The following is a 288,358-nucleotide window of genomic DNA, read 5'->3' as shown; positions in this document are numbered from 1 at the left end:
GGCGGGCTTCTTTGCCGCGGCGCTCTTGGGCTTCTTGGCAGCAGCGGGTTTCTTGGCCGCGGGCTTCTTCGCTTTAGGAGCCGCTTTCTTGGCCGGCTTCTTCTTGGTCTCGGCTTGCTGCTTGTTGAGCTTGAATGAGCCCGAGGCGCCGGTCCCTTTGACCTGCACCAGAGTGCCTTTAGTCACCAAGCTCTTGATGGCGATCTTGACGCGGGAGTTGTTCTTCTCCACGTCGTAGCCGTTGGCCGCGAGAGCTTTCTTCAGGGCGGCGAGGGACACGCCGCTCCTCTCCTTGGAGGCGCTCACAGCTTTGACGATGAGCTCACCGACGCCTGGACCTGCTTTCTTGGCTTTCGCAGCTGACTTCTTCTTGGGCGCTTTGGCCGGGGCGGCAGCAGCCGGGGCTGGGGCGGTTTCTGCCATCTCTCTCTGATCGGATCAAGTGTTTCAAACGCTGTCTGCTTTCAGCAATGAATAGCGCTCGAGCGGCGCTGCGCTCTTAAACAACACATGAGAACCTCGTAGACTCAACCTGCCCGCTCCGTGTCTGTGCGCGTCCACGAGCCGCTCACGCTTGTGTTTTCTTCTCTTACATTTGGAGCAAAACTGGAGCGGGAAAATAGTTTGTCACAGTCAAAACAAGGTGAACAGCAAGCAGAGGTTCTGAGCTTTCATTAGAGACTAAAATACGGCAAGAGGAAATGTTTGTTTTGCCTCCGTCAGATCAAATCCGAGGCGAGCATCAGCCACGGGGAAAAGCCGCGTGTAAATTTGATGGATATTTGAAGTGTAAAAGTTGATCAAAGCCTGAACGCGTCCTCTGTGTGTTCAGAAAACAGTCTGAAAGAGACTTGAATGAAATCAGCATCAGTGAGGGGCGAGAGGAGGCTTTCATACAGCTGTTGTTTTGGGCGCTTGAAGCACATGAACATCATCTGGAGTCTGTCTGTGACTCTCATGACCCTCATCTTCACCTGCACATCATCTGTCCTTATAATAATAATCATCATAATAAATATAGACATCTGATCACACGAGTATTAATGTTTTAACTTAAGTACATTTTCATAAGCTGGTGTACATCATGTAAAAATGTGAGTTTGTCATAATTTGTTTCTCCTGATTCTCAGTTTTCATCAGAATGAGGATTGTGTTAAAGCTCATCTGAATCAATTGCTCGTTTACATCAAGGCATATCAACTGACTTAAAATACATCTTTTTCTTTCTATATCTTCTTTCCCTCCTTGTTCTAGCTTGTACTTTTCTGGACAATGTTTGTATTGTCATCATTTCATGTCATTGCCTCTTTAAGACTGTATTCCTTCATGAGTCTCTTTGGATAAAATCATCTGCTAAATGAACAAATGTAAATAATAAAGCACAGGCCACTTAATGTAATCGTGTCATATTTTAAAAACTAAATCATAAAACAGTCATATTTTTTACAGAATATGTTTGATATATTTACACTGATGTTGGGGTTTTGCTCAGACTATATAGTTCATCTCTAACCCTAAACAAACACCAGATCAATAATGAAGGTGTTCAGAATTACACCGGCAGGTTAAACTGGGATCTGTACTGAAGTCTGAACGACACGAGCTGAAGAGCTGATAATAACTACAATCATGTTCAAACATTTGGAGTTTAAACACTATATTAGTGAGGACATAAAACCAAACATACAGCATCTCTCTAACCCTGAACCAAAACTGAGACACTTCTGGCCTAAAACAACAGACTTTGTACATTGATGTCCTTAAATGGATATAATTTTATTCATAAACTAACAGTATCAGAGTTTACTCGGCTGGTTGGATTTTGATGACATCAATGACACGAGGTTTTAAAGATCCAACAATTCATGTTTAATTATATATTTATATATATATATTATATATATATATATATATATATATATATATATATATATATATATATATATATATATATATATATATATATATATACACACACACACACTATATTGCCAAAAGTTTTGGGACTCCTGCCTTTACGTGCTCATTAACTTTAATGACATCCCATTCTTAATCCGTAGGGTTTAATATGGAGTTGGCCCACCCTTTGCAGCTATTACAGGTTCAACTCTTCTGGGAAGGCTTTCCACAAGGTTTAGTGTGTTTATGGGAATTTTTGACCATTCTTCTAGAAGCACATTTGTGAGGTCAGGCACTGATGTTGGACGAGAAGGCATGGATTGCACTTGGTGATGTAAGGCTTGGATGCAGCTGCTCGGCCATGGAAACCCATTCCATGAAGCTCTCTACACACTGTTCTTGAGCTAATCTGAAGGCCACACGAAGTTTGGAGATCTGTAGCTATTGACTCTGCAGAAAGTTGTTCTAAAATATTCTTCTTAGGACAACTTTGATGAACTTTTTTGATCCACTTCAAATGTTGACTACTGTATATATCAGCCATAGCATTATAACCACTGACAGGTGAAGTGAATAATAGTAATAAATAAATAATATATATGTATATATGTGTGTTCCCCAGGTAAGTGACGCACACACGTGATGTAAAAGAAAACGTGATTCATCAGACCAGGCCACCTTCTTCCATTGCTCCGTGGTCCAGTTCTGATGCTCACGTGTCCACTGTTGGCTCTTTCGGCGGTGGACAGAGGTCAGCATGGACACCCTGACTGGTCTGCAGCTCCATACGCAACAAACTGATGCACTGTGTATTCTGACACCTTTCTATCAGAACCAGCATTAACTTCTGGAGCAATTTGAGTTACAGTAGCTCATCTGTTGGATCGGACCACACGTGCATCAATGAGTCTTGTCCGCCCGTGACCCTGTCGCCGGTTCACCACTGTTCCTTCCTTGGAGCACTTTTGATAGATACTGACCACTGCAGACCGGGAACACCCCACAAGAGCTGCAGTTTTGGAGATGTTCTGACCCAGTCGTCTAGCCATTACAATTTGGTCCTTGTCAAACTCGCTCAAATCCTTACGCTTGCCCATTTTTCCTGCTTCTAACACATCAACTTTGAGGACAAAATGTTCACTTGCTGTCTAATATATCCACCCACTAACAGGAGCCGTGATGAAGAGATAATCAGTGTTATTCTGGTGTTTGCTTGTTTTCTCCATTGTCTGAGCAGATTGCTGTCACCTGCTGCTGATTAGTGTCAAGATATAAACGGTCCACAATCAACCAAGAAGCGATTCATCTTGCTTGATGGTTTCCTTCATGTCTACATTCCCAGACCCATTTGTTGTATAACTTGTGCATTACTCTAACAATGTCATGAAAATACGTGTTAAGGGTTTTGTAAGGAGTGGGGCATCCCTTGTTTCCTTCATGTTGTGTTCAGGTCATTTTGACCTGGAGAGGATTTTCCCGTACCCGAAAATGTTAGTTAATGTTCTTACATTGGGCTAAAATTTACTGACTTTACTCACACAGTCTGACAACTTCCCAAATTTTGTTTTGATACTTTTTGTAATGTTTTGTGGGTTTTTTTCCACATTGTAACACTTGTGGTGTTCCCGGTCAAAAATGACCAGAATACAAAAAATTGCTTATTAATCTTTCATTATGCTACATTATCACCAAATACTGGATTCAATCTTTTTGTCAACTTATTTTCTTTAAATTAGAACAGGTTTTGTATTTATTTTTGAAACTGATTGATCGTAGGCCTCACTGATCTGAGCTTATATTGGTCAGAAATGACCGCCCGTTGAAAATGAATGGGGGAGTCAAAAATCAGAGAAACAATTAGTGTTCAGGAGCGTGTTCATGTTCACATATGTACATGTGAGCTTGCAAAAATAAAGACTTCGGACTTCCGCATGTGTGGATACATACAGACTCGTGCATCCGCGCACATACACACACGTTCATGTACACAAACAAACTATTTTGAGTATTACAGGCTTTCTTTTACACAGAGATGAACTTAATCCTCAAATCAGTGAGGCTCAGATCAGAGGCCTACGATCAATCAGTTCCAAAAATAAATACAAAACCTGTCCTAATTGAAAGACAACAAGTTGACAAAAAGATTGAATCCATTATTTATTGATAAGGTAGCATAACAAAATATTTATAAGCAATTTTTTGCAGGCCTGTCATATCTGACCAGGTACACCACAAGTGTTAAACACTTTCTCTTGTTTTGTGGATTTTTATTTTACTACATAAATTAGTTTCTTCTAAAATTAGTTGGCAGATTATTTTGTTATTTTTGGGCTCCCATTTCCTGAGGTAAATTGTATTATATTTCCACTAATTACACTTTATTATTTGCTACTCTTTTTGTCAGTAAAATAAAAGATCTCTTTATGGCTATCATGTTTCGAACAACAAAAAAGGTGTCATGTTGTGACTAAACGGGCACATCAACACCTCCCTTCATTTTTATTGTTAGTTTCTATTTTTCTCCCTGGAGTAGACCAAGAATTTAGGAATGCAACTATATATAACTAGTAAATTCAGTCCCTTAAGGATGATTCTGTCTCTGTACCTGATGTATTTACTGGAGTTAGAGTTACTAGTGTCGGAGAATTACTTTATCTTCATCAGCCTCAGTCTAATTGACTGCTGACAGTCCAGAAAACAAGTTATACTTGATTCTGGCCTCAAATAGGAGAAAGTGGGGTGACAAAGACTGTCATCGAAGGAAAAGTTTCTAGATGTATTTTCATAGATCTTTTCAGAACTTATAATTAGCAGCAATTTTGAATAAACTCACAAGCACGTGATTGAAACTGAGAATAGGATTAGTCTACTAGTCACATCTTGGCTGATTAAAGTATTAAACTTTCAATATGCAAAACACTTATAAACAAACTGAGATACAGTAAAGCAGAAGTGACAACTTCTTACCACTTAAATAATTTCAATCATCAGAATCTCTTTTATCGGAGTAGATGGGTGGCTCTTAAAAGAGCCTTTGGGTCTGTGAGAGTCTCGGGGACTCTACTTGGAGCTGGTGTACTTGGTGACGGCCTTGGTGCCCTCAGACACGGCGTGTTTGGCCAGCTCACCGGGCAGCAGCAGACGCACGGCGGTCTGGATCTCTCTCGACGTGATGGTGGAGCGCTTGTTGTAGTGAGCGAGACGAGACGCCTCACCGGCGATGCGCTCGAAGATGTCATTGACGAAAGAGTTCATGATGCCCATCGCCTTGGAGGAGATGCCGGTGTCAGGATGAACCTGCTTCAGCACTTTGTACACGTAGATGGCGTAGCTCTCCTTCCTGGACTTTCTGCGCTTCTTTCCTCCCTTACCGGCGGTCTTCGTGACGGCCTTCTTGGAGCCCTTCTTAGGCGCGGACTTGGCTGGTTCAGGCATGATGCTGAATGATCGCAAAACTGACGAATCAATGTGAACTCAAGAGCGAAACAGAGCCTTTTATTCACTACCTTATGCTAATTTTCAAAGAGAGACGGGAATAATCTGATTGCCTGTTTTCATAGGCCACACCTATAAACTCGTATTTCATTGGAGAACTCAAAGCATCACGCGCTGAATGAGAGCCAATCAAAGGCTGTTAAATGATAGCCCCCGCCTACCGCCAACCGTTTGAGCGACACCCCTCCCCCCAGTTTCCTTTGTTCATTTCCCGCTCTTTATTTTCGTTTTAATCGGATTCTGCAGGATTGTGTTGTTTGAAAACTCCATATAGACACACTGAGAGAATTTTGGAGGGAAGAATGATATATTATATATATATATATATATGGGACATTCTACCAGAAACGTACATTATCTGTCCTTGAATTGTTACAGTGAATGAAAAGTATTTCATCCAAAAAATGTCTAAAACTGACTGATGGTTGATTTCTGTGAGTTGTTCTGTAAATGAATATGTCATTCATTAGGCTCTCAGATATTTTTTCTTTCTTTATTAAAAACACTTTTGAAAATTACAAATCCTGTTTTTGTCCTTGTCCTCAGCCAAATTGGAGCTACAGCTTTCATAGTTTTGTTACGCTAAAAACTGTTATTTAGAAAAAAAAACTCAAAAATAAAAGTTTAAGTTGTTATCATTCACATCAATTGATTAAAAACATTAAATTATGCATAAATTCTACAAATAAATACTATTTTACAACTGTCCCCATGTTTTCGGTCAGTCCTGTCACGTTTACATAAAACTCTACATAAAATGTGTGCAATAGGCCTTTAAGGGTATGACTCAGAGGAAGTGACATCATTTGACTGAGGTGAAGCCGACACTGATCAAGGGTGAGTTCTGTCATTGAATTGTATGATTTTAAGCTAGTTTTTGTATGTTTTTTTTTTGTTTTTTTTGAGGAGGACGAGCTAAAGGGTCAGGCCCCGTCACATCAGTCCCGTCACACCCCTGTGACACGACCTTACAAATGAATGGTATTGTTCTTTTCTATTACCTTTATTGCATATAATATGTATTTAATGCATGCCATAGCAAAACATGATTTGAATAAATAGACATTACACTGTAAATTTAAAGGTTTTTGTGCTCAGGCAAATTTTTTGAATTTTGTCCTTCTTTTACCTAGGCCTATGTAGCACTGCTTTTGAGATTGCACTTTGTATATTAATGATATTTCACTTCATATTACAGCTTGGTAATAACAGGGTGATACCATGGTAATATCTACATTATTACCTAGGAAATGACATGCAATTTCCATTATTTTCATGTAATTTATAAGTAATAATGTTGTTATTACCATAGTATTACCCTGTTATTACTGAGCCGTAATATGATGTGGTACCACAGTTACTTTACATTGTGCTATTCAGTTAAATGTCTATTGATTACATTTGCTGTATCATAGTAAAATGTACTTTATATATTATGAAGTTATATTTCCATAGAACTACACAGTAACTGAATAGAGTATAACCTTTGAATGACTGTTAAATGGTTGTGTGACAGTATGTGTGATGTATGTTGCAGGTAAAAGAGAGAGAGAGAGAGAGAGAGAGAGAGAGAGAGAGAGAGACAGAGACAGAGAGAGAGAGAGAGAGAGAGAGAGAGAGAGAGAGGGGCGAAAGCTTTCCAAGAAAGAGAAGCTCCAGGACAAAGTGAAAGAGCTACAAGAGGCTTTAGTCGTACCATTACAACTGTGATTTCACTCCTGTCTGTGTTTGTGCCATTCGAGTTGTTTATTGTTATTGTATCTGGCCATGTTATTGTTAAATGGAATTTTAATGAATTTTTAAATGAACTGTTAAATGAAATATGTTTTTATATTGACATAAAATGAAATTAGTTTAATTAAAAAGATGTTTGGACTATATCAGTCAAACAAAATCCATAAAGTCAGTCCTGTCACACAGGAAATTATGATATAAAAATGTAGTATTTGAGGAAATATTGATGAATTAATCTCTTTAACTGTGTAGATGACGGTGGGGGTATATATCCACTACTATGTTTTTGTAAAAATCTCCTATGTAAAGGTAGTTCTTTTAAAAATATATGAGTGCCTGGTGGGTATTCTGTGATTTTGTGTACTACAGTTGACCGAAAAGTTGCTTATATTTCTTATAGAAATTACAAAACCATGTTAGATACAATCAGGGATACGATTTTTCTCAAATGATAACTTTAACTTTAGATATAACCAACTGTGTTTATGTAAACCTAGTGTGTATTTGACAGTATTAGTGCAATCAGACGTAATGGAGCGCTGTTTGACAGGCTTTTAGTGTGCGCGCTTCGAGTGTACATGCTCTAGTGGTGGAAATTTTGATTCTTTCAAGAGATTCGTTCATTTTCAATTCATTCACCAAAATGATTCGTTCAGATTCGTTCACTAATTCGTTCAGTGACCATTTCTTCATATTATATAAATACGCCAGCATGTGGCGAAAAAGAGTGTCTTATGTGTTAATGTGTCTTAATTTAACGAAAGTATTTACTTGTTACAAAAAAAATAAAAATAAAAGTTTTTATTAAAATGTGTGCCTAGTCTAGACCCAACTCATTAAAGAAATAAAATAAGTTTAAATAAGTGGTTTAGATACCCAAAAAGCACAAGGTTTTCTTGCATAATTAACATTTTAATTGTTTGGTCAGACATTTACACATTCATAAATCTGGGATTATGTTAAACGTGGAGTTCTGTATGATAAATATGAATATATTAACAAGAGTATGTGCTCAGTAGCCTACATATAACTGCGCTTTGCATCCGCTTTCTGCTGATTGCTGAACGAGATCGACTCACATGCTTTATGACCGACCTACCGGGTACACTCTCATTCATTTCGTTCACGAACGAGATCTTAGGTAGGGATGGGCATATCGATATGAAGTATCGATATATCGATACTGACGTTGAGTATCGAAAGTATCGATACTCAAATAAAAATATCGATACTAAGTGTTTTTTTTTTACCAGTGGTTTTGTTTAATTAACAATAAATTTAATGCATACAATATGCATTTAATTGGACAAATAACCTATGTTAGCGAATAATTGTGTAGTAGAACTATTTTCCTGCTCATCTGAGCACACGCAAATGCTGTAAGTCAGAACCAATCAATCACAGAGAGCGTTCGCTCACTGCCGACACTACATTCAAACGGCTGCATGCGTTTACAACATAATATGTTTGAGTTATTTCACAACAAACAAAATGAAATAGTAGCCTTCATAGTTTTTGCAATTACATTTATTTAAATTGAACATTAAAAGTTCGTATTGATGTTCTGTTCTGTAGCTACACTGTCAGAATACAAAGTTTGCATTTTATGGGTGCAACAGCCTGTCACTGGCAGTCCCTTATGAAACTGAACCATTACTACAGTGACCATAGTTCAGCTGAGCCTATAGTATTTGTAGATTTCCATGGTTACCACTACAAATAAACATTTTAACCATGTGTAAACAAAAATATAATCTAATAAATTGCAATTAAGGCGTATTGAATGTTAAAATACCTTTCAAATATAATGTTAAGTGGGTACCATTACTTAAATTACTAATAATTTAATAACTTAAATTCAGATTAGAGGTATCGTATCGGTATCAATATCAGCGATTTTGGCCTTTAAAGTATCGGTATCGTATCGAAAACAAAATAAGTGGTATCGCCCATCCAGGCGGCTGCAGTGAGGGGAGGAGTGAAAAAAGTGCAGGCAAGACGGTTCTCTGTTCTCCTAGTGGATCATAACCTACGAGATCAAAGGCGGATATCGCGGGATTCACACTCGTGCGCTGTGTTGCTGATAAACTGGATGTAATTTAAGTTCTGTTGCTTTTATATGAAAATAAACATAATGAACAATACACGCAAAGTACTTGTTATTTATGTCCATTCGAAAGATAAAATCATGATATTAGAGTTTTAAAATCAAACATTTTAAAAGAGACCAATACATCACAGTTGTTTAAACCAATAAGCGCTTTTTTTTTTCGATTTGTGTCTCAAGCCATTCGTTAGTCTGGCTGTTTGATGAGAAAGAGATTAAATGTAACTGTTAGTTGCAAAAAAAAAAAAAAAAACGCGTTAAGAATCCATCGCAGCGAAGGACTATTATCAAAGACTATAGAATAACACAAGACGTGTCACTCGTATTGTTTTGAATGGGAGAAAGTGTAACGCTCAATATGGCGGAATAAGTCCCGCCTTCAAAATAAGAGCCAATCGCCGACCTGTAAAGTCATCGCGTCACTGCAGCGGCCGTTAGAAGCACCGGTTTCTATAGAAACAGTCAGACGCGCGCCTCCGAAATGAGGCACAAGAGACGCGCATTTAGGTCTGCGCATGCGCATTAGCTTGATCCAGCATAAATACTGTTTTTTTTTGTCATGATTTGAGCGTTTGGAAAAAAAAATTATGAGACAGTTGTTGTCAGATTTCATTGGTGATTTCAAATATGAAATTTAATCGAAAGCTTGGCAAACAGCTTTGGAGAATTTGATGTTTCCCCATTCAAAGAGATAGGAGCTGCAGGATGCCCAGGATGCCCGAGAGGCGTTTCAAACATGGCCGCCGAGTGAAATGACTTGTCTTAAAGGGACTTTGCTATTATTCTGCTGCGCTGAACTGCGGAAGAACTGATGACGGCACCGTTTAATGTTTGGTCGACCAATCAGCGGAAAGGGGTGTTTCATTCCCGCCCACATGTAGAGATCAAATATTCAAGTTGTTTATTCATTTTCTACCCCTGAACGAAAAATGAAAAATCAAGCCCAATTCTTGTTTTTTGTTTTGTTTGAAAAAAATTTAAAAACGAAAAAGTTTTAATAAGTATAATAAGTAGTAATAAGTATAATAATTAGTAATAACAAAAATGTAATGTTGCTTATTAGCGCCACCATTGAGCTGAATCTCACACGATTTGATACACAGCCTCGTTTTGACACTATATACAAATATGTTAATTTTCAACAGACAGACATTCTGATTTGACCTGATTAGCCTATCTGGTGAAACTACATCAGCTGCTGACGGCTGTTTGTTGAATTGAGAATATGTTATCATTTGACCCAGAGAAGATGAATATAAATATTTAACTTTATTGATCTGCAGATCTGCGAGTGTTTTTCAGCTGTAGCGCTGGATTCATTAGGTTTGATCAGCAGAAACAGATCAATACATACAAATGTGTGACGCCCGACTGTTTAATATCTTCAGTGTTTTGATGTACCAGGGGTTTTATGACTTTTGTCATGAGTTTGAGTACATTGGACCAATAGTTTAGACAGTTTTTTATTTATTTCCTCTATGACGTACAGTTTCTGACACCCAAACATGTTTAAAACAGAAAAAACAATAATTGATAAAACAATGCAAACACAATAATGATGCAGCAGCTTCAGTGCTTGAACCCCTAAAATACACCTGGATTAAAATATGCTTAACAAATCTCAATTCTACATACATTATAAATGACTGAGTGACATTATAATAAAAACTGATTCCATCAACACAAACAGAGTTTGAGAAAAGCACAGATACACACCGTCACTCATCATGATCACACACTGATCTATATGAGGATTTATCACACACACACACACACACACACACACACACACACACACACAGTATTAACTGATACAGTGTTAATGTAATGAAGAGACTCTGTAACAAAATAATATAATATCTCACTGTCACTGTCATGATCACCCGTATGTCTGTCTTCATGGACTCTTATTTTGAATTTCCTTTGTCTTGTTGTGTCTGTTTTTCAGTTCCTGTGGTTTAATTCCTGCTTCCTGTTTTTCCATTTCCATAGTAACTGTGTTTGTAACCATGACAACTTCTCACCATCAGTCAGTGTTTCTGGGGAAGCTGCTGTTTTCACAGGACAGTAAATGCAACTCAAATGTTTGTTCAGTTACATTTATTCATTTTTTTTATCATTTAATAATTTGTTTGTAAATTCTTCAACACAGTTTCACTGATGATCCATAATAAACACCAAACCCAGGATAGAGCGGTTGAGTGAATGTGGTCTGGACTGTGTGGATGAGGATCATTGTGTCTCCAGAGACGCTGTAGAAGGACAGAGTTCCTGCACTGTGATCCACAAACACTCCTACTCTACTAATGATGGACTCTACAGGAAGATCAGTCTGTATCTTATTGTGTGTGAATGAGTATCTGGAGGAAAAGCAGATCAAACTCCAGGACTGATCATTCCATCCAAACATACACTCATTCCCTCCCTTCCTGCTGATGCTCTTATATGACACTGAAATAAACACACATTCTCCACTCCTCTCAATCTCCCAGTAACAGCGTCGATCACTCACGCTCTCTCCACACAACACCTGAGTATTATATTCATCAAATCTGTCTGGATGATCAGGATACGGCTGAAGATCTGGGTCAGTGACAGTAATCACTGTGTTGCTCTCAGACAGACGGAGGCGTTTATGCACAGTGTTCAGATCCAGAGTGAGCCGATGGGAATCTGATGGAGATCAAACACATCACAATCAGGAATCATCAATCTGTCCATCTTTTAATCTACACTGTAAACATGATTTCTGCTGCTTGTTAAATGAACTTCATTAAAATGAGTTAAAACCACACAATCCTCGTCCAGTCACCCCAGAAACACAGGCGGCCTGGCCAGTTCGCCAATCTCCATTTTCCTCCGCCTGCCCCTCCAGTGAGCATTCCCCTGGTGTCCTGCCGGACCCAAAACCCCGGATGGGCGATGACAGATCCTCTGCGGGGCCGAAACGGCCAAGAAGGAAAGGGAAGAAGGCCGCCAAGCAGCCCCAGTCTCCTGAGTTTTCTGCCTCCGTGCAGCCCCAGTCTCCTGAGTTTTCTGCCTCCGTGCAGCCCCAGTCTCCTGAGTTTTCTGCCTCCGTGCAGCCCCAGTCTCCTGAGTTTTCTGCCTCCGTGCAGCCCCAGTCTCCTGAGTTTTCTGCCTCCAAGCAGCCCGTTCCAGTGTCAGTGGGTCTTTTGGTGGAGTATGAGGGGATGGACTGGACCCCGCTTTCAGACCCCTCGCCAGCCCCGGCTGCCGACGAGCCCGCCCCGGCTGCCGCCGAGGCCGCTCCAGTATTCGCCGAGCCTGCCGCCCCAGAGCCCGCTCCAGCAGCCCCAGAGCCCGCTCCAGCCGAGCCAGCCGCGCCAGCCGAGCCAGCCGAGCCAGCCGCTCCGGCTCCAGCCGCCGCCGCCGAGCCCACCCCAACCGCCGCCGAACCCACTCCAGTAGCCCATGAGCCCTTTGAACCCCTGAGTCTCCCAAAATATTTTTTGGGGGGGGGAAGGGTATCTGTGGGTGGGAAAGATGGGGGTGGGCTAGGAGACCCGCCAGGGCCGCCCACGGCCCCTGTCCCTCCGTGGCCTGCCAAGGCTCCTGACCCGCCGTGGCCTGCCAGGGCTCCTGACCCGCCGTGGCCTGCCAGGGCTCCTGACCCGCCGTGGCCTGCCAGGGCTCCTGACCCTCCGTGGCCTGCCAGGGCTCCTGACCCTCCGTGGCCTGCCAGGGCTCCTGACCCTCCGTGGCCTGCCAGGGCTCCTGACCCTCCGTGGCCTGCCAAGGCTCCTGACCCGCCCTGGAGACCTCCGCACCCGCCTGCACCCCCCGCACCTGCCTGTAGGTCTCCAGGGTGCCCACCCCCCCCTCCCCGCTGTTTCATCTGAGGCGTGAGGACACGCCTTCCGGGGAGGGGGAGGTAATGTCACATCCACGCCTTCCCGGACTCCGTTTCCCAGAATCCTCCTGTTCCGCACTCCTGTTTGCACTTCCCTCATCAGTCTTCCTGCCATCTCCCCGGATTCCCAGCACCTGTTGTCCTCGTCAGCACTCCCTTTAAGTTGGACTCCACTCCCTGCACTCCTTGTCCGTTATATTGTTAGCCTTCTGTGTGTTAGTGTTGTTTCTGCTCCTACGTTCATTAAAGACCCTTACTTTGTGGATTTCCATGTATTGCCTGATCCCTGCAGCACCACACGTAACAAGGATCTGATCTCAAAGATTTTGTTTGAGCTCTTTACAGAAATCCTCCAACACAGAAGATATTTAGAGAAATGTTTTGCTGTTTACAGATCCTGACACAACCACTATGTCATTTGATTTGGCTTCTGTAAACATGAACTGATCACAGATTTGATTTGAGGAAATGTAAGCATCTGTGACACAACCCTTAAATCTGTAAACTGTGAGAAATAACATGGCAATTATAAGGGGAACTGTGATCGAATGGACTTATTATTCTTTCTCAAAAAGACACTGATTGATCAATAAATGCCTCATGCACAATTATTTGATTAGCCTGTCATAATTCTACTGTTTATTATGAGAATTTCTGTGAATACATGGAAGGCATGTTTTAGCTCTAATTATTATAATCATAAAAATGCATCATTGATGTTTGATTTTAAATACTGATAGCACAAAAACATATTTCTTAAATTTTTAAAAACACATTGTTATCAGATATTCGTTCAACTCTTGGTATCAGTAGAATCAACAGTATTTAAATGTGATTTTAACAGTGAATATGTGCTTCAGTACTCATGTTAGTGCTGTTAGAAGTGACCCAGTGTTTGATGAGTCGATCTCTTCTCAACTTCAGTTCACCAGGTTCAACCGGTTTTACTTTTCCTCCTTTACTATATGTGATTTCACACAGTTTACTTCAAGTGAAGCTATTTTTCATTCTTAGGGGTAAAAACCTAAATACCTTTGCAGTGAATGTATTAAACAACAATTTTTTGTGTATTTTTTTGTCTTTTCCATGCAAAACTGAAGACAACTGCTGATAAAGTAGTTTTTTTTTTTTTTTTTTCAAATGTTTACTTGCATAACTGTATAAAAATATGCATGAAATAATAAGACAGTTGTTGCATCACTCAAGTCATTGCAACTAAATTTTAGAGAGTTGAATTTTAAGTAACTTAATTTTTAAGTAATTTTAAAAGAGATTTGAATTTTAAGTAATATAAATTAAATTGAGTAATATTTATGTACACGTTATCTCATGAATATCTGCAGAACGTCTCAGGTTACGTATGTAACCATGGTTCCCTGAGAACAGGGAACTCTACTCTGTGTTTGAAACACTATGGGGAACGTCACATGTGAACCGATGTCTGAAAGCCAAGAATCAAACCACTCCAATCCTATTGGCCGGCGACAGCCTATGACATCATCATAGCGCGACCCGGAAGTATATAAGGAGCACCTAGAGAATCAGTCAGTATCTTATCGTCTGAGGGACTGTTCAGCAGGCAGCCCTGGAGCATGGCAGGGCAACGCAGAGTCTCGTTCCCTGTTCTCAGGGAACCATGGTTACATACGTAACCTGAGACGTTCCCTTTCGAAAGGGAACTCCACTCTGCGTTCGAAACGCTATGGGGAACGATATACCCAGTTTACAACTTGCAAACACGTTGCATCGGCTAGTGGCAACCACGACCACACCAGCCAGCAGGCCATGCACTCAGTAAAAACACCTTTTACTCTTTAAAGCAAGAGGAGTACACACTCCGCCACAATACTCTATGAGAGGCCTGACCTAGGTCCTACTCTTAGCAGGGACAGGCGTGGCCAATGGCAGTGATGGTAACCACACAGAATTGTGCCAACATGTAATCTGAACAGAGGCCTTAGCAGGGCCTACAATCTCAGCAACACGTGGCAGCAGCTAGTGGTTATAAAGGGGACCAAGCTCAAAGGGGACCAGCTCTAGACACAACAAAGAGTTGTGGGAAGCCTAACATACCTGAGCTAAGTCTACATATTCCAACAGGCAATGTACCATAATTTACACAAGTACAGGGGTACAATGAAATGCTATCATGGTCTAAGGGAGGCCTAAAAAGGCCTACTACCTCAAACAGACACAAGCATAAACCTGTGGCATAGCAATGCCTGGGCTTCACCTCTGAATCTCCACAGATAAGAGTAAATAAAGTGAAGCTCAACAAGCAAACAATGTCAGGTGGCCGATTAAGTCCGACCTAGACATAGATACTAACTGAAGTGACGAGTGCTAACTCAAACTTACTCTAGCAAACACCAGAAACTACTCTAAACAACAGGTGGCTAAGAGGCGGCCATTTTGTGGCCTGCACAATATATCATTCTAGCCAACCTATCAAACTTCAGTTTGCCCAAAAACCCCTCTTACTTTTTCTGATTACATACTCAGGAAAAATTATACAGGAACACAAGGTCAACATATTTAGAAACATAAATATAGACCCAGTTCACTTTCCTGCGGCTCGAAGACCGAATACTCCTCTTTTCTCTTTTCTTTAACAAGGAAGGATGAAATCTAGGGTTCTTTGAAGCCTAAAAGAGCCTCTTCCACTATCAAGCCAGAAGGTGGGTCTTTAGAAAAATATTATCAAAGGCCCAGCCGTCAGCCTGACTGTTTAAGAAGCACCTGAGTAAGTTAAATGAATCCAAAACCCAGGAGGCGGAGGAAGAAGGGGCGAGGGCAGGTCCCTCCCTCGCAATGAGAGGGAATCGATTACCGATGCTACTGGCGTATGAGATCGATCACCTCCCCTAAAACCTGCTTCTTCCTCCTTGAGTCCCACCGTCTCAGTGACTTGCTCCGAAAAGGAGGAGGTGCCCGAGCGGCCATACTGGATCTCTGGCCCTGTCTCTGAGCCTCAGCTCAAGACGGACCAGCCTCCTGACTAACTACATGCTCAGAAAAAACTATACAGGAAAAACAAGGTCGTCATATTTTAAAGCATAAAATATAGACCCATATATATATATATACACACATATACATATATATATATATATATATAGGAGGTGGAAGAAGAAGAGGAGAGGGTAGATGTAAATTGCCCTTGCAGCTGGGGGATCGATCACAGATGCCGCTGGCGTTTATAATCGATCATCCATCTCAATCCCGCAAACTCCGTGATTGCAGCCGCCGTTCTGCCTCAGCACAAACGGGACCAGAATCACCAGGCGCAGATGCGGACACCTCTTCCCTCGAGAAGAGTGCCAAACGAGAACGATGAACACACTCTCTTGAACGTTTGTAAGGCATAATATAGAATCCCTTACCGGAGTCGATACAATCACGATCAGACAAAACAGTCCCGAAAGACGAAAAGATACTGACTGATTCTCTAGGCGCTCCTTATATACTTCCGGGTCGTGCTATGATGATGTCATAGGCTGTCGCCGGCCAATAGGATTGGAGTGGTTTGATTCTTGGCTTTCAGACATCGGTTCACTTGTGACGTTCCCCATATGCGGTCAACACAGAGTAGAGTTCCCTTGTTAGTGTTACTATCACTACACTAATAGTCACTTGCTGTTATTTTTTTATTTATTTATTTATTTATTTATTTTATGACATGTTGCCATTTTTGATTTGGCTTCTGTAGACATCATACAAAGTAATCATAATGCTTCATACGACTGGATTAAACCTTGATCTCCGTATTATTCTTTTTCAAAGAGACACTGATTGATCAATAAATGTCTCATGTGATAGATAGATAGATAGATAGATAGATAGATAGATAGATAGACATTTGTAACTTTGGACTATTTGTAACAACATGAACAAAGGATAAAATACGTTCATATATCAAGTCAAATTGGAAACACTTTTCAACATGTTACACGTTTATTAATAGCCACACCTGTTAGGAAATATGGTTGTCAATACAAACATTGACTGTGTAAATGAAGCAAATAAGATTATATATATATATATATATATATATATATATATAAGAAAAAGATTAATGCAAAAAAAAAAAAAAAAAAGTGCATATGACACTTACCTATGGCACTGATAGTGTCACTGGCTTCACTCACTCCCACTTTACCCACTATCCTGTAGCGGATCAAGTACTGCTTTTCAAACTCCAATCCAGTCAGAGTAAAGTCTTCATCAGGTGTGTTTTTGACAAGCCACTGTTCCTCAGCACCAGAATCTGCTTTCACCTGCTGGTACTCCACTCTGTACTGCACAGTTTCTCCAGTCGGAGACTTCTGCAGTTTCAGGGACACACTGCGCTCCTTCACTTCTGGAGGGGGAGGCTTCGACACGGGCTGGAACTGTGTGTCTGTCAGCTTCCCCTTTTCATACAGATAGATGGAGGAGCCTGGACTGGATGGATCGGAAATTGCAGATAAAATGAATCGGTATCTCTTTTCATCTTTGTTAGCCTCTGAAAAACTTCTGAAAAGAGATAAGTTCTCTCTCATCTTTGAGACAACACCAGGATCGTTGAACCACTCTTCTGATGCTAACGTGCGAGAACACGGTTTCATTCCCACACCTAGCTTTTTAAACTCGTCAGATTTCAGAAACTCCTTTAGGGTTGAAAGATACTGGTCTTCATACTTCAGAGATGTGAAGGTCAAGCACACCAAAACATCAATATCAGGATTAAGGAGGAGGATGTTGAGACTGTCTGCGTCTTCAGTTGTGATTTCCTCCAGAATCTTGGTTTGAGAACTCAAGAGGTCAAGTTCAAACTTTGCATGATCTAACCACTGGTTAAGTATTTCAGCATTAAAAGGGGAGCTGTAGTGGATACTCAGGATGTCTTCCAGTGACTTTTCCTCCATCTCTCCTCCTCGTATAGCAGGCAAGACCTTGGCCACAGCTTTCATGAGTGCCATTTTGTAAATGTTAAGACAGTCCTGAAATGAACTGAGCCTCTCTTTGATGTCTTTGAAAACATTAACCAGTGTTTTATTTGAGAGATCGTTGCATGTCCTCTCTGCCTCTAACAGCCCCTCTATTATATCTTCAGTGCTGGAAACCAGACGCGTGGTGATTTCTCTCTCCAACTGAGCTGCTTTTGTATCCAGTTGAGAAAGAGGATAGAGCCAGACTTTTATCGGAACTGCATTCTGTGGATTCTCCTTCAGGATAGTGGGGAGCTTCTTGTACACCTCCAGGGCCTCCATGAAAGTGCTGGGGTTCTGCTCAAGGCGGACGTCACCATGAAATGTGCAGGAGATGCTCTCAGCCATTTTCTTTTCACCATCTGTCATATCTATAGCTCCTTTTCCCTCAATAGAAAATCCAGGGATCTTCTTGACCATGACATTGAGTTCTCCCTCAATCTTCTGCTTGTTTTCTTCTTCTGAAAATGTCCGATCAAACACCATGAAGGCCTGAGCTCCGTACAGTACAGCCGTGACCACATGAGTCGCAGTTTTCTGGTCAAACACCTTAGGGTAGGTGATCTGGCCCAGCTGGGACATGGTGAGCTGGTCAAATCTGGTGGTTTCTTTGTAATACATTGTAACTCTGGACTGTTGGTTTGAGGATTTGGTGTCACGCAGGTATTTGGCAGATCCTCCCACCTCCACCAGCCCTCCCAAGAAGCTGGCCTTCAGGGAAGCGCTTACATCCAGGAGACTGGACTTACTAGAGAGAGAGTCGGAGCTACTGAACTTCAGATCTGTCATGGGCTGTGGACGACTGTCCAAATCTTCACTCAGTGACTTCTTATCCCACAGAGTAACACCTGAAATGAGAAATGGCTTTAACAGTTACGTATGAGGACGCAATGTATTGATGAAGCAAACATGCCAATATTTTTGTGTTACATCTTTTGTCTCAAAATGACCACACATGTACTGTTTTGTTGATTCATGTTTGGGTGAAAAAGGAATAAAAATCATTTTAGTAGGTACTGTACAGCACCTGGAATGAAGGTGTCCTTGCGGCAGTCATACAGCATACCAGCATACAGAGGTCTTCCTACAGCTGCCACTTCAATCGGCTCTGATGCCATGACTGCAGTAAATAACAATGATCAATGGGGATTTATACATATGAAGTTTAATAATGACTACTTTATCATTCTGAAATTCTTTTTACGTGTTACTGATTTCATTAGTTCTCACATTGTTTTAAAATTCCTTAAAATGCAATCTAATTCAGTGTTTAAAAAATTCAAAAACAAATAAAGGCATAAATCCTTCCTTTACTGAATACAATCCAATAAATAATGTCTAACCATTGCCTGTGGTGAAATGACATATGCATCTGATTAGTTTGGAGACAAAGTTTTTGTTCCTAATGCATTTTGATCTAAACCCCTCATAATCTGAAGGTGGTTATTCACGCTGTCATAACATTACCTGTCCGTATCATTTTAAAGTGGTGTCTCACCTGGGGTCCTTGAGTGTATTCGTTGTCTGGTAATGTCTGCAGTTGAAGTCTGAAGCCAACTGCGTTCTTTGGTCATATTTATAGTACTATTTTTTTAGGAAATGTTCCCTTAAAGCATTTTTACTGGAAGAAAAACTGGTTTCTGGTTATACAGTGTATTGCTCAACAAGAGGGCATTATCTGGCTCTATACATTTTTCAGATTAAACCACTTCCTCCTGTGTTTTGATTCTGTTTCTGTTACTGAAACTTCCCTGTTCCTTGTTTGTTTGATTTGATTTGAGGATATTTAGTCTTGTTTTTCAGGTCTTGTTTAGCCTTCTCAGTGTTAGGGTAGTTCTATAGTTAAATAAGTTTCTTGTCTACATTTGTTCTGCTGTTATATTAGGACTCTGGTTTGATTGTTCGGGACTTGCAGCCCGGGCCCCTTATTCTTCAGTTGCCTTTCATTATTATTGATGCGCCATGCTGGAGGGGGATACACTTATTTTTTCTGGATTCTTTGATAAATTGAAAGTTCAATCAACAGCATTTATTTGCATTTACTTATTTATTTATTTATTTAAATATAAATACATCCCGAATTCCGGAAAAGTTGAGGTGTTTTTTTTTTTAAATAAAACTAAAAGACTTTCAAATCACATGAGCCAATATTTTATTCACAATAGAACATAGATAACATAACAAATGTTTAAACTGAGAAATTTTACACTTTTATCCACTAAATGAGCTCATTTCAAATTTGATGCCTGCTACAGGTCTCAAAATAGTTGGGACGGGGGCATGTTTACCATGGTGTAGCATCTCCTCTTCTTTTCAAAACAGTTTGAAGACGTCTGGGCATCGAGGTTATGAGTTTCTGGAGTTTTGGTGTTGAAATTTGGTCCCATTCTTGCCTGATATAGGTTTCCAGCAGCTGAAGAGTTCATGGTCGTCTTTGACGTATTTTTCTCTATAGGTGAAAGATCTGGACTGCAGGCAGGCCAATTCAGCACCTGGACTCTTCTACGACGAAGCCATGCTGTTGTAATAAGTGGTTTTGCATTGTCCTGCTGAAATACACAAGGCCTTCCCTGAAATAGACGTTGTCTGGAGGGGAGCATGTTGCTCTAAAACCTTTACATACCTTTCAGCATTCATAGTGCCTTCCAAAACATGCAAGATGCCCATACCGTATGCACTTATGCACCTCCATACCATCAGAGATGATGGCTGAACGCGGAAAACACACTGGAAGGTCTCCCTCCTCTTTAGCCCGGAGGACACGGCGTCCGTGATTTCCAACAAGAATGTCAAATTTGGACTCGTCTGACCATAGAACACTTTTCCACTTTGAATCAGTCCATTTTAAATGAGCCTTGGCCCACAGGACACGACGACGCTTCTGGACCATGTTCACATATGGCTTTCTTTTTGCATGATAGAGCTTTAGTTGGCATCTGCAGATGGCACGGCGGATTGTGTTTACCGACAGTGGTTTCTGGAAGTATTCCTGGGCCCATTTAATAATGTCATTGACACAATCATGCTGATGAGTGATGCAGTGTCGTCTGAGGGCCTGAAGACCACGGGCATCCAATAAAGGTCTTCGGCCTTGTCCCTTACACACAGAGATTTCTCCAGTTTCTCTTTCGATGATGTTATGCACTGTAGATGATGAGATTTGCAAAGCCTTTGCAATTTGATGTTTATACGCACTCTTTCACAGCTCTGCCCATCTTTACTTCTGAGAGACTCTGCCTCTCTAAGATATCCCTTTTATAGCTAATCATGTTACAGACCTGATATCAATTAACTTAATTAGTTGCTAGATGTTCTCCCAGCTGAATCTTTTCAAAATGTCTTGCTTTTTCAGCCATTTGTTACCCCTGTGCCAACTATTCTGAGACCTGTAGCAGGCATCAAATTTGAAATGAGCTCATTTAGTGGATAAAAGTGTAAAATTTCTCCATTTAAACATTTGTTATGTTACCTATGTTCTATTGTGAATAAAATTTTTGCTCATGTGATTTAAAAATCTTTTAGTTTTTGTTTTATTCAAAAAAAAAAAAAAAAAAAAAGTCCCAAAATTTCCAGAATTTGGGTTATATTTTTAACATTATAAATGTTCTCAGTCTTCAGTCTCTTTAAAAAAAAAAAAAATAATGCATCAACCTTGATGAATAAAAGTATTAATTTCTCTCTTTTTTTCTTACCACAAATGACTGAATGGTATCAGTTTCCACAAAAATCTAAAGCAGCACAACTGTTGTCAACATTGATAATAATCATAAATGTTTCTTGATCAAATCATCATATTAGAATGATTTCTGAAGGATCATGTGACACTGAAGACTGGAGTAATGATGCTGAAAATTCACATATATATATATATATACATACATACTGTTACAGACAGAAGGGAGCGGAGACACAGGTAAGGATTAACAGGTTTATTTTCAGGTAAGCAGAGCGTGAGAAGAGTGCAGGTGAGTGATGTCAGATGAATGGGTCGATGAGCCGATGAACTGGAAACTGATACTTGTCTGTGTTCTCTAGGGAGCGTGGATACCGGGAGACGAGGAGCGGACGAACACACAGGAGAAGCACAGGAGACGAGGAGACACTGGGAATCACTGAAGACGCTGGAGATAGGTAAGTAGTCGAGTAGGGAGTCCTGGAGGTAAGTAAACACTTAGTATGTGTAAACGAGACCGGACAGTGACTGAGTGAACTGACGTGACTTATATGTGGCTGTGGTGATGATAGTGAATGAGCGTCAGGTGTGGCTTGTTAGTACTCAGGAGAGGGAGTGCGATGTGATTGGGTGAGTGTAGAGCCTGGCGTGTCTGTGACACATACAGTCAAACCAAAATTTATTCAGACACCTTATACATGTCATTCATTAATTCAGATTATTTACTATAGTTTCAAAAAATGGTAATAAAATGTGACAAGATTTCAGTGGTAAACTGTGTGAGAAAAAAGAAAACATCTTAATTATGTCAGATAACTCTTGAGCAAAAGTGTCTGAATAATTTTTGGGTATAATATGTCACAATTTACTTTATTTTGCTACCCTCACTTACATAAATGTCCTGCACCCACTAGTAAAAATATACCAAAAATATCAAAAACGTCTGAATAATGTTTGGTTTGACTGTACATATACATACGTATATTGTACATTTTACAATATATTCACATAGAAAACAGCTGTTTTAAATCGTAATACTATAGGTTGTTTGCAATCATGTGGTTCTGGTGATGCGCAAAATTATTGTGGAGGGCAAGCAGTGAAAATTAGAATGGAAGAGATGGGGAAAAGTCTGTGCTGGTTTAGAAAGCTATAAACAGAAAATCACAATATATTTTTGACGTGAACCTTATGTTATGAAGAGGAGCGATTTTTCTACTGAATTGAAGGACTTGACTGCCATCGAGGAGGAAGATATAGAGAATGTGAAGCTGCCATAGGAATGAATTGAAAACGCTCGCTCTGCTCCGCCCACCTCGCCCGGGTGGACACATACTGTAAGGGAAGCAGGTTGAGGAGGTGACGGGAAGACGACGTATATCAAATCTAATAATGTCACTGATTGAACCCACTCCCTATCACTCAGTAAAATAATCACATAGCTAAGTGTTTTTGAAAGTGTTGCATTTTGTTTGGTTTAATAATACATTTTATAAATAATAATAATACAATAAAACAATAATAAACTGTCTTTGGTGTTTCTGGGACTGTTTTAACATGGTTTAGATCTTACCTTTCTGATCACCAACAGTTTGTATGTATGAGTGGATTACGGGTGTTCCTCAAGGTTCAATCTTAGGTCCCTTACTTTTTAGCATTTACATATTTCCACTTGGATTGCTTCTAAGATCTCTAGGGCTAAATTATCACTTTTATGCAGACGATACTCAGATTTAAATTCACTCTAAGCAATCTGGACCTTCCTTTTTTTATATTTCTGAGATAAAAACATAGATGTCCCAAAACTTTCTGTCTTAATAGTGATAAGACATAATATTGCTTATTGGCACCTCTCATCAGCTTCGTAAAGCTGGTTCACTGTTTTTAAACATATATGGCTCTGTTTTGTAATCACAAACCAAATTAAAAAATCTAGGAGTAATATTTGATTCAAGTTTGTCTTTTGACTCTCATGTTCAGTACACTGTAAAGAACTCCTTTTTTCATCTCAGAAATATTGCTAGACTCTGCTCTATGTTATCGCTTTCTGTGACTGAAGGGCTTATTAATACTTTTGTGTTTATCCGCATTGACTATTGCAAAGCACTTCTGGCTGGGCTTTCTAAAACCACACTGAACAAACTGCAATGTGTGCAAAATTCAGCTGCTAGGATCCTGACCGGAGTCAGGAGAAATGAGCATATTACACCAATTCTCAAGTCCTTGCACTGGCTTCCGGTCAGGTTCCGAGTTGATTTTAAAGTCCTCATGCTTACATATAAGGCACTGCATGGTCTGGCCCCCCAGTATCTGTCTGCATTTTTAACCTTATACACACCCAGGCGTCACTTATGCTCCTCACAAGTTGTTCTATTGGCAGTCCGACAGACACGGCTGCGTTCTGTAGGGGATAGGGCCTTCTCATCCTACGCTCCTAGGCTTTGGAATGCACATTTCTTGATTGTCTTGATTTTTATTTTTTGTATATATATATATATATATATATATATATATATATATATATATATATATAATGCATAACTTGTATTGCTTTGTGTGTGTTGTATTCTTATTTGCTTGTTTTATGTAAAGCGCATTGAGAAGCTACTTTAAAGGCTCTATATAAAAATAAAGTTATTATTATTATTATTATTATTATATCATTTGCGAGTATGACTCTCACTCGGCTTGTGAATGAGCGTAACTTGCACGCAGCCACTTCAAAACTGTTCACAAGCTTCTATGGGTTTGATTTTGGTTGTCATTTGTTGAAATAAATAAATAAATAAATAAATAAATAAATATACAGTGTGTCGGTGTCTGTCATAGATTGTAAAAAAGGGTATCTGTCCGATGAATGCCCCTCCAATTCTCCTCCGTGGTCATATGGGAAAGTGAATACTTACAAAGAAAACAATAAAACTACAGTTACATTTACACACTTCCAACAAAGAAATGGATCTACTTCTGTCAGCTTGTTGAACACATTTTTTTATTTGGACCATATTTTCTACCATATGATGGCTGAAGCAGCAGCACATGCCCAGCATGTATCCATATTCATTTCAGCATCTGCAGACGCAAAACGCTAAAAGGTGACAACTTTTAAAATTAAAAACTATATAAGTTACGTAAACGATAAAAGCTCATTTTGGTTTCTCGGTTTGATAGATTTAAGCAACCATAAACAACACAAAACATAGTTTTGAGTTTGTGATAGGATTACATAGAAAATTCACTCCTTGCCCTCCAGCTGCATATCGCGTGCAGCAATGACGTCATGTGCAAACAACCTATTTCACTGTCACATGTCTGTCTGTTTTGGACTCTGTTCTGTTTGTCACATCTCTTCCTTTGTTTAGTTTTCCCACCATTATTTTGTTGTCATGGTTTCTAATTTGATTAGTTTCAGGTGTGTCTTGTTAGTTTCTCCCTTTGTTTGCCTTGTATGTATATGTATATATATATATATATATATACCCCGTGTTTTCCCTTCGTCTTTGTCAGTTCTCGTTTGTGTATGGTGCTGTATTTCTTCTCTATTCTCCTGAGAATCTTCATTAAAGTATGTTTATTTGATTCTCCTTCATCGTGCACCTTATGAACTGTGACATTCACAATATTACTGTTTTTACTGCATTTTTGATTAAACAAATTCAGCCTTGGTGCTCAGAAGAGACTAAAACATTAAATGATTGTTTCCAAAGTTTTGACAGGTACTGCTTATTTTCTGCCTTACTCTGTGATCTTTTATCTTACATTGTATAAAATCCACGAAGACTTAATGCACTACTGTTTGTAGAATATAAACCAATCCTAACATTGTCCTAAAATATAGGAAAAAAATATTATAGATACTGGTTATTGTTCAGTAGTTTATTTGATTTCTCATTAAAAGCAAATTGATTTCAAATTAAAAGCAAGAGATGAGATAAAAAAAAAAAAAATCAGAAAATAAATGTCAGATAAAAACTGCTATTACACCTGACATTTCTGTCCCCTTCACTTCTGAAATGATGGCTATATCCCTGCCTAACCCATAAAGTACTCACCTGCCCACAGGTTGAAGATCTTCAGGAATGACGTAGAAGACTCCCTAGTGCTTGCTCTTTCTTGAGGCTCAGTTTGTAATTATAGGTAAAGTCTAAAGGAGACAATCATAACTATAAAACACTTACTGGAGATAGTCCACCAAAATCCAGTCAGTATGTCAGTAACCAAACACATCTCGCCCCCCATTTACTACCATATAAGAAAAATAAATGCTACGGTAGTCAGCTGGGGGCGAGATCTGTTTGGTTACTTACATTCTTCCAAATATCCTTTGTGTTCAGCAGAACAATTTTAAGCAAACTGAAAAACAGGGTGCATAAAATATTGGTGTAAGATTATAGTATCATTCTCTTAATGGAAAAAATATGATATTCTTAAAGAAAATTGTTAGAAAAAATTAGAGTATAAATTAGAGTATTGTTAGAAAAAAAGTATCTGATGCTGAAGGTCTGGAATCAGTGAAAACTTTAAATCTAGATAGGTTTTTATTTACCATGAAAAACTAGGACATTTGAAGGATTCTTTTTCCACCACTGAACTGGCTTCTTGAGAAAACGCTCTGAAACTCATCTCCAGGAATACAAAGGAAACCAGTAATTAAAGGGGGGGTATAATGCTATTTCATGTATTCTGACTTATTTACACTGTTAAAGAGTTGGATTCTCATGCTAAACATGGCCAAAGTTTCAAAACATGAGTTAGACGAATGACGGAGTATTTCTGTGCCAAAAATACTCTTCCAAATTGTCACAGCTTTCAGACTTTTTTTACGAGCATCTGTCTGAGTGACGTAAACGGGGGCGGAAATCCTTGTACGGACACTTCTCCCGGAAGGTCGCACGCACACGCCGACAGAGCGAGAGCAAGAGCACGCCCATCAACGCGCGTTCGGCTTTACGGAAGTCGTCGGCAGCGCTGCACAGGTCACAGGACTTCACGAAATCAACAATGTCACCAAAGAAGTGTGTTTTTGGTTGTGAGGGAAAGAGAACCTTGCTTCCCAAAGAACCCAGCGTTAAGTGGAGCTGAGAGTTTTGTGCTCACGCATTACATTGAAGCGCTCTCAACATTTGTTATTAAAATAACTATAGAAACTGATAGTTTCAATCACTTTATTATTGGTTAAAATGAATGGAGAATATCTGGTGTTTTTCCATGGCTGCTCGAGCCCTCAGGTTTTGGCACTTATGGTTTCATAAACAAGGCCCAGTTCCACAATGGATTTACAGATCCTTTGAAACTGAAAGATGGAGCAGTCACAGCGATAATGATCCCGGTCATGAGTCAGAACCGCAGGTGGTCAGTAAAACTGCTTCAAATGTCTGTTTTGTTGGCAGTAGGCGTCTAAGTGCATATAATGTAAACAACACGAACGTAGTGAATTCATAAATTCATTATTCATCATTCACTATACGCTATATTCATTATAGTGATTCAAAAGGTATCCATGGACAATGCGATGGTGTATTGCATGTTTAAATACAGTTGTTTAGCTGACCATTGATAGCGTCACGTTTCCGCCCACTGCTGCTTCCTTCCACTCCCCACCAGAGGTCTCCGTTTCACCTTTAAGACTTTTTCATTGCACACACACAGTCACTTCACTCTGGACTACATTCTGTTACATGTGCCCTGGGTCCATGTTCTATTTTCTTCATATGGACTCCATTTCCCACAATCCCTCAGCTAGGCACCAATCATGGACTCACACCTGTTTCTCATCAGTGACCCTTTATAAGCTGCACTCACACACACACACTTGGCTGAGTATTCTGTAACGTAGGAGATGGGATGGGACAACGGAGTTGGAGATCCACGTGCAGGCTTTATTTACAGGAGAGCGTAGTTGTACAGGCGGTAGGTCAAACACCAGCAAACAGTAACAAGAAGGCCAGGCAAAAGAGTAGTCCAAGCACAGGCAATGGTCAAGGCAGGCAGCAAACGATCATAAACAAGGAATCAGTCCAGGGTCAAAAACACAGGCAAGGCAAGGAACACGGAGACAAGGTCGAAAACAAGGCTAAACAATACTCAGCCAAGTGTGTGTGTGTGTGTGTGAGTGCAGCTTGTAAAGGGTCACTGGTGGGAAACAGGTGTGAGTCCATGATTGGTGCCTAGCTGAGGGATTGTGGGAAATGGAGTCTACATGAAGAAAATAGAACACGGACCCAGGGCACATGTAACAGATAGTTTGTAGACAATCTCTACACAAAAGCTGTGCGTACACGTGATAGCTCGTGACTCTAGCTCCGCTCACAATGACGCCTCCAGGTGGTACAGTGTATGTATCTTTTATAAATATGATTAAACTAAAGACTTTTTGGAGATATGAAGGATGCACTACTACTCTATAGGTACTCGAAAGTAACATGAGAATGGCAGAAACTGTGTGATACCCCCTTTTAAGAGACATAAGAGAAACTCTGAGGGGAAATTTACAGTCTGTCATCAAAACAAACATACATCTAATCTGATGTATGCAGTAGATGGATTGAGATAAATTACTGTTACAGTAAGAGACAGATAACCCTAACGAGACAGCAGACACTTTTATCCAAAGTGACTTAAAATAAGAATCATCACCATCATTTGTTTAAAAAAAAGATGATGATTTGACTCTCACTTATATTGACCAGAGACTTGTACTGACAATCAGTCATCGTTTGCAATGTTTGAGTGAAACATTCACACCCAACAGGAAACAATTGATTGTCTTCAGCTAATTCACGCCTGCAGGATACGTTGTGCTGACCAAGAATGCATATTTCCTTGTGTGTCTGTCTTACAGGTTTTTTCCATTGGACTTTAATCTCATCCGCTGAACAACATACAACAGTAAATTAAGATAAAGTTTGGTACGGCAGAAAAACAAACTCTCTATAATGCTTTGGTCACCCAAAAATTTTATTTCTGTCATTAATCACTCTCCCTCATGTCGTTCCACACCTGTAAGACCTTCGTTCATCTTCAGAACACAAATTAAGATATTGTTGATGAAATCCGATGGCTCAGTGAGGCCTGCATTGACCGCAATGAACCTCTCAAGGTCCAGAAAGGTACTAAAGATATATTTAAAACAGTTTAAAACAGTTTGTCTGCCAAAAAACAAAATAACGACTTTTCAACGATATCTAGTGATGACCGATTTCAAAACACTGCTTCATGACCCATCTTTTCTTGCAAAGACTGAGAAGCTCTTTTACACCCAAACATGAGACCCTCACCTATTACCAATTCACCTGCTAACTGTGGGCTGTTTAAAAACAGTTTAACTGGATATTACATAATCTTTTCACTTTTATTTTGCCTTTGTCCCGTGTTGCAGCCATCAATATTAAAATTTGTTTATATTCACAAAATACAATTATGTTGGTCAGTAAAAACACTGGAAATCTTTTCTTTGTACTTTTCAGAAAAAGTACAAATAAAAGTAGAAAAAGGGTTCAAGAGAATTAACAAATCACAGATTGTGGTTTTTATTGTATTTTACAAAATGTCCCAACTTTTCTGGACATTGGGTTTGTGTATGAAGTGTTGTAGGTCATACAATATAAGCTTGCTGGTCCACAGATGTAAAGCAGAAAGTTTAAAATCACTAAATTATAGATAATAAGGAAAAGCCAAAGCACAATGTAATCAGGTTAGAGGTAGAAATACTGTCAGAAACACATGCAGCCACTGAATACAGTCTAATTTTACTATAATTTATTGTTCTTGATCCTGAATGTAAAGGACTCCCGTTACGGTTTCTTGCCTAAACTTTATGATGCATGAAAATGTATATTTCAATCTAAATGTGTGACTTGGCAACCACAGCTTTATCAGTGTTATTAAACACAGATGCGCTGAATGCTCGGAAAGGCTGGAAAACAACATCGTCTCGTACAAGAAGATATTTTTAAAAGAATGAGAGCAGAAAGTGTCTTGACTTCTCAACATTATTGTGGTCTCGGTTTTGGTAGTCTCATGCAATACTTCACTGTTTACATTTTTGCATCCTGGTGTCATGTGTTCCCCAGGTAAGCGACGCACACACGTGATGTAAAAGAAAACGTGATTCATCAGACCAGGCCACCTTCTTCCATTGCTCTGTGGTCCAGTTCTGATGCTCACGTGTCCACTGTTGGCTCTTTCGGCGGTGGACAGAGGTCAGCATGGGCACCCTGACTGGTCTGCAGCTATGCAAACTGTGATGCACTGTATATTCTGACACCTTTCTATCAGAACCAGCATTAACTTCTGGAGCAATTTGAGCTACAGTAGCTCGTCTGTTGGATCGGACCACACGGGCCAGCCTTCGCTGAGCCTCGGCCGCCCGTGACCCTGTCGCCGGTTCACCACTGCTCCTTCCTTGGAGCACTTTTGATAGATACTGACCACTGCAGACCGGGAACACCCCACAAGAGCTGCAGTTTTGGAGATGCTCTGACCCAGTCGTCTAGCCATTACAATTTGGTCCTTGTCAAACTCGCTCAAATCCTTACGCTTGCCCATTTTTCCTGCTTCTAACACATCAACTTTGAGGACAAAATGTTCACTTGCTGTCTAATATATCCACCCACTAACAGGAGCCGTGATGAAGAGATGATCAGTGTTATTCTGGTGTTTGCTTGTTTTCTCCATTGTCTGAGCAGATTGCTGTCACCTGCTGCTGATTAGTGTCAAGATATAAACGGTCCACAATCAACCAAGAAGCGATTCATCTTGCTTGACGGTTTCCTTCATGTCTACATTCCCAGACCCATTTGTGCGTTACTCTAACCATGTCATGAAAATACGTGTTAAGGGTTTTGTAAGGAGTGGGGCATCCCTTGTTTCCTTCATGCTGTGTTCAGGTCATTTTGACCTGGAGAGGATTTTCCCGTACCCGAAAATGTTAGTTAATGTTCTTACATTGGGCTAAAATTTACTGACTTTACTCACACAGAGTCTAACAACTTCCCAAATTTTTATGAAACATTTAATAATTTGTTTGTGGCTTTTTTTTCTCCACATTGTAACACTTGTGGTGTTTCTGGTCGAAAATGACTGGCCTACAAAAAACCTTTTTGTCAACTTATTTTCTTTCAATTAGAACAGGTTTTGTATTTATTTTTGAAACTGATTGATCGTAGGCCTCATTAATCTGAGCTTATATTGGTCAGAAATGACCGCCCGTTGAAAATGAATGGGGGAGTCAAAAATCAGAGAAACAATTAGTGTTCAGGAGCGTGTTCATCATGTTCATGTTCACATATGTACATGTGAGCTTGCAAAAATAAAGACTTCGGACTTCCGCATGTGTGGATACATGCAGACTCGTGCATCCGCGCACATACACACACGTTCATGTACACAAACAAACTATTTTGAGTATTACAGGCTTTCTTTTACACAGAGATGAACTTAATCCTCAAATCGGTGAGGCTCAGATCAGAGGCCTACGATCAATCAGTTCCAAAAATAAATACAAAACCTGTCCTAATTGAAAGACAACAAGTTGACAAAAAGATTGAATCCATTATTTATTGATAAGGTAGCATAACAAAATATTTATAAGCAATTTTTGCAGGCCTGTCATATCTGACCAGGTACACCACAAGTGTTAAACACTTTCTCTTGTTTTGTGGATTTTTATTTTACTATATAAGTTAATTTCTTCTAAAATTAGTTGGCAGATTATTTTGTTATTTTTGGGCTCCCATTTCCTGAGGTAAATTGTATTATATTTTCACTAATTACACTTTATTATTTGCTACTCTTTTTGTCAGTAAAATAAAAGATCTCTTTATGGCTATCATGTTTCGAACAACAAAAAAGGTGTCATGTTGTGACTAAACGGGCACATCAACACCTCCCTTCATTTTTATTGTTAGTTTCTATTTTTCCCCCTAGAGTAGACCAAGAATTTAGGAATGCAACTATATATAACTAGTAAATTCAGTCCCTTAAGGATGATTCTGTCTCTGTACCTGATGTATTTACTGGAGTTAGAGTTACTAGTGTCGGAGAATTACTTTATCTTCATCAGCCTCAGTCTAATTGACTGCTGACAGTCCAGAAAACAAGTTATACTTGATTCTGGCCTCAAATAGGAGAAAGTGGGGTGACAAAGACTGTCATCGAAGGAAAAGTTTCTAGATGTATTTTCATAGATCTTTTCAGAACTTACAATTAGCAGCAATTTTGAATAAACTCACAAGCACGTGATTGAAACTGAGAATAGGATTAGTCTACTAGTCACATCTTGGCTGATTAAAGTATTAAACTTTCAATATGCAAAACACTTATAAACAAACTGAGATACAGTAAAGCAGAAGTGACAACTTCTTACCACTTAAATAATTTCAAACATCAGAATCTCTTTTATCGGAGTAGATGGGTGGCTCTTAAAAGAGCCTTTGGGTCTGTGAGAGTCTCGGGGACTCTACTTGGAGCTGGTGTACTTGGTGACGGCCTTGGTGCCCTCAGACACGGCGTGTTTGGCCAGCTCACCGGGCAGCAGCAGACGCACGGCGGTCTGGATCTCTCTCGACGTGATGGTGGAGCGCTTGTTGTAGTGAGCGAGACGAGACGCCTCACCGGCGATGCGCTCGAAGATGTCGTTGACGAAAGAGTTCATGATGCCCATCGCCTTGGAGGAGATGCCGGTGTCAGGATGAACCTGCTTCAGCACTTTGTACACGTAGATGGCGTAGCTCTCCTTCCTGGACTTTCTACGCTTCTTTCCTCCCTTACCGGCGGTCTTCGTGACGGCCTTCTTGGAGCCCTTCTTAGGCGCGGACTTGGCTGGTTCAGGCATGATGCTGAATGATCGCAAAACTGACGAATCAATGTGAACTCAAGAGCGAAACAGAGCCTTTTATTCACTACCTTATGCTAATTTTCAAAGAGAGACGGGAATAATCTGATTGCCTGTTTTCATAGGCCACACCCATAAACTCGTATTTCATTGGACAACTCAAAGCATCGCGAGAGGAACGAGGGCCAATCACAGGCGGTTAAATGATAGCCCCGCCTTCCGCCAACAGTTTGAGTGACACCCCACATTACTCTGTTTCCTTTGTTCATTTCCCGCTCTTTTTATTCATAATAGTTTGAGAAAATATGAGGTTCCAGAAAAATATTGTGCAAAATCATGTAATTTTAAAACCCCTTATAGACACATTGAGGGACTTTGGGAGGAAAGAGACCAGTAAGACACTGTTTCTTCATTGTTAAATAAACGCCCATTTTTGTGTGAAATAAAATTTTCTTTTCTGTTTTCTGCATTTCCATTTTTAACTATGATCCTTTCTGATCTAATCGTCTTTTTTGTGAAACGCCTTATTTTACGACTGTTAAATTACTGAACATTGTGTAATAAAGATCTCCGTGCGCCGTTTAAACTATTATATTTTGTCTATCATGTCGATTAAAGATAATGAGAAGATGCTGCTGGCAGTCTCTCGACGCATTATTGTAAAACTATATGAGTTCATTAATAAAGTTAATTCTCTAACCAGAAAATAACTCTGCAATTGGTATTGCTTAAACAAGACTCTGTGTCTGTGTGTGTGTGTGTGTGTGTGTGTGTGTGTGTGTGTGTGTGTCTCTTAAAAGAGCCGTTGGGTTTGTGTAGTTTCTCCTGATTTCATGTTTAACCTCCGAAGCCGTACAAGGGTCGTTGCTTACAGGACCTGACAGAAACCAGCGCCACATCACAAATTGCAACACTGCCCTAAACTTTAGTGCTAAAATGCAGAATTACGTTTGATACTTACACTTTACTGCCTGCATACATTTTAAATTAATATATTATCCCTGAAAACATTAAGAAAATATTTTCAAAATAATGTGCAGCATATGCTATCCAGTATGTTTACTGTACTAAAAATCTAGATATGAAATAACTTCAGCATTATCACTCATGTTCTCACTCAAAGTATTCACCTATACAGCATTATTTTATATTATACAGTAAAGTCATCTCCAATTTCATTCTTGAAATGACGAGCTTAAATGGAGAAAAAAAAAAAAACCTCAAATGTTTTATAACCTGTATATATTGGTCTCTGACACTTTGGTTTGACACAAGCATCAAAACTTCTATAATACTGCTGGAAATGATCTCATTCAGATCAGTTTTGGTGGCTCTTAAAAGAGCCGTTGGGGTGTGATGCGCTGATGCGGGTTTAAGCGCGCTCTCCGCGGATGCGGCGGGCCAGCTGAATGTCCTTGGGCATGATGGTGACTCTCTTGGCGTGGATGGCGCACAGGTTGGTGTCCTCGAACAGACCGACCAAATAAGCCTCGCTGGCCTCCTGCAGGGCCATGACAGCGGAGCTCTGGAAGCGCAGATCCGTCTTGAAGTCCTGAGCGATTTCTCGCACCAGCCGCTGGAAAGGCAGTTTGCGGATCAGCAGCTCGGTGGACTTCTGATAACGGCGGATCTCTCGGAGAGCCACGGTCCCGGGCCTGTAACGATGGGGCTTCTTGACGCCGCCGGTGGCTGGCGCGCTCTTCCGCGCTGCTTTAGTAGCGAGCTGCTTCCTCGGGGCTTTACCACCGGTGGATTTACGAGCGGTCTGCTTGGTTCTTGCCATTGCTGAACTTCTCTTCTCTCTGTCCTGCTTGTGCTGGAAATGCGGCTTTATGTCACACTCCTGCTTTTAAAGCATTGCGCGGCCATGAGCTCTGGTGACGCGAGGGGGTGTAGAGGCCTGTGATTGGCTAGTGTGTGACGTGTGCTTATGACCGCTAGCCAATGACTGCGCGTTTCCTCTTTTCAAACAAGCGGAGGGTTTCCCGCTCAAGACGCTTTGTTCAAACAGTGTAACACACCCATAGACTTTACACTCACACTGCTGTGTTTATTTGTTCTGAAATACTCGCCTTAATTCCCAGTGATTGTGCAGATCTCGGATCAGAACAAAATCACATTACAGTCTGTTTAAAGCACTGCAGTCAGACACACACTAGAGTTTCACACCTTAGAGTGACATTGATAAAGTTCTGTTACTCCAGACATCCCCTGAAGACGATGTGTATGTACAGTGGGGCAAAAAAGTATTTAGTCAGCCACCAATTGTGCAAGTTCTCCCACTTAAAAAGATGAGAGAGGCCTGTAATTTTCACCATAGGTACATTTCAACTATGAGAGACAAAATGAGAAAAAACAAAAATCCCGAAAATCACATTGTCTGATTTTTAAAGAATTTATTTGCAAATTATGGTGGAAAATAAGTATTTGGTCAATAACAAAAGTTCATCTCAATACTTTGTTATATACCCTTTGTTGGCAATGACAGAGGTCAAACATTTTCTGTAAGTCTCCACAAGGTTTACACACACTGTTGCTGGTAATTTGGCCCATTCCTCCATGCAGATCTCCTCTAGAGCAGTGATGTTTTGGAAACTTCCCTTTGCAGAAAAACAGCCCCAAAGCATGATGTTTCCACCCCCATGCTTCACAGTAGGTATAGTGTTCTTTGGATGCAACTCAGCATTCTTTCTCCTCCAAACACGACAAGTTGAGTTTTTACCAAAAAGTTCTATTTTGGTTTCATCTGACCATATGACATTCTCCCAATCCTCTTCTGGATCATCCAAATGCTCTCTAGCAAACTTCAGACGGGCCCGGACATGTACTGGCTTAAGCAGGGGGACACGTCTGGCACTGCAGGATTTGAGTCCCTGGTGGCGTAGTGTGTTACTGATGGTAGCCTTTGTTACTTTGGTCCCAGCTCTCTGCAGGTCATTCACTAGGTCCCCCCGTGTGGTTCTAGGATTTTTGCTCACTGTTCTTGTGATAATTTTGACCCCACGGGGTGAGATCTTGCGTGGAGCCCCAGATCAAGGGAGATTATCAGTGGTCTTGTATGTCTTCCATTTTCTAATAATTGCTCCCACAGTTGATTTCTTCACACCAAGCTGCTTACCTATTGCAGATTCAGTCTTCCCAGCCTGGTGCAGGTCTACAATTTTGTTTCTGGTGTCCTTTGACAGCTCTTTGGTCTTAGCCATAGTGGAGTTTGGAGTCTGACTGTTTGAGGTTGTGGACAGGTGTCTTTTATACTGATAATGAGTTCAAACAGGTGCCATTAATACAGGTAACGAGTGGAGGACAGAGGAGCCTCTTAAAGAAGTTACAGGTCTGTGAGAGCCAGAAATCTTGCTTTTTTGTAGGTGACCAAATACTTATTTTACAGAGGAATTTACCAATTAATTCATTAAAAATCCTACAATGTAATTTCCTGGATTCTTTCCCCCATTCTGTCTCTCATAGTTGAAATGTACCTATGATGAAAATTACAGAAATTACAGGATGAAAATACTTTTTTGCCCCACTGTATGGATGTATATACACTACCGCTTAAAAGTTTGGGATCGGTAAGATTTTTACATAAATGAAAATTTTTAAAAGAAGTTTTGTCTGCTCACCAAGGCTGTATTTATTTAATTAAAAAATACAGTAAAAAACAGTAATATTGTGAAATATTATTACAATTTAAAATAACTGTTTTCTATGTGAATATATAGTAAAGTGTAATTTATTCCTGTGATCAAAGCTGAATTTTCAGCATCATTACTCCAGTCTTCAGTGTCACATGATCCTTCAGAAATCATTCTAATATGCTGATTTGCTGCTCAAGAAACATTTATGATTATTATCAATGTTGAAAACAGTTGTGTACTTTTTTTTATGATTCCTTGAATATAGAAAGTTCAAAAGAACAGCACTTATCTGAAATACAAAGCTTTTGTAACATTATACACTACCATTCAAACGTTTGAGGTCAGTAAGAACTTTACTTTTTATTTTTTTGAAAATAAATTAAAGAAATTATTACTTTTATTCAGCAAGGATGCATTAAATCGATCAAAAGTCACAGTAAAGACATTTATAATGTTACAAAAGATTAAATAAACAATGTTCTTTTGAACTTTCTATTTATCAAAGAATCCTGAAAAAAAAAATTGTACACAAATGTTTATTGATCATCAAATCATCATATCTGAATGATTTCTGAAGGATCATGTGACACTGAAGACTGGAGTAATGATGCTGAAAATTCAGCTTTGATCACAGGAATAAATTACACGTTACTATATATTCACATACAGTGTTGGGTGTAACGCGTTACTGTAATTAAATTACTTATCCACTGAAAAAGTAAAGTAAGGGATTACTCTTCATTTTTAGGTAATTTAATTACAGTTACTTATAATGTACTTGCGTTACATACTGTAAATTAGTTCAACGGTTCGGTTTAAATCAATATTGAATTTAAAATCTAAATTTGTCATCTAAAGGTAAAAGTGAACGCTGCCTCTTTAAAATCGTTAGCTGTAGTGCAGTTGCGCGTGAGCTTACAGCTTCGCACCAGTTGGCTGCGCAGTCACTCACAGTTGCTGTATTGCAGAATGGAAATATTCCAATTACTTCACTTTTTTGACACAGGTAAGCAAGAACATTACGGTAAAATGTAAGCTGTGTCCTAGAGAGAAAAAACTGCGCGCTCTCTGAGAGACGGTCTTCAGTCAGCGCGCTCTCGACCACACATAGCCGCCTCTCGCGAGTGTCAAATTTTTGCGGTTTATTACACATAAACGTTCAAATACACACACAGTTATGTCAAAATGCCCGTCTTGGCATATATTCACGTTGGTTATGTGAGTGTGAACAGCATGTGTAACAGCATATTGTATTCGTAACAGCAGCCTTTAAAACATGCTACTGTCTACTATTGACTGTATTATAAATGATAATCAAACAACAAAAGAAAAGCTTTAATAAGGATTAATCTATTAATTTATACAGTTATGACTATGCAGTTATTTTATATTTGATTATTCAATTTCTGTGGTGTTTTTACTTACTACTATTAGACCTACCTGGGAAAAAAAAATATAGCATTGTTTTATTTGTATTTTTATATATTTTTACCGTGGTATCGACTTTGGTATCGAGTATTGTGCACTTTTGGTGGTATCGGTACTGACTACTAGATTTTTGGTATAGTAACATCCCTATTTGTTACTAAAAAAAAAATATATATATATATAAAAGTATATGTTTTAATAAAGTTAAAATGTTTTAAAAAGCTATAAAAGGCTAAACTATTCCATGTTTGACTAAATTATTAAAAGAGTTTTCTTTATTGTCTATTCGGTCAAGGTTTATAGGGATTTTAAGAAGTAATTAGAAATAAGTTACTTGAGTAATTAAATTACTTTTCAGACAAAGTAATTAGAAAAGTATTTTAAATACAACATTGAAGTAATTAATTACTTTTTTGAAGTAACTTAACCAAAACTGTCCACATAGAAAACAGTTGTTTTACATTGGAATAGTATTTCACTGTTTTACTGCATTTAATTAAATTCAGACACGTTAGACGATCATCATGTGTTTAATAAACACGCACATCTTGTGTGTGCTACGATTGTTTTTAATTGTCAATGCAGAACCACATTTTTGACTGGGTTGATGGTTTTTTTTTTTTTTTATTAACTTTTCGTCTGCGTTTAGTGTTATTAAATATTAAGGAAAGCACTTTTTATCAGATAAAATGGGTGGCTCTTAAAAGAGCCTTTGGGTTTAGTCATAGACTGGAGCTCGTTTATTTGGATTTGGCGGGCTTCTCGGTCTTCTTGGGCAGCAGCACGGCCTGGATGTTGGGCAGCACGCCGCCCTGAGCGATGGTCACTCCGCCCAGAAGTTTGTTCAGCTCCTCGTCATTGCGCACCGCCAGCTGCAGGTGACGGGGAATGATGCGGGTCTTCTTGTTGTCCCGAGCGGCGTTTCCAGCCAACTCCAGGATCTCAGCGGTAAGATACTCGAGCACAGCCGCCAGATAGACAGGAGCACCGGCACCGACGCGCTCTGCGTAGTTGCCTTTGCGGAGAAGCCTGTGAACACGACCGACGGGGAACTGCAGTCCTGCCCTGGAGGAGCGAGTCTTGGCTTTCGCTCTTGCTTTGCCGCCGGTTTTGCCTCTGCCGCTCATTTTTTGAGTTTCGTTTTTATAACTACAACCTTTAGAAGGAAAATCAAGAATGAGAAATATTCCTCCACACACTGTCTTTATAGGAGAGTGCCAGTCGCCCATTGGTTTAGAGTCTGTTAAGCTTTCAACCAATCACTGAACTTCCCTCCAAAGCCCAACCCCCTTTCTGGCGAGAATAATTATGCACAAGTTTTTGTGAAACTATTGAAGTATTTGAAAATTCAAATAAGTACAAAATGGATGTTATGCTGTTCCTGAAAAAGTGCTACACTTTCACACACTACAGAATTATGTTCATATTGTAATATTGGAGTTTAATCACTGTTCATATTGTTGTCTGTGGGATTGTTTGTATTGTCACAGTTCTCCAGCAGTGTTGTGTGTTTATATTCTGCAGTTATACAACAACCTATTTGGACTGTGATCACTGTATGAACCCTCATTAGTTTCATGGCCATTTTTGATTAATTTTTATATGTATACAAATTGTTTACTAAACATAAATATTCAAAACTCAATTATTTTAGCTATTTTATATTATTCAGATTGCATGAGTTTTAGTGCTCAAAGGTCTCATCTTCACTTCTTCCTTTGAAATTAAAGAGAAATCATTAACATACACAGTTTTGCTCTTTACTCAGAGTTAGTGGGTGGCTCTTAAAAGAGCCGTTGAGGAACAAACAGATTTTTACTTCTTTTTGGGAGCTGCCTTTTTAGGCTTGGCGGCTTTAGGCTTTGCCGCCTTAGGTTTAGCCGCCTTGGCCTTTTTGGGGCTCTTGGCTGCTTTCTTAGCGGCTGCTGGCTTCTTTGCCTTCTTGGGGCTCTTCGTCGCCTTCTTAGCGGCTGTGGCGGCGGGTTTCTTGGCCTTCTTGGGCGATTTCTTAGCGGCGGGCTTCTTTGCCGCGGCGCTCTTGGGCTTCTTGGCAGCAGCGGGTTTCTTGGCCGCGGGCTTCTTCGCTTTAGGAGCCGCTTTCTTGGCCGGCTTCTTCTTGGTCTCGGCTTGCTGCTTGTTGAGCTTGAATGAGCCCGAGGCGCCGGTCCCTTTGACCTGCACCAGGGTGCCTTTAGTCACCAGGCCCTTGATGGCGATCTTGACGCGGGAGTTGTTCTTCTCCACGTCGTAGCCGCTGGCCGCGAGAGCTTTCTTCAGGGCGGCGAGGGACACGCCGCTCCTCTCCTTGGAGGCGCTCACAGCTTTGACGATGAGCTCACCGACGCCTGGACCTGCTTTCTTGGCTTTCGCAGCTGACTTCTTCTTGGGCGCTTTGGCCGGGGCGGCAGCAGCCGGGGCTGGGGCGGTTTCTGCCATCTCTCTCTGATCGGATCAAGTGTTTCAAACGCTGTCTGCTTTCAGCAATGAATAGCGCTCGAGCGGCGCTGCGCTCTTAAACAACACATGAGAACCTCGTAGACTCAACCTGCCCGCTCCGTGTCTGTGCGCGTCCACGAGCCGCTCACGCTTGTGTTTTCTTCTCTTACATTTGGAGCAAAACTGGAGCGGGAAAATAGTTTGTCACAGTCAAAACAAGGTGAACAGCAAGCAGAGGTTCTGAGCTTTCATTAGAGACTAAAATACGGCAAGAGGAAATGTTTGTTTTGCCTCCGTCAGATCAAATCCGAGGCGAGCATCAGCCACGGGGAAAAGCCGCGTGTAAATTTGATGGATATTTGAAGTGTAAAAGTTGATCAAAGCCTGAACGCGTCCTCTGTGTGTTCAGAAAACAGTCTGAAAGAGACTTGAATGAAATCAGCATCAGTGAGGGGCGAGAGGAGGCTTTCATACAGCTGTTGTTTTGGGCGCTTGAAGCACATGATCTGGAGTCTGTCTGTGACTCTCATGACCCTCATCTTCACCTGCACATCATCTGTCCTTATAATAATAATCATCATAATAAATATAGACATCTGATCACACGAGTATTAATGTTTTAACTTAAGTACATTTTCATAAGCTGGTGTACATCATGTAAAAATGTGAGTTTGTCATAATTTGTTTCTCCTGATTCGTCATTCATCTCAGTTTTCATCAGAATGAGGATTGTGTTAAAGCTCATCTGAATCAATTGCTCGTTTACATCAAGGCATATCAACTGACTTAAAATACATCTTTTTCTCTCTATATCTTCTTTCCCTCCTTGTTCCAGCTTGTACTTTTCTGGATAATGTTTGTATTGTCATCATTTCTCATGTCATTGCCTCTTTAAGACTGTATTCCTTCATGAGTCTCTTTGGATAAAATCATCTGCTAAATGAACAAATGTAAATAATAAAGCACAGGCCACTTAATATAATCGTGTCATATTTTAAAAACTAAATCATAAAACAGTCATATTTTTTACAGAATATGTTTGATATATTTACACTGATGTTGGGGTTTTGCTCAGACTATATAGTTCATCTCTAACCCTAAACAAACACCAGATCAATAATGAAGGTGTTCAGAATTACACCGGCAGGTTAAACTGGGATCTGTACTGAAGTCTGAACGACACGAGCTGAAGAGCTGATAATAACTACAATCATGTTCAAACATTTGGAGTTTAAACACTATATTAGTGAGGACATAAAACCAAACATACAGCATCTCTCTAACCCTGAACCAAAACTGAGACACTTCTGGCCTAAAACAACAGACTTTGTACATTGATGTCCTTAAATGGATATAATTTTATTCATAAACTAACAGTATCAGAGTTTACTCGGCTGGTTGGATTTTGATGACATCAATGACACGAGGTTTTAAAGATCCAACAATTCATGTTTAATTATATATTTATATACATTATATATATATATATATATATATACAGGTGCTGGTCATATAATTAGAATATCATCAAAAAGTTGATTTATATCACTAATTCCATTCAAAAAGTGAAACTTGTATATTATATTCATTCATTACACACAGACTGATATATTTCAAATGTTTATTTCTTTTAATTTTGATGATTATAACTGACAACTAAAGAAAATCCCAAATTCAGTATCTCAGAAAATTAGAATATTGTGAAAAGGTTCAACTTTGAAGACACCTGGTGCCACACTCTAATCAGCTAATTAACTCAAAACACCTGCAAAGGCCTTTAAATGGTCTCTCAGTCTAGTTCTGTAGGCTACACAATCATGGGGAAGACTGCTGACTTGACAGTTGTCCAAAAGACGACCATTGACACCTTGCACAAGGAGGGCAAGACACAAAAGGTCATTGCAAAAGAGGCTGGCTGTTCACAGAGCTCTGTGTCCAAGCACATTAATAGAGAGGCGAAGGGAAGGAAAAGATGTGGTAGAAAAAAGTGTACAAGCAATAGGGATAACCGCACCCTGGAGAGGATTGTGAAACAAAACCCATTCAAAAATGTGGGGGAGATTCACAAAGAGTGGACTGCAGCTGGAGTCAGTGCTTCAAGAACCACTACGCACAGACGTATGCAAGACATGGGTTTCAGCTGTCGTGTCAAGCCACTCTTGAACAACAGACAGCGTCAGAAGCGTCTCGCCTGGGCTAAAGACAAAAAGGACTGGACTGCTGCTGAGTGGTCCAAAGTTATGTTCTCTGATGAAAGTAAATTTTGCATTTCCTTTGGAAATCAAGGTCCCAGAGTCTGGAGGAAGAGAGGAGAGGCACACAATCCACATTGCTTGAGGTCCAGTGTAAAGTTTCCACGGTCAGTGATGGTTTGGGGTGCCATGTCATCTGCTGGTGTTGGTCCACTGTGTTTTCTGAGGTCCAAGGTCAACGCAGCCGTATACCAGGAAGTTTTAGAGCACTTCATGCTTCCTGCTGCTGACCAACTTTATGGAGATGCAGATTTCATTTTCCAACAGGACTTGGCACCTGCACACAGTGCCAAAGCTACCAGTACCTGGTTTAAGGACCATGGTATCCCTGTTCTTAATTGGCCAGCAAACTCACCTGACCTTAACCCCATAGAAAATCTATGGGGTATTGTGAAGAGGAAGATGCGATATGCCAGACCCAACAATGCAGAAGAGCTGAAGGCCACTATCAGAGCAACCTGGGCTCTTATAACACCTGAGCAGTGCCACAGACTGATCGACTCCACGCCACGCCGCATTGCTGCAGTAATTCAGGCAAAAGGAGCCCCAACTAAGTAATGAGTGCTGTACATGCTCATACTTTTCATGTTCATACTTTTCAGTTGGCCAAGATTTCTAAAAATACTTTCTTTGTATTGGTCATTAGTAATATTCTAATTTTCTGAGATACTGAATTTGGGATTTTCCTTAGTTGTCAGTTATAATCATCAAAATTAAAAGAAATAAACATTTGAAATATATCAGTCTGTGTGTAATGAATGAATATAATATACAAGTTTCACTTTTTGAATGGAATTAGTGAAATAAATCAACTTTTTGATGATATTCTAATTATATGACCAGCACCTGTATATATACACACATACACACTATATTGCCAAAAGTTTTGGGACTCCTGCCTTTACGTGCTCATTAACTTTAATGACATCCCATTCTTAATCCGTAGGGTTTAATATGGAGTTGGCCCACCCTTTGCAGCTATTACAGGTTCAACTCTTCTGGGAAGGCTTTCCACAAGGTTTAGTGTGTTTATGGGAATTTTTGACCATTCTTCTAGAAGCACATTTGTGAGGTCAGGCAGTGATGTTGGACGAGAAGGCATGGATTGCACTTGGTGATGTAAGGCTTGGATGCAGCTGCTCGGCCATGGAAACCCATTCCTTGAAGCTCTCTACACACTGTTCTTGAGCTAATCTGAAGGCCACACGAAGTTTGGAGGTCTGTAGCTATTTACTCTGCAGAAAGTTGTTCTAAAACATTCTTCTTAAGACAACTTTGATGAACTATTTGATCCACTTCAAATGTTGACTACTGTATATATCAGCCATAGCATTATAACCACTGACAGGTGAAGTGAATAATAGTAATAAATAAATAATATATATGTATATATGTGTGTTCCCCAGGTAAGCGACGCACACACGTGATGTAGAAGAAAACGTGATTCATCAGACCAGGCCACCTTCTTCCATTGCTCCGTGGTCCAGTTCTGATGCTCACGTGTCCACTGTTGGCTCTTTCGGCGGTGGACAGGGGTCAGCATGGACACCCTGACTGGTCTGCAGTTATGCAGCTCCATACGCAACAAACTGATGCACTGTGTATTCTGACACCTTTCTATCAGAACCAGCATTAACTTCTTGAGCAATTTGAGCTACAGTAGCTCGTCTGTTGGATCGGACCACATGGGTCCGATCCAACAGACCTTCGCTCCCCACCTTGGCCGCCGTGACCCTGTCGCCGGTTCACCACTGTTCCTTCCTTGGAGCACTTTTGATAGATACTGACCACTGCAGACCGGGAACACCCCACAAGAGCTGCAGTTTTGGAGATGCTCTGACCCAGTCGTCTAGCCATCACAATTTGGTCCTTGTCAAACTCGCTCAAATCCTTACGCTTGCCCATTTTTCCTGCTTCTAACACATCAACTTTGAGGACAAAATGTTCACTTGCTGTCTAATATATCCACCCACTAACAGGAGCCGTGATGAAGAGATAATCAGTGTTATTCTGGTGTTTGCTTGTTTTCTCCATTGTCTGAGCAGATTGCTGTCACCTGCTGCTGATTAGTGTCAAGATATAAACGGTCCACAATCAACCAAGAAGCGATTCATCTTGCTTGACGGTTTCCTTCATGTCTACATTCCCAGATTCACTTGTTGTATAACTTGTGCATTACTCTAACAATGTCATGAAAATACGTGTTAAGGGTTTTGTAAGGAGTGGGGCATCCCTTGTTTCCTTCATGTTGTGTTCAGGTCATTTTGACCTGGAGAGGATTTTCCCGTACCCGAAAATGTTAGTTAATGTTCTTACATTGGGCTAAAATTTACTGACTTTACTCACAAAGAGTCTAACAAATTCCCAAATTTTGTTTTGATACTTTTTGTAATGTTTTGTGGGGTTTTTTCCACATTGTAACACTTGTGGTGTTCCCGGTCAAAAATGACCAGAATACAAAAAATTGCTTATTAATCTTTCATTATGCTACATTATCACCAAATACTGGATTCAATCTTTTTGTCAACTTATTTTCTTTAAATTAGAACAGGTTTTGTATTTATTTTTGAAACTGATTGATCGTAGGCCTCACTGATCTGAGCTTATATTGGTCAGAAATGACCGCCCGTTGAAAATGAATGGGGGAGTCAAAAATCAGAGAAACAATTAGTGTTCAGGAGCGTGTTCATCATGTTCATGTTCACATATGTACATGTGAGCTTGCAAAAATAAAGACTTCGGACTTCCGCATGTGTGGATACATGCAGACTCGTGCATCCGCGCACATACACACACGTTCATGTACACAAACAAACTATTTTGAGTATTACAGGCTTTCTTTTACACAGAGATGAACTTAATCCTCAAATCAGTGAGGCTCAGATCAGAGGCCTACGATCAATCAGTTCCAAAAATACATACAAAACCTGTCCTAATTGAAAGACAACAAGTTGACAAAAAGATTGAATCCATTATTTATTGATAAGGTAGCATAACAAAATATTTATAAGCAATTTTTTGCAGGCCTGTCATATCTGACCAGGTACACCACAAGTGTTAAACACTTTCTCTTGTTTTGTGGATTTTTATTTTACTATATAAGTTAATTTCTTCTAAAATTAGTTGGCAGATTATTTTGTTATTTTTGGGCTCCCATTTCCTGAGGTAAATTGTATTATGTTTTCACTAATTACACTTTATTATTTGCTACTCTTTTTGTCAGTAAAATAAAAGATCTCTTTATGGCTATCATGTTTCGAACAAAAAAGGTGTCATGTTGTGACTAAACGGGCACATCAACACCTCCCTTCATTTTTATTGTTAGTTTCTATTTTTCCCCCTAGAGTAGACCAAGAATTCAGGAATGCAACTATATATAACTAGTAAATTCAGTCCCTTAAGGATGACTCTGTCTCTGTACCTGATGTATTTACTGGAGTTAGAGTTACTAGTGTCGGAGAATTACTTTATCTTCATCAGCCTCAGTCTAATTGACTGCTGACAGTCCAGAAAACAAGTTATACTTGATTCTGGCCTCAAATAGGAGAAAGTGGGTTGACAAAGACGGTCATCGAAGGAAAAGTTTCTAGATGTATTTTCATAGATCTTTTCAGAACTTATAATTAACAGCAATTTTGAATAAACTCACAAGCATGTGATTGAAACTGAGAATGGGATTAGTCTACTAGTCACATCTTGGCTGATTAAAATAAAATTCAGTATGCAAAACACTTACAAACTAACTGAGATACAGTAAAGCATAAGTGGCAACTTCTTACCACTTAATTAACTTAAAACATCAGAATCTCTTTTATCGGAGTAGATGGGTGGCTCTTAAAAGAGCCTTTGGGTCTGTGAGAGTCTCGGGGACTCTACTTGGAGCTGGTGTACTTGGTGACGGCCTTGGTGCCCTCAGACACGGCGTGTTTGGCCAGCTCACCGGGCAGCAGCAGACGCACGGCGGTCTGGATCTCTCTCGACGTGATGGTGGAGCGCTTGTTGTAGTGAGCGAGACGAGACGCCTCACCGGCGATGCGCTCGAAGATGTCATTGACGAAAGAGTTCATGATGCCCATCGCCTTGGAGGAGATGCCGGTGTCAGGATGAACCTGCTTCAGCACTTTGTACACGTAGATGGCGTAGCTCTCCTTCCTGGACTTTCTGCGCTTCTTTCCTCCCTTACCGGCGGTCTTCGTGACGGCCTTCTTGGAGCCCTTCTTAGGCGCGGACTTGGCTGGTTCAGGCATGATGCTGAATGATCGCAAAACTGACGAATCAATGTGAACTCAAGAGCGAAACAGAGCCTTTTATTCACTACCTTATGCTAATTTTCAAAGAGAGACGGGAATAATCTGATTGCCTATTTTCATAGGCCACACCCATAAACTCGTATTTCATTGGACAACTCAAAGCATCACGCGCTGAATGAGAGCCAATCAAAGGTTGTTAAATGATAGCCCCGCCTACCGCCAACCGTTTGAGCGACACCCCTCCCCCCCAGTTTCCTTTGTTTCATTTCCCGCTCTTTATTTTCGTTTTAATCGGATTCTGCAGGATTGTGTTGTTTGAAAACTCCATATAGACACACTGAGAGAATTTTGGAGGGAAGAATGATATATTATATATATATATATATGGGACATTCTACCAGAAACGTACATTATCTGTCCTTGAATTGTTACAGTGAATGAAAAGTATTTCATCCAAAAAATGTCTAAAACTGACTGATGGTTGATTTCTGTGAGTTGTTCTGTAAATGAATATATCATTCATTAGGCTCTCAGATATATATTTTTTTTCTTTATTAAAAACACTTTTGAAAATTACAAATCCTGTTTTTGTCCTTGTCCTCAGCCAAATTGGAGCTACAGCTTTCATAGTTTTGTTACGCTAAAAACTGTTATTTAGAAAAAAAAAACTCGTCAATAAAAGTTTAAGTTGTTATCATTCACATCAATTGATTAAAAACATTAAATTATGCATAAATTCTACAAATAAATACTATTTTACAACTGTCCCCATGTTTTCGGTCAGTCCTGTCACGTTTACATAAAACTCTACATAAAATGTGTGCAATAGGCCTTTAAGGGTATGACTCAGAGGAAGTGACATCATTTGACTGAGGTGAAGCCGACACTGATCAAGGGTGAGTTCTGTCATTGAATTGTATGATTTTAAGCTAGTTTTTGTATGTTTTTTTGTTGTTTTTTTTGAGGAGGACGAGCTAAAGGGTCAGGCCCCGTCACATCAGTCCCGTCACACCCCTGTGACACGACCTTACAAATGAATGGCATTGTTCTTTTCTATTACCTTTATTGCATATAATATGTATTTAATGCATGCCATAGCAAAACATGATTTGAATAAATAGACATTACACTGTAAATTTAAAGGTTTTTGTGCTCAGGCAGATTTTTTGAATTTTGTCCTTCTTTTACCTAGGCCTATGTAGCACTGCTTTTGAGATTGCACTTTGTATATTAATGATATTTCACTTCATATTACAGCTTGGTAATAACAGGGTGATACCATGGTAATATCTACATTATTACCTAGGAAATGACATGCAATTTCCATTATTTTCATGTAATTTATAAGTAATAATGTTGTTATTACCATAGTATTACCCTGTTATTACTGAGCCGTAATATGATGTGGTACCACAGTTACTTTACATTGTGCTATTCAGTTAAATGTCTATTGATTACATTTGCTGTATCATAGTAAAATGTACTTTATATATTATGAAGTTATATTTCCATAGAACTACACAGTAACTGAATAGAGTATAACCTTTGAATGACTGTTAAATGGTTGTGTGACAGTATGTGTGATGTATGTTGCAGGTAAAAGAGAGAGAGAGAGAGAGAGAGAGAGAGAGAAAGAGAGAGAGAGAGAGAGAGAGAGAGAAAGAGAGAGAGAGAGAGAGAGAGGGGCGAAAGCGTTCCAAGAAAGAGAAGCTCCAGGACAACGTGAAAGAGCTACAAGAGGCTTTAGTCGTACCATTACAACTGTGATTTCACTCCTGTCTGTGTTTGTGCCATTCGAGTTGTTTATTGTTATTGTATCTGGCCATGTTATTGTTAAATGGAATTTTAATGAATTTTTAAATGAACTGTTAAATGAAATATGTTTTTATATTGACATAAAATGAAATTTGTTTAATTAAAAAGATGTTTGGACTATATCAGTTGTCAACAAAATCCATAAAGTCAGTCCTGTCACACAGGAAATTATGATATAAAAATGTAGTATTTGAGGAAATATTGATGAATTAATCTCTTTAACTGTGTAGATGACGGTGGGGGTATATATCCACTACTATGTTTTTGTAAAAATCTCCTATGTAAAGGTAGTTCTTTTAAAAATATATGAGTGTCTGGTGGGTATTCTGTGATTTTGTGTACTACAGTTGACCGAAAAGTTGCTTATATTTCTTATAGAAATTACAAAACCATGTTAGATACAATCAGGGACGTTTGACCAATCCATGTCTCTGGACAGTCATTCTAGACAGTTGGTCAAAAACTGTTTTTATCACTTGAGAAACATTTCTAAACTGAGAGCGTTATTGTCTAAAGCTGACTTGGAGATGATTATTCATGCTTTTATTTCTTCTCGTCTTGATTATTGTAATTCTCTTTTTACTTGTTTAAACAAATCTTCTCTGAGTCGTCTTCGAATGGTGCAAAATGCTGCAGCCAGGCTTTTAACAGGAACCAACAGAAGGGCTCACATTTCACCGTTTTTTTCCTCACTTGGCTTCCAGTCAAATTCAGAATTGATTTTAAAATTTTAGTCTTGACTTTCAGAGCTCTGCACGGACAGGCCCCCCAGTACATCACTGACCTGTTGACCCCTTACTCCTCCTCCCGCGCTCTTCGGTCCTCAGGTCAAAACCTTCTAATGGTCCCCAAAACTCGCTTTAAAACTCGGGGAGACCGGTCCTTCCAAGCAGTCGCCCCCAGACTCTGGAACGCCCGTCACTGTCACTGCGAGTGGACGATTCTGTTGATTCTTTTAAAAAGCAGCTGAAGACACTTTTATTTAGACAGGCTTTTAGTTGATTGGGCTTTTATGTTTTACTATTTTTGTGGTTTTAATTTTATTTTTATTTATCATAGTTTTATCTGTTTCATTGTTCTTTTATTAATATTGTTGCACTCTGTGAAGCACTTTGTGATTTTATATCTGTGAAAGGTGCTATATAAATAAAAGTTTACTTACTTACCAATAAGAAAATGCTATTTGTATCAAAGAAATTCATTAGGAAACGATTCTAACATATACAAATTTGTCTGTGACGGGGCCTGACATTTTAGGGGTGAAATGCGTATAAAAATGTATTTTATTCAATCATAAAAACAAGCTGAGATGGCATGATATGTGTTTTTCACAGTTTAACGTCCTCTATATGTCTCAATGTTTAGATTAAGAATAAGATATATTTGTTAGAACGTCCCATATATATATATATACGTATATATATATATATATATATATATATATATATATATATATATATGTATATATATATATATATATATATATATATATACACCAAAAAGTCTCCTAAACAAAAGCCTATTTGCTGGTCATGTTTAAATCTTTCTTTGTTTTATAAGCCACTTTAATTCAAAGCAAAGTCTACAGGAATAAATAATGTCATGTCACACAAATTAGACAATTAACCCGTTTCACAGACGAGGATTAAAGCCAGTTCTAGACTAAAATACATGTTTAAGCTTCTGAAAGACACTTGTGCTGTCCTGTCTGAAAATATGTCAGTGTCATTGATTTGTCACAACAGTAAGTAATTCTAAGGCACATTTATATAAGATAATTAAAAGTCTTAATTTAAGATCTTAGTCTAAACACTGTGAAACCAGACTTTAATCTTAGAGAAAAGTTTCTGAAACAAATACTCTGGTTATAAAGTTTGAAAAGATAAATTAAACTCATTTCTAAACGCAATTACACTCATAACGTTAAAATAACTATTAAGAAGCCATTAACTTATTTCTGATAACATACATGTTTTCATGGTTTACTCATAAGTGTTTTATTGTTCATGTCTAAACACATTAATCACAAATATTATTTGATAACTCTTTATGTGACAGAGTGTGTGGCTCTTAAAAGAGCCGTTGGGTTTGTAGTTTCTCCTGGTTTCAGATGTTTATCCTCCGAAGCCGTACAGGGTTCGTCCCTGTCGTTTCAGCGCGTACACAACATCCATGGCGGTGACGGTCTTTCTCTTGGCGTGCTCGGTGTAGGTGACGGCATCGCGGATAACGTTCTCCAGAAACACCTTCAACACACCGCGGGTCTCCTCGTAGATCAGCCCGGAGATGCGCTTGACGCCGCCGCGGCGAGCCAGACGACGAATGGCGGGTTTGGTGATTCCCTGGATGTTATCGCGCAGAACTTTGCGGTGACGCTTAGCGCCTCCTTTTCCGAGCCCTTTACCGCCTTTACCTCTTCCAGACATGCTTCACTGATCTCTATCAGACGATGATGAGAAATGAATGGCGAATCAGACAAGGAGGTTTTTTACACTTGCTTACAGGACCTGACAGAAACCAGCGGCATGTCACATGGCGCAACACGCCCCTCCCCTCAAATAAAGCCAGATCACGTGATCACCTTGGAGGTTTGTTTACAATTTAAGTTAAGTTTCATAAACATTTATTTCACAAAGATCATATAATTTACAGTTTTACTAGTTTACACTGAAAGCTCAACAAAGTAAACAAAGAGGGATATTAAAGTAAAATGATTATATTGTGGCACATCTGTGTTATATCTTGTTTCTGCTTGTGTTTGTACATGAATGTTGTTCTTTTTACCTCTTTAGTAAAGGAAATTTAGAAATCGCAAACAATTGAGACCCAGACAGAATTATTTTAATGTTAAACTATAGTGCTAAAATGCAGGATTATGTTCGATACTTTCACAACTTTACTGTCTTCATATATTTTAAATTAATATAATATTGTCCCTGAATACATTTCAAAAACATTTTTAAAATTATGTGCAGCGAACGCTATCCAGTATGTTTATTTTACTAAAAGTTTAGATATTAAATAATTTATCTGACATGTACTCACTCAAAATGTGTTACTCTATATTGCATTATTTCACATTATACAGGTAAGTCATCATTTTAAATTCTCTAAGTGATAACGAGTTTAAATGGAGGGGGACAAAAAAAAACCCTCAAATGTTTTATAATCTGTAGATATTGATCTGACACTTTGGTTTGACACAAACGCCAAAACTTCTGTAATAATAACTGTTGATGGAAATGATCTCATTCAGATCAGTTTTGGTGGCTCTTAAAAGAGCCGTTGGGGTGTGATGCGCTGATGCGGGTTTAAGCGCGCTCTCCGCGGATGCGGCGGGCCAGCTGAATGTCCTTGGGCATGATGGTGACTCTCTTGGCGTGGATGGCGCACAGGTTGGTGTCCTCGAACAGACCGACCAAATAAGCCTCGCTGGCCTCCTGCAGGGCCATGACAGCGGAGCTCTGGAAGCGCAGATCCGTCTTGAAGTCCTGAGCGATTTCTCGCACCAGCCGCTGGAAAGGCAGTTTGCGGATCAGCAGCTCGGTGGACTTCTGATAACGGCGGATCTCTCGGAGAGCCACGGTCCCGGGCCTGTAACGATGGGGCTTCTTGACGCCGCCGGTGGCTGGCGCGCTCTTCCGCGCTGCTTTAGTAGCGAGCTGCTTCCTCGGGGCTTTACCACCGGTGGATTTACGAGCGGTCTGCTTGGTTCTTGCCATTGCTGAACTTCTCTTCTCTCTGTCCTGCTTGTGCTGGAAATGCTGCTTTATGTTACACTCCTGCTTTTAAAGCATTGCGCGGCCATGAGCTCATAGTGACGCGAGGGGGTGTAGAGGCCTGTGATTGGCTAGTGTGTGACGTGTACTTATGACCGCTAGCCAATGACTGCGCGTTTCCTCTTTTCAAACAAGCGGAGGGTTTCCCGCTCAAGACGCTTTGTTCAAACAGTGTAACACACCCATAGACTTTACACTCACACTGCTGTGTTTATTTGTTCTGAAATACTCGCCTTAATTCCCAGTGATTGTGCAGATCTCGGATCAGAACAAAATCACATTACAGTCTGTTTAAAGCACTGCAGTCAGACACACACTAGAGTTTCACACCTTAGAGTGACATTGATAAAGTTCTGTTACTCCAGACATCCCCTGAAGACGATGTGTATATTGCTTTTTATGAATCAAATGGGCCCCATGTAAGCCCAATACTGGGCCCTGATAGATCACATGTGGGCTTCATAAGATGGGGGCAGTATGGGTCTTATGTTTGTTACCCAGCTGGGCCCCACTTAAGCCCCATTCAGATTGTATATGAAATTCATATGGGCTAATCACGTTTGTGGAGCCCGTGGACAAACCCATCTAAGGGCCCATATTTAAAGCCCATATTGGCCCCACATTGGCCCCACCTGCAATGTTGGCTGGGTAGTTCAGAGATGGGCTTTATTGAAATGCGAATTGGATGTCATGATTTGATGACGGAGGTGAACTCGTTTGAGATGCCAATTTGAAATATCACACATTTAAAAAAAAAAAGAAAAAAAAAAAAAGAAAGTCAAATAAATAAATAAATAAATAAAGGGGTAATGTAAATAAATATAGTGTTAAATATAGCCATTATAGTGCTCTCTTAGTTATAAGAAGATATCAAAACTCTGAAATAACACTAACAATAAAGAAATGGACAGTATTTTTTATAGCCTATTTATTGCCATCTGTCAGAAATTAACTTTTTTAAGGAGTAATTGATTTTCAGGGGATTTTTTTTTTACCTTTATATAGGTAACATATTTAATATAGAAACTTATTAAATATGTAGGTATGCCATCTTTAATATTAAGTTCTTAAATTTAGTCAATTAAATTAGAATAATATGCCGCTAAAGGTTGTTACCAATTAAATCAGTATCAACCAAAGGCTCGCAGAGGTGTCAGAGAAACAGCACCTGAAGTTGCTTTTAGATCTATGAGATGTTAGATAGTGTTGCTCAGAGAGGGCAGTAAATGTGTAGCGATTACAATTGCATAATGTAATGAGATTAATGTTTTAAAAAACATTTTGAATACAGAAATATTAAATGAATGACAAATTGAAACGATATTTGGATTATGAAATGAATGTCGCCAGTAGGTGGCGTCAAGTCATTGTGTTAATGAATGAGTCATTTATTCAACCGATTCGTTCAAAACACTGATTCATTCAGGAATAAATATCAAGTGGATTTCTTCGGTCAACTGATTCTTTCAAAGACTCTGATTGATTCAGGAATGAAACACTGCTCTGTGCGCTAGGAGTCAGTCACACAACGGTTCTGATCTGCATGGGAAGTTTAGTTGGCAGAGAAAATAAAACACCGTTTTGTGTGACATTAATACTCAATATTAATGAAATAAACTCAGAATATTGCCTAAAACAAAAGTTAAAACTTTAAGAAAAGGAAAAAATAGCATGTTGCCTATTATATACATACTGTATATTTGACATCGTACGCCAGTGATAACCTACATTTCCTACACTTCTCTAAAAAAAACACTCAAAATAGAATAGGCCTAATAGATATGCTGTGACTGTAAAATACACTGAAATAAATATCTTTTCATAGCCTGTCTGTCATAACATTTCAAATTAATCCCATGTTGTCTAAAACAAAAGACTGCTGCATATTTACACTTAAATCGATGCTCACTTTGCGCTTTACTTCAATGTGTTGTTCATTCGCTCCCACTGCCCAGTGCGTCAAGCAGCTTCGCTAGATTTTCAGTTGTTCAGTTAAATAAAACAGACAGTGTGCCAAAGTTGTAGGCTGGGGGTAGTGTGCAGCTGCAAAGTAAATTAATATTTATGAGATAAACTAATATTGCACGTGTAGATGAATTTATGTCTACACAGAATTAAGCCCTGACTCTGCACTAGTACGAATTTATGTCAAGACATTCACTAGTCTGGTTATTTGATGAGAAAGAGATAAAATGCAGAATAATCGCGTTAAGAATCCGTACAGCTGTAGAGCGAGGGACTATTATAGAGTACCTCAGGGATGACGTGTTTTTGTAGGCAAAACCCAGAAGCAAATTAGCATTTTAGGACTTCCGGTTCCATTGCCCAGAAGTCAATGGGTTTTTTGAAAACACGTCATCCCTGAGGTACTCTATAGACCCTTTTCACATGACGTCACACAGCTTCCGTTTGGACTCGAAGCAGTGGATCCTCACTTCCGTCAGCATAGTGAAACAGCGCCACTCGAATGAAGTGCACCCAATAGTTGTACATATGCCACAAATGTGGCTAGAGGATGACTGTAATCGCTTAATTTCATGTAAATTCAAGGCGAGGTGTTTGGCAGATCTCAAACGAAATTACCGATCGGCGAGATTTGCTGCTTGAAGTCGCCGGAGGAGTTGAATACGGAGCTGAAGCCGTACACTTTCTGCTGCCCGTAATAACGTGCAAACTTTGCTGTCTTTATTGCAGATGAAGCTGTTTATATGTATTTGTCAGTCTTTGTGAAATAAAGGCACGTTTCTGACATTTACATGCAGAAAAAACTGTTCATTCAATGTTTAATATACTACGTATTTCAGTGCCTGTATGTACAATGAAGATCAACATAAGCTTATTCTTTTTGAATATCAAAAAGTCTATTTTTTCAGTTTTATTTCGATAAATATGACATACATAATAATAAAAATTGTGTCTAATATAATACTATTTCTACATGAAGACTGTTAATGTTGTAAAAACTGACTCCTGTACATGGCATTTTTACCATAGTAAAAAAACATCGTCATCATTAATTTCTTTATTGCAGAACAAGACTGTCGCATACAAAAGTATACAGAGGATTTACAACAGTACTCATTGTTATAGCAGCATTAAGTGAATTAAATCAAATTATTTCTCCAGGGAATAACATTAAATGAACACATACTTCTGTTTTGTATTTTCAATACACTTCTTACAAATTATACAATCTTAGTATATTGCAGCAGTTCAGTTTAAACTGGTATGATGTAAAATGATCTAAAATCTTCCCACCATTAATTCTTCGGAGTATTATATGTGGATGTGCTACTCTCAGGTGTCCATTACTCATGAATAAATCTCACAAGAACAATGCTGTTATCATAGCCTACCAATTTCTAAAAATAAAGATTTGTTTTTAAAGACAATATTCTTGTTATTCCAAATAGGCTAACAGATTTGTGTGGACACAATCATTGTGATAAAACCGACAGCAATTCAAGGACACAACTTTGCTAAAGTGTCTGCTCGCGGAAACCCTAGCAAGGCAGTTACAGAAAGGAAACGTTACCAAAAGAACCCGACTGTGTAAATTCTTGACATAAACAGTTCACCTTTAAAGTTATTAAAGCATTTGTCGCCAGACGGAACTACAGATCCACTGCTTTGCGGAAAGGCGGAAGTTAACTGACGTCATTGTGAAAACGGCCTATTCTGTTGAGCAGAACCAATGAACAACTGATGACAACATGGTTTGATGTCTGGTTGACCAATCAGTGGAAAGAGGCGTTTCATTCCTGCCCACATGTAGAGATCGGGTCCAATATTCAAGCTGATTATTTGTTTCCAACCGCAGAATCAAAAAATGAAAAATCAAGCCAATTTTTTTGTTTTTTCGTTTTCTTTTTAAAAATGAAAAAAGTGCCGTTTTCTCGTTTTTCTGATTTCAATAATAAATCAAAAAATGAATGAACGGCCTGATTCCAAAAGATACACAGACCTTTTCTCCACCATATATAAATCATCGCGGAGCAGATCTAAGATTTGAAAAAGCACGTGACCAAACAAAGCGTCTGAAGTCCGTGACATGAATCACTCTTGTCTTGGATCAGTACAGTTTTATCTAATCTGATCTAATCTCATCTAAATTAATTTGTGACAATGAGACCACAACTCGTGTCATGTGTAGCCTGGTCAACTGATTCACATATTGATCAATAATATTAAATATACAATGATGTGATCATAATTGAAGAAAATATTTTGGTTGAGCTGTTTAACCCTCATGTTCTCTGAGACTCCAGCAATAAAACATGATTAAATGCATTTTCCTTTATGCATCAGCTGAAGCGCCAATTTTTTTCAAATCAGCTGACTTCCGACTTTCCGATACTGCATTACGTTCAAAGCTTCAAACGTCATCAATCACGTGGTATTGTCATTTCGATACAAGCATCGGTGCAACAGTGCTTTGAAAACTGCATATATTTAATTTATTTAATTTAATTTTATATACAGAATTAAGTAAAATCTACTCAAGTAAATTTAACAAAGAAAACAAGTAACTTATAATAAAGTTTACTTGGCATTTTTTTTTTACTCAAATAATATGACACTGAATTAAAACCTGCTTTTAAAGTGTATGCTTTACTTAGAAACATTTAAGTAAATGATAGATAATGTTTAGACATTATATGACAGAAGTAATGCAGCACTGACCCGATCACAGAGACCTCAGTGCTTAGTAACTTGCAATTTTGCGACAACTTTGTTTTCTACTCAAAATGACATTCATTCTCAAAAATGACTTTTTTGAAGGTTACCGTCGTTGTGTATTGTGTACTATGTCTAACAACAAAGCAATGATAAAACAGTGTAAATAAGCCTGGAAAACAGGAAAAAAAACTGGTGCATTATGGGAACACAATCAGAAAAGTTGAGTAGGTTTTACTTTTATTTTATATCATTGATATTTACGCTTTAATTTCTACAAGCTTGAACTGAGTACTAATTTAATTTGTGTGACATGACATTATTTATTCCTGTAGACTTTGCTTTGAATTAAAGTGGCTTATAAAACAAAGAAAAATCTAAACATGACCAGCAAATAGGCTTTTGTTTAGCAGACTTTTTGGTGTATATATATATATATATATATATATGGGACGTTCTAACAAATATATCTTATTCTTAATCTAAACATTGAGACATATAGAGGACGTTAAACTATGAAAAACACATATCATGACATCTCAGCATGTTTTTATGATTGAATAAAATACATTTTTATACGCATTTCACCCCTAAAATGTCAGGCCCCGTCACAGACAAATTTGTATATGTTAGAATCGTTTCCTAATGAATTTCTTTGATAAAAATAGCATTTTCTTATTGGTAAGTAAGTAAACTTTTATTTATATAGCACCTTTCACAGATATAAAATCACAAAGTGCTTCACAGAGTGCAACAATATTAATAAAAGAACAATGAAACAGATAAAACTATGATAAATAAAAATAAAATTAAAACCACAAAAATAGTAAAACATAAAAGCCCAATCAACTAAAAGCCTGTCTAAATAAAAGTGTCTTCAGCTGCTTTTTAAAAGAATCAACAGAATCGTCCACTCGCAGTGACAGTGACGGGCGTTCCAGAGTCTGGGGGCGACTGCTTGGAAGGACCGGTCTCCCCGAGTTTTAAAGCGAGTTTTGGGGACCATTAGAAGGTTTTGACCTGAGGACCGAAGAGCGCGGGAGGAGGAGTAAGGGGTCAACAGGTCAGTGATGTACTGGGGGGCCTGTCCGTGCAGAGCTCTGAAAGTCAAGACTAAAATTTTAAAATCAATTCTGAATTTGACTGGAAGCCAAGTGAGGAAAAAAACGGTGAAATGTGAGCCCTTCTGTTGGTTCCTGTTAAAAGCCTGGCTGCAGCATTTTGCACCATTCGAAGACGACTCAGAGAAGATTTGTTTAAACAAGTAAAAAGAGAATTACAATAATCAAGACGAGAAGAAATAAAAGCATGAATAATCATCTCCAAGTCAGCTTTAGACAATAACGCTCTCAGTTTAGAAATGTTTCTCAAGTGATAAAAACAGTTTTTGACCAACTGTCTAGAATGACTGTCCAGAGACATGGATTGGTCAAACGTCCCTGATTGTATCTAACATGGTTTTGTAATTTCTATAAGAAATATAAGCAACTTTTCGGTCAACTGTAGTACACAAAATCACAGAATACCCACCAGGCACTCATATATTTTTAAAAGAACTACCTTTACATAGGAGATTTTTACAAAAATATAGTAGTGGATATATACCCCCACCGTCATCTACACAGTTAAAGAGATTAATTCATCAATATTTCCTCAAATACTACATTTTTATATCATAATTTCCTGTGTGACAGGACTGACTTTATGGATTTTGTTGACAACTGATATAGTCCAAACATCTTTTTAATTAAACTAATTTCATTTTATGTCAATATAAAAACATATTTCATTTAACAGTTCATTTAAAAATTCATTAAAATTCCATTTAACAATAACATGGCCAGATACAATAACAATAAACAACTCGAATGGCACAAACACAGACAGGAGTGAAATCACAGTTGTAATGGTACGACTAAAGCCTCTTGTAGCTCTTTCACTTTGTCCTGGAGCTTCTCTTTCTTGGAAAGCTTTTGCCCCTCTCTCTCTCTCTCTCTCTCTCTCTCTCTCTCTCTCTCTCTCTCTCTCTCTCTCTTTCTCTCTCTCTCTCTCTCTTACCTGCAACATACATCACACATACTGTCACACAACCATTTAACAGTCATTCAAAGGTTATACTCTATTCAGTTACTGTGTAGTTCTATGGAAATATAACTTCATAATATATAAAGTACATTTTACTATGATACAGCAAATGTAATCAATAGACATTTAACTGAATAGCACAATGTAAAGTAACTGTGGTACCACATCATATTACGGCTCAGTAATAACAGGGTAATATTATGGTAATAACAACATTATTACTTATAAATTACATGAAAATAATGGAAATTGCATGTCATTTCCTAGGTAATAATGTAGATATTACCATGGTATCACCCTGTTATTACCAAGCTGTAATATGAAGTGAAATATCATTAATATACAAAGTGCAACCTCAAAAGCAGTGCTACATAGGCCTAGGTAAAAGAAGGACAAAAACCTTTAAATTTACAGTGTAATGTCTATTTATTCAAATCATGTTTTGCTATGGCATGCATTAAATACATATTATATGCAATAAAGGTAATAGAAAAGAACAATGCCATTCATTTGTAAGGTCGTGTCACAGGGGTGTGACGGGACTGATGTGACGGGGCCTGACCCTTTAGCTCGTCCTCCTCAAAAAAAACAACAAAAAAACATACAAAAACTAGCTTAAAATCATACAATTCAATGACAGAACTCACCCTTGATCAGTGTCGGCTTCACCTCAGTCAAATGATGTCACTTCCTCTGAGTCATACCCTTAAAGGCCTATTGCACACATTTTATGTAGAGTTTTATGTAAACGTGACAGGACTGACCGAAAACATGGGGACAGTTGTAAAATAGTATTTATTTGTAGAATTTATGCATAATTTAATGTTTTTAATCAATTGATGTGAATGATAACAACTTAAACTTTTATTGACGAGTTTTTTTTCTAAATAACAGTTTTTAGCGTAACAAAACTATGAAAGCTGTAGCTCCAATTTGGCTGAGGACAAGGACAAAAACAGGATTTGTAATTTTCAAAAGTGTTTTTAATAAAGAAAAAAAAAAATATCTGAGAGCCTAATGAATGACATATTCATTTACAGAACAACTCACAGAAATCAACCATCAGTCAGTTTTAGACATTTTTTGGATGAAATACTTTTCATTCACTGTAACAATTCAAGGACAGATAATGTACGTTTCTGGTAGAATGTCCCATATATATATATATATATATAATATATCATTCTTCCCTCCAAAATTCTCTCAGTGTGTCTATATGGAGTTTTCAAACAACACAATCCTGCAGAATCCGATTAAAACGAAAATAAAGAGCGGGAAATGGAACAAAGGAAACTGGGGGGAGGGGTGTCGCTCAAACGGTTGGCGGTAGGCGGGGCTATCATTTAACAACCTTTGATTGGCTCTCATTCAGCGCGTGATGCTTTGAGTTGTCCAATGAAATACGAGTTTATAGGTGTGTCCTATGAAAACAGGCAATCAGATTATTCCCGTCTCTCTTTGAAAATTAGCATAAGGTAGTGAATAAAAGGCTCTGTTTCGCTCTTGAGTTCACATTGATTCGTCAGTTTTGCGATCATTCAGCGTCATGCCTGAACCAGCCAAGTCCGCGCCTAAGAAGGGCTCCAAGAAGGCCGTCACGAAGACCGCCGGTAAGGGAGGAAAGAAGCGCAGAAAGTCCAGGAAGGAGAGCTACGCCATCTACGTGTACAAAGTGCTGAAGCAGGTTCATCCTGACACCGGCATCTCCTCCAAGGCGATGGGCATCATGAACTCTTTCGTCAACGACATCTTCGAGCGCATCGCCGGTGAGGCGTCTCGTCTCGCTCACTACAACAAGCGCTCCACCATCACGTCGAGAGAGATCCAGACCGCCGTGCGTCTGCTGCTGCCCGGTGAGCTGGCCAAACACGCCGTGTCTGAGGGCACCAAGGCCGTCACCAAGTACACCAGCTCCAAGTAGAGTCCCCGAGACTCTCACAGACCCAAAGGTTCTTTTAAGAGCCACCCATCTACTCCGATAAAAGAGATTCTGATGATTTAAGTTAATTAAATGGTGAGAAGTTGTCACTTCTGCTTTACTGTATCCGTTTGTAAGTGTTTTGCATACTGAAAGTTTAATACTTTAATCAGCCAAGATGTGACTAGTAGACTAATCTTATTCTCAGTTTCAATCACGTGCTTGTGAGTTTATTCAAAATTGCTGCTAATTATAAGTTCTGAAAAGATCTATGAAAATACATCTAGAAACTTTTCCTTCGATGATAGTCTTTGTCACCCCACTTTCTCCTATTTGAGGCCAGAATCAAGTATAACTCTTGTTTTCTGGACTGTCAGCAGTCAATTAGACTGAGGCTGATGAAGATAAAGTAATTCTCCGACACTAGTAACTCTAACTCCAGTAAATACATCAGGTACAGAGACAGAATCATCCTTAAGGGACTGAATTTACTAGTTATATATAGTTGCATTCCTAAATTCTTGGTCTACTCTAGGGGGAAAAATAGAAACTAACGATAAAAATGAAGGGAGGTGTTGATGTGCCCGTTTAGTCACAACATGACACCTTTTTTGTTGTTTGAAACATGATAGCCATAAAGAGATCTTTTATTTTACTGACAAAAAGAGTAGCAAGTAATAGTGTAATTAGTGAAAATATAATACAATTTACCTCAGGAAATAGGAGCCCAAAAATAACAAAATAATCTGCCAACTAATTTTAGAAGAAATTAACTTATATAGTAAAATAAAAATCACCAAAAGAAAAACAATCCATAAAACAAGAGAAAGTGTTTAACACTTGTGGTGTACCTGGTCAGATATGACAGGCCTGCAAAAAATTGCTTATAAATATTTTGTTATGCTACCTTATTGTTGAAAGTTGACAGTCTGAATAGCCTTTCAAAATGTATGTATGGTAAAATATAGATAGTAAGCCTGGACATTTTTTAAAAAATCTGTTTTTGTGTTCAAGCAAGAAAAAACACATGTTGGCTTAGAGTGACATCAGGCTAAGCAGATTTCTTTAAACTTTTTTTTTTTTTTTTTTTCAGAATTATGAACCATTTTTGAAAGCTGTACTGTTTGACATTCTATTTTAGATGGAAAAACTTAAAGTGCTGGGATACGTTCCTCTTCTGCTACTGGGGAAGTGTTCAAAGGCCCATAGGTGGACAGCGGAGGTCCAGTGTCCCTTTGAGTTCCCACCTGAGGGACATAAGGTGATGGAAAAAATGCTCATACTCTTTGAGCATATTTTACAAGGTAAATCATATTTGCAAGCACTGATACTTAAATGTTTGTCTCATATTTTATGTGTACAGTAAGTTCTGTAGCTATACAAGTTTCTAAACTGTTTTTTTTTTTTTTTTTTAATGTATTTTAATATGACTTTAATTGTACTTTTTAAGGTTTTGGTCCAGAAAAAGAACAAGAGGTCACAGAAGGTAATGAAGCAGAAAGGCAGGACTTGAAAGAGACTGTAGAAGATGAAGAGGACATTACACTGGAGAACAATGTAGAAGTGGAAAGACTGGAGGATGAAGAGCAGATCGAAGAACAACAGACAGAAAGTGGGGAGGAAGAACCAGAGAGGCCTGTTGAGGAACAGAGTTTCAAAAGTCCAGAAAAAGAACAAGAGGACACAGAGGGTGATAGGACAGAGAGTCAGGACATAAACGAGGCTGTAGAAGATGAAGAGAACATTTTATCAGAGAACAATGTAGAATTGAGGATGAAGGAAAGATTGGAGGATGAAGAGCAGATCGAAGAACAACAGACAGAAAGTGGGGAGGAAGAACCAGAGAGGCCTGTTGAGGAACAGAGTTTCAAAAGTCCAGAAAAAGAACAAGAGGACACAGAGGGTGATAGGACAGAGAGTCAGGACATAAACGAGGCTGTAGAAGATGAAGAGAACATTTTATCAGAGAACAATGTAGAATTGAGGATGAAGGAAAGATTGGAGGATGAAGAGCAGATCGAAGAACAACAGACAGAAAGTGGGGGGGAGAACCAGATAGGCCTGTTAATGAAGAAGGGGAAATGAAAGTGACAAAAAAGACTAAACAGGCAAAGGAAATGAAGAAACAGGCAGAGAAACAAAAGATTAGTGCACTTAAGATGGATGAAATGGATGAAAGAAAAGAGATAGAGGGAGTCGTATTAAAACCAGATGGGTGAGTGGAAGAAGATGGGGTGAAACAAAGACTCTAGATATAGGAAAACATTACATTCCTATTATTCATTAATGGGAGAAAGTGTTATGCACAACATGGCAAATTAATCCCACGTTCTAAATAATAGAACCAATCGTTGATTAGAAAAAGTCACCACTTCATCCCAGCTGCCTTTAGAAGCTCCGGTTGCTATCAGAATTGAGATACGCGTGTATGACTGCACATGCGCATTGGCTACTGCAGTCTGAAAAGTTTTTTAAAAATGCTTTATGAACATTTTATTGGTGATTTTCAAATTGGAAATTTAATCATAATCATTTGGAGAATTTGATTTTTCCCCATTCAGAGAGATAGGAGCTGCATTTGGATGCCCAAGAGGCATTTCAAAGATGATCACAGTGTGAAATTACTTGTCTTAAAGGGACCTTTGGGTAAAGCCTATACAATGAGCAAGGAACAATGTGAACTCAGGCTCAATGAAAACTGTTCTTTGACATGTACTTGAACAAAGCTAAAACTTTTTTTTTTTTTACTTTACAGCAAATCAGCTGTCAACATGGCAGCCAAAAGAAAGCGCCAAAAAAATACAGACACAGGTATGAAATGTTATACAATTCAGTTTTCAGTGGTCTTAAACTGAAAGGACCACAGCCTTGCACAGTTTAGCTACAACTAGTTCCAACTCACACCTGCTAGTAACGCTGAAGACCTGGGCTGCGTTCAGCCCCGACAAAACATTGCAAAACGTTTTTTAAATGGAAACGGTGGTACGTTGAACACCCTGTTCTGATGACACAAGAGATGCAACTATGGCAGCTGAGAAGGCCATTCTTTGTGTTCTTTTTGAAGAATTGATATGCTATATTTTTACTATAAAACTCTTATGACAAACACGTCTTCTAATATCTTCAATTGTTGCGTATGCTGAGCTCCAGCGGACACATTTGTAAACGACTTTACTTGGACCCACTGTGTGAGCTGTCTCTTTAATACCGCGTGGTTTATATACATGTTGCTGCTGATTGGGCATTTTGACACACCCACCAAACAAGAGAAAACGTATCTCAAACCTTGTTGCACACCATTTCCAGGAAACATGTCTATTTTGTTTAATATGGTGTTCAACCCGGAAACCGTAGCAAAACGTTGTGCACCGGTTTAAGCTTGAACGTGCCCCTTGATTAGCTGGATCAGGTGTGTTTGATTAGGGTTGGAGCAAAACTGTTCAGAGCTGTGGCCCTCTAGGAACTGAGTTTCAGACCAGTGTTTTAGCTCTTTGCATAGCTAGTCTATTACACATTGTCATCCATTTGGAAAGTTCTCAAAATATTGATGTTTATATTTGTTGTTTCAGTGCTGTTTAGATTTTTAGATGTTTAAAAATTGTTCTGCTTTTTAACTTTTAGACATTCTCTGTTCTAGTTATTAAGTAATTAATACATTTCTAACCAAATTACATTTGTACAGAATGTCCATTCCATGCGTCTCTGGATGTATTTCCAGTGGAATTTGTATCTAAGACACGTCTCAGAAAGGTTGGTATTAATCTGTATCTACAATCTGTCAATGTTGTGTTCCATAATACCGTGACCTTTTCATGTACAGTAAATTAATTTAAATAATTTATTAAATGTATTAAATTAAGTAATTAATGTATGTTTTTGTTCAAACTATGAATGGATCAGTATCCCAAAATATTTAGCTCTGTTGTAATGTTAATAACTTCACATTGAATATATGCTAATGTGAAGGGTACTTTATTGCTAAAAAATAAACATATGGAATGGAATTCTTATTTGCTTTCTGACTATAGTATGAGTACAGGCAGTGTAGAATATTACAGATCAGTACACAAACAATAAATAAGGTGAAGAACAGTGAATTCATATATTAATATAAAATGTTCTGTACAGTACTACAGTGTTGGCTTCTACAGTTTAATATGAATATAACTTATCTAACTATATAGCATGTACAGTTTAGATGTGTTTTTCCATTGCTTTTGAATATGTTAACAGCAGTTGTTGAAGTTGCTCTTCAGTCTGTTAGGCTTTGTTTGGGTCGCATTTATGGGTCAGTTTTGGTTAAGATGATAAGAATCCTAAATTATGAATTGAAATTCAAATTTCACATTGCATGCTTTGATGACAAAACCTACTTTAGTGTGTTTTTGCAGGTGTGGGTCATGCCATGTTGGAGCATTGGGTGTGGAGAAAGGTTGGGGCATGTTAAAAGTTGGAGAAAGGTCTTTATAATTGGTAGTGAAAGCTGTCTGTTAAGGTTAGGGATAGGGTTAAGGGATAGTTTCTGTTGTAGCATTCACCTTTCAGCACGCCACCTTTCGGTACACCCATTACTCCGACCTGCAGCTACCCCTGTCTCTGTTTTTGTGCTGGTGTGTTGCTGTACCACAGTAATACCACATGAGGATGGTGGGATGGTGGCTTTCAATGGTGCTTTGTTTAAAGTTTTTGAGTTACATTAAATGCTTTAAAAATGTAGTAAGTGATGTAATGATGTGTAAAGATGGAAATGTAATGATTTGTTTTGTAATTGGCTCTTTTTTCTTACTTAATTCACAGGGACGTAAGGAAGTGCTGGTGCATTGGTTGCCATGTCCATCCTGGTAAGTAAACCTACATGGCAACTTAATTCACCACTGTAATTTTTTCATTTATTAGTTGTTGTTTTGACTTTTTTCCAGTAGGAAGACATGGCCACCCACCTGGCAGCCTGAAGATCATGTCCAAATTACACTTACTCAATGCTAATTACATTACTGGTACATTATGACCGTTTTTTTGTTTGTTTGTTTTTGAGCCACTGTTATAGTGGACAAATAAAGGTTTGTGTTTTCATTACGTCTATTTATATCTTTTTACCTTTTATAAAAAAATTAAATATATATATATATATATAATTTCTGAAATATCCAGGGGCTGGAGCTTATTCAAGCTACCACAGGCCAAAGGTTGAAAGTCACCCTGACCAGTCTGTCACAGAGATTACATTTGATATTCAACAGTGTTTTGATCTGCCTGCATCTACACCATTGTATGCGAACTGAACTGAGCTGGACGATGACATCACTGTTCACTTCAGTGCTGATATAGATAAATTAACTGAATTAATAACTATTGTTTCTTACATCGGAGTGAATCAATACTGAATTTACTTAAGATGGACAATGACACCATTTTGTTTAAGAGCTGCTGTGCAGCCAAAATTACATACCAGTTATCACTGTAAAGCTGCTTTGACACAATCTGCATTGTAAAAAGCGCTATATAAATAAAGGTGACTTGACTTGACTTGACTTGACTTGACACACACAATATAGCCTCTAGTTCCTGATTAACTATACCTACATGTTTTTGGAGTGTGGAGGACACTGGTGCACCCAGAGGAAACCGACAGCAACACTGGGAAAACTATCAATCAGGAAGGGCTCATGGAAATATGAAGTCATTTGTAGTCTTACATAGTCGTTTTTGAGTATAAGCCCATTGTGTGTGTGTGTGTGTGTGTGTGTGTGTGTGTACAGTATCATATATACTTGTCTACTCAGTTAATATATGGATATGAACAACCATATTCTCACTAGACTAGAGGCTAGATGTACAAGGTATATTATAGTGTCATATATTAGTAGATAGACACAGATTGCTCCAAATGGGACCAGTGAGTTGAGTCTAGAGAAAGTGAAGTACCACTACTGCATTAATGCATAAGATATTTAGTAAATACCATAGTAGAATTATTACAATTTTACCCTTGTATAGTTAAACAATGCTTTTAATAATACAAAATATAGTACAATAGTACAAATAGTGCTTACACATCCCTTCTGAGCAAAATAAATTGGGTTACAAAAAGTTACAGCTGAGAAAGAAATTGTGGGAGGAAAAAACTTTTGTAAAAATCTTTATATATATATATATACACACACACACACACATATATATATATATATATATATATATATATATATATATATATATATATATATACACACATACATATACACACATGTATATACATATATATGTATGTATATGAATGCATACAAATCTATTGCTGCATCGGGTTAACCCCACAATCCAATCTGTCGGTTTAGTTTGATATAATGGGGGGCAAATAAATGTTTAAATCATAATCTGTCCATTCACCACAAGAGCCTGGAAGATGCTGTCAAAAATGACCATATATGGACAAGTACGTGTGACGCTTCTGCTCAAATGGGTTGTCATTGGCTCTGATCTTCCCTTGGCACACGCGGGATTCGCTGTGATTGGATAATCTTTTTTACCCATATAAAAAACGTTTAATATTGCAAAGTACATTTTGCTGTTATTATTACGTCAGTAATACATTTAGTTAACAATACGGTGTTGCTGTGTTGTGAGGTATTACCCCGTTAACGATATCCTAACCCTAACCCTAGCATATCTTCACTGAACTACAAATAACAGCGCCATATTTTTTTGCGTTCCTTCGATATAATGACAGAGGCTTATGGGTAATGTAGTTTAAAACGTTTAATAACAAACTGGAAAAAAGTACTATCTTTAATAAACAAAGGGATATTTAATCATGTTTATTGTGCAAACCTCTATGACATATTTGAAAGGCAGGATGAAATTTGGTATTTTACTATGAACACTTTTAAAACACCTTTGTGCCATCTTTTCATATATAGCCTATTTGAAAACTGTGTCCAACATTATTCTTATCATGGACAACAAAGTGTGTTGAATCACAATTACATTGTCTTTTCAACAACTTGCCATTATGTAAATTGTTGCAAGTTCATCCAGTCATAGTTAACAGAACAGAACAAGAACAGACCCCCAAAAATCATCATAAATGCCCATTTGGAATGGGCTTCCGTTTATTTAATTAGATCAAGAACAAGAATACAGTGTTTACAGTAAACAAAGACACCAATTTAAACAACCAATACATATTGTGACACTTCATTGCACTATTACACATCCTTATCCAGTGTTGGGCCTTACTTGTAATACTTAACTCATGCTTTCTCATTCTTCATGTCAAAAGGACCAACAAAAGAGTGTCATTGTACTTTATAATTTAATAACCAATCACTGTAATATAATCAGTAATACTTCAAATGAACACAACTGGTCTTGACATGCTGATTTAGTACTAATTTTAGCATTGATTGATTACATTATAGCATACAACATGAAAATCAGGTGGGTTGATGTATTTAAAAACACTGATAAAATAGTCCACATTCTGGGTGAATTTTTACATTTTCTTGGTTACTTGCATTAGGACAGCTCTAACCCTAACCCTAACCCAAGACATTATTAATAAAATGCTAATTCAAGATTCTGAATTGTGGCATAAGACAACTATATTCAGACTATTACCTAAAATGCAATTCTACATTGTATAATCATTGTTGATTGTTGGGTAGTAACTAATTACATGTAATCTGGATTATGTAATCAGATTCCAAAAATTAAGTACTTGTAATTAGATTGTTACATTTTAAATACTCATAATCAGACTATAGGTTTTTTTGTTTTGTTTTATTGATTACATGATTACATGTTAATCTCACAATGGCAGTAAATATATATATATATAAAACATTCTCCCTACTTCTTTTTTATCTTTTAAAATTCCTTTCTAAAAAAAATTAATTTGTGGAATAGCACTCACAGTTTAACCACTAGTCATGTGTCTATCTCTAAAAAACTCATGCCAAACACAGCATTTGATCACTGGATTTACAGAAATCATTTTAAGTGTTTTAAGTGCTCAACATTGCATATCTAATCGACTTCTGATGTAAACATTATTAATTGAATAACACTGAGTCAGTTAACCATGTATCACTGTCCTTGGAAGGCTTTTGTCTTTTAAACACACTAAAATGTACAAATTCACGTCATTTCATATTAACATGCAATGCAGTGTTTCTCCACAATTTTTGTCAGATGAACCTCTTTGACCTACTAATAATTTTACTTGAAGTAAGCCCTGAGATTTTTAGTTGTTAGGTCAAAAATAAAATAATAATAAGTTTTATTCTCTGATGTACATTAATGGTCACATGACATGCAGATAAACATATCAAATACAAATCATAGTCTATTACCTTAAATGTGTAATGTAATGGATACAATTTGTCATGTAATTTGGAGTTAGTAACAGAATACAATTTGTAAGAACTGCACTGACTATGTCATAGTATTTATCAGAACAGTATGTATTAGTCAAAAGAGAATATACTGCAGAATTATCTGCACATCACATGCAAAACCTGCCTGAACAGAGAGGAGATAAAAAGACAAGACTGTTTTTGTAGATCACTGTACAAGTATTTTATTTTGCTTACAGTAAGGAAAAAAAATTATTAGGTGAAAACGTTATGTATCCTTATATACTTTCTATCAATATAAGATATGTACACACTGCAAAACACCCCTCACAGATATACACTGTATGATCCCATGAGAGCTAAGGAAAATGGAAATAATAGAATATAATTAATAGGGATGGAGGTTGTATGGCTGTTTATAAGACTATAAAAATGCGTGGAGTGAAACACCTGTCTTACATACACATTTAAAGATTCAAAAATAATAGTCAAAACTTGTACTGCTGAACCTTAATCTCATTTCCATTAGGATGGGAAAATATTAAATAGATTCTGTTAATATGCTAAAATGTTTCTCACAGTGAAAAAAAAAAAAAAAAGAAATACAGCTTATTAAAATAGTTCTTCAGTATCTGTCTATTCTATATACTCAGGTTTAGTCCTCATCACTGTCTGTTTCATCAGAGCTGTAGTTTATTGCCTCAGTTTCTTCATCGGAAATGTTATCAAATAGAATGCTGTCCGAAGCCTGTCCCAGAACACATTGTCGGTATAACATCCTAGCATTATTTTGCAGAAACTGAAGGTCTTCCAGTTTTCTCTTGAGAAGGCACAGTAGTCCATTGGCACTCTCCTCTGAAAGCTCAAAGTCACTGTCTACACAAAAAAGGAATGAAAAGAGGATAAATAAAGGATAAATAAAATCAATCCCTAATGTTTTAATTCCAGCAATGCATTGGTTTTGAATTTGTTATGGATACTCACTGTTAGTTTGTATTTGAACTGAGAGATCCCTCAGGGAACATTCAGCTTCCTTCAATGATTGCCAGTGTTGCTTCACCTCCGTCACTATGATCTGCTCCTCCTCCTTCAGTCGGGAAAGCATCATGAACCGGTCAAAGACCATCTTCTTAGTTGAGAGGTTGCCATTACCTGCAATTAATGAAGGTCCTAAATTACCATCTTTTAAACACTGAGGAGGACTGTATTAACATCAAACAATGTTTATCAAATACACTGAATATTTTTTTAAAGTTAATTACTAGTGTCAGGGCATTCCCATGGCCATTGGAAATGATCAGCTGTGAGCAGTTCATCCACGGAAGGAAGCTGGTGGACTGACTGTTCATTGAAGTCCTTAATGGCAGCTGCCAAGGTTGACTTGTCTTCATTAATTTTCCTCCTTATTTTGTGCCTTCTCTTGTTGCTATCTAATAAATCAACAACATATATTATTATTACAGCACTCAAGTTCATTCCTTAGCTATATGAATTATTTTTTATCATCATCATCATCATCTTATCTGACCTGTCTGACGGTATAGATTTATTTTTCTCAGCTTTATGCTGACATAAAGGCCTCGAATTCTGCCCTCAAGTCCAGTGTCCTCCTTTGCACTTGATACTACATCCCAAACAAATGAATTAGCCTTACAAATTTGATATATTCTGCCTTCTGTGCACAACATTTATAAATGGAAAAAAATGTTATTACATAAAAAAACTAAAACAGGCCCTTCAAAATGTATTACCTGTGGCCCACTGCTGGACATCACTGACCCACTGCTGAATGTCATCATCACTGACATTAAGCTCAGCCTGCAGACTTTCAAAGCTCTCTCTTTCCACTTTCAGCCTTTCGGTTGTCTAAATACATATCAAAACACTATAAAATTAATTTGATCATAAAGGTTTATAGTTCAACAATGTATGCAATAGACGTAATTGCTCAAATTATGTTAAAGGGTTAGTTCACCCAAACATGAAAAGTCTGTCATTAATTACTCACCCTCATGTCGTTCCACACCCGTAAGACCTTCGTTCATCTTCAGAACACAAATTAAGATATTTCTGATGACAGAATGCTGTCAGATTTCCTTCCACAGACTGAATTTTGCAACTACCACTTTGACACTTTGAAAAGTTCATAAAGACATCGTAAAATTAATCCATATGAATCAAGCGGTTTAGTCCACATTTTTCTGAAGAGAATCGATCACTTGTTATGATGAACAGATGAAGAATGAACCTCATTGTTTATGCAGCACGTTTGAGCCTCCAAGAGAGGTTTGCTCTTGTGCATTATTCAAGTTTGGTTGAGCTTCTGCTTATGTTTGCTGATCAAAGTTTACATGCGAGTAAAAGCCTAAATTAAATCTGTTCGTCATAACAACCAATCGATTTTCTTCAGAAAATTTGGAATAAACTACTCAATTCATATGGATTAGTTTTCCAGTCTCTTTATGGAGTTTTTGAAGCATCAATGTTTCAGTAACAAAGGCAGTCTATGGATGGAAATCTGACACCATTCTGTCATCAAAAATATCTCAATTTGTGTTCTGAAGATGAATGAAGGTCTTACAGGTGTGGAACGGCATGAGGGTGAGTAATTAATGACAGAATTTTCATTTTTGGGTGAACTAACCCTTTAAATGTACTTTTTGTACGATAAGAACAAGGTTGACTTTTGCATCAGTAAAATACCTTAATGTATCTTTGAGACAAACATTTGGCCAGATTTTCAGACTTCCGTTTGTTCCATGCAGAAGCAAGAACAGTGAGCATGTCTGAACGTGCTATTATTAGATAGTTGGTCAAAGAAAATATATTAAAAAAAGTTATAGTCATGATTCATTGATACTTAGAAATAACTATATGTTAAAAGTAGTGTTTATCTAATATATTCACCAGCTTTGGACATGTATTTAGTGCAAATTGCAGCTCTCGACAAGAAGGAGTTGACTTGCTCCACCTCTTCTCCAATTGTAAGACCAGCTCCCTCTTGGTTTCTTCCAGACCATTTTATCTACAAAAAAAAAAAACAAAAAAAAACAATGGCTGTTCAAATAAAAGTACATGTCCATACCACAAAAATATCATTAATATAATTTAATGTAAAGAAAGAATCTTACCTCACAACTCCACTCATGTGCTTTGGCATGCATAACTGATAATAGTGGGCGCATATTTAATAAAGGCCTTAGCTCTGGACAGTGTCCCACCACTCTCTTTAAGTATGGCCAGTACTTGCAGGCGACATCTGAGCAGAAGAATGACACATTTTCTTTTGAGAGGGTGTTTTGAAGGAACAGGGGATAAGCAAATATTTCCCCTCTGAACATATTTAGGCCTTTTAAAAGTCCTCCATGTTGGCACACAGCAATCTCAAGGCCTTCCTCATCAATCTTTGATGTCGACTTTTTTGCAGACTCCTTGGCTGCTGTCCATTGAGAAGAGCCACACACCCCTTTACCTGTGGCCTACAAGACATTACAATAAAATTATTATTAATATTTCAATAATGGTAGCTGGACTGGAATAAACAATATGACAATAAGTTAAGGGTTATTACATGCTTGGTCTTTTCATGAACATATCCCACAAAGGATGAAACATCTTCATCCTTCATTATAAATGTCCCATCGAAGTAGCCCTTCTCTGTGCTTAATTTTATTGGGAAAGAGAAACATGATATAGACAGTTAAGTAGTACAATAAAAAAATAAAGAAAAAAAACATACCCATGTGCATTATGGAACCTGTACAGCTTCCTGTTACCATCCACTGAGATGGCATGCATGGAAGGACTGCAAGCAGGACATTTAAATGGCTGTACACCACAAAGCCTCTCAACCTCATGCTGGGCAAAGGTCCACTCCAGCAAGGCTTTCTGGAATGTGTCTCCACATATTTTACCACTCTGTTGAAATAACCAAACCAATCAATCGCTTTAAAGAACAAACATCATGTTAACAATATACACTGAATAACAATATTTACCCTGCCATTGTACTCTGTTCTCCGGTCAAGCATTCCAAGGAACGCTTGACGTGAAAGACCTGGAGCAAAAAGTTTTAAATCCAGAAAAGACCTAAAAAGGCCAGCCTCATACACGGTCTCAAAATGTATAGAGGCTGGCCAGTACCCAGACTTGAGGAGATCACTGAGCCCCACTGACCATGTTTTCCCACAGCATGAGGTCTCCAGTGATGGAAGGGTGAGATTGTACCGTCCTATAATAAAAAAGTTCACATGCATCACAACAGCTTTAAAAATTCCTAATCACAGATATTACATGCAAGCATTGAGTTCTTATATTAACCTTAATTTGTGTTGTTTTCATAAAGAGAAAAAACTACATCTTACCATTAAAATTTATTACAATAATGGGCTTGCCACTGATCAACCTGCAGGAACTTTCTGAACAGGCACAAATTTTCTCTGGCAAAAGTAGTGGAAGATATCGAACTAAAAATTCAAAAGCAAAACAATGATAATAAACTCCTTAGCAAAGGATTCATAAACAAGGTAAAATGAAATATAATCTAATATATTTATTAAATATATGATAATATATCATAACTATTTTAAATATATATTATAATTATATACTAATGAACAGCCATTTAAAATGTACAGACTGAAAAGTATGATGGGACACATGAAAAGCATACCCTGTTCAGAGAACTCAATGGCCTCGGAATGTCTCTTCACTGCAGTGGTTGGACACAATGGCTTGAAGAACCCATGGGCCATAGAGTCTCTGTTATGGAGAGGTAGGTGCTGATGAACATCTCCATCACACACGGTGCATAGAAACTGCCTAGGTAGACAGTCCCTGCACCGTACAATGGCCTCTGCAGTAAGACAGTGTTGGCAGATGCGTTCCTGAACATATTCAGCTGCCAAAAGATTCTTAACCATGGCCTCCCTTGCAATGTGCCATCTTTCATGGCTTAGGGATTGCCTCTTTTGCCAGGATGTGGCCAAAGACACCTCTTCAGGCTGAACACATTCGTCATTAAGGATATGCTCCAATTCTTCAATGAGTGAGGCTTCATTGAAGGAGAAACAAAAAACAGTGTTATTAGTCAATACACAATACAATCAGTTTTTATAGAGATACAATACAAGGATCTCGGTAACACTTTAGAATACTGATCCCTCATTAATGAATAACTACACAGGAACAGATGAGTAAAGCATTATTAACACTCTATAACTACTATTAACTATCAAGAAACTCTGATTAATGAATTAGTAAGTAACAGTACTCAGTTGAAGATGGTAGTTCACTATTAGCTAATCAGTAACTACTGTTTTTTCATACCTCCCAGAGAACTATTAAGAACTACTATATACAGGTTCATAATTAATGTGAATGATGCATAATATATAATTAATTCTAAAGTGAAGATCATGGTAACACACTAGTGATGACTGAAGTATTACCAAATCCTTCAGAAGGAATTACTAATTATTTGGATCAGTATTCTAAAGTGAGAAACATGATAACTCTCTAGTAACTACTGAAGTCATTATAAACTTTTGAGGTTTTTGTACAGTTTTGTACAGTAATTCCTTCTGATGTATTTGGTAACACTTAAGTAATTACTAGTGGGTTACCATGATCTTCACTTTAGAATACTGATCCAAATAATTAGTAATTCCTTCTGAAGGATTTGATAATACTTCAGTCATTACTAGTGGGTTAACGTGACCTTTACTTTAGAATTAATTATACATTATGCATCATTCACATTAATTATGAACCTGTATATAGTAGTTCTTAGTAGTTCTCTGGGAGGTATGAAAAAAAAAAACAGTAGTTACTGATTAGCTAATAGTGAACTACCACCTTCAACTGAGCACTATTACTTACTAATTCATTAAACAGAGTTTCTTGTTAGTTAATAGAAGTTATAGAGTGTTAATAATGCATTACTCATTTGTTCCTGTGTAGTTATTCATTAATGAAGGATCAGTTTTCTAAAGTGTTACCAGGATCTCATTTATAAAAAAATATGCAATTATGTAGGTTGCAGCTGGCAGAATATTACTTAAACTCTATTAACCAGATGCCATTCCATATAACCATAGTGTACAGTTACCAGTTTCTGCTCGATAAACAAATTCCTCTTGGATGGGCACACTGGTGGGACCTTTAAACAAAATAAAATTAATACATTATGCTTTGGGGTTCTATATATCTGGTTCTACATGTAATTAAGTGCACTTAAAGATTAAAACAGACTGCATAAATCTAAACATTTACTGAATATGGAGAAACCCACAGGAAAAAAATACTATAGTAATTTATAATAAATACTATAGTGTTTTTGAACCATACTATAGTAAATAGTATAATGTATATATTATAGTATTTACAACACTTGTGCTACAGCTTGTGCTGCTGTGCTGCTACAGTATACTGTAGTATTAACTATAGTGAACTAATAAACTAATAAATACTGTAGTATACTTTAGTTTTTACAAGAGTAAACTGTAATGTATATTGTAGTATAATATACCCTATAGTTGTAGAAAACTTAGTACAGTATTGGGTAAAGTAATTTGTTTATATTACTATAGTTGTTATATTACCACAGCAACTATAGAATTACCACAACAAATTAATTCAAGTATTTTACAATAGTATGGTTCAAAAACACTATAGTATTTACTATAATGTACTAGTATTTTTTCATGTGGGAAATATAAATCACAACTGAAAATAACAGTACATTTAAACAATAACTGTAAATTTACAACTGTCTCACCGTGGTTAGGAGCCTTTCTTTTCAGTTTTTGTTTTATTGAGGTTTTTTTTCGAAGCGGCCGTATAACATTCCCATTTCTGTCCCTTTGCCTCCACTTCACAGTCGTAGGATGTGGCTTAGACCTCTTGGCTTGCTTTTTTTCTTCTTTCTAAATTGCAAATAGTATATATTTAACAGGTTTTAAAGTAGTTTATACTTACCTTACATGAATAATATATTAGCCTATATAATTATTCATTTGTAGTTTTCTTTAAAATTATTTGACAGAGAAAAAGAAGTCAAAATAAAAAAACAATTAAGATACAATTTCTAAAGTTACCTGTATCTGATCAAGAAACACATCTCCAAGAACAAGTGCTGCTTCTAAAGAGCCTGTGGACATTCTGCTTGAACAAATGTAAAATAGGGGAAAAATTACAAAATAAAAAAGAAGTTGGGTTAAGTCAGGTTTACAGTGAATTGATTAATCCACACATCTGTGATCTACACGTAATGCCTGGCATGGACATAAAGTAGTGTGATCTCATCATAACGTAACCAAAAAAACATATAATGCATCAATAAAAAGTAATCGTTGCGCACAGTTGACCCTCACTAAATTTTATCCCTAAAACATTAAATGAGAAATGATTTTAAACTGATATTAACCGCCTGACAACTGTAGGCCGACATGTGCATGCTCACTTAAGAAAATAAAGTTTGAATTATTGTATTTACAATAATTTGAGTTATCAAGAACTGATACTTTTTTGCTAATATATATATATATATATATGTTTTTGCTAATTACTTACTTGGGTATTCTGATGATTGACGACTTTGATGATGATGCACGAGGTCGCACGATGAGGAGGCGGGACATTGATGATGGCGCTAAAAAATGTTCAAACATTTGATTGGTTTCCAAGCGGGAGTGGGTGGTTCCTGAAACAGCGAAGGACTAAAAATCATGGCAATACACTTTTTATATTTATTTATTTATTTATTTATTATTAATACTTTTACTATTACAAATACAATCACAAACAAAGAAACAAAAATTCGTGTAACATTAAACAAGCAAAAAAAGAAAAAAAGAAAGAAAAGCAGAGAGCAGATTAAATAAAGCAGACATATAATTAATTCACATTGAATTAATGATGCTTCTGCAAGCATTTTTCTTTCCCCGTCGGGGATTGTTTAGAATTAAACTGTATTATGTAGTAGCAACATTCGTCCCCACTAGAGATGATGAGTAAGTTATATAGCCTACAATAAGTTTCTGTAAAAAAATATATATATATTCTAAATAAGCATTCTAAATCAATATTTCTGCATATGCTGCTTCGGCACCTGCACGAGATGAAATCGTGAATCTTCGTTCGATTGAAGGGGCGGGACGATGATGATGACGTTGACTATAATAAATTTCTGCGTGCAATACATACGCATTTTCTATCAATGGAAGTTTAACGGGAGGGTTTTGCGTACCATATATACGCCAAATGTGACTTTGGCGTGTAAATACTACGCCGAATGAAAATGCAAACTCGTAGTATAGATACGCAGTAGCAGGAGACTGGGTTGGGAAGGGAGGGAATGAGTGTATGTTTGGATGGAATGATCAGTCCTGGAGTTTGATCTGCTTTTCCTCCAGATACTCATTCACACACAATAAGATACAGACTGATCTTCCTGTAAAGCCCATCATCAGTAGAGTAGGAGTGTTTGTGGATCACAGTGCAGGAACTCTGTCCTTCTACAGCGTCTCTGGAGACACAATGATCCTCATCCACACAGTCCAGACCACATTCACTCAACCGCTCTATCCTGGGTTTGGTGTTTATTATGGATCATCAGTGAAACTGTGTTGAAGAATTTACAAACAAATTATTAAATGATAAAAAAAATGAATAAATGTAACTGAACAAACATTTGAGTTGCATTTACTGTCCTGTGAAAACAGCAGCTTCCCCAGAAACACTGACTGATGGTGAGAAGTTGTCATGGTTACAAACACAGTTACTATGGAAATGGAAAAACAGGAAGCAGGAACTAAACCACAGGAACTGAAAAACAGACACAACAAGACAAAGGAAATTCATAATAAGCGTCCATGAAGACAGACATACGGGTGATCATGACAGTGACAGTGAGATATTATATTATTATGATACAGAGTCTCTTCATTACATTAACACTGTATCAGTTAATACTGTGTGTGTGTGTGTGTGTGTGTGATAAATCCTCATATAGATCAGTGTGTGATCATGATGAGTGACGGTGTGTATCTGTGCTTTTCTCAGACTCTGTTTGTGTTGATGGAATCAGTTTTTATTATAATGTCACTCAGTCATTTATAATGTATGTAGAATTGAGATTTGTTAAGCATATTTTAATCCAGGTGTATTTTAGGGGTTCAAGCACTGAAGCTGCTGCATCATTATTGTGTTTGCATTGTTTTATCAATTATTGTTTTTTCTGTTTTAAACATGTTTGGGTGTCAGAAACTGTACGTCATAGAGGAAATAAATAAAAAACGGTCTAAACTGTTGGTCCAATGTACTCAAACTCATGACAAACGTCATAAAACCCCTGATCCATCAAAGCAGTGTGAAGATATTAAACAGTCGGGCGTCACACATTTGTATGTATTGATCTGTTTCTGCTGATCAAACCTAATGAATCCAGCGCTACAGCTGAAAAACACTCGCAGATCTGCAGATCAATAAAGTTAAATATTTATATTCATCTTCTCTGGGTCAAATGATAACATATTCTCAATTCAACAAACAGCCGTCAGCAGCTGATGTAGTTTCACCAGAAAAATAAGGTCAAATCAGAATGTCTGTCTGTTGAAAATTAACATATTTGTATATAGTGTCAAAACGAGGCTGTGTATCAAATCGTGTGAGATTCAGCTCAATGGTGGCGCTAATAAGCAACATTACATTTTTGTTATTACTAATTATTATACTTATTACTACTTATTATACTTATTAAAACTTTTTCATTTTTACATTTTTTTCAAACAAAACAAAAAACAAGAATTGGGCTTGATTTTTCATTTTTCGTTCAGGGGTAGAAAATGAATAAACATTCATTCATACAAAGTGTGTATATATATATATTTGGGACGTTCTAAAAAATATATCTTATTCTTAAATCTAAACATTGAGACATATAGAGGACGTTAAACTATGAAAAACACATATCATGCCATCTCAGCTTGTTTTTATGACTGAATAAAATACATTTTTATACGCATTTCACCCCTAAAATGTCAGGCCCCGTCACAGACAAATTTGTATATGTTAGAATCGTTTCCTAATGAATTTCTTTGATACAAATAGCATTTTCTTATTGGTCAAACGTCCCTGATTGTATCTAACATGGTTTTGTAATTTCTATAAGAAATATAAGCAACTTTTCGGTCAACTGTAGTACACAAAATCACAGAATACCCACCAGGCACTCATATATTTTTAAAAGAACTACCTTTACATAGGAGATTTTTACAAAAACATAGTAGTGGATATATACCCCCACCGTCATCTACACAGTTAAAGAGATTAATTCATCAATATTTCCTCAAATACTACATTTTTATATCATAATTTCCTGTGTGACAGGACTGACTTTATGGATTTGTTTGACTGATATAGTCCAAACATCTTTTTAATTAAACTAATTTCATTTTATGTCAATATAAAAACATATTTCATTTAACAATTCATTTAAAAATTCATTAAAATTCCATTTAACAATAACATGGCCAGATACAATAACAATAAACAACTCAAATGGCACAAACACAGACAGGAGTGAAATCACAGTTGTAATGGTACGACTAAAGCCTCTTGTAGCTCTTTCACTTTGTCCTGGAGCTTCTCTTTCTTGGAAAGCTTTCGCCCCTCTCTCTCTCTCTCTCTCTCTCTCTCTCTCTCTCTTTCTCTCTCTCTCTCTTTCTCTCTCTCTCTCTCTCTCTCTCTCTCTCTCTCTCTCTCTCTCTCTTTCTCTCTCTCTCTCTCTCTCTCTCTCTCTCTCTCTTTCTCTCTCTCTTTCTCTCTCTCTCTCTCTCTCTCTCTGTCTCTCTCTCTCTCTCTCTCTTTCTCTCTCTCTCTCTCTCTCTCTCTCTTTCTCTCTCTCTCTCTCTCTCTCTCTCTCTCTCTCTCTCTCTCTCTCTTTCTCTCTCTCTCTCTCTCTCTCTCTCTCTCTTTTACCTGCAACATACATCACACATACTGTCACACAACCATTTAACAGTCATTCAAAGGTTATACTCTATTCAGTTACTGTGTAGTTCTATGGAAATATAACTTCATAATATATAAAGTACATTTTACTATGATACAGCAAATGTAATCAATAGACATTTAACTGAATAGCACAATGTAAAGTAACTGTGGTACCACATCATATTACGGCTCAGTAATAACAGGGTAATATTATGGTAATAACAACATTATTACTTATAAATTACATGAAAGTAATGGAAATTGCATGTCATTTCCTAGGTAATAATGTAGATATTACCATGGTATCACCCTGTTATTACCAAGCTGTAATATGAAGTGAAATATCATTAATATACAAAGTGCAATCTCAAAAGCAGTGCTACATAGGCCTAGGTAAAAGAAGGACAAAATTCAAAAAATCTGCCTGAGCACAAAAACCTTTAAATTTACAGTGTAATGTCTATTTATTCAAATCATGTTTTGCTATGGCATGCATTAAATACATATTATATGCAATAAAGGTAATAGAAAAGAACAATGCCATTCATTTGTAAGGTCGTGTCACAGGGGTGTGACGGGACTGATGTGACGGGGCCTGACCCTTTAGCTCGTCCTCCTCAAAAAAAACAACAAAAAAACATACAAAAACTAGCTTAAAATCATACAATTCAATGACAGAACTCACCCTTGATCAGTGTCGGCTTCACCTCAGTCAAATGATGTCACTTCCTCTGAGTCATACCCTTAAAGGCCTATTGCACACATTTTATGTAGAGTTTTATGTAAACGTGACAGGACTGACCGAAAACATGGGGACAGTTGTAAAATAGTATTTATTTGTAGAATTTATGCATAATTTAATGTTTTTAATCAATTGATGTGAATGATAACAACTTAAACTTTTATTGATGAGTTTTTTTTTTCTAAATAACAGTTTTTAGCGTAACAAAACTATGAAAGCTGTAGCTCCAATTTGGCTGAGGACAAGGACAAAAACAGGATTTGTAATTTTCAAAAGTGTTTTTAATAAAGAAAAACAAAAATATCTGAGAGCCTAATGAATGACATATTCATTTACAGAACAACTCACAGAAATCAACCATCAGTCAGTTTTAGACATTTTTTGGATGAAATACTTTTCATTCACTGTAACAATTCAAGGACAGATAATGTACGTTTCTGGTAGAATGTCCCATATATATATATATATATAATATATCATTCTTCCCTCCAAAATTCTCTCAGTGTGTCTATATGGAGTTTTCAAACAACACAATCCTGCAGAATCCGATTAAAACGAAAATAAAGAGCGGGAAATGAACAAAGGAAACTGGGGGGAGGGGTGTCGCTCAAACGGTTGGCGGTAGGCGGGGCTATCATTTAACAGACTTTGATTGGCTCTCATTCAGCGCCTGATGCTTTGAGTTCTCCAATGAAATACGAGTTTATAGGTGTGGCCTATGAAAACAGGCAATCAGATTATTCCCGTCTCTCTTTGAAAATTAGCATAAGGTAGTGAATAAAAGGCTCTGTTTCGCTCTTGAGTTCACATTGATTCGTCAGTTTTGCGATCATTCAGCGTCATGCCTGAACCAGCCAAGTCCGCGCCTAAGAAGGGCTCCAAGAAGGCCGTCACGAAGACCGCCGGTAAGGGAGGAAAGAAGCGCAGAAAGTCCAGGAAGGAGAGCTACGCCATCTACGTGTACAAAGTGCTGAAGCAGGTTCATCCTGACACCGGCATCTCCTCCAAGGCGATGGGCATCATGAACTCTTTCGTCAACGACATCTTCGAGCGCATCGCCGGTGAGGCGTCTCGTCTCGCTCACTACAACAAGCGCTCCACCATCACGTCGAGAGAGATCCAGACCGCCGTGCGTCTGCTGCTGCCCGGTGAGCTGGCCAAACACGCCGTGTCTGAGGGCACCAAGGCCGTCACCAAGTACACCAGCTCCAAGTAGAGTCCCCGAGACTCTCAGACCCAAAGGCTCTTTTAAGAGCCACCCATCTACTCCGATAAAAGAGATTCTGATGACTGAAATTATTTAAGTGGTAAGAAGTTGTCACTTCTGCTTTACTGTATCTCAGTTTGTTTATAAGTGTTTTGCATATTGAAAGTTTAATACTTTAATCAGCCAAGATGTGACTAGTAGACTAATCTTATTCTCAGTTTCAATCACGTGCTTGTGAGTTTATTCAAAATTGCTGCTAATTATAAGTTCTGAAAAGATCTATGAAAATACATCTAGAAACTTTTCCTTCGATGATAGTCTTTGTCACCCCACTTTCTCCTATTTGAGGCCAGAATCAAGTATAACTCTTGTTTTCTGGACTGTCAGCAGTCAATTAGACTGAGGCTGATGAAGATAAAGTAATTCTCCGACACTAGTAACTCTAACTCCAGTAAATACATCAGGTACAGAGACAGAGTCATCCTTAAGGGACTGAATTTACTAGTTATATATAGTTGCATTCCTAAATTCTTGGTCTACTCTAGGGGGAAAAATAGAAACTAACGATAAAAATGAAGGGAGGTGTTGATGTGCCTGTTTAGTCACAACATGACACTTTTTTTGTTGTTCGAAACATGATAGCCATAAAGAGATCTTTTATTTTACTGACAAAAAGAGTAGCAAATAATAAAGTGTAATTAGTGAAAATATAATACAATTTACCTCAGGAAATGGGAGCCCAAAAATAACAAAATAATCTGCCAACTAATTTTAGAAGAAACTAACTTATGTAGTAAAATAAAAATCCACAAAACAAGAGAAAGTGTTTAACACTTGTGGTGTACCTGGTCAGATATGACAGGCCTGCAAAAAATTGCTTATAAATATTTTGTTATGCTACCTTATCAATAAATAATGGATTCAATCTTTTTGTCAACTTGTTGTCTTTCAATTAGTACAGGTTTTGTATTTATTTTTGGAACTGATTGATCGTAGGCCTCTGATCTGAGCCTCACTGATTTGAGGATTAAGTTCATCTCTGTGTAAAAGAAAGCCTGTAATACTCAAAATAGTTTCTTTGTGTACATGAACGTGTGTGTATGTGCGCGGATGCACGAGTCTGCATGTATCCACACATGCGGAAGTCCGAAGTCTTTATTTTTGCAAGCTCACATGTACATATGTGAACATGAACATGATGAACACGCTCCTGAACACTAATTGTTTCTCTGATTTTTGACTCCCCCATTCATTTTCAACCGGCGGTCATTTCTGACCAATATAAGCTCAGATCAGTGAGGCCTACGATCAATCAGTTTCAAAAATAAATACAAAACCTGTTCTAATTTAAAGAAAATAAGTTGACAAAAAGATTGAATCCAGTATTTGGTGATAATGTAGCATAATGAAAGATTAATAAGCAATTTTTTGTATTCTGGTCATTTTTGACCGGGAACACCACAAGTGTTACAATGTGGAAAAAAACCCACAAAACATTACAAAAAGTATCAAAACAAAATTTGGGAAGTTGTCAGACTGTGTGAGTAAAGTCAGTAAATTTTAGCCCAATGTAAGAACATTAACTAACATTTTCGGGTACGGGAAAATCCTCTCCAGGTCAAAATGACCTGAACACAACATGAAGGAAACAAGGGATGCCCCACTCCTTACAAAACCCTTAACACGTATTTTCATGACATTGTTAGAGTAATGCACAAGTTATACAACAAATGGGTCTGGGAATGTAGACATGAAGGAAACCATCAAGCAAGATGAATCGCTTCTTGGTTGATTGTGGACCGTTTATATCTTGACACTAATCAGCAGCAGGTGACAGCAATCTGCTCAGACAATGGAGAAAACAAGCAAACACCAGAATAACACTGATCATCTCTTCATCACGGCTCCTGTTAGTGGGTGGATATATTAGACAGCAAGTAAACATTTTGTCCTCAAAGTTGATGTGTTAGAAGCAGGAAAAATGGGCAAGCGTAAGGATTTGAGCGAGTTTGACAAGGACCAAATTGTAATGGCTAGACGACTGGGTCAGAGCATCTCCAAAACTGCAGCTCTTGTGGGGTGTTCCCGGTCTGCAGTGGTCAGTATCTATCAAAAGTGCTCCAAGGAAGGAACAGTGGTGAACCGGCGACAGGGTCACGGGCGGACAAGACTCATTGATGCACGTGTGGTCCGATCCAACAGATGAGCTACTGTAACTCAAATTGCTCCAGAAGTTAATGCTGGTTCTGATAGAAAGGTGTCAGAATACACAGTGCATCAGTTTGTTGCGTATGGAGCTGCAGACCAGTCAGGGTGTCCATGCTGACCTCTGTCCACCGCCGAAAGAGCCAACAGTGGACACGTGAGCATCAGAACTGGACCACGGAGCAATGGAAGAAGGTGGCCTGGTCTGATGAATCACGTTTTCTTTTACATCACATGTGTGCGTCACTTACCTGGGGAACACACATATATACATATATATTATTTATTTATTACTATTATTCACTTCACCTGTCAGTGGTTATAATGCTATGGCTGATATATACAGTAGTCAACATTTGAAGTGGATCAAAAAAGTTCATCAAAGTTGTCCTAAGAAGAATATTTTAGAACAACTTTCTGCAGAGTCAATAGCTACAGACCTCCAAACTTCGTGTGGCCTTCAGATTAGCTCAAGAACAGTGTGTAGAGAGCTTCATGGAATGGGTTTCCATGGCCGAGCAGCTGCATCCAAGCCTTACATCACCAAGTGCAATCCATGCCTTCTCGTCCAACATCAGTGCCTGACCTCACAAATGTGCTTCTAGAAGAATGGTCAAAAATTCCCATAAACACACTAAACCTTGTGGAAAGCCTTCCCAGAAGAGTTGAACCTGTAATAGCTGCAAAGGGTGGGCCAACTCCATATTAAACCCTACGGATTAAGAATGGGATGTCATTAAAGTTAATGAGCACGTAAAGGCAGGAGTCCCAAAACTTTTGGCAATATAGTGTGTGTGTGTGTGTGTGTGTGTGTGTGTATATATATATATATATATATATATATATAAATTAAACATGAATTGTTGGATCTTTAAAACCTCGTGTCATTGATGTCATCAAAATCCAACCAGCCGAGTAAACTCTGATACTGTTAGTTTATTAATAAAATTATATCCATTTAAGGACATCAATGTACAAAGTCTGTTGTTTTAGGCCAGAAGTGTCTCAGTTTTGGTTCAGGGTTAGAGAGATGCTGTATGTTTGGTTTTATGTCCTCACTAATATAGTGTTTAAACTCCAAATGTTTGAACATGATTGTAGTTATTATCAGCTCTTCAGCTCGTGTCGTTCAGACTTCAGTACAGATCCCAGTTTAACCTGCCGGTGTAATTCTGAACACCTTCATTATTGATCTGGTGTTTGTTTAGGGTTAGAGATGAACTATATAGTCTGAGCAAAACCCCAACATCAGTGTAAATATATCAAACATATTCTGTAAAAAATATGACTGTTTTATGATTTAGTTTTTAAAATATAACACAATTACATTGAGTGGCCTGTGCTTTATTATTTACATTTGTTCATTTAGCAGATGATTTTATCCAAAGAGACTCATGAAGGAATACAGTCTTAAAGAGGCAATGACATGAGAAATGATGACAATACAAACATTATCCAGAAAAGTACAAGCTGGAACAAGGAGGGAAAGAAGATATAGAGAGAAAAAGATGCATTTTAAGTCAGTTGATATGCCTTGATGTAAACGAGCAATTGATTCAGATGAGCTTTAACACAATCCTCATTCTGATGAAAACTGAGATGAATGACGAATCAGGAGAAACAAATTATGACAAACTCACATTTTTACATGATGTACACCAGCTTATGAAAATGTACTTAAGTTAAAACATTAATACTCGTGTGATCAGATGTCTATATTTATTATGATGATTATTATTATAAGGACAGATGATGTGCAGGTGAAGATGAGGGTCATGAGAGTCACAGACAGACTCCAGATCATGTGCTTCAAGCGCCCAAAACAACAGCTGTATGAAAGCCTCCTCTCGCCCCTCACTGATGCTGATTTCATTCAAGTCTCTTTCAGACTGTTTTCTGAACACACAGAGGACGCGTTCAGGCTTTGATCAACTTTTACACTTCAAATATCCATCAAATTTACACGCGGCTTTTCCCCGTGGCTGATGCTCGCCTCGGATTTGATCTGACGGAGGCAAAACAAACATTTCCTCTTGCCGTATTTTAGTCTCTAATGAAAGCTCAGAACCTCTGCTTGCTGTTCACCTTGTTTTGACTGTGACAAACTATTTTCCCGCTCCAGTTTTGCTCCAAATGTAAGAGAAGAAAACACAAGCGTGAGCGGCTCGTGGACGCGCACAGACACGGAGCGGGCAGGTTGAGTCTACGAGGTTCTCATGTGTTGTTTAAGAGCGCAGCGCCGCTCGAGCGCTATTCATTGCTGAAAGCAGACAGCGTGTGAAACACTTGATCCGATCAGAGAGAGATGGCAGAAACCGCCCCAGCCCCGGCTGCTGCCTCCCCGGCCAAAGCGCCAAAGAAGAAGTCAGCTGCGAAAGCCAAGAAAGCAGGTCCAGGCGTCGGTGAGCTCATCGTCAAAGCTGTGAGCGCCTCCAAGGAGAGGAGCGGCGTGTCCCTCGCCGCCCTGAAGAAAGCTCTCGCGGCCAGCGGCTACGACGTGGAGAAGAACAACTCCCGCGTCAAGATCGCCATCAAGAGTTTGGTGACTAAAGGCACTCTGGTGCAGGTCAAAGGGACCGGCGCCTCGGGCTCATTCAAGCTCAACAAGCAGCAAGCCGAGACCAAGAAGAAGCCGGCCAAGAAAGCGGCTCCTAAAGCGAAGAAGCCCGCGGCCAAGAAACCCGCTGCTGCCAAGAAGCCCAAGAGCGCCGCGGCAAAGAAGCCCGCCGCTAAGAAATCGCCCAAGAAGGCCAAGAAACCCGCCGCCACAGCCGCTAAGAAGGCGACGAAGAGCCCCAAGAAGGCAAAGAAGCCAGCAGCCGCTAAGAAAGCAGCCAAGAGCCCCAAAAAGGCCAAGGCGGCTAAACCTAAGGCGGCAAAGCCTAAAGCCGCCAAGCCTAAAAAGGCAGCTCCCAAAAAGAAGTAAAAATCTGTTTGTTCCTCAACGGCTCTTTTAAGAGCCACCCACTAACTCTGAGTAAAGAGCAAAACTGTGTATGTTAATGATTTCTGTTTAATTTGAAAGCAAACAGCCAGTGGCTTGTTGCACAAAGCCGGTTTCAGTTTCTACCCAGCTAAGTTCAAGATTAGTTTGAGTAAACTCTGGTTTTTCGGGCTCATGAAGACGGATTGGTTTTTAGCGGGTTTCATTGTTATGGTAACTTACGCTACACGGCTAACCTGCTCCGGAGCAGGTTTAACTGGTCCAATCAGCTGTGAGTAAAGTGACATGTATCTGATGCAATAAAGCCACTCCCCCTGTATCTCTCGCTCCAAATTAAAGCAGTTTATAGTGAAAACATTTTAGAGACAAAATTGCTCATCTTTTGCTGCTAATTATTTATTATATTGTATTAATTATGTATAATTCATATAATAGTATATTCATATATTACATTATTTGACAATTAATATTTAACTTTGTTTTTAAATTGATATAAATATAATACATGCATCGATATAAAGCTTTTAAACAAATTAAGGTTACGTGTATTCATTTGAGCTGTTTGTGAATCTAATATAAATTATTACATTATAAATTATTAGGCATATTTCTTTGATTCACATGCATTGACATAGTCAGATATTTTCTTTCAGCTGCCTTCTCAAACTTTCACTGCATCAGTGTTTATTCCTGCCTTGTAAATGCATTTAATTTCATGATTTTTTTTTTTTTTTCATAATGGTCTCTTAATCTTCAGAAGAGAAGTGAATTGCACGGCTCTCTTATGAGAAGTGAATCAAACGGACGCTCTGTATGTTCCGTGTGATTGGCTGTTTGCCGCACGTGTCACACTTTCAGGTGCATGCGCTTCAGAGTTAATCGTAAACTGGATTAAACCTGAGTTGACAGATAAAGTTTATACCGAGCGTTGTGCAATATCTGATCCTGATCTTAACCAGTTTGGATTTATCTGGATTTGTCAACTCTAAACCTACTCTGAAACTCAGAGTTTGTTCAACTAGCTTCATGCAACAGGCCACAAGATGTGACCTTTGAGCACTTAGACTCATCCAATCTGAACAACATAAAATACTTGTTGTTTATATCTAAAATAACTGAGTTTTGAATACTCATGTTTAGTGAACAATTTGTATACATATGAAAATTAATTAAAAATGGCCATGAAACTAATGAGGGTTCATACAGTGATCACAGTCCAAATAGGTTGTTGTATAACTGCAGAATATACACACACAACACTGCTGGAGAACTGTGACAATACAAACAATCCCACAGACAACAATATGAACAGTGATTAAACTCCAATATTACAATATGAACATAATTCTGTAGTGTGTGAAAGTGTAGCACTTTTTCAGGAACAGCATAACATCCATTTTGTACTTATTTGAATTTTCTGATTTGAATTATCAAATACTTCAATAGTTTCACAAAAACTTGTGCATAATTATTCCCGCCAGAAAGGGGGTTGGGCTTTGGAGGGAAGTTCAGTGATTGGTTGAAAGCTTAACAGACTCTAAACCAATGGGCGACTGGCACTCTCCTATAAAGACAGTGTGTGGAGGAATATTTCTCATTCTTGATCTTCCTTGTAAAGGTTGTAGTTATAAAAACGAAACTCCAAAAATGAGCGGCAGAGGCAAAACCGGCGGCAAAGCAAGAGCGAAAGCCAAGACTCGCTCCTCCAGGGCAGGACTGCAGTTCCCCGTCGGTCGTGTTCACAGGCTTCTCCGCAAAGGCAACTACGCAGAGCGCGTCGGTGCCGGTGCTCCTGTCTATCTGGCGGCTGTGCTCGAGTATCTTACCGCTGAGATCCTGGAGTTGGCTGGAAACGCCGCTCGGGACAACAAGAAGACCCGCATCATTCCCCGTCACCTGCAGCTGGCGGTGCGCAATGACGAGGAGCTGAACAAACTTCTGGGCGGAGTGACCATCGCTCAGGGCGGCGTGCTGCCCAACATCCAGGCCGTGCTGCTGCCCAAGAAGACCGAGAAGCCCGCCAAATCCAAATAAACGAGCTCCAGTCTCCCATTAAAACCCAAAGGCTCTTTTAAGAGCCACCCATTTCATCTGATAAAGAGCGCTTTTCTTTGTTAATATTTAATACTACAAACGCAGTGGGTGAAATAAAAATAACCCATAAAAACAAAATGTTTATTCTGCATCAAAAATTACAAAATAAATAGCAGTTGCAAGATGCGTTTTAGAGGCATGAGTCTCTAATGTGTTTGATAGAGATCATTATGATTGTTTAGAGACACATTAACGCCCCACAACCCATTCTATAAATGAAAATATAGTTGTCTAGCGTGCTGCTGACCAAAAAGCCCGCCAAATCCAAGTAAACATTAAACACAGTAGTAACGCATTTTATCTGATAAAGATCGCTTTTAATAACATGCAGTGGGTGAATAATCAGAAAATGACTTATCAAACAAATGAAATGTTAGATTGTTCTGTGTGGGTATTTACATATACAATATTAGCAGCAAAGCGTCTTGAGCGGGAAACCCTCCGCTTGTTTGAAAAGAGGAAACGCGCAGTCATTGGCTAGCGGTCATAAGCACACGTCACACACTAGCCAATCACAGGCCTCTACACCCCCTCGCGTCACCAGAGCTCATGGCCGCGCAATGCTTTAAAAGCAGGAGTGTAACATAAAGCCGCATTTCCAGCACAAGCAGGACAGAGAGAAGAGAAGTTCAGCAATGGCAAGAACCAAGCAGACCGCTCGTAAATCCACCGGTGGTAAAGCCCCGAGGAAGCAGCTCGCTACTAAAGCAGCGCGGAAGAGCGCGCCAGCCACCGGCGGCGTCAAGAAGCCCCATCGTTACAGGCCCGGGACCGTGGCTCTCCGAGAGATCCGCCGTTATCAGAAGTCCACCGAGCTGCTGATCCGCAAACTGCCTTTCCAGCGGCTGGTGCGAGAAATCGCTCAGGACTTCAAGACGGATCTGCGCTTCCAGAGCTCCGCTGTCATGGCCCTGCAGGAGGCCAGCGAGGCTTATTTGGTCGGTCTGTTCGAGGACACCAACCTGTGCGCCATCCACGCCAAGAGAGTCACCATCATGCCCAAGGACATTCAGCTGGCCCGCCGCATCCGCGGAGAGCGCGCTTAAACCCGCATCAGCGCATCACACCCCAACGGCTCTTTTAAGAGCCACCAAAACTGATCTGAATGAGATCATTTCCATCAACAGTTATTACAGAAGTTTTGGCGTTTGTGTCAAACCAAAGTGTCAGATCAATATCTACAGATTATAAAACATTTGAGGGTTTTTTTTTGTCCCCCTCCATTTAAACTCGTTATCACTTAGAGAATTTAAAATGATGACTTACCTGTATAATGTGAAATAATGCAATATAGAGTAACACATTTTGAGTGAGTACATGCCTGATAAATTATTTAATATCTAAACTTTTAGTAAACACTGGATAGCATTTGTTTCACATAATTTTAAAAATGTTTTTTAAATGTATTCAGGGACAATATTATATTAATTTAAAATACATGCAGACAGTGAAGTTGTGAAAGTATCGAACATAATCCTGCATTTTAGCACTATAGTTTAACATTAAAATAATTCTGTCTGGGTCTCAATTGTTTGGCATTTCTAAATTTCCTTTACTAAAGAGGTAAAAAGAACAACATTCATGTACAAACACAAGCAGAAACAAGATATAACACAGATGTGCCACAATATAATCATTTTACTTTAATATCCCTCTTTGTTTACTTTGTTGAGCTTTCAGTGTGAACTAGTAAAACTGTTAATTATATGATCTTTGTGAAATAAATGTTTATGAAACTTAACTTAAATTGTAAACAAACCTCCAAGGTGATCACGTGATCTGGCTATATTTGAGGGGAGGGGCGTGTTGCGCCATGTGACATGACGCTGGTTTCTGTCAGGTCCTGTAAGCAAGTGTAAAAGACCTCCTTGTCTGATTCGCCATTCATTCGTTATCATCGTCTGAAAGAATTCAGTGAAACATGTCTGGAAGAGGTAAAGGCGGTAAAGGGCTCGGAAAAGGAGGCGCTAAGCGTCACCGTAAAGTTCTGCGCGATAACATCCAGGGAATCACCAAACCCGCCATTCGTCGTCTGGCTCGCCGCGGCGGCGTCAAGCGCATCTCCGGGCTGATCTACGAGGAGACCCGCGGTGTGTTGAAGGTGTTTCTGGAGAACGTTATCCGCGATGCCGTCACCTACACCGAGCACGCCAAGAGAAAGACCGTCACCGCCATGGATGTTGTGTACGCGCTGAAACGACAGGGACGAACCCTGTACGGCTTCGGAGGATAAACATCTGAAACCAGGAGAAACTACAAACCCAACGGCTCTTTTAAGAGCCACACACTCTGTCACATAAAGAGTTATCAAATAATATTGATGATTGATGTGTTATTTAGACATGAACAATAAAACGCTTGAGTAAACCATGAAAATATGTCATAAAGTTAATGGCTTCTTAATAGTTATTTTAACGTTGTTATGAGTAATTTCTTTTTCATAAACTTTATAACCAGAATAGTTTCAGAAACTCTTCTCTGAGATTAAGGTCTAGTTTCACAGACAGTGTGTAGACTAAGATCGTAAATTAGGACTTTTAATTATCTTATATAAATATGCCTTAGAATTACTTACTGTTGTGACAAATCAATGACACTGACATATTTTCAGACAGGACAGCACAAGTTTCAGTTAAAGCTTAAACATGTATTTTAGTCTAGAACTGGCTTTAATCCTCGTCTGTGAAACTGGGGTTAATTGTCTAATTTGTGTCTAATAAAGTGGCTTACAAAATAGACAAATCTAAACATGACCAGCAAATGGGCTTTTGTTCAGGAGACTTTTTGGTATTTTTTTTATTAATCATTCTTCCCTCCAAAATTCTCTCAGTGTGTCTATATGGAGTTTTCAAACAACACAATCCTGCAGAATATTTGTCTTTTCAAAATCCGATTAAAACGAAAATAAAGAGCGGGAAATGAAACAAAGGAAACTGGGGGGAGGGGTGTCGCTCAAACGGTTGGCGGTAGGCGGGGCTATCATTTAACAACCTTTGATTGGCTCTCATTCAGCGCGTGATGCTTTGAGTTGTCCAATGAAATACGAGTTTATGGGTGTGGCCTATGAAAACAGGCAATCAGATTATTCCCGTCTCTCTTTGAAAATTAGCATAAGGTAGTGAATAAAAGGCTCTGTTTCGCTCTTGAGTTCACATTGATTAGTCAGTTTTGCGATCATTCAGCATCATGCCTGAACCAGCCAAGTCCGCGCCTAAGAAGGGCTCCAAGAAGGCCGTCACGAAGACCGCCGGTAAGGGAGGAAAGAAGCGCAGAAAGTCCAGGAAGGAGAGCTACGCCATCTACGTGTACAAAGTGCTGAAGCAGGTTCATCCTGACACCGGCATCTCCTCCAAGGCGATGGGCATCATGAACTCTTTCGTCAACGACATCTTCGAGCGCATCGCCGGTGAGGCGTCTCGTCTCGCTCACTACAACAAGCGCTCCACCATCACGTCGAGAGAGATCCAGACCGCCGTGCGTCTGCTGCTGCCCGGTGAGCTGGCCAAACACGCCGTGTCTGAGGGCACCAAGGCCGTCACCAAGTACACCAGCTCCAAGTAGAGTCCCCGAGACTCTCACAGACCCAAAGGCTCTTTTAAGAGCCACCCATCTACTCCGATAAAAGAGCTTATGATTGTTAGAATTTTTTTTATATATATAATTTCACTTTTGTTTACTTGAGTGCTTGTGAACTGTACTGCATCTTCCATTTTATGCAATTAAAGTGCATCTGGTAAAATTATGATTTCAAAAGGACAAACCTAAAATACATCAAATGTTCTATGTAACTTTTCAAATTTTAACTTATTAGGGAAAACAAAAACAAGTGAAAAATACTTCTGAAACACAAATGTATTCAATACAGTAATGTATTAAATTACATACAGGTACAGAAACATTCTTTTAGTTTAAGTCTTAAAAATTATTTGAATTAGGTGTCATTTTCATTTCACTTGAATGTTCTGTTAATCTTCTCAGGGCTGGGTGATATAAACTAAGTCTTAAAACTTTGTGCAAGTGAAACACATTATCTCAATAATAAATACAGCCGTAGTCGTCAGGGTTTGACCACTAATGGCCCATAAGGATGATTAGAGATCTTACATGGTTTTTACTGTGAAGTCCATCTAGAGTCAGTGTGGATTCATATTCAACATTTAAAATTAAATTAATCACACTTCATTGGACCTTACAGAACAACTAAATGTGATGATATCTGCAGCTCAAAACCTTATTTATTTTTATAATTTATTTCTATCATATGTGTAGCCATCTAATCTTTTACATTTGTGTGAACTGCTGAGTGAAAACTCTGTAGAAACTATAATATAGTATAATCCTGGAATGCAGAAATATTACACCAGACAAACTGTCATACGTTAGAAAAAGTAAATAAATGGAATCATTCTCTGAGATTGTGCTGTTTATATGATTACTGCAGTTTAACACATACGTGTTTGTTTTATTCACAACAGTAAATAAGTGTATCCAGGTGATGTTAGAGGATATGTGAGTAAATCCAACAGAGACGCATATCACTTTTCAACTTCACCAATTATATGGTTACAGCATTATTAAGGATTTTCAGTTGTAGCGCCCCCTATAGGTGCAGTGTTGATGTGATTTGGTGTGCGTAGCTACTCAAAATGTCCTACGGTCTGTGTGTATTAGGTTTTGTTGTGGTTGGACATTGCAAGAGAGATAGGTCAATTAATGAAAAATGAGGGACGCCAGGCTGAGTAATCCACTAATAACGTTGCAATGCTTAATTAAAAATTTTTAACGGCACTCTCCAGCTGCCGTGTGCCTTTTTTGGTGAAGATCGGACCAACGGCCTCGGAGGAGTTCGAAAAAGAATGTTTTTCAGAAAATTCAAAATGGCGGACATTTTTTATAAACGGAAACTAAATCAGAGATATACGCTGTGTACGAAATCGCGTAATGAGTAGGTACTACATTTGAATTTGAATTTACTTCACGACCGTTAAAAAAGTACATTTTATATAGTATGAATACAGGTGCTGGTCATATAATTAGAATATCGTAAAAAAGTTCATTTTTTTATTGTAAATTATTTTAAAAAATGAAACTTTCATATATTCTAGATTCCCTACATGTAAAGTAAAACATTTCAAAAGGTTTTTTTTTTTTAATTTGTTGATTAGAGCGTACAGCTAATGAAAGTCCAAAATCCAGTATCTCAAAATATTAGAATATTTACATTTGAGTTTCATTAAATGACCATCCCTACAGTATAAATTCCGGGTATCTTTTGTTCTTTGAAACCACACTAATGGGGAAGACTGCTGACTTGGCAATGGTCCAGGAGACAATCATTGACACCCTCCACAAAGAGAGTAAGTCACAGAAGGTCATTACTGAATGGGGTGGCTGTTTACAGAGTGATGTATCAAAGCATATTAAATGCAAAGTTGACTGGAAGGAAGAAATTGGGTAGGCAAAGGTGCACAAGCAACAGGGATGACCGCAAGCTTGAGAATACTGTCAAGTAAAGCTGATTCAAACACTTGGGAGAGCTTCGCAATGAGTAGAATGAAGCCGGAGTCAGCGCATCAAGAGTCACCACACTCAGACATCTTCAGGAAAAGGACTACCAAGCCACTTCTGAAACAGAAACAACGTCAGAAGCATCTTACCTGGGCTAAGGAGAAAAAGAACTGGACAGTGAACAGTGGTCGAAAGTCCTCTTTTCAGATAAAAGAAAATTTTGCATTTCATGTTGAAATCATGGTCCCAGAGTCTGAAGGAAGACTGGAGAGGCACAGAATCCAAGCTGCTTGAAGTCTAGTGTGAAGTTTCTGAAGTCAATAATGATTTGGGGGGGGCCGTGACGTCTGCTGGTGTTGGTCCATTGTGTTTTATCAAGTGCAAAGTCAATGCAGCCATCTTCCAGGAGATTTTGGAGCACTTTATGCTTCCATCTGCTGACAAGCTTTATGGAGATGCTGATTTCCTTTTCCAGCAGGACTTTAGCACCTGCCCACAGTGCAAAAACCACTTCCAAGTGGTTTGCTGACCATGATATTACTGTGTTTTATTGGCCAGCCAATATGCCTGACCTGAATCTATGGGATATTTTCAAGAGAAAGATGAGAAACAGTCGATCCAACAATATACAGATGATCTGAAGGCTCAATAGTGCCTCAGCAGTGCCACAGGCTGATCACTTCCATGCCACACTTCACTGATGCAGTAATTTGTGCTAGGAGCAAGTCATTTGCTGTAATATGTCCTGCCGATCAAGTATTGAGTGCACAAAAGAACATACTTTAAAGAACTTGAACTTTTCTGTTTTGCAAATCCATTTTTTGATTGATCTTAGGAAATATTCTAATATTTTGAAATACTGGATTTTGGACTTTCATGAGCTGTACGCTCTAATCATCAAAATTAAAAAAAAAAACTTTTGAAATGTTTTACTTTACATGTAGGGAATCTAGAATATATGAAAGTTTCATTTTTAAAAATAATTTATAATAAAAAAATGAACTTTTTGATGATATTCTAATTATATGACCAGCACCTGTATAGTATAATAATATGAAAAAAATTCTGACGTACTACATGCGCCATGTTGTCTATGTCATGTGACCTACCAGCGTCAGTTGCGTCGCTTCACTACCATTCATAAACTCTCTCCCTTTTGCCTACTGTTTTTCATCTACTACATAGTAGGGAAGTATTTGATTCCAGATGCAGCGATACATTTTGTAGGGCTTGACTAAGGGGTAAAAAATCAATGTTGATTCTAGCTATAAAGGCCCGTTCACACCAAGAACGATAACTATAAAGGTAACTATAACGCTGACTGTATTTGTGTCCACACCAACGAACGATAACGGTCTGTTTATTCTAAGCTCACGCGCTGCGGTTTCAAAGTGTGTACAACATGTCCTTGTTGCATTTACACGGCTTTAACCAGCAGATGTCCTCAGCTATGTTTGGAGTGAATAGCTAGTGTAATCGATCTAATCTAACAGTGAATTTAGCTGAAGAAGTCAATATAGTGGAATAAAAACAACATCTTTTTCACTGCAACTTCAAAGGAAGCAAGACAATGTTGTCGAAACTAGCGCTGGACACCTGAGGTAATTTTGTTACACTGTTTGCTAGCCTGGCATAATGATCTCATCGTTAACACTTCTCGCCATTTATTCCGAGGGTGTGAATGATTGTTTTCCATATATCCATTTTCTTTAAATCATCCTTGAGAAGGGGGTTTGACTTGTCAAACAGTGGTGGCTTTTTCTGGACCTCGGCAATAACTGCCATTTTAAATGTGCAAGCCCTTACATTACAACAGATTCTGATTGGCTGTCAAGTGTTTTATTGTTCAACAGCAGGAAAAAATAGTTCTGAAAGTGATCCCAATGATATCGTTTCTCTATATTGATATAGCTGTGGTGTGGACAGTGCTATTCTTTTATATTTAGAATGATTTTTAGAACTATATCTTTATCGTTATCTTTATAGTTATCGTTCTTGGTGTGAACGGGCCTTAAGGGTTCCAAAGTTAGGACCCTAAATGCAAATAGCCTTAGTATAGCGCCACCTAGTGTCGGACGAGTGTGTGCTGGAGTAGCGGTGCATGATTGGGAACATCCTGCCAATTTTGGGGTCTCAATAATTTTCGATCTCTGACACTCATACACTTTTAATAGACAATATTTTGTCACTAAACCAAATTGTTATAAATTGTACAAAATCTTACAGATTCATCTAATATGAACGCTCATCAGATTAAAAAAGTGGAAGAACTTTCACCTATAAAGAGTTGGAGAAGAGTCCGAGCAGGTCAGTTTGTCTCCCTGTAGTTTGTCAGTGGCAGTTCTCGCATCTCTACCTGTAATGCAGGTGCTGGTGACGTTTAAAAGCCTCGATCACAGGCTGCTGATCTACACACTACATTTACATAATCCAGCATAGATCTTTTCAAGGCCACATACATTCTCACTGATGAGCAGCTTGATCTCTATCGCCTACACTGTAAAACATCCTGTCTTTCTAAGCCCAGCCCAGATGAGAAAAAGTAAAGCAAAAGTAACCAGTGTTGAGGTTAACTCATTACAAGTAACGCAAGTTATGTAATCAGATTACTTTTTCAAGTAACTAGTAAAGTAACTCATTACTTTTTTTTTACATTTACAATATATCTGAGTTACTTTTTCACATTTATTGACTGACAGCTCTCCTGTCGCCATGTTGACAGAAATAAAGTGCAGAAGTGTTGAACTTCCTCCTCCTGTATCCTATTCTTCTTTAATCCAGAATGGCAGCACAGCTGAAAGGTTTGTTTGAGTGGCGCCCTCTACTGTACAGGAGTAAATATGCATTTCCTTCAGCTATTCATTTCACTTTTGGTGTAAAAGGGCCTTAACATTAGCCAAAAATAGACCTTGTTTTGTTGTTATTAAAAAACAAACAAGCAAGCCCAGCCCAGGTGAGAATGAATAACACAAATGTAATGTAACATATTTATTTTCATAAAAAATGACTACACATTTTTGTCATGGCAGTGTTTTAAAAAAGAAATGACTCAATGGCTACACGTATGTGGACAATGCATGCCTGTAAAATGCTAAAAAATAATTAAAAAAAACATTACATGGAAATATATTATGATACGTTACTTTAATAAATAAATAAAACTTTCAAAACTCTTGACAGATTTTTTTTGTGTAGTGTTTTAGACGCAAATACTGATGCTGTCATGGAATGACTCGAGTGTTTCGGTTGACTAAAGCGCGTAACAGTCTATCTGAAGGTCAGGGAGACTCGGGCACCCGCGCGTCGGGCGCGAGCAGCGCGCGCTCTGAGGGCGGTTGTCAGTCAGTCATGGCGGAGGGGGAGCTGGACGTGGATTCTCTGATCTCCAGACTGTTGGAGGGTGAGTAGCGCTCATCTTCATCTCGTCTCAGTCTGCTCGACTTCAGATGAGTCTGTGTGGTCGAGTTTGAGCGGTTCATACGGTCACTCGAGCGGGTTTGTGACCGAAAGGCCCGTGTGTTTGTGTTCAAACATGTCTGCTCGGCCTGCGACAACAAACGCCGCGATCCGACCCCAATATCAGATGATTTCACCGCGATATCAGTTGAATTAACTTTAGTGTCACATGATTAGTGATTTCGGCAGGTATTTTGTGTTTTAGTTCGGGATGAGAGACGTGATTCATTGAGTTTGTTTGCGTGTTTGTGTGTTATTAAAGTGTGTGGCTCGTTCCTGTGGTTGTGAATCTCCACTACAAGTTTAAAATGTCAAAATTCGCTGGTTAAAATGATAAACTCGTTGTATACTTTACGCCGTTGTGTGTCTGAAAGTTGAAATAATTGTCATGTATTGCAGTGTCTTTAACAAACAAGTGCTGAATCAGCGTGTTTCTGTCCTTGCACTCGATTTAATGTTTATTATCACTTGTAAACATATAAATTATTCGTCTCTGGTTATTTAAGCTGTTGTGTGTCCTCACACTGTTTTGAAATGACGTCACGCCCCGCCGGTGACGTCAGCAAAACAATATTGGAGTTATTTGAAATATGTTGTTCTTTACTGTGTGACGTAAACACAAGCAAAAGCCATGTCCGGTCTTTTATGGCAAGGTATAGAGAAAATGATCTAATTTTATAAGTGGTATTATATGTAAAAATGACAAAAATCGTCAGTATGAATTTTCTGTCAAAGCTTTAGTTCATTCTGCCTTCATTTACTCACCATCATGCCACTCCAAACCTGTATGACTTTCTTTATTTGTGGAACACCGAAGATATTTTGAAGAACGTTGGAAACCAAACGACTCCGGAGCCCGCTGACGTTCACTGTGTAGACGACAAACACTGAGACTCTTCTCAGAATCTCTTCAGAACAGAGAAAGAAAGTCATACAGGTTTGAACGACACGAGGTAACAGTAAATGATGACAGAATGGTCATGATTGGGTGAACAATGGTTTTATTCAGCATTTTCAGTCATAAATATTTCATTGTAAATTAATGTCACTAATGACCGTTGGATATTCAGAATAATGTTTAAAGTCACCATGAAACCGAAGTTGCGAAGTCTTCCCTATTGTGACGTATATCCGAGTGAAACGCTTCTCAAACAAGAACAAATGTAGGGCGGGGCTTGATTTTGTCTGTGGAGAGTTGATTGGATGGTTGAAATTTGCTATTGGTGGATCTCAAGTGAGTGACACATTGCCCCGCCCTCATCATCAGAGAAGAGAAGAGATGTCGCTGCAAGAGGGAGGAGAAGATATTCTGATTCAAGATTACGAGGAACATGAATTTAACACAATGATGTGAACAGATTTATTCAGAACAGAGAAAGAAAGTCATACAGGTTTGAATTTATAATAAACTACAATATTCCATTAAAAGAAAAAAAAGAGAAAGATGAAGAATTGTTCAGTTTGACTTCACGGTGACTAAAAGTCTGTTACACGGTTGTGTGTGTGTAATCAGTGTGATCTAATATCTATTAAAACTGTGTGCAGCTGTTTCAATGCACATCTGTGTTAGTGCTCTGTGTGTGTGTGTGTGTGTGTGTGTGTGTGTGTGGGAGGGATTCTCCAGAGATCTCCACAAAACCTTTATTCCACACAAGACCTTATTTGGTTGCGTGCACAGTGGGGAAAAAGAGATCTGAAAATAGCCGGGACTGGTTTTCATCAGAGCCAGAAGAGGCTGTTATAACACACACACACACACACACACACACACACACACACTGATTCCTTAAGACGAAACATACTGGCTGAGAACTTTACACTCTTACGTAATGTCAGCGACAGAGATGGATGAACTCTATTACAGAAGCTGCTGGTGTAGTACAGACGGTATATGAACTAACAGCATCAGTAAAGAAGTTTGTACTGCTTCTCCTCGTCTACTGAATCATACAGTAGTTCTGTGATGGACAGGCCAAAAGTTAAATCATTGTGTGAAACCTGATGTCACCTGATGGAGTTTGGGTTCCTTGCTGCTGTCGCCTTTGGCTTGCTTAGTTGGGGACACTTGACATTTGACTTGACATTTGATATTCAACAGTGCTTTGATCTGCCTGCATTGACACTATTCTTTTAAGAGCTGCTGTGTAGCCAAAATAATGTACCAGTTATCAATGTAAAGCTGCTTTGACACAATCTACATTGTAAAAAGCGCTATATAAATAAAGGTGACTTGACTTGACTTGAAAATGTTCTCCACCCAGAGACCCGCAGGTCCTTAAAAAAAAATTTACGTTTAGTTTAAGCACATTTAAGGCCATAAAATGTTTTAAAATATCATTTCAAAAGGTCTTAAATTTGGGAATGGAAAACTAGGAATCGTTTTATAGCTTAATGTGATTATTAAACTTCACGATAATCATTTAATTATTGCTCGTTCTACAGGCTCACAGTTTCAGAGCAGTTCGCAATCACTGAATACCGCATTTTTATACTATGCGTCTGCTCATATTGAATTATGACAATGTTTACTTTATAATGTGTATATATTATATCTGCGACCTCGTCGCTTTCAAGTGATGCCGTTTTCTTTAGAATTTATAAGTGCAGCTGCTTTATTTACAGAGGTACCCGGGGTAACCGCTATATTTCAACAACTTTTTTTTTGTTAACTTGTTGTTTAAATCATAATTTTTACAATCATTTTATGATTGATTGTGTTGTGTGTGTGTGTGTGTGTGCGCGTGTGTGTGTGCGTGTGCATATGTTATGCCCATATAAGTTCATCAGTGTGAGGCTGAGAGGAGCTTTATGTGATTAATCACACACACACACAGGGCTGTTCTCAAACAGGTCCTTTATTTATGTGTTTCTGGTTTGACTGGCTCCTCCAGACTGATGTGTGTTACAGTGTCTGAAACTTCCTGTGCGTTTGTGTTTATCTGTTTGATCTGTCAGCTGATATTTTGAGATAAGCAGCATCTTCTGAGCCATTCTCAGTTGTATGGTTTAATTTAGTGTGTGATTTGGAAATGATCTTCTGTACATTTCAGTTATCAAATGCTTTCATTACATGATATGCACATCTGACACAAACACACACACACACACACACACACACACACTCAGTGGTTGGTATCAGTTAGTAAAGTAGTATGTTTATGATAATGCTGGCCTGGAGTTTACAGAGTTCTGATGTTGGCCTCTGATGGTTTTGTGTGTGTGTTTCAGTGCGAGGATGCCGTCCAGGGAAGATCGTTCAGATGACGGAAGCGGAGGTTCGGGGTTTGTGCATTAAGTCGCGTGAGATCTTCCTCAGTCAGCCCATCCTGCTGGAGCTGGAGGCGCCGCTCAAGATCTGCGGTGAGTTTCCTTCAGTTTGATGTAATTCTTAAGTCTGTGCAGTGTTCACAACTGCCCTTTGTAAAAGTTATAGTCGTTGTAAAGCAAAGGTACTGTACATTTTTGTTTAACACAAAATATATATTTTACAAAAATAATTCTCTAAAATTGCTATAAAATCAAAGCCGAATGTCTTACCAAGATGTGTCCAAACTTGAAGTTGATTGTCCTGTGAGATTTTGTTTAGGCAATTTACCAAAAATAGCCACCGTTTGTTGTGTTCTTCTGTCACAAATGAATATATTTCTGTCACAATATCACTTCTTTCACTAAACAGTGGTCAAATATGGAATCTCGAGTCTGAGACCTTTCAACGACATGTGTTTTGTCAAGATTAGAAAAAGAAATATACAATAATGCAGTAAATTTTCTAAAAAGTGAAACATGTCTCCGGAGTCATGGAGTGCCCTTCCATGAAACCAATTTCAAAAGTGTCACAGCTTACCCCGCTCCCCTACAAAGTCATGAATTCACAGTCTTCATGCAGTCAGCAGCTTTGATTTAAATCTCAGAAGTATAGATAATGTAACAGGACTCGAAATTAACTTTTTTACTTGGTAGGACTGGTGCTCACAACTTCAAAAAGTTAGGAGCACCAGAAAAAAATGTAGGAGCACCACAACTAATAGTTAATAGCTACTAGAATTTAAAAAAAATAAAAAAAATATATATATATATATATATATATATATATTTTTTTTTTTATTTTTTTTTTTTTTTTAGGGTAAGATTAATTTATTCTGAAGCAATATTCTCATCAGTGTTTTATCAGCTTTGACAGATTTAAATCTGCATATGTGTGATATGTGATTAATTCTTAAATTTGACCAATAAATTCAGTTATAATAATAAGACACTATAGGGCTGTTACCAATTAAATTAAATCATTTACACTGAAGAATTACAACTGCATTAAATAATATATTGAGATTGTTTTAACATTTTATTATTTTATTTTTTTTTGAATATGCAAATAATAAATGTTGGAAGGAATGATACTTTTAAACATGAAGCTAAACTGCCAATGGGTGGCGGCTTAATGAGTGAGTCATTGAGTCATTCGTTCAAATGATTCGTTCAAATGGCTGATTCGTTCAAGAGTGAGGCAGTTGTTTATGAATGGGTCATTGAATCTTTGACTCAACCAATTCGTTCAAAACGCTGAATCATTCAGACTGACACGGCCGAGTGTTTCCGTGAGATACTATGGTTCTGCTGTGATCTTTGTTTGGAACTATTTTCGCTTAAATTTAGGGAGCATATGCCACCAAAATGGTCACAATTTCGAGCCTTGATATAATGATTCAGATCTATGATGTAAATCATTTTATTTAAGACACGTGTGATGGTGACTCATGTTAAACACACGTGATCTGTGTCTCCATCTCCAGGCGATATCCACGGCCAGTACACAGACCTCTTGAGACTGTTCGAGTACGGCGGTTTCCCTCCGGAGGCCAACTACCTGTTCCTGGGCGATTACGTGGACCGAGGGAAGCAGTCGCTGGAGACCATCTGCCTGCTGCTGGCCTACAAGATCAAATACCCAGAGAACTTCTTCCTGCTGCGGGGGAACCACGAGTGCGCCTCCATCAACCGCATCTACGGCTTCTACGACGAGTGTGAGAGACCTGAGACGCTTCACACAATAATAATTCACATTTAGCCTGTTTTCAGGATCATTTATCTCACTTCATCTAATGACACGTAAGCACATTTTCAGTCATATTTTTAAACTGTTGTTTTTGTTCCTCCAGGCAAACGCAGGTTTAACATCAAACTGTGGAAGACGTTCACCGACTGTTTCAACTGTCTGCCGATCGCCGCCATCGTCGACGAGAAGATCTTCTGCTGTCACGGAGGCAGGTTTCCACGGCGGCGCGCTTACTGACGGAAATAATCGATTGTACTGAAGATGATTTAAACTGCTGTTTCTCCTTCCAAAGGTCTTTCTCCAGATCTACAGTCAATGGAGCAGATCAGACGCATTATGAGACCGACGGACGTACCTGACACAGGTACACAAACACACTCACACCTGACACAGGTGAACGCTAGGGTTGTGACGGTGAGGAAATGTGTGTGTTTCAGGGCTGTTGTGTGATCTGCTGTGGTCAGACCCGGATAAGGACGTTCAGGGTTGGGGTGAGAATGACCGCGGCGTCTCCTTCACCTTTGGTGCTGATGTGGTGAGCAAGTTCCTCAACCGCCACGATCTGGATCTCATCTGCCGCGCGCATCAGGTGACAAACCTCTCGCCGTTCACGTTTATCACTCAAATCCACAATATTACTAAATATTAAGAGTCTTTTTTCTTGTTTTGCAGGTGGTTGAAGACGGTTACGAGTTCTTCGCCAAACGGCAGCTGGTGACGTTGTTCTCTGCGCCGAACTACTGCGGCGAGTTTGACAACGCTGGAGGAATGATGAGCGTCGACGAGACTCTGATGTGCTCCTTCCAGGTGTCACATGATTTACCTTCATACGGCCGAACTAATGGAACTGAACACGTTTCACCACAAATCAAAGAAATCATGTTTTGCACAAAGAAAATGATGCTTGAGGACAGTCTGAGCATCAATAACCACAGCACAGTCTCTAACTCGTTCCCTCTAGCGCCACCAACTGTCCGAAGTTGCCACTTATGCCAATTACTTTTGAACTTTAAGGGCTAGAAACAAATCCGATTTTCACCAAATTAGGCTTACAACATCTTCAGACCATGCTGGCAGAATGTTATGAAATGATTTTTGATAAACCCATTCAATAGCGCGACAACGAATCTAATCACGTCAAAATGGACGTGAGGCTGTATCTATGATTTGGCGTATTAAAATAAAACTTGGTACCTGTCATCACAAGCATGATTTGAGAGTACATGAACTGTTTTGGCACAGCACCACCTAGTGGTCAGGAGATATGAAAAAGGCTATTTTTGCTTATAACTTCTAAATGGTTTGGCCAGAAATCATAATACTGATCTCTCTTGATTCAGTGCAGCGTTCTGAGTCAAATTATACCCAATTTTCCCATATCAGCCATTTTGAACTTTTTTTTTTGCCCTGAAGATGCTGAAAAAATTTCAGAACAGTGTCACCTTGTGGTAAAAATTTATAATGACATTTTTAAAAAAATGTAATAGCTTGATTAATTTAGCCTATTTTAATGAAACTGGTCGTGGTAAATTCATTGAGTCATACAGAGAACAATGATACCAATTATACTGTATTTGGTCAAACTTGCTCTCCGCCATTTTGAATTTCTTGGAAAACCTTCTTTTCCAAACTCCTCCTAGACCGTTGGTCCGATTCTCACCAAATTTGGCTCAGATCATCTTCAGACCATGCTGGCTAAAAGTTATTGAAATCTTTTTGTTTAACCAAACCGTTCTCTAATAACGCATGAATAAATTTATGATGCCAAGCTGATTCTGATGCTGCAACTCTGAAATGCTTTGGCACATTAACACCAAACTTTATATGTCATTTTCTCCTCAAACTGACCACACCACATCAGTTTGGAAACAGCGCCACCTATTGGTCAAATGTAATAAGTAATTAAATCATATTACTAGTGATTACATTTGATATTACAGCCATTTTGCCTAAAATAATCTAAAAATGTCTTTACTCATTGTTGCAGTTGGTCTGATGCTTCCAGCCATTGTGCCTTTTTTGAGTTTCCTAAATTGCTGCTAAATTTTGTAAATTGTATTTATATATAATGGCAGTATTTGCTGAACTGCCTGTAATGTATGATGTTGATGACAATGGTAATAAATTTTATTACAGTAAGAAAAGTCCATTAACAATCATCAAGAATGAGAAATTCAAAAATGTTCATTTGTCATGAAAATAATGTCACTAAAGCAAAAGATTATATTGGTCAAAATATTATTTATTTACTTTGATTTTGGAGAGAAATGTGACCTGGACGTGTTTTTGTGAACTCATCAATAATTCTTACGGGAACGATTCAAATTCATATGAACTGATTATCATCACCCTGCACTGATCAGAGAACAGTTTCACTGAATGTTTCTTCATTCAAATCACATTAATATGGAAGCACATTTCTGCCACATGAGCTTTGGTAAATCATAATTATGACAAAAGAAAGTTGAAATTATGAGAATAAAAAGTGGAAATTAGGAGCCATAATTTAAACTTTTTATCATTATTTATTTCATAGTTTTGACTTACCATCTCAAGACTTGGTGTGTCAATTCCAACTTATGTCAAAATTATGATTTTTTGTTATCATGTGGCAGAAATGGCCTTCTGTACATTGATTTATATATCGCTTTATATAATACAGGTTGTTTCAGCTAAACAGGAAAAAACAGCGTCGATGTTGATGTTCTTCACGTTAAACCCTGGTTTTGTTGTTTTCCTCAGATTCTGAAGCCGTCAGAAAAGAAGGCGAAGTATCAGTACGGCGGGATGAACTCTGGGCGTCCCGTGACTCCGCCCCGAACGGCCACGCCCCCTAAGAAGCGGTGAATGAGAAGTGAGGGGGCGGAGCTACAACACGCGTGAACCGGCATGAAGACTGTCTTGAAAATACAAATGTAGTTAAAAACACGTTTTTTTTTTTTTTTTTTCCTGTTGAAGACATATTTTATTTCCTTTGGTTTGGTTTGACCCTGAGCTCACTGTGTGCTGCTTTGATTTGCCTCTCCCATGTCTGTACCGTCACGTTCTTCAGAGTGTTTAAACACATTTCATTTTTTCTCGCTCTGCATCTAATAACAGGAGGATTTACATTGACTGTCTTTTCTAGTTAATCATTTCACTCTTCGAGTCCTGTTTGAGTCAGACAGGTTCATAACATCTGGATTTTCAGTAAATAAAGTTTAACAAACCTCTGACGTGCCAGTATGTTTTTAAGAATGTGTCCATTCATAGACACGACCGGTTCATATGCTAATAACACGTACTCAAGAGTGAACTTCACTGCTGACGGAGAATACGTGTTTGTGCGTATGGAGTACTGGGACATACTCTTGATTCTTGTTAATTAAAACTCATTACTTGAACAACTGAAATAAGCCAAAGAGAATCTGTTGTGCAAAATCATCTTGGACTGCTGAAGGATCCCAGTGGCTTGAAGATTTCTGTGACGTTTCAAAGTTTCATTGGGAAACATGCAGTTACTGTACAGGAAATGTTCTCTCTAAGTTATGAGCAAAAGTTCTTCCAGTAACAAAGTTCAAAGTTAACTGTTTTTTAATGTTCACAAAACATTTGCACAAAAACATCCATCTTTGAACCTTTTTCCGAAATGTTTTAGATTGTGTAATGTTTTTTTTTTTTGTTTTTTTAATGTTACTACTTGTTTCAGAACGTTCAGAGAACATTCAAAAATAACCTTCCCATAATGTTTGGAGAATGATAAAATGGAAAGTTCCCTGAACCAAGAATTATTATTATTTTATTATTTTTTTTTATATAAAAACTGGAAATTTAGGACATTCAGAAATAACCTTTTCATAACTTAATGGGAACGTTCTTATAATATTGTTAGCTAGGCTGATGTGTGCAGTCGTAACATCAAAATAACTCAGGGAATGTCTATTAAATTATGTATTACATGAATAACACTTCCAACGTTTATCAATTAAAGTTTTACACTAAATATTAAGCATGCTAGCAAACCAAAAGCGTGTAATTACATGAAACCGGTCGAGTTTCATTGCTCTTCCTTACGTAAAGCACTTTATTACAAGTTGTTTAGATTCTTACTAAATTATTACTATATTATGTTTTCTATATTGACACGACGCAGCGTCAAACTCTTTAGCATTAGTCCCAAACGCATGCGCAGATGCAAACTTGCAAAATAAACTGGAAAAAAGTACAAGCCTTTCCATGCGAGTTTAACGAACTAACGCGTTAATCACGATCCTGCATACGAACACAAACATTGTGTGAATTTTGGAGGCAGATTGTCCAGTAATGACGCGCTCGGACGGCAGATGGCGCTGTAAGCCTGTTATTAGCGGTTCGGAGGTGAAGAAGCGCCTTATTTCTCCACATTTCTGCTGTTTAATCTGAATGAGTGTTTGTGTGAATCTGTCACCTGCAGGTCACATTATTCAGTCATTACGAAAAATGGTTTTTAATACAGTATACATGGTTTTACTCAGATTTTTACATTAAAACCACAGTAACTACAAAATAAACTTTTTTTAACAGTAAAACCATAATGAGATATAAAATTAGCCATGGTTTTACTATAGTAATAATGGTTTAACTATGTAAAATCATAGTAACTATAAATTAATCATGGTTTTCCTGTAGCATTTGCACTAAAACCATATAAGTAGGCTAACCGTGTTTTAACTATGATTTTTGCAGTAAAACCATAATAAACAAATCTGAATATGGTTTTACTGTACTGATCATACTGTGGGAGAAACAATTAGACATGAATTTATGAAGAAATCATTTTGTTTTCTAAATTAAATGGTAATAAAGCGTCTCTCAGACGAACTGAAGACGGCTCGTGAATTACACGTCTGGACTGCAGTGAAGCTGAACACTCGTCTCAGATCACGAAGGCCGCGATTCTCCAGTGATTCAGACCCGCGGCCTTCGTGATCTGAGACGAGTGTTCAGCTTCACTGCAGTCCAGACGTGTAATTCACCAGCGTAATGAGAGACGAAGCTGCTGGAAAACATGTTCACTGAGGACTAAAGTATAATATCTGCCAACGGAGTCAGAAAAATCCATTTAATTCAAAGGGAAAACAGGAATATTTTCCTGACTCCATTGGCAGACATTTGCTCTTGTTTTAGGCACAAACTCACTTCATTTTGATACATTTTTCTAATAAGACTCTCTGCTTAATTTTTTTTTTTGCTTTGATTTAAGAATGCTCAGATATTTGTGCTGGAAACATCTGTGGATGGATGATTTAATACCGCAGACATTGACAGAAATCATAACCCATCATGCCACATTTGATCGTGTTTGTAAAGCTCAGTTTTGCTCTGTTTGTGTGTGTATTGTGTCTCTGGCCTGAACTGAGAGGTCAAAGGTCGTCCAGCGTCTCAGCTGCCAGTGAGGTCAGAGGTAAGCGATGACGCGACGGATACGATCAGAGGGCTGTGATTGGCTTTAATCATTAACACACTCAAACAAACACACCTAAACACACACTGAGTGTGTTCAACATACTGACAGACACACTGCTGCCGTTTCACAATATGACGTACAAAATTATGAAAATATGCCGATCATTTGCACATTTGATAGATTAAAAATATTCTGCATATCAGCACATTAAACCACTGCATTATATAGAATATAAAAATATAAAAGTTGCTTTTACTGAAACTGGAATCTCATTTTTTCACTCTGTAGTTTCGTTCTAAAATGCTTTTCGTATTTTCTGTCTTTGTCCTGCACTTTCTGTTCAAGCCTGTTGATCTCCATGACATCATATTTGAGGAAGTGACATCATCACCTGTGAGTTTCTCTTGCAGTCTTTGTGCTTTTTGTTCACACTTATAACAGTTACAGTGATTAACTGTGTGCAGAGAAGAATACTGTTATATGAATATTGACTATAGTTTGAATATGTCTGATATTAAAACTGTTATTGGAGATTTTGCGCTGACCTGTAACGTTCAGCCCCAAAATATTATTACAGTGTAACAAAAATTGTTTAAAGTTATATTAATATCAAACTTATTTTGACAGGGTTTACAGTGATGTAGGTTTGGTGTAGGGTTTGTCATTTACATGCAATTAATATGCATAAGTGTCAGAAAACATTACATTCAGTCCACTTAAAAGCGCATCTGTATACTGTATCAGTGTAGACAGCGTCAGCGATTATAATGACTTCAGTTTGCTTTTGATCCGACTCACATCCGGTGTAGGCAAATGTCAGCCGTTAAGTGACTGAACGCCAGTGGGCGGGGCTTATGATGTGATGATATATAACCATTCGTCAATGTCTTGCTCTGGAGGTGGTCATATGCAAATGTATTTGCCCATGTGATGTCACAGATCCCGCAATATCCAAACAAGCCTTTTTTGGAGCTTTATTAAAGCGGTGGTTGATTATGATTTCACCTTTTCTAACTTTAGTTAGTGTGTAATGTTGCTGTTTGAGCATAAACAACATCTGCAAAGTTACGACACTCAAAGTTCAATGCAAAGAGATATTTTCTTTTAAAGAAATCTCTGTTTAAGGACTACAACAAACGGCTGGTACGGACTACAACAGAGCTTCTTCTCAGGTTAGTGACATCACAAACCCAAACATTTACATAAACCCCGCCCCCAAGAACACGCAACAAAGGGGGTGTGGCCATGTTGGGCTGCTTTAGAGAAGAGGAAGAGTTGTTGTAGTAGAGTGTTGTTGACATGCCGTCATTTTACACCGGACTGCTTCACAAACGAGGGTCAATTCAACACAAAAGATTAACATGACGCACATGCTAGTGGATGAGTTGAATCAACTCCACAGCAACTACATAAATTTATCCACTAACCATTCAGAAACGTCTAAAAGTTGTAACTTCTTCCTGAGTCTCTCCATCAGTGTCGACTCCGGTTTGAACAATGTAAGGCTGAACACCGTTACTGACAATCCTCATTTTGGCTGCGTGAGATTCTCCAGCTTTGTTGTTGTTGAGCTGTTAAAGCTCCGCCCTCTTCTGGAAAGGGGGCCGGGAGCAGCAGCTCATTTGCATTTAAAGGGACACACACAAATGGCGTGTTTTTGTTCACACCCAAATAGGGGCAAATTTGACAAGCTATAATAAATGATCTGTGGGGTATTTTGAGCTGAAACTTCACAGGCACATTCTGGAGACACCAGAGACTTATATTACATCTTGTGAAAGGTTATAGGTCTGCTTTAAATAAATGCTTTGTTTTAAACTATGAAACTTGCAGGAAGTTTTAATGGTACAAAGATCTCTTATATGTCAAATGATCAAGGAAAATTTGATTTCTCATGTCATGACCCCTTTAAAGTAAATTATTTCCATAATAAGGACTCTTTTTAAAAGTATGCTAAAGGGCTCTTCTTTTTCATATTGAAAAACCCATATATCTGCATAAATGTGATATTAGGGTGAAGCGATGCTCTTATGGTGGTTCAGACGCTCACGTCATGATCTGAGAGCAGCTCCATTCAGTGGGACAGACTGGAATTCCAGCTATGAGACACAACAAACACTGCATTCTTCCCACAGGAGCACATGTGTGTGTGTGTGTAACACAGCAACTGCTGCCACACACACACACACACACACTTTAGTCCAGCTAATCAATCATTGGCTCTCTTGATTAAAGCAACAGTGAGTCTCTCTCAGAAACACAGAGCTTCACTGTCCTCCATCTTCAGCTGCTGTTTTCCCTCATTCTCTCATCAGGAACGATCTCTGACAGCAGCGGCAAGCGCTCTGCTACTTTAATTCATGTCGGTGGAAAAGAAGTACACTTTATCTCACTTTACTTATTACATTTTTTGATATGGTTTTTGTGTAGGACTCATTTGTGCCGCTGTGAGATGAAGCAGAAACTGATTTTTTCTCAGAAAGCCCTTGAACGGATCCTGTTCATCCGGTGTTTGCTGTCGAGCGGCTGCTGCTCTGTCTCCTCACTCTCAAAGCTGTTTGATGTCAGTTTTGAAGTGTCGAACAAAGCGGATCTATGATGTGAGATACGTGAATCTCTGATAAAGCGTCTGTGTCACTGATTCAGAGCTCAGATACTGAGATCCAGTTCAACGTGTTTAAACAAAGAAGCTTCCTTCTGAGCGAAGAAACATCCATGAGTGTCAAACATCATCACAGATATTCTTAATCAGATATAAGATATCAGAAGCCAAAATGAATCCAGAACAAATCAGAGCTGAATAAGTTCAACATGATGGATGTATAACACGAGAGTGTGATGTTTTTCTCTTCTCATCCATGTACAGCATAATTCTACAGCTAATGCAAGGGTTAACAGGCTTCATGATGTCTGAGGGCAAGCATCTGATTTCCAGAGTGGTTTCAAAGTGGCATGTGATGCAAAGTATAATGAGTATTTCATCATCATAATCATGTGCTTTCATATGCACACAAAATAACATTCCCACAGCTGCTTGATTTCCCATGGAAATTTAGAGCAAAGCTTAAAAACACCAGAGCATTTTGATTGCAAATTAGCGTCACGCTGCAGGACTATTGAAATAAACTGCAAAACAAACACATAAAGATCAAAGCGGTGAAAAACTCGCTCAAACACCAACAGTTTTCTTCTTCCGCTCTCTGTTCGACTCTAAACAGCTAGAGTTTACAGCTGAAGTAACTTTCAAGTTGTCATGGTGTCTTTAAAACGTGGTGCTCATGGCGTGAGATGCTGAAAAAACAAAGACTCTTAAAAATAAAGGGCCCAAGAGGGGGGGTTTTGCTATAAAAGATACATTTTTATTCCCTAAAGAAGCTCTCAGTGATCCGTTCTGAAAATAACCTTTTTTTTTTTCTTAGTGTGAAGAACATTTTAATAATCTAATTAATTTCCACAATAAATAACCTTTTGTGCAAAAAAAAGTTCATGATACCATAAATGCCAATGCCAGAACCTTTATTTTTAAGAGTGTATGAACACATGATAATAATAATATTAATAATAATAATAATAATAATAAATATAGCTGCGAGCAGCAGTTATCAGGGTTGAAGCATTTCAAGGCCTTTAAGCCAATGCGTAAAAAAGCATTATGTTTTATTTGGCAGGCATGTAACCACTTAAATCATAGAAGGAAAAGACCATTTACAGCCAATACAGGCAATTTACCATTGGAAATATATGGGTTTTAAAGCTTTTTAACAGTTATAGCACCACCTATGGTCCGATATCCATAAAAGTTGGCATGCTTCTTTAGAGTCATATGCTGCATGTGCTTAATTAATTCCGTGAAGTTCAGAGTTTTCCTTTAGGATTTATAGGCTTTTGAGTATATTTTGCCATGGCCATTTTCTAAATGACCCTGTTATAGCGACCCAAAGCGTAAAGTTCAACTTTTTTTTTTTTTTTTTTTGATAATTATTGATCTAGAAAGTCCAGAGAATTGTACTGCACTGATTTGGTTATGATTGGGTGGAAAAACTAGTACTAGTTAGCAAAACTTTTTTTTTTTTTTTTTTGAACATTTAATTTACGATTTGATTGACAGCAGTGGTTCTTGAGGCAAAGTTGTTCAGCATGAGGAAATCTATCAAATGATATGAATATTGTATTTTTCCGTATCAATCTCATCAAAGTGGATTTGCTTTGGCAGCAGAAAACAGCGTCTTTTCGACGTGAACAACACGAACCAAACTCTTCCAGTCTCAGATACAACTACAGTGATTGAGGGCGGGGCAAAGAGACGCTGTTCAGCCAATGAACACCATAGGATGGCATTATGCAAATTAGTTACAAACCTACGTAGTTTCAGCAGGAAGTGAGACTGAATTACTGACAACTTGTTTCTGTTCAGAATCGATTATTTCTTTTAGGAGACAAAAACTCCATTTATCTGCACTTTGATCTTTGCAGAGCTTTTACATTCACTACATTCATTGTGTGGATGTGTGAAACACCACGTGATTACAGAGATGTAAAACTTGTTAGTGCCATCTAGTGGCCGATTTCTTTCAAAATTCTTAAACCTCTAGGGCCATGAGTCGAACATACCTACCGAGTTTCCTTCCAATTGGCCTTCGTTAACCTTGTCTAATAGGTGCTCAAACTTCATTGGCTGATGGTGGCCATGTTTTTTGAGATACACCAATGTCCTCACAGACAATAATGACTCCTTGGACCAAGACACTGCATGCCAATTTTCAAGTCAATCGGACAAACAGTAGCGTAGTTATAGCTCTTTTCAGGTATTTTCATGTTATAGCGCCACCAAGTGGCCAGTCGCCACATCCTTTTTCACGTGACCACAGAATGAGCTCTTACATATGTGTGCTGAGTTTGAAAATATCTCATTCCATTCACGAGTTATAGCCATTTTAGTAAAAGTGGCTCCACCAACTTCAGAAGTTTTGGCGGCCCTTAGAGACCGTGAATTGAAATTTCAACTTTTTTTGTTTGATAATTATTGACAGACGCCAGAGAATCTCGCTGCACTTGTATGGTTCAGATTGGGTCAAAAAGCTAGGACTAGTTTGCAAAAGTAGGTTTTTCAAAAAATCCCAGAAATACCCGAAAAAGCTAGAACGACGACATAAGACACTTGAGTCTACGCCTAACGGTTTAGGAATTATAAGCGATTACATACTTTTCACTGCTGTAGCGCCCCCATCAGGCCGATCGGGGCGAGCCTTGGTGACGTTGTAGACGGTGTGAGTACTACCAGCCCTCAAAGTTTCAAGTCTCTATGACTTACGGTTTGGTCTGCCCGATCACTTTTAGGGGAGAATTCTGATCCTTGGAAAATAGAGTACAATAGAGTACAAGTATAAGTACAATAGAGTTTCAGCGCTACACACTTGAACACTTAATAATAAAGTGCTGTTTGAATCTCACTATAATAATTTTCAAATTATTCCGCTCTCTTTTAAATCAATCCCTGTAGAATGACAAGAGAAATAAGTTTTTCTTTAGTGAGAAAACACAAGATAAAAAAGCCCAAACTCTTCCGAACTCTGTAATCTGTAACAAAACTTCAAACACCGAGAGCATAAACCCTTCCAGCAGAATGAAATGGTGTGTATCTGCAGACAGACAGACGACTGAATCTGACGCTGTTTATTTTGTTGGCTATAAATATCCAGTCGTTCCTTGTGTGTCACAGCTGGAATGAACTGCAGGCCGTGTCTGTCCAGTTTTAATCACGTGTAATTACAGTGAAACTGAAGAGCAGCAGCTACAGAAACATCTGTACACGTCTCTAATAACTCTTCATTCATTTAGCAGAACTTGTGATAACATGCTCATTTTCCACATGATAATGATGAACAAACTGTTATGAATTCAGTTATATTGTGACTTCTCAGGAATGATGGAAACCTGACAGAGCGGTTCAGAGAATATTCCCTGATATCTGATATTTGTTGTTTGTTGAAGGCCTGAGGTTGGACAGGCTTTGTGTGAAACGAACGTGTCTCTGCACGCTCAGACTCGACTCGATCCGTTCACTCATTCATACCGTATGAATGCAGCTCTTTATGAGGCGTTGCCTACAGGAGAATGACGAGCCCAGCTCTCCAGTCGGGCCTTGACCTCCTGCTCTAGTTAGGCGAATGTAAGCAGAGGAACTGGTTTAGTGTCCTGTCTGCACAAGAACAGCGTCGTCTGAAGAAACTCAACCAACCCGTTTCCAGCTGCATCCGATCCTCGAGCATTAAACCCGTCTGACATCATCAGAGTCTGACACTGATGTCACTGCAGTTCTTCAGGATGTTCGGCATGTTTCAACATGAAGTGTGTTGTAAGAGAGTCAGGCTGCGCAACTGATTTCTCATTCAGTTAATGAAGATTACAGAGTTTCATACACAAGCCTTTATATTGTGTAAATGAATTATCATAGTCTACAGTGTCTGATGAAAGACGTACAATAAGCACATGCGTCTTTATGTCTACTGGCGTGGGCAAGTGTTCAAGCAGACTATGAATCTGTAGCATTCAGTGAAATCGACTCTTTGTCCAGTGAATCAATGAGAGACTGTGAAGAGCTGTGTGTGTGTGTGTGTGTGTGTGTGTGTGTGTGTGTGTGTGTGTGTCAGACAGATGAAATGCAGCAGCTGCTTCCAATCACTTCACATCCGTCAGTGAAACACAAGAAACATTTTCTCCATGATAAAGTTGATAAACCTGTTCATTTTTAAGGTCTGCAATATTTCACTTTTCTCCATTAGTTTTAGTCGGGATTACTTAAATATGCCAAATTATTTTTTTTAAAGTTATTTTTTTGGACATCTCTGCTGTGAATCTTGATGCTTTTTACATGCATTCAAGGTCAAAAACACTTTAATCGTCTCATAATATCCACTGCAGCATCAGCTCTTTTCTGTCAGTGTCTGAAACGCTTCGATCAAAGATTCAGTCTCTCTAAACCCCGCCCCTCTGAGAGCTGCTCTGCTCTGATTGGTCAGAAACCAAACGCTCATTATCATATCTGATTCTCAGCTCGATTCACAGTGATACGAACAGTAACGATGGCGTCAGTTTTACCGTATCAATCTCATCAGAGTGGATTTGCTTTGGCAGCAGAAAACATTTATCTGCACTTTGATCTTTTACATTCACAAACAGCTTTATTACACACTGTATAAAAAGGGAGTATCTGAAAAAGGAAGAATTTAGGGGCACTTTAAAAGATGTTTCTGACATGCAGCACAGCTCATTAACATCAGTTTCAAAGCAGCAGACCAATCAGAAGCCGGGGGCGGGGCCAACAACACAAGCACGTTTAATGTCGGAATTACACTGAAAAAAAATTCGGTGTAAAGTTTTCACTCAGAAATTGCTGGTAAAATTTACAAACAATTACAAATAAACGGCAAGTAACACAGAATTAAAAGTGAAATTTTGAAGTAGAAAAACTGAAATAGTACTTTCTTGTAAAATTGATTGATTATTGATTTTATTGCAGGTGCAACTTAAAGTTGGCTGGCAACTTTATAAAAAATAAATAAAAACACTGGCGGGGAAAGAGTTAAAGGATCTTGTGGTTTTATTTCATATTAAAACATTTCATTAAAATAATTATTTTTTTATTTGCTTAAAGAGACAAAAGTCAATGCATTATGACATTTCCTGAAAAACAAAGTTGAAAATTAACAAAATAAATTAAAACCAATTAATCAAAACAAGCACAAAAAAGTAAATAGCAGCACAAACAACGACTGTCACAAACGGAAACAACAGCTGTGACATTACAGTATCAAATAAACGTACTAAATTCATCTGAAAATGTCAGATTCAAGTAAGATCAATCTCATTATTGCAGTGAAGAGTCAGTCGTTAAAGAGCGAAGCAGCTCACAAATCGCACTTTAACGCAAAACATCACGAACGACTGTAAACATGTTCATTCACACATTCGCGCAGCAGAGAGAGGCTCAAACGCGTCAGTTTACAGCGTTAGCATTAGCATGTGAGCTCCAGCGTTTAATAAACATGTGCTCCCTCATTCCCTCACAAAACGTCTCACAATATTTGAGTCTTACCTGACTCAACACCATCATTCAAACTGAGGCTACAGGGTGCTTTTAAACTGATTTCAGCTTCATGACATTTCAATGATCGATCTGAAAACAAAACCCGCCCAAACACGTTCTGGGGTTCTCCAGTAAAAACAACCTGTGGCAACAGTGTAAAAGATGCCTGATTCAGCGGGAAAACCACCGACTGGGATAGAAAACTTTATGAAAGGTGATTTTTTTCCCCTCATTCTGTCAGTATACTGTATTAATATTTAAATAGACAGTTATATTTGAGTTTTTCTTAACTTTAATATGTTTTGTATTTTGTAAATGAAGTATTGAGGTGATTTAAGGGGCATTAGGTGATTGTAATTTGATCAAATAATGAGACGTTAATTAATTGTAGTGTTAATTAATTCATGTTGCTGTTTCAGAAGTAAAAGCAGGTAAAATCATCATGTTTCAAGTCAGTGATTGTGTGTCGACAGTATTCATTCGCTCCTGTCTGCTGTTATTAACTGTAAAACACGACAACATCAGTAAATATTACAGTTCAATAGTTCTTCACCCTTACTGAGCAACTGTTGTCATAAATAACGTGTATTACATCTTAAAGTCCACATGAAATGACTGTTAGCGCACTAGTCTTATGATCAAATCATGGTGAATCCAAAAGTTAATCCACAGGGAAAATATGTGTTTGTCTTGGTAAAGTTGAGTCTAGTGAGGGTTGCCAGGTTTTCACAACAAAACCCGCCCGTTTGCTACTCAAAACTAGCCCAAACACATTTCAGGGGGGGTCCCCCAGTAAAAATCGCGTTCCGGGGGTTAAAATCCACGTTTTGGGAATGGTTCCTCTGATAAAATTCGCATTCCAGGGGCTAAATATCATGGGGTCGCTTCAACCCGCGGACGTGAAAAACAACCCGCGGCAACGGTGTAAAAGTAGCCCAATTTTGCGGGAAAAGTCTAACTGAACCTGCGCTGGAATGGCGTTCCTTTTCAACTTTTCAGCAGGCTCCTCCCCCTAGTGGGCAGGGTCATGTTTCACATTTAACAATTTACTGCACTGTTTTATAATCAATTCTTTTTCTACTCTTGACAAAACACGTGTCGTTGGAAAGGTCTGAGACCCGAGGTTCCATATTTAGCCGCTGTTTAGTGATAGAAATGATATTGTGACAGAAATATGTTAATTTGTGACAGATGAACACAACAAATGGTGGCTATTTTTGGTAAAGCGACTAAATAAAATCTCAAAGGAACCTCAATTTTTGCGATATCATCTTTAAATTTGGACACATCCTGGTTAGACATATTTGAGTTTCTAGCAATTTCAGAGTCCAAATCATTTTGTTAAATATATTTTTTGTATAAAATAAAAGGTTTAGTACAGTACATTTGCTTTTTTACAGTTTCATTTTTTAAAGTGCTTCCACTTCTGCAATAATTTGCCGAGTGTCTCTTTAAAAAGAGACCAACCTTAGATCTGTATTCCTACTAATTAAGTTCGGATAGTTCCGAAGGGAGGTTTTTGATTTTAACTGTTGGTCACTCCTGAACAATGTGGAGTCACACTCTTTCAAACCAAACTGTGTTTGAACAGAAGTGGATTCTGCATTCAAACCGGATTGAGAACTGAATGTGTGTGAACGCAGCTGTGTCCGATTCACGCCTGCGATACAGTTCTGGAAACAAACATTTAAGACAAATGGTTCAAAAGATTCTCTTAGTTTGCGATCTGGTTCAAGGATCGGTGTTTTAAAAGGTTTAAACTTTCATTGAGGCAGTTTCTCTTGAGTCAGTGTTTCTGCAACTCAAACAAACATCGATGACTTACAGAACAAGAATGAGTCGCAAATGGTTAACAATAAGAATTTCCTAAATCAATTCGTAGGACTGCACACACAACATTCGGATCAAGAGCAGACGTCTTTGATCCAAGCACAAGTTAACGTTATCCAAAGCAGTAGTACTCATCGGTCTCCACGCGAGGTCGATGAGGAGCTTTCTTGAACGTCTCCTCCTCCGTGACAGGTTTATTGCTGAAGCTGTCCATCAGGTCGGAATCCTCGGGATCGTCCTCCCCGAGCGTGTCCAGGTAACTGCCCACCGAAATCCCGTCCAATCCGTCGCTGCAGCTGCCGTGCTGGGACGCGTCCTGGCTGTCTGATAGGCTGTACAAGCTGCCCGTCAAGCTGCCCTCCCGGCTGGCCACGCCCCCTCGCTCCTCCATCACCCAGCGAATGGACTCGATTCCCTCGTTGATTGACAGCAGCTGATGCATCAGCTTAACGTCAATAGAGCGGAGATGAGCCTGCGTTCAAGAAACACGTCAGTACAGTGATCGATAAACTCAGCTTATGATTTGTTATATTTTTAATGTGTAAAGCTACAGCTGGTAAAGTACTAGTGAACACACATTAATGGAAACACAATCCCTCCTCAGACTAATGAACACAGACGCCTCAGAGATTCATTCCTCAGTAATAATCATGATATTGTCATGACAAGCGTAAAAAAAACAGTGTAAACTATTAAACCCTTGAGAGTCAAAAGAGTCAAAGTCACACTACACACTGAGTCAACTGTCGTGTGAAGACTGATTAAGTTTGTTTGCCATTAGTCGTGACACAATAAATACAGGCAAATCATTCCAGAAAAGCAAATAAAACTGGTTTGTGCAGCACCAGATACAAATAAGCTCATTTGCATGAGATTTGTGTCAAACACGAACATGAGCGACTGAAGCCGTGGCTGGAAACACGAACCCTGCGCGACTGATCAATCATGAATGATTTACTGCTCGGGGGCAGACAGACCATAATACTGCCACTGTTCTCCACAGCAACAGCTGTCTGTATCCACACACACACACACACACACACACCACGGACTGTATTAAATACAGATGAACAGTGCTGTAGAGGAACAGTTCAGTGATTCATGAACCGTCACTTCAAACCTGTACAACTTTATTTCATCGTTCAGCTGCTCTGATCCAGATAATGACAGTAAATGAAGTGGAAAAACACAGAAGTGTGTGGTTTACACTGACACGAGTCAATACTGACACACTTTCAGTGTCGGATGTGAACGTGAACGCTGTGAGTCTGCTGTTGTCGTGCACGAGCGAGACGTACAGGTTCAAAAGTTCACACCCTTGAAAGGCAATTCTGAGTGAGTGTGTGTCCATTTATGGCCCTGTGTGTGTGTGTGTGTGTGTGTGTGTGTGTTAATGTGTGTTGACCTGAAAATGTCCCTCCAGTCCTTCATCACGGCGTCCAGCTCTTTAAATGCGTTCAGGCCTGCAGGGGTCACGACCTCACACACTAAATCACGAACACATCAAACCTGCCGCCCGTCTGTGCCGTTATTGTTAACTAAAACTACAACTATTTCAAATAGTTTTCGAACTATTTCAAACAATTAATTGCGATTAATCATTTACAAAATAAAAGTCAGTTTTTACGTAATATGTGTGTTCTGTGTATAATAATTATGTAAATACACACACACACGTATATATTTAAGAAAAATGTTATATTTATATATAAAATATTTATATGTAATATAAGATATATATATTTAAAATACATGCAGACATTTCTAAATTGTATATGTGTGTGTATTTACATAATTATTATACACAGAACACACACACATATTACGTAAACACTGACTTTTTATTTGCAAACAATTAATTGCGATTAATCGTTGTGCAGCCCTATCTGTTTCATTTTAATTTTAGTCAAAGTTTTAATAATTTTGTGTTTTTGTCATTTTTATTTATTTTATTTTTTTTAATGTTTATGCAGTTTTTATTCATTTTAAGTTTTAGTTATATCAATACATCAAGTATTACTAAATGAAACTACAAGTACATCTAAATGAAAATGAGAAATGCTGAATGCAAAATGGGAATTTAAAATATAATAAAAATGACAAAAGCACAAAATACCAAAAGTAAAAAAGCCAATTCAACATATTTATAAAGTATTACAGTATTTATGAAAGGCACAGTATGTAAGTTTTCGCCACTAGAGGTCACTTATTCAGAATAATAACAAAGGCATATCTTGATGATGCGTGAATAAGTGTGGAATCATGGGAGGTGTCCTCTTTACTTACACAGTAGATGGAAAACAATCTGACGGGAGCTAATGTATTAAAGTTATTGTTACTGTGGTATGAAGCAGGGCGGGGCCGAGAGCCGCGGGAGAGGAGCGACACACCGAATCTGACGGAGGAGCTCCTGAAGGATATAAGGAACGACGGCAGTGAAGGGGCGAGAGAGGATCAGGCCCGGGACATTTTACCTGGATGTGTTAATTATGCTTATATGCCGCTTCTTTCGTTATGTTGTTTATGTCTATTACGATTAAAGTTACATTTAATGTTTACATCCTCCTTCCCTGATCCTGAACTTTGTTACAGTTACGTTTGAGCACTTAAATTCAGATTTTATCTCATTTCTATGAAACTGCCGCAAGTGCTGAATTACTACAGGTCACTTTATCTGATGAATTAAAACTGTGGGGAAACGAAGCGCTGTTTTGCTTCATCAAAATCACATTTGAAAAAGTTATCTTAACGTCGCTCAGTTTCTGCTATGAGACACTTGTTGCACACTGCAGTAAAACTGGATTATTTTTATTATTATTAATTACACTGGTTAAAATTACGAATTTCTCAAAACATACGGCATAATTTACTACTAGTGCTGATAGTGAACTCTCAGACAACAAGTGTGCAAAACATGAACCTTCTTCGAGGAACAGGTTCCTTCTTTGCCAGTAAAAGTTCATACTAGTACCTTGAGGGTACATATTACTACTCTAAGATACTAAAGTGCACTTTTTAGGGGTTGATCAGATACTTTTAAGGGCACATTTTTCCAGATGTGAATGACTGCTCACATTATGTGTTTCTGCTACTTTCTGATCACCTACAGCACCAGAAAAACCCTTCAGAAAACGTACAAATGCCATTTAATCTGTTTTGTGGAGAACTGACTGGTTTTGTTGAGTCTAGTGAATCACTCGTCAGACAGGCGAGCAGCAGGCGGGCGGATCAGACCATCTGTTCGAGCTGTTAATCACACTGAACTGACCCGCTAACCCTTCACAAACCAGTCCTCATTCCCTGTGTCCCTCATCAACACATCAGACACTGAAAAGCGTCCGAAACGTGCTGGACGAGGCGTGAGAAACAGCGCAGCCCACGTGACCGAGATCGGATCTTCAGTCGAGTGTGAATGACCGACACGAGTCAATGTGCCAAACTATAATTATTACACATTAAACCAAAACCTAAAATTAAATAAATACAACCCAATTTTCGTCGTGTTCAGTTAACTTCTGGAGAAGTTCCGTTAAACGCGTTCATATGAGTATAAATCCATATGTCTGTGAGGTGAATCATTCAGAAAAAGTAGAAATTTGATTCTCTGAAGAACATTTCATTATACATACAGTCAGATGTACATTATACTTACAAACCGTTATAAATGCATTATAAATGGCTGCTGATGACGACATGTAGTTTAAACAGCACAAAACAGCGACTCTAAAGATCCGACTCTTTCCGTTGAGCGACTCACCATCTGCTGCCGGAGGAATCGGATCTTGTTGTTGAGTGTGTTCAGATCATCCGTGCGCGCGTGTGATTCTGAGCATCTGATCGCAGCTTCTCCTGTGAACGAGCGAATCAGACTCTCCGGAACTTTACGGCCCAGTTTGTTCTCCACGTCTCTGAAGTCCGGCAGCTCCTCCATCTTCATCATCAATAATTCAGAGCCGCAGGTGATCGATCCTACCGGAGCATGACTTCAAACACACGAAAACTAGCTCTCAGACCCTCTAGATGTCAGAAACGCGATTATTCCGGCAATGAGCTCCGCTGTGCAGGATGAGTTTCCGTGTGCAGACGCTCCTCAATCGGATCTGATCTGAATCGACTGACTGACTGACTGACTGACTGACGGTGCGCGCGCACACACAACAGGTGACACCCGCCCTGTTGCTCGTCATCAACCGACGCATGCGCAACACGCTCTTCACTCATTACTTAGACACGTTTCTCAACATACAATAACATAAAATGGTTGCAAACTACTTTATAGCTTCTTTTATGTAAGTAAACGCTGAAATGTGAGCTCAGGGTAGTTGTATTTTCACAGGAATATTGCAGTACAGACTAATATAATCACCTGAAACACCAGCGCCATCTAGCGGTGAAATGAGGAAAGATCAAACCACTGAATTAATATAAACTGCTTATAATTGCTTTATCTTTTTTTATTATGATGATGCAGATTAAGCTGAAATATTCTAAGTGACAACCTTTAAATAAAGTACTGTTTTGCAGATGTTTTTGTCAGTTATGTTTTGCAAAAGTCACTCGGTTGAATGTGAATGCTGTGAACATTTTCACCTGGTGAACAGCAGTGAAACAGCAGCGCCATCTGGCGGTGACATGAGGAAACACCATACAGACTCGTTACATTTGAAACAGTTTGTTAGTGGTTTATTTAATTTTTTTTTTAATATGAGACTTAAATTATTCACTATTAAATAAAGTCCAAAGATATTTTGCAAATAGCTTTAATGGAAGCTGTCCTCATTATTTCAGTGATATCAGGGGATGTTTCTGTGTGGTATTAAAAAAAACACCTTTAATTACTGTTACAGTCATAGTAAAGGATTGTACCTGTCAAAAGGGTTTGAGATCATGTTATAAGTGTTTATACTACAGACTGTGTTTTGTCATGGTTGTCGTAGCGCTGATACTGGTCTCCGAGCAATGGCCGACGACCCTCCGTCCTGTAGGAGCGCGACCGGACGACACACGTGGTGGTGGCGAAAATAACGGCCACGACGATGAGGGCGGCGACCACGGCGACGGTGATGATCTGGGTCAGTGTGAGAGGACGAGCTGGAAATATGAGACACATGAACACATGCAGGCTGTTCAGTAACACTCAAACGTTCACAAAGTCCTTTATTTACTATTCAGGTTACCAGACTCAGAGAATATAATTATAATAATAATAATAATAATGAAGCTGACCTGGCCACTCGACCTCATAGGAGTATCCCAGGTTTTCAGAGGCCGTGACGAACATCTCTGCATTGGTCACCGGTGGCCAGAAGGGCACCATGTTAAACTCTCTGTTGTGGCCGATGGGGGTGTTTTCCACCGGATAGATGGAAGCTTCTGGACACACACACACACACACACACACACATTAACATCCAGCCAAAGCCTTCATGATCACGACTGACAGTGATGGAGGCGGGTTCACCTGGGCTGTGTCTGCGCAGCCATTCATCAAAGATGGCGTCAGTGAAGGTGTGCAGCAGCACGAATATGGGGTCGTTGGGGGAGAGATGTGTCTGTCCGCCCGTCCCGTTCAGAAACAGATGAGCCAGGTTATGCAGACTGCGTACCGCGGGGTCGTAGTTGCCCTGAGGGGCGCTGTAACCTGACAAAACAACACCACACCTGAACACACGACACACACAAACACTGACGCTGAAGCTGAAGCCGCGACTCACCCTCGACGCTGTTCCTGAAGCTCTCAGATGAGGTGGAGTAGAAGGGCGGCGTGTCGAACGCGTTGATCTCCAGACATGCCGCCACGTCCTGCGCCTCCGGCAGCCGCTGCACCATTGGACGCGCAACATTACCGGCAGGGTTCCTGCGGATGGGACTGCTCTCCGAACCTCACCCGACAATAACAACCATATTAATAACAATAATGATAATAATGATGATCATATTAATAACAATAATAATAATAATAAAAATAATAATATTGATAATATTAATGATAATAATGATCATATCAATTTAATGATCAATTTAATATCAAATTAAAAATAATAGAAATAAAAATAACTATGTAATATTAATAAACAAGTAAAATAAACAATAATGGCAACAACAATAGTAATAATAATTATAATATTAATAATAATGATTATATCAATATTACTTAGTATAAAATAATAGCAATAAAAATAATAATGATAATAATATGAATAATGATAATAAGCATAATAATAATAGCAATAATGGCAATAATAATAATAATAATAATAATGGCAATAATACTACTACTACTACTAATAATAACAAATTAATAAATAAATCAGTGTCCTAATCAGTGTCCTTAAAAATACTAATGTATCCTTAAAATTCACTCAATATAGTGAGGTTTATGAATAAAATCAATATATGAAATGAATGTTGCTGGTCGTATTGTGCAGAATTTGTAATCTTTCTTGCATTTTTGTTCTAATGTTCTTTTCAAGGCAAGACACCACATGAATATAGTAACATTTTAGCTAATACAGACTTCAGTCACAGTACATTAACACAATAGTTTTGTGTTACAAGTGAAATGTTGTTTTAATATGCAATTACATTATCTGATTAAATATGTACTAATTTGAATATATTTCCAGAAAATAAATCTGAACATTGGATAAAGCCAGGTTCAAAATTCATGTTTGATTTTGTTGACATATTAGAGTTAAAGGTTTTTATAGAGGGGATTTTGGATTTCTCTTTTTATCACTCCATAAATCAGAAAATACTGTCAACAGACGGAAAAATACATTTTCACCATGTTTTTAGGAGTAAAGTGTTATATAAATCAGGCTGAATGATATATCAACAAACCCCTCAGTAAAATCCTTCAGAATATAGACAAGAATAAAACTGTAAGTTTTGGTGTATGTAAGTTCAGCTGAAGTGGAGATAAAAACTCATTTTAAGAAAACGGCCTTTAAAGAAATGTACTGTAATTGAAATCTACAGACGCAAATAGAAAAAGCGCAAGAAAACAAACACTTAAATATGTGTTTTGGATGTTTTCTTTCCTCTAGTCTGAAAGAACACATGTTATAGAAGCAAAATAGAGCTAAAAAAAAAAAAAAAAAAACTGAGCAGTGCATGAAAAACACTGTGTTTTCTCGCCTTAAGGGTGTTTATTTTGCTAGAAAACAGAGAAAAATACTGATTAATAACAGGTTTAAATGTTTCAATTATTGTTATTATCATTAATCTTCCATGGTCTGCTATGTGAAGGTCTCATTGTGTGGGGAATGTCAAGAAATAGTAAAATAAACAAAAATTTAAAATAAAAATGAAAATATACCCTAAAGAATCCTACAGTAAAAGCTTTAAAGACCTGTTCACACCATGGGCCATAACTACTGAGATATAGATATCGTTCTAAAAATCATTCTAAATACAAATGAATAGCAGAGTCCACACCAACTACAACAATATTTTTAGAATGACTTTCAGAGCAAATTTTTTTCCAACTGATGAACGATAAAAAACAGCAGCCAATCAGAATCCATCCTACTTTAAGAGCTTGAGCATTTAAAGCGACAGACGACAAAACTGCAGGTTATAATAAACAGAGCGATATCGTGTGCTGGTGTGGACGCTAATATAGTTATCGTTCTTGGTGTGAACGGGCCTTAAAGAGACAGCACTGGTGGTTGGATCTCACTGTTGCAGATGGTCCCCAGTGTGTCGTACTCCTCTACGCTCTCACACACGACCCTCCAGCGCGAGAAGATGGAGTTGGAGCTGATGGCGTTGGTGTCGAAGGTGCTGCGCGCGCCCATCAGATCATCCGTGCAGACGTCACACACGCTGCCGCCGATGGCGAAGTTCCAGTACGGCAGCGCGAAGCTCGGATCTCCCAACATGTCCTGAGAGAAACCCGTCAGATCACAATCATTATCCCCAGATTTACATCCTGATGGCTTCATGCCATCTCGTTCAGACACTTCATTTGTATATTTGATAAAGTCAAGTGTGGCCAACTCCTAGTCCTCAAAAATAGAGAGAATTTGACATTTGAACAACCTTCACTTACACTTAATAACTATCCTGTGGTAACACACTGCTAACTCTTCAGCTCTGAGACAGACGAGTCTTTGTGTGAGATGTTAAACAGGCCTCATCACATGCTTAATCACATTTTCTGTGTATAAAGGGTGAATCTGTGTGTTTGTTTCCATTACTCTGGTTATAATCACATATAACGGTTCAGCTGTGAAGCCCATGAATCATCCTGCACAAATGTGATCATTACACAGATCATTAGATCAATGTCATCCTTTATCTGACAATAAACACTTAAATCATATTTGCAACCGATCCAAGGGGAATTCCAACATAAACGGGATTTCAATTAAAAGAATGTAAAGAAATACTTTTTATAAAGTTCCCTAGATCAGGACTTTTTCAGTATTTTAGATGCCATGGATCCCCAAATATCATCCCCATCCTAAAATTTTAAAAGCATCTCTCTTTTATAAACATCCATATATATATAAAATTAGTTTCTATTAAGTTACATTATTCTACTTTTTTTTTCTACTGACTATAGTAATGTACTATTAAATATTATTTATTTATTTAATTTTAATCCATATTTACGCATATTAGCTTGATCAAAATTTGATACAGTTTGCAGTTTGATACAGACCTGCATGTCTCGCTCCAGCTGCAGTAAATGGTACCGGTGCCACGTGACGAATCCGGGCCCCTCGTGACTGAAGTCCACCCCGCCGAAACTGTCCTGCCCGGGCCCGAGGAACGTCTTACTGACCGAGTAGTAGTGAGACCACACGAACAGGTTATAGATGCTGATGTTCTCGAACTGCACCGTGCTGTTGTCCGGCCCGAAGATCTCGGGGTACCGGCGGGTCGCGATCACGAGGTCCGGGTGGGGAGCGCGCTTGGCCTGGTCCAATGCGTTCACGAAGGCGCGCTTCTCCTCCGCGCTGAGCTGCACCACATTCCTCCGCACTGGAGAATAATAATAATAATAATAATAATAATTCAAAAGGTATATTAATATTTTAAGTATAATTTATACTTATTTATAATTGATTTTAAAATTAAATGTATATTATATATATATATATATATATATATATATATATATATATATATAATTGGCAGTTCCCTGCTGAAAAGACCATCAGTCCCAACTCAACATCATCAAAGGCTGGTTAATGCTGGTTTTAGTCACGGTGTTCACCAGAACATCTGATTAAGTTGGTCAGCAAACTACCATAGTGGATCTGGTTGGCCAAGACAGGCCATCTGGCTAAGCCAGTAAAGGTGTTTCCAGCAGGGCTTTTGAACATTTCTACTATGATAGAAAAAGAGTTTTTCTGACCCACGGGCACGCGCCGCTCGCACGCGTCTCCGGTGAGTCCGTGTCTGCAGCGGCCGCAGTCGAAGCCACTGAAGTTCCCGTTACAGCGACATGCGCGCGTGAAGAAGCGCAGCGGCCAGCGCTCGCGATCGTCGCGCCCGTCGTAGGGGTACTGAGGCCCGTGTGCACGCGCATCCGCACTCACGTCCACGCACTGCCCGCGCCCGGAGCTCGCGCCGCACGGGTCATTCTCCAGAGCGAACGGGGACGGGCAGCACTGCGCGCTCCTGAGGCCCTCCGGCGTTACGCACACGCGCGGGAACTGAGCGCTAACGAGCACCAGCGCGTGCATGAGCAGGAGCATACCTCCACACAATGGCCACATCTTGGCCAAAATAGGACAATCTCAAAAGCAATCAATAAATATCCAAATAGTCTCCAAGAAACCTCCGAGAAAGATAGCCAGGTACTCTCAAAAATAATTAATAAATCAAAAAGTGTCAAACGTAATCAACAATATCCAAATTATGTTCAAAACTGCAGCAAAAGTTCCCACATCATCTCCAAAAACATTCAGTCAAGTCTCGAAATATGACAGGTTAAGGTTTTGATGAATGTGCGTTAGCTGCTTCTCGGTCAAGTGTTTTGTGGAATTAATGCTGGAGGAGTTTAAATACTGGCTGAGCGCGCGCGCGTGACTCCGGCATCTCTGATCCCCGCGTGACCGCGTCACATTCCACGAACCCTCAACACACTGCTCTTCACTAAGACACAAAACAAACTTTACCTGCCTTTAGTTCAGCCAGTATCATAATTTGATCTTCATCTGAGAATGTTCTTAACACAGATGTACTTTTCTCTTTATTTTAGATTAACCTATGACATCATCACTCCTGAACAACCATTAAATCCACCTGTCCTCAGGCTATAGCCTATAAACTTCATTCATATCAGAGAACGAAAGAGGTTCTTTTAGTTCGTACGGTTTTAGAGATATAGCCTATAAGCCAACACTTTCAGATATTTATGAAAACATACACAAATCAGAGTCAGTCTTCATCTTTAATGTGTTGCCATATCTGAGGGGCTATGGCTGGCAAGTATTCAAAATAATGTATTTTCTGATTTTTTTTTCTATATTGGCTATACCAAACAGGATGGTTGTGGTTTGCTATTGGTAGGTCTCATGTGAGTGACAGGTTGCCCCGCCCTCATCATCAGAGAAGAGATGTCGCTGCAAGAGGGAGGGGAAGTTATTCTGATTCAAGATTAAGAGAAACATGAATTTAAAACTATAATGATGTGCACCGATACATCATTTGGAATAAACACTGCAATTTTCCATTAAAAAAACAACAAAATTTGTCCATTTTGATTTCATGGTGTCCAATTCATTATGAATCAAGAATCACACTGAAGGCCAAATTAAAATGCACAGATGGTCACTGGTGAAAAGTGAGGTATAGATGGAGTTGATGTTTTTCTGTCTGATCTAGAAAAACTGTGCCTGTTGTAATTGGTTTGTCTTACAATTATTGTATTAGTTCACATTGTCTATGTTTAAGTGAAATATACTGACACATTTTATACTGTTTATGCACATTATATATCTATGTGTAACAGTTCTGTGTGACTGTAATAAAGCACAAGGCACAAGGAGATTCAAAGAAATAGTATTTATTAAACTTAAAAATCACTCAGGAAATCCACTCTAAAACAACAACATAAAGAAGACCAAACACTGAACAAAGGAAACTAAGGGCTTATAAACAGAGGGAGTAATCAAGGGAAAAACAGAACAGGTGTAAATGACTAATCAAAATCCATAGTAACTAATGTTGACCGGGAAAACAGAACAAAGAGAACAGGAAACAATGAGAAAAAAAAAAAAAAAAACGAGACCTAAACGTGACATAGCTCCTCCCTCTGGAAAGGCACGTCCTTGCACATTAATAACAGTCAGTGCAATTAATAAGAAAATGTAGGACTCAGGTGGATATGATGGTGGGAGAAACCAGAGCGGTGAAGATGGTGGGAAAACAGGGAGGAGCAAGAGGAGCCAGGCAGGGACCAATAGCGCAGCCAGGGTGATGGTCCATGGCGGAGTCAAGGGAGGGAGGAGCCATGGTGAAGACTTGGCTGTCAACTCCAGGGGGACGACTGACAGAGACAAGGCCAATGGAAGGAGCCCTGGGTGCAGACGAAGAGCCAGTGAGACCGGCGACACCAGCAGTCATGGAGGCCGAGGTGATAGGCAACGCAACGACAGGCATCCGAGGTGGAGCCAGGGTGCCAGAGTACTAAAGTGGAGCTGGTGGGACTGAGGAGCAAGGTGGAGCCGGAGGGAAGGCAGAGCCCAACAGAGTTGAAGGGGTGGAGGGACGAAGCGTAGCTGAAGGCAAGTAAGTCCATGGCTCAGGCAGGGTGATGTCTGACCAAGGATGAGCTGAAGGGACGAGGGAGCCTAGTGGAGCTAGGGGAGGGAGGTGCCAAGGTGGAGCCAACAGATTGACGGGCTGAGGTGGAGTGACAGGATTGACAGCAGGAGGCGGACTAACCAGAGCTGGAAACCGGAAGACCAGAAGCAATTCCACACCGTAGAGTGGCGTCTGAGGAGAAGCTGAGGGGCTGAAGGGAACCAGCGGAGGTGGAGCAGAGGAACTGGCTGATTCTGCAAAAGGAGGCAGGAGAGTGAGGATGGATGGGAACTCTGGAGACACAGGAGACTTTAAGCTGGACAGAACCAGAGGGGGCACCGGAGACTTTAAGCTGGGTGGAACCAGAAGGGGCACAGGAGACTTTATGCTGGACTGAACCAGAGGGGGCACAGGAGACTTTGAACTGGGCAGAACCAGAGGGGGCACAGGAGACTTTGAGCTGGGCGGAACCAGAGGGGGCACAGGAGACTTTAAGCTGGACAGAACCGGAGGGGGCACAGGAGACTTTGAGCTGGGCGGAACCAGAAGGGGCACAGGAGACTTTAAGCTGGACAGAACCGGAGGGGGCACAGGAGACTTTAAGCTGGGTGGAACCAGAAGGGGCACAGGAGACTTTGAGCTGGACAGAACCAGAGGGGGCAAATAAAATGTTCTTAGAAAAATGTTTTTGAAGCTGCTGCTTCAGATCATTCACCATCTGTGAGGATTCAGTGGACCAATCATAGATCAGATGCAGTGCACTATTATAATACACATCATTACAGAGACTCGCGCAGGCCGTCGGTTCTTATACTTTCATTCAGCTGTGGTTAGTGGCGTTTCATTCACTCTGAGAGTCAGAAGCTTTCCTGAGAGAGTTACAGTTACTGAAGGCCACGACGTCTGCTCACTTTAGTACTTATATATGTTTTTTGTAAGTGAGTAAAGGTAAATTGTAATTTTTTTGGATGGAAATGAGTGTTTGTGTAATGTTATAAAATCTTTCTCCTGATTCATTCTTGGGATTTGAGCCCTGCAGTGTTTCCACGTTTAAAAGTCATGTGAGGAAGCTAATCCAACACACACACACACACACACACACTTGTATTCTGCAGGCTTCTATTGTTTATCCTGTAGTCTTAAACAAACTCAAGTCTTAAAGACTTAGTCTTAAACTCATGCAAACCTTGATTTCCACATCAAATATTAGGGAATTAAGGAATAGTTTAAGGTCCACTTTCATGAGACCTTTCTGATGCTTTTATATTATTCAGAAAATTTTTTTTCTGCTCAACAGTAGAAAGAAAGTCACACGGGTTTGTAATGTTAGTTTTGACGAGAGCTCTTTTCCTCACGAGGAGCATCTGATTTGAGGTTTTATTGTGTTTGTGAAGCCGTTCGTTCTCTCAGTGTATCATGTGATGGTCAAATCTCAGTTAATTCTGCCTTTAGTCAAATATCATCACACACACACTCGTCATGTGAGTGGATGTGACTGGTGAGTTCATCTGGTTAGTTTAACCCAAAGCTCTGTGAACTCATACAGAAACTGTGGTGTCATCAAATTACATGTGAGAAATAAGGGGAAAATGCAGTTGTTAGATATAAAGTACAAAACATTATGTATTTCATTGGGTGTGAGTTCTGATATTTTAACATATCAGATTTGTCCCATATGGTTATCAGAATATCAAACATCGTAATTTCAGATTCAGTGCCGCATTTTTCATTGTCAGAATTTGTAAAACTGTGTTTTGCTCTGTCTGTATATTCTTTCAAAGTGAAGCTTCATGAGATTTTTGAGCTATACAGAGAACTGGTTGATCTAATGCTTTACATTCCCCTTCATTACTGAAATTCAATATTCACCTTCTCAGTTAATCAATTCAGGACACATTTACAAAAAAAGTCTAAAAGAAATATGCTTGAAAATATGCTTGACATTGTATGACAACTAGTTCAACCAACTTGTATTTAATGACTTGTGGAACTAATGCCTAGATGTTTTGTTTTTGGTAAGACTATTCAACAGAGAACCAGTATAATATATTTTGATCAACATGACATAAGCAATTAATAATGTAGGAAACAGCAGACAACTGTACAGAATCAACCGCATGAACGTAAAAAAAGCAAATTTGTTGATAAGAATGAGAAACTGATGTGCACAAGAGACTGGATGATTAGTTGTGATCTCAGAAATGCACCGAAGCCACAGAGAAAAACTGTAATATAGCTGTAATAATTGTTATATGTACAGATGACTTATTATATAGTTTTTAAATGGCTTTGGTATGTGATTGGTTTTCATACATTTAAGAATATTATCTTTTGACGTATTACAAGATTCAAAATCTCAAGTTTAATCTTTATCTTTCTTATTAAGCAATTGGCTTTCATAATTTTATGTACATTAAACTTTCTAATTTGCATCTGTTGTTGTTCATCATTAACCCTAACATCTGACAAACAATTAATCCAACTGATCGTAATGTTTAATCATTTAGTACACATATACTACAGATATAGATTTTATAAAACTGATTTGCTAATTCCGAAACAGATAACCAAATATAATAAATCTTTGGGAGATTACAAGCCATTTATAAGATAACACCAATGTGTGTGTGTGTGTGTGTGTGTGTGTGTGTGTGTGTGTGTGTGTGTACCTGGCAGGAAACCCTACTTGGGGAACAAATGTCCCCAAAACGATAGTAATCCCAGTCAATTTTTGACCTTTTTTTACATTTTCTGGGTTAGGGGCTAGAAACCATGTCATTAGCTCAGTATAAAAACCAGTACGACAATGAAATGTCCTCATAATGATGGAAACACCAGTGTGTGTTTGGAGTAGTTCTTCAACACCACCAGAAGAGGGCAGAACAGTTAAAATCTTCAAACACATCCAGCGGCAAAATCCGACTGGGTGAATCAATCTTAGTGTTTTTCATACTAAAGGTTCTACAATTATAGGTGTAAATTCAGGCTTATTTCAAATATTCATATATACAGTAGGAGAAATCATTCAGAATGGGAAAGTTTCGAGAAAAAAAATTATTCCATACCCTAAATATTACACACTTTTACTTATTCACTCCAGTTGATATTTATCATGGCAGGTTAGTTTCTGTACAGGCACACACATTTAAAGGCTTCAAACATCTATTAAATGTTTTTTCCAAACATTTCAGCATATTTTCAGTTAGGGTTTTCACTACAGCTAATAAACGTTAGGGTCTTCATAATATTATTTCTATTAAATTTCATTTGCATCAATCAGTTTAATACATTTTTGATCATTTAATCCAACTGTTCTTAATGGTTAATTAATCATTTGGTACACAGATTTCTGTAAATATGGATTTTAAAGAGCTGGTTTGTAAATTTCAAAATGGATAATCATATGCTGTATAATAAAATGATAACCAGGGTTCAAATGAAGTGAAATGATTTATAAACATTAGCCTGTATTACTGTACCTTCTTTATTTCAAACACATGTAGTCTCTCGCATTGTTTGTGACTGAACGAACGGATTGTTAAAAGTTACAAAACTGAAAGAAGTTCATATCGTTGTTTTTTGGCGATTAAACCAAAGATGTTCTCATTACGTTACAATATTGTGTTTTAATCTCCAAAACACAACAGTATGATCTTCTTTCGTTTTAGTACTTTTAACATTGAGTTTATTCAAATGCAAATAATGCAAGATACACGTTTCAAATCACCCTTGTTACTGTACTTTAATACACAGTCAGATATTACACTTACATTATCCAGAACAAATTGACAAAGGCCATAATAATAAAAAAAAATATTTACACCATTTATACAAATGATAAACACAATCACAAACACTTCAAAAGTCATTGCATGCAAGAATATTTTATTTTACAGTATTTTTACAACAATCCTGCATTTGCATTGTGAAACAACATACATTTAAGTAATAAAGATCATCTCAAATGCACAGTATGCTGAGTAACATCAAGCCTGTCTTCAACTTTTGACCATAAATGTTCTTCAACATCACATGAACGTCCTTGTTGTTCATGACCAATCGAGGCCTCATCCATGACCTGAAGGAGGGTGACATGATCATGGAGATGGAGATCGTACACCTTCCAGAGAAGAATTCCCTTTTCCTTAATTCAAACTTGAGGAAAAGGGAATATTTTGGGAGATAGAGGGTCATGAACTGAGGATGAACCTGAAAAAAAGGCCTTTATTAACCCTCTGGAGTTGTATGGATTACTTTTATGATGTACTTTTTTGGGCTTCAAAATCTCGCCCCCTATTCATTACCATTATAAAGCTCGGAAGGGCCAGGATATTTTTAAATATATCACCGATTGTGTTCGTCTGAAAGAAGATAGTCATATACACCTAGGATGGCTTGAGGGTGAGTAAATCATGGGATAATTACCCTGACCATTTCCACCTCAGCCATCTCCTGCCGGACACTGAACACGTCAGCGAACACCACCATCTCCTGTCAGCTCTGAGAGTTACAAACATCAGTATCAAATATTTGTGTGGCATTTACATTTCATTGAGTATTATATACAGTTAGGTCATTTACAGTACTGTAAAAATATAGCAACCTGTTACTGTTGCAGACCTGCTGTTTTTCTTGGAGAAATGATCTGATGGAGGTAAAGTTGACCATTGTAGGTCAGATTGAATTAACCCAGAAACCTCGTGAATGGACATGACATGAAATAAGCTTAGAAAAACAGTGTAAGCCAAGTTACTCAAGTATAATTTTGTATATCTCTGATTGGTATTGTACATAAGGGAGGTAGTGTGTATAAATGAACCAACAGATTTTAACCATGGCAGGGAAAACGAATGACAATGTCCAAATCCGATGCCGTGTCTCTGTAATGATGAATCCTGCTGGATCATCTCCTCTCCAGAGACGCGGTCTTTTCTCCCGACATGTTTACCAGAGCCGCTCGACCCCAGAGTCTAGTTACCTGAACTCACTGGCACGAGTTGTTCCTTACTGGATCCCAGTTGCTCCGTATTACCAAGCCCTCGAGAGCACTTAATGACCGGGTATGTTTTCATGTCCTGGACGAGTGAACTTGAACCCTTTCCTTGCCATATTTCACCTGTGTGTAACGGCATAAGACAAACAGAGAGACACACAAACCGCAACAGCTCAGCAATGCTTTTACATTAACATGTTCAATCAATGCCAGAGAATCTGTCAAACACACACACAAACACACCTGATCGCTTATATATATCGGATATCTCGAGAGGGATTCATTAGAGAGAGAGAGAGGTTGAGAGCGTGAGGGAGGGAGGGAGAGGGAAGGCAAAGTTTCTGGGGATAACAGCGAGGGAGTAATGTAATGTTCTGCAAGCTCTCTGCATTTACTCCAACCCCAAAAAAGGACATAAATAAAAGCTGCTCTACTAGAAGCCTCTGTTGAAGAGAGAAAGTTGGAAGGCAGAGCGAGGAAACGGATACTGTTTTCACTGAAGATATTTCATCTGAAGACTCAACATGGGGTGAGTTGAAAATGCGTGATTGTGTGTTAATCTGAGACACGAGAGAGTCGTGTGTGTGTTGGTGTGAGCGTGGAGGAGGTTCACTGTGAGGTGACTGAGACACCTCCTGACATCAGATCAGTGGGTGTGTGTCGTTACACCCTTCAGTTCAGCGGGCCTCATCAGAGCTGGACGTTATGTAACAAGAACATAAGGAAACAAATATATCATTAATTCTGTTCTTAGAATCAGGATTTAAAAACTGTCAACAGGTCTTTCTGTCAAACCTTACAAAAAAATAAAGTTTATTTTATTAAATACACTTAAGTAAAGTTCAAGCATATTTTTAAGTATACTAATATATCAGTGTACTAGTAGTATACTTGTAAGTGCACTGTTTCAATTCTGCTTGGCCCACTTTTAAGTATATATTAAGTGTAACGCTAGTAAACTTTGAGTACACAACTACGTTTTTCGTTTGTACTGCAACTATACTAAAAGTGAACTTATAGGTATACTGATAGTTAAATACTCGTTGAACATTTTTTACTTTAAGAAAGTACACTGTGAAGTAGTCGCCGTGGGTTGAAACAAAGACGAGTGAAAGGATCTAAACACAGAAGATGAAGACTTTATTTAACAAAACTCAGGACTAAAAACAAGAACAAAACAACCAAGGAAAACGTGACAAGAACTGACAGCTAACTAACAGAAACTTGAACAAAAACCAAGCAATGAAATGAATCACAGGTGTAAACGATAATCAAACAATGAGTAACCATGGAAACAAACTCAAACACAGGAAACAGAACTAAACAGGAGCAAAACACTGATTATCCCTTACAGAAGTTACTCTCAGTAAACTAGTTTAGTAGTTTTATACTGTAAGTATACTTGTAAGTTTTCTTTAAGTGAACTTAACATCACACTTATAGTTTACTGTTTATATATTATTTTTGCACTTTAAGTATACTACTATGTTTCTATTTTTATACTTGAAATAAACATTTTATTCTAGCATCATGCATTCTTTTATCAACTCTTGAATGTGGATACGTTTCATTTTGAACAAAAAGCTGAGAAAGTCGTGTTTTTGTCAAAGACAAAATTTGATTTATATGCTGTATAAAGTTTGATGATTGTGTTATTTGTCATGTGCGTGAGCAATGCTTCTTTAGCTTGTTTCTCCTGCTGTGTGATAACTTTGTTGTTGGATTTTCTTGCTTTAATTGGCTCACTGGTATTGGGCCCATATATTTCACTAACAGTGTTTCAAACCCTCACACTATTTATATACAATGAGTCTCATTCATTAATAATTGCGTGGATTATTTCATATTTGTGCGCACAAGAGAATTTCTCAGGAAAAAGCGTACGCTCATAAATTTGTTCTTATGCTGCCTTCAGATCGGAAATTTCCTGCTTCCCACTTCTGAAGTCGTAATTACGAGCACATTGCATTCAAATTTTGACTTGAGAGGGCATGTCCAAATTTTTAACTAGGAAACTAATGTTTACAACGCTATCTCACGACCAATCTGTACGTATTTTATGAGGAGGCTAATTCGTATGATTTGTCTAAACCCCAGTGACGGGTAGGTTTAGGAGCGGGGTTAGGGGTAGATCATTCGTACGAATTCATACAAATTTGGCAACTTGTAAAATGTGTATTAATTAACAAAAAACTTAATTCGTGCAAGTGAGGTCGTACGAATTCGTGCCAATTAGCCACCTTGTAAAATACGTACAAATTGCCGTTAAATCAGGTTTGTATTTACGATAAATTCGATAGCATGTGAAGGCAGCATTAATTTCGTTCTAATGTTAGTGAAATTGGAATGAGCAGCCGTGTGCACAAGGTTAGTCATTTGCATAAAACACGCCCAAACCGTCTCCATATAAGGGCGCTCCAGCAATTCCAATGCGTCATTCTCAAAACCAGTTCAAACACAATAAACACCTTTTACACAGATCCAGATTAGAGCTCTCATTAGCCAGCTGTACATACGCATATATGTGTTTTTTGCGTACGCATGCTTAGTGAGACCCAATGTCCTTTTCTTGTAACAATTTCCCACAAAACAAAACAAAAGCCACAGTACGGCCCTGACCTCACTCTGGAGGATCTGGGTCAGGAGTAATTTTAGCCAACATAAAACAGCTGTCCCATCCTTCTCACTATACAGTTACATTTCATTAAGTCTATATTTACTCACACTCATGTCGTTCCAAACCTTGTGCTGTAATTTTGTCTGTGGAACACGAAAATTTGAATTTTTGTAAAAATCATTAGGCAGTTCTTGCAGGTCACAGTTACAGTGAGGCTGCTGAGTGAACTGTTCTTAATAAGACGGTAAACTGTTTGTTTAGTTAATTGGGAAAGTATTATTATGCAAAGGCATGAAGTCAGTGGTGTTAAAGAAACAGCACTGATATCTTCACTCACTCTGGAAGTTTCAGCTTTGTAAGAATTCCCTTTACTCTTGAACGCTTATTATTTTTCAGACTAGCTGGATACATGTTTTATATTTGAATTGCATTAGCAAATGCTGGGTTAAAAACAACCCAAGCTGGGTTAAACATGGACAGACCCAGCGATTGGGTTAAATGTTTGACCAATCTGCTGGGTAGTTTTATTTAACTCAACTATTGTTTAAAAATGACTACATGTCTGGCTTAAAATGAACCCAAAATACGTTTGGAAATTAAAAATCAGACACATAATTACTAGAGGGAACAATAATAATCAAAAGGTGAACATTTATTAATAAGCAATTTAATAAATGTTTATTGTTTCATTATTATTCATTAAACTTATTAATAAATGTTAATTTCCAACTTATTTGAGCAACATAGTATTTTTTAAACAATAGTTGAACTAAATAAAACTACTCAGCAAGTTGGGTCAAACATTTAAATCAAACAATAGGTCAAAACACCCCAGTCGCTGGGTTTGTCTATTTTTAACCAAACTTGGGTTATTTTTAACCTATTTTGTCTTCTCAAATCAGTCATTTATTTAGCAGACCCGTTATTTGTTTTAAGTCCTTAAAACACATTCTGGAGTCACCATAGACAAAACTGTCAGGAAAAAGAGGCTGATGCACATCACAGACCCCTTCAGAGGAAATCCAGTTTCCTCTGTTAGTATTTGGAGATCCCCTTGTGGTATGGTGAATGTTTTTATTATTATTTTTTTTAATTCTGAGCACTTGTATGTCACACATTCCCTCAGGGGAAACAGCGGCAGAGCCAAGTTCTCATTGTGTTGATCTTAAATTTCCATTTCTAGGCAAGAGTTATTCCAAAGACCTCTTACTAAAAATAAACCCATGAAGGGATGAGCAAACGCTTCGCTGAGAGCAGATTTGTTGATGGAAGCCAGAAAATGATTGAATTCTAAACTTCCAAATATTTATCTTTAATATGAATTGTGTGTGGTATTAATGCATCTTTGTCTAAATTTAAGTTTCTCTGAGATCTGGGGAAAGTCATGTGTTAATAATACTTTCACTGTGAAGTCCAACATTTTGACCAACAACATATTCCAGTCCACCAGCATATTATAAATATATATCTCTGAATATATGGTGCTACCAATATAAAGTGCCCACAAAAAATTGTCATAAAAATTGATCACATTATGAGCACTGACAGGTGAAGTGAATAACACTGATCATCTCTTCATCACGGCACCTGTTAGTGGGTGGATATATTAGACAGCAAGTGAACATTTTGTCCTCAAATTTGATGTGTTAGAAGCAGGAAAAATGGGCAAGCGTAAGGATTTGAGCGAGTTTGACAAGGGCCAAATTGTGATGGATAGACGACTGGGTCAGAGCATCTCCAAAACTGCAGCTCTTGTGGGGTATTCCCGGTCTGCAGTGGTCAGTATCTATCAAAAGTGCTCCAAGGAAGGAACAGTGGTGAACCGGCGACAGGGTCAGGGGCGGCCAAGGTGGGGAGCGAAGGCTGGCCCGTGTGGTCCGATCCAACAGACGAGCTACTGTAGCTCAAATTGCTCAAGAAGTTAATGCTGGTTCTGATAGAAAGGTGTCAGAATACACAGTGCATCAGTTTGTTGCGTATGGAGCTGCAGACCAGTCAGGGTGCCCATGCTGACCCCTGTCCACCGCCGAAAGGCAATGTTCTGCTGGGAAACCTTGGATCCTGCCATCCATATGGATGTTACTTTGACACGTACCACCTACCTAAGCATTGTTGCAGACCATGTACACCCTTTCATGGAAACGGTATTGGTGGCTGTGGTCTCTTTCAGCAGGATAATGCTCCTGCCACAAAGCAAAAATGGTTCAGGAATGGTTTGAGGAGCATAACAATGAGTTTGAGGTGTTGACTTGGCCTCCAAATTCCCCAGATCTCAATCCAATCGAGCATCTGTGGGATGTGCTGAACAAACAAGTCCGATCCATGGAGGCTCCACCTCACAACTTACAGGACTTAAAGGATCTGCTGCTAACATCTTGGTGCAGATACCACAGCACACCTTCAGGGGTCTAGAGGAGTCCATGCCTCAACCAAGCTATAGCCTTTTGGGCAGCAGGTTTGAGACCTGGCTTTTAGAAAGCTGTGCATGAGATGGAGTGAAACGCAGAAAATGAACACCCGGCCCTTTAAGGGAGCTCATTAACCACTTGATCAGTTGCCTGGAAGGTGTTTTATCTTCTGTTTTTCAGCTTAAGAGTTTCGAAATTCCTTTAAATGAATTATAGCATAATACTGATCACTTGAAATATCTTGCATTCTTGTACATTTCCACTTGACAGTGTATTAGATAGTCACTTAGCCTAATTTACACAGGTCATTCCACATGCTGAAAGGTTTATCTTCTTCTCGTATCAGCTGAAGTAATAAAGCAAGAAAACAACACCGCTGTCACAGTGAATCTCCACTTATCTCTCTTCACACACGTCTGTCAACCTTAGCAAAGCAATCAATCTGGCTCATCATATACCACCGTGAAAAACGAGTATATGCATTGTGACATCTTGTATTGATAACATTTATTCACATTTTGTTCTCCGTCCGGCATTTTATGACTGTCACTTTCAATATTTTGGTGATTTTTCAAAAGGGACGGCACTGGCTCAGCATACTCCAGTGAATTTTCCACATTTCTGTCTCCTCAGAAATGAATAATGGTGCGTTAAAGTTATGTCGGAAAGATCATATTTACGAGTCGAACGCACATGAACGGCACCACAAAGTCATAAATATGAGTGGGAAGCTCAGGATCTTCTTTAAGCCTTGAGTTTATGAGTTTTGGGCTGTGAGAAACATGAAGAATGCCACAGGTGTTTCCAACAAAATAAGCATATTGCCTGCACAAAATATAATAGCATTGTAATATAACAAACTAATATTTAACGATAAAGTTTACAGTGGTTTCATAAATTAAAAACATAATTAATTAAAAAACATTCTTTGTACTTAATTTTCTAGAAAACTTGCTTTTGATTTTTGTTGTTTTGTTGTTGTCAAATCCCAACCGATGTCTAATCCATTCATCAGCTTAATTACATCAGCTTAATATAGTTTTGTAATGTGTTTGATTACACTTGTACAAACTAAGCTTCTCATCACAACTCAAAACAAGAACAGCATGAAACTAACCTCGTGGGATTTTAGCCTGTATTTGTATGTGGAAAGAAGCGTGACAGAATCTTGGACACTGCCTGAGGGAAATCAAGAGTGTTTTCACGCCTTGAAATGAGCTCCTCTGCCCTTTCCATCGACAGTTTCCACTGAACAGAGAATTACCTGAACATCATTAGAGGAGGAAAACAGCAGAAACCTCAACCTCTTTAAACAGTTGTTTTTTGTCTTGTCTACATGTTTGTTACGTGACAAACAGCAAATGTTGAGAAATGTCATTTGCCAGAAGAAACTGCTCTTGAAGGTAGATGATTAGGAAAATAATATATTGATAATCTGCATTATTCAACATCAAACCAAAGTTTAAAAAAATGGGGTTCACATAGAGGTAACCAATAATGCATACAGTGTGTTTGGACTGATAAATGTGTTCCAGATGTACTTCTATTGTTAGCAAAGACCTACTTTTCACCCTAATTTACAGCTGTGTAATGGTTATAAATCACAGAGATAATTGGGGAATTGACAAGCATCTTTCATGGATTGGATGGATTGGATGTTGAACGTATTTCCAGAAGCCTAGGTCATTTATATTGTGTCCAATGGGATCAACATAAAGAAGGATGACTTCTTCTTTATGTTGATCCCATTGGACACAATATAAATGCTCAATAACCAGAGTAACCAACTACAATAACGATATAGTTCTAAAAATCGTTCTAAATGTAAAAGAATAGTGAGTCCACAGCGCAATTATAATGATAATGGCGCAGAGAAATTATATAATTGAATGATAAAAACATTGACAGCCAATCAGAACCATTCTAGATCTTATGTAGCTCCGCCCCTTTTCAGCACTGCACTTGTTGTCAGTTTTCCTGCAGAATTGGGCTACTTTAACACTTGCTGCAGGTTGTTTTTCATGTCCGCGGGTTGAAGCGACCCCAAATACAATGATATTTAGCCCTTGGAAAGTGAATTTTACTAGGAGAACCCCGCCAAAAACACGGATTTTATCCCTGGAGCACGATTTTTACCAGGGGACCCCCCTGAAATGTGATTGGGGTAGTTTTGGGTAGCAACTGGTCGGGTTTTGTTGTGAAAACCTGGCAACCCTGCTAGTTGTGTTCTGTCTTCCGGTTTGTATTTCCACAGCATGAAGGTAAGCTCTTACAGATTTATTTTAAAATCTTCCCGGTCTATGACGTCTGCTTCAATCATTACAAATGCTCATGATAACTTTCGTTAACTCTACATTAAGTAAATCCACTTCACCAGCTAAATACTATTCGAAAGAGATGCCATAGAAACATACCGCAAAGACAAAATTCTAAAGATGGCTGCACACTTGTTTCCATAGATATATATATACATAGATGCCTCATTAGCTGTTTCAAACGGCCGCTATCCACCTTATTTTTCAATGCGGAAGTAAGGTGTTTCCTGTGAATGTGCAAGACTTTCGATTTTATTAATCGCTATAGGGAAATAATGAGAAGAATATCAAAGTGCAGTAAACTGTAAAAATGCTTGCACTACAAACCTATATGTTTATAATTAAGACAATACATTAAAACAATATTGTAAGAAATACCAGTTTGCAATATCAAGCAGCATAACGAGCTGTTTTGTACAAGTAACGGGAAGCGAATGACACCGGAAGCCAGACACATTAAATTTACAAATGGCCATGCCCGCTCTTACCTGAAAAATAAGTAGATACGTAAGCCGTCTGCCAAATTGGAGTGGTCCGCGAACATTCGAGAGCAAGTTGACAGCATCTGCAACCATAGTTAGATGCAACAATATCTAAATAGACTTAAGCAGATGATTTTGCTAAACTAAACAATAGCTACAACAAAACATAGGTGTCAGCTGACACAACATTAAAAAGTACCATAGTAAAAGTAAAAACATTTAAAGTACCATATTGAGTTAATATATAAAAATACAAACCAACACATTCCCACCTGAGAAAGGTTATCCCATTTCTTGGGGAATTTAGTTACACAACCAGAAGCTTGTGCAATCATTGATTATCACTGTGAGTGACGACATCCTGACCGTTACAAGATGGCGGACGTGCCGAATGGAGCGCTCGAATGTGGCGTCAGGTATACTTGCTTGTTTCTCTTCTTTCTCTGGCGCATACGAACAACACGCCGATATCGTTGGAATCACTCAGAATGATTTTTTTCCAGTTGATGAATGATAAAAACATTGACAGCCAATCAGAATCATTCTTGCTTTTATGATCGCGAGCATTTAAAGCGGCAGGAGACAAAACTGTGAAATAAACAGAACGATATTGTGAGCTGGTGTGACGCTAATTATGATTATAGTTACAGTTCTTGGTGTGAACGGTGGTGTAATAATGTGTCATGGTTGTGATTTATAATTTACATGGCTCTGTCATCTAGAAATATAAATTGTTTTAGGTATTTTAGAGTATGTATTAGACCACGACAGAGCTAGCTTAAAATAAAAACTGTGATAGATATAGGAAAATGTTTACAATTGCTTTAGAGGGAAATAGGCGGTATATTCAGTGTGCAAATTATACAATGACTTTAAAGGGAACTTATATTGTCTCAATCTGCTGATGTGAAAGTTTTCATTTTTTCCTCTTTTCTAAGTCATCACAAATAAACCCCTATATTATATGACAGAAGGTTTTTCATGTTCAACATATGAATGCGTTCATGTGACTTCCAAATGGAAGGTGTTTTATGCTCTTGAAGGTGTGCCAGCAGATCCAGACATTCACCACAATATTATTAAAACAGATGAGTAGCTTACATTATGCATGGTAATTTATGTCTTTTTGAATGTTAATTGATGATGCAAATATATTCCAGTTAATTTACAGCAGCATAAGAGTTTTGTTCAACCAGTTTAAACATTATTAAACATGCTTTTTGCATGAGGCAGAACTCAGACATCCTGTTTTATATTAATCTCATAAAACCACCTGAATATCAGGGTAAATCCTCCCCCTCGCACACTTTCCTTTGTGTTTATTCCAAGTCTTGCTAAGACCTTCGTGATGTTTACCAGGGAAAACTCTGTGGTTTGTCAAGCTCAGAAAGAAAGACTCAACCCCCTGAAACCCCCACCACTACCTCCAAACACATTTAACAATATTCAGCCGGAGCTCAGGTCTGTTCACTTGGAAGGGTTTTTACCGCAGCAGATTTTCTCTGAAATGCCCTACTTGTGACCTCTTCATGGTCCTAGAGGAGATGTGATATTCAGGAGAATTGTTGGAGGTAAATATGCCTGCAGGGTTGATGTGCATGTCATGGCATATATACGTACAAACGGTGCATGCATTTATAATAGGAACTGTTAAAGGAATAGTTCACCCAAAATCATTTCCCTGAGGACCTTTCAACAGTTCAAAACACCGTTCAAAAATATTCTTTATGTTCTTCAGTAAGTGATAGAGGTTTGGAATGACATTTTTATTTTTGAGTGAACTATCCCTTTAACTGTCCAGATTGTTGGTGGTGTGTATTGAATCAAAGGGAAACAGGTGGTGTGTGTGTTTCATGCAGTGGCGGCTGTTTTAAAGGGAACTCATAAGAAATGTACAAGACGCAATCTGATGATGTTTATCTTTTTGATCTTTAAAACAAAACATTGAAACTTTTTGTGATCCAAATCTAAAGGGATAAATAATAACAGTATTTATGTTTTGTCTGATGTTGAATCACTTGTAATCTAACGTTTTGTGGTCATTGAAATATCTAAATAAAAAAATATAGTAACATTTAAACATATACTCTCTCAAACCTTCCTATGGGAGTTTGCGCCTTAATTAGGCGGTCCGATCCTACCATAATTTGCAGCCTAATAAGATTAATTATCCAATAAATATATTAAAAAGTTTTTAAATTTATTAATAACTTTTCACTCACTGTAAGAAAAAAGAAAATTACCATTACCTTTTCTGTTGTACACTCGTACACTTGTTGCAGTGCATTATGGGATTGAATGAGCACACTCGATAACGTCCACTATGGTTTCGGACACCAAATGGCTGTTCCCTCAAATAGTGCCCTATTTACTGGTATAGGGGGTGATTTTGGACACAGCCTTTGTTCCTATAGTTACCCTTGTCATTGATTACCTGGACCTGTGTCTTGTTAGTGTCCTGTTTTCCTAAATATACACCCCTGTGTTTCAGTTGTTTTGGGTCGGTCGTTGTCTTTACATGTGTTTTGTAAAGCCGTTGTGCTCCTGTTTCCTAACTGGATTTATGTTTCTCTTGCTTGGATTTGAAACTGCTGCAATTATATCCTCCTCTTCCCTGCTCAACCGTAACAGTAATGCACAATTTAAAACGCGGATAACATACAGTGCATCCGGAAAGTATTCACAGCGCTTCACTTTTTCCACATTTTGTTATGTTACAGCCTTATTCCAAATTGGATTCAATTCATTATTTTCCTCAAAATTCTACAAACAATACCCCATAATGACAACGTGAAAGAAGTTTGTTTGAAACCTTTGCAAATTTATTAAAAATAAAAAACAAAAAAAATCACATGTACATAAGTATTACCAGCCTTTGCCATGACACTCAAAACTGAGCTCAGGTGCATCCTTCCACTGATCATCCTTGAGATGTTTCTAGAACTGGAGTCCAGCTGTGGTAAATTCAGTTGATTGGACATGATTTGGAAAGGCACACACCTGTCTATATAAGGTCCCACAGTTAACAGTGCATGTCAGAGCACAAACCAAGCCATGAAGTCCAAGGAATTGTCTGTAGACCTCCGAGACAGGATTGTATCAAGGCACAGTTCTGGGGAAGGGTACAGAAAAATTTCTGCATCATTGAAGGTCCCAATGTGCACAGTGGCCTCCATCATCCGTAAATGGAAGAAGTTTGGAAACACCAGGACTCTTCCTAGAGCGGGCCGCCCGGCCAAACTGAGTGATCGAGGGAGAAGGACATTAGTCAGGGAGGTGACCAAGAACCCGATGGTCACTCTGACAGAGCTCCAGCGTTTCTCTGTGGAGAGAGGAGAACCTTCCGAGGGAAAGATGAATGCAGCAATGTACAGAGACATCCTTGATGAAAACCTGCTCCAGAGCGCTCTGGACCTCAGACTGGGTTGAAGGTTCATCTTACAACAGGACAACGACCCTAAGCACACAGCCAATATAACAAAGGAGTGGCTACGGGACAACTCTGTGAATGACCTTGAGCGGCCCAGCCAGAGCCCAGATCTGAAAATGGCTGTGCACCGACGCTCCCCATCCAACCTGATGGAGCTTGAGAGATCCTGCAAAGAAGAATGGGAGAAACTGCCCAAAAATAGGTGTGCCAAGCTTGTAGCATCATACTCAAAAAGACCTGAGGCTGTAATTGGTGCCAAAGGTGCTTCATGTCACAGACACGTCAGGTTCCACCATCCACCAATCACAGCGTACTCAATCACCCGAGTACTGATCACCGACAGCTGCACCTCACCATCACAGCAATCACCAGCACTATAAAGGACTCACACTCACACACCGTCATCGTCCGGTCTCGTTTGCATTAAGACTTACCTGTATGTTTACCTCAAGGACTCCTAGCGATCTACTTACCTGTCTCCAGCGTCTCCAGTTCTCCTCGTGTGAATTCCTTCTGTGTGTGTGAGTGTTCCCCTGTCTCCTTCGTCCAGTTACTCCAGCTATATCCAAGAGCTTCATCTCTGCTATTAGCAAAGGACAGTATTACCTCTCTGCATTCCATTCATCATCCATTTATCACTATTCATTCACCTGCACTGCTGTCACTCCTCTGTTGGTATCAATAAACATCGTTGTTTGTGTATTCCTGTCTCCGACCTGTCTGTACTGTAACACTTCAACTGTGAATACTTATGTACATGTGACTATTTAATTTTTTTTTTTTTTTTTCGTTTTTTTTTTTTTAATAAATTTGCAAAGATTTCAGACAAACTTCTTTCACATCATTATGAGGTATTGTTTGTAGAATTTTGAGGAAATAATGAATTTAATCCATTCTGGAATAAGGATGTAACATAAAAAAAACAAACAAAAAAAAAAAAAAAAACACATGCACATCTTTGGATATCAGTTAAAAAATGAGATGCTGCACAGAAGGGATTGATCAGACAGAAACATGCAAACACTATGGAGCAAAATAAATATCCTTAAAGGGATAGTTCACCCAAAAATTTAAAATATCATATGATTAACTCACCCTCAAGCAATCCTAGGTGTATATGACTATCTTCTTTCAGTTGAACACAATCTGAGATAGTATATTTTAAAATATCCTGGCTTTTCCAAGCTTTATAATGGTAGTGAATGGGGGGGCGAGATTTTGAAGTCCAAAAAAGCGCATTCATCCGTCATAAAAGTAATCCATATGACTCCAGGGGGTTAATAAAGGCCTTCTGAAAAGAAGTGATGGGTTTTTGTAAGAAAAATATCCATATTTAAAACTACAATATCTAGCTTCCAGCAAACGGCCATACGCATCGAGTTACGGCGAGTGAGTAACCTGTGACGTGACGCAGATGTAGGAGTATCGTAAGCTTAGACGCCTCTCGCGGTTCAAACAAATAGGGATGTGCAACAAATTCAAGCTCCTCCGACATTTCTCTTTAAAAATTGTTTTAGACTTCTAATTCATGACCGGTGTTTTGTTTTGCTCTCTCCTCTGCGCTTCCGCGTTCGTCAATACGTCATGCATCGGGTCAGAGGTCAGTCTTCTGCCGCAAATTGATGCGTACGGCCGTTTGACGGAAGCTAGATATTATCTTTTATAAATTATATGGATATTTTTCTTACAAAAACCCATCGCTTCACTTCAGAAGGCCTTTATTAACCCCCTGGAGTCGTATGGATTATATTTATGATGGATTGATGTGGTTTTTTGGACTTCAAAATCTTGCCCCCCCCCATTCACTACCATTATAAAGTTTGGAAGAGCCAGGATGTTATTAAATATTATCTCCGATTGTGTTCGTCTGAAAGAAGATAGTCATATACACCTAGGATGGCTTAAGGGGGAGTAAATCATGGGATAATTTTCATTTTTGGGTGAACTATCTCTTTAACTGACCTCACAGCGTCATCCAAAGGCAGCAGTTTGTGTTTGGTGGGAATTTTCAGGTTACTTTAATGTTACTTTAAGTCCCTCGTTCTCTCCACAGAAGGCCTCATACCATCATTGTTTTAAGAGGTTCAAGCCCAGTCTCTCTGTCCCCATTAAACAGGCTCTTAATAAATGATTTTACTGCCATATTTGTCTTGTTGAGCGCCACATAGGACAAACTAAGCACTCAAAATTGTTTCCATTGGAGGACTGCATGGGTCCGCTCTCCATCCGAAGCTCTCCTCCACGGCTCTGACTGTAGGGTTTACAATAGCGGCTGAGCTGTTTAATGTAGTGCAGGGAATTATGTGGAGGAATAGAGTGTTGTTTGACTTATGACTGAAAGGCGAACCGAGTAGTTTAGCTTAGGGTGACTTGAGTGACCACATCTGGACAGTGTTTCAGCCCAGCTTCGTGTGTTCATGCACATCTAGTTAGGGACAAATCATGCTTGAAGGTTGTATGTGGTGAAAACAGGAATCCCACCATAAGCCCAACATGTCCTGACAGCTTCCATCTTCTGTGGAAAGACAGTCGGAAGTTCTTGGAGTTGCAAGATGCATGTTTTATTGAAACATTTTCCAATTCGGTTGACATAGTCTCTCCAGAGACTGTCATTAGCTCATCCAGGCCACCATGTTTACAATAGAGTCACGTTTGTACCCCAGAGAGCACATATGCCTTCAGCGGTCTCTCGCTGTCCCAGGAGAGAAGAGGCACCATCTGCTGGTAAAGTTACACCAGTGTGTCAGAGATGGAGTAGTGCTGGGGCGGGTCAGGATGGTCAATATTAGGCAATGTGTTAGCAAAAAACTTCAAAGGAACCAATATCTGGTAAGGGTTCTTAATGTTGTTCTTCTAATAATCAAGTATTTGGGTAATTGACAAACTGACTTAGTATATACATGTAGGCTGTAAAGCAATGTGTGTTTTAAGTGTTTAGGTGAACATTTTGTCTAAACTTTTAATATTACATTGAAATATTCCATGCTGTCTTTAGTCTGAGCTCATAAAAAGCTGCATGTATAATAATAGTTAATGGTAATATTTGATAAATGTTGATTTAAGTAGTTTTAAATGAAGCATGAGGCACTGCAGTCACTGACTGACACGTCACGCCAGCTTCACATATGGTGTTTTATTGATTTACTTGATGAAATGGTGTGAGGAGTTTATTTCCTGATATCAAATGGCAGTGAAAAGTATAATATAATTATCATTTTACATAAAAGAAGTTCAAAAGTAGAGACAAAATAAGAGTGATCTGTGATAATTTACCAATGGTTTCACAAAAATAGTTGCTGCTATTATTTTTACTACTGTGAAATCATAATCACTTGACAACATGGCGTCTCTTTTCAGTGTAAGTCTTACAATATTTTAGCCACTTCTTTTTTTCCATTTCTAGTATCAATGCTGTAAAATCATATTATATTAATATCCCAGCTAACAGAAAACATTCTTAGAACTTCATTAATGTTCTGGCAAGATTCTCTCAAAGTTACGAATATTTTTTTCTTAACTTTCTGATTGTTATTAATTCATATAATTACTATTAATATTGAACATCAAACTGGTTTCTTAGCATTTTCTTTACACAAAGCACACATGCAGTGCATTTTCCTGATCTCTTTTGATTGACAGGATATATCGCCCTGATTATTGGATAGCCGATAGTGTGAAAATTTGCTTTTATTGGCGATACCGATTATTGGCCGATAAATTGGTGCAGTTCTAGTTACTAGTAGCCTACTTGTTTTAGAAAGTTCAGGGAACATTCAAAAAAGTAACGTTCCCATAATGTTTTAAAAATGATAAAATAGAATGTTTCCTTAACATTTGAATAACAAAGATAAAAAAAAATCAGAAATAACATTTTCGTAACTTAATATGAACATTAGCAAAACGCTCTTTGAACATATTTTTGTTAGGCTATATCTTCAAAAAGTGTAAGAAGATTTAAGAGGTTTGTTTAATGTTGCTCTGTGACAGACTTTCATTTAATGTAGGTAGAGCGAGAGAGAGATAGAGAGAGAGAGAGAGAGAGAGAGAGAGAGAGTAGACGCTGGTTGTGTGGAAGTGTGTTTGTGACTGAACATCAGGAGAGAGAGCGGATGATATTCACCGGCTGATCAGCGGAATGGAGGTCTATCCTCCCGATCGAGAAAGGATGATGGAGGCTTGGCTTGACGACAACCTAGAGTTCGCTCATTCTTACTTTGTACGAAAGGCTTCTCGGTAAGTTCAGGAGCAGTTTAAAGACGAGGCAGTCCTGTAATGAGATCAATATACTCGCTTTCTGCAGCTGCGCAACGAAACGCTGCATATATTCTCATGATCGCTAAATATTCATATTAGTTATAGCCTATCTACAAAATAACTTCAGCTGTTTTACCTTTGGACTGCGTAAAGAAAAGTGTCAGTGTTTACTGCATATTTTCCTGTATGCGTTTCCTGCATATTACTGCTCCGATGTAAACATAATTTGGAACTTGAACGCTTTGTTAGAGGAATTAAATCTGAGGTTTTGTTTGTAGCCTTTTATTTTACATTGTAAGAGTGTTTTTATTTGGCATAAATCCGCCAATAACATCATCAGCTATACACATAGCTGCTATGATTACTCACTGTTTAACCAACCAACCAACAAACAAAGGTGTGTACTTCATACTGATGTGATTGATATATTGATTTGTTGTTCTTCATGCACTTTAATGCAGAGCTTAAACAAATAAGTTGACTTAACTACGATGTCAGATGAATTAACACACCTGCGTTTATCCAGGTGAATATTGTGTGTTCAGAAATTTGGTCCGGTAAAGGCGAAGTTATGAGGGAGAAAAACGGATAAGAACTTATTTATGAATCTCATGGCTTTTTTATTACTCACTGATTTCATATGAATTTGATTTGGAAATGTTAGATTTTTAGAAAAACTAAGCATGAAGGACCTCCCCTCTGCTCAAAAGCAATATGTATGAATCATAAATTCATACAAATTCGCCACCAATTCACCAAAACATAAAAATAGTTATGAATTGCCTTGCGACTGTTTGAAAAAGTGTAGAAATTGCAGTGTGCAGCGAGAAATTGCAACCTTGCAGTGTGTAGCACCTACCGCTCTGCACTCTGAGTAATCTCAACTTTAGGCGAAGTTATTATTTTTAAAGTCAAACAGTCACTGTCAATGGTTTCGTGAATGACAGCAAACTCTCTGTCAGAAGTATAACAAAATTAAATAACGTTTTATATGCCTTGAATCTGTATTTAACTCTCACATCTGGCCAACTGTTATTTTTTCTGGTCCACTGAAGAAAAACAGCCCATGCAAATCCTAATTATTTGATTGTCTGGGATACTCTCGCTTAGCACGAGTAACTTAGATGTTTATTAGATGGTTGGATGGTGTCTCTTCAAAGTGAATGTTATTTATTTAAACTATTCTAGCCAAGGACAATTTAGGTCGAGTCCATGGAGACTGTGGTGGAGTTTCAATATCCTCTCTGGATAATAAACATTTCATTGAAAGCATTTTTTTATGGTATTTTGCTTGCATTGTAATGTTAGCTTAATAAAAGCCACTACATAGTGTTATTTTGACAGATTTGGACATAATCCACCAGCAAATGTTATGATTGTGGGGTCTTATAGACTCTGAGGTTTTCCAGTTGAGCTGTTAAACTCAAGGTCCCATTCAAGCTTTAATGAAAGCGTAGAGAATTTAACATAGAACCTTTGTAATGGTTCATTATATAGATAGATCCAGCACACTGCCAATAAAACCTCGAGACTGAGCTGTTTTATCTTGCTAGGTCAACTGTCGGTAGATGATTTGAAACAGATTCTCCATCGGAGTACCAGAGACGGTATTGGAGAAGGCATATGGCAGCTGTAGGAATGGAAGTGCCTTTTCTTTCAGTTATAAGAGCCTTTATCGTTGAGTGTATTTGCTGTGGACGCGCATTAATTGGATGAGTCTGAAAACCACAGTCCTTTAGCATGATTTCAGAAAATAAGGAAAACTGACTGTTTTTAGGAGTCGTTGTACGACTATTATCTAGTAAATAGCTGCCTGGTTGCTTTACCAACATGATCGCCAAATGACTTGACTTGTTTTAAAGGACTTTGACACTAGCTAAGTACACGGCAAATATATAATTGCATTCAACTGTTATTCTCATGCTAGAGCTGCACAATTCTGGATGAATTGAAAATTACCATTTTTGTTTGTTTTTCGTTTAAAATAGAGATCATGATTCTCCCACGATTCAGAATAAACAGCTAGCCTAAACAAAAAAATGGTTAAATTTACTAGAGATTCTGACAAAATGTCAACCACTGCAGTCTTTTTATAAATATTTAATTAATTTGAAATGTTAAAAAAAATCGGGTTGAACGAATGATTCAATGACTCACTCATAAAGACTTCACTTGTTTTATTACTGGATGAATCAATGTTTTTGAACGAATCTCTTGAATGAATGATTTAGTGACGAATACATGTTTTAACAGTCACTTGTCACCATGTGCTGGTGTTACAATGTCATTGACACAATTTTTATTTAAAGCATCAAGTTACTTTCAAAAGGTGGTTTGCTCTATTTTGATTGCTATCATAGACATCAGTGTTTATATCTGATCTATAAACTTTTTTCCCAGTAGTTCTGTGATCATTTGAATGATTGTAAGACAGAAATAACAATACTGTGTGGTTGAAAAGCTGTTTGTGAAGCTGTTTCATATCTGTACATGACAACAGCTCTCTCTGGATCAGAACGCAGATGTAAATGTTCGCTGTGATCGTACTTGTCAAAGTTTTAATAGACATAGAGCTGAATCACTGTCATTTAGGAATAAGTTTGTATGGGTATTTAAATCAAGATCACAATCTTTTAATGATTAATTATGCAACTCTACACTCTAAAAAATGCTGGGTTAAAAACAACCCAAGTTGGGTTGAAAATGGACAAACACAGCGTCCGGGTTGTTTTGACCAAGCGTTTGGGTTAAATGTTTGACCAGCGTACTGGGTAGTTTTAATTATCCCAACTATTGTTTAAAAATTATTGTATGTCTGGCTTAAAATGAACCCAAAATAGTTTATTAATAAATGTTATTTTATTAAACATATTAATAAATGTTAATTTTCAACATATTTTGGGTTCATTTTAAGCAAGCAATGTTGTAAGTTTTAAACAATAGAGTTATTGAGTTAAATAAAACTACCCAGCAGGTTGGACAAACATTTAACCCAACTGCTGGGTTAAAACAACCCAATCACTAGGGTTTGTCTATTTTTAACCCAACTTGGGTTGTTTTTTAGAGTGTAGTAAATGCTGAGATTGCATTTGTAGTTTTTCAGGTCAAGAAACTGCTGAGCTAATTTGTCATGTTTTTGGTTATGCTTCTTTTTAAGGGAAATGGTCAACGCTTGGTTTGCTGAGCGTGTCCACTCCATTCAGCCGTCTAGGGAAGGATCCAAAGCCCCGCAGGAAGCTTTAACGGCCCTTCATTCACTGGGTCCAGCCGATGCTCCATCTCCGAGTCCAGCTCCATCCACCCCTACACGAAAGATCTCTGCGTCAGAGTTCGATAGGCCGCTTCGCCCCATCATCGTGAAAGACGCAGAGGGTTCGCTCACTTTCCTAAGCGACACGGAGAGGGTGCAGATGCCACTTCCTCCATCCCAGCGGTCAGGCTCGGGCAATGGGACGGATGAGGGCGGAGGTATTATGGATTCAGGAGACCGCTGTGCTCGTCTGTTGGAGCTTGTACGTGATGTTTCCAGTCACTTGGACCTTACTGCTCTCTGCCACAAGATCTTCCTACACACTCACGAGCTGATCGCCGCAGATCGCTACTCGCTCTTCCTGGTTGGGGAGGACAGTTCAAACAGGAAGTTCCTGGTTAGCCGGCTCTTCGATGTTGCGGAAGGAACCACTCTTGAGGAGGCGTCCAACAGAGGCATTCGCCTCGAATGGAACAAAGGGATTGTGGGATATGTGGCAGCCACCGGACAGCCTCTGAACATCAAGAATGCGTACGAGGTGAGGCTTTGTGTCATTTTACCTGCAGTTTGTCATTTTAGTGTTGTATTCCTCGAAGACTATAAATGAGACGTTCTGAATTGATTGACCATCATTTTACATTTAACATTTCAATGAAAATGAATTAAAAATTGCATAAAATAATTAGAAATTATTTATTTGGTGGCTACATCATCAACAAAATCATGAAAACAACAAAGCTATCCTAAAAAATGCTGGGTTGCCTTGCCTAAGTTGGGTTGAAAATGGACAAACCCAGTGATTGGGTTGCTTTGACCCAGCAATTGGGTTTTTTGACCCAACTATTGGGTTGTTTGACCCCAGCGATTGGGTTGGTTTTAACTCAGCAGATGGGTTAAATGTTTGCCCAACCTGCTGGGTAGTTTTATTTAACTCAACTATTGTTTAAAAATTACTGTGTTGCTTGCTTAAAATTAACTGAAAATATGTTGGAAATTAACATTTATTCATATGTTTAATAAATGAACAATAATGTAATGAATAATAATTAAATTTATTAAATTTATTATTAATAAATGTTTGCCTTTTGATTATTATTGTTCCCTCTAGTAATTATGTGTCTGATTTTTCATTTCCAACCTATTTTGGGTTCATTTTAAGCCAGACATATAGTCATTTTTAAACAATAGTTGAGTTAAATAAAACTGCCCAGCATGTTGGGTCAAAACAACCCAATCTCTGGGTTTGTCCATTTTCAGCCCAACTTGGGTTGGTTTTAACCCAGCATTTTTTTAGAGTGTAGTAATAAAAATAGTATGTGACATAAAACACACTTGCTTGTATTTTGAGGCATTTGTTTCGTAACGTGATTTTCTTCCATCAGATTGCATCACACTGTTCAGATTTACATGTTTGTCTCATTAATTAGACAGAATTGTTTGCACCAATGATGAATCATATTTTAACAGATTACTGCATTCTCCTCTTTTCTGGTGCTTCTATATTTTCTCATGTGCACATAGGAAACTCTTCAGTTTGAGAGACTGAATTAAATGTACTGTTTTATAATACCCTCCTGTTCAATAATAAAGTCTTTGCTTAGAAACGCAATTTAGGCTATATCTCTTAAGGCCTTTGATTAGATTTAAATGTTGTTACGCAGTTCAGTTGCTAACCAACAGTTTGTATAATGATAGCAGGTATTTTTAGCTCTTTGTAATTTAGTTTAATTGCGTTTCTCCCAGAGAGAGGGAAAGAGAGAGAAAGAGAAGGAATGAACGATTATAGTGAAGAACAGGATGTGTCTGAGATGGCTTAAAAACTATAAAATTACGGTTAAGGTAAACCCATGTTTGCAGTGCAGTCCAAGTCTTTAATGCTCCTGCGAGACACTGTTTTGTTATAAAGATGCGAGGAATATTCCAGCATCACCATTCAAAACTGATTGTGTTTTAGCATATTAGAGCAGGATAAAGTCAAGAAAGGTCCTGATGGTTCCTTTAAAATTTATTTTTATATGTGTTTACTTAAAGGTGAAGTGTGTAATTCCTGTGCCGAACAGGACTGCAGTTGCTCTGGTGTTTGCAGACTCTAAATGTCATGTAAATGATCACTGGAGCCACAAGAGATGAAGAAGAAAATGAGGTCATGACAGTGCTGACAGGCTGATGAAACCACAAGAACCGACACTCGGTCCCAAACCATGCTAACCAGACACATCACAGCCCTCAGTCTGAGCTAAACATAACAACACTGGATCAAACAATGCAGTGAAATTTATTTTTAACTATTCCTTTAACATCTTTACCTGTAGTTTGCATTTCTGGGGTAGAAACTCTATTTTAAGCACTATAATAGTGAGTTATGCTATTTTAAAGGCTCCTAGATTTGTTTGGAGTCTCCTACAACAGGTTCACATTCATCCAAGGTCAAAAAATACTTTAACTTTCTCATAATATCCACTGCAGCATCAGCTCTTTTCTCTCAGTGTCTGAAACGCTTCGATGAAGGATTCGGTCTCTCTAAACCCCACCTTTCTGAGAGCTGCTCTGCTCTGATTGGTCAGATGGCCCAGTCTATTGTGATTGGTCGAAAATCAAACGCTCATTAACATATCTGAATCTCTTGATTCACGGTGATACGAACAGTAAGGATGGCGTCGGTTTTACCGTATCAATCTCATCAAAGTGGATTTGCTTTGGCAGCAGAAAACAGCGTCTTCTCGACATGAACAACACGAACCAAACTCTTCCAGTCTCAGATACAACTACTGTGATTGAGGGCGGGGCAAAGAGACGCTGTTCACCAGCAGCCAATGGGCTGGCATTATGCAAATTAGATACAAACCTACATAGGTTTGTGCAGAAAGTAAGACGGAAATTACCGACGTCTGGTTTCGGCAGTTCAGAATTGATTTTTTTCAATGTTTTTCTCCATCAGGATCCACGCTTTAATGCAGAAGTTGACCAAATCACAGGGTATAAGACGCAGAGCATCTTGTGTTTGCCCATTAAAAACCACAGAGATGAGGTGAGAGATCAAAAATCCTGAACTCTTACACATTATATGCGATATTTACTATCAGATCGTGACTGCTGAGTGTGGTGTTATGCTTCAAGGTTGTTGGTGTAGCGCAAGCAATCAATAAGAGGTGTGGAGAGAACAGCACCTTCACGGAGCAGGACGAGAGGGTGAAGATTTTGCACTCTTTATTTTATAGTCATTTTATAGTTTCTGTCACATTCTGCCACTGTAATAATGGGTGTATTTTTCATCTCAAAAGGACTTTTCTTCGTACCTGGCCTTCTCCGGCATAGTGCTACACAACGCACAACTCTACGAGACATCGCAGCTGGAGAACAGACGAAACCAGGTGTGCTGATTTTCCCTCGTTTTAGTAAGAAATCGCTTTGTTAAACGGTAACTCGGCTGTAAGCAGTGATTTTGTTCGGGGTTGTGTTGCAGGTGTTGTTGGATCTGGCTAGTCTGATCTTCGAGGAGCAGCAGTCATTGGAGGTCTTGCTGAGGAAAACTGTGGCCACCATCTTGTCCTTCATGCAGGCCCAAGAATGCACCGTCTTCATCGCTGACAGAGAAACAGCTGTAAGACCAAAATATTCCATCGCATTTATTTCCAAAAAGCTTAAACTTTCAAAGAATTAGTGTGTTCAAAAAACATGCGAATATCAAGCATGTTTTGCATTCCTTTAGAAGGTGTCACCAATTTAGGATGCTTGAAACACCAAAGATTCACGAGGAGATGAGCTGAACTACTCCGAAACTTGGTTGTTTAGAAGATTAAAAAACATAATACAAAATAATTAAAATCTCCTTTTTTCTGCTTAATTCCAGTAATGTAATGGTGTATCTCTGCAGGCCGATCTAGTCTCTACAGAGCAAACCTTTCTTTCTTTTAAATTTTTTTCCTCAATAATATTATGATTTGGTAATAGTTCTCCACTGCTAATATGCAGCATTATAAAAGAGCGGCTGTGTTGAATATTTCCATAGCTGAGAGAGAGAGTTATGAAACACTTGCTTCCTTTATAGCAGACTGAATTGCTTCCTTATTTGCCACTGACATGTACCTAATGTACCCGAAATACCAAATATTTAAAATTACATCTGCATTTCCTGAAGGAAATACTAGTGCTTTCAAAGCAGCAAAACAATAATGTTAAATCAGTTTTACAGCAGATAATCTCAGGTTTTTAGGCTGCATCACAGTCTTAAACTTAGCTATGTTTCCATTCAAATTTGCTCATTTAACTAATGTGCAAAACTGGAATATCACATGAAACGTTTGCGAATAAAGCAGCACATTTCCATCCCATGTGTTCAAGAGAACAAAATCATCACTTCCTGGGAGATCGGCGCAAAATATCAGTAATAAAATTGGAAGTTGCTGCCATCAGGCTCTTTTTTCCTCCATCATAAATGAGTTGTGTCTTGTATACTTAAAATGATCAGCAAAACAAAAATTGATTGGTGTCTATTAAGGTCGAGCTGAAAGAAGTAAGAGGAATTTCAGTGCTGTGTAATAAAGGACACAAAGCCAACAATATGTATTCCAGCAAATTGCACTCCTGGTAACATCAAAGGGAGTGTATTACAAGAAAAGCTGGAAAAACCTTTCAGCGGATGCAAGAGAAGGGTCATTCTGAGTAGGTGAGTCATTGTGTAAAAAAGGATTTTTTTTGTAAACTGATGAATCCTTCCTTCCCTTTGAGCAATCAGGGAAAGCTCTCGTTCAGAAGTGGTCCGCCTCACATTCTGTACCCGCTTTGCAAACAACCCAAAATAACTCCTGAACGAAGGTTTGCTCAGAACACAAAGTCATTTGTTAGGTTGGTTTATAAATATTTCACTTCACGTGTGAATTAAAACACCATGAATGGCTAGTTGTCGTTTTCAGTTATGGTTAATATGAATGTGGTAAAACTGTAGTCAAAACAGAGGCATGTGTGAAGAAGATTTGAATTGAACATTTATATCAGAACATTAGTCCAGTGCAATATTAAGGCGTTCAGGTAAGCCACATAAAAGTCATTTTCTGGTGGTCAGTGCGATAGTTGAGCTTCACCTGAGGTTAGTCTGCCTGTGTGAACTTGAGGGGAGCAATTTAAATCCGCTGAAAATGTCCTTGTGCCGTTTGGTTAAAAGTCAAATTGAAGTTAGTTGTGAGAAAAGCTCTAGGATGTAACTCAATGAAAGTTAGACTTTTTAGAGCTGTGTATGTTAGAGTTGTTACTCCGCATATTCATATTCAGTAAGGGCCTCGATATATTTCAAACGAAATCGAAGAACAAAATGGTGTGACGTCATTTAGAACAAAATCAGGCCAAAACGAAGCAGCTTCGAAACAGCTTATCAAAGCAAACTTTCTGGAAAAGTTCACACTGGCTGGTAAACACCTTCAAACTACCATTGGTCCATGGTGATGATGTGATAAGTGGGTGTGGCTCTGAGGCTCCGCCCTCTTTGAGGTGTAAATCTTCTCCGGTTCATTTCTTCTGTTCAGTCTGTCGAGGTCAGACACGAGTAAAAACATGAACACACAAGTAGGCTGCTTTATCGTAGAAAATGAAGTTGTAATTCTAATCAAGTGATACAGTGTTTTTTGATGTTTAATACTGTAAATACTGCTTGATTTAAAGCAGTACATTGTATAAAGTGGTATATAAATAAACATGATGTGCCGAATTACAGAGCAAACATCCACATCACTGTGATCGGATGCTTTCTGAACTGCTGTTTTCTCACCTTGTGTGTTTATTCTGTTATTGAAAGAAAAGCGTGCAGCACATATTTACATATTCATCAAAACTTCGCTCTGTGGATGTTTGCTAACGGTAAATTTCATATTTCGAATTTATTTTATATAAAAACACTAATATGTACAAAGATCACTAATGCGCACAAAGCGTACATCTTGTACATTTAGATGTTTAGGTTTTCTAGCTAGGCGAGCTGTTATGAGGGTAAAGATAAACTTTATCTCAGAGGGAGTTCTGTTGTCCAGATGTGTATAATAATTCATAGAGGTCATGTGTTAACCTAGAAACCTAGTTCTGCTCATAGATAAAGCTCTGGGTTTCCTCAACTTGACACACAGTGTTTATAGTCCTTGGAAGCTGCACTATAGTCCAACTATAAAGTAGAAAGAAAGCTTGTTAATCCTCCAGGTCACAGTCATGTCGAGTGTTATGGAAACAGATCCACATTGTGAAAAAACAGATGTACGATCAGTTAGATAGGCAGTCCTCCAAGCGTCTTCAAATTTGGGAAAGACAAGTTTGTCGACAAACCTTTATTCAGTATTTGTTTTGTGATCTGGAATGTGGAAATGAACTCATAATTTATTGCATTTCTCCTGTTTATTGCAAACTTTTTTGACTGCTTGCCGAATGCTGTTCATACTGAACTGTGCTTCATTTGTCATGAGCGGGAAATTCTAACCCTTCCAGAAATGCACAAACACAGGCACATTAAACTATGTGACTGCAGAGATTCAACGTTGAGTTTACACAGGCAGCCGGACACTAATAGCATTAAAAAGCCACAGAAATACTGGCCTACCTCTCTGTTAAACCTACCCACAGTTTACCTCCGCGAGTAATTGCTGTTCTGCTTGTGTTACAGAACACATTCTCCAGTGTGTTTCACATGGAATACGAGGAGCTTGTGGGATCTCTGGACTTCCCAAACAGGTGGGGTTATCATAAAAATGACTGTAATGTAGTGCCAGGAATGTTCAATACAAGTTAAGCTATGTATGTATGTATGTATGTCAGTGTTTAGCTCCAAATACACCTGCCTGGAGGTTTCGGGTGTAATGCCTTTTTCTTATTTGAATATAATGCTTGAGGTTTACTTATATTGCACAAAAACAGCCATATATTTGCAAAATGAGTATTTCGAAATATTTTCCATTTTATAGTGCGATCCAAAACGTACAGAATTTTTATAGTACATTGATCTCTTATAATGAAATACTCCTGTATTCAGTTTCTCTCAGCAGGCAATTAACTGGTTTAGATCATATTTAGAATCTCAGTTCAGTGTATGGAATAATTCAAGATCATCTTACAAAATAATAAGATGGGTGTCCCTCAAGGGTCGATTCTAGGTCCGCTGTTGTTTTCCTTTACCAAATTGTTGTAAGGAAACTAAATGTCAGTTATGTCATTTATGTATCAGCACAGACTCCACACTTAGCAGCAGATACATTAACAAATGAAATGACTGGCTGCAAAAGAACTGTTTGACTTTGAATGGTGGTTTTCAATTAGAAGGAAGGAAATTAATGTTTTTTGTATCTAATCCTGCATTGTTTATCATCACTAGTATTAGTGATGTTGTACATCTAGGAGATTTAATGGTGTAGTTATAATCAGGAGTGTTTAATCATTTGCTGATGTCTTTTACAGAGAATGTGATGTCAACAAGATTAACTACATGTACGCTCAGTATGTGAAGAACTCTATGGAGTCACTGAACATTGCAGACGTCACCAAGGACCAGCGATTTCCGTGGACTGTAAGTTCTCAGGGGAATTTTGGGATGGAAAGTACATCGCCATAGAGTCATCCTGATGTTTCTGGGATTTCACAGAGCTCTGATTCATTCAGACACTCATAACGTCCCTCTTTCTCAAAGCTGCTTGAATTTTAAACTCATTTTATTTGACTGCTTCTTCATTGCGTTTGTTTTTTCCCTCATTTCTTTTTGGAAGAGTGAAAATCTACAGTCCTCAAATGGCCAAATCAAAAGTCTGCTGTGCACGCCAATACGGAATGGGAAGAAAGACAAAGTGATCGGTATGTGTGTTTTCAAAATTTCCACAATCTGAGCTATTAGTCAGCATCCTTCCTAAAATGTTCAAAAGTAATTATTAGTGCTGCTACGAAGACTGTTACTATTGCTCACACTTACTCATTCCCACACCAACAAATGACACAATTGTGTGACTAGTTGAGTAGAGAGAAAATAAAACTGGTGAAAACAAAATCCCATAGACTTGCATGGAAGGAGGGATCCAAACCATTTTTAGGGACCAGGATATCACTTGATGGTGGGTTATTTTGACTTGAGCCAGACGCCTCTTATATTGTCTTCAGAATGCATAAAAATATAGTTTATATAATAATGAATCTTATAATTGGCAGTCTGCACCATTTCTCATGCATTTTTAACTGACATCATTAAGTTGCGAAACAATGATCTCCATTGTGGTGCTGGTCGTATAATGAAAGTCTGAATTTGTTAGAATAATTTATCCTGTCATCTTCTTTAGGGTTTGAAGGGTTTATGTCTTCGCTCATTGAGCCACTCATGTTAAAAATAATTTTTTGTTTAATTGATTGCTTTATCTCCTTTTATCAGCCTCTACACATACAACAGAGGTTAATTAAGCTGCTGACAGCTGATAAACCACGTAATGATCTCAGCCTTACAGGAATAATGGAAAATTAAAATGGTCATTTATTCGCTGTCATTTATTCCAAACCTGGATGAATTTCTTTCTTTCATGGATCACAAAAGATGAATTTATAAAGAAAGTGCTGGCCACTTTTTCTATGTACTAGCAGTACCTGTACAAACTGACAAAAAACAATAAAAGTATCATAAAAACAGCCATTATACTCATATGTTATATTTCAAGTTTATTCTTTAGAAAATCCCCTTTTGTGTTCCACAGAAAGTCATATACGTCTAAAACAGTAAAAAGTGACCAAAATAGATTTCTTTTGGACAAAATATTCACACAATGAACGCCCTGTTAAGTGTTTGGCGTCTGAATGCAGGTGTCTGCCAGCTGGTCAATAAGATGGATGACGCTTCAGGGGAAGTCAAAGCCTTTAATAGGAATGATGAGCAGTTTCTAGAGGCCTTTGCTATCTTTTGTGGACTGGGCATCCAGAACACGCAGATGTATGAAGCCGTGGAGAGAGCCATGGCCAAGCAAGAGGTCACGCTTGAGGTGAGTGATTTCACACATTTAAAACTATTATAAAAGAAATTAAGGCAGGTAACATCAACATCTTATGGAAGCTTCCACGGAATAAAACAAAATACAAAAGGTAATTGCGACTTTTTATCTGAGCAATTGCGAGAAAACATTCAGAATTGTAAGATAAAAAGCTTTCATAGCATCTTTCTTTAGTGTTTATCATATGATTCTTCTTCTCGTGTTTAGAATAATAGTTTCCATCCACCCTCCTCCTCAGTTTATTGGGACTGGGTTGGCAAAGATGCTAAACGTCGAATAGGATGTCCTTAATTTGTTGGTGGTATTACAGTTTTTGTACAATATAATTTCTTAATACTTGGTTAAGGTGTATATATGACAAACTTATTAGGTGAAAAAAGTCAAATTACAGCTACAGGTTTTATTTTACTATGCAAAAAAAATACATACTTTTTTCAAAACTATTAAAGTTCAAAACATAATAAGAACTGAATAAGACAGCAATTTGCTACATTTCTACAGTAATACCATATTGAAATATATTCCATATCTAAAAAATAAAATACTATCAAAACAATTAGATGTAGCTGAACACCTACACAAGTGTTAGTATTTAACTTTTTCTAAATGCAAACCCTCCGTTAAACTCACCCCCCTAAACCTCACTCCCATCCGGGTCACGGCACCAATTTAAACCCTCCGGTCCTGCTTGCACCGCTCTGAGGCGCCTCCGGCGTGGGAGGCAAGCACGCTAAGAAGGACGCTAAAAACCGCAGCCTTTACATATACATGACCTCCGTTACATATACAAAAGAGGGAACTAAATAATAATTTTGTACTGCAATGTAAACATTGATCAAGTAACATAATAAGTAGGTTTTCCAGCTTATTTTTTAATAAATGGAAGACATTTGAGTTCTGAAAGTTAGAATATGTTTTTATAGTACATTGAACTTAAAGTATATGAAATGTTTTCCCTGATAAAACCCCTTTAATCTTGCGCTCATGGATGAGTCCTGCTCCTCCAGCTCCTCTCTGTTCTTTCATCCCACCGTTCTAGAGCTGTCAGAGTCAGAAGCGCTGGTCTCATGCTGTCTCCTGCAGCTGACACAACGCCAGTAATAATCCCTCCCTCGTCCAGCACTATGATACAAAATGACACGTTCAGAATTGAAATATACCAAAGACTAAAGACGGTGCACTCATATAGCAGAAAGTATACTTCGTTTTTTACAGTCGAACGCACAGACTTGCAAAGTATACTTCACTTGACTCGTACGCGTACACAGGCGTTCAACGCATGCAAATTGTAAAACCTTTATGAGTTACAACCCATGTAAACATCTTTGTATTCTTTCATGCTTGAGTTGTGCAAATGAGGACACTTTCTAACCTCTTTCCACAATTTCTCGTCTATGTAGGCCTCCATCGTCGCTGTAGCTTGCATGCGTTCCGGTCTGTTCTGTTTATGCAGTTTTTCTTCGACTACCTTGTGAATCGACGCCCCCAGAGCACGGCTGCCACCTTGTGAAAGTGCAATGTGCAATATGGCATAATAAGTAAAAGAGCCAATCATTATTTTCCGCATATTTATAACCAAAAAAGTCTCTTGAGTGTCTGTTTCACGCCAAGCGATTGCCGTTTGTTTTTTTCCAGACACAGAGAGTTGAAAAATGTTCAACTATGGGTCAAAGGCAGCGCTCATCACTGTCACTTTTTGCACAGCCGTCCAATCAGAGTGGAGGAGGGGCGGGACTAATACCACACCGACCAATCGCCACATCCTGCTTGTACAACGGCAACAGAACAAAGTCATTTAAAACAAAAGCCAGAGCAAATACTTCACATTGTATCAACATTTATATATTCAAAAACAAACTATCTGCAAAATACTAGTAACACTTCCGTGGATATTCCGTTTCATTGTAACCAAAACGTTTCAAATGAAAACATGCTGCTCTGCAGAAGCACTCAAAAAAGGCCTGCAATTAGATGTTTCAGAAGAGTGCCTGTCATTTACAGCTGGCTGAAAGCACACGGCCTAAAGGTTTTAACTTTTGTCAGTCCAGTCAAATAATGAGTCAAGAGAGAGATGCTGGTTGATTACTTCCAGTCAGTTCTGGAGATGAATTGAACAGCACTGCATTGTGGGAGACCATTATATCACACACAGCCCGTTCTGGTTGAATACATTCTGTATAACAGTATGACATTCTGAACATATTCTTTGCCCATTAACCCATTACCATCCTGCGCCTGTGTGTCATGTTCTGCAGGTCCTCTCTTATCACGCCTCGGCCGCGGAGGAAGAGACGCGGGCGCTCCAGGTAACTGCGGTAAATTTCAATTTCTCACTATTTCATTTTGAAATGTGTCTTTATCATTTTGAATGTGCCATTCATTACTTTTCCTGTCTGTTCATGAAACAAACAACTGCAGGTATAAGCCATGTTCAAAGTCACTGTAAAATAGCAGATATACACATACTACACTAGTATACTACAATATAGTCACAGATATGATGTGAAACATCTGTCCATATCACTTGGGGAAGGATGGCGCATAATGAATTTGCTCACTAAAATAATGAACGTCCATGAAAATCCATGATAAAAATGATGTAATTGTGTCTTATTCTACACAGTATTTGTGAAGAAAACAGGGATTTCCTATAGCTTCAGACTCCCTCTGGGAGTTTCCCAGAAGCACAGGTTGCTTGGATACAGCGCACTCAGCTTCCCATATGGAAAACCTGCTCTGATTAGGCCTGTGAGGGTAATCAGGCAATTAAGACGTCAACAGAGGCAGAATTTCTGCTTCAATTGAGAGTCATTTGTTTGTTAATTACACCAATTACTCTTATGAAGCGAAGGTCAGAAGCAGATTTAACACTATTTGCCTTTGCCTTCATAAGGCAAGTAAAACACCTGAAGATATGCTTAGTTTTGAGTATGATGGGATAAAATCCCTATGATGCTATTTTAAAGCTTCCTAATTCCTAAATCTCCTACAATAGACGTTCTTCAAAATATCTTCCTTTGTGTTCAGCAGAGCAAAGAAACTCATACAGGTTTGGAACAACTTCAGGGTGAGTAAATGATGACAGAATTTTCAGGAAAAATGGGCAAGCGTAAGGATTTGAGTTTGACAAGGACCAAATTGTGATGGTTAGACGACTGGGTCAGAGCATCTCCAAAACTGCAGCTCTTGTGGGGTGTTCCCGGTCTGCAGTGGTCAGTATCTATCAAAAGTGCTCCAAGGAAGGAACAGTGGTGAACCGGCGACAGGGTCATGGGCGGCCAAGGTGGGGAGCGAAGGCTGGCCCGTGTGGTCCGATCCAACAGACGAGCTACTGTAGATCAAATTGCTCAAGAAGTTAATGCTGGTTCTGATAGAAAGGTGTCAGAATACACAGTGCATCAGTTTGTTGCGTATGGAGCTGCAGACCAGTCAGGGTGCCCATGCTGACCCCTGTCCACCGCCGAAAGAGCCAACAGTGGACACGTGAGCATCAGAACTGGACCACAGAGCAATGGAAGAAGGTGGCCTGGTCTGATGAATCACGTTTTCTTTTACATCACGTGGATGGCCGGGTGCGTGTGGGGAACACATGGCACCAGGATGCATTATGGGAAGAAGGCGAGCCGGCGGAGGCAGTGTGATGCTTTGGGCAATGTTCTGCTGGGAAACATTTTTGGGTGAAATATTTGTTTAAACAGAAGCTCTATGAAAGTTATGTTATCTCTGCAGGCGATTCTGCTTTCTGTTTGCCTCTTTAAGCACACAGAAACAACAGGACAGAGGAGACAGATTATTTACGGCTCTGCATTATGCGAAGCACTGCTTCCAGCAAGAGGAGATGAATCAAGTGCACTGCGAACTGTGCTGATGGCAGCTCATTGATTATTAATGCCTGTCAGACAGTGATCTCTTTGCTTGCAGTTTGGTTGTGTGTTGAGTGAGTGAGTGAGTGAGTTATTGTTCAGATGTGAGTTTGTGTTGAGGTGTAATAATGTCCTGACTCCGCAGGCAGCGACGATCCCCTCGGCTCAGTCTCTCAGACTGCTGGACTTTGGCTTCAGTGATTTCGACCTGACGGATGCGGAGACGACCCAAGCGACCATCCGCATGTTTGTGGACCTCAAGCTTGTGCAGAACTTTCAGATGAAGTACAAGGTACCCATTATTCCTTTAAGGTTCATATTATTAAGGGTTCAAGTGTGTAGCGCTGAAACTCTATTGTAATTGTTAAATTTTCCAAGGATCAGCATTCTCCCCTAAAAGTGATCAGGCAGACCAAACCGTAAGTCGTAGAGACTTGAAACTTTGAGGGCTGGTAGTACTCAGACCGCCTACAACGTCACCAAGGCTCGCCCCGATTGGCCTGACGGGGGCACTACAGCAGTGAAAAGTACGAAATGGCTCATAACCCCTGAACCGTCAGGTGTAGACTTTTAGGTTTTATATCGTTGGAATCGTTGACTCAAGGTGGCAAAATTTTGGGGTATTTTGGATTTTTTGAAAAACCTACTTTTGCAAACTAGTCCTACGATTTTGGCCCGATTGGAACCAAACCAGTGCAATGAGATTCTCCGAAGTCTGATTGGGAATAATTATCAAAAAAAAGTTGAAATTTCAATTTACAGTCCCTAAGGGCCGCCAAAACATTCAAAGTGGGCGGAGACACTTTTACTAAAATGGCTATAACTCGTGAACAAAATTAGATATTTTCATCAAACTCAGCACACATATGTAAGAGCTCATTCTGTGGTCGCGTGAAAAAGGACGCAGCGACTGTCCACTTGGTGGTGCTATAACATATAAAAGACATGAAAATGGCTATAACTACTTCACCGTTAGTCCGATCGACTTGAAAATTGGCATGCAATGTCTTTGTCTGAGGTGCCATGACTGTCTATGAGGACATTGATGTATCTCAAAAAACATGTCCGCCATCGGCCACTGAAGTTTGAGCAGCTATCAGACAAGGTTAACGGAGGCCGATCGAACGAAACTTCCTGGACTTGTTTGACTCACGGCCCTAGAGACCTGTGAGAAATTCAAAAGAAATCTTCTCCCGAGGGGCGCCTTCGCGTTTTTCACGTGTGTAAAGGATCGTGTATCATGCAATTTTTTACATGCCCACGACATTCATACCACATGATACAACTCCTCATTCTGAGCAACTTTGCCTCTAGGACCGTCGCTGTCCATCGTTTGTTAAATATTGGAGATTATTTCAAAATCCAACTTTGGCGAACTAGTCCTAGGTTTTTGGCTCAACCTTCGATAACTTTTAAAAAGCTTTATAAACCATATATTTCCTATGGGAAATTGCCTGTGTTGGTCTCTTCCATCACAGGTTTGCTAAATAAAACATAATACGTTTTTACGCATGTGCCTAAAGCCTGGGATACACTGAACGATTTTTGGCTGTCCCAGACGAAAGACTGCCATCGTGAAACAATCTTGGCGATTTCTGTAATCGTGGCTCTAATCTGTGGTCCTATGTCGTACAGTGAGAGACGTTCAAATACAGCTGTTTTGCGACCAAAGATAGCCTACGATCATTTTCTGACAGTGTCAGAAATTCAGCATGATCATCTCACAGTGTGTTTACTGCTACGACCCACGTCTACTGACCAGCCAATGAAAATGCGACATGAAATAAACACAACACGGCGCTAAAACTTAAAACTGTTTACCTCAAGCTCTTTTCCCTTCTTATTTCGCCACTTCCTTTTTATTTTCAGCACACATAAAATCTACAACTGGCAAAGTGTGATTCAACATGGTATTTTTGTTAACCACTAGCGCATGCTGATGATGTTTTATTCTTCTATAGAAACTTGCATCGTAGCCTACGAGTCAACAGGTGTCATCATCGTACAGTCTACATGCATGTCGTACCCAAGTTTAATAGATCCATGCCGCACAGTGTGATTTGTAATGATCTTAAAAGATTGCAAAAATCGTGCAGTGTATCCTGGGCGCAAAGCCCTTAAAGTGCTTGAATCCCGATAATTGCTGCTCACAGCTATATTTCACATTACTTTTATAAATTATTATGGTTTGATGTTAGGAGGTGTTCTATTTCTTCTCCAACTGTTCATACTATTTTCAGCAGATGATGAAATGGATGAAAAGCAAATTAATAGACTTACACTGAAAATGATGTGTTGGGATCCGAATATCTGAGAGACTTGGGAGTGATCTGGGTCAAACAGAAAGCACCTAGCAAACACCCATAACAGCTGCGTTATGGACTAAATAGAGTGTGTTAGTTCCCGTCCACTTTTTCAGCAGTTTTTTTTCCATATATGGGGAATCTTTGTTAAAGTGTTATAAGCCATGAACCAAGCCAACCAGCTACCAGGTGATTCGCAGCATTGAGTATTCAAAAATCTGACAAAAATACAAAGACTGTCAACTTAACGGCTGTAGTGAGGGAAAGAACTACAATCCCATGAAGCATTGCGAACAGCATAATCCAATCAAAAACAGTGGAGAAATATAAAACTACTAATTTTAGGTTGTTGATTATATCTATAGAAACAATATATTGCATATATGCACAAATATTTAAATATTATGAGTGTAAGGAGACGACTCGGTTAGTGGGCGGAGCTAACGAGCTCTTGGCTTGATTTGCTTGCTGTGACTCTCTGATAGGTGGAATTTCTGTACAGCATCATGGGTAATGTAGTTTTTCACCTCAAATTCACAATTGTTTTAAAAATACGTTGAAACGATGCGAACGGATGGCTTCGAACAAAACCAAACATCATTGATTAACAACATCTGTTGTTCAACTTCAGAACAGAACAACAACACTTAACAACAGCATTGTGTCATGGTGCGTTTCCTCAGAAAATAAAAAAGGAACACGCACCTGTGACCTCATTACATTAGTATTACTGTTGCTGAGTTTATTTGATGAATCTTTGCCAGGTGTATGTAGTAACAGCTATGTTTCAGAACAGCTAAAGGGGTTTGAACGCTCCTCATCATGCTTAAAAACGCCCCTTACTTGTTCTGAAATGGCTTGTATCCATGGTTTAAGCCACGACACCTAAGCAACCGCTTAGCAAATTGCTAAAATCCAATCAGAGGACCTTCACAATCAAATCACATAGCAACCGAGCTCTGGCAACTTGAGTTTTCTTTCGCAATTAAAGGGATAGTACACCCAAAAATGAAAACCTCATACAGTTTTGGAACGAGGGGATGTTGAGTAAATGCTAGAATTTCCATTTTTGGGTGGACTATGCAACATATTTCGAAGAAGAATCTTATAACAAAATACATCTTAGAAAAGGTTTTTGTGTGTTTGATGATATCAGTATAAGCTGAAGAGTTTTGTGTTTTTGCCACCCCACCAATAGTTGAGCAGAAACATCTGTTCACCCAACTATAAATAAATGTTGCTGAAAGCGTTTAATAAACCCTCACAAAGCAGAAAATGAAGAGCAGTCCTGTTTCCCTGCAGTTTGAACCATAATTACCAGATCTATTACAGCAGGACGTCAGGCTTCGCCGTGTTTGACCGGCTGAACAGCCTCCTTTTATGGCCTTCGGAGTTAGACGAGGATCTTCCTGGCAGGACATGAAGTCTGTGTTTTTATTGGTGTTTCTGGGTGTGATTTACCTCTGACTGACTGAATGAAGGTTCACCACAGTACAGATCAGTCACAGGACAACATACTGATCACATTCTGCAGGGATTTATCTCATTCCTCAGTCTTTCTTTTCCTTTTTTATTATGCCTTTCCATTAAAAATCATTTAACACAATTATACAAATAAACATTTTCTTTTAAAAACAAAACAAAATTCCCAATAATTGTTCCTTATTTTTCTTCTACTTTCTTTTCCTTTCATTGTTTTTTGTTGGTTTTGTGATCATACCCACCTCCAACACATTAAAAAACACATAATTAGAAACAATAAGTACAAAACTGGATACTTTTAATCTAAATAAATACAAAGTTAACATTCACATAAATATATATATATATATCAAGTTCTTATAGCCACACATAATTCCTAATACATAATTAAAATATTATTATTTAAACATCAAATAATAATAATAATAAAAATAAGTAAAAAAAGAATAAAAATAATAATAAATAAATAAATTAAAAAGGAGGGAGCACTATATGAAAAATTAATGTAATTTATATATTTTATATTCTTTCATTTTAGAGGTGTCCATATCTTTTCAAAAAGTATAGTTTTGCTCTTAATTTCGTATATTATCATCTCCATACTTTAGAAACTAGATCTAACCAATCATTAAAAACTGAGGATTCTCCAAAATGTTGCTTTTATAAATAAATATAACTCATCTTTATTAAGTAGCATAGGTCCTATACCCAAAACTATATTTTCTATCTTTATGATATTTGGTTTCTTAAAAATTTCTTACATTACCTGAATTTGGTGTCCAAATTTTTATTTTTTTATTTTACAAGTATAAAATATACAAGTATAATGAGCTTTAAGTTCACCAAAACTTCAAATTCCTAAAGATGAAGGATAATACTGGTGTTATGAAATATCTCATATTATTTTTCCAAGCGTATTCTTGCCAATATAGATTTTTTTGTTTGTTTGTTTCCAATCTCCTTCTGTTATTTTATTGTCTAACTCAAATTTCCAATTTATTTTAACATTATGTAAACCCTTATCCTTAATTTTGTTATTAATTCATTCTAACAAATGATGTTAATTTTACTAACATAAAGCTCAACAGGGGCTTTATGATTAAATACTGTACTTTAATTTCATCTTTCAAATAATTTCATATGTGAAGATATTTGTAAAATAGTTTCCTAGACAATACATATTTTTCCCCTAAATGTCTCCGTCTCTTTGTCTCCATAAATTTCCATAAAATAAAAGTCTTTTGCTAGCTCAAACCTTAAATTCATCATCACAAGTATTTGGTTTAAGCACGTGTCTTTCAGTCTAATCTGTATAGCTAGTGAAGTAAGGAGTTGTTGATCTGTCCCTGTTCCAGAGTCTGTGTCAGTGGATCTTAAGCGTGAAGAAGAACTACAGGAAGAACGTGGTCTACCACAACTGGAGACACGCCTTCAACACGTCGCAGTGCATGTTTGCTGTGCTGAAGTCTGGCCGGGTTCAGGTCAGTGACCCTGATAACAAACACAGAGGCTCACGACGGCCGTACAGATTCAGTCCCTAAACCCTGAGCTGATCTACACATTGAGGTCTGCAGTCGTAGCAAAGCTTCATACGGTTTCCTTTTATAGAGAAACCAGTTTATAGTTGGAACGAGCAGACGGTTTTATTGTGCGTTCCACTGTAAATGTCTTCTGTTGTTCACAGCCGTAGTTAATCATTTGCATTTATACACTCGCTTGGACTGACAGTCATGCTTTCTTTAAATAGTAAAGTCTAAGAGCATTATGTTGACTTGAATTATTTGTTTATTATTGGTGTTTATGAATTGAGAATTATTCAGTCTTGTTTTGACATGCAAGATAAATTCTAATTGGATTTAGTTTGCTTGTTTACCGGAAAGTTCTTACACTTATTTGGATTTACACACAGTATAGCTGTACTTTACAGTACTTTTCAAGGCATTAACCAATCCCTGGCAGAAGATTTAGTGACTTTCAAAGCTGTTGTAATGTTATAATGTTTTCATTGACAGAATAATCTGAGTGATTTGGAGGTTTTAGCTTTAATGATTGCAACACTGAGCCATGATTTGGATCACAGAGGCGTCAACAACTCCTACATCAAAAGGTTTGTGCTTTCGTTCAGTGTATCAGTTTGTGATATCACCGATGTAAATATGCGAATGATGCCGTACATTTCATTGTTTCCACAGAAGTGACCATCCGCTGGCCCAGCTGTACTGCCACTCCACGATGGAGCATCACCACTTCGACCAGTGTCTCATGATCCTCAACAGTCCAGTGAGTCCTTTATACAGACAGATATATGAGGGTCAATGACGTGACGGGTCATTTTTTTGTCCAAAGGCCTTAATAATAATAAAAAAACAAAGATATGACATCCTAAGTATGTAAGGTAGTACAACTAGATCTGTTTTATTGAATCCAAAAGCTTTTAATTATATTTTGTTACATATAAAGGTGTTTTAAAGATTTTGAAGGGTCAAAAGGTCATTTGGTTTAACCGTCCAAAGACCAATACAGCCATTTCATTTGTGATTAAAATATCTAAAAATGTAATAAATGTATATATTTTTTATTCTGGCATGATTTTATAACATCATATATCAACATAGTGCAACATGGTGTTAAAATTATGTGTCGAAGTCGTTGCTTTGTTATGGGAAAGAATTTCATTGATGTCATTCGGACACACAGATACGCTGCTGTGATCATGTAAGATCTGCTTCTGCTGCATAAACAGACAGTCATGAATCCTGGAGCAGATCTAGGCAGGTGGAGCTGGGGAGGTGGAGGGGTTCAGAGGAACACTGAGCCAGACTGTTTGAATATTGAGCAAGCAATCTCATTGGCTGTAGGATCAGCAGTGGCCAATCAGCTTGTGACATGCGGTGATGATGTGATTGCTTGTAAAGGACCATCAGCCAGCGCCCCCTAGTGTTTATTGCAGCACATTTTTACAACGCTAACATACTGCTTTCAAGCACATTCACAGTAGAATAATGGCAAATTTTGTGCATTTCCACAGCAATTCTATTGGTCATACATACTACAGAAAAACACAAGCTTATTCTGTGTTTTAAGCGAGTTTAGAAGGAGAGATTAACTGTTGGGCCAGTGATGCAGACTGTATGAAGACTGTTGAAAAAGTGACTTCAGTAATGGTCAAAAACTGTAAAAGTACACATCATGCAAACCTGCATTTCCAAATATAATGTAGTACACTAACCAAGGACTGTACTGGCCAGATATAAGATTGCAGTTCTAACTATATTAAACTATATTTAATGCAGACATATTTTAAATAAAACTACAGTACTGGTCACGTTACTTACAGACAGATTCAATGATGATTTTGAACATTTTGGTATCAGTCAAACAGGCATCTTTAACAAACCGAAGTGCTTCAGTGACCCTAAACCTTACATAACACATGAAAGCATATGTGAGTGAACCTTAATGCAAAGTTATTAACAAGTGTACCGTGTTGTAAATGTGTAAACCATTCTGTTAATCGTTTGAGTGTGATGACCTATGACCCTTCTATCTGCTGATAAGAGTAATTCACTCCTGCACTGTAAATCCAGAGTAACCTTTAAAAGCAATATCTAAGTTTGCACACACTGACAGTCTCTATCTTTGAAAAGAAAACTGTTCCGGGAGCATTTGCACACAGGGAATGATTACTCTCATTCACATTTAGCAAATTCAATTCCATGCTTTTCTCATCGTCCATAGCCTTAATGTTGTTATGTTGTGTTTGCTTGACTTGGCCTGTTGAGAAAAGGCTTTGCTGTAGCTCATACTTAGAGTTACTAACCTTAAGTATTAAACTGTGGCACATAACAAGCCATTTCCAGTAGAGATAAGAATGATACCTCAAATTGTGTGGCTTTTTTGATGGCACGTGTTCTATTATATACCGTCAGATGATAAAACTTATTTGAAGGAGTGACCCGAGTCAGAGATCAGCATATCATTGGGACTTCTGACTCGAGCTAATAAAGCAAACACCCCAGCATCTCACACCCTTAAAAAGATCAATTTTTGGCAGCTATGGATCCATGAAGATCCTTTAACATCCTTGGAAGCTTTCCATTGCGCAGAAGGTTCTTTATCGTGGTTCTATATTAAATTTGTCTTCACACTAAAACAAACTGTTTTTTTAAGAACTGTTCAATGAAAGGTTGAAAAATTGTTGTTCTCTGGCATCGCTGCGAAAACCTCCTTTTGGAACCTTTTTTTTAAAGGGGACGTATTATGCCCCATTTTACAAGATGCAAAATAAGTCTCTGATGTCCCCAGTGTGTGTATGTGAAGTTTTAGCTCAAAATACCCCACAGATAATTTTTTATAGCATGTTATAATTGCCACTTTTTGGGGTTGAGCAAAAACGCGCCGTTTCAGTGTGTGCCCTTTAAATGCAAATGAGCTGCTGCGCTCGACCTAAGAGGGCGGAGCTTCACGAGCTGATTCTCCGGTGTCAGGAGTCAGTCAGGACGCACTATAATGTCAGAAACTGCGAATATATGCTGCATGGAGATGGAATAGGTATAGTTTAGTTCAATTACAGTTATAACTTATATTGTCTTGTTTTTATCCACTATATTAGTAAAAGCCTGTTGTACCGGACCCGTTCGACTTTACCAATGAGTTTAATGACGTTTATTGTACTTCACACAAAAGATGAAGCGTCTGTATTCACTCTAGAAAATCACTGTAAGAGCTTAATAAAACACACTGCAAGTGTGCATTAAAATATTATCCATAAACTCTCTCTCTCATTATCATCAACATACACAGTGAAGTACACGGAAACACTCGTTACAAAAGTAAACAAATATATAAAGACCTTATACCTTTTCGGGTGGTGCTTAATAAACTGGTAAACTTTATATCCGTAAATCAGCTCCGATGAACTGTAATAAAGTGCTCTCACCTTCATTACTGCCGTATCCAGTATCACTCTGGAGGCTGTAAGCTGGATCATGAACTGATCTATTCTTGAGTAACACATTTTTAGCACAATCTCTGTTTTGTATTGTCCCTTTGTATTGACATTCGTTCACAAAGCAGTCCGGTGTGAAATGATTCGCACAGACATAAACAAATTTCGGTAGAGTTGAGGGAGCATTTTCTTCGAAAACAAAATGAACGCACCTCGTCTTCAGCGGCTCAGATTTCGGGAGTAAATGGAGAGAGCTATGTGGATTAATCCATCCAGCTACAGAACACCTGAAACGCTTGGGAGACGTTCTCATCAGTGCAGCAATGGCGGACCGTGTACAACTGGCTGTGAACTTGCTCAGGGCGGTTCTATGTTAAAACGGCAGTGTCTGTCAACATTCGTGGGTGGGGCCTGTGGCTAATGTGACGTCACACTGCCAGGGATCTGGAAACGGCTTGTTCTGAGACACTGATTATGATTTATGGGGATTAAAAAAAAAAAGGAGTGGTTGGATTTTTATCATTATAGGGTGGTTGTGTACACACACTGCAAACACACATTTATAGCCACACCATGAAAAAGTGAATTTTGCATAATAGGTCCCCTTTAACTCATTCACTGTTATACAGTAGGGGGCGCTGTTACGCATCTTCTGAAAGGGTCCAGAATCTCCGGATCAAAACACGGGAAGAAGAAGCAGAAACAAGTGATAGAAGCATTGCTGATGCATGTTGTAGTCTTTGACAATTTTCTCAGCTTTTTGTTCAAAATGTTGCTTTTTTTAATGAAACTTACCCATATCCAAGTGTTGAAAAAAAAAAAAAAAGAATACATGAAGCTAGAATAAAACTTTTGCTGTTTGTTTTAAAGCAGAGGCTCTGTTCTCTCTTTTAATATATATTGCATGTTCAGATATTCATACAACAGAATATTCTGGGAGCCATGAATGTTTTGTGAAAATCTTAAATTAAAAAGTTAAAAAGTCTGAAATGAATGTAAAGTTGTATGCGTGTCAGATCTTAAAGTGACAGCAGCCTAATAAACCTGCTGCAGTCACTGCTCTTGACTGTTAAAAATGATGGTTTTCAAAAAAAAAAAAAATCCATTTAATTGAGACATCAGAATCAGGGATACTGGCCTTCATTCACAGCAAAGACGCCATTAAACAAATATTTAAAATATACCATCTTTATGTTGTTTCTGCATTCATTTGGAGAGTCAATGTGAAATTATTATAACATAACATTATATTAATATGTGATTAATTACAGAAAAATTTGATTTTTTTTTTTATCGATTGACAGCACTAGTTTTTAAACATCTTGCCATAATAATACAGATAACAGGTTGTTTTCTCTCAGGGTAATCAGATTCTGAGCGGTCTCTCTCTGGACGAGTACAAGGCCACACTGAAGATGATTGAGAAGGCTATTTTGGCCACTGACCTGGCTCTCTACATGAAGTAGGTACCAGATGTCACATACAGCTGCTTTCAGAAACATACAAAAGAGATTTATTAATCGGCTTCTGTTTCATCACACTGTTACCGATTTCTATACGTTTAATTCTTGTTATTCATCATAATGCTAATCTTAATGTCTTTGCAGAAAAAGAACAGAATTCTTTGAGCTGGCGAAGAACAGTCAGTTTGTTTGGGAGGACGAGTATCACAGAGATCTGCTGCGGTGAGTGTCAGGGAAGAGCTGAATGTGTTTATGCATGGGCCGGCTGTTTATATTTCTTCATTATGATGTTATAATCTTCTGCAGGTCGATGCTGATGACAGCATGTGATATCTCAGCTATTACAAAACCCTGGCCTGTACAGAAGAAGGTAAACATGCACACAATTTACCGTAAAGCCAGGCGCATTCATCTATAATCAGCGGAGAAACAGAAAGACTCAAAATAGCTCTTGAAATGTCCTCATCGCCTCCTCCTCTCCTTCTCTTCCATTCTTTTTCTCTTCAGTAATTAACAAGCTAATTAACAGAGGGTGAAGTTTCAGCTGCAATCCTACTCAATGACCATCATTTAGACCTTCACACTCTTATCAAGAATTATGCAAACTCTACAGACTTATTATTTACTGTACATGAGGCCATGTTAAGAATGACGTATGCAGTCTGTATGCTTCATATAGTTATTTCAGAGATGATAAAATAAATGGACATCAATTATTTATCAATGCATTACGCGTTGATTCAGACACTATTGTTAAATCATAGTGGACATTCAGTGTTCTGTTGTAAACACAGCCAGAAATCCGTCACATGACCCTAAAACACTTTTGCAAAGGCTACTAATAACCCGTAATGGCAGAAATGCCATCTAATAACAGACAGGAAGGTGTTGTATAATTGTCATGATGTTTAAGATGGAAATTCAATAATTAACATGTTTGTGTCTCAACAGATAGCAGAACTGGTCGCCACAGAGTTCTTTGAACAAGGTGATAAGGAGCGGCGAGAGCTAAACATTGAACCTATTGTAAGAGCTTCAATTATTTTGTAGAAAGGTTCCCTTTGTGTTTTATAAGACCAGGTCAAAACGACAATAATCATGTGACTTTATTCTTTCCAAGGATCTGATGAACAGGGAGAAGCAGGATAAAATTCCCAGCATGCAAGTGTCTTTCATTGATGCCATCTGCACACAGTTATATGAGGTAAATCATATGAACTGTTCGTTTGTCATTTACTAATATCACTGTTCATTTTAAGTGACCCAACCCAGCCAGAAAGAACCGAAGCTACGAGTTTAGAGCTGGACTAACTGTTTGGTACCTGCACTACTTGGGTTTTGGTGTATGTTTTGTATCTTAAGTTCTTGATTATTGAATTATTACAGTTTTTTACAATCACTAGGACACATTTCTGAAAACTTCTTCAAATTGTTCAAAACTCGTCACACATTGAGCACAACAGAAATCTATATGTGAGCTAAACTGTGGATCATTTATCATTGCTTTGGCACAAAATGCATTCAATGACGACATCTTTCAAATGACACAGAGGGCCTTTACACAGACGCAAAGGCCCGTTCACACCAAAGATGATTACTATAACGATAAAGATATCGTCCTAAAATTGTTCTAAATGTAAACCAGAGTCCACATTAACGATAACGACACAGAGAAACGATTTCATTGGAATCACTTTCAGAATGATTTTTCCAGCTGATGAACAATAACAACACTGACAGCCAATCAGAATCCATCCTGCTCTAAGAGTTCGAGCATTTAAAGTGGCATACGACAAAACTGCAGCGCTTATGATAAACACAATCAGGGCCGTACGCAGAGATTCATAATTACTAAGGTCAGAAAACCTGGTCTACATATGTGTATTTTAAGATGTTTGAAGGCCAAGACTTGGATAACAATAGCTTTAAAACCATGTCAGTATAGCATACATTATTTGACAAACACAGCCTGATAAAAGATACGTAAACATGAGAATCAGGTTAAATGTTGCAAAGAATAATCCACAATACAAACTGAAAATACAGAAGATGTTTAATGCTATTAATGATAATTAAATATCAGCATTCTCAGAACTATAATGACCAATTTCTAACCCTTTACAATAAGGTCCCATTAGTTAATGTTTGTGCATTAACTAACATTAACAATGAGCAATATTTTGGATGACTTCTCAGTCCTGTGTTTCTTATGAATATCCCGGACGAGCCCCCATATTATTTTACAGTAGTTATTCTTTGTTAACACTAGTTAATGAAAATGCAACTGTTCATTGTTAGTTCAACCAATGTTATCCAATGGAACCATATTGTAAATGTTACCGAACTATCCATCTATCTATCTGATAGCCTTCAAGCTTTAAAATTACTTCAAACTGAAAACCTTCAAACTTTAAGCTTTAAAACTGCTTCAAACTTTCTGGTCAGGCTTTCTCAAGCCAGCATCAAAGTTTGTGTTGTTTATTGTCCTTCTGCTCTTGTTCTGCGCTTGTGCGAGCAGGCGCTGACGGGTCTCTCAGAGTGCTGCTCCCCCCTGCTGGAGGGATGTAGGAAGAACAGGCAGAATTGGAAGATACTTGCTGAACATGGAGAGGAAGGAGCTTTGCTTAAAGGAGGACTTTAACTTTTCTGTTGGCATGCATACTTCCTCGGACTATTCACATCATTCCCTGAGACTGAAGGATTACAAGACCCTGGTTTGATGATATTCACATGACATTCACAAAGCATACTAAAGCATGTGCTAAGGTTGGATGGATCGATACCTGTGCAGAAGACATGCTTTAAAACTGTGACTAAACCATCTTGACTCATTAAAGGAATGTTCCCGGTTCAATACAAGTATTTGTGAAATATTACCACAGAAAATCATTTTATCCCTTAGTTTGTAAAAACAAACAATAAATAAATGTATGGTAACTTACACTACCAGTCAAGTTACAGGAAAAAAGAAAAAAGAAATTCAGTTTCCACAAAAATATTAAGCAGCAAATACTGTTTTCAACACTGATAATTAAAAGAACCATTATTAACTCTTTTCCCGCCAGCATTTTTGATAATTTTCACAAAAATGTAATATTTTGTTGTATGAATATCTGAACATGCAATATGTCAAAAGAAAGAAGAGAGCCTCTGCTTTTAAACCATTTTATTCTAGCTCTTTTTTTTTATCAACAATGTGGGTACGTTTTATAAAAAAGCAACATTTTAAACAAAAAGACTATACAACATGCATAAGCATTGCTTTTATAGCTTGATTTTTAGATTCTCTACTCTTTCAGAAGATGTCTAACAGCGCCCCCTACCGTATAACAGTGAAAACACGGAAAGCCTGAAAATTCTGTCAATGGTGTTAATAATTGAGCACTTACAATGGAACTCTAAGAAGCAAGACATTCCAAAGGCAGAAATGTACAAGTTGTATTTTTGTAAGTAATTGTAAATTTGTAAAAAGTTGTAAAACTGCAAACATGACTGATTAATTCCCATTGCTGAGAAGTTTCTCTTTAAAACTGCGCTGTACCAAAGACAGTTTCAAAAACGTGGTTTAAACATGTAACCAATCCCGTCAACGTGCGGGCGGGGCTTATCACATATGCTCAAAGGTTTCTATTTACAACGTTTTTTGCAGTGTGGGGCAATGTAGCCAATCACAGAATTTTGTGAGATCGCCATGAACTAAGACGAGTGACAGCTTTTTATTGATTATAAGCGGAGCGCTCTTTGCGTGCTTTCTAGGCTATAATCCGTTCAGAATTTAAATAAATTGACTCACCGATTCATGCAATGAATCACATAGCGATAACCACTAATCCAAGACTGCCATTTGCTGTTGTGTAGTGTTTACTGCTTCAGTTAACTGAGTGAACGTTTCATGTTTTTAAAATTAAAATAATTTCTCGTGGTAATCGACAGCATATCAACTTGTATTGAGTCCAGAACATTCCTTATCCTTTCTTGTAGTCTGTATTTTTCTGTGCAGCTCACTCACTGAATTACTGATATACGCACATACTTCTTATTTTGCTATGTTGCACTGTTAACATAAGCTGATATTAAAACGAACACATTGAATACAGTCGTTTCTCACTGTTTAACCCTTTCACGTCACTTTGTAAAATACCTTTATATCATGTTGTAGATTTTTTTGTTCACTTGCATTGCATACCTGTGATATGTGAACTTATTTATCATCTGTTACACAAACGTGTTTAATTCTTTGACAATCACAACAAATGCTTGTTTTGACGTGGGATGGAAATAAGATGTCTGTAGAAATGTAAAGTTCAAAATGCTGTCACATGTTTAAAAAGAAACCTGTTCCATACCTGACTTGTTGATGGATCTAGTATTTTCGTGTCAAGTTATTATTTTACAATATTTGAAAATCGTGTTTTTGCCAAAGACTTCATCCGGATGGGACTCAAAATTATGATCAAAACAGAGATCGAGTCCATCAACACCCCCAAAGCTTCACAGTCGGATTGGACATTGTTGCTGATGATTTATACACTGTTGAATGTCTGATGATTGTGTTATTTTACATGTGCTTCAATCGCTTGTATTTAAATCCAGAGAATCTGTACTATTTCTATATTACTATACTGAAGATGCATAACAGCGCCCCCTACCGTATAACAGTGAAAACACGGATTGCCGGAAAAACTTACCAATGGCGGGGAAAGGGTTAAAAAGCACTTTCAGCTCATCAATAACATAAAATTAAAAAATATGTTTCATCTACCTAATTTAAAGGTATTTTATAGTTAATCAGTTGACAAATTGAATGGAGAATGTGTACATTTTAGGTGCTGTAGCTGGCCATTTTAGTTTTTATTTTTGCAGTTCAAATATGAATATGTTTGCAGATATTTAGGAAACATGCTTCTGTTCTGTGTCAGAATGTCTGTTTTTGTTTAGGATCAATTTGGCAACCCGCGTGAGCGTCGAGTCTGAGGAGGAGGGGGCGGGGCAAACAACGCTCCAATATTTTAAATTTGGAGCAGTGTTGCCAAGTCTGCAGTTTTCCAGTGAAACTGGTCTACTTTAACACCGTTTCTGTGGGTTGTATGTGAATTTAACCAGGGGAACCCTGCCAAAAATGTGAATTTTACCCCCTGGAACATGATTTTTACTGGGGGACCCCGGAACACGATTGGGCGGGTTTTGTTGTGAAAACTGGCAACCCTGATTTGGACCCATCTCAACCGCTAGCTGTCAATATTACATACTGCATTTTTTAATACTTGTGGTGCAACAATTAAAAAAAAACATATACAAATATTCCATGTAGAATTAAAACTGCATGGATAAGTATAAAGGGGGAAAAAATGTGATACAAGTAGTCTATAGCACCACACATACTCTAAGATAAAAAAAAGGCTGTTTTCCGCCTCTTCTCACACTGATGAGCCCAGCAGGTGTTTCTCGGATCTTCAACTGAACCATCAGAAACGCAAGACTTTGATGTCTGAAGAACGACAGGCTCAAAGCAGAATGTGCCACCCTGCTTCAGATGAAACACATTTACATCCTTTATCCTGCTCCAGATTTTCATAATTGAGGCGCTAGTGTCTTTATCTGTGGCTCTCTTCAGTGTAGGTAATTAATGCAAGGGCGACAATTCAATCCTCATACAGATCTGGCACATTTATTTTAAAACATCACATGAAATGTACGTTCATTTTGTCAACGATGATTCTATACAGTAATAAAAATCTCTGTATAGAACCAGCATTACAATCATGTATAAATACTAATAATAAAGTAGTAAAACTACTAATTATGCAAAAAATGTAATGAAAAACTTGGGCTGAAACGTGGACCAAAATATGCTCTTGAAGGGCTCTGTGCTGTTCACCCTATTAACTTAGATTTTGTCGCCATCTAGAGGATACTGCAAATTATCAAAGAAACAAATAAATCCACACAATACAATCTTGGAAACAAGACATTTATTTTCTGTATTAGGAAATACATTCTTTAAAATGACAACAAATAAGAAATGAGCTTTATATAGATATATACAGAAGACCGAAACACTGTAACAGAAAACAAAACACAGAACAGAGCGATCACATGGAGTTTGTCCTCTTGTAGGCCACCATACTGTTCACCTTGTGAATAGAAGTAGTGAAGGAACGCAAGCGGACCTCTTCAGATTGGTCGATTAGTTGAGGCCCAGACTCCTCCCACTGCTCCGGCACCTCCAGATCTTTGTCAGTGTAGATCAGCAGGTCGAAGGCGCCTGTTATAAATGACGAAAGTTACTCACACAATAATATAAAGTGTCTAAAACTTTTTCTTCAACTACTCTGTACTAACATTTATATGAATCATTTGATACAATGTAATTACATCTATAATTACACTGTTGACCCACCCTTAACCCTACCTGTACCACCAAACCTGTCCTAATCGTACCCGTATCCACCTCAACAGCAGCACAAGAGCTTTATTTCACAGTACTTGCACTTTCAGTGTACTTCTCTAAGAGAGCACTGAGTAATATAAGGTAACTACAAGTGTTAATATTAGGTTCAGGGCTAGTACCCAGGTATTATAAGAAGCACATAGCGTGTACATGTGAAACAGGACTGTAAAATGAAGCGCTACAACATCAACACAATAACTACACTGTACCGAACCATTCATTTTTGATGCGAGTACACAGTAGTTAAAGACATCCAATATAAAGTGGGACCAGAGTATTTCATTACAATCCAATGAATGGCATATGCAAAATTGCTGAAGTTAAATTAATAATTGGCACAATATTTACACAATTCATTAAAGAATTAAAACAAAAACTAAAATAAGTTTTTAATAAAACAGTTGTTTGTCTGAAATCTTGTCACACCTACTATAGTGAAGCATTTCATATAAAACAATATATAGCACAGGATGATGGTGATCTTGTGGCGACTGTGACTGGAAATTAGAGCCAGAACTATATTAGCGTCCACACCAGCTTAAAGAAAACCCTGAGTTTCCCGCTCGTATGTGTGCCATTCTACAGAACTGGTTCAAAGTCAGAGTTTGAAACAACTTGGGGAAAAAAAAAAAAAAAAAAAGTCTTTCCACAAATGTTGTATGTATGCAAATTGTATAATATCCATGGTTCACATTTCTAGCAATTGTGCAGTTAATTCTCATATTGTATTTTCAGAAAGTTTTGGAATATTTTTCATCTCCCCAAATTTGTCACTACCGAAACACAATAATAAATCATTTAATAAGAAGGGTCACATTGACCTATTAAGATTTTGTTTACATCTACCTCATAAATATATATTTTTTTAAAAAAAGTTCTCACAAGTAAATCAATAACAGTTACAATTTTAACAATATTTCAAGTGTAATTTATGAGATTTGTTGTATTTTGAATCCAATCTTTCTTTGTAAAAGTCATAAAGTTTATCATACTGATGTCAAAGTGAAGGATTCATTAGTTTGAATAAACATTGATCCAAACACTATAATAACATCTTAGCTGATAATTCAATATACTTTATTTTTGACAAAACATCCCATGTTTCGGTCGTGACTGCACATTTCAGTAGTGACAGTAATGTGTTGGTAGTGACCACATCACATGACAGGATTTTAACTCACATACTAAAATACTAATGATTCACATAACTGTACTAAAATTTTATTTCCCCCAAATAAACGATTATGTGTTCCCTTTTGTCACTACCAAAACAGTCATGACCGAAATGTGAAGTTTCGGTGGTGACATTTTAGATAGTTTTGAGCCTAGCTAAAAGATGCTAATCAGCACATGGTTAGCTAGCACAGTTCTGAACAGTTACACACATGAAAACTACATTTTATGGAATAACACCCAAAAAAGTTTGCTTAATTGCAGAAAAAGGTGTTTGTTAGTGACGTTCCTTAAAGTTCCACACAGATTTTCAGACTTCTGAACACATTTAACTCAGAATGATGGACCTATCTACTGTGAAAGAGGCGATGAGAGGGAGGAACACAGGAATATTTCCTGATCAGAAATGTAGAAATGTGTTAAAATCAGTCTCAGACAATGGACTAAAACACACACTGTTTCGGTAGTGACGTGAAAATGCGGGACACATTTTTACATCATGTTTCATGATTTACAAAGAAAATATAAAATAAATACTTTTTTGAACTTTAAAAAAAAAAAAAAAAAATCATAAAGATATTTAAAACAGCAATGGAAAAACTGCAAAAATTATTTCAATATAATTTTCACAAGTTGAAATTTAGGGGTTCAGGACAGACACCTCCCAATTGAAAGGACCCAATAAATGATGATTTTATATATATTAAGCTTACTGATATTTTAAATATTATTTGTGTGATTCAACAGATAATAGAAGGATCTTAGTAAACACCTGAAATACTTGAATGCTTTTTAAATGTGTTTTTGGTTGTGGGACAGCAGCAGCAGTTCTGTAGAACGGCCCATTTACAACTGTGAGGAGGCGTTCATGTGTGTTCAACTCAAACACGATCTTTCCGACATGACTTGAACGCACCATTATTGTTGTAGCTGCTGTGCTTTTATATTAAAAATGATTTAGAAGTATATCTTTATCATTATAGTTATCGTCCATGTTGTGTCAGTCACACGTGTAGTTTACTTACAGGCAGTTTCTAACAACGGCAAGAAGGTGACGGTGGCGGTGATCTGTCGGATAACGGAGCGGATTTCCTCCTGGATGGCTTTTATGGACTTCTCTCTCGGTGCTCTGGAACACACAGTTCTTCATTGGTGACATTGGTCATGTGAACATTAATGAACATTGTTCATGGCTGTGATCACGTACCCGCCCTCCTTTGCCGTCTTGTCACACTCGATATCAAACTGCCATCGCTCCAGCACCTCGTTGGTCTCCAGGCATGTGATGACCACCACCAGCTTCTGAACGGTGCAATCGAACAACCACTCTGAAAGAAACGGACCATCAGTGCTGAAGAACTGAGCAAACCCAGTTACTTTTTCATACACTTGATGTGTATGGCCATCTACCAGAAACTAGTGATTACAGTTTATCAAGGTTTAAATATGAATATTTTTCTTACAAAAAACAATCGCTTCACTTCAGAAGGCCTTTATTACCCCCTGAGTCATATGGATTATATTTATAATGGACGGATGCACTTTTTTGGGCTTCAAAATCTCACAATTTTCATTTTTGGTTGAACTAACTCTTTAATGAAACAAATGAACGGTTCCACAATGTTTGGATGAAAACGGACCTTTGAGCTGCGAGATGACGTTGGTCAGGTAGTTCTTCAGCTTGCTGTCTGTGGTCAGGTGAAGGCTCATGTCGTACTGCGTGACTCTGGTGAAGGTTTCTGCCGGATAAATCCCTCGCTGGTACAAGATGCTGTTGATCCCGAACGCTGCAGACCACAAACAAAAGACCGGCTTCATTTATTCTCTGGAACGACTACAAAGACACAGCACTGCATAACTAATGCATTTCACTGTCCAAATGAGTCGTTCTGTAAGATTTGTAGGTGCTGAAAATGGTTGTTTTAATTATTTTAACCCTATAAAGCCTGCTGTATCATATTTGATATGCAAATTTCTAATGCCTCTAAATGATCAAAACTGCATTGTATACATTCTATATAACGTGTATGTGTATATGTGTACATATACATATATATATATATATATATATGAAAAAAATCACCAGAATCAAATATGATCATAAGGTTTTTTGAGGAAGGTTTATTTGTTCATCTCTCAATCATCATTGTACTGCATTATGTTTTGATCATAAAACTAAGCATTTAAATTTAACCTTACTAAGACATTTTGATTGGCAGATATCGAGTGACGAATGATATTTATATGCATTTTTATGTAAGTATCAGCTATACTGTTATACAGGTCTTACTTTTCGACCACATAAATATCAACATCTGCATCAAATTGCATATTTTTGCTCAGTTTGAGCCTCTGAATATTCAGGAAAAGGTGTTTTTCCTCCTCGTGCATCAGCTCCATATTCTCATTCTATATAAACCATAAAAGCCCGATGTTTCAAAAAACACATACGCAAACTCTTTTTAGATTTATTTGATATTGTGTCTAAATGTCCAATAAACTGTTCCAATTAAATATATTTTTCTGACTAACGTATTTCATATGTCAGGCTTTACAGGGTTAAAGATCACAATGAGGAGAACTGCACCTCTTAAAACCACGCATTGGAGATTAAAAGAGAAAAGGGAACAACTTTAACGATGGCGAATCCAGCAGACACCTCAGGATTCAACTCGTTTTCAATTCTATTACTGTTGTAAACACGACAAACACTGACGACGCCATGAAACGCATTAATCTGTCCAAAAACCAGTAACGTTACTTACAGAAGAATTCAGCAACAAGTTCCGCGCTTCCCTTCAGCGTGATTCCCTTCAGTGTTTTAGACATCTTGAATTGAGTTTAGATTAGTTAGTTTGAGTGTAACTTCAGTCCTCGCTGCTGCTGCTGCTTGTTTTTTATTTTCTTAACCGCCGAGCAGTTTGAATCTTGACGCTGCGTCTGACGTAAGCGCCGCGTCATTATGACAAACCGGAACTGCTCACGTTCCACGAATCAACGTACAGAAAACACACACACACACACACACAAATTCAGATCTCGATTAAAGTTTAGCAACAAAATGCTTTTGACCATGTCTTTATTGTCAGACTATATTATCAACAATTTACAAAGGCTGATAATTATATAATAAGCAGAAGAAGAGGGTGAAATTGGAAGGATCCTGAAACATCTAACAAAATGGGCGGGGTTTAATAATTCTCTTCTTTTACTGTTTTTATTCAGTATTTGAATGTTTTATTGAACTATTTTTATTTTTTTAACAAAATGATATTTAGTGCCTTTTAATTGTGTAGGGTATTGGCAAAGACTTAAGATTAACAAAGACGACGCTCTCATCATAGATGTATAGATGCCTCATTAGTGTCCGTCCGCCATAATGGAACGGTCAAATACGGCCCGTGACCACTCGAGAGCAAAGTTGACTGTACTGCAACCTATTCACATGTTTGAATATATCTGCCTTAGGCATTAGCAGATGATTTTCACACCATTTAGTTTATAATTAAAGGGTTAGTTCACCCAAAAATGAAAATTCTGTCATTAATTACTCACCCTCATGTCGTTCCACACCCGTAAGACCTTCGTTCATCTTCAGAACACAAATTAAGATATTTTTGATGAAATCCGATGGCTCAGTGAGGCCTGCATTGACAGCAAGATAATTAACACTTTCAAATGCCCAAAGACAGTTCATGTGAGTACAGTGGTTCAACCTTAATGTTATGAAGCGGCGAGAATACTTTTTGTATAACGACTCAACAATATCTAGTGATGGGCGATTTCAAAACACTGCTTCATGAAGCTTCGAAGCTTTACGAATCTTTTGTTTTGAATCAATGGGTCAGAGCGTGTATCAAACTGCCTAAGTCATGTAAACCATTGAAATTTCTAAACGTTTCGAAACACTTATGACGTAATGAAACCTCGTTTACTGAAGTCTTTGGCAGTTGGCAGTTTGATACACGCTCCAAACCACTGATTCGAATCAAAAGATTCATTAAAGAACCTTTAATGTGATAAGTACGCAAGTGGATATTGCTTATTGAGTTGTACATAAAAACACAAATCAGCACATTAGGTTATACCAATTCGCCTGGAATTTACAGCTCTGTGGTTTTTACAGCCATAGCACTGCACAAAAATTTTAGATGAAAATTCATTAATTTGTTTGTGTGAGTGATAAACAGCGTCATGTTAACCATTCCAAGGCAGACGCGTCGACTTTGAATTTCAAATACTTTTAAATTTCATTTTTTGTTCTAGAATACATCTGTCTGACAGCTGCACTGACTGATAAAATGGGAAGCAGGGACTATGCATGACTATTTAAATCAACACCAGCTCAGAAGAAATCATTCCGTGTGTAGAAGTGTGAAAGAAACAATCAGTGAAAAAACACTAGCCAAATTTGTGGAGTGAATGATGTTATTGACTTCATGAGTGGCAAAGTTAAAGACTTAACAGTCAAAATTGACGAGGTGGAGCATGGCTAAGAGGGCTTATACACCTGGAGGCTTATTCACGTCAGTGGAATTTGAGATTTTCTGGAGTCCCTGAAAGGGAGAGAGAAGATGTTCGAGGTAAGATCATCCATCTTTGCAAGAATCTTGCCAGAAGCTAAAGGCACATTTACAGCTGTCCGTTCATCGCCTGGGTCGACAACAAGCCCAGAGGAGTCATCGTCCAATTTACCTCTCAACACAATGCTGTCTAGCAGGCTGCTAGGGATATATCCATCTCAAGAATAACAACCTGAAAATAACACAGGATCTGTCTCCGGCAGATAGAGAAAGATGAAACAAGTGTTGGCCCGCTCTGGTAAACAAACAAGACAATATATCATGATTGGAAGAGCCTTTGAGGAGGAAATAGTCCCTCCTGTTTTAAACATAGCTGTCACGGGTTAGCAGTAGCGATAATCCAAACAAAGATCCGTGGCGTGATACGGTATTTATTAAATAACATTTAATTAACACCTGGAACCATAAAGAAATACACACTATAGCACGTAACATTAACTAAAAAAAATGAACAGAGGAAGAACGAAGGTTTAAATACACATGGTAATCAACAGAACAGGGAACAGGTGTGACTGATCAGGGACTGTGGTAATTAAATGAAAGAACTAGAATTCAGGCAAACAGACAATGAAGAGTAAGGGTGCGTTTACACGACACCGTTTTCAACTAAAAATGTAAAACTTTTTATGCGTTTTGACCATTCATGTACACGAAAACGGCATTTTGGGGGGCCTGAAAACGCAAACTTTTGAAATCAGGTTTCAAAGTGCAAGATTTGTAAAATGATACCATTATCGTCTCCGTATATACTACAAAAAAGTGAATTTGTGAAAACGGTGACATCATTCAGTCTATAGGTGCATAGTATTTCTTTACAAAATTAGGTCGCCATCTACTGGCCTGCCAGCAGAATACAGCATTTTCAGTCGTTCTTGCGGATCCGTGTGAACGGGGATCGTTTTGACAACGGTGTCGTCTGTACTCAAAAAATGCACAGGCAAAATTGTGGATCGTTGTCGTGTAAACTTGCCCTAAGGCTAAAATTAAACAAGACAGAGAACTAAACATGACCATGACAGTAGCACCATTCTTAATGTCTTATTGAACTGGTGTGACGTCATTTCGAAATTAAGCCAAAACGAAGTTTGTTTAGAGTTTTTTTCAGGAGTCCAAAAATGTTGCCTAAGCTGGTAAAAACAGCTCTGAACTATCATTGGTCCGTGGCGATGATGTAATAGGTGGGTGTGGCTCTGAGGCTCCGCCTTATTTGAGGTGTAAATCTCCTTCTTCTTCAGTTCATTTCTTCTGTTCAGCCTCAAGAGACCTTGCATCAAGTGCCGACCCAAAACTGCTTACTGCACGAAAGTACAAACAGTTAATTTAATATTACAGTTATTACAGTAAGGTCATGTCACACTACCTGTCCGTCCATGTTAGCCTTTGCCTAATTTTAACAATTCGGCATTCAAGTGAAGCTTTATGCAATAGAAAGAACACTGTAAATGGGCACTGCACAAGGCCTGAGGAATTGTGTCACATTTCTTGCAGCTTTTTACCACTTAGCAACGGATGTTTATCCATATATACTGCTGTGCAACGCTGAAATACGACCCCAATCATCTGTCGCACGTCATCTGCCGGCTTCCTGCCTCCATTATCCCCTTCACTCCCACAGATGTGCAGCTGTATTTTCATACATGACAAGTTCCAGAGCATCTACTGTTGCCTCTATAAACTGCCTCTAGATTTTGAGTTTGAAACTGTCTACAAACACTCTTTTATGAAGGATAGACTCAGACTAGAACTAGTCTTAAGACTTAAAAACTATAGGACCTAAAAACTAGCTTAAAGCTAAAAAAAAGTCAAGCGCTCAGTTGCAAGAAAGGACAAATTTCATGTACTACGGACACCCTTATGCAAAGAAAATGTATTTCCATTTATAATAATAATACATTTATTTTGTATAGCGCCTTTAAAAGTTGCAAACTTTCCATGAAAGCTTACATAAAAGAAAAACACAACAATATAAGACAATATATTATACAATTCAACAAGAAATAAATCACAAAAAAATACAACAAAAAACTAATCAAATAAAAGCTTTCCTGAAAAAGAATGTTTTGAGCAAAGTTTTAAAAACAGCTAAAGAATTAGTATCCCTAATGGCAATTGGGAGAAAGTTCCACAGTTTTGGAGCCTACGTTGAAATGCCTGTAAGCATTAGGATTTTAAAATCTATACGGTATTTAACAGGAAGCCAGTGCAACGTCTTCAAAACAGGAGTTATATGGTCGCCAGCCCTAGCCCCAGTTAAAATTCTAGCTGCTGAATTCTGCATTTGTTAAGAGAGGATTTGGACACTCCAACAAGGAGAGCATTGCAGTAATCAATTCGTGAGAAAACAAAAGAATTAATAAATTTTCTAGCAACAGAAAAGGACAACATAGGCCGAATATGTGCAATATTTCTAAGATGAAAAAATGAGGTCTTTACCGTGTTCTGGACAAAAGGTTCGAATGATAGAGTGCTGTCAAAGATAACACCAAGATTTTTTAGTTTACTGTGTAGCTCTAGGGCAACACCATCAACTGAAAGATCTATAGAAGCAGCATTTCGCAGTTGGTGGGGAGAGCCAAGAAGCATAACTTCAGTTTTAGAGCTATTCAGACAGAGAAAAATTTTAGACATCCACAACTTAATCTCAGACAGTTGGAAAGATGAGGGACATCCACAAATTGACCAGGTTGAGAATGTATATAAATCTGAGTATCATCAGCATAGAAGTGGTAGCTGAGATTAAGGGATCTTAAAAGCTGACCGAGAGGATAAATATAAATGCTGAAAAGCAGGGGACCAAGAACTGAGCCCTGTGGGACACCAGTACAAACAGGGTCCACATCAGATCTAAAACCATCCATAAAAACAAATTGAGTGCGACCTGTAAAATATGACCTAAACCAATCTAGGGCAGATACACCAAAAACTGTTTCAGTCTATTTAGCAAAAGCATGTGGTCAACAGTGTCAAAGGCTGAACTAAGATTGAGTAAAATGTGAATCGAGAGAGCGCCAGAATCAGAAGCTAACAGTAAATCATTAACCAGGGCTGTTTCAGTGCTGTGCAGTTTCCTAAACCCAGATTGAAGGGGCTCAAACTGATTATTGACCGTTAAATGGTTGTGTAATTGAGACGAAATAACACCCTCTAAAATTTTAGCAATAAATGGAAGATGAGAAATTGAACCAAAGTTACTGAGATTGTTCGAATCACTATTTTGCTTTTTTAATATGGAGTGACAGCAGCAGTTTTAAGTGCTGTTGGCACAACACCAGTAGCCAAGGAGTCATTTATTATTGTAAGAACAACAGGGCACAAGTAACCAAAACAGGATTTAAATAAACTAGAAGGCAGGGGATCAAGTATGCAAGTGGAAGCTTTCATACGAGGTGACTAAGGAAAAATTAGAGAAGGGTGTACAGGAAAAACTTGGTAGATTAACCGTAGAAACATGAGGTCTAAAAGAACTAAGAATATCTTTGCGAACGTTATCAATTTTTTAAAACTGAAGAATTTAAGAAAATCATTGCAAGTCTGAACTGACGCAGTTTGGGTATTCGAACCATCTACTTTCAATAGACTGTTAATAATGTGAAAAAGCTGCCTAGGGTTGTTATGATTATTGTCAATAATCTGAGAAAAATATGAAGACCTTGCAGTGTCAATTTCTGCTTTATATTGGCCCCCAAAAAAACTGACAAGCCAGAACCACGCCATTTACGTTTCAGTTTGCGACATTCCACCTTCTCTGAACGCAAATTGTCATTATAGCAGGGAGCTGTATGTACGAAAGAGATATTGCGTGTTTTAATAGGTCCAAACATGTCCAAATTGGCAGCAAGAGCATTATTAAGTAAAATAATCTACCCTTAAACCCACCCGTCACTGGGGTTTAGATAAATCGTACGAATTAGCCACCTCATAAAATATGTACGAATTGGTCGTGAGATAGCGTTGGTTTGACTGTTCACACCAGATGATACGACTATGAGACACGACAAAATCAATCAAAAATCACAGCCAATCAGAAGAGCGTGTGGGCGGAGTCTCTCTGCAGCCACTGCACTGGCGAGCAAATGGATGAATACATAATCAATTTCATAAACTAAAAATACATACTGAGCGACTGAAACAATCTTTGTGATAGAATACACTTGTTTGTTCACAGTCTGAACGTTCTTGTTTTGTTTAATTTATCGCTTTCAGCGTCTATAAAGGTCACGCAGAATGATGTTCAAACTCACATTAGACACTTTTATTTTAAAGTAAGCATATAATCAGTATCTGAGATTATCATTGTTATACTTTGTATGTTGTTGTTGTTCCAGCTAAAACAGAATTGTCGTGGTTGTTTAGGACAAATCTCTGATTAGCATCAGGACATGATGTAACATGACGTTCTGTAAAGCTGTGTTAAAACGATGCGTAGTGTGAAAAGCACTATACAAATCAATTTGATTTGACGTGAAGATCAGTTGGAACATCTGTTATGTTCTGCCATACAGTGAAGGGTGTTAAGTAGCCTACATTTGTCTTTCTCAGCTACATCTGTGCCTCTTTATCATTTACAGATGAGCAGATATAATGTCCGTCCGGCTCTGTTTGACTACTGCAGTCATATACCCACATCTGAAAACTCAAATGCACATCAAATACATACATTTACAAATAAAAGCGCAGACGAAATCTCTAGACAACAATTTAAATGGAGAGCAAGTATCTTTTGCTCAAATTAAAGCAACATACAGGGAAAAAAAATATATATATTTTTTCTTTCTCAGGGTCATTTGTTTCTGTGTCCATTTAAACAAATCGATTTAGAATGACATTTTCTGTAAGGTTTTATCAAATAATTAGTAAGGATCACTTTCGCCTTTGCTTATCCAATTGGAACAAACCCTTAAATTTAAGTATTAACATCCAGTGTGAAGAAGAGGTGTGTTATTACATTTCTGTCATCACATTACCAAACAAACACTGCCCAAACCTTCTCCTGGGTGTGTATAAATGTAATTTTCATATGTTATTAAAAGAAAAAGAGCACATTAGTTTGTCAAGTTGCTCTTCTAAATAGCAGGTAAAAGTTTGAGTTACACAACAAATCGTCCGACCGACAGTCCGTGACTCGGCATCCAATAAGAAGCCAAACAGATCTTTTAAAAACCAGCTGAAAGAAGGCTACTGTATGACTACATAGCGCTCATTCATCTAATCTCAGGCCTGATTACAACACCAACTAGCCACAGTTCTGTTATAAATAGTGAGCTTTCTTTCTGCACACTTTGCATCTTGTAAAAGCGAGGGGACCTCATCGGGCTGTCTTTGACATATGCCACGTGCCGGAGCGGAAAGCAACAGTTTTTTCAGCTGTGGTGAAGTACTCAAACACATACCTCTCGAGACCCGTCTGTCTGTCATATACCGCTTATTCAAGATATAAGTGCAGTGTAGTTCTACTAACATTGAAGAAACCTCCTGTTCTGCTGCCTCTGTTTACAAAGCTTCTCCCTGCTTTTATACTCTTAATTGAAACCTAAAAACACATAGATTGAGCAATAGCAGCATGTTGAAGAGGCACAACAGGCTCTCTGTGAGGCTGAGGGGGAGGGAACGGATTCCTCCCTCGGGGGATTGAGAAGCACAGTAAGTGGAGCTGGATATGTCCACTGAGACAGTAATGTCCACATGGGATGCAAGGGGAGTCATGGTACTTGGGTTATCCATATGTTGTGGTTTTCTGGTCACCTATAGCACCTGGCATTCTGGTATTTTATTAGGGTTAAGCTTCTGTGATCTTTACTTGATTTCAGTTATGGGTCGATTTTGTGGGTAGGTTATAAGTTTTAGCTGGTAAGCCTTTGAAGCTAAAGGTTTTAGGATTAAAGTGTCGCTTGGTAAAGTATTTAGTCAAAGGCTTCAAGGACTGACTTCTGACACCACCAAAAGGTCATGACCCCTAAGTCACATGATACCAATTTACTTTTGTTCAGTACACACTGTATTAAAATGCTTTGTCACTACCCGATTTATGTGCTGCGCGATTAATCGTTAAAAGATCACAATCTCGATTGAAACACCCAACCAAACTCATTCCTACATGACAACGATTCGCCCGTGTTTATTAAACCTTTGAAAAAAAAAAAAACCTTTGACAAAATCACAGCGAACATTTGATTCTGTGTTCACGCTGCCGTCGTCATGTTTAGATATGAAACAACTTCAAAAGTCTTTTCAACCACAGTCATTATTTCTGTGTTACAATAATTCAAATTATCACAGAAATACCTGGATAAAAGTTTATAGTTTGGATATAAACACTAGAAAGGTTTCCATTACAGATTTGCACAAAACTTTTGCAATATTTTCTAAATGTCAATAAAAAACAATTGCGAAATGGAGGGTTTCCATTAACTGATGTTATGCGACTAAAATGTAATTTTTTCCTCTCACGATAAGTCATTCCAAAAATCATGGCAACGGGTTTTTGGAATTACCTAAAATGTAGGTTTAGGTATTTCACAGCCACTGCACTAGCCACTATTTTTTAATCAAAGGAGACACGTGTTATCCAAGCATTTATGGCAAGGAAAGCCCCTTACTCTTGGGAGCGGCCACATATGAGGTGTTTCTGGGTGTTTCTCCCTAATATCTGCTTCCAGGTCTTGAAAAATTGTGACATTTCTTTGTTGTTTAGAATCCAGTATTCCCATAATTCTTTTGTCTTTTATGAGTTTAATAAAGAACTCTGTCTTGTCTTCTGTCCAAACATACTTTTACGTACACCAGGTGACCTGTAAATGCGAAAAAAAACTGTTTCCATTGCAGTTTTGTGGAATATTCCTTTTTCGAATTGCCTGAAAAACCACCTCATGCGAGCATAAAAACTATATGAGAGTATATATGAGAGTTTTTGCGAAATTGACGTTTTTCCATTTGGCAATATGCAATTTCAGTTTGCGCAATTTGAAGGGTAATGGAAACGCAGGTACTGTCTATGGTAGCGATCAGAATAGGAACATAGTACTGACTCTTCAAAAACCTATAGTATCATTACATCGTTACACCAGTAGGTGGTGATAAGTGACTGTTGTTTGTCATGAATCATTCATTTCAGAGATTCGTTCAAAAAGACTGATTCATCCAGTAATGAAACTAGTGAAGTCTTTATGAGTGAGTCATTGAATTATTCACTCAACCTGTTTATTTTATAATTCATTCAGATTAATTAAACATTTTAAATAGACTGCAGCAATTAACATTTTGTCAGAACCTCTAGTAAGTTACATGTTATTTTGTTTAGTTGTGAGTTCAGAATCGTGGGAGAATCGTGATCTTTATTTGAAGTAAAAAAACATGATTCTCAATTTATCCAGAATCGTGCAGCACAACTTAAGGTGGTTAAAACAACTTTTTTTTTTTTTTTAATTAAATATCATTATATGCTGACCTGCTTTTACCACCTGTTTTTAATACTTACTCACACTTCAGACTACATGGTATCAGCATAATTTTGGCACGATCCAAAGGGTGTCGTAGTGACTCATAAACGATAATGAACATTGGGAAGCAAAAATCGGTCGTTTTATCTCATATAGTGGACGACAACCGACTGCGCGTCTGCAGTGTTTCACAGTGTCACGACAGAAAGACAAGCATTGTTGACAGAAGCTCTTCCATACACAGCTTTCAAACACGGCAAAATGAAAGAGACGATGTGTTGTTGCTGCTAGGTGAAATTATGCAATGGAGGAAAGGTTTGTGGAGTGATAGCAACAATCCTCCTGCCTTTAAGATGTTTTTATTCAAGGGAATAATTCATTTATTATTTTCCACGAGTTGATATCCAGCCCGGGAACATACAATTTCGGCACCCCAAACCTAAAACAGCAGAGAATTTGCCCTCACATCGGGCTATTAGATTGACCATTGGGCTAGTTTTGTTGTGCATATCTGGCAACCCTGCATGTTGCAAAACAGCTGTTGGATAACATGTTAGATAGACAGTGTACAGTTGCGAGCGAAGGCCTTAACTAGACATGAATCTCTCTGAGAGAGTGTGTGTGAAGGGATAAACCCACAGGCCTCCCGACCGCTACACACACCACATACCTCTGGAATCCCATCGGACACAAGCCTGTCAGTGTTTCAGGGTTCAGCGACTGCGAGAAATGCACAAACACACCAGTTAAAGGACCTTAATGCAGTCAAAAAGAAACGCGCACATGCAACTCTGACTGTCTTCTTTCTGCACCATATAATAAAATATGAACGTCATTCTCTGTTAACAGACTGTTATTAAATATTCTCTAACTATATTTGCCTCATATGGACGTTTGTTTACATTTCACAGAAGATGAGCTCCATCTGCAGAGTTTCTTTCTCATCCTAACTAATATCGTAGAAAGTTTTTGAGGATATTAGTATATTTCTCTGTAAAAATTCTTTGGAATAATATGTACTGTGAAAAGTGTAGTTTTGGGTGAACTATCTTTAAGGTGTTCCTTTATTCTTAGTGTTTTTTTAAACAGATTTGTACTGTTTTGAAAGAATGCTCCATGGTATTGCAAAGCAAAAAATGCTTTAGGAATTCTGTCTGAAACACATACTTTTCCTTTGTTAAAGATAAGATCATCTCTTTCCTGCTCTAACTTGTTACAGTGCAGAGGAAAAATTATTATAGTTCTGATAATCTTATCTAAAATCACACTGAAGTTTTGCCAAAGACTGGAATTGGGTGTCATCTCCCACTGTTCACTTTGGATATTGGCATATTCCATGCAGATGTGCACTTTTAGCCCTTCCTGCATAAGCCTAATAATAGGTATCCATCTATTTTTGACATACTCTATGCACTTGCGCTACTTCCGACAACAGTACGAATGGATCTGGAGCTTTGGCTTTGACACGTTCAGTGTAGACAGACTCACGCTGTTATGTCTGACTGGAGTAATAACACACAAAATGAACTGCATGCCTGACTTCAGTAAAATATGATAACAAAAAGATCTTTTTTAGGGTCCGTTGTGTCCAGACATGTTGAACACAGCACGTCTAATACAGGTAAGCAAATGTCAAAGAATCCACGAGTGTTTACTGTCCAAGGGTTAGTATTGCACAGCTTAGTGAGTCGAGCAAACTGCTGCTTTTGAGGGTCCTGAGCAAAGACTTTAGATACAAAAAGATGGTGCATTCATAATGGGAGAAAGTGCAATGCACAATATGGTGGAATAAGTCCCGCCTTCTAAATAAAAGAGCCAATCGCTGATTGGTAAAGTCATCATGTCACTGAAACCGCGTGCATAAGCTGCTCCAGCCTGAAAAATGCAGTGTTTTGTCATGATTTGTCATGATATCTACAAAGGTGGGATCTTTTGACTTGAACCTGCAAGAAAATGTCAACAATGAGCCTATTTTGCATAAAAAGGAAGCTTATATTTTTGTGTGTAAAATAGCACATGCTGAAGTGCTGCACATGTTTAGACTCTGTATCTAATCCAGAGAATGAAAGTATGCTGCATGAAGCATCTTATTTTACTGCATGGACGTGTGGTTTAGTACAATAAGCCCATTGAGATTCATCCTTTTCTTTTAACGCAAGCCAAGCTGAATCATATTCCTTCCTGAGGACGCATTAGCTTTCATGAGTAACACACTAGGAGAATTCTTTTCATTGTTCTTTTACGTGTGTGGAAATTATAACATCTGACTGTACTTGACAGAAAGGAATCGTGAAATGCAGGAAATACCTTACATAAAACTTAATATCAAGGAAAATTAAATTAAATTTAGGGTGGAATAATATTGCATCACAATACTTTGTTCATTCACTGTTATCTTTCCTTGACTGGATAGAAATTAGAAAATAGAATCACTGTCGGGCTGAAGAAATACTAAAACTAGTGGCTTTCTAACATACCACTTTGTTACTGAATATAAGTGGAAATCTAATCTCAATCCTGCTTATCACTCCCTATTTTTGGGGAAAAGTATAGACTAAAGACAATTTATAACTGTAAAAAGAAATGCTTTACATACAAGGGGTTACTAAACCCCATTCGAGATCTCTTGCGTTTATTGGAGGCAGTCCATACAGCTGCTTTGGGAAGTCCCATTCATTTTAGTGAATCGGTTCGTTTAAATGAACCCGTTAAAAAGCGATTCACTTATTCGTTTGCAGTTCCTCGGCACTTAAAATTGTTTCCAAATGTTTACACTGGTTAATGAACGTGTTCTTTTTTGTCAAAATAGCTTTTTATATACTAACATATCTTAGTGTTTAAGATTATTTTACATAGCATTTATATTTAAGCGTTTACTTGTATTGTTTATGAAGCCTCCATTTTTACACTAAAATTCACATTGGTGGCCAACTGATGTGTTTTGAATCAGGACTTCTGAGCTATTACATCTGACCTTTCCAAATCCTGAAAAAATTCAGTCTCAGTTTTCCCTAACGAGCCAGTGATTTGCGAGTCGACTCAACAGAATAATTACAAATGAGTCGACTCAAAAGAATGATTCATTCGCGAATCGGACATTACTGTATGGCACTGAAGAGTAACTCAGGCGAAAGATGAGACAGCTAAGGTCTGTCTTCGAAGACAGACGGGTCGACAACGTCTCGATGCTTAGAAATTATGCTATATCAGGTTTTTGGAAAATTAATTAATAGTCATACACGGACGGACAAACCGCGAACCTAATTTCCAAGCGCGTCTGTTATTCCTGATACCCCTCTCGTATCATGACATGCAGCGGTGTTCATTTGCGCTGTGAAAAGAGTAAAACAGTGCTATCATCTGTTCTGGTTTTCATTTTAACTAGTTTACAAATAGGGACGGATGGTTTTAGGTGCAATGCACGGACGAATGGGAAGAAGTACGATTCTTCTGACGCTTTTGACTACTTTGAGCGGCTTTGTCAACTCAACATATGGAACATGGAAGAGCAGTTTTCATTCGAATCGTGTGAACAACGTGGAAAAGCCGCCCTCTCAGCCTCACATCATCTTCATCATGGTTGATGACCAAGGATTTCGAGACGTGGGATATCACGGGTCCGAAATAAAGACTCCAACGCTGGACAGACTCGCTGCAGCCGGAGTTAAACTGGAGAATTACTATGTTCAGCCTCTGTGCAGCCCGTCCAGGAGCCAACTGATGACCGGCAGGTGGGATATGTGCAGCACTGATATGTTAAAAGTAATTTTCTGTATGCATGCATGGGATATCCAGATAGGGCAAGTAGGATAGAAGCTTGTTTCTGCCACTGAATAAAAAATAAAAAAGATATAATTGACGATTTTTTTTCTTAGAATTCTGTGATATAAACTCGCAATTTTGAGTTATATAGTCAGAATTACGAGATAAAGTCGCAATTGCGAGTTATAAAGTCAGAATTGCGAGTTTAAAAAAATCAGAATTGCGAGATATAAAGTCAGAATTGTGAGATATAAAGTCAGAATTGCGAGTTATAAAGTCAGAATTGCGAGATATAAAGTCAGAATTATGAGATAAAGTCAGAATTGCGTGATATAAAGTCAGAATTGCGTGATAAAGTCAGAATTGCGTGATAAAGTCAGAATTGCGAGTTAAAAAAAAATCAGAATTGCGAGATATAAAGTCAGAATTATAAGATAAAGTCAGAATTGTGTGATATAAAGTCAGAATTATAAGATAAAGTCACAATTGCGTGATAAAGTCAGAATTGCGAGTTAAAAAAATCAGAATTGCGAGATATAAAGTCAGAATTATAAGATAAAGTCAGAATTGTGTGATATAAAGTCAGAATTATAAGATAAAGTCACAATTGCGTGATAAAGTCAGAATTGCGAGTTAAAAAAATCAGAATTGCGAGATATAAAGTCAGAATTGCGAAATAAAAAACAGAATTATCCTTTTTTTTTTATTTTTTATTTTTTTATTAGTGGCGGAACAAGCTTCCACAGGCAAGAATAAAGTTAAGTCAGCTTTTCTTTATTCAATACAGATTGTTTCAAAGCAGCTTTACAGTGATAAACAGGAATAATGATTCAGTGATTCAAACAAGATTGTGTTTTTGTGTGCATGTTCTCCACCCACAGTAGTGTTGAATGTCTGACTCCAGTGTTCCCATAGTGAAACATCTGGTCCACGCCTCAGGAAACAGGAGGGTTGCTATAGGAATCTCTTTTGGTAATTTGCTTTGGAAGTAGTGAATGAATCAACCCCTCCCCACAGTCATTTACAGTGAATGCACTGAACAGAATGACTCTTTGGCTCTCTGTGATGGGGATTTATTGGGGTAATATATCTCAGATCACTTCACAGTGAATGTGTGGTCGAGAACGCTCAGAAACAGATTAACATCACGCATAGAGACACTGTGAGCATTTTCAGAGATAACAAATGTTTTCAAAATGTTTGTTGTAAATGAGCATCTCAAGACAACTTTAGTGGAGCTTCAAAGCAGATCAGGATCAGTTTCACACCAGGACTTTTAGTGAGACATAATAAGTGAACAGGGAAGAATGAATATTTCTATGAAACATTATTATAGCTACTTCTTTTATTCATCACTTGTAGCCCAAAGAACACATTAATGTGCAAATTAGAGACAATGAATACACTCTAAAAAATGCTGGGTTAAAAACAACCCAAGTTGGGTTGAAAATGGACAAACCCAGCGATTTCACACTTTCAGAGTGTACATTGTATATAATGAGAAAACTCATTTTTGTCCATGTTTGCACACATATTGTGTAAGTAAAATAATATAACAAATTATTCTCTAATATCTTTCATACCATAGTTGAGAATCTCTGTGCAAAGTTTGGTTCAGGTGGAAGTTTCCTGGATGTCCATTAAACGCCCATTAAATGCAGGCACTAGTATGGATACTAAATGTAAAATATAAATATTTTCTAAACATCTTTTCCCAGCATTATTCTCATATGTGTTTTACAAGGAACCTAAAAATTGACTGGTATATTGAATATAAAAAACATTGTTTTGGTTATAGAGTCTTGTTAACTGAGGCCTAGTGTCCTCCACATAGGACATATCATAAAACATTTTTTTTTTTCCCCAAAAAAGAAATGTACGAAACTTTTTTTCCTCTGGGTCTCAGGAGGATAACAACAGTAGATAAATCCATCCTCAGCCATATTCTGGATTCTCAGAGGTTGACTTCTTCCATCTCATTTTTCTTGAGTGCACTGCTTCAGTAAGTCACAGTTTGAGCTGTTCAGGTTTATTTATCTTTATGGAGAAGCTTTAAGATAAACCCTAACAAAGGGAATTGAGTCCTCTGGTCCACCAGTATCCTTCTAAATGACACTTTATTTACATTAATCAGAGAGTTTCCAGCTGTTTTAAAGAGTCATATCATGCATTGGAGCGGCTCAGTCAGTTCGAGTCCCGGCTCAGACAGGAGGCCTTTCTGTGTGGAGTTTGCACTTTCTCACTGTGTCTGTGTGGGTTTTTCTCACAATCCAAAAACCATGAACGATTAAAAACGGATATGGTACTTGTTAATGGTACTTAAAAATGAAAAGACTTGTTTCCACCGAAATTACCCGGAACAATTTGTCCCTAGGATTTTTTCCCCCACAGACCTGTTGCTGTCTGTGTTTCCATCGCAGTCTAAAGTACCGTGAAGATGACGTAGGACTACGCGTGACTTTCCAGTTCCCACTGGATTTCGTCCTCCACATATAAGCTTAATAAAGCCTGAACCTCATCGTCGGTCGTATTTGTTTAAACTCTGTTGTTGATTCGAATAGCAAACAACTCTTACTGCACGCACCGCAACTGACTTTTAAAAATGGTGGTTGAAATAAAATGCTTTGTGAACTCAACCAATCAGTATGTTCAGCGCTCAAGTCCCACCCCTGAAAGTTCCTGAACTTTGAAAAAGTACTACCTCACTAGCAGGGACTTTTTGAAAGGGAAATTTTTACCCAGAGCTTCATTTTGACCCTGGTCCCTGTGGTTGAAACGCACCGAGTACCAACCCAAAGTCCCTAGTTCCTGGGGAAAGTTCCTGCGGTGGAAACGCGGCTAAATATATCCTGCTTATCAGCCTTATAACAGCTGTTATCTCAAAAGATCAATGAAAATGACAATTTCTCATGATACAACCCCTTTAATATTTGTTGATAATATTATATTGAATAAACACTGCAAATGGAAATGTTTCAGCTGCTTTTAGTAGTTGAATGGTCTTGAATTGTCACTCTTTTCAGCCTGTGTATTGCTTAATCCTGAAAGTGCTCTTCAACAAAAAAGGTCTTCACTAAAAAGATTACATTACAGAAAAAGAGGCTGAGTTGCTTATCTTGGCATCCGCCATCTCTTAAAGCTACAACAGCAGTCTAAAATATGCTACGTGTAATTGAAAGGGACAGGCGTTGGTCATGTTTTTGTTTTAAAACTTTTCGCTTCTCTGATGGGTGCCTGAATCTGATGCCTTTAGATCAGAAGTCCAAAAACATCACATCTGCCCGTATAAGCAGTACGTTCAGTTCTTCTTTTTAGCTTTTACCCTTTTAAGGTATTCAGTACCATCTGATAAAATGGATTAACTTCTCGTAATCTTCCAAGATGTTTCTGACCGCGTCTGTGTGGGACAGTCCAGCTGTAGCCGAAAAACCTGCCAAGCAAAGCAAATCAGATAATCACTAATTAAATTTTGGTTGTCATCAAGCTGCCATTACAATGAATAGGTCTGTGCTCTTTGGTTCCTTATCTTTGTACCTTATTCCACACAACCAATTCACTTCAAAGCTGATGAGTTACTGAGAAAATCAGGTGGTTTAGATAAGGAAGGTATTTCAAAATGTGCAGTTTTGCAGTGCTCCAGAACCAGGATTGGCAAACACTGCCATAATGAACAAGCCTTAACTGGGGTTGACTGGGGCTGAATGCCAAAAACTGTCTTCTAAATTCATTCAAAAGCTTCAAGTATTAGCAGAAGTAATGTGTAATGCCGGGTTCAGACTACACAATATGTTTTGGTCTGTTACGATAGTCAGATTGTGCATTTTGACTCCTAAATTCTTGTCATGTCATGGACAAGAAACATGTCCAACCAATCATTGCTTGCCGACATGCGTGATGTCATCAAGAAAGCGGAACTAGCGACTGACTTCCGTAAACAAGAGCGTAAAAAAACAATGTCTACCAAAGCGCTGTGTTTTGTACTGGCTGTCTTGTCATCAGAAAAGCCCCCAAAAAGCAAAGAAATCCCGTCAGCGGACATGTTCCTGGATTGCATGAAGAGGACAGTACGTTCTGTCAATCCTCCAAAGAGAACTTGAGGTAAAATATTGTTTATCTTCTGTGCTCCTATTGGTCAACCCATCATAGAGGACCACAAAAAAAATTAAACATGTTGGTCTTTCAGTCAGGACTTCATTAAGCGTCACAGACGCGGTATTCATTGTCTTCTATGACATACAATATGAGATAAAGCGATCCATTCTTGCATCCCGACGGCAATTGCCATTTATGAATCACCACAACACCAGATCGTGCCAAGATCATGTAGTCTGAACCTGGCATAAGTTCACAAAACATTCCCAAGTTCAACTCACTGACTCAATCATCCAGTTGCAGCATGAAAGAAAGAACAACAAAATGTGTTTGGAGAATGAGAATGACCTGAGAATGAGTAAATGATGAGAGAATTGTCCCTTTTGGGTGGACCAATGCTTTAAAGATGAATTTGAAGAAATCTAAGAGGATCTCAGACCAAAGGACGAGGCTCCTGCTCAAAATGGCCTTGATGGTTAGTTACTGGGTTACTGTAAAGAGAAAGGGTGTAATGAATGGCTGGTCTAGTGGGAACGAGGGAACGTGTTTTAATGCTCTGTGGTCTGAATTTGATTAGCTGTAGAGTCCCACTTATTGAAAGCAGATGTGGGAGGGATGTTGGAGCAAGCAGCAGAACATGGGTCAGCAAGTCTTCCAGCAGAGGCTGGTTAGGGATTCGTATTTCCTGGTGGCTTTGGTGATCATAAAACATGTCTTGTGGGACATTTGGGTTGTGTTAAGAAGAGTTTTTAGTTTAATATTAGTTATAAGCTACAGTATTTGGAAATAAGTTACAAAATGAAGCTGTAGTTGAAACTGTGGTGCAGTGGGTAGTGCATAAGTGCTGTTGTCTCTAGGGGATGCAGGTTTGAATTTGCCGTAATTCCATGTAATTCAAACCTGTAATACGTAATGCCGATCCCAATCCCTTCTCTCTGTCTTCACCTGACCTGCCATATAAAAGCATTACAAACACATTCTCTACATTTACATGGACACCTCTTGTTTCAGTCTGAATGTATTCATTGTGTCATAAATGACTCTCGTGTCATTCTAAAGGACGATTGACAAAATGAAGGCTTTTGCTAAAGCTAAAACCAAGAAGGTTCATTTCTGCAACTCTGCTTGCCGCCCCCAAAACCACCAAAACAAGGTATTTTTCCGAATGTTCATGCTGCTCTATTACAACACGACTTGGCACACAATATTGTGTCATGGCAGGTTTAATATCAACGATGCCAAACATCATTTATTCTTGTGTTTCATTACTGGTCCTCGTCCCGCATTTTAATATGTGAGATTTGAGAGTCATAGTTGAGAAGATTAAGCCAGTTTCTTGCATAAAGCTATTGAATGAATTCAGAAGACTGAATAGTGAACAAGTCATATGGACTACTTTTATCTCACATACCATTTGTGTTGTTTTGGTTCTTTGAGTTTAGTTTCCTTACCTGTTTAGTTGCCATTGTCACTCATTGGTTAATTGATTAGTCCCACCTGTACTGTCCCTCGCTTTCTCCCTCAGTCAATCTGTGTATATGGTCATAATAGTTACTGCCATTGCTATAACTACAATCTAATTTCTTCTCAAGCCGGTGTGATATTAATTCAATGGACTCATGAAGTCAAAGCTGGGTGTTTTCTTCATATGTCTGTCAGATCAACTGAGTGTGTGTTGAGCCAAATCCATTTTATTGACATTAGCTGTTGAGGTGTTATCTGAAGGTCTCTCAATTGATTTGGATGGGCAGTTTTAGGGTGTGTTCACACTTGTTGTTCTGTTCTTTTGGGCTGAACTTAATTTCATTTTTGCATTTATTTTGCAACAGAACTTAACAAATATTCAAAACAATTCTGTGCGCTAAATGCACTCATTGTATATGTGTACATATGGTGGTATTTTTACCAGTTGGGAATTAATGAAGAGCTTATAAAATGTGTAAAGGAATCAAAACAGCAACACACAAACGAAGATCTGCTGCAAGGAGATGGCGGTTTCGATGCCTATACCGAACTGTAATGGGCAACATAGCCCCTACGACTGTCAAACTCATTATAGGTTGAGGGCCGAATTACCCTTTTTAAACCTTAGTGCGCTGACAATTAGCCTACATTAATATTAACCATACAAACATTGACTGTAACCCTGTTCCCTGAAAAACGAGATGCTGAGCTGAACGCTATGGGAACACCTTTGTGTGTGACCGGATGTGAAGCATGTGTGCAAATGGCAATGAAATCGGCCTTGAACTTGAACCTCTGACGGTGATGTCATTGGAATGCAATTAGAGGCTACAAATAGATGTGCAACAGGTGCGTCTTTCAGGTATCACTTTGCATGAACATCCAAACTATAAAATCTTATGAATGTATGTGGAGAGGACCAGCCTTGACACCCCTGCCCTATGACAAGAAGAACCAGGTATCCTTGAGATGTGTCAAACTGCACCAGATTTGTTTGGAAGTGGACTTAAACCCCCCTGAAAAGATGGGTCTTGGTCCACTTGTTGGATGCGCACCAAGGTTCGGATGGCAGGGTTCGCACTTATTCAAATCAACTGTACTAACAGAGCAATTGCACCAAAGTACGTTTTAATCAAGCCAGACCTGCTAAGTGTGAACACACCCTTAGAGTAAAACAGTATATCATCTCAAATGAGGACCAAATGTCTGTTTTATTCAGTGCTTATCATTTGCTGTTACTAATTTTGTATATTTCTGTGTCCTAGATATCAAATCCACACCGGCCTCCAGCATTCCTATCATCCGACCCACTCAGCCAAACTGCCTCCCTCTGGAGAACATCACCCTTCCTCAGAAACTGAAGAATGCTGGGTACTCTACTCATATGGTGGGAAAGTGGCACCTTGGGTTCTATAAGCGAGGCTGTATGCCTACACAGCGTGGCTTTGACACCTTCTTTGGCTCTTTGTTGGGTAGCGGCGACTACTACAGCCACTACAAATGTGACAGCCCAGGAATGTGTGGGTACGATCTTCACGAGGGGGAAGAAGCAGCCTGGGAGCAGGACCATGGCATCTATTCCACCATTATGTATACTCAAAAGGCTGTGAACATCCTGGCATCTCACAATCCTAATCGGCCAATCTTCCTCTACTTGGCCTACCAGGCGGTACACTCACCCTTGCAGGTTCCTGCTCGCTACCTCGAACGCTACAAGTCCATCCCAAACTTGCATCGTCGTAAATACGCTGCAATGGTCAGCTGCTTGGATGAGGCCATACGCAATCTAACTCTAGCTCTCAAGCAGTATGGATATTATGACAACATGGTTATGGTGTATTCCTCAGACAATGGAGGCCAACCAATGGTAGGAGGCAGCAATTGGCCACTAAGAGGCAGTAAAGGAACTTACTGGGAGGGAGGAATACGGGCGGTAGGGTTCGTACATAGCCCTTTACTGGTCAAAAAGGGCACTAGAAGCAGGGCTCTGATTCATATAACTGACTGGTACCCAACACTGGTGATGCTTGGTGAAGGTACGCTCGATGAGAACCAGAGTCTGGATGGTTATGATGTCTGGGAAGCCATCAGTGAGGGACGTCCTTCACCCCGACTGGATATTCTCCACAACATAGACCCCATCTACACTAAAGCCAAGAATGGCTCCTGGAAAGCAGGCTATGGAATCTGGAACACGGCCATCCAGGCAGCACTCCGTGTAGGAGACTGGAAGCTTCTGACTGGTGTGCCAGGATATAGTGACTGGATTCCACCACAGACTTTTTCCACCCTGCTGTTGGCCAATCGTTGGCACAATGAGCGTGTGAGCTGGGATCGAGGCAAGTCTGTATGGCTCTTCAACATTACAGCTGATCCATATGAACGAGTGGACCTTTCCCGACGATACCCACATGTGGTAAAGAAGATGCTGTTAAGGCTTCTACGGTACAACAAGACAGCTGTGCCATGCCGCTACCCTCCCAAAGATTATCGCTCCAATCCTCAGTATAATGGGGGAGTCTGGGGCCCCTGGTACACAGATGATGATGAAAATGAGGATGATAATCTTCTCTCATATGATTTTGAACAGATGAAAAGATGGAAGAAAGGAAAACGGAGAGGGAAATTCAAAAGAAAGACCTGAGGTTTATAGAATTGTTGGCTCCCATTTTGACATTCTTGTTCTTATGTTCTTATGAACTCAGGGATGTAGTCTTTAAATTCCATTAGTAATTTTGATTGATGTATAGATTTACCTCCAATTTCATTATCAAATGTCATTTTTTTCATATTTTAAATATTTTCTATCCCAGTTCAATGTGCAGATAACTATAGAGTGTAAACACTGTGGGGCTTTCAAAGCATTGCTCTTCTTTGAAAAGTCTGAAATGTCTACTTTTGGCTCAAGCAGATTTGGGTCAGGATAACCGATGGCAGACGGGAACATTGGAAGAAAAGCATTGTTTTTGCAACTCCGTTTGGTGCCACTAAAGGCACAAAAACAACGACTTTAATGACAAGAAATGCATGCTGAGGAAGGAAACCACTTCAACTACTACTGCAAGTTCTAGAGCTTGAATTAAAAAAAAAAGTTTTTGGGTTGCATAAGAAAGTTAGTTCAATTGGTGCTATATTCTTGGCAAACATTTGAAATTAGAGAATTTCTATTATATATCATGAAATTTCGAACCTCAGAAAAAGAAACATTAATGGGTTAGTTCACCCATAAATTAAAATTCTCTCATTAATTATTCACCCTCATGTCGTTACAAACCAGTAAGACTTTCATTCATCTTCAGAACACAAATGAAGATATTTTTTATAAAATCTGAGAGATTTCTGTCCTTTCATTGACAGTCTATGCAACTACCACTTTCAAGCCCCAGAAAGGTAGTAAAGACATCATTAAAGGGTTAGTTCACCCAAAAATGAAAATTCTGTCATTAATTACTCACCCTCATGTCCACACCTGTAAGACCTTTCATCTTTGGAACACAAATTAAGATATTTTTGATAAAATCCGATGGCTCAGTGAGGCCTCCATTGACAGCAAGATAATTAACACTTTCAATGGACAGAAAGCTACTAAGACGTGTTTAAAACACATTCATGTGACTACAGTGGTTCAACCTTAATATTATAAAGTGACTTTTTGTGCACCAAAAAAACAAAATAACGACTTTATTCAACAATATCTAGTGATGGGCGATTTCAAAACTCTGCTTCATGAAGCTTCGAAGCTTTACGAATCTTTTGTTTCGAATCAGTGGTTCAGAGCATGTATCAAACTGCCAAAGTCATGTGATTTCAGTAAATGAGACTTCGTTACGTCATAAGTGTTTCGAAATTTCAATGGTTCACGTGACTTTGGCAGTTTGATACACGCTCCGAACCACTGATTCGAAACAAAAGATTCGTAAAGCTTCGAAGCTTCATGAAGCAGTGTTTTGAAATCGCCCATCACTGGATATTGTTGAATAAAGTCGTTATTTTGTTTTTTGGCACACAAAAAGTATTCTCGTCACTTCATAACATTAAGGTTGAACCACTGTAGTCACATGAACTGTTTTAAATATGTCTTTAGTAGCTTTCTGGGCACTGAAAGTGTTAATTATCTTGCTGTCAATGCAGGCCTCACTGAGCCATCAGATTTCATGAATATCTTAATTTGTGTTATGAAGATGAATGAAGGTCTTACGGGTGTGGAACGACATGAGGGTGAGTAATTAATGACAGAAATTTCATTTTTGGGTGGACTAACTCTTTTAAAGTAATCCATGTGACTCCGGTGGTTTAACCTCAGTTTTATGAAGTGACGCGCGTGCTTTGTTTGTGCAAAAAACACTTTATTTACAAAATATTAATCTCTAATGTGGGTGTTGTGTTGATGCAAGAGCAGACCATATTGCGTGAATGTGTGTTGGAGATTAATATTTTGTAAAAACCTTTCTGGGGCTTGAAAGTGGTAGTTGCATAGACTGTCAATGGAGAGACAGAAATCTGTCAGATTTATTAAAAAGATTTGTGTTCTGAAGATGAATGAAAGTCTTACGGGTTTGGACGACAGAATTTTCACTTTTGCGTGAACTAACCCTTTAAGAAGCATTTAGTGAAGTATTTTTTAATCAATGTTGTGATCTCATTTGTTAAAATGTCATTGTTTTGTCTGTTGTCTTGCCTGGTCTGGCACCAGTAAACTTGAATGTAAGATCAATACATACTCCTTTTCTCAGTCTTCCTTTTTTCACTTAATTTTGCTGTCTGGGGAATTTCAAGATTTTAGATTTGGTCTGACATTTTTAAAAAGACAACAATGGAATGGATATGGGCTTAAAATATTTACAGGGGTCCTTGATTATGATTTGACTTTTTTAACTTTAGTTAGTGTGTAATGTTGCTGTTTGATCATAAACAACATCTGCAAAGTTACGATGCTCAAAGTTCAATGCAAAGGGAGATATTTTAAACAACCAGCTTCTTCCTGGGTTGGTGACATCACTATCACTAAAATTTACATAAACCCCGCCCCCAAGAACACACAACAAAGGGGGTGAGGCCATGTTGGGCTGCTTTAGAGAAGAGGAAGAGTTGTTGTAGTAGAGTGTTGTTGACATGCCGTCATTTTACGCCGGACTGCTTCACAAACGAGGGTCAATTCAACACTGGATTTGCACAAAAGATTAACATGACGGCACATGCTAGTGGATGAGTTGAATCAACTCCACAGCAACTACATAAATTTACCCACTAACCATTCAGAAACGTCTAAAAGTTGTAACTTCTTCCTGAGTCTCTCCATCAGTGTCGACTCCGGTTTGAACAATGTAAGGCTGAACACCGTTACTAACAATCCTCATTTTGGCTGCGTGAGATTCTCCAGCTTTGTTGTTGTTGAGCGACCGAAGCGCGAGCTGTTAAAGGGTTAGTTCACCCAAAAATGAAAATTCTGTCATTTATTACTCACCCTCATGCTGTTCCACACCCGTAAGACCTTCTAAGGCCTCACAGAGCCATCGGATTTGAACAAAAATATCTCAATTTGTGTTCTGAAGATTAACGAAGGTCTTACGGGTGTGGAACGGCATGAGGGTGAGTAATAAATGACAGAATTTTCATTTTTGGGTGAACTAACCCTTTAAAGCTCCGCCCTCTTCTGGAAAGGGGCCTGGGAGCAGCAGCTCATTTGCATTTAAAGGGACACACACAAAAACTGCGTGTTTTTGCTCACACCCAAATAGAGGCAAATTTGACAAGCTATAATAAATGATCTGTGGGGTATTTTGAGCTGAAACTTCACAGACACATTCTGGGGACTTATCTTGTGAAAGGGGCGTTATAGGTCCCCTTTAAACAAAGTATTGATTTTACAATCTCTGGTACTGATTTTTAAGGTATAAACTTAACTTTACCAATACACACATGCACACTTACAACAAGCAACAAGAAGATTTTGTCAATCACTTGGTTTCAATGTCTGCCAGTGCACTGGTTAGTCCTGCTGACAGTTTAGTTTATTTGGTCCAAAATCACTTTCCACATAGCTGTATATAAAGGAACAAATATATATTGTCAGTTATGGTGCCTGTGTTGCACAGCAGTTTCACATTCAGTGTGATTGCTCATCGCTTGAATCTTGTTTCATTGCGTCTGGTTAGTGTAATACTTTCCTGCAGTTCATCTTTTACTGAGTTTGTTTAGTGACTTTCAGCTGTGTGGTTATGTCAGTCAACAAGCCAGATGCATATAAACCTCGGTACATTCCAACAAACACAAAAAACGAACATGAGTTTTATTGTTCGGTGCTACCCTAGAGGGCAACAAAATGACGCAGCTGGATGACATAATCTGGAGCGTTTCCTTGAGAACAATCCGATGATCCCTTGCAGTTACACCACAGCTGTCTTCATGAAACAAAGCTGGAACAGATTACAGTTCCACACATTAATGTACCAGCAGAATGGCACCAGCTTCATATTCAGCAGGAGGTGTTCAGCTCGTCTGCAGGGCTGGATCTCTTGGCAGCGCTCTGCATTCCTCCAGGCTGAGCTGTTCCATGTTTTTGAATATGCTGTTGGCTGGTTCCCATTTATCCATCCCGTCATTGGACTTCTACACCTTGTTAGAGGAAACACTTTCTGTATTGCATAATTTGCCCAAACAGCAATATTCATTGGCATAGTTCTCAGATGTGTGTGTGCTGTTTTAATTATACATGCCACAATATTTAATCATGGAAAAAGATTCATTGACCATCAGCTTTGGGAACTATTCCACAAGGAAAATACTAAAGTGCCTTAATAATGTTAATCTCAAAGTGACCATGAATCAGCCAGATCAGCCATATGATATATGTTGGTCTGAGCTATGTATTGATATATGATAGGATATGAAGGTCATTTATGTGTATTTTGTATGACTCCTGTTTCCTGTAATGGGCAGTTTCAGTTTCAGTCAAGCAGGACTGGAGCTCTTTCTGGCAGCCAACAAAGGTTCGGCAGGTTCATATTTTCTCTCTGTCTTTCCTTCATTCCTGCCTTTCTGCTGCTCCCTCTCCTGCTCTATTCCTCCTAACGCTCAATTAAACAATCTTTCTTTTATTTTTTATTCAACATACTTGTTACTCAAAAGTCCTGCTTGTGAAAATATGCTTAGTGTATGTTTTATGGCCGTGTGTGTGTGTGTGTGTGTGTGTGTGTCACCTTTACCTTTATTTATATAGAGCTTTTTACAATGTAGATTGTGTCAAAGCAGCTTTACATTGATAACTGGTACATTGTTTGGCTGCACAGCAGCTCTTAAAGAATAGTGTCAATGCAGGCAGACCAAAGCACTGTTGAATATCAAATGTCAAGTCAAATGTCAAGTGTCCCCAACTAAGCAAGCCAAAGGCGACAGCGGCAAGGAACCCAAACTCCATCAGGTGACATTAGGTGGCAGACAAGTGGCAAATTGGTGTTAAAATGGAGAAAAAAACCTTGGGAGAAACCAGGCTTAGTCGGGGTGCCAATTCTCCTCTGGCCAACAGTGCTTTGTTACGATTCAGGTTGCTATCATAAGTCCAATAGGATCGCAACATTAAAAGTATTTATTTCAGTTCCATCCAATTGAGGATCGTATTCATCACGCCGGTATGGACGGTTGTTGAGGAACTGTGTCGTGGCTGTCGTGTCGATGAGGCCTTCACAGGGGATGATCTAGTTGACTCAATCTCTGCTGATACTTCAGGGCTGCGTTGTGGTCGTGTCAAGGTGCAGGTCCTTGGTCTCACCTGGATACGGCCCGGATCCGGTTGACTACGGTGAACCTCGGGATAAACAGAAGGACTAATATTAGCGTAGATGCCATTCTTCTTCTGATGTAACGAGTACATCAGGTGTTATAGGAAGTGTTCCCGGTTCCGGCTGACCTAATTTATGCAGCCTAATAATCCTTCAACGGATTTGAAAATATAAATTGATAATGTGTTATGTGTATGCCAGGTTAAAGAAATGCGTTTTTAGTCTAGATTTAAACTGACAGTGTCTGTCTGCTTCCCGAACAATGCTAGGAAGATTGTTCCAGAGTTTAGGTGCCAAATAGGAGAAGGATCAACCGCCTGCAGTTGATTTTGATATTCTAGGTATTATCAGCTGGCCTGAATTCTGAGATCGCAATAGACGTGAAGGACTATAATGAATTAAGAGCTCGCTCAGGTACTGGGGAGCTAAACCATTTAGTGCTTTGTAAGTGATTAGCAAGATATTAAAATCTATACGATGTTTAACAGGAAGCCAATGCAGTGTTGGCAGAACTGGGCTAATATGGTCATACTTCCTAGTTCTAGTAAGAACTCTAGCTGCTGTGTGTGTGTGTGTGTGTGTGTGTGTGTGTGTGTGTGTGAGAGAGAGAGAGAGAGAGAGAGAGAGAGAGAGAGAGAATGTGTGTGTGTGTGTGTGTGTGTGTGTGTGAGAGAGAGAGTGTACATGAGAGTGTGTGTTTGTATGTGTGTGTGTGTGTGTGTGTGTGAGAGAGAGAGAGAGAGAGAGAGAGAGAGAGAGAGAGAGAGAGAGAGAGAGAATGTGTGTGTGTGTGTGTGTGAGAGAGAGAGAGTGTACATGAGAGTGTGTGTTTGTATGTGTGTGTGTGTGTGTGTGTGAGAGAGAGAGTGTACATGAGAGTGTGTGTTTGTATGTGTGTGTGTGTGTGTGTGTGTGTGTGTGTGTGTGTGTGTGTGTGTGTGTGTGTGTGTGCGGCTCAAGGCACCTAGAAATTAACTTTCCCAAAATAACCCTTAATAAAAATTCACAATAAAAAAGTGAGTAAAAAATGACAAATAGACCTAATTTGAAAGTCAGGAGGAGAGATGGAGCTTCTGTCTCTGCACTGATTTTAAGACAGCAGTGGATGAGATCGAATTCTGCACCGGATTTGCAGGATTAGTATTTTAAGAGGATAATTGATCATCCAGTTACCTCAAGGTGACAGTGCGCAAGGATGAACAGTTCTGTATCATGCTTGATTTTAGACTAGAGTTACATAACAGTCTATCAACGAGTCCCTCCTCACACATTCACTAATGCCCAGCGATATATTATAATAATAAATGATAACCTGTACTCTTTTCAGACGCTCGTACACGCGTGTTTGCGCCGCCAGAGGGAGCTGTTACACTGCACTCAACAGCCGCTGTTACAGCAGGAAGCGAGATATGAGAGATTAAGCAGTGTTGGGAAACTCGATTCATTTTACCGAATCGGTTCGTTAGAACGATCTGTTCAAAAGAATCGATTCATTGTTCCATTTGAATCACCGTTTACAAAATTCCCCGCAAGGGATTTTTACAGCTTCTTTTTCGTATTGAAAGTAATTAATCTGAAGCCTACTGCTGTTTATTACTTTGCGTTTTTAATGAGATTGAGTGAAATAGTTCACAGTTTCAAAAGTTATCCCTAGTTAATAGTATAGGCTTCACTGATATAAATCAACTTTTCAGACAAATTTTAACACTGACTATATAAATTCTAATAAAATATTTCGTATGAAATTAGAAAAGAACGAAAAATGGTTCTTGATCCTGGCTTAAATGACAACTGTCAATCAACTGTATTTTTTTTTCTAGTTTAAACCTGCAAAGTTCTCAGAAATGAAATTTACGTTTAAGTTCATAATGAAACCCCCTCAGACTCGAATAAATTACACACGCTTTGCGAATCGGTTCTATCGAATCAGTAAAAAGAACCGGTTCCAAAGAACGACACGTTTGCGAATCGGACATCGCTGATCAGAAGAGGTGCGGCGCTTCAACTTCAAATAGGTGTCAAAACAGTGTCAGTCACCATCTCACACCTGCAGGAGGATTCGACGTGACAGACCTGGACGCTTTCATTTCTTCCCACAGTTTACAACATTTACTTTTGCTCTGCGCTGAGGATATACAGGAAGAGGTGACCGCAGATTTCACTTTTGCGCTCAGATTGTTCTTCCCGTGTCTCTCAGCATGGCTTCAACAACCTGCACCAGGTTCACCGACGAATATCAGCTGTATGAAGAACTGGGAAAGTAAGTATTAGTGATGCACTGACAGATACCTGTTAGTTCCTACCTGATTCTGTACCTGCCTTCGCATTTCTTAAGTCTCCTTTCGGCTTCTTTCATGACGTAGAGTTTCACAGGGACAGTGAGGAATTCTGATACTTATGATTCTTTTCCCGTTCTTTCAAGGGAAGAGCAAACAGCAGAATTCCAACAATGTTTGTATGTTTCCAAAACAGAGTTTAGTTGATGTTGAGAAGCGTGTTAATACAGATCTAGCGCAGGAAAAGACATTCAAGACCAGGATCTTGTTTTCTTTTAAAAAAGGCAGAGTGAGGAACTAACAGCTCCTTTAAAGGATTAGTTGACTTCAGAATTGAAATTTCCTGATAATTTCCTCACCTCCATGTCATCCAAGATGTTCATGTCTTTCTTTCTTCAGTGGAAAAGAAATGAAGATTTTTGAGGAAAACATTCCAGGATTTTTCTCCATATAGTGGACTTCACTGGGGTTCAACGGGTTGAAGGTCCAAATGTCAGTTTCAGTGCAGCTTCAAAGAGCTCTACATGATCCCAGACGAGGAATAAGAGTCTTATCTAGAGAAACGACCAGCCATTTTCTAAAAAAAAAATAAAAGGTTATATACTTTTTAACCACAAATGCTCGTCTTGCACTGCTCTGTGATGCTCCACGCATTACGTAATCATGTTGGAAAGGTCACGTGACGTAGGCAGAAGTACCGATCCAGTGTTTACAAAGCGAATGTGCAGAGACTAAGTCAAATGTCCTTTACAAAAAAAAGGTAAAACAATGATGTCGGACGATTTTGAATTTGAAAATGAGATAGTTTTTTCGCCCTACTGCGGTACTTCCTCCTACGTCACGCGTGACCTTTCCAACATGATTACGTAATGCGTGGAGCATCACAGAGCAGTGCAAGATGAGCATTTGTGGTTAAAAAGTATATAATTTTTTATTTTTTTTAGAAAATGGCCGATGGTTTCTCTAGATAAGACTCTTATTCCTCGTCTGGGATCATGTAGAGCTCTTTGAAGCTGCACTGAAACTGACATTTGGACCTTCAACCCGTTGAACCCCAGTGAAGTCCACTATATGGAGAAAAATCCTGGAATGTTTTCCTCAAATTTCATTTCTTTTCCACTGAAGAAAGAAAGACATGAACATCTTGGATGACATGGAGGAGAGTAAATTATCAGGAAATTTGAATTCTGAAGTCAACTAAGCCTTTAAAACTCTGCATCCTGCAAAGCAAGTACTGATATTATAAAAACAATCTCTTTGACTTCCAGAGGAGCCTTTTCTGTGGTGAGAAGATGTATGAAAATCTCCACTGGTCAGGAATATGCTGCCAAAATCATCAACACCAAAAAGCTGTCTGCCAGGGGTGAGCTCAGCATGTGCTGAAAATAACTGCTTGTTTACTACATCTGTAGCTTTAACTTAAAGTTACTGCACAGTATTGTTGTTCCACTGAGGGTTTTATTGCGGCTGCAGTGTAACCACAGTTAGGTCATTGTTTTTGGGTACACATACAAAACCACAGCGTACTGTTCTCGGTCATTTAGCGTTAAATAAATAGTTTGAAAGGCTATTACTGTTGTTCAAACTCAGGGTTGGGTTGAGCAAACCACTAACCTAAATGGGTCATGAACGGCATTTTTTAATTTTGTTTCCCAAGGTGCTCTTACAATGTTAGTAGAATTTTTACATCAAAAATGGCATACTGTAAATAATTTAGAAATAATAATTATATGTAATAAGGTAATAATTTAGAAGAAGTAAAAGGACATTTCTGCCTGATTTTTGCCCTTTGATTCACTCTGTTTACATGGGCGGGTCTCTTTTAAGACTTCAAGGATTAGTTCAGTTTCAAATGATAATTAGCCCAAGCTTTACTCACCCTCAAGCCATCCTAGGTATATATGACTCTTCTTTCTGATGAACACAATCAGAGATATATTAAGACACATTTAGACGCTTGTAAGAAACCGCCTTTTTCAAAACAAGTAAAAGCTTAAAAAAAATAATAAAATAAAACAATGGGGTTTCACTGATGTATTTTGTCGTAGAATAAAACTACCATTTCTGTGAAAACAGTTTTACAATCGTGTCTCATTAGAAATCTAGTGAAATCATCTGCCCACAAAAATGTTGGAAATTATGAAAATAATGCGTAACTGCACACTCAAGTTGGGTTGAAAATGAACAAACCCAGCAATTGTGTTGTTTTAACCCAGCGGTTGGGTTAAATGTTTGCACTACCTACTGGGTAGTTTTATTTAACTCAACTATTGTTTAAAAATTACTGTATTGCTTGCTTAAAATGAAATTAACATTTATTAATGTGAAATAAATTGCTTATTAATAAATGTTCACCTTTTGATTATTATTGTTGTCTCTAGTAATTATGTGTTTGATTTTTAATTTCCAACCTATTTTGGGTTCATTTTAAGCCAGACATATAGTAATTTTTTAAACAATAGTTGAGTTAAATAAAACTACCCAGTAGGTTGGGCAAACATTTAACCCAACCACTGGGTTTGTCCATTTTCTACCCAACTTGGGTTGTTTTTAACCCAGCATTTATTGCCACTACTTTCCCAAATGCACTCTAAACTCACAGCACTTGCAGAAATGAGTTCACTGCATTCATTCACTGTGAACTGAGCTGCTCTGAGACGCAGAAAACACAAGATCATGAGCTGATCACATGAGCAAAGTGCGCGCTTCGCTTTGAAACACACAGACTATATACTAATTTAATTAAATTGAAGTCTTTTGTGATTTGATAAGGGCACAAAAGCATATTTCGCTTTCGATTTTGGTTCGTTTGACAGATACTTTGCTTAAGAAATGGCACAAAACAACGCTAGAGACCTTTTATGTTATTATGAGAAGTTTTTAATTATTTTCTGTTCATTATTAGACTATGGCGGGTCGCCAGAGTCTAGGTAATAAATGGGAAACACTGCACTCACATTTGATCATGACATGGACCATTTTACAATGGAACTCAGTGCTAAAACGTTTGAGCATCACAGTAAACTGGCATAGGTGTCTTTATGTTACTGCTCTTTGGATAGTCAGTGTTGTACATACTCTTGCAGCTTGTAAGATAGTTTTCATTTTGTTCAGTTTTTAATGCCACTTTTGATCACAAGCAATTTGGATTAAAGGAGACCTATAACGGCCCTTTCACAAGATGTAATATAAGTCTCTGGTGTCCCCAGAATGTGTCTGTGAAGTTTCAGCTCAAAATACCCCACAGATCATTTATTATAGCTTGTCAAATTTGCCCCTCTTTGGGTGTGAGCAAAAACACACCGTTTTTGTGTGTGTCCCTTTAAATGCAAATGAGCTGCTGCTCCCGGCCCCCTTTCCAGAAGAGGGCGGAGCTTTAACAGCTCGAGCTTCGGTCGCTCAACAACAACAAAGCTGGAGAATCTCACGCAGCCAAAATGAGGATTGTCAGTAACGGTGTTCAGCCTTACATTGTTCAAACCGGAGTCGACACTGATGGAGAGACTCAGGAAGAAGTTACAACTTTTAGAATGAAACTGGACGTTTCTGAATGGTTAGTGGATACATTTATGTAGTTGCTGTGGAGTTGATTCAACTCATAGACTAGCATGTGCCGTCATGTTAATCTTTTGTGCAAATGCAGTGTTGAATTGACCCTCGTTTGTGAAGCAGTCCGGCGTAAAATGACGGCATGTCAACAACACTCTACTACAACAACTCTTCCTCTTCTCTAAAGCAGCCCAACATGGCCCCGCCCCCTTTGTTGCGTGTTCTTGGGGGCGGGGTTTATGTAAATGTTGGGGTATGTGATGTCACTAACCCAGAAAGAAGCTCATTGTAGTCCCTACCAGCCGTTTGTTGTAGTCCTTAAAAAGCGATTTCTGTACAAAGAAAATATCTCTTTGCATTGAACTTTGAGCGTTGTAACTTTGCAGATGTTGTTTATGCTCAAACAGCAACATTACACACTAACTAAAGTTAAAAAAGTCAAATCATAATCAAGGACCCCTTTAACGTTTAAAAAAATCACTTGTAGTAGAATTGAAAGCAACCTTTAGGAGCTTGTGAGGCTTGCCGCCCACTGTAGAGCAGGCCCATCGCCTCCCTCTTTGGTCCTTCATGGGTCAATCTGTCAATAGCATAATAGTCCAGGGGTGTTGTGGAAGCCTTGTGTTTCACGTCTGGCTGAGCTTCACAGGCAGCTGTTTGCTGAGTGCAAGCGTGGGACGGCTCTGGTGCTCCTGAATCGACTCATACTGGGTCTTTAATAGACTGTGTCAAGCTAATAGAAGAGATCAGTCCTTTGTGTACAGGAGAAACCCGTCACCTGGAATCTAAAGATAATCTAACGGTAGAAGAAGAGGGTTTGACATCTAGAATATAAGTGTTGGGTGGGGTAGTTGGGCATGTCAAATTTGAAATAAATTTTACACCATTTTTAAAACAAAAAAAGTGAACTGAAACGTGGACAGGAGAGTTATGACTCTGCTTTCGAGTATGTTCAGTGTGCCATGAACCATGTGCAGTGTGAATGCAAAGATGTGAATACATTATTTTTTCAAGTTCGGCTCTTTTAAAGAGGACTCAAGTGTAACTTTTAACATGTAATTCTTTCTATTAGCAGCATAACAGGCAGAACATGACTTACACTGGAGACAAAGGACATCATTTGCTAATTTGTATTTTTTGCACTTTTGTTGTAGACATCACGAGATGAGAAATTTTACTCATAACTTTCATCACTTTAAGAGCGAATGCACAGATCCAGTATACTGATGCCGTACACATGCATTTACCTTCTCAACTGTTTAAGTTCACTTAAGACATAACCGACTATGTTTTCTAGGATACTTGCTATTTTTTGACATAATTTTGTGTGAATTTGTCAGCTAAAGTGCAAGAAAATGTGAAAGAAAGTTTTGTATTTGCGCGTTGTCTGAGACGCAGCTTTCTGTGTGCGCGCCCTAAACTTTCCACACAGTGCGAGAGTAATGAAATGAGCTCCATTTCGTGTCTTCTTGCGCTCGAATATTTAAATTGTCAAGGCTTAAACTTTCGTGAAGATGCAGCACTGGCCAGTCAACTGTCCCGACGTCATTCACGTTCATGCATTGTTCATAAAAATGTTACCGGCCAAATGGCGAGTGACACTGTTTCATATACTCACCAACGCTGATTTTTACGTTTGTTGCTTGGCTCGTGTTAATTTTAGGCCCTATGTGTGTCTATGCACTGTTTTAATATGTGTCGGAGAGAGAGAGACAGCGAGGGAGACAGAGAGCCAGAGAAACACATCTAATTTTCATCATCCACTGAAGGTGACCTCTGAATAGGGATTCCCTCTTCTTCAGTCTGTGTTTGTGCTCTGAATATTAAAGGATCTCTCATTGGAAACCTCTCACCACAGGGATTTATTGGCATGCTGATTCTGAATCAATTTATCCTCCTTTCTTTTTTGTCACTGCACAGGTAGAAGCTCATAAAGACTGATGCAGTATTTAGAGTTAAAAGAAAGAGCAGTGAGCTGCTTTTATTTCTTTAATCCCGCTTAGGCTTTGACAGTCTGAATGCATGTGTCTATCGCTGAGGTGATGGAGAAAGAAAGAATGGAATCCAAACTCAGAAAATCAGAGTTTGAATCCACACTGATGTTTATCTCAGCATCCAATGGTTATTAAGAAACAAAGGAAAGGTCTAGCTCTTTAATTCGGTTCTGTTTCATCAGTCTGTCAGGAATGAATGGAGTATAATGTAGATGAAATGTTTGCTGAAGACATTCCAGATGTACAATTCAGGTATTTAGTTGTTGGATCAGTTATTTATGCTGTACAGTCATGGTGATTTCTAGTGTAATTTATAACCTGTCATGAATAACATGTCCAGAACATTTGTGTAGGTGAAAGTTTCTCTCAGGTCGTTGACCTGATCAATGGAAAAGTACAGATACTCTGACAAGACTGTAGTTTCACTTCATGGGATCTTTAACAGGAAAGCAGTGGGAAAGCAGTGGTGACTAGAGAGAGAAACATCCAAGACAGCAAGGTTCAAAATCAGAAGTGGCTGTCAGTAGGATTCTACAGGAGATCCCAAAGCTTTAAGAGAATAATCACATTAAAAGAGAGCCTAATAACATAAAAAGAACTGGCCATGGTTTTTCATAAGGAAAAAATCTCTCTCAACTAATACAGTGTCCTAACCTGACATGATGCGATAAGATTCTAGTGACAAGCAGTTTGTCTGTCCACAGCAGACGCGACAAAATCAAATCAAAATCACAGCCAATCAGAAGAGCGTGTGGGCGGAGTCTCTCTGCAAGGTCACTGCACTCGCAACCAAATCAATCAACATCACAGCCAATCAGAAGAGCGTGTGGGCGGAGTCTCTCTGCAAGCGCACTGCATTCACAACCAAATAGATGAGTACATTATCAAATTTATAAATATTACACCATTTTAACAAAAATACGCACTGAGTGACTGAAACAATCTTTGTCATAAAATATACTTGTTTGTTCACACGTTCTTGTTTTCCTAAATTTATTTTCAAGATCTGAGGTGAATTATACGTACGGCTATAAAGGTCACGTAAAATGATATTCACACTCACATTAGATGCTTTTAACATTAAATAAAGCACATAATAAGTACATGTGATTATCGTTGACATACTTTGTATGTTATTGCAGAAATAAACCGTTTCTAAAATAGAATCGCTGTGTATATCATTGTTGCGACTGGTTAGGACAAAAACTCAGATTGACATGGAAATGGTGTCTTTTGACCTCTTCAGCTATATACTGAAAGGGTTAACCAGACGTGACGTGATGCTGCGACACACGTGATAAAAGACACCATGTCTTTTATCACATGTGTCGCAGCATCACGTCACGTCTGGTTAACCCTTTCAGTTGGTACATTTTTCATTTTTTCTAGCTAACTATTGAGCTGTAGATATTGCATAGCTTTCTTGGGGTAAATGTAATGTTAACATATTGTTTACAAGCTGTTTTATTGACATCTTTCCGTTGTTGAAATGATGAGCGATTGCTTGAAACATGATACTTTTCTGTAAGTATACTGTTTCATACCTTTATTCATGTTTATTTTGTGCTATAATTAGTAGTAAAGAGGAAGAGATGATGGACTCATGTGAACTGAACTGAGGTGCTACAGCGATCTGCCTCGACACATTAAAGAGCGAACTCAAAACTTTCAGTAAATTTGACTTGAAAGCTGAGACTATGTTTCATATCAAAAGTCACGGTAACACTTTATTTTAGGGTCTTTTAACTAGTTGCTTATTAGCATGTATATTACTAGATTATTGGCTGTTTATTAGTATTTATTAAGCACATATCAATGCCTTGTTCTGTATGACCTTATTCTACATTCTTAATCATACCCAAAACCTAAATTTAACAACTAACTTACTAGCTATTAATAAGCTGTAAATTAAGAGTGTATTGAGGGAAAAGTTGCAGTTAATAGTGAATACGTGTTCCCTATACTAAAGTGTTACCAAAGTCACAAAGCTTATTGTGATTATTGGATGGCAGGAGCTGCAAATGTTTAGTGACGTTTGTTCATGCATCAACTGAAAACAGCACAGACAGAAGATCGGGATTTAAGAATCGATATCAGTTCATCAAAATGAAGATTGATTAAAATCGATAAATCAGTATTGGCAACCCAAAGACGTCAGTTTATATCAACTATTTAATAATGTTATTTATGTTTCTACTCCAACTCCTTGTTGAAATAAACAGTGGCTGTCATAAAAACTTGCAATAAATTAGACATCACTAACAGGTTAAGTCAAAATATGAATATGATTGCACACATTCATTCAGGCCAACAAGTTATGTGATACCCATGTAAGACGCCAGGTTTTATACATCTGCGTCAAACAATAAGTCAGGCTCAAACTACATATAATGCATCACATTCAAAAGAACAGTGTAAACGTGAGGAGTATGAACGCTGACATCTGAAACCCTTTGTGTGCTCATGTCTTAAACTGAACCTGATTGAGGGACACGGCCAAGAGGGTTGTGGAAGTCAAGGAGCTGGGAGTGTTTCAACGCCAGATGTTTGACAATCAACATGAAATGTGCTTCACTTATTTGCTAATTTTGGCCACTTAGCCCGGAAGAGGCTGCTTGACTAGAATGTAAAATGACTTGTAAAATGACCAGTCGTGATTCACTTTTTGTGATGTTTAGGAACAAAGTGGAACATGCAGGTGTGCTCGAAGATTTCTCGTTTACTCTTGAGAAAACACTGGATGTCATGTTCACACTGCATGTTATAGATTATATTCACAAGCACAACGTAAATGGGGTAATCCCAAGTATGGATGTTGAAGAATCTTTTGGCAGAGGCACTTGGATTTATTTCTACAGGGTATTGCATAAATTTGGTGTCCTTAAGATTACTTTTCAAAAAATACACAAGCACTTCATGGCAATCCAGCAGCAAGAATGTAAATGAATGACCACTTAAGATCCTTCAGTTTGGAGAGAGGAACAGGCTGTGTCTGGTTCCCACAGATTTTGGCCCTTTATTTGAACATGAAGACCAAAGCATTCAACAGATGGACAGCACAGGTGGTCTTTTTTAGATTGGTATTATCTGAATATTCAAATTAATACAGGCATTAACAAACCCCTAGAGAAGATCAGAAAAGTGCCATTGAAATATCATACAAAACTCTTAAATACCTGGGTGGAAAAACTGGAAATGTGTCATGAACAAACTAAGAAGATGGTGAATTAATGGAACTCTCTAAAAAAAAAAAAATGCTGGGTCAACCCAAGTTGGGTTGAAAAAGGACAAACCTAGCGATTGGGTTAAATATTTGACCAACCTACTGGGTAACTCAACTATTGTTTTAAAAAGTACTACTGCTTGCTTAAAATGAACCCAAAATATAGTAATTTTTAATCAATAGTTGAGTTAAATAAAACTAGCCAGCAGGTTCGGTCAAACACTCCATGTCCATATTTAACCCAACTTGGGTTGTTTTTAACCCAGCTTTTTTTTTAGAGCGAATGATTGCTCAGATCTCAGGAATTCAGTTCTGTTCAAGAACCAATTAAGTTAAGAATGTCCTGGAAGAATAAACGTTAGAAAAGGCCCAGTTCTGTTGATGTTCACACTGTATCTGAAACAGATGGACGTGTTTTGTCACTTTTTGTATGCTGTGTTTGGGTCCATTAAAGCTGAATGGATTTTCTTTGGGTAAATCCATTAATTGTATTAAACCACCCACTGAATGCATAGAGCCGTATCGCTAAAAACCTCTGAACACGTTTTGCATTACACAAACTTAGACCGCATATGTAGATTTCTTCCTCCCCAACTGAATGGAATATTAATCAGTTTCCTTCTTCTCCTCCTCATAATGGTACAGTAATTTGTTAGCAGGTGTGTGATAAATGCTCTTCACAAACACATATCCACTTTTACTGTATTTAAATAGATCTCAAGATATGACGAACTCAGCTTCATGCACTCATTCACACACTTACATAACAGTGATTAGCTCACCAGAGAGAAAACTACAGCTTATAGAGCGCACATAAAGACAGAATAGTGTTTGGGCAACTTCTGTTTTCCACTGAATTCATCACGGACGTGCTGCAGTCACATCAAACAAACGTTGCACAAATGTTTGCATTGGTTAGATTTCACCAAAGTCTTTCCAGCTGCACTGCCTGTCTAAAAATAGACCATTTACAGGAGATATTTCACTCAAATATACTGGTCTCAACACTGTTTGAAATAAAATCATGATCGTGCTGCTTTTCCCGGCATTTTCTTAGGTATTTTTTCTGCCATTTCTTCCCACACGTTTTCAGTGTCATGCATTGCTGAACTTCTTTTTGTGCTGCTCTGTTTATATCTGAGATGTTGACTTCCTCAGGAGCCTCGCCAATAGTTCAGAGGAAATAGTTATGTAATCCAAGACTCTCCATTCACAAATCTTTCATATGTTTAGTATTAACCTCTGTTTTGTAGTTGATGTCATTTTTTTTTTTCTCTAGAATTGTTACAGTTGATGCTTTCACACATACACTCTTTTCTAGGGAATTACTACCGTTTAAAGATCACGTGTGAAAAATACTGGTAAATAATCTTTTGATGATGTGATACTTGTTATACTCTGTGTTGTTTGCAGTGAGGGCGTGTTCACATAGTTTTTGTGCTGCTTTTTTCAATGTAAACGTGCCAGACTGTTGTGCCTCGTCTTGTTGCTTTTTCACCATCTCACACATGAGCTCTGCAGTTCGACAGTCAAAAAAAAAAAAAAAAAACATTTAAACAGATAGTGAAATCAAGTGTTTGAAGGTCATTTTTAATTATTGACAGTTTACCAGTATTTTTGTGCTGATTTGTGAATGGTATGTTGACAGTAAAAACACAAAAACCATTGCTTGTATGAGCAGCAGTGCCAATCAGAATCTAGCACTTAGAATAAACAACAATATAATATAATATAGTTATCTTTATAGTTATCATTCTTGGTGTGAACGGGCCTTTATGAATATTAAAATGTGAGTGGAGATAAAAAATATAACTCCATGACAATCATTAATCATTATTATTATCTAATCATTAGAGACTTCTAACAACTGTTATGAACTAGAGCTGCGCGAATCTGGATAATTGAGAATCACAATGTGTTTGTTTAAAATAGGGATCATGATTCTCCCACAATTCTGAATAGACAACTAAACAAAATAATGTTTTAATTTATTAGAGGCTCTGACAAAATGATAATTGCTGCAATTTTTTTTTTTTTTTTTTTTTCAATGAATAAAAAAAAAAAATGGGTTGAATGAATGATTCAATGACTCACTTATAAAGACTTCACTTGTTTCATTACTGGATGAATCAGTGTTTTTGAATGAATCTCTTGAATGAATGATTCAATGACGAATACATGTTTTAACAGTCACTTGTCGCAACCTACTGGTGTTACAATTTCATTGACACAATTTTTATTTAAAGCATCAAATTACTTTCAAAAGGTAATTTGCTCTATTTTGATTGCTATCATAGACATCAGTGTTTATATCTGATCTATAAACTTTTTTCCCAGTACTTCTGTGATCATTTGAATGATTGTAAGACAGAAATAACAATACTGTGTGGTTGAAAAGACTTCGTGAACCTGTTTCATATCTATACATGACAACAGCTCTCTCTGGATCAGAATGCAGATCTAAATGTTCGCTGTGATCGTACTTGTCAAAGGTTTAATAGACAGAGACGAATCACTTCATTTAGGAATAAGATCGTGTGTGTGTTTGAATCGAGATCGGCATCTTTTAACGATTAATCATGCAGCTCTATTATAATCAATTAAAATATGTTTTAATAAATCATTCTTAAAAATATCAACAAATGAGCATTGCAACTTTCCAGAGTTATTTGTCTATATGAAAAATGAGGAATAAGATAGCATTCATTCTCAATCATAGGCCACTGCTCATTTATGAATGCTGGTCAAACATAAGCAAACTCGGCTGTAGATATGAGAATCTGTTCAGAGGCAATGGTTATGTTTGGGCCTCGAATGACCTGTTCTTGTTAAGCTGTTGTTTCGTTGTCACCTGAAACCCAGATTTGTGTATTTTTTTTCTTTCTTTCTTGGAAAAGAATAGGAAAATAGTGGGGTTTCATGTACTGTAATATTAGAACGGTGCTGGGATGTCAGTTTATAAGAAAACATTTGAGAGCTCAGCAGGGCCAGCATTACTGTATCACACTGAAAAAGAGTTTGAATTAAGATCAGGTGTCCAATCCAGGAGAAACTGATTCAGAAACATTGTTATTTCACTTAGTGTGAATGGTATTTTTGTTTAAAAACAGGTGAAGATATATCTTATGGCACTTTTCCACTGCATGGTATGGCTCAGTACGGCTTTCTTAAATAGTACCACCTCCAAGCGTGCCGAACCAATACTAAATGTGACGTGTAAACAGTTTGATTAGAGAGAAGCAGCATCCACAGAGACAGGCAGAGTCACAACACGAGACACCAAACCTGCTAGATTTAAATAGTCAGCAACATCCACAGCTGTATTTGTTCGCACAACTTTTTTAAACAACTTGCTTTAAATGACCATCGTACGCAACTTGAAAAAAGAAATGGCTGTATCGTGGTCAGTAGACGAGGAGCAACTACACAATCACTCTATTATCCCACCCACTTTGAAGTGGTACTAACTGCAGTGGAAAAGCAAACTGAGCCGAGCCGTGCCGAGCCGAGTCGTACCACGCAGTGGAAAAGCGCCATTAGTGAGAGAAAACACACTTTGATGAAAATAAAACCTTGTTTGCTGCTGCTGCAAAGCAAGTATGGACTTACTACTGCTAAGAGATATGCTGCTGTGATCATGTAAGATCTGCTGCTGCTGCATAAACAGACAGTCATGAATCCTGGAGCGGATCTAGGCAGGTGGAGCTGGGGAGGTGGAGGGGTTCAGAGGAACTCTACAGCAAACATGTTTTAGTGTCATGTTTGTAATTTAGACTGTTTAAAACTAAAATAACTATTCAGAAACTAGTGCAGTTATATACATAGGATACCATTTTATTTATTTATTTATTTTACTTCACCTATTAACTTTTTACTTATTAACTTTTATTAGACTGCAGACTCTTTTCGTCTGCATAACAAAATGAATAGTCTAAAAACATTTTATCTTGCAGTGTTAACTTACGAAAGTAAAGAACGTCAAATCAAGATGTTTAATCAAGAATATTTTTTTTTTGCTGCTAACTGCTATGGAAAATATGACACAACCGGCATCTTAGCTTATTATTTTCCTTTAACAAATTGCATATTATCAATCAGTATATGTCAACTATGAAGCTATTTCTTTCAATGTTGTCTGTTAACTGACTGTTGTATTCGACATCAGTACACTTGCAAGATTTTGTCGGTATGCAATAATATTATCTCCCACTCTAGTCTGGGATGTGGAGAAACACGGAAAAGCGGAGTGAAACAAACACTGAAATGCTACAGTGTTGCTATACTAAATATCAGCACTCCAGGAATGTTGATCGGCCAGTCAGATTAGAGGGTTATAAATGTTGCACAACCATAACTCTGGGCTATAGGTGTCTGCCAAAATTTCGGTAACACTTTATTTTAGGGTCTTTTAACTAGTTGCTTACTAGCATGCGTATTACTAGAATATTGGCTATTTATTAGTACTTACTAAGCACATTTTAATGCCTTATCCTGCATGATATTTTTCTACATTCTTAATCCTACCCAATACCTAAACTTAACAACTACTAACTATTAATAAGCAGTAAAATAGGAGTTTATTGAGGGAAAAGTCGTAGTTAATTGTTTATATATGTTCCCTATACTAAAGTGTTACCAAAATTTCTATATCGTTGCATCACTAATCCAAAAGCAGCTTCACAGCACCACCATCTCATCTGTGCTACAAACAAACTACTATCTATAGCCATGTTTCCATCCAAAGTTGCAAAATTTCCTTATGCACAAAATTGGAATATCGCATAAAACATTTGCAAATAAAGCAGCGTTTCCGTTCAGTGAGTCAAAGAGAACAAAATCGACTTTGAAGACGTTTCACAATGACCCAAAAAACATTTTAGATGCTGATGAGATCGGTCTTCTGGTTAAACCAGCTATGTCGTCCCATCACACGGTCACTTTGATGCGCATCAAGGGATTTATTCGGTAAATGTGTTTTCATCGTAGTTTATGTGCATCTTTTTTTGAAATTATCTGACTCAATTCAGCACGTACATTTTTAGAATTTATGCGCATCAAACTTGTCATCCATGGTCATTTTACCCACCACAGAATGCTGTCCAAACACAGGCTCTGCACTATACACCTATTACACCTGTCATGTGTAATTAGACGGATATCTAGAGTACATGAAGTGTTGTGCAGAGCTCCAGACGTGCAGATGAAGAAGACAGTGGTTCCTCTGGTAATTACACCTGTCTGAATGTCTGCCCATGTTAAGAGAGATAGGAGAGCTCACGAAGACAAGATAATGAGGTGCGGCGTTTAAAGGCCACAATAATGAGGCCGATTTACAAGCTGTTCTTGTGCTGTCATACTTTTCTGGCAGAAGAACATACTTATAACCATAACAGGGTTTGTGTTGTGTTACACAGCTTTAGGTTTTATTATTATCAGTTTTCAGAGGCAATCAGGTGCATTTTAATTGGTCTAGAGGCCTATTGTCAGTAATGACATCTCATTCTAACGAGCGAGTTACGAGTGGTGCGATCAACAGATGGGTTTTTAAGTTCCACTTTTAAATTAACGCTGAATAAACATCACCTGGCACTCAAAGAGAAGCTTTAGGAGACAAAAAGCCCTTACAGCAGCCCGCGAGCTTACAGAGGACAAGCGGTTTAGAGAATGGATGTTTTTTCAAAAAATTAAATCCTTTATTATAGATTGTTTGTGTTTTTCAGTCGCTTTGGATCAAAGTTTCTATTAAATGAATAAATGTAATGCTAATGATAGTTTTTGTTAATAACTGCACTCAAAGCGCAGAACATCACACTGTCTGGCCTGGAAAAACTCTTACGGATTGAGTTATGAAGACGTCTATAGAAAGCCGTAATGCTGTGGCTTCATAATTTCATAATTGCTGTAGAAAGAAATGAACAGCAGCTATATTTGACATTACATGCTTCATTAATACCAACGTTCAGCTCTTATCGTGTAGATTTCTTACTTCATTTAAAGTGTCTTTAATAGTACTGAATTCACGCCCATGATATAATGTAGTACATGGCAGTTTACTTGTGAACATACACACACCAATACATCACATAGACACGAAAAACACATGATTTTTTGTCCATGATAGTCCTGGGTTTAACCACAACTTGACTAAAATTGCCGTTTGAGTAACAGAACAATCCCAAGCTCCTCGGGTTTTGAACAAAAACCCGCACGTTATTGAGCTGGAACAAACATGCCCTCTAGCAGCCAGTGGAGAATGACAGGAATTCTTGCTTGCAGTTCATTAACAAGTCGGCACATGCAAAACACTGACAAAAAAATACTTATGGAGTCAATATGAAAGGGGGACGGGGCCCAACCACATCAAGTGAATCCAAATCAACATATTTCCTCATGGTTGCTATGGAGACTGCACTATATTCCTTTGGGGGTTTAGATGACGTAATCACAGATTCTACACCGCAAAACATACACACACACACACACACACACACACTGTAATACAGAGCTCTCATTCAGAAAGCCTTTGCCTGAACAGTGGATTCGGTGCCTCAAATGTCACACACGTCATCATGTACTGTTGCTTCAAACTACTTCATGCTACAGTCACGTCTACAGTATATATTGTAAAGGATGTCTATTTATTTGAACCAAAAGTTGGAAAATATGTTGCATTGAAATTATGTGACCCTGGACCAGAAAAACAGTCATAAGGGTCCATTTTTTTGAAATTGAGATTTATACATCATATGAAAACTGGATAAACAATCTTTCCATTGATGTGTGGTTTGTTAGGATAGGACAATATTTGTTCGAGATACAACTATTTGAAAATCTGGAATCTGAGGGTGCAAAAAAATCAAAATATTGAGAAAATCTCCTTTAAAGTTGTTTAAATTAAGTCTTTAGCAATGCATATCCACTCACAAAAACAAATTTTTGATATATTTATGGTTGGAAATTTACAAAATATCTTCATGGAACATGATCTTTAATTAATATCCTAATGATTTTTGGTATAAAAGAATAATCAATAATTTTGACCCATACAATGTATTGTTGGCGATCGCTACAAATATACCCGTGCGACTTATGACTGGTTTTGTGCTCCAGGGTCACATATGATATTAAATATCAATATTAAATATTAAAAAGATAAAGATGGAAATCATTGGTTTGTTGTCGTTTATGATAATACCACACAAGGGTGAATTTTAAATAATTTTTTGTGGTATTGTGGTATTATTTGATTTGTCTCATCACATTCAATCCTGTTTGATAAAAATTTGTATATTATTGCAACGAAATGTAAAAGATGGTTAAAAATACCAAAATTAACTTGATATCCTCAAGTAAAGCTAGGTCTCACTGAGGAATGGCTAAATTTATCTTTTTCCATCCAAAATACTTCATTTTAAAAGTTACCCATCAACGATTTCTGTTTTGTAGAAATCTTGTAGAAATGTAACATCTTTACATACATATAGAAGCAAATCTGAGAAGCCGATTGCTTAACGTTAAAATTTTCAGAGAGAATGTATCTTAAATATAAATCGAAATGATAAATTATCTAAATGATCCTCTCTCTCTCTTAGTTCAGTCGTGAAACTCTAGGGGGCGCTGGCTGATGGATCTTTACATGCAATCACATCATTACCACATGGCGTAAGCTGATTGGCCTCTGCTGGTCCTGCAGCCAATGAGATTGCTTGCTCAACATTCAAACAGTCTGGTTCAGTGTTCCTCTGAACCCCTCCACCTCCCCAGCTCCACCTGCCTAGATCTGCTCCAGGATTCATGTGTGTCTGTTTATGCAGCAGCAGATCTTATCTATCTGTTAGCAGTGTTAAAGGCAATATGACAATATGATGGCCAGATATACACTCTATACATACATATCAGTGTTTATAAAAAAATATAATAAATAAATAATGAAATGTATTCTATTTGAACGGATGTGTTTTAATCAGAAGCCTTACTAGAATTATCATTGGATTTTTGCAGTATTCTCGTGTTTCCTGTGAATGTAATCCAACTATTCAAATGAGCGTTTGCAGTGGAAAACAATACAGGGTCTGAGTCCTGCGCTCATTTGAATAGGGCTGAAGTTATCAGATGCACATTTGCATATGCAGACACGGGGGAGGTTGCCAAAAATAGAAGGGTAAAAAAAGAACCATATAGATGCATAAACAGACAACAGAAATTTGACTGACGGGTTGACATCGCATGAGGAACGTCCAGAGGCAAAGAGAGAGAGGGAAGGTGGACAAACGACAGACGGATGGCGTTAGAGAAGCAGAACTAATGATTATGGGAACAGAAATAAGGATCTGAGGCCGGAGAAAATGAACTGAACTCATTATGAAACCTGCAGCCTCTAATTTGCATATTGATATCTCAATAAACATTTTGTTGCTATTCATCATAGTTGCACGGTAATATGAAAGAACAATGGTGTATGATTCAGTTATACTTAACCTAAGGTTTTTACAAAAAGGAATTTTCAGCCGTGTAGATTTTTTTCAGTGCATCTATACTGTTTTAAACGTGTTAACAGCCAGTGATTTTCTCTTTCACTCTAGCAAACTGAACTTTCCAGATCCCTCTTTCATCTTGGGCCCTGCTTACACAAGTTGTTTCTGTATAAATCAGTCCAACACTGTGTCTTAATGAGGCTTGACAAGACAATTCCCAGCATCAGGTCATTTTTCTTTCCACGCTGAGAGAAAGCCACACATTAAGTCATGTAGAGCGAGATGTGGCAGGAGGATAACTGAAAGTCAGTTTTTCTTCATTAAATGTTTTGTTTTTTACTCCTTTTTATATGTGATAATAAATTTGTATAATAATATAAATATAAATGCATTTTACCTAAAAAAAAAGATTAACAGAAATTCAGGCCTTTCAATTAACATAACAATTTTTTTTATAATTCATCTATAAATTACATTTATCATCATCTCTACATCATCTCTAATTTCCTGAAGGTTGACCACATCCTTTTACTGATCCTTTGTTGCACAAGAACACATTTGATTTCATTGTTTGATGGGCTGGTTCACATATCATTTATTCACCCTCGTGTCGTTCTAAACCCATAAGGCTCCTGTGGAACACAAAATCTGTGCTCGTTGCTCTTTTTCATGCAGTTTCAATGAATCGGGTCTGCTTCTTACACAGAGCTCTTGATTGACTTCAGAAGATTTGCAGTGTGGCACACGGGCCACTTTTACAAGCTTGAATGCTTCAGTCCGCATTCCTATTGCAATTGCATTGATTTTTGATTTTTTTTTTTACATTATTCATAATGCGATTGTTAATGTAACAAACAGGAAAAAAAATCTGTCTTGACTCATTTGTGCAAAAAACAGCAAGCACTTCTAATCCTTTTTATACAAAATTATGATTACAGGGGCAGATTATTGATTAATAAAGACTTATTTTCGCGCTGTTCCTTGCACAATACTATATTATGACCTCAAAATGATTTGTAAACTAATTTTTTTAACTAACATTTTGACTTCCACATAACCAGCTCTATTTGTTTGTCTTCTCTGGTGTAGTAAACTTGCTCAGCAGCTCAGCTGATACAGCAGTGCAGTTGTGATGTGAAGCGCTCGGGTGCGAGTCTGTGAAACGCCAGTCACGATAAAAGAGCTCAAAGACTTGTAGAAAGAAGCTAAAATGGCATGGTTTTGTTAACGTTATTGAGTATGTTCAGGGTGTAGTGTAGGTGGTGTGTTATTTTCGAACGCGATTAAGCGTTAACCTTTTAGTGACACTCAATTCAGAACTGCCGCGTTAGTACCAGTGTTTGAAAAGTAATGCATTACAATATTGCATTACTCCCTTAAAAAGTAACTAATTGCATTACTTTTAAATTTTAAAAGTAATGCGTTACTTTACTAGTTACTTGTAATGCGTTACCTCCAACACTGCGTGTTACGTAAACATTCCCAGATTCACGTTCATCTGTTTCGGATAAACCTAAATACGCTTTTAGCGCCACCCTCTGGACATTTCACTTTGAAACTGTCAGGAAATGTGCAAGACGCAACGTAATATCACTGTGCAGAAATGTCGCCACAGGTACGTTCTTCCAGTGAGCCTGGGTTGGAAACAGGGATGACATTAACACCCGCCAACCCACCAGATGCATGTGTATTTCAGCAGTGGCGTGTAACGCAGTCACTTTGGTGGGTTTAATTTTATATATAGCCTAAATATACATTTTTATATTTTAGTCTTTTAAAAAAGCATCTGAAATAATAAACTAAGAGCAATGTTGTCAAAAATATCGATTTTTTTTTCGATACATATCGATACTGAAATATCTGAAACGCTTCCAATACTCATTTTCCACAGAACAGACACACGATACCAGCTGCTCTTTCTCTCATCTCTCCTACAGCAAATCGACACACAAACCCTCCTCACTTCATTCGCTCCGGATGGATATTGTTGGTGTTACAGGGCTTGAATTTTTGCGTGGGATTGTGCATAATTTTACTCATTCCGTCAGATTTTTTGCTCACACCCAAAGTGCGCACATATAAAGCCGCCTCTCAATACTAAATTGAGTTCTTTTTCGCTGCTTATTGTGCTTAAAATACACAAAAAATAATGTCAAAATGCCAGTCTTGGTGAGTATTCATGTAAACACAGTCAGTTTTAAGTGAATGTAAACAGTTGAGAAAGAAAACACATGTGTAACAGTATATTGGATCCGTGCGTCAGGTCTTAAAGTGACAGCAGCCTAATAAACCTGCTGCCAAATTATGAGATAATATTAAAAAATATCTATATGGCACTTTTTCCCCATGTTATCAATGTCAAAATTGTGGCCAGTGAAAATGCTGAGTGGCGAGTAACTTTGGGAAACCACTAGCCAAAGTGTCTGTTGAGCAAAAAAGTTAATGTCAAGCCCTGTTTGAAATGATAACTGGGCACATGACCACATGACTTCATAGTCACATGACTTGACTGTGCTGCATGTCTAATTCAGATTTAACATGCAGACAGAATGAGGTCAGTATTACAATGTGACACACTACTATTTAAGATGTTTATCATTAAATCCCGCAGGTTTTGCACGTTTACTCCCACCTGAATCTGTGAGGGTTCATTTATTTATATTTTTCTCATTTCACTCCAGCACTCGATTTCAAGTTTCTCTTTCGCACTAATTTGCTTCTTATGCAAACTTTGTACCTGCCAAGCTGCTACTAAACACCAGGCCTCTGTTGACCTCTGTTTACTTCTGTTAGTGTGATATTTGAATGAATGAATCTTGCATTAGTGTGAGAGAACAATGGCTGCGGACATCTGCCCTGTATCGTAGAACCACATCAAAATCATAAAACACACACAAACACACGCACACACACATTTGGCTGCATTATATCCATCAATGGACAGTTGACTTGATTTGACAACTTTGAAAATAGCTGCCCCATTTCTGGCATTCTCTCAGTTTCTGTCAGATGGGAAATGACTGAACTGGGTCAATGCAACACTTAAAATATGCAAAAACTAGATTTGAATGAAAAGCTCTCCATCTGGGACATTTAATGAAGAACATGGAATTTGGCCAGACTTTTCTAATAATGAGGATAGGACAAAATTGATAATACAGGTCCAGGATGAGGCGATTATTTTACATAAACATGAAGCCACACACAGGGAAGGACTTTTAGTGCGAGGAATCAGTTTAATCCTGTTATGTCACAGGCGGCCCATCTTCCTTTTAGAAACCCTTGTAAGAGCACGTCTCATGCCGGCAGTGATGTACACTGATTAGACGGACTCCAGACAGCGTGCTGTGACTCATTAATGACTCGAGCCGGCGAGATTATGACGGCAAAACACATCTGATTGGAGCTCTGGGATTAAGACTTTAGAGACAAACAATCTTATTGGCTAAACTGCATCTGGAGTGATTGGTGAATGTTCTTCGTAACAGTTGGCAGACACACACACACACACACACACACATGGGATCTCTCACCCTTTTTTTCCGAGCAGCTCATTGCTAGACCACCCATTTGATCGTGTCTGTCTTCCGATGGGAAAATCTGCTCACCTACCGAATGGTTTTATTCATATTCTTTAATGACATACTGATTTATGTGAAAACCATCCTAACTATAAGAATACAATCAGAATTTTTGTAATTATGGTGTATTGAGTGACAGTGTATGCTCTCTGAATGAGAATTGTTGACAGTTTTACGGTCGAATGAGTTTGTTTTGAGACATGTATGACGTGGACGAACTGAAGGAAGTGGAAAATGTAGTTTTGCAGTGACTCTTGTTTGCTTGTTTGTATACTCAGTTTTACCTGACCTCAGAGGAATGAGCAGAGACAACATTTATGACCTTTTTTGACCTTTTTTGAGTCCATTAGACCAGAGTTCAGACACATTTCTGTCTACATTTCTATTGATATTAAACAAACTGGATCACTTTAGTTTAGGGTCCAATTCTCACTATTTGCTAGTTTATGCATATTACTAGGATATTGGCTGCTTATTAGTACTTATAAAGCACATATTAATGCCTTATGACCATATTCTACATCCCTAACCAATACCTAAGCTTAACAACTACCTTACTAACTATTAATAAGCAGTAATTAAGAGTTTATTGAGGCAAAAGTCATAGTTAATAGTGAGAATTGGACCTTAATGTAAAGTGTGACCAAACAAACATTTACATTTCTGCAGAAACTTTTATCCAAACACTAGTCAAGTGCTCCCTGAAGAGGTGTGTTTAACAAACATCTGTTCTTTTTTTTGTCTGTGTGTGTTTGTAGATCACCAAAAACTGGAACGAGAGGCCCGAATCTGTCGTCTACTCAAGCATCCTAACATCGGTGAGTTCATCCGCGCACACACACTCACACACTTCAGTGACGCTTCACTTGCCATGGCCTTTCAGCACTGAAGCTGCCAGTTTTATGAGCTGTTTTATGTACAGCGTTTAAAATATAGTAAATATTTGAACCAGATGTGACAAAGTCTCAGTGTAATTTCTCTGTTCTCACTGAAAGCAAAAATTCACAAGTGCGACTGGAGTGTAAGCGAGAAATGGAAACCCCGGAGTGGATCTGGAGCAGAGTGATTACACAATACTTTTAGCGTGGGTTGAAGGTCTGCCTGATGAAGGGCACTTAAAGGGGCAGTGGCTCGGACCGTGTATCCACCCTCCTGTGCACTTTCCTGCTGGCTGAGGCGAACCAATGTCACAAGGAAGCAACCAATAAAAAGTTATTTTGAAGAAAAACTTGCATGCAGATACCCCTGCTGAAAAATCCATGAGTTCCATGTTGGTCCAGGCTGGTTTATACTGGTTAGATCTGGTGTAGTGCTGGTGGACCAGCATAGTCAGGCTGTTCTCAAGCAAAACCTAGCTTGTCTAGCTGGTCCACCAGCAGTCCCACTTCCCAAGCTGATGACCAGCAAACCAGCAACCAGAATCCAATGCATTCAAAACATACCTTGTGCTGGTGACCATCAATGCTGGATTTTTCAGCAGGAACAACATGCATTGCAAGAGCACTGAGGATTTTCAGTCTGTTTTTACCATTTCTCAATACTTAGGTCACTGTTTCAAACTCTTCACACATGGAGCACAACATCAGTCTGTATGTGAGCTAAACTGTGGATCATTTATCATTGCATTGGCACAAAATGCATTCAATGACGACATCTTTCATCTTCTCACTCAAACACAAACACCAGCAAAACTCTCCCAAAAATGAACCTACGGGCCAGTTTGCACATTACATACTCTTTTGAAATTGTTAAACTTAAAGGGTTAGTTCACCCAAAAATGAAATTTCTGTCATTAATTACTTACCCTCATGTCATTCCACACTTGTAAGACCTTCGTTCATCTTCAGAACACAAATTAAGATATTTTTAATCAAATCCGATGGCTCAGTGAGGCCTGCATTGACAGCAAGATAATTAACACTTTCAGATGCCCAGTTCATGTGACTACAGTGGTTCAACCTTAATGTTATGAAGCAACGAGAATACTTTTTGTGCGCCAAAAATAACAAAATAGCGACTTTATTCAACAATATCTAGTGATGGACGATTTCAAAACACTGCTTCATGAAGCTTTAGGAATCTTTTGTTTCGAATCAGTGGTTCGGAGTGTGTATCAAACTGCCAAAGTCACGCCCTCCAGTGGTGAACTAATGAAATTTCGAAACACTTATGACGTAACAAAGCCTCGTTTACTGAAATCATGTGATTTTGGCGCTCTGAACCACTGATTTGAAACAAAAAATTCGTAAAGCTTCGAAGCTTCATGAAAATGAATTGAAATTGAAATTGCCCATCACTAGATATTGTTGAATAAAGTCATTATGTTGTTTTTTTGGCACACAAAAAGTATTCTCGTCACTTCATAACATTAAGGTTGAACCACTGTAGTCACATGAACTGTTATATCTTTATATATCTTTAGTAGCTTTCTGTGCATTGAAAAAGGGAGTGTTATTGCTGTCAATGCAGGCCTCACTGAGCCATCAGATTTCAACAAAAATATCTTAATTTGTGTTCTGAAGATGAACGAAGGTCTTACGGGTGTGAAACGGCATGAGTGTGAGTAATTAATGACAGAATTTTCATTTTTGGGTGAACTAACCCTTTAAGTCTAAACCCTAATGAATAAGACGGCAAAATGTTGTGTTTTATGAGTGACAAAGTGTGTTTGTTGGGTGAAAACTTTACTAGTGTTCTGGAAGAATGAGTTGATTTGAGACATGAATGAAGTTTTGGTAGTTTTAGTGCATTTCAGATGTATAATTTACTGTTGTGCCAAGCTGAAAGTTGGTAAGGAGAACTGTGTGAAGAGTTTTGGAAAAAAATGACCTAGGTATTGAGAAATGTGTCGTGCATAAACTAGGAAATATCTACAATAAGACAATCAGTGCTCACATTCATGGATTTCACAGTGCTGAGTAAGATTAGGCATTGACACAAATGTCATGATTCAATTCGATTTTGATTCACAAGCTTGTGATTTGATTCAGTTCCGATTTCAATTCAATTCAATTCGATATTGAATAATTGGTGTATGTATCAGGTAAAGTACATGGCAAATTTTCTCAAGGAAAAAAAATCTCTCTCAACTAATGCTGTAAACTAAACAGGGAACCACAGCTGGTACATCACTATAATATTATAGGTTAAAATTAACTGATTTGTTTAGGCTACTTGCATTTAAATTACACATAAGGATGTTTTTATAATAATGATGTTGTAATAATACATTTTTTGTTTAAATATAATCATAAAATCATAAAATTGGCAATCATAAAAACATGACGGATTTATTCAAACATGCATTAAATATTGAAAAACAGTTTAAGTAAAAATACAATGAATATGTAATATAGTGCATATATTTATCAAAACGCTCCTCTAGAGTTATTTTTCTAGCTGACTAATGAATTTCTGAACATTGAATGTCTTTTCTGAGGTAAATGTGATGTTTTATTGGTGTCCTTCCGCTGTTGAAACACTGATCGATCGATTACATGAGACATGGTTCATTTCAGTCAGTTGTTCTGAATCTTTCAACATACCTTCTGATGTTCATTCATGTTTATTTGGTGCTATAACTAGTAGTAAAGAGGAAGAGATGATCGGTTCATGATCTGTCACCACACATTAAAGAGCACCAAAACAGCATTTGTTGTTTGAATTTTGTAACAGAATTTGAAAGCTGAGACTTTGTTTCACATCAAAAGTAATGAAGCACAAAGCTTATTATGATTTATTGGATGTGAAGCAACTTCTGTTCATTCATCAACTGAAAACAGCACAGACTGAAAGATTGATTCTTGGGATTTAAGAATCAATATCATTCTTCAGGATGAGAATACTGAGTGATTCATCCTAATTAGGTCGTGCAGATCTGACCTCTAGCTGTTCGGGTGGGAACTGCTAAAAATGGCCAAGCTTTTCAGCCCACACTCACCTTCCTCCTAACCAGCTGCAAGCTCACAAGCGTGGGTGTTTTGCTAGCAGTAATTATGGCTATAACACAAAGCTACAGATAAGCTGAAAAATTTAGTATCACATTCCCACCCCCATATGTTCATCTTCTTACTCGAAAACACTAAGCCATTGATGCAGTTCAGCCTCTTTTTGTTCAAGAGTTCACATGAGATGACAAACAGTTTTACAGTGCTGATTTCTCATTTGTTAGGTCCCAAAGTCTCTGTTTGCCCTTCATATTAATTAAAAAATCAGCAGATTTTTTTTATCTTATCTTTTTTTTTATGACTTCACTGCTTAAAGGTTTGTGATTCAACATTTAAGGTAGTAACATGTAAGGGCAACAGTCACATTTTCATCGACTGTTTCCCAGTGGCTTTTCTGAACTAACAGAGGGTTTTCTCCTCTCCGAAGCAGCCGTCAGCTGGAAAGCCATTCTCTTTCTGTTACTATGGCAACAGGTTTGAGCAACCGACTGTATCATAGATGAAAGATGCATGAGATATATTTATACAGAGGGGATTCCTCCCTGTCTCTTTTTTTCCTCATGTAATCCATCCATATTTATAAATCAAAAGGTCAAGCCTTTCGATTCCTTTGAGAAATTACATCAGGAATTCCCTCTGCTCACTTTAATCAAGTAGCTGTCATGATCTATCCTGTTTCATTAGAAGATTTCCTCTTTCCATTCTGTTGTGTGTTATTGTCAATACTGATGTGCAAAGATCTGGATTCTAAGGCTCTAAGGCTCACCCTAGTGCGCTGCCTACCTCGACAGTGTTTTTAGGCATCGTAGGCGTGCTCTTTATGTGAAGGCTGTTCCAGTAACTCAATAAATACCTATTTTTGTCCAGTTTAAGGTAAACCTATATACATCCACCTTTTAATGTAAGGGTGGGGATCTGCAAGACTTCTGTTCAGGTGCATTGTTTGTGCGTTACTATTTTGAGGCAACTGAAATAGACCGTGCCATTGACCAACTGAAACCTGCTCTAAAGTCAATGGCGCAATATATGTTTTGTTATTTAAGGAGCGCGTTAGTAATATGCTCCTATATGCTGGTGCACAATGCATGTACACTCTGCTTATTACACACACACAGGGACGCGCAGCAGCACACAAACATGACAAATATTAAAAATAAAAGGATTACTATGTAAAAGATTATTATTGTGTGCATAAAGATAAGGCTTTTCTTGTAGATGGTCTGCTCACGCGCTTTAACCTCGCACATGAGCAGATCCGTTTCCTCACTGTAGATGCGTTCAGTTATTCCGCTTGCAAATTCCGCCTTGTAAATAGCGAATCCGCGACGGGGCGAGCGCAACTGGCTTTTAAAGGGAAGGAGAGATGAGACTCTGATTGGTTTATTGCATGTTACGCCCAAAACACACCCATTACTCATTAAGAGACTTTTTAGACAATGCGCAGGCGCACCAACCATTTTTCCCATCGTTAAACTAGCAAAAGTGGATTTGGACATGCCCTAGTGCACTTGCGCTGTGCGCTTTAGACCATGCGCTTAGATCATTAAAATAAGGCCCCTAGTGTCAGCCGCCATTTATATTTGTACAAAACCAAAGTTTGTTATGGTGTTTAATGTTTATCACATTATTTTACTATATTATCATAAACACACTGGTTTATAGCGTAATAGTTTTAGTTCTGTATTTAGTTTTCTAGTTATTTACTAGGGGTGTGACGAGACGGGTAGCTCACGAGACGAGACACGAGATTGAGTTCACGAGACAAGATTTTTACACAGTATTTTTAAGAAATCCTCAATGATGAAATACATGATTAGAAAAATTGTCTGCAAGTGCATTTGAATTGTTTTAACTAATCATCTTGTAATAAATGTAATTTCAGTTCAACTTTGAGTATGAATTATCATATGCAGTAAAAGACGACAATACTCCAGCACTATAAAAGGTTTTACCACAAACTCAACTGACTGGCTTCTCTCCTGTATGATTTATGAGCTTCTACAACTTTTGACTTCCTAACTGAACTACTTTTCACAAATTGATCATAGAAATAAAAACAGTGCAAATAGAGACCAAATTTTTCTTCAAGCATGATACAGAGCTGAGAGATGTTACAACTACCCAGCCTAATCTTTCATAGTGGGAGATATTTTCATGCTTCAGGGAGCTGCTTTCAAAATGTGGGGTATTGAAATCGCGTTTGAATGCGCACTCGCGTTTTACTTTCGCTTTCGATTTTGCAATTGCACGTACTCTGTGAATAGGGAGCGGCGGTGCTGAGCGCAAATTCTACAACAAAAGACATTTGTCAGATGCTTAGGCTATGTTGCGCAATGAATCCTCTCGTGTTGGATGAGCTGGATGGAATTGAAGGGACTGTTATCCAACTGAATTAAATAGTTTTTATTTCTATATAGTGGAGGCGTAATGTAAACGTAGCAGTGGCATATTCTATCCTAATTTCACCCTCACACTCCATCATGGCGATATCATGAGACAGCCTTTCACCTCATGGCACCCCTAATATTTACCTAGTGGCTACTGATTTGAAAGTCTTGCACATTCACTGGAAATAACTTACTTCTGTGTTAAAAAAATAAATAAATAAAGTGGATACTTCACTGATAATTCAATCCCAGAATCCATTGTGACAAGTCAGGGAAAATTATTGCTAATAGAGTTTTCACAATGGATATATATTGGTACACTGATGGTATCAAAACACTGCTCTTTATATATATATATATATATATATTGCATATGGATCAGATATAAAATGTCTCTTTATATTAAGATGGGATAGAAGAAAGTGTTTTAAAAGATGAAATGACACACTTCAGCTTTAATGAATCTGCCCTTTATTCATCTTTGACAATGAAAGGAAGCAGAAGCAGAAATAATTCCAATTTGTGGAGTAAATGAGTCTGTGAAAATCTCATTCCCTCATTCTGACGATTATGAAAGTGAGCTGCTCGATACAATCTAATCTCTCTCTCGCTCTCTTTCTCTGTTTTCTCAACAGTGAGGCTCCATGACAGCATATCAGAGGAGGGTGTTCACTACCTCGTCTTTGATTTGTGAGTGAATTTTTGTGTGTGTCTCTGTCTGTATGAGGTCACGTCTCCAGTTCTCCTGTTAAATGAGCGTGACTGTTAATGAGAGCTCCTCCACTCGCCAAATACATGGAAAAAAAAAACAGATTAGAGAAAAGTCACAAGTGAGCATACAGGGATGTCGAGCGATTACATTTTTTAATCTAATTAATTACATGATGTGCTGATTAATTAATCGCAGATCAAATTACCCCCCAACAGATCATTTAAAGTCATTATTGCGTTGAATAGACATCACAAAAAGTAGCTTTAGAAATAAATATTTTGATTCAACTTTGAATTTATAAAACTTTTAAGTCTACAAGGAGGCCATAACATTTTCTTTTTCTCAGATGCTGCATCTGAAGTGGCATTCAGGTATACTTACACAGACTGTTTAATGAGGTGTCATGAAAATGAATGAAAAATGAAATGCTGCTCACTGTCTTAATGAGTGAATCATTGAATCATTCATTCAACCAATTCATTCAAACAGCTGATTCTTTCAGGAATGAAGCAAGTGAACGTCTTTATGACTGAGTCACTGAATCAATGACTCACTCGATTTGTTAAAAACCGCGGATTCATTCAGTAATGAAACACCTCTGTGTGTCGCTCAGAAGTTCTGCTCTGGTCTTGTTTTTTTTTAAACTATTTTCATTTGGCGAACTGTTGTATAAAATCAGTATCAGGTTTGCAATCGCGCAGATATTCGGGTGATATTGCTCTTGCTCATGTGATATTGCTAAACTGTGTCATGTGATATAAACACAAGTCAAAACCCCATACAGGGACATTTTTTGCCCAGATATCTTGAATTTTAGTGGCATTTTAAATGTTTTCTAATAGGCTTCATCAAGCAGTCAGTCGTTGGCCTGCATCATGTTCATAACTGAACTGCATGCGATGTAAGATGACGTACAGGTCTGGGCGGGTGCGTTAAAAGCAATAATAATTTTAATGCATTATTTGTTCCATAATTAATCGCGTTAGGCCACTATAGTTAGGGGATGCTGCATTAAGGGCCGTTCCAAACAAAAGTGAACAGCTGAATCCGTTTGGAAAGCACCCTTCGACAAGACCAGCAAAGCATACATGCAGTCGTCACTTTTAGGACAAAGTTTTGCGGTTTATGATCATGTGATCCTGGATGGCATCGCATGAGCAAAATTATGTAAGATACAAGCCGTGTTTTAAATAAATTTGAAAAAGACACTCCAAAAGGCAACATTTTAATCAAAAGTCTGTTTGCCAAATCATTCTTAACTGCTATAATTAATTTTGCAGCTGTGTTGTCAAGGTAACATTCTAAATCAGAAGAAAGTGGCGGTGACATATGTGTTCATGTAAGGTGTAAAGTGCCCTTCAGAGTACTTACTTTAAGTGCTTTGCCCTTCATAGCGAGTAGGGCAGAGTGATGCTCAGTTTCGAATGGAATTTGCCCCTATTTACAAGTTGTGTAGACACATTCCTGTCGCTTCTGTCTTTTTTACTCTCTTTAGAATGTCATGCCAAGGTGCAAATGTAGATCTCTCACATGCAGAGCTTCCTGTTTATTAAAGGTGCTGAAATTAGACTGTCTGATGTGTTGCAACTTTTTCAGAGTCACAGGAGGGGAGCTGTTTGAAGATATTGTTGCCAGGGAGTACTACAGTGAGGCCGATGCCAGGTTAGTGCTACAAACCCCCTTTCACCCCACTTATTAGAATGCATGAATTAAATAAACACAGTTAGCTTTGTAGTGTATTATATAGCGTGTAATATATAATTTATGAAGCTTTATATGCAGCATCTCTGGCATGTTGTCAGTTACTACAGAATATAATTCTGCAGTATTTTTTAATCTTTCAAACAAAAATGCACTTACAGTGGACGTTTATGGGGCAAGACACTTGCTGCGTCCCAATTCGCATACTATCCATCCTAAATAGTATTCAAAATTAGAATTAGTGTGTCCCAAATCGTAGTATGTTGAAATGTATTATTCCAAAGAAGGTCTACAGTTTCCGGTTAGAATTTGAAGTGCAGATCTGTTCACACTCTAATGGCTAATATTGCCCACAACCCATTACACGTTGGATGAGGATTCGATTAGAACTACAAACACAAATAAAAAGTGTTAAAACACTACAAACATGGCAGATATGCGAGACCGATGGTTAAAGCGGTTTAGATAAAGCGGTTTGAGTGATTAATAATCAATATCTAACCTGACGAAAAGATATTTATTCAGTGTTATCCACATTATATTTCATCTATAACAGCACTGTGAACTTTTACAAAGATACATTTGGGCATTAACTTTTAAATGCATCATTACGACTGGCAGATCAACGTGCTGCTACATTTCTCTCTGATACGAAATTAAATTGAATGTGTGTTTCTTCACAAAAACTACATACTTTTAGGGCTCAGTATAAGCAGGCGAATTGGGATGCAGGAACTGTATCTGTTATATCTCGTTCTGTCATATCTAAATATTATGAAATCACAATTGTAACAATAAAAATTACTTTTTGTCAAAGTTTAGCATTTTTTGTACTGAAAAAAAAAAATCAGTTTTTCAGTAGTTACATTATGAGACCTCGCTTAGAAAATGGACAAAATTCATCCTCAAAATCAACATTATTGAAAAACTGATATTTTTTTCAGTACCAAAAAAAAAAAATGTTACAATTGTGATTTCATAATATTTAGATATGAATACAACTGAAAAAAACTTGTGAAAAGATGTCTTTCAGTTAGTCAAATAGCACATAGTGGAGCTCTGCAGCCATCTACTGGTAAAAGTCATAACTTTTTACTTTTAAAACTGCATTTTACAAAAGATCTCAAAAAATCTTACACTAAACCATGTCAAATTATCCATGTTATCCCCATGAATGAAAGTTAGAAATGTGGGTCTTCTATAAAGTGAATTTTACATAAAAAGCTGTTTTTGTATAAAAACCTATTTAGAAAATATTTTTAATTTATTTATATAAATTTAAAAATTATTATAAATCCTCCAAAAACTGCACAAATGTGGAGTAAAAACATTAATAAAAATTAGTAAAATTACATTAGTTTTTATTTTTTTATTTTTTTTAAAAAACTATTATTTTGTTACAAAATTACATCTTGTTGCCTGGTGACTTTGGCAGTTTGAAACGCGCTCTGAATCACTGGTTCAGAACAGATGATTCACAAATGTTTCGAAGCTTCACGAAGCGTGTTTATACTGATTATAATGGATTCTGTTTGCTTTGGTCGTGTCGTGTTGTGCTGCTCACATCTTCGTTGCCCTATTAAATCCTGTACACACGGATCCTCGTCAGAAAATCTTGCCCCATAAACTTTCATTGTAAGTGCATTACTTTAAACACAACTAAGGGACAAGTCATAATTATTTTCTGTGGTAGAGCTTAACTTGTATAGAAATATAGAGTATACATATAGAGTGCATCTCATAATTCACAAAACAGAAGAACCATAGTTTATTATCAGTGTTAATGTGTGCATGATATGATTATTTCTGTTGTGTCTGTTATCACAGAGCCAGTGAATGAGCCGATTTTATAATATTCCTCATGTTATACATAAATTTATCTGTTTGCTACCATTTAAACTGAGATGATCTAGTGTCTGCACTGCCGTATGTCTTCCAAAGCATTTGTACTTTTAAAGTCTGTCTGTAGGATTTTTTGTTTTGCTTAAGATTCAAATTCTTGTCTTTGTATGCTGCTCATTGTTGGTGTTCTTAATCTGGGTTGTTAAAGCTTGTCTTTTTGTGTGCTTCTGTGATGATTTTTATTATTCTGAAAAGTATAGTTCACCCAAAAATGAAAATTCTGTCATCATTTACTCACCCTTATGTCATTCCAGCCCCATTTGACTTTCTTGTGGAACATAAAATGAGAAATGTTGAAGACTTTTTCTGCGTGCTCTTCTGTGTAATTACGACGAACAAAGACAGAAGCATTTAAGATGTAAAAGGACACAAATGGACCATAAATGTAGCCCAGACAATTCAATATTCCCTTTATTCTGAAGTTATTCAAGCTTGTGTAAGGAACAAGTTTTCAGTGTTGGCGTGCAGTGTCTTTTTCCCTCTAAACAAATCGTCGTGCATTTTTGCCAAAAGTTGAACTTTTTTCTCAACTGTCCATGGAACATTTTCCCAGAAGCATTGTGTAACATGTCAGTGGTTTCAACTGGGCAAACATGAGATATGGCTCAAATTTTTATTTGGCAGCAGTGGTACGCCATTGAACACTATTCTTGTTCAGTGTTTTTTTCTGGCCACATGGGCAATAACTTCCACAGATTGTAGAGTTTTCTCAAGGTCTTTTGTTGTTGTTATCCTTGGGTTCTTTCTCACCTCTTTCAAGACTGTCCATTGTGCTCTTAAAGTAATCTTTGTAAGATGCCCGCTTCAGTCTAAACTTTTCTACATTGGTAGACAGATTGATGAACACTTTTGAAAGCGTTTGGGTCCCACTAACCAGTCTTCCTTGAGAAGAACAGATTTGTCAGTAAATGGCTTTGTGTGCCTTTATATAAGGCACGGTGCAGCCTACACATCCAATCTCATTCGTTTAATTGACTCCAGCTTTTTGAGAAATCACGGTTCGCTTACTTTTTCCAGCCTGTGCTGTCAATGATCACTCAATGTCTTCAATACAATTTTGAGAAGAACCAATGTTTGTGTGTTATTAGTTAAGTCAGTGTTTGTCTATAATTGTGATTATTCTTGCCACCATTAGAAGTTCAGGATTGTTTTGAGTCATATCCTTTCAGTGAATCAATTCATTTTACAAATTCACAATTTTACAAATGCATCGTAAGTCAATCGTAGAGCCCATTGGTGCCAGTGGTTTCTACAATCTTCTTGGGCTTTCGTTGCTTTTGCTGTCCTGGTTCTTCAGTTCAACTCAATCTGGTCACAGCGGTTACAGATGATCAACAATTCCATGCTGTTCACCACACAAACCTATCATGTGGCTTCAGGATAGGAATATAGTGCACAAGTTTTACTTTTTTTGTGGTGCTTTTAAAGTCCTATTGAAAGCCACAGTCAAAGTAATGTAAAAGAGTGATCAGCTCAAATTTCTCCTGTTGTGTTCCACTGAAGAAAGACGGACAGAAAGAAAAAGTCAATAGGGATTCCAATGCCATGAGGGTGATTTTCATTTTGGGCTGGAATATTATTGTAAATGCACCTTTGTATTGAATGTACCAGTTTTATAGCAAATATCATTATATTTTCTCCGGCCTTGCACTGACTGGAGTACAGTATTTGTTCCTGATCCGGTCTAAACTTGCTGCCTGTTTTCACTGTTTGTTTGTCAGCTGCATTTATTTTCTGACTGTGCTTGCTGAACTGTTCAATCTCTCTTCTTTGGCTTCCTCGCTGTCTCTCTCTCTCACAGTCATTGCATACAGCAGATTCTAGAGAGTGTTAATCATTGTCACTTAACTGGCATTGTACATCGAGACTTGAAGGTTAGTATGACAGGGTCAAACCGGCACCGTTCTTTTGAACAAATAACAAACCGTGGGTTCCCATTGTGGAAGCCTCCTCTACTCACCCCGACCTGATCCCTCTAAACACGGCTACACACCGAGACACGTGTGTGTGTGGCTGTGGGCTGAGGGGTAAAAACGCAAATGATGACCTCACAGCTTAGGTTGTGCATGTAGCACTAGTCGGGGACTGTGCGTTTGACTCTGTAGGATTGTCTTTTTTGTGTATTTGTGTTGATGGTGACTGTGCCCTTTTTGATGGAAATGCAAAACGGGTATCAGAACCCATAAGTCAATGCTTTAGTGGGTCAAGCACACAGTCGCCCAAGCAAACACCACTTCTGGATTGAGATTTTGGGGAGCTGGTCAAGAGAGGGCAGTGGATGAGCAGTAGATGGGCAAGATATAACTATATTTGATAATGTACAAATGTTTTATCACTGCACAGTAGGGCTGGGCAATAACACGCCTAGTCATGTTGATCTGTTTCTACTGCTAGAACACGACTCCAAGGTTGTGAATCTCTGGAGCACTTGTGCTGATTAATATTTATACTTTAAAGGGGTCATGACATGGATTTTTTAAAATTATTTTAATATGTTCCTTGAGGTTGACTTATAATGTTAATAAAGTTTTAGCATTAAAAAACAAATATATATGCAGAAAAAACGTTATTTTTTAGTCTTCATTCTGATCCTCTGTCTGAAATAAACTTTTAATTTTTAAAGAGCGTCTCTTTTAATGCTTGTCAGGAAACGGCCACTGTTATGATTGGCTAACGTCACTGCATAGGAAACTGTATCAACGGCCCCTCGCTATTGATGCGAGTACGTTTTTTAAAAACATTATCCATATAAAACTGTCATTTACAGACAAAGCATTATGAAATCTTTTACTCACGGTTTGTGATGCAGCAGCTGTCAGATCCAATACAGTCGACTGCTTCATCTGTCAACTAAAGTTTCTTTGAGAACTCTCCATTACACTGTGCCTCAGTCAAATGCTCCGAACAAACATAAAATCCTCTGACGCGATCCGCGACGGCATTAATATAAACCATCCACTAGTTTCCATCGCTGGGATCCTTCTGAAGTCTGGACAGAGACGCAAACGAGCCGTTTAAACTGGACGAGTCAAAGTGAACGTTCTTTCACTCTTACATTTGTCCTGTTGTTGACAGATTCAAGGGCGTGGAGTATGTCAGAAACTGAACGCTCATCTGTATACCGTATCAGTGTAGACAGCGTCAGTCATTATAATGGATTCTGTTTGCTTTTACTTTTTTTTGCTTTTACACTCGCATCCAGTGAACACAAATGTCAGCCGTTAAGCGACTGAACGCCAGTGGGTGGGGCTTATGGTGCGATGATGTATAACTTTTTGTTGATGTCTTGCTCTGGAGGCGGTCATATGCAAACGTATTTGCCCGTGTGACGTCACAGATCCCACAATATCAAAACAAGCCGGTTTTGGAGCTTTATTAAATAAATGCTTGGTTTATAATGAGGAGGATGTTTTAAGTTATGAAACTTGCAGAATGTTTTAATAAAGACCTCTTATATGTCATGACCCCTTTAACTGCACTGAAATTTGCTTTGGATAAAAAAGTCTGCCAGTTGCCTAAATATTAATATTTGCAATATATTTGTGAACATATATTTACACAATTGCCTAGTTTCACAGACAAGGCTTAAGCCTAGTCCAGACTAAAATGCATGAACTGTTTTAACTGAAAGCAGCATATCTTAAAACATGTCAGTACCATTGTTTTGTCTCAAGATTTTTTTTCTTTTTCTAAGGCACGTTTATAAAATATACTTAAATATCCTAATTGAACTAAGGCCTAATCCTGGCTTAATCTTAGCCCTGTTTGTGAAACCGGGCCAATATGTTTTTATACTATATTTAGAATGTACAAATATATTTGTAAAATGGAGTATGCTGTAATCATGAAATTCTAAGGCATTCTGAAATAAATGTAATTTTTTTTATTCAACTATTCACTTAAATTGTTATGCGTATAATAACATATGCAATGACTGACAGTAAGACCTCATTCAGATTATCAGTCCAAATCTGAGATTTTTGCATATCTGAACTGAATCTGATCATATTTAGCAAGTGTGAACGGCAGAAAAAAAACAAACATGAAATGCTGTTTTTACAAATCCGTTTCGAGCTGTGTTTTGAAATCCTATTTGAGTCGTACTTCTGGAAATCCAGATTGCTCTAATCGGATTTTGTGTGGTTTATGTGACTTTCTCACGCCATGTAAACATAAACGTCAAACATTGTTATAGGAAACATGCTGAAAGTAACTGCAGAAACAAGGTTTCGAGGCCGGCAGCATGGAATAAACACGGCTACACATACTGTAGTCATGTTGTAAATAAAACAACATCTGTTGACAACATAAGACAACATCCTCCATGTTGCTGTTGTTGATGTTGTTTTTGGCGTATGCCTTCCAACTCAACGTCATTGCTATAGAAACAAATGCAGATATTGCAGAAAACGAAAGAGCACCATAGGACGAAACAACTCCGATCTGAACAGTCGTGATACAATCAATAATTTAGAAACAGATTCCAGTCGGATACACAAATAATCGGATTTGGACTCGGTGTGAACATAGCCTAAGACATTCGCACAACACTACTCTTCCTAGTCAAAGACTCCTGATTAAACTCATTAGCTCATTAGTAGAGATGGATGGGTCAAAAAAGGGAGACATCCAAAAGGTGTACTGTTGGTGTGCCTCCACCCAGCCCTACTGCATAATCATTTGAAATGCAACACTAAAACTTTAAGTAATGTGAAGCCCGTTTCCGAAGTCTTATTCATCACCTCCAAGCCCATGCTCCCTAGCTCTCAATGCTGTGCACAGATAGTGAGTGTGTGCTTGTCACTAACCCACACCCCCTGGTGTTTGCATGCAGTCATTGCATTCAGCAGATCCTTGAGGCTGTTCTCCACTGCCACCAGATGGGAGTGGTCCATCGTGACCTGAAGGTGAGTAGAGATGCTGAGGGTCTTACACACCAAGTCCTTCTTCTTTGTCCTCTTGTACTGATCCAAGACCTGTGGCCTTTACTAAGGCCTACAAAATGGCTTATGAGATTATACAAGTGCTTGGTAACATATGAAGTCTGAGTTTGAGTTATGTTATTACGTTTTGCATCATAACACTATAAATTAGGTGGGAATGGTGTTTTCTGTCAATCTTCAGATGAAAACCACCACAGGCTCTTGTCAGTGCTAATTTGCCAATCAAATGAGCAGGTGCAACCAGGAGATTGTTTCCCCTCCTCTTGTAATCTTCGCCTGAATTTGCATCGGCCTGGATTCCGCTCTGTGATTGGCTGCTGTCACACCGTTACCATGGTGAACTGACTTGCACCAAAAAAAGAAAGCAAAGCAAAGACAATAGACACAAAACAGTAATGTATTATTTAATTTAAAAAAGTGTTTTGTACAGTGCATGATACAGTCTTCACATATGGTTGTTCATTGCAGACAAGCAATTTAGAAAAGAAAAATATTATTCTCAGGTTCAGAAATCAAAGCTCATAGGCCTACGTTTCTCTCTTTGCCCCCTTTCCCCATCATCTATCCTATTAGCAACCATTTAACAATACACACTTATTCAAGGAAGAGTTCACCAAAAATGGAAACTTTGTCATTTACTCACCCTCATGTCATTCTAAATCATTTGACTTTCTTTCAATACAACAAAAGCACACTGTACAATCACAGCCTGTCAGGCTCTAATCACTACAAATAGGCAAAATTGGCCTATAAATACAGATATTTGAATATGAACAAGCACAAACAAGATTTAAGAGTTATGGGAAGGGTTTGGAACGACATGAGTGTGCAGAGTTTTATTTTTTCTAAACTATTCCTTTAAGGAAGAAGATCTGTTGGAATAGGCACAACATGACAAACCGGCATGATAATCGGAGTTCTTATCCTTACCAGCAAGAGACAAATTTGAATCAAACGGAATACAGTTGTGATGTGCTTCCCTTCCTCATTTATCCCTTTTAAGGAACATCACTTGAAAGCTCATTAGCAAAAAGAAGGTCTGTCGTTACCTTGCTATAGTTTTCCAACAATCTGAAGAATGAGCTTGAAGAATGTTGAACTTAAGTCATTTGATGTAATTTTATTAAAGTTTTATAGAGCACTCGAAAAGACTGAGTAACAACCATTTACAAAAAGCAATATTGTACGATTATGAGGACAAATTATTATTCATGTAGGGCAGACCTTAGGGTTTGATTATTATGCTAATATGTAGGGCAACAAAAGAGCCCTTGCAATAATGTACAACCAGATTCTGCTGTTCAAATTATCCTCAGAGGAATCATAGATCTGCTCTCTAATCTACTCTATTCGTCATTATCTCTCTCTCTCTCTTCTCTAACAAAGGACAACATCCGGCTATTCTTCATTTTATCTCGACACCCCTGTAATTAGCTTCCGCAGTTATAATGTTTCCTCCCTTGCCTCGGGTATTCGATGGTGAAATGGAGTAAACTCTTCTGTCTCCGTAAAGAACAGCACTTTGCTAAGTCAAGACTATAGTTTCTACTTTGCTAAGACTAGAAAGACAATACATTGTAATGATGATGTCCAGGCCGCCCGCAACGCGGTCCACGGTGTTTCACCATTAACAACCCAGCCGATGAATATTTGTAGAAAGATCCATATGATTTTGGCTGTTTTAAAGCCGCGAAATTGGTGAAAATGGCACGCTTCATCTGCAACGATTTGTAAACATGAAAACTAAGTGTCGTTTGTCTAGGGATGCAAAGGGGCAGAACATTTCTGGTCAATTTCCGGAAAATTTCCAGAATTTCTGGAAACTTTCCAGAATTTCCGGAAACTTTCCAGAATTTACATAAACTTTCCAGGATTTTTTGGAAACTTTCGGGAAATTTTGGAAGTTTATTCAAATTTACCAGAAATTTTCCACCACTTTGCATTCCTATATATGTCTACCATGAAACACTGGCTATCTGCACTTGCTCATTATGAAGTTGTTTGTGGCAAAATGACAAAAATACTGTAGTAAAGCATTGGCTTTCCAAATCAGGAGTAGAGACTAACATTTTCTGAAGAATTTTTGCAATTTGCAACCCCACCATTTTAGAACTCACAACTCTTTGAGCAAAAACTCAGGGTTGGGCTCATCTGACTTGGGCCGGTATAAGGCTACATTCACACTGTCAGTCCAAATCCGATTATTTGCATATCTGATTAGAATCTGAACCTAAATGATTGACTGTCCACTGTAATATTAAAGTTTGGGTTGATAAAGCAATGACTGCATGACTTACTAGCATGTTAGCACCTTGATCTGCACAAGGCACAAAGTGAATGCTGAAACAACTAACTGCACCTGACAAACTAGCCTTATGTCCTCTTATATTAATGCACTGGTGTTAAAAAGGGGTTTTGAGTAAAGATCTGACTGCTCTTTCTGGACTCCCCCGACATAAGAGTCCCTTCAGACTGATGATGACATATTCAATTCTAAACTAAAAAAAATGAAACTTCCACTGCTGTGAGAAGCTATTTGTTGATGAAAACAACATTTAATACCATTACTTTATGAATGTATACATTTATGAACAAGGCTCATATGAAAGGGGTTGTCTGAAGGTTTTCAGTATGTGCTCGGGTTTATAATTCTTTTTCTTTCTTTCTTTCTTTCTTTCTTTCTTTCTTTCAATTGTCATGACTCATGTGAAGAGTTGTATAATTATTTCCTCCAGTCTTAATGGGTTATGCAGAGACTGCTACTGACCTATTAAAATATTTACAAATGATTATTTTTGCAAATAAACATTCACTTGGATATTATAACATTTGTTGTCATCTAAAATGTGTTTTTTTCAGACATTTCTAATGAAACAAACACCATTTGTTTTTGACTGCTTTTGACTGCAGTTCCAGTACAGTTAAAGCAGTGTTGTTTGTGTGACTATTCTAAATTTAAATGAGGTTCTGCATAACCCTGGAGGCTGTACAGACTTTTTTGAAGACTTGGTTCAAAAATATGTTGTATCAGAGCTTGTCCGAACAAAGAAACCACTCTTTTGTTTCTGTGTCAGGTTTAGAAATATAGAAAAAAATATTCATATTTTTTCCTTTTATATGGTAAACATTTTCTGTGAAGTTTGTTGAGCATATTTTGACCCAAGTCTTCTGAGACAGCGTTTCTCAACTGGTGGGTCGCGGAGAGTGTAGCCAAAGAAACAACGACAGTAGATTTAATTCTAAGGCTGTGTCTGAAATCGCACACTATACCCTTAAATAGGGCTCTATATGAGGGAACAACCATTAGTAGTGGTGTCCGAAACCATAGTGGAAATTGAGTGCTCTCATTCAATCCCACAATGTACCGCGATATCCGGTGTACAACCACTGTACACTCAACAGCTAGAGAATACCCATAATGCACTGTGAGAGTCGCGCGCCAAATGAATTCCCGTGTCTGACCAGAAGATGGCGGTCCAATGTGGCTACAGCATAAAATCATACAGGTATAAATTTATTATTTATGGACTAATTATCAATTTAGTTAATGTTTATACATAGAGCATGCAACATCATAGTATGTTGTCAAATTAGTAAGTCGTTCCATTCTTGAGAAATAAATGTATTTGGTTTAAATTCTTAAAACTTTGGGCAGCAGCTTAAAGACCATGAGAAAATGTGTGTCCCACGCAGTAGCGGCCTTGTTTCGCCTCGAAACAGAAGGGGTCTCCACTTGCAATCGAAAAAGAACACATCCGCTGTTTTGAATGAATTGACTGAGTGAATGATTCAATGACTCACTCATTAAAACAATGATTTGCTGCCACCTGCTGTGAAACGGGCCTCCGAATTTCAAAGGTTGCACCAGTTGAGAACTGCTTTATGAGACATCAGTTCACTGAAGACGACTGATGTCATTTGTTGTCTATTTTATATTCCACAGATAATTTGCATGAATTCTCTCAAAATATATGTAAGGTGAGATAAAAACAACTTTTGTTTTGTCTGTCACCCAAAGCCAGAGAATCTTCTCTTAGCCAGCAAACTGAAGGGCGCAGCAGTGAAACTGGCAGATTTCGGTCTGGCTATCGAGGTGCAGGGAGACCAGCAGGCCTGGTTCGGTGAGTATTCAACAAATGGCTTTTCAACACTGGTTTAAAAATGTAAAGTGCTAACAAGACAAAATGATCAATGACATAATCAGAGAACATAATTTTTCCAATTAATATTCATGTGGTTAAGATTTTACTCTGGAAAGAGGTTAACATGGTCCACTTTTATTTTAATATTTCTGTAATCTCCATATTCCAAATATTATTTTAATACTGAAAGCTATTTTTATAAGTTGTTTGAAGTGTGTAACTCGTCTTTTGTGTGTCCAGCCTGTTATGGGATAGTCTACGAAAAAAAGAAAGTGATTTTATTATTTTCAAATTAAGTATGATTAAAAAAAAACAAAAAAAAAAAACACTTGTATCAATCGCACACCGTTTAAAGACATGTTAGTCATTAGTCTATTATTAATAATCTTTTCTAAATAGCTTTTCTTTTTCTTCTCTAAAATGGATTTAATCACAGAAAATGAAGATTATTATTAAGTTTTACTCAGGTGTTGTGTAATTAGTCTTACTTTTGGACAAACCCTGATGGTGTTACCGTTTAATTACAGTGATCTCCAGGGCTTTACGCTCAGCTCCAGTTTTCCTCTCTCATTATGGCCTTCTTCGCCTCTGGGGCTTGATGGGACGTCAGGGACTGAAGTTATTTTAGAATTAGGCTGCAATCCAAAGACAAAAATGCCTTAAGTAAATTCTACTTAGGATCATTCAGGGGGAGCTCATTTTGTAGACTGAAAGAAAGAAAAAAAACTTAGTTTCAGTTAAGTTTAAATGAGGTCGGTGCTTTTTTTTTTGTAAATAGGGTTCGCTGGAACACCAGGTTATCTGTCTCCTGAGGTGCTGAGGAAGGAGCCGTACGGCAAACCGGTGGACATGTGGGCATGTGGTTGGTAGATTTAAATTGTACTTCTGAACATAATTTATTAACCTTCTGAACATAACAGATCCTCAGCCTTGTAGTACTTGTTGCACTTGAAATTTAACACACTAAGACTCACATTTGTTTTTACGTTATAATTATAACTGAACTGGCTGAAAAACTAATAAATATACATGTATGTACATTAGTACATCATACTTAACCCTCTGGGAATTTATGAAACTAAATGGTTTTAACTCACACCAGAACATCAGAATCGAGTATTCAGACAGACCGCAGTATAAAACTTTTGTATATGTTAATATCATATACTTTATACCTACACACATTTTTCTGACTTTCTTGTTTTTTCAATAGGTGTGATTCTTTACATCCTTCTTGTGGGTTACCCTCCTTTCTGGGACGAAGACCAACATCGACTTTATCAGCAGATCAAAGCTGGTGCATATGATGTAAGATTCACAGTATATCATATATAACTTAACCAAAACACAGCTGGCACTATATCTGCTGATAATACTAGTTATACACTCTGACAGTTCGTAAAGAGAAAGCAACACTGATGCAGGTCATACATTTGTATGATTTATTTTGCGTTAGGAAAATCATACTTGTCCGTCAGACAGGGAGGGAGAGAGTGGCAGGGAACGAACGCTTCATTGGTTTTGTCCAGCTTGGCTCAGATGCCTTTAGTATATCTGGACGAGACTGAATTATTTCCCAAAGTGCCCTTCCATTCATTTCCTCTATGGACCTCATCTTCTGAAAGGTCATATCAACAGGACATACAGAGTGGTTGAAAGTGCTTATAGCAATTATCACACAAGAATAGTAAATTATTAGTTCTACAGCATCACATTTATACCAGTAAAATGTTCATGTGTTCCGTGTCAGTGGTTTGTAATCCTGGTCCTGAACGGCACATTTTGTATGTGTCTCTTATCTCAGCTCTTTCCTATCAAGCTGATGATCTGAATCAGGTGTGATGAAGAAAGTAAACATACTGTGGCTCCCTGAACCAGGACTGAAAACCACTGTTCTGTCAAAGCAGAGTGTAAAATGTGTGTGTGTGTGTTTTCTTTCTCTAGTTTCCCTCTCCTGAGTGGGACACAGTGACACCAGAGGCCAAAGATCTGATCAACAAGATGCTGACTATAAACCCTGCCAAACGCATCACAGCAGCTGAGGCCCTCAAACACCCCTGGATCTGTGTAAGTCTGCTCTCTCTCTCATACACACGCTTTTACTAATCTAGACTTCCAATGTTTTATATATATATATATATATATATATATTAGGGCTGTCAATAGATTAAAATTTTTAACCGCGATTATTCACACACTTATCGTGAAATTAAGCATACACTATCTGTCTTGTTTGACACGTTCATTTTCTCATCATTATCCAACAAAGTAAACCATCAGATTGAAGGGTGATTCTCACAAAACTGTATTTTCTGTAAGCTTGTTTCAAGGTAAATTTAGGTGTTTTTCCGAAAAAAGGCCTTCAAATAACCTAATGATATAAGGAGTCCATATAATTCATAAATTTATGCACACCAAAGCACCCATGAAAAAAAAAGAAATAACAGAAGAAAAAAAACATTTCAGAATTCAGTGTACAGTAAGTGTTCAGTGAAACAGCAAAGAGCTTGTTTACATTTTAGACAAGTTGAGTTGCGATACCGTACAGAACCACATGACAAATCCAAACATGTTCCTGAATGTGTGTGGAAACAACGTGAATGTACTGAAATGTGTTTGTGAATAAATATAATGTGCATCAGTGCGTCGAGAGAGAGTGTAGATGCACGGTTTGTTTGCGCATCAATATAACAGACTCACGCATGCTTACTTTAAGACTCCTGTACGGCGAGTTTATTTATTATATATTTTAACAACTGCTTTCACAGATGGTAATAACACAGTGTTAATATTTTCATAGAAAGGGGTTTGTTTGCTCTGGAATGATAATGTCTTAATATCTAGGGCTATTTAATGTGTACTTAAGCTGAATTGTGTGTGACTGTGAATGTGCCCCAAATGTTTGTTCAGGACCTGTCTGCTTTTATGACAGATTTTAAGGATCTTAAACAGTTGTTCATTTATTCTTTACCTGTCTGTATCACAGCAACGCTCCACAGTGGCCTCCATGATGCACAGACAGGAGACGGTGGAGTGTCTGAAGAAATTCAACGCCAGGAGGAAGCTCAAAGTAAGAAACAGAGAGTCATGCAAACACACACCCGTTTAATTGAGAACATTCTGTTTTTCAATAAAACTAATTATGTTGGCTTGACAAAGACAACATGCTGATCTACTATTTAAGCCTCTTCTGCGTCTTGTCTTCTTCTGAGACCAAAATCATGCTAGAAACCTGCTAAATAATGCATACGGTACAACATGCTAGCAATGTGTAAAAAATCATGCTAGAAACATGTTAGCACCATATTAAATCATGATAGCAACATGTTGGCATGTTAGCAATGTCCTAAATCATACTTGAAAAATGCTAGAAACATGTTAGCACTGTACGAAATCATGTTAGCAACGTGCCAAAACATCTTGATGTGTTAAATCATGCTTGAAACATGCTGTCAATGTGATAAAACATGTTAGCAACATGCTAGCATCATATTACATCATGTTAGCAAAAATGCTAAAACATGTTAACAATGTGTTAAATAATGTTAAAAATATGCTAGCAATGTGTTAAATCATGCTAACAACATGCTAGCACCATTCTAAATCATGCTAGCAACATGCTAAAACATCTTAATGTGTTAAATAATGTTTAAAACATGTTAAATCATGTTAACAACATGTTAAAACATGCTAGCAATGTGTTAAATCATGCTAGCAAACATGTTAAACTTATTAATGTATTAAATCATAATTGAAGCATGTTAAATCTTGTTAAAACATGCTAGCAATATGCTAAGTCATGTTAACAACATGCTAAAACATCTTAATCAGTTAAATCATGTTTGAAACATGTTGGCATGTTAGCAATGTCCTAAATCATACTTGAAACATGCTAGAAACATGTTAGCACTGTACGAAATCATGTTAGCAACATGCTAAAACATCTCGATGTGTTAAATCATGCTTGAAACATGCTGTCAATGTGATAAATCATATTAGCAACATGTTAAAACTTGCTAGCAATGTGTTAAATCATGTTAGAAAATATGTTAAAAATGCTAGCAATGTGTTAAATCATGCTAAAAACATGCTAACACCATTCTAAATCATGCTAGCAACATGCTAAAACATCTTAATGTGTTAAATCATGTTTAAAACATGTTAAATCATGTTAGCAACATGTTAAAACATGCTAGCAATATGTTAAATCATGCTAGCAACATGCTAAAACATCTTAACAATGTCGTACATTGTGCTAGAAAAATGATAGAACCATACTAAATCATGGTAACAACATGCTAAAACATCTTAATGTGTTAAACCATGTTTAAAACATGTTAAGTCATGTTAGCAGCATGTTGGCATGCTAGCAATGTGTTAAATCATGCTAGCAACATGCTAAACATATTAATATGTTAAATCATGTTTGAAGCATGTTAAATCATGTTATCAACATGTTAAAGAATGCTAGCAATATGTTAAATCATGCTAGCAACATGCAAAAACATCTTAACAATGTTGTACGTTTTGCTAGAAACATGATAGCACCATACTAAATCATGCTAACAACTTGCTAAAACATCTTAATGTTTTAAATCATGTTTAAAACATGTTAAATCATGTTAGCAACATGTTGGCGTGTGCTAGCAATGTCCTAAATCATGCTATAAACATGTTAGCACTGTACTAAATCATGCTAGTAACATGCTAAAACATCTTAATGTGTTAAATCATGCTTGAAACATGCTAGCACCATACTAAATTATGTTAGCAAAGTCTTCAAACTTCAAGCTTTTCAAAGTTACTTCACATTTTCAGACAAGGCTTTGTCAAGCCAATATCAAAGTTTGTTGTCACACTTTACTCATCTAGTTATAATAAATGCTGACTAATCATAACCACATGACCACTCCAGGATCCTTCAAACATACCATGACAGGTTGTGACAAGCCATTTTGCTTCCATAATCTGATGTATTTCCATGTGGAGAAGGATATTCAATGAGAAAATAGAGTGTGGTTGGCTGTTATCTATAGGAAATTATTTGGATTGTGAAAAGAAAATATTCACTATATGTTTGGAGGGTAAGTGTTGAATTTTGGGTAAAAGATTATTAAGATAAAGTTTTTATCATATACAAAAAGATCAGGAACATTAAGAAAATAAATAATGTCAATGATAGTTTCATTTTGACTTTAGTCTGAATTGGTATTACTGTATAGACTGAATGGCACAATTCTCAAACATGACATTGTTTAAAAGGTCGGATTAATTGTTATCCACTAGCACTGACTAATATTTTACACATTTACCAAGACTCATGATTAAGTTGAGCTTTGCCTCTCTGTTCTTTCCGGACTGTTTAGGGCGCAATCCTGACAACCATGCTTGCTACACGGAACTTCTCCAGTAAGAAGCTCTCTTAATTTTACTTTGTATTTGCTATTTAATTGTTGTTTGTTCACCGAAAGTTGGAGTTATGCTGTTTTTATGCTTCAGAAGTTGTAAAGATATTACAGGAGATTTAAGGTCTAGGATTTAATTAAATGAAATTGTAGTGTCCATACACTGTATATTTCCAAGTGAATGGGTTATTTCAGTGTGATTTTTGCCTTATTGTGCTAATAGCTTTTGATATCAAAGCAGCAGAAAAATTACATATCATATCACAGTTCAAATAGCAATCACGATGTGTATCAAAATAATCTCCAATTTTTTAATCAAAATGTCTTATAAGTAGCATTTCCCTGTTCAGCGTCTTATTACAAATTCATTTTTCAACCCTACTGACACAAATGAATATTTAATATGCTTCTTAATCATATTTCATTATATTATGCAAATCTTTGATTACAATTCATTCAGAGGTTTTGATTTTGAAGCCAATGGATCATGAATCCGTGAAGCGCAGTGATTGAAACTGTAGCCTCTTATTTTGTACTATTTTAGACTATTTTGCCACTAATCCTTTCATTATTTTAACTTCACTCAACAGGCAAGAATCCGTACAAGAAGCCTGATGGTGTTAAGGTAAGTTAATAAATCTAAGTATTAACTTTGACACATACTTCATGTGCCACGGACATGACTTACTATTTTGATTATGATAAGTATGATATTATTTATTATGATAAAACAATCAAGAAAAGGTGTGCAGGAATGATCTGAAAAGCAAAAGCATTATCAACATCATCAGCTTGACTTGTGAGTATTATTTAGGTGATTTAACTTCCACGGATGACCATAGTAGTAGTATTACCACTTGAGGGTTTTTTTGGCCGAGGCTTCTGTTTGGTCATAAAATTGTCATTTTACAGCTCTAGTTATTTTTTTTATTTTTTCCTTAAGAAATTTCTCAAAGTAAAGGGTCCATGTCCCCCCAGTTATAATGGTTGCTACACCCCAGACTAACACTAAAGGAGAGACTCAAACTGGATCTACAGACCAGCTTTAATCTAATATAACAGAGACTTGGGGTTGAGCTGTTTTGACTTGGGCCAGTAAAGAACCACCTAGCAACCACACAAAACACACTTACTAACACACACAACTCTGTAGCTTTGTGGCAGTGAATGCACGAACAAGAACCCCTCATATTTTCCTCATAAAATGTAAAAAAATAAAATAATTAATTGTGTTTTTACACATATTTCTAATGACCACCAGCCACATTACTTTTATAGTTCCAAACCTTACACTTACAATCTTTTTTACTTCTTGTTTAACTTTCTACACCCTATATACCTTATTCTTACATGCATACACACCCATACAAACACATACATAATTAATCATTTACACTGAAGCGACTGCACATACATGTTTGCTTGGCGTGTGTAATGTGTGAGCATGTGCACGCATTAGTGCTCTTCTGGGTCATGGCTTCAGAAAGCGTTTGTGGAGGGCAGGTCCGCTCCAGTGGAGACCATAGACAGATTTTTTATTTAACTGGGTTTATATATATGTTTATGTTGTATATCTCTTTGTCTATTTACTTATTTGCTTTCAGTATTCACATTATTAACATAATATTCTTTGATGAAATAGTTCAGACTCTTCTGTTCTTGAGGTCAAGCATTCAGGGTCACTGAGTAACCTCATCTTTATATCTCACACTCCAATTCACTAGCTTACAGAAATTTATGTCACCTAACACATGGGTTATGCCTTTCAAAACCTGTGAAATCTGTGTTAATCTGTGTTAAATGAGTTTTGGATGAGTTTTGGAACAGTGTTGTACTGTAAGTGTCTAAAATTGCATTCAAGATTAGTGTCCCAAATCAGAGTGTGTTGGAAAAAAAAACTATGTCAAATGTGCCCCGATGGCGTAGTATTTCTAGGGGATTTTCAAAAATTGTACAAAAAAATTCAAATCATGTAACCAAATATGTATCAATTGAAGTCAAATCCATGTTTATTCGCATTACACTTTTCACAATACATATTGTTTCAAAGCAGCTTTACAGTAATTCATGATGTTAATGTTTAGAAGTGTCCACGTTTAGCATATCTAGGTTTACATATGGTGACGGTTTACATGTGGTTTGCTATATAGTGTCTATCGCTTTATGTGAGCATAGATGACACTGGATATATTTTAATAGTTACAAGTTGGAATTATTAATACATTACGCAGTGATATGAAATCTCTAAGGTTTGTAAGGTATGAAAACTTATGAACCAGTCTACACCCTACACCGGTGGGCCAGTTCCCCTCCAGCTATACAGTCAAAATTGTATTTTGAAAATAATTAAAAGTAAATATAGCTGCAAGCAGCAAGTTAGGGGCCACACAAAAGAGGCATGATGAGGAGTTAAGCATCTGCAACAATGAGTTATTAAAGACATATTTTGGTTTATTTTAGTCCAAATGGTTGAAAAATCAAATACAACCACTAGTAATAAGATTTAATTGCTAAATCACTTTTGACCAATAGGTGGCACTGTTACCAAATTGTAATGTGGTCACTGTGAGGTCACAAATTTTGGTGTTAGTATTGCAAAGCGTTACATCCTCAGAATCAGCTTTGCACCATGCCATCACTATTGTTAAACTATAGTGTTAGATCATAACGGTTTCATCTAACAACATGAAAATGATAACTTGCTGGCATGGTCCGAAGATGATCTGAATCAATTATGGTGAAAATCAGAACAAAGGTCTAGGAGGAGTTTGAAAAAGTAGGTTTTCAAAATGGCAGAAATTCAAATTGGTATGAATATTCTCAGAATGACTCTAAAGGTCTTTGCACACTGAGTCCGAAATTCGCGTCTGACATCCACTGACATCCTGAAGTAAACTTTGAAACGCTCTGATAATCACGCAGCTCCTTGATGAGGTGGAACTCTTCTTCCTCTCTGTGCAAACTCGGGATTGGATAGACCCAATATTTCCTTTCTTTTTCTCTTTTTAAGAAGAGAGAGGACAACTAAATCATGCTCACTGCTTGAAGACTCCATTTTGTATTGTTTTGTGAATTTTTTTCGTAACGGATTCATTAATACGCATCGGACTCAGTGTGCAAGGTCTCTGTGTGTGACGAATTTTTAGTATCACAAATACGAAAAAACGCATACGAAAATTTCAGACTCAGTGTACAAAGACCAGTGATATTAAAATAGGCAAATCTAATCAGAAGCTATTAGCATTTTTTGGGACAGTGCCACAAGGTTTCAGTTCTTTTAGGACATGATGCTGAAGACACTTATCGAGTTTCATAACAATACGCTAATGTGTTCGTAAAATTCGAAATGGAAGATGCCCAAAATTACAGATATGGGCTGATATACCCAAAAAATTGGGTACTGAGTTAAATACCCAATTATCAATAACAAATAACAAAAATATAAATCATTACACAATAGAGTTATTGAAAGATCTGTTAAATTCACAGTGGCAACCTCTGAGCAGTTAGTTTAAATACCATAAAAACATTGGCATGCATCAAAATCATTAGTAAGCGATGGATTGGGACAGTTATACCATTGGGCCTGCTACATATGAGATTTTTAATAAGAGTTACACTCAGATGCTGTCAGACCCTGTTACAGTGGGGAAAGTCAGGGTGTTTCATTGGGTGAAGTCTGTCACTTCAAGACGTTTACAACAAATGCCTCGTCAGTAGGTTGGGGCACAGTTTCGAAGGTTTTTCTTCATGTCTGACATTTAAGGCTGTCATGTGATCATGAGGATGGACAATATGCCCGTTGTCACGTATATGAACAAACCCAGTGACCCCTTTGGACTGAGGGCCACTTGTATGACTTCCCAATGAATCAGAGTAGATCAGCTTTTCCAGACCCGGGCACCATGTGGAATGTGGAAACTTTGGGTTTGTCCTTTTAACAGAGATCTTCGATTAGTTGTGGTTTTTTGTCAGTGATTATGGAGACCATTTTGAATGCAAGAGGTCCTTCTTCAAGGAGGCTCTATGTTTTCAAGTGGTCGGTTATTTGCGTCATGGTGCAGAGAGCACAGTTTAGATCCGGTTCATTCCTTTAGGAGCGTTTTACTGTGGGCACAGCCATAGCTACACTTAAGGTGTATGTTAGAGGCGATTGCTGCTGAACCTACACCAGTTTCTTTGTGTTTCTTTGAAAAGGCATTCACTTGTTTCTCTTTTCATGTGTGGGATTAGACTGCCAAGACCTTTATATCTTGCTTGTGTTCCTTCTGGAACTTATCTGTAGTCCTAGAAGGTTTAACTGGGCCTCCTTTTGAACCGCTCAAGTCAGCTTCAGACAGAATTCTGACTCTTGAGATGGTTTTGTTGTTGGCTTTGACATTTCTTAAGAGGATTGATTTACAGGTTTGTTGGGGGGGGGGGGGGGGGGGGGCTCATGATACTAAAAGTGTTGTTTCTTCTCAGCCTTTATCTAAGGGGGTGTCCTTAGAGGACATTTGTGTGGCAGACTGGGCAGGCTGTGTTTGCACCACTAGCCAACAAGTTAATGTGATTCTATATGGGCTTCAGGCAATGCTTTGTTTGTTTGTTTAATTATTTAACATTTATTAAAGATTTCTGTAAGCATATTGTGTAGTTGTGCTTAGAGTGTAAAACGTGCTTCAATTGTTTCATTTGTGAAAATGCAATGAAACTTGCCGAAGTAAGCAGACATATTTTTTTGGCCAAGCTATTATACAAAGCTTACACTTATTATTCCCAGCCTATAATTCAGTCAATCACTGTGGCAGGTGTTAGCTGTATTATTAGTTATTTTGTGGGTTTTAGTGAAATTTGCTAAGCGGAAATAGCTGTTCACTGCAAGCAAGGATTAAAACTACGCGGGATTATTATTAAAATGGCTAAATCTGTTCAATTGACTTTGGATATTGCTCGATTGCTGGATTTGAACGGTCACAATGTCAGCAGAATTATTGCAGAAACCAAACAAAATAATAATTAAATAATTGCTTTAAAAACACACAGATATTTAAAAGGTTGCGACGGTCAAATAAGACTTTTTGACAGAAGGTTGAAAATCACTTCGCGTGACAGCTTCAAAATAACTTCCAAAGTCTTGGGTGAGACATGCAATTGTGATTGACTTCCAGTTTCATCTCGCACTGCAAGGCGAGTATTGAGTATCTGTTTGGAGATTGAACATGTAATTTCTAACACAGTAACAGTCCCAAACAGTGTTTTCTTCTTCCCAGTTTTTCATACTCATCATATTTGAATGGTTTAATCGAACTTGTAGGGTCATTAAAAGTATATTGTGCAATATTGGTTGGTTAATAAAATGTCTAGGTTACATATGCACCCTGGTTCCCTGAGAAGAGATGCTGTGTCATGGAGTTGACACTGTGGGGACGCCATCAGCGTGACCGGTGTCTGAAGCATGTGTAAACACACGCCAAAAAAATCATTGACAGACGCCAGTCTATGACGTCACACATGGAATGCCCGTGAGTATAAAAAAGTGCCTGTAATACATGCCATCAACTCTTTTGTCTGAAGAAAACGTGCAGGCAAGACGCTTAGGGAACTATGGTTACATTCGTAACGCTCCCTTTTGACGGTTGGCGGTATGGAGAACCAGTACCCACTATGCCATGCTGTGAGAATGCCTGCCTTACTAAGCTTTGAATATGTACAGACATAATGGGCATAGCATAAAGAAAACGTGCAGGCAAGACGCTTAGGGAACTATGGTTACATTCGTAACGCTCCCTTTTGACGGTTGGCGGTATGGAGAACCAGTACCCACTATGCCATGCTGTGAGAATGCCTGCCTTACTAAGCTTTGAATATGTACAGACATAATGGGCATAGCATAAATTGACCCTACGTATTACTTAGCCGGTGTCAGAGTGTGTCAACCCCAAGGTCCAATCCAAAATGACTCGTATAGACTGTATAGTGGCGCCACTCCCTAAGCCAATATCTTCCAATAGTAGAAGATACCCAAGCTTCTATGCTCTATAGCAAGGGAAGTCCTGGCCTTTACAACCTTCCTCCCTCCTTTGGGGGACAGGGGTCAGCCTTATAAGGACGTAAGAGCAGAGATCTAAGAAAAATGTCTCAGCTATGTCAAAGCCCTTAGTTGATTAACTCCCTTTGGTAGGCTACTCCCTATGACTTTCGATATTACCACTACTTCCAGGGGGAGAATGCAACCCTCAACTTCATCAGAAGGGAGGCAAACAGAAGAGCGGCATAGTATAAATACCATCGACTCTTTCCATAAAAACTCAACCTCTAGGGAAACCGCAGGGGAGCTTCAGCTCTACTTGGATTCTGCATTTACTTATGCCAGCATGCATTCAGATTCCTGTTTATCCCAACCAAACCTGCTCCAGTCCTGTGCCGATTCAGTAATGGTTACTTTCAAATCCTCCCTCAAGAGGGGGCCATGAATGATAATGTAAGGTCCATATATTGAGGTCCTCTACATTCTATGAATCCGATGCTGGACCTTAGTCCCAGATGAGCATGCTGAACTACAGCATTTCTATAGACCAGAAAAGGCAGCACCTTCCGGCAGCACTACTCTGTGGAATTGCAAAGCCCCATAGACCTGTCTTGCCTCCGCATATGCCTTGCCATGAGCCACAAGGTGTTTAGCAGAGGAGGTGACTTATTTGATAACATCTGCCTCTACTCTGCCCACCTGCGATGCCACGATCGAAGCCGCTGTTCTGCTTTAGCAGACATGGGGCCTGAACCGCGAAATACAAAGACCTGACTTTTATCCCACAAGGAAAAAGTCAAGCTCCCTCATCGCAGCTCAATACAGCGAGCACGTTCAGCTCCCTTGAGAGCCAAACAATCTTTTTCATTGGCAAGGCAAGAGCCTTGGAAAAAAAAGGATTCTGCACCAGGGTAGAGATGGCTGGGCTTCATTGAGTTTCGCTGTTCACACAGACCTCTCAACACGCGAATTGTTCGACTACATGGGAGAGATTATATGAGCTGAATACAAATTCCTCCATTGTCTTGACACCTCAATGTGGAGATCTAGGAGGAATAAAAAGGCTCACAAACTTATATGCGGGACAGCAAAGGAAGGCAGATTATTAATAACACCTGCCTCAACTCTCTCTGCATCTAATTCCATAGAATTAGACATGCCACATTAATCAGTCAGGTTGGAAGCGGCCAAAGTGCTGCCTCCTGAACCAACATGAAAGCAACAGAGCTAGTAGGAGAAGCCCAAAAGGGAAAAATTTCCCATCAGACTCCTCCCACACTCCACCTACAATCCCAGCAGTCGATTCCGCCCTGCTGCTTCGATGGCCGTGGGACCCGAACCGCGAGGTGTAGATGCTCGTCTCTCATTCCTCAAGAGAGAGTCAAGCATGGGTGGAGTTTCCCACAGCGAACAAATCACAAAGAATGCATTCAACTCCCCCGAGAGCCGGCTCCTGAAGACAAAAAAGCTGATGATGTGTATTACAGGTGCCCTTTTATACTCATGTGTCATGTTATGGACTGCCATCTGCCAATGATTTGTTGGCGTGTGTTTACACATGCTTCAGACACCGGTCACACTGATGGCGTTCCCATAGTGTCAACTCCATAACGCAGCATCGAAGTTGAAAAATGTTTGTTTATATCATGTTTTTCATAATGCATATGCTTTCAATAATATCTTTCCTTTTCATGTATGAGAGGATAATAAGATTATTGTTGCTAGATTTGCTCCATTTCAGTCAGTTATGCAGTACCACAACAGCACAATGAGAAATGCATCATTATCTGGTTGCATATTTATAATAAGGTCTCATTTTTATGTTTCACTGCACCTAACTGCAGAAAAGGAAGCCTAACTCTGCAGAAGTTGCGATGGTGAGATGTGCTAGTTATAACAAAACCATTATTCACTTAATTCTCTAGTTACTAGTTTTGTAGTTCTCTTCGGTATAGTTCAGTGTTTAGATGTAGACTGAAAACCTTTCCAGCTGTATATTTATATGAGCCCATCCTTTATTTTGTAAAATTGTGTATTTTACTTGAAAATGTTGCAAGTTATAACAGCTCAACCTGAAATGTTATTAACATATTTGTAGTCAATTACACATTAATAGAAGATTGTGGGTTTTGAATGCAACAGTAGTTAAAAAAAAAACACTGTAAATTTACCCTGCGGGGTTTAATATGCTCTTTTTTTTCTTTAACATTTGGGCTGCTCTACTTGTGTAGAACATCCATGTTTTTAATATCACAAGGACCCAAGGCATAATACCCGTGAAATGTAGTACATGTCTGCTTCATATCCTCTGTGGTTTTCTGATATTTTTTTGGGTTTACATTGATCTTAACATCAAAATAGGGGCAAGTTTAATTGGCTTAAGAAGAATGAAACATGATTATTACTGAAGCTGAAATACTATATTCAGGGTTACCTTCAGTTCAGTTTGATTCCAGTCTCTGTAGGGAACACTCTACGTACTTAATTGGGCTGTTTGTCTTGAAAACACATGATGCCAATGAAAAGTCTTTGCTGCTTCATGCTGTTTCATGATCTAGTTGTATATACATGAACTCATCTATAGGATTATTCTCTTAGGAGTCTTTCTTTTTTCTTTTTGTTCTCTGAGTCACACTTTTATGCCTGTTAAACTTTTGTGGCATTTAATTAACTTCTCATTTCCACAGCATAATTGTGAAAAATGCCATTTTGCATAAATGACAGTTACCATCTGATTATTTGACAGTCCATTTTGCTGTAGTTGAGGAATAGTTAATTGTTGTCAAGGGATATCATTATGATAAAATATGCTAATTAACTATTCCCTCAACATCCAGGTAATGCAAGCTGTGTAATTTCAGTGATTTAGATGAATGTAATTTGACATTTCCTCTTCCCTTGCTGGTCTAAAGCTTTGCTTGTGTGCCTCTGTCCCTTCCCACATATAGATCAACAACAAAACCAACGTAATCACCAGCCCTAAAGATCCCGCCCCCTCTCCTGCTCTGGTACTTTGTCTTATGACTGTTTGTCAGTGGCTTTTTCTTACCATTGGCTTCACACTTCTCATTTTTCAATCTTACTTTTTTCTTTGTTAGCACTCTGTTCAATTCATGTTCACTTATGAAATCCTGCATTAAAATAATGCAGTCAGTCAAATAATTAGCAATGTCTTCTGAAAGTGTGACTGTTTATTGTTCCACAGCTTTTTGGGTTTTTTTTGCGAAGTAAGTATGGAACATTTGATTTCAAGTGTGGCCTATTTAATATGTCGAGTAATTGTAACAACTGCCGTGACATAAATTTGTACAGTGGACTAGAGTGCTGAATGAGGTCTGATTTTGTACGTATTACACTTAAATAAACTTATAAATAAGCACATGTGTTTATAAATTCTTAAATATGTAACTGTTTTTTATATATTTACACTATTTCATGATTTTATTAGAAGGTGCTTAAAATGCTTAATCAGATGAAATGTTTGAATGCAACGTATATGATTTTCTCCGCCTGTTTGTGGATTTGACATACTAATAATTTAGTATGTAGTTTCGTAAGGGTTTTGAGCTTGTTAATGATTACCATTTTTATGTTCTTAAAATTTTGGGAGGTTCATTTCATACGTTGCTTAAAGCCTCTCCATGTACTCGTGTGTTTGCTAACTGAGAATTCTTTCCTTGTGCATACATGAACTAACCACATTTTCACACGCATCACTGAACACGCATGTTAAGATGTAAACACCTGCGGTTTTCCTCCAGCGGACGAAAAATCTTAACATTGGACAGAAGTTTGTGACATCATATTTCCGCATCAGAATGTCGTAGAGACTTGGGGGTGGGCTCATATCACTCAGCCTAGCAAGCAGCCAATAAATGGTGACATTCCTAGCCATGCCATAGCAACCAGTTACAGCACCCTAGAAACCACCCCATAGACTTCCAATGAAAGAGAATGAGATGGATATCTCTGGATCAGAACATTGTAGAGACATGGGGGTTGTGTCTTTTGACCCAGACTGTCAGTAAGCTTTAGGCTTCATCCTGCCAAATGTCTATCCACACCCTAGCAACCATTTAGAGAACCCTAGAAACCTTATAGCAACATAAACAAGCCATATCTCAACACCAGAACATTGTATGGACATTGGCTCTCTAGCAATCAGGCAGAAGATCTTAGTAACTGCCCAGTGACGAGTTTTGCCACTGCAAGCACCACTCACATTTTCTTCAAAACATGTACATATGTAGTTATTATTATTATTATTATTAGAATGGTGCCATATTTTAGAATAATAATCAAGTCTGAAATAACACAAATGAAGGTATTAGAATTATGCAGTGACCAAAAATATTACATAAATCAAAACCGTCTCACATTCAGCCTTTCTTTGTTTAGATTCCAGCTCTTCTTTTCTCAAACTGCTTCACAAGATGATTTTAATCGTCTGTTAGCTGTGTTTCCTTCATGATTCCGTCGAAACTCATCGATTGTTTTTTAAAGGAATTTATATATTGGCACAATTACATTTGTCTACAAATATAATGTCATTGAAGCACAAGCTATTAACATCAACAGTGTTTAATTTGATAAGCTAAGCATGAGTAACAAATTCAGTCGAGTTTATCCAAAGTTTTAGCTGATCAGTCTACCTCATTATTTCTTAATAATTTGGTACTGCACTGTATGTGGGTAAAACATCAGTAGAAAAAAAGGAAAAGGTATTAGTAATTTTCTGCCATACATTATCTGTTAAGTTTACAAACATTTTCTTTAACCCTAACCCTAAAGATAATACAATGCATAATTCCAAATATGGATAAAAAACCTGTAAAATATCAGTTAAGATTGAATGAAGGTTTTAAATTCTCCAATACTTCCTTGTTTTACTGCATGCTTCTTCTTTTTTTGGCTGAGTATCCTGTACTGTTGCTTTAGTGAAAATGTTCTGTAGTAATTAACCATATTCCCATCTCACAATTACATAACCAATTGTCTAAACTACTATGCTCTTCTTCTTTTCTAAAGTTCACCAAGCTTTGTTAGAGAAAGTTACTTTATAATATCCAAAAACTGTAATTCACAGAATGACAAAAATTAATAGAAAATAAAGCAGCACTTTGTTTGACCTCCTGAGGTTGACGGTCAGCCTTTTCTGAAGGTTAAGCACTATTTGTTTAAAAAGTTTCAGGACACATTTTGTACCATATTTGTGTAAAGTGTCAGTCAGCTGAGCACATTCAGGACGGTTACATCTAGACATGCTTGGTGTCCTTTAACCCTTCAACTCTCTGCTGCTTATTCTGATCTCTTGTTGTTCTGTTTTATCTTCCTTTCTCTCTCCACGCACATCTCTCTGTCAGGAGCCTCAAACTACTGTTATCCACAATCCCACTGATGGAAACAAGGTATTCAGTGTTCATGAGGATTGAGTGATCTTGAAATATTAAGATAAAAGGGCTATAACGGGCTTATTTTTACTGCATCTGTTGTCTTTTATCACAGACAATAACTGACAATTCAAATAATTCAGTTCGTAAAGTTAATAATATGTATATTTTTGTCAATACAATGAAAGTCAGTGAGGACCAGTACATTGCCAATGACTCTTAATTTCATCAAAACTCATAGGTGTTTTTATGCTCAGGTAATCAACAGTATACTGCAAATACTGTTCATACACTGACAGAAAAATGTAGACATTAAGTTGAAACCCAGAAAAATCCTTGTGCTTCCAGCCAGACTTTATTTCTACATTGATTTATTCAGTGTAGGATACAGTGACAAGAGCAGGTTTGTGAACCCTTTGAAAATATCTGGATTTCTGCTCTCATCAAATGTGGTCTGATCTTCATCTAATAGGCCATTTGCACTGCATCGTTTTCAACTAAAAACTTTTCAACTTGGCCGTTCATTTACACAACAATGGCGTTTTGGGGGCCTGAAAACTCAAACTTTTGAAAACAGGTTTCAAAGTGCAAGTTTCTTAAAACGATATCATTATCATCGCTATAGGCGCGTAGTGTTTCTATACAAAGTGATGTCGCCATCTACTGGCCTGACATGCCTAATACAGCATTTTTAGTTGATCCGTGTGAACGGGGATCGTTTTGACAACGTTGTCGTCTGTACGCGAAAAACACCAAGGAAAAACTTTTCAGTTTTTAATACATCGTTGTTGTGTAAACGTGCCCTAAGTCAATTATAGACAAACACTATCTGACTTAACTAATGACATAAACAGTTCTTCTCAAAACTGTATTGAAGGCATTGAGTGATCATTGACAGGACAGGCTGGAGAGTGAACTTCTGTGTTATGACTTCTCCAATAGCTGAACGTTGAAGAGTCAATTAAGCAGATCAGATTGGAAGTGTACAGGTGCCTTGCCTTCTCGTAATAGTCCAAATTAATAAATAAATAGACCAACAGTGCGGAGGGTGCCGGGAACAATCACAGCATCATTAAAACACCCTTATAATCAGCTACAGAAAACGTTTAGTGGAGGTTTTGCTGCTTATGGAGGATTCACTTACTTTCTCCACTTACTAAAGTTGTTTGTGTTTTATTAGTTTAGTCAGATTGTGCTTGTCTGTAACTGTAAGGTCTTGTTTCCACCTGGTATTATGATACATTTTCATCGATCCAATCACAAGTACACGACGCTAAATACAGGAGTAAACAGGGTCTAAAACGTTTTGAGCTTGTCCACTTTCGACCACTTCCAGAGGTAGTGGAAAACGCATTCAACGCGATTGCTTTCGTAGACGCTCATGTGATCGAACGCTTTCAAACAGCCACAAAACGCCGCCTACTAACGTGTAAACATTACAGGAAGTGCTCTAGCCAGACGGGATTTAATCTTTGTCGGCTGAAGACCCAAGTTTGGTTTAAAGATGATAAACGTGCCAAGCACAATGTTTTCTCACCATTCCTGATTTCTAATAAAGAGCAGAAACGAAAGCTGATGCTCTCTGTATGTTTTTCCGTCATCTCCAAGTGTTTATATGTAAACTGTGCGAGCTTATTTTGTTCATTAGATGGAAAGATCTGAAAAAACCCATACATTTACCTACCCATAGACCCTCCCCAGGGTCAGAAGTGGTCAAAAAGAGACGGATTAAAACACCAGGTGTAAACGGGAATTTGTCTCCCTTGTCTACTTGTGATCCCATCGACCAAAACGCATCATAATACCAGGTGTAAACAGAAGTTAAATTAAGATTAGACCACATTTAATAAGTAATAAATGCAGAAATCCAGAAATTTTCAAACAGTTCACAAACTTGTTTGTGCCACTGTATGATTGACAAGGCATCATATACAATACAATCTCCATTATACTTGTGTTTATCTTTGTGTTTAACTGAGGGCTTCAGATGAGTGTCTCAGTAGTTCAGTTCACTTTATACAGTGGAAATACATTTTGTTCTTGCTTGGTTAGGAAATGAAACACAACGCCACATGATATCCAAATGTCATAATCTTATACATTTCTGGGTCAATCATCATATCAACATACATGTCCTATTCAGATCAATTTTAATAAAACGGATAAAGTCAGAGATACTACAGTGTGGAATAAGGTTTGAACCGCTTGAAAGGGCGTTACCATTTCTCTGACTATTTTTACTTATCATTTAACATTTATTTATATTCCTTCCTTCGTTCATATGTTTGTTCTCTTTCAGGAGTCATCAGAGAGTGCCAACACCACCATTGAAGATGAGGACATTAAAGGTACAGTTGAATCTTAACAGACTTCAGTTGTGCGATGTAAGATCAGTTAGTACTCTGTGGTCCAACCTGTTATTGCTTTACATTTATATTCATATTCCCCACTTTAGTGAACAGTAGAAGGGTCATTCTCAGACAGGAAACATTGTCATTTGTGCTTCAAAACTTTAGAATTCTTAAGAAATATTTCATTTGAAAAGACTGAACTTTTCTGCCTCAGGCCTAAAGTACCAGAGTTGTAACCACCGTAGACATTAAGGAACAACCATAGGGAAATACTGTGACATGCTATAACAGTGAAACATACAGAATGAACATGACAGATCACCTGTTTCCTGCAGTATTATTAGTTTGGCCCACCCTACCCTATAATTTGTGGTCACGGTTGGTGAATATCTGTGGAGATGAAGCTGCTTATTTTAAGCTTTCTTCTCACACGCCTTCTTTCTGTTCCTCTTTTTTTGCTATCATGAGCTTTGAAGTTAGTGTCCCTTAAATGCAACTTGTCTAAATATGTGTAGATTAGATTGTGTGACATATGCGGGTGGTCATGTGACTGTTTGTGTGTGCGTTTGTGTCATGATATTTAATGGTATTTTCAGTTATTCATTCTGATTCTAAACAGCAAGTTGTATAAGGGTGAATCTCATTACACCTGTTATATTTCACCACAAAGAAATACATTTTGCTTAAAGAAGATTTTTTTGTACATGCAAATCCCCACTCACAGGAAAGAAAAAAAAAAATTCTGCCAAACCTCTGGACTGTAAAAGTATGAACTAGGGGTTATACAGACTAATCAACTTTAATGCTCTAAGCTTTAAGCTTGACGTAGACTAGTTGCTGATCATGGCTTATAGAGGGCGCAACAGGATAATAAATCTTTGAAGTCCACTTTTACGCTCAGTTTCCATCAGTTAAAATAGCAAATAAATGTATAATCTGAGAGCTCTCCGCAAGATATGTTTGATTATACCATCTGGATGCAATACTGATAGGCTAAAAGCAAGTCGTGTGCACGATTTAGCAAATTGAGGGAACGAAATAGTAAGTCGTCCACATGATTTAACTAATTGAGGGAACGAAACAGTAAATTGTGCGCACGATTTAGCAAATCGAGGGAACAAAATACTAAATCGAGCGCACGATTTAGCAAATCGAGGGAACGAAACAGTAAATCATGCGCACGATTTAGCAAATCGAGGGAACGAAACAGTAAATCATGCGCACGATTTAGCAAATCGAGGGAACGAAATAGTAAATCGAGCACACGATTTTGCAAATCGAGGGAACGAAACAGTAAATTGTATGCACGATTTAGCAAATCGAGGGAACGAAATAGTAAATCTAAGCACACGATTTAGCAAATCGAGGGAACGAAACAGTAAATCATGCGCACGATTTAGCAAATTGAGGGAACGAAATAGTAAATCGAGCACACGATTTTGCAAATCGAGGGAACGAAACAGTAAATTGTATGCACGATTTAGCAAATCGAGGGAACGAAATAGTAAATCAAGCACACGATTTAGCAAATCGAGGGAACGAAATAGTAAATCAAGCACACGATTTAGCAAATCAAGGGAACGAAATAGTAAATTGAGCGCACAATTTAGCAAATCAAGGGAACGAAATAGTAAGTTGAGCGCCCGATTTAGCAAATCAAGGGAACGAAACAGTAAATCATGCGCACAATTTAGCAAATCGAGGGAACGAAATAGTAAATCGAGCGCACGATTTAGCAAATCGAGGGAACGAAACAGTAAATCTAAGCACACGATTTAGCAAATCGAGGGAACGAAATAGTAAATCGTTGGCACATTTTTATTTATTTTTTCTAGCATGTCATGTGCAGGGCTCCGTACTAATGCATTCATATAATCATGTAATCTTTACTGTGCTACTTCGTCTGGATCTGATTTAGAACGAGCAGAAATCTGCGAGAAATATAACGCAAAGAACTGATAAAAATAAGCTGTTACTGTATGTAGGACAATAGCCTTGTGAGCAGCGCTGTGCCGTATGCCATAGCTGTGCACAAAACGACCCGCGTAACACTTATTTGTTCATCAATGATGTCATCAGCGTCTAGTCGACGTCGACTCAACTTAGTCGTTCAACCCAGTATGAACTACAAAAATGATGCCATTGGTTCTTGTGTGTCTTGTGAACCAAACACCATGATGTCAAACCTGTGAAGAACAACTTTTTTAAAATGTATTTTCAAGGGAGATGTTTCTGTGCCATTTTTCATTCCTTTGCCTTTTTTTCATTCATGTCTGTTTTCAGGGGGTGTAAATGTGTTATTCATCTTCCATGTCATTTCTACTCATTTTATCCTTTTTTTCCCTTCTTTTTAACAACCTTACTTCCCTGCTTCTTGCCCTCCCACTGTCAATCCATGTCTAAGTTTATTTGCTTCCCCATCCATCCATTTATCCTTCCCTTGATGTTCTTCCAATATAAATAAATCCTCCACATTTACTCGGAGCAGTGTACCGCCTGCCTGCCGCTCCATCTAGAATGTACAAGCGTGAACAATCTCATTCCCAGCAGTCTAGTTCTTCCTCTTCCTCCTCTGTCTCCTGCTGCTGGTACCTCCCAAACATGTGGCCTGAGGAAGTCTGCTGTAACCGCATTCTCAAAGCCCTCCTGGCTCTCTACCTGCTTGTTTTCCTATTGGCCTTTTTGGCGTTCCTCTACGTCAACTCAACAGCCGATTGTGGCCAGACCATTAATCCCAAGGCTGCTCCCAAAAGATCTCAGCTAATCCAGAGCCACATCACCATTCAGTGTAAGTGCCAGGGGAGGGAGACAGGAAGTCAATGCACACCTTTAAAATAGTGTACACTGATAGCTGAACCAACACAATCTCACGGCAGTTCGTAACTGTTTTACATTTTGGCGAATTGGTGGCTAATTCATATGATCTCATTCATACGTTTTCATACGATATGCAACATGTATGTTTAGCGGTGGTCCTTCATGCTTACTTTTTTGTTCTAATAATCATACGTTTTTGTACAATTCACACTGTATGAAATCGCCACCTCGTAACACAGTTATGTTTTCCCATGAGATTGGCTGAACCAGCAGGCCACATGATTGCAAATAACTAAAAATTACTTAAAGCGTATGCTAAACAGACATTTTTTAAAAATGTATTATTATTATTTCTGTGATTTGCACAGATTTTACCTCAGATGTTGTTAGTTATGTCAAAGCGATATCTTATTTTTAGGTGCTAGATTCAGTTTTCTATGGAAGCTTGTTTCTGCCACAAAATAAAATAATACATAAAGTAATTGTGATTTTTTTTTTTTTTTTTTTTTTATCTCACATTTCTGACTTTTTCTTGCAATTGCAAGTTATAATGTCAGATTTGTGAGATGTAAACTTACAATTCTGTGAAATAGTCGCAATTGCGAGAAAAAAGTCAGAGAATTGAGATATAAATTCGCAATTGCGCATTATAAAGGCCATTTCTGAGTTTATATCTCGCAATTCTGACTTTTAACTCAAAATTGCGAATTTATATCTGCAATTCTGAGAAAAAAGTTAGAATTGCAGGTTTATATCAGAATTGTGAGATATAAATTTGCAATTGCATGTTATAAAGTCAATTTATGAGAAAAAATCAGCTTACAATTCTGACATTTACTCGCAGTTGTGAGTCTATATCTCACAGTTCTGTCTTTATTTCACATAATAGCAAGATATTGTGAGATAAATTTCGCAATTAAAAGTTGATATCTCGCATTGTGAGTTGAAGTTCCCGGTTATGCTTTTCTTTCATGCAATGTGTCATATAGCTGTCTGTGAATGTAAACGATACTAACGACGACGCCCCTCTGTCCTCTATGTGTATATTATAAGAAAATGAAAGTGTTTTTTGACCTTTAAAGCATGTAAACCTGTTATATTGTTTTCAAAACAAGATTAGGAACCTTTAAAATAGCATCATAGGGGCACTTTTGAGTTTTCTAATCACAGCTGAAAGAAAATGTTGTTTTGTGACTCAATCAGGAAGATTTTAAGGTGAACTCGTTTAAGTTTTTGGTCAGGTCGTGTATATCCGGAAGAATCTGCTGTAAGAATGACTCTCAGATCAAGGTTTAGCTGTATATGCAGCTCCTAAACTATGGGAGAGGTTGTTTTTTTGCAGTAATGTTTAAACATTTCATGTTCTAGAACTCCTTATTGAATCATTTTTGGAAATCCCTGAGGAGAAAATGAATGAAAAAGCTACTTCCGGAACCGAGTCTGCTGGAATCATGGGTGTCAGTCTGTGTTCATGGAATCAGATTTCGTTTTGGGTGTCCAGCATTAAACAACAGATCCAAGCAAAGAACAAAATGTCTTGTCGCCTGCTGCTGGTTAACTTTTAACTTATCATTAAAGATTACAGATTGAAAACTGCCTCTGACCGTCATCTACAGCTGCCCGAATCGCTCTCCTGTCGGCAGGCGGTCTGTTTTATGGCTTAACTTTATCACTGGGCTGCAGAAACCACTGACCACACAAACAACATCATTCCATTTTGACAGTCTATCAGGTTTTTAAATTAGTTAAAGGTAAAAAAAATTACTTCCTAGAGAGGAAATTGGTTGTAAATCAAATAGTGCATAATGTGTATATTGTGACTGAACAACAAAAATCAATTTTGCAGTTACCTTATGAGTTATGATTACCTTAATATCTTGTTTACAGTCAACTACAGTGTTTGTCTGCACTCCCATTGGTTGTGTTGCTGTTTCTTCACATTTGCATCAGTCAAATCACCAGCCCTCATGGAAAATGAATGACTTTCAGTGGCTGGACAGAGCTTTCCACTCTCTAATGCCATGTACCATTCTCTTTCTTGTCTTATTTAGAGTTTGATAAGACTGAGAGTGTTCATTTGCTGCTGTCATTTTGTCACTGTCACCAAAGCACTGAAGCGTCACTGCAAACATCTGGTTTTGTCTCTCATTTTGATTGTAAAGTGTCCCTTGAGCTGCAGGTGTGCAGTAAGTCGTTTAAGGAGCATTACTGCCCTCTAGTGGCAACAAAAATAACTGCACAGTCAATTCAGTTCCACAGTCTGACTGGAATTTTCCACCTAAGAAGATCTGTAATAACTGAAGATGCTATCCTTCTGCATTTCCATTCATTATAATGGCAGTTGCTATATAAACCCACACCCCCAGTTCAATATTTATATTTTACAGTGAGTTTGCTGTGCTTGGTACAGTATTTTCTCTCTTCTCTTCTTTGTGTCGGTCTTCAGCGAGTCTCGTCTCTGGCCTGTGTGTGTTAACACCATGTTTACAGACTTCATAATATTTCCACACAAATGACATATTGGGAAATCATTGTAATGCAGTTTGTGTGGAAGTTCGGAACAGAGATCTGCCAAAATAAAACAAAAACCGTCCGGTTCGTGTGTTTGAAGCTTGATAAATGATAGCCTATATTCCAGGACTGTTTTCAGTTGACTGTAGGAAAGTATTAAACTTCATCCAGCGCTGAAGTGGAAAACTGGTGGAATACTGGAATGTGGTTCTGTTTTACACCAAATGATTTAATGCTCGAGTAAACAGGCTGATTGATTCCGCCTGACTCTCAAACCAATTTTGATCATTTTTCTTATCATTTTAAGTAATCATTGAGAAGAACCGACTCAAAATTAGACTTTTCCATTGTTTTTCTAGGTAAACACACACTGGACGGACGTGTATGACCATTGCGCTCGCATCTTGCATCTTTTGCAGTGTCTCGCGCATGACACAGTGTCCTAAAAAGTTAAAATCAGTTCAACTTTTAAAAAATGCATCTCAAGACCTTGCGTTTTTCCCCATTCACATTTTTTAAAGCAAAAACATGTTCTGTGTGAACGAGCCAAAATAAAAGTTAGCTGCTTTCCAACACTGATTAAACACAAATGTAATTTACAGTATGCTATTAATGATTTGAGGATTTTAATGGCTTTACAATGCAAGAATCATACAAAATTAAATAATATTACACAGGCCAGCCTTAAAATGCAAAACTGGATTTTATACAATATGAAGTCTCTGCTCCGTCAGGGCCGTAACCATCATAGACTTTGAGGGGGATAATTAGAAATGGCCAAATAGCCCCCCCATTCCCCCATTTTTAGTCTGGTCTGCCTCAGCGCTCGTCAATGTCAAAATGATTGCGACAGCCAATCAAATCAAAGTAGGCGGGGTTTACTGTTCACAGAAGCAGAGCATGACTTCCAGTGTGAAGTATCAGTTTAAACGGTTAGTTCAACCCAAAATGAAAATTCTGTCATTAATTATTCACCCTCATGTCGTTCCACACCCGTAAGACCTTCGTTCATCTTCAGAACACAAATTAAGATATTTTTGATAAAATCCGATGGCTCAGTGAGGCCTCCATTGACAGCAAGATAATCAACACTTTAAAACATGTGACTACAGTGCTTCAACCTTAATGTTATGAAGCGACGAGAATACTTTTTGTGCGCCAAAAAAACAAAATAACTTTATTCAACAATATCTAGTGATGGGTGATTTCAAAACACTGCTTCATGAAGCTTCGAAGCTTTACAAATCTTTTGTTTCGAATCAGTGGTTCGGAGCATGTATCAAACTGCCAAAGTCATGTGATTTCAGTTAACGAGGCTTCATTACGTCATAAATGTTTCGAAACGTTTCGAAATTTCAATAGTTTTGACTTTGGCAGTTTGATACACGCTCCGAACCACTGATTCGAAACAAAAGATTTGTAAAGCTTAGCGGTCTAACAGCACTCGTCAATGTCAAAATAATTGAGACGGCCAATCAAATCAAAGTAGGCGGGGTTTACTGTTCACAGAAGCAATGCGAAGCATCAGTTTAATGTTGAAAGAGAGTGAAGTAAGAGTGAAACATTTCATACATGTCAACTGTTTTACAAAAGAAATGTCAAACGACCGACGGTAACATCCAGTGATGCAAACTACTTGACTTTTATCTTAAATACGAACGTTTTGAAGGTTTACGTGATTTATGTAATGTTGTGACCAAAAATGTTTCACGTTTTTGACATATTAGCCGTACAAATAAAAGTGGATGGAATATTATTTGCAAATAGTTCAAAATGATTATTTCTCAACTAGAATTAGACCTAGAGTTTCCTTCACTATTCTATTTCTTTATGCTTTATAAAAAAATTGCTCCCCCCAATGTTCAAGACGTGGTTACGTGTTGAAGCCCCTGAACTAAACAACATACTAAATAATAACCAAAACAATTTCCACGTCAGCATTTTTGTGTTTATCTCGTAGTAACTTGATTTACACTAGTAGCTGACCAGTTCATTTCAGACAGATTTGTGAATCCGATTCAATTTAAAGAACCGATTTAAAACAGTATTTTTGTTTAAGATTACTAATGTGTTTTACACTCTTTTTTCATTTGTGTGCTTCAGCGCGGAAACAGGAGATAATTAAAGTCACAGAGCTGCTGATTGAAGCCATTAATAACGGAGATTTCGAAGCGTACACGTGAGTGTTTCTATTGCATTGCTTTTTCTTCACTCTTTTAACAATGTCTGGTCTTTTAGTTTTAATAATATGTTGATAATATTCCACAGGAAGATTTGTGACCCTGGACTGACGTCTTTTGAACCTGAAGCTCTGGGAAACCTGGTGGAGGGGACGGATTTCCACAGGTTCTACTTCGAAAACGGTAAGACGTGATGTTACGTGTTAAAGGAATAATTTAACCAAAAGTCTGTCATCATTTACATGTGTTTCCAAACCGTATGACTGTATTTCTTCCATGGAAAACACAGACAGAGCTTTTTTTCCATACTAAGAAATTGAAACAATATGCATGTTGGAGCTTGACAGACTCAATGTCTTTAAGATTTTATTACACTTACTGGTTACAATATGTAAGTTTCTGAGAAATACATGAAGTTTGTTTAGCGAGAAAAGGCTGAAAGTGACACATTAGCGTTATTGTTCCTCTCTAGCTCTCTCCAAAGGCCACAAACCCATCCACACCATCCTGCTGAACCCTCACGTACACCTGATCGGTGAGGACGCGGCGTGCATCGCTTATATAAGGCTTATATAAGGCGTACGTTTGTTGTGTGTACGTTCATTCTATGAATCACATGTACGCACATCGGAGAAATGATCGTAAGATCAAATTTAGGATGGTTTCTGCACAACATTTTATAAATGAGGCCCCTGATCTGACATTGTATGCCTGAGTTACAACAACTTCCTGTTTCGTGGCGTTAATCGCATACATTAGCACTCAGCCAAGTGTGGCATGATTTATAGTATGTTTGGTATTTCATGGCATATTCAAATATGTTTCAGGAAGTGAATTACAGTGTAAAGCATGCCATTTCCTGTTGCCAACAGGTGGCGCTATGACTAACTGAATATTGTCATGTAGATGTCTTCAGGCCAGGACTCTTATCACACAATTAAATCTCTAGGAGGAGTTCGTTAAAGTACAACTAAAGTAACAACTGAAATGGCAAAAACTGCAAAAATTTTGCAGAGAAAATTAGAAATATTTCACTTCCTGTTGGTTTTCAGATTTTGCTCCAAGAGACTTTTTTGTAGGTATTAGGCCGTTACATCTTTCTACCGAATTTCATACTTGTATGTGAAACGTAGCGCGAGGGGCACTTCGTTGAAACTTTGTAGGTGGCGCTATTGAGCCATGTTGCCACACCTAATTCTGAAACTCATATCAGATGTAAATTTTCACCACTTCTGATGCGTGTGCAAAGTTTCATGAGCTCCAACATGCATATTGTTTCAATGTCTTTAAGATTTTATTACACTTACTGGTTACAATATGTAAATTTCTGAGAAATACATGAAGTTTGTTTAGCGAGAAAAGGCTGAAAGTGACACATTAGCGTTATTGTCCCTCTCTAGCTCTCTCCAAAGGCCACAAACCCATCCACACCATCTTGCTGAACCCTCACGTACACCTGATCGGTGAGGACGCGGCGTGCATCGCTTATATAAGGCTCACCCAATACATGGACGTCAACAATATGCCTCGCACCATGCAGTCCGAGGAGACCCGTGTCTGGCACCGCCGTGACGGCAAATGGCAGAACATCCACTTCCACCGCTCCGGCTCGCCAACTGTGCCCACCAAGTGAGGTGTGTGTTTGAGTGCGTCCATGGATCCAAAACCATCGATAAAGAGCCTTTATTTTAAGAGTGTAGACTGAAAAAATAGTGGAAACCCAACCCTTAAAGAATGTCATCAATTTCAAAATTTCTATGTATAAAATTTTAATAAATAATATTTCTTTACTTTTCCAGTTAATATGGCCTTTCCCGTCAGCTGAGTGTCCGCCCAACTCATCCACGATCTTCACAGTTTGCTCGACTGCACCAGAGTCTTGTTTACATCCACTGCTGGACTGATACCGAGGGCTGGAGAGTGGTTCATATCAGGATGTGTTTGTATGCGAGTACATGTACATGTGTTGAGTATGCCGTTTACACACTAGACTCATTTATGTGAAAAGCATGTTCTTACTTAGTACTCTAATCTTTTTTAAAGGGTTGCGTCTTTTGTATAACAAAATATATGGAGCCATTTGTTAGTAATCTGTGGTGTTTGGGTACAGGGGGACTGCATTTCAGAAAATAATTATTCAGAGTTTTTTGTTGTTGTTTTAATTGGTGCTGTCAATTCGATTAATTGCGATTAATCGCATATAAACAAAAGTTTACATAGACACACACACACACACACACACATATATTATATTATATGCATACAGACAAACCTTTATGTTAGATGCAATATGTAATCACGATTAATCGATTTGAAAGCACTAATTTTAATTAAATTTGTCGTTAATGACAAATTCAGAATGGCAGATAATTTACTTATTTCTCAAAATGACAAATATATGAGCTTGCTTATGGTTTTCAGTGATGTACATTTCGTGACGTTATGTGAATTGCTATTTCTGCTTTACACTTTGGAGTATTAATAGTTTATTATTAGCACAGATAGGAAATCCAAAAATCTGACAAGCAGAAATGTTTAGTTTTATTTTCATTGTCATGCAGACAACTGGATGTGGAAAACGAATGTAACTCACACTGTACTATACCAGACACGCTCAATCTGTAAAAAACACAAAGCCAGATAAGTTTTTCCTTCTTTTTTAAATGAATTGTGTGAAATGTAGTTTTATTGCGGTATTTTAATTGGGTACGTTCTCCATTGTGACTGCTTCTCACTGGAATTTGCGGGACTCCTCAAGGAAAAATCGACAAACAGCTTTAATGAATAGTGCATGATTTTCCTCTCATAGTCATCTCTCATACACATCAGAAACCTTCCCATCCATTTCTTATATGATCCTCTGTTTTGACAGATATAGCAAACTTGGCAATGGTCAAGCAGAATAAATTCATCAAAATTCATGTTATACACACATAATTTGTTACAAAACACCCTCTGGGTTTGCTTTAGTTTCCTCATACAACATTATAGCATAATATTACTGGAGGACTTGATAGGTTTCTAAATACTTTAAAATGTCTAATAAAATGTGTGATTTCTGCAAAATGCTTGTACTGACATTATTTTGGTGTAATGGTGTTATTTGGTGTTATTTCACTGCAACTGAAGAAACACATGCAATTAAAGCTGCAAGCAGCAATGAAAGGGCCCTCGCACACGTGGCTTTAGGAAAACAGAGCACAGTGGGCAATATACATTTAATATAGGAGGACTACGTCAGTGTTTTTTTTGCCACACTTCCAGCTACCAGCTGGTGGCGCTATGACTATAACTACATTTTGGCATGTAGATGTCTTCAGGCCAGGGCACTTATTAAACACGTTGTTTGAGGCAGATTGGACATTGTATGCTTGAGTTACAACAACTTCCTGTTTCATGACGATAATAGCATGCTTTAGCGCTCAGCTAAGTGTTGCTAGCATGTTTTCGAATGTTTGTAGCATGTTTAGCACTCAATTGCATATTTTAGTATGTTGCTAATAGTGCATCACAGTGTTAAACACGTCACTTCCTGTTGCCAATGGGTGGCGCTATTACTATAACTGAATATTGTCATGTAGATGTGTTCAGGGCAGGGCTCTTCTCAAACATGTGAAGTTTGGAGCAGGGGCCTCATTTATAAAGCGTGTACGCACAGATTTGATCTCAGAGTGTGCGTACGCTTAAATCCACGCCAACGCTCATATGTATAAAAACGGTCTTTGACGTGGAAAAGTGCTTAAAGCCACGTCAGGGTCTGAGCAGACGTACACACTCTTCATTGTCAGATTATGCAGGTTTTTGGAAATCTAAGCTATTCTTGCAGCTCGCTAAGGATTTGGACGATGACTGTTGATCTTTTATATGTAAATTACATTGATTAGGTGTCGTTTACAACGCGGGAAACTGAAAGCATTCAGCTGCGCGTAAGTTCAAGATCATTTGCGATTTATCACATCTGAAAGAGAGGCATACGTTCATTCTATGAATCACATGTACGCACATCTGAGAAATGATCGTAAGATCAAATTTAGGATGGTTTCTGTGCAACATTTTATAAATGAGGCCCCTGATCTGACATTGTATGCCTGAGTTACAACAACTTCCTGTTTCGCTGGCGTTAATCGCATACATTAGCACTCAGCCAAGTGTGGCATGATTTATAGTAGGTTTGGTACTTCATGGCATATTCAAATATGTTTCAGTGAATTACAGTGTAAAGCATGCCATTTCCTGTTGCCAACAGGTGGCGCTATGACTAACTGAATATTGTCATGTAGATGTCTTCAGGCCAGGACTCTTACACACAATTAAATCTCTAGGAGGAGTTCGTTAAAGTACAACTAAAGTAACAACTGAAATGGCAAAAACTGCAAAAATTTTGCAGAGAAAATTAGAAATATTTCACTTCCTGTTGGTTTTCAGATTTTGTTCCAAGAGACTTTTTTGTAGGTATTAGGCCGTTACATCTTTCTACCGAATTTCATACTTGTACGTGAAATGTAGCACACCTAATTCTGAAACTCATATCAGACGTAAATTTTCACCACTTCTGATGCGTGTGCAAAGTTTCATGAGTTTTCAAGCATGTTTAGGCCCTCAGAAATGTGATTCATTTTGGAGAAGAAGAATAATTGACCAAGCAATCCCACCATCAGTGCTCGGGCCTTCAGTTTGACAGCACATGTACTGCAAAGGTTCACAATGCGCCCAAATACAGAAACACACCGCAAATATACTCACAACACACACATGATCAGGATGTTAAAATAGACAAAAAAACTCATCTTTCAGGTAATCGATCAT

The 288,358-nt window shown here is 38.2% G+C and overlaps 25 protein-coding genes across 49 annotated transcripts in view; 11 read left to right on the top strand and 14 right to left on the bottom strand.

Annotated features, from left to right (window-relative positions):
- LOC127515765 (histone H1-like) overlaps positions 1 to 1,010 on the bottom strand; it is a 1,457-nt gene extending 447 nt beyond the window's left edge. Inside the window, exon 1 of the mRNA XM_051899818.1 lies at positions 1 to 1,010. This exon is cut by the window's left edge and continues 447 nt beyond it. Within this exon, the coding sequence (XP_051755778.1) occupies positions 1 to 423 (423 nt within the window). The 5' untranslated portion in view covers positions 424 to 1,010.
- LOC127515768 (histone H3) overlaps positions 1 to 52,165 on the bottom strand; it is an 81,707-nt gene extending 29,542 nt beyond the window's left edge. For 2 of the 3 annotated variants that reach the window (XM_051899823.1, XM_051899822.1), the window contains exon 1: positions 50,813 to 52,165. In XM_051899823.1, coding sequence (XP_051755783.1) covers positions 51,711 to 52,121 — 411 coding nt within the window. In that variant the 5' untranslated portion in view covers positions 52,122 to 52,165 and the 3' untranslated portion in view covers positions 50,813 to 51,710. The remainder of the gene's footprint in view (positions 1 to 50,812) is intronic. The other variant, XM_051899824.1, reaches the window with a different exon arrangement.
- Positions 4,655 to 5,382, bottom strand: LOC127515790 (histone H2B-like). The gene has a single exon (XM_051899845.1). The coding sequence runs from the start codon at positions 5,332 to 5,334 to the stop codon at positions 4,960 to 4,962; it is 375 nt and encodes a 124-aa protein (XP_051755805.1). The 5' UTR covers positions 5,335 to 5,382; the 3' UTR covers positions 4,655 to 4,959.
- Positions 16,807 to 19,282, bottom strand: LOC127515758 (neoverrucotoxin subunit beta-like). The gene is made up of 2 exons (XM_051899812.1): positions 19,104 to 19,282; positions 16,807 to 18,924 (listed from the first exon to the last, which is right to left on the bottom strand). The coding sequence occupies exons 1-2, from the start codon at positions 19,192 to 19,194 to the stop codon at positions 17,135 to 17,137; spliced, it is 1,881 nt and encodes a 626-aa protein (XP_051755772.1). The 5' UTR covers positions 19,195 to 19,282; the 3' UTR covers positions 16,807 to 17,134.
- Positions 32,163 to 32,617, bottom strand: LOC127515783 (histone H2B-like). The gene has a single exon (XM_051899838.1). The coding sequence runs from the start codon at positions 32,581 to 32,583 to the stop codon at positions 32,209 to 32,211; it is 375 nt and encodes a 124-aa protein (XP_051755798.1). The 5' UTR covers positions 32,584 to 32,617; the 3' UTR covers positions 32,163 to 32,208.
- LOC127515775 (histone H3) lies at positions 33,794 to 34,806 on the bottom strand. Its single transcript, XM_051899829.1, has one exon. It carries the CDS (start codon positions 34,364 to 34,366, stop codon positions 33,956 to 33,958), a length of 411 nt encoding a protein of 136 aa, XP_051755789.1. The 5' UTR covers positions 34,367 to 34,806; the 3' UTR covers positions 33,794 to 33,955.
- LOC127515778 (histone H2A) lies at positions 38,340 to 38,818 on the bottom strand. Its single transcript, XM_051899833.1, has one exon. It carries the CDS (start codon positions 38,771 to 38,773, stop codon positions 38,387 to 38,389), a length of 387 nt encoding a protein of 128 aa, XP_051755793.1. The 5' UTR covers positions 38,774 to 38,818; the 3' UTR covers positions 38,340 to 38,386.
- Positions 39,342 to 40,096, bottom strand: LOC127515796 (histone H1-like). Its single transcript, XM_051899850.1, has one exon. The coding sequence runs from the start codon at positions 40,080 to 40,082 to the stop codon at positions 39,462 to 39,464; it is 621 nt and encodes a 206-aa protein (XP_051755810.1). The 5' UTR covers positions 40,083 to 40,096; the 3' UTR covers positions 39,342 to 39,461.
- LOC127515781 (histone H2B-like) lies at positions 45,298 to 46,632 on the bottom strand. Its single transcript, XM_051899836.1, has one exon. It carries the CDS (start codon positions 46,579 to 46,581, stop codon positions 46,207 to 46,209), a length of 375 nt encoding a protein of 124 aa, XP_051755796.1. The 5' UTR covers positions 46,582 to 46,632; the 3' UTR covers positions 45,298 to 46,206.
- LOC127515793 (histone H4) lies at positions 50,430 to 50,825 on the bottom strand. The gene has a single exon (XM_051899848.1). The coding sequence runs from the start codon at positions 50,823 to 50,825 to the stop codon at positions 50,514 to 50,516; it is 312 nt and encodes a 103-aa protein (XP_051755808.1). The 3' UTR covers positions 50,430 to 50,513.
- Positions 52,166 to 60,442: 8,277 nt separating the features above from the next.
- LOC127515785 (histone H2B-like) lies at positions 60,443 to 83,078 on the top strand. Of its 3 annotated transcripts, none has more exons than XR_007930863.1 (7): positions 60,443 to 60,954; positions 62,000 to 62,162; positions 62,309 to 62,344; positions 63,614 to 63,669; positions 64,541 to 64,608; positions 65,656 to 65,699; positions 65,778 to 65,931. XR_007930863.1 is itself a non-coding variant. In XM_051899839.1 (2 exons), exon 1 carries the CDS (start codon positions 60,487 to 60,489, stop codon positions 60,859 to 60,861), a length of 375 nt encoding a protein of 124 aa, XP_051755799.1. In that variant the 5' UTR covers positions 60,443 to 60,486; the 3' UTR covers positions 60,862 to 60,889; positions 82,189 to 83,078. The 3 variants fall into 3 exon arrangements, 1 of the variants encoding a protein (XP_051755799.1); XR_007930862.1 differs by having other exon boundaries at positions 62,309 to 63,073; XM_051899839.1 differs by lacking the exons at positions 62,000 to 62,162; positions 62,309 to 62,344; positions 63,614 to 63,669; ... (1 more) ...; positions 65,656 to 65,699; positions 65,778 to 65,931 and adding an exon at positions 82,189 to 83,078 and having other exon boundaries at positions 60,443 to 60,889.
- On the bottom strand, positions 69,408 to 78,078 carry LOC127515754 (uncharacterized). 8 transcript variants are annotated; one of them, XM_051899802.1, is made up of 17 exons: positions 76,782 to 78,078; positions 76,307 to 76,373; positions 75,988 to 76,135; positions 75,319 to 75,369; positions 73,882 to 74,262; positions 73,574 to 73,675; positions 73,208 to 73,440; positions 72,986 to 73,127; positions 72,781 to 72,871; positions 72,341 to 72,688; positions 72,117 to 72,234; positions 71,913 to 72,004; positions 70,961 to 71,075; positions 70,738 to 70,833; positions 70,472 to 70,639; positions 70,194 to 70,361; positions 69,408 to 70,085 (listed from the first exon to the last, which is right to left on the bottom strand). In XM_051899802.1, exons 1-9 carry the CDS (start codon positions 76,877 to 76,879, stop codon positions 72,837 to 72,839), a joined length of 1,257 nt encoding a protein of 418 aa, XP_051755762.1. In that variant the 5' UTR covers positions 76,880 to 78,078; the 3' UTR covers positions 69,408 to 70,085; positions 70,194 to 70,361; positions 70,472 to 70,639; positions 70,738 to 70,833; positions 70,961 to 71,075; positions 71,913 to 72,004; positions 72,117 to 72,234; positions 72,341 to 72,688; positions 72,781 to 72,836. The 8 variants fall into 8 exon arrangements, with proteins under 8 accessions (XP_051755762.1, XP_051755756.1, XP_051755754.1 ...); XM_051899796.1 differs by having other exon boundaries at positions 72,967 to 73,127; positions 76,782 to 76,966; XM_051899794.1 differs by having other exon boundaries at positions 72,949 to 73,127; positions 76,782 to 76,965.
- Positions 81,744 to 83,078, top strand: LOC127515787 (histone H2B-like). Its single transcript, XM_051899842.1, has one exon. It carries the CDS (start codon positions 81,788 to 81,790, stop codon positions 82,160 to 82,162), a length of 375 nt encoding a protein of 124 aa, XP_051755802.1. The 5' UTR covers positions 81,744 to 81,787; the 3' UTR covers positions 82,163 to 83,078.
- LOC127515776 (histone H2A) lies at positions 82,235 to 89,387 on the top strand. Its single transcript, XM_051899830.1, has 2 exons — positions 82,235 to 82,253; positions 88,921 to 89,387. The coding sequence occupies exon 2, from the start codon at positions 88,950 to 88,952 to the stop codon at positions 89,334 to 89,336; it is 387 nt and encodes a 128-aa protein (XP_051755790.1). The 5' UTR covers positions 82,235 to 82,253; positions 88,921 to 88,949; the 3' UTR covers positions 89,337 to 89,387.
- Positions 83,531 to 88,337, top strand: LOC127515763 (histone H1-like). Its single transcript, XM_051899816.1, has one exon. The coding sequence runs from the start codon at positions 86,664 to 86,666 to the stop codon at positions 87,282 to 87,284; it is 621 nt and encodes a 206-aa protein (XP_051755776.1). The 5' UTR covers positions 83,531 to 86,663; the 3' UTR covers positions 87,285 to 88,337.
- A 531-nt stretch (positions 89,388 to 89,918) lies between the features above and the next one.
- On the top strand, positions 89,919 to 91,071 carry LOC127515774 (histone H3). Its single transcript, XM_051899828.1, has one exon. The coding sequence runs from the start codon at positions 90,032 to 90,034 to the stop codon at positions 90,440 to 90,442; it is 411 nt and encodes a 136-aa protein (XP_051755788.1). The 5' UTR covers positions 89,919 to 90,031; the 3' UTR covers positions 90,443 to 91,071.
- Positions 91,072 to 91,317: 246 nt separating this feature from the next.
- Positions 91,318 to 91,629, top strand: LOC127515668 (histone H4). The gene has a single exon (XM_051899551.1). The coding sequence runs from the start codon at positions 91,318 to 91,320 to the stop codon at positions 91,627 to 91,629; it is 312 nt and encodes a 103-aa protein (XP_051755511.1).
- Positions 91,630 to 92,537: 908 nt separating this feature from the next.
- On the top strand, positions 92,538 to 93,003 carry LOC127515789 (histone H2B-like). Its single transcript, XM_051899844.1, has one exon. It carries the CDS (start codon positions 92,583 to 92,585, stop codon positions 92,955 to 92,957), a length of 375 nt encoding a protein of 124 aa, XP_051755804.1. The 5' UTR covers positions 92,538 to 92,582; the 3' UTR covers positions 92,958 to 93,003.
- Positions 93,004 to 98,137: 5,134 nt separating this feature from the next.
- LOC127515760 (serine/threonine-protein phosphatase PP1-beta catalytic subunit) lies at positions 98,138 to 106,628 on the top strand. Its single transcript, XM_051899814.1, has 8 exons — positions 98,138 to 98,304; positions 101,589 to 101,720; positions 103,151 to 103,381; positions 103,517 to 103,621; positions 103,706 to 103,777; positions 103,851 to 104,002; positions 104,086 to 104,220; positions 106,156 to 106,628. Exons 1-8 carry the CDS (start codon positions 98,253 to 98,255, stop codon positions 106,258 to 106,260), a joined length of 984 nt encoding a protein of 327 aa, XP_051755774.1. The 5' UTR covers positions 98,138 to 98,252; the 3' UTR covers positions 106,261 to 106,628.
- Positions 106,629 to 116,420: 9,792 nt separating this feature from the next.
- On the bottom strand, positions 116,421 to 122,946 carry LOC127515767 (leucine rich adaptor protein 1-like). The gene is made up of 2 exons (XM_051899821.1): positions 122,512 to 122,946; positions 116,421 to 119,226 (listed from the first exon to the last, which is right to left on the bottom strand). Exons 1-2 carry the CDS (start codon positions 122,692 to 122,694, stop codon positions 118,867 to 118,869), a joined length of 543 nt encoding a protein of 180 aa, XP_051755781.1. The 5' UTR covers positions 122,695 to 122,946; the 3' UTR covers positions 116,421 to 118,866.
- Positions 122,947 to 123,410: 464 nt separating this feature from the next.
- tyrp1a (tyrosinase-related protein 1a) lies at positions 123,411 to 128,733 on the bottom strand. The gene is made up of 7 exons (XM_051899813.1): positions 128,125 to 128,733; positions 127,426 to 127,748; positions 126,439 to 126,643; positions 124,469 to 124,636; positions 124,216 to 124,395; positions 123,981 to 124,127; positions 123,411 to 123,845 (listed from the first exon to the last, which is right to left on the bottom strand). The coding sequence occupies exons 1-7, from the start codon at positions 128,486 to 128,488 to the stop codon at positions 123,655 to 123,657; spliced, it is 1,578 nt and encodes a 525-aa protein (XP_051755773.1). The 5' UTR covers positions 128,489 to 128,733; the 3' UTR covers positions 123,411 to 123,654.
- A 7,148-nt stretch (positions 128,734 to 135,881) lies between these two features.
- Positions 135,882 to 181,668, top strand: pde5ab (phosphodiesterase 5A, cGMP-specific, b). Of its 5 annotated transcripts, none has more exons than XM_051899805.1 (21): positions 135,882 to 136,042; positions 154,177 to 154,807; positions 157,208 to 157,297; positions 157,387 to 157,458; positions 157,551 to 157,640; positions 157,733 to 157,870; positions 160,910 to 160,977; positions 161,698 to 161,806; positions 162,003 to 162,087; positions 163,075 to 163,250; positions 165,515 to 165,574; positions 167,268 to 167,414; positions 172,263 to 172,388; positions 172,920 to 173,014; positions 173,100 to 173,187; positions 177,217 to 177,317; positions 177,463 to 177,540; positions 177,625 to 177,688; positions 178,270 to 178,344; positions 178,439 to 178,522; positions 179,837 to 181,668. In XM_051899805.1, exons 1-21 carry the CDS (start codon positions 136,038 to 136,040, stop codon positions 179,957 to 179,959), a joined length of 2,505 nt encoding a protein of 834 aa, XP_051755765.1. In that variant the 5' UTR covers positions 135,882 to 136,037; the 3' UTR covers positions 179,960 to 181,668. The 5 variants fall into 5 exon arrangements, with proteins under 5 accessions (XP_051755765.1, XP_051755766.1, XP_051755767.1 ...); XM_051899806.1 differs by lacking the exon at positions 135,882 to 136,042 and adding an exon at positions 144,780 to 144,906; XM_051899807.1 differs by lacking the exon at positions 135,882 to 136,042 and adding an exon at positions 149,534 to 149,594.
- A 1,607-nt stretch (positions 181,669 to 183,275) lies between these two features.
- mad2l1 (MAD2 mitotic arrest deficient-like 1 (yeast)) lies at positions 183,276 to 187,916 on the bottom strand. Its single transcript, XM_051899820.1, has 5 exons — positions 187,708 to 187,916; positions 186,583 to 186,729; positions 186,150 to 186,270; positions 185,968 to 186,071; positions 183,276 to 183,583 (listed from the first exon to the last, which is right to left on the bottom strand). The coding sequence occupies exons 1-5, from the start codon at positions 187,769 to 187,771 to the stop codon at positions 183,411 to 183,413; spliced, it is 609 nt and encodes a 202-aa protein (XP_051755780.1). The 5' UTR covers positions 187,772 to 187,916; the 3' UTR covers positions 183,276 to 183,410.
- A 12,152-nt stretch (positions 187,917 to 200,068) lies between these two features.
- On the top strand, positions 200,069 to 209,956 carry arsj (arylsulfatase family, member J). The gene is given in 3 exon segments (XM_051901469.1): positions 200,069 to 200,692; positions 207,545 to 207,575; positions 207,577 to 209,956. Coding segments are annotated over 3 exon segments (1,707 nt in total). The 5' UTR covers positions 200,069 to 200,363; the 3' UTR covers positions 208,924 to 209,956.
- Positions 209,957 to 215,926: 5,970 nt separating this feature from the next.
- On the top strand, positions 215,927 to 286,618 carry camk2d1 (calcium/calmodulin-dependent protein kinase (CaM kinase) II delta 1). 10 transcript variants are annotated; one of them, XM_051899416.1, is made up of 20 exons: positions 215,997 to 216,317; positions 217,602 to 217,696; positions 237,913 to 237,972; positions 244,124 to 244,178; positions 245,797 to 245,862; positions 249,605 to 249,677; positions 256,765 to 256,867; positions 257,667 to 257,750; positions 258,102 to 258,196; positions 258,833 to 258,955; positions 259,875 to 259,958; positions 262,255 to 262,297; positions 262,884 to 262,918; positions 271,252 to 271,311; positions 273,667 to 273,711; positions 275,993 to 276,041; positions 283,476 to 283,551; positions 283,641 to 283,735; positions 284,953 to 285,186; positions 285,352 to 286,618. In XM_051899416.1, the coding sequence occupies exons 1-19, from the start codon at positions 216,256 to 216,258 to the stop codon at positions 285,183 to 285,185; spliced, it is 1,536 nt and encodes a 511-aa protein (XP_051755376.1). In that variant the 5' UTR covers positions 215,997 to 216,255; the 3' UTR covers position 285,186; positions 285,352 to 286,618. The 10 variants fall into 10 exon arrangements, with proteins under 10 accessions (XP_051755383.1, XP_051755384.1, XP_051755376.1 ...); XM_051899415.1 differs by lacking the exon at positions 249,605 to 249,677 and adding an exon at positions 252,638 to 252,710 and having other exon boundaries at positions 215,998 to 216,317; XM_051899423.1 differs by lacking the exons at positions 249,605 to 249,677; positions 284,953 to 285,186; positions 285,352 to 286,618 and adding exons at positions 252,638 to 252,710; positions 284,025 to 284,143 and having other exon boundaries at positions 215,927 to 216,317.
- Positions 286,619 to 288,358: the final 1,740 nt, after the last annotated feature.

The sequence above is a fragment of the Ctenopharyngodon idella genome, chromosome 7 (genome assembly GCF_019924925.1).
Source record: "Ctenopharyngodon idella isolate HZGC_01 chromosome 7, HZGC01, whole genome shotgun sequence".
Lineage (NCBI taxonomy): Eukaryota > Metazoa > Chordata > Actinopteri > Cypriniformes > Xenocyprididae > Ctenopharyngodon > Ctenopharyngodon idella.
This window is presented reverse-complemented; position numbering and strand designations above follow the sequence as displayed.

Coding starts and splice junctions, on each gene's coding strand:
- LOC127515790 (XM_051899845.1), bottom strand. CDS start 5,334: ATGCCTGAACCAGCCAAGTCCGCGCCTAAGAAGGGCTCCAAGAAGGCC.
- LOC127515758 (XM_051899812.1), bottom strand. CDS start 19,194: ATGGCATCAGAGCCGATTGAAGTGGCAGCTGTAGGAAGACCTCTGTAT. Junction 18,925..19,103: donor CAAGGACACCTTCATTCCAG/GTGCTGTACAGT, acceptor TTCTCATTTCAG/GTGTTACTCTGTGGGATAAG.
- LOC127515783 (XM_051899838.1), bottom strand. CDS start 32,583: ATGCCTGAACCAGCCAAGTCCGCGCCTAAGAAGGGCTCCAAGAAGGCC.
- LOC127515775 (XM_051899829.1), bottom strand. CDS start 34,366: ATGGCAAGAACCAAGCAGACCGCTCGTAAATCCACCGGTGGTAAAGCC.
- LOC127515778 (XM_051899833.1), bottom strand. CDS start 38,773: ATGAGCGGCAGAGGCAAAACCGGCGGCAAAGCAAGAGCGAAAGCCAAG.
- LOC127515796 (XM_051899850.1), bottom strand. CDS start 40,082: ATGGCAGAAACCGCCCCAGCCCCGGCTGCTGCCGCCCCGGCCAAAGCG.
- LOC127515781 (XM_051899836.1), bottom strand. CDS start 46,581: ATGCCTGAACCAGCCAAGTCCGCGCCTAAGAAGGGCTCCAAGAAGGCC.
- LOC127515793 (XM_051899848.1), bottom strand. CDS start 50,825: ATGTCTGGAAGAGGTAAAGGCGGTAAAGGGCTCGGAAAAGGAGGCGCT.
- LOC127515785 (XM_051899839.1), top strand. CDS start 60,487: ATGCCTGAACCAGCCAAGTCCGCGCCTAAGAAGGGCTCCAAGAAGGCC.
- LOC127515754 (XM_051899794.1), bottom strand. CDS start 76,879: ATGTTTGAACATTTTTTAGCGCCATCATCAATGTCCCGCCTCCTCATC. Junction 75,370..75,987: donor AAGAAAGGCTCCTAACCACG/GTGAGACAGTTG, acceptor TTTTGTTTAAAG/GTCCCACCAGTGTGCCCATC. Junction 73,676..73,881: donor CATTGAGTTCTCTGAACAGG/GTATGCTTTTCA, acceptor TTGAATTTTTAG/TTCGATATCTTCCACTACTT.
- LOC127515787 (XM_051899842.1), top strand. CDS start 81,788: ATGCCTGAACCAGCCAAGTCCGCGCCTAAGAAGGGCTCCAAGAAGGCC.
- LOC127515763 (XM_051899816.1), top strand. CDS start 86,664: ATGGCAGAAACCGCCCCAGCCCCGGCTGCTGCCTCCCCGGCCAAAGCG.
- LOC127515776 (XM_051899830.1), top strand. CDS start 88,950: ATGAGCGGCAGAGGCAAAACCGGCGGCAAAGCAAGAGCGAAAGCCAAG.
- LOC127515774 (XM_051899828.1), top strand. CDS start 90,032: ATGGCAAGAACCAAGCAGACCGCTCGTAAATCCACCGGTGGTAAAGCC.
- LOC127515668 (XM_051899551.1), top strand. CDS start 91,318: ATGTCTGGAAGAGGTAAAGGCGGTAAAGGGCTCGGAAAAGGAGGCGCT.
- LOC127515789 (XM_051899844.1), top strand. CDS start 92,583: ATGCCTGAACCAGCCAAGTCCGCGCCTAAGAAGGGCTCCAAGAAGGCC.
- LOC127515760 (XM_051899814.1), top strand. CDS start 98,253: ATGGCGGAGGGGGAGCTGGACGTGGATTCTCTGATCTCCAGACTGTTG. Junction 101,721..103,150: donor GGCGCCGCTCAAGATCTGCG/GTGAGTTTCCTT, acceptor CTCCATCTCCAG/GCGATATCCACGGCCAGTAC. Junction 103,778..103,850: donor GACGGACGTACCTGACACAG/GTACACAAACAC, acceptor TGTGTGTTTCAG/GGCTGTTGTGTGATCTGCTG.
- LOC127515767 (XM_051899821.1), bottom strand. CDS start 122,694: ATGATGAAGATGGAGGAGCTGCCGGACTTCAGAGACGTGGAGAACAAA. Junction 119,227..122,511: donor GATTCCTCCGGCAGCAGATG/GTGAGTCGCTCA, acceptor TCTTGAACGCAG/GCTCATCTCCGCTCTATTGA.
- tyrp1a (XM_051899813.1), bottom strand. CDS start 128,488: ATGTGGCCATTGTGTGGAGGTATGCTCCTGCTCATGCACGCGCTGGTG. Junction 126,644..127,425: donor AGCTGGAGCGAGACATGCAG/GTCTGTATCAAA, acceptor GGTTTCTCTCAG/GACATGTTGGGAGATCCGAG. Junction 124,396..124,468: donor CTTCAGGAACAGCGTCGAGG/GTGAGTCGCGGC, acceptor TTGTTTTGTCAG/GTTACAGCGCCCCTCAGGGC.
- pde5ab (XM_051899803.1), top strand. CDS start 150,901: ATGGAGGTCTATCCTCCCGATCGAGAAAGGATGATGGAGGCTTGGCTT. Junction 157,871..160,909: donor TCGCTGACAGAGAAACAGCT/GTAAGACCAAAA, acceptor CTTGTGTTACAG/AACACATTCTCCAGTGTGTT. Junction 172,389..172,919: donor TGAAGTCTGGCCGGGTTCAG/GTCAGTGACCCT, acceptor TTTCATTGACAG/AATAATCTGAGTGATTTGGA.
- mad2l1 (XM_051899820.1), bottom strand. CDS start 187,771: ATGTCTAAAACACTGAAGGGAATCACGCTGAAGGGAAGCGCGGAACTT. Junction 186,730..187,707: donor ACTTGTTGCTGAATTCTTCT/GTAAGTAACGTT, acceptor TGTGGTCTGCAG/CGTTCGGGATCAACAGCATC. Junction 186,072..186,149: donor AAGACGGCAAAGGAGGGCGG/GTACGTGATCAC, acceptor TGTGTGTTCCAG/AGCACCGAGAGAGAAGTCCA.
- camk2d1 (XM_051899416.1), top strand. CDS start 216,256: ATGGCTTCAACAACCTGCACCAGGTTCACCGACGAATATCAGCTGTAT. Junction 245,863..249,604: donor TACAGTGAGGCCGATGCCAG/GTTAGTGCTACA, acceptor TCTCTCTCACAG/TCATTGCATACAGCAGATTC. Junction 271,312..273,666: donor CCGCCCCCTCTCCTGCTCTG/GTACTTTGTCTT, acceptor TCTCTCTGTCAG/GAGCCTCAAACTACTGTTAT.